At 43.3% G+C, this 263858-nt stretch overlaps 1 protein-coding gene and 2 pseudogenes across 1 annotated transcript; all 3 read right to left on the bottom strand.

Annotated features, from left to right (window-relative positions):
- Positions 1-36168: 36168 nt before the first annotated feature.
- LOC126481752 (uncharacterized) lies at positions 36169-262600 on the bottom strand. The gene is made up of 4 exons (XM_050105707.1): positions 261347-262600; positions 98843-99121; positions 69585-70211; positions 36169-39100 (listed from the first exon to the last, which is right to left on the bottom strand). Exons 1-4 carry the CDS (start codon positions 261705-261707, stop codon positions 38460-38462), a joined length of 1908 nt encoding a protein of 635 aa, XP_049961664.1. The 5' UTR covers positions 261708-262600; the 3' UTR covers positions 36169-38459.
- LOC126482679 (5S ribosomal RNA) lies at positions 210017-210134 on the bottom strand (annotated as a pseudogene).
- Positions 252324-252441, bottom strand: LOC126483009 (5S ribosomal RNA; annotated as a pseudogene).
- Positions 262601-263858: the final 1258 nt, after the last annotated feature.

Here is a 263858-nt window from a genome sequence, read left to right as displayed (position 1 = left end):
GGTATAAATTAGTGATCCCTGGACTATTGCAAGATTTCGGAGCAGATTTTTTCACGCTGAAATGAAGGAGATTTTTGAAGACGTGGACGCCGCCCGAAAGAAGATAAGTTAATCTGGTAAAGGATGATCTCTCGTCTACGCCACTCCCCCCTGTCAGTTACATTCTGTTATTCTCTGTTTCTTTTCAATAACTTTTGTAGTGAAAATTGGTTTAACTTTTGCTCAAAAACGCCACAAGGACCACCCCAACAATAGCTTTTCCGAATAACGAAGTCCGATAGCTTTTCTGTAATACAAAGTCCGATTTGCTTTTCATTCTTTCCCTTTTTCACGGTCTCTCTTCTCCCATTTTTTTTATTAACCACTACACTACGGACAGATCACCTCAGCAGTTTGGTCCCATAAGAATTCACACACATTTGATACTCACTTATCAGAATCTACACTACTGGTCGTTAAAATTGCTACACCAAGAAGAATGCAGATGATAAACGGGTATTCACTGGACAAATATATTATACTAGAACTGATATGTGATTACATTAGCACGCAATTTGGGTGCTTAGATCCTGAGAAATCAGTACCCAGAACAACCACATCTGGCCGTAATAACGGCCTTGATACGCCTTGGCATTGAGTCAAACAGAGCTTGGATGACGTGTACAGGTACAGCTGCCCATGCAGCTTCAACACGATACCACAGTTCATCAAGAGTAGTGACTGGCGTATTGTGACGAGCCAGTTGCTCGGCCACCATTGACCAGGCGTTTCCATTTGGTGAGAGATCTGGAAAATGTGCTGGCCAGGCCAGCAGTCGAACATTTTCTGTATCCAGAAAGACCCGTACAGGACCTGCAACATGCGGTCGTGCATTATCCTGCTGAAATGTAGGGTTTCGCAGCGATCGAATGAAGGATAGAGCCACGGGTCGTAACACATCTAAAATGTATCGTCCACTGTTCAAAGTGCCGTCAATGCGAACAAGAGGTGACCGAGACGTGTAACCAATGGCACCCCATACCACCAGGCCGGGTGATACGCCAGTAAGGCGATGACGAATACACGCTTCCAATGTGCGTTCGCCGGGCGGGATTAGCCGAGCGGTCTTGGGCGCTGCAGTCATGGACTGTGCGGCTGGTCCCGGCGTAGGTTCGAGTCCTCCCTCGGACATGGGTATGTGTGTTTGTCCTTAGGATAATTTAGGTTAAGTAGTGTGTAAGCTTAGGGACTGATGACCTTAGCAGTTAAGTCCCATAAGATTTCACACACATTTGAATGTTTTGAATGTGCGTTCTCTGCGATGTCGCCAAACACGGATGGAACAATCATGATGCTGTAAACAGAACCTGGACTCATCCGAAAAAAAGACGTTTGGCCATTCGTGCACCCAGGTTCGTCGTTGAGTACACCATCGCAGGCGCTCTTGTCTGTGATGCAGCGTCAAGGGTAACCGCAGCCATGGTCTCCGTGCTGATAGTACATGCTGCTGCAAACGTGTCGAACTGTTCGTGCAGATGGTTGTTGTCTTGCAAACGTCCCCATCTGTTGACTCAGGGATCGAGACGTGGCTGTACGATCCGTTACAGCCATGTGTATGTGATCCTGTCATCTCGACTGCTAGTGAAATGAGGCCGTTGGCATCTAGCACGGCGTTCCGTATTACCCTCCTGAACCCACCGATTCCATATTTCGCTAACAGTCATTGGATCTCGACCAACGCGTGCAGCAGTGTCGCGACAGGATATACCACAATCGCGATAGGCTACAATCCGACCTTTATCAAAGTCGGAAACGTGATGGTACGCATTTCTCCTCCTTACACGAGGCATCACAACAACGTTTCACTGGCCAACGGCGGTGAACTGCTGTCTGTATATGAGAAATCGGTTGGAAACTTTCCTATATGTCAGCACGTTGTAGGTATCGCCACCGGTGCCAACCTTGTGTGGATGCTCTGAAAACCTAATCATTTGCGTATCACAGCATCTTCTTCCTGTCGGTTAAATTTCACGTCTGTAACACGTCATCTTCGTGGTGTAGCAATTTTAATGGCCAGTAGTGTATACGGTATTTCCTTGTTACAGTAGAATCTTGAAATCTGGCAAGAAGCGAGTTCCATAGTGCAACTAAAAGAAAAAAATCTGAAAACTATAAATTCGTAATTAGGTCGCGACAAAGAACTTCTTTGTCATTTGTTATCGACTGTCTGTCCATTCGTGTGTTAAGACCAATTTTTCTCAGCAACGAGTTGACGTATCACTTTGAAATTTATGTCATATGCTAGGGTCTACGGTCCCTTCGCGTTGTAATAAATGTGAGACGCTAAGTCAATACAACCAAAAAATACGGCCACTTGCGCCACATATTTTGATACTCGCAAACTCACTGATCAAAACCTATGGGGTACTTCCCGTTCACCTAGAATCATGAAATTTAGCAGGAAGTAAGGATTCACAATACAACTAAATGCAAAAAATCCAAAAATTGTTAATTTCTTGTCATATCACCAAAAAAAATATTTCTTTGGCATTTGTTTACCGACGTCAAACTTCAAATTAAAACAGTCAGTAGTTCTGCATTTAGGCTGACTGGGTAGCTACGGTAAAAGTCAAACAACAGGCAAGGAATGACTTTAATGATCATATGACGCGTTTCGAAATATATCCTTTATGAGATATCCATCAGCTGTTACTACACATAAATATGGCGTTTCAAGTTGTACGTGCAACAAACTTTCGCGTCAAGTTCTGCTGAACAATCTGTTTTTAAACTGCCTCCTGATATTGTAGAGGGGGCTAGGAGGGAGGCGTGTCGTGTATTGACTGGGCCACGTCCACCCAAGAGTTATGTAATACCTGTGTACAAGGGCAATACTACCGTTGTTTCCAACAATCAGAATTGCGTTCAGATAATGCACTATCAACTGTGTCATTCACATCTTCAACTTTTGTAGTCTTGTCTTCCTCAGTTGCGTGTAATATTACGGTATATTGATAATTTTTACTTATGGATCGTCTGACAGCGTATCACTGGATCGGTGTTCACCCCACAAAAAGTGTTGAGAGAAAGACTAACAGCCCCCTGAAGAAAAGTTTCGCAGGAGACTATCAAGAGTCTTAAATCTTATTCTGTTGTTTCCTCTGGGTTATATGGCCTCCCTAAAGTACACAAGCAAGTGATCCCTCTTCGTACGGTTGTGAGTAACATTGGTGCTCCGACATATCTTGAACGAAAACGCCTTGTTACTCTGTTCAGTCGTCTAGTAGGTCGGTTAAGAAGTCAGTGGATTTCTTACGTCGATTAAGAGAAGGCGGTTGAACGTTCTAGAAAGTTTTGGTTTGGTCTCTCTCTTCACTCGTGTTTCTCTGTCTGGTTCCTTAAGGTCGATTAACGTTAGGTTTGGTGCTGAATTAACGAAACTATTTCGACATATGTTGACTTCCACTTACTTTTTGTTCAATAATCAGTACTACGAGCAGACAAATGGAGTTGCGATGGGAAGTCCGTTGTCATCTCTTATTGTGAGTTTGTTTACGGAAAATTTCGAGGAAAGTGCCTTGGAGTAGGCAACTTTGAAGCCAGAGTGGTTTTTTTTTTTCAGATATGTAGACGATACTTTTGTTATTTGGAGAGGTAGAAAAGAGGAAGCTGTGTGGTAGTTTCGAGCATGCGGTTTATAGGAAGCCTCCTCGCGCTGACTTGTGCTTGCAGGCTGATAGAGTTGTCGCCATCCAGCTCAACGTGAAGGGATACTTCGTAGCTTGGTTCAGAGGGCCCAGTCATCTCGCACCCAGACAGTTTTTCAGCTGAGTTAGCCCATCTCGAAGTCACCTCACGTCAGAATGGTTGCAGTGAAAGGCAGATCAGACGTCCGCTACGCCATCCGCCAAATGTGCAGAGCGCAAGTGATGATAATACCGAGGTGGAACTATACGGCCTTTTTACTTAAGCAGGAAGGATTTGGAACAGGAGTAGTCGTATTTTTGCGTAAATATGAAGTGAAGTGTGTTTTTCGACCACCATATAAGATTAGGGTCCTTTTAGGTCCCGTAAAGGATTATCTCGGTTTGCGTAAGGCGGCTGTAGACCGTATGCCTTGCAGTTGTGTGTGATACCATGACTTATAACGAGATATAATTTTTTCCTTTCTTTTACTACCTTGTACTTCATATATATATTTATGACGACGTAGAATTTTGGTTATATGGGGTAGAACATGAAATGTGACTATCTTTACTGTGCTATTTTCTATACGACTTCCTTACGTAAAGACTTGGCTTTCTTTCTGATGATCTTTCAGATAGTTTTATCAAATGTATTGTGTGAAACGGAATGCAATAGACCAGGGCCGGCCAAACGCTGCACAGTGTGCAGACTTGCAGAAGTGCTGCACATGTGCGCACGTGTGCGACAGCGAGCGACAGCGACATCTGTTATTAGACATGTGTCCTAAATGAACGGCGGCGGCTCCACTTCCCTGTTTATGTGGTACAAAAAAATGGCTCTGAGCACTAGGGGACTCAACTGCTGAGGTCATTAGTCCCCTAGAACTTAGAACTAGTTAAACCTAACTTACCTACTGACATCACAAACAACCATGCCCGAGGCAGGATTCGAACCTGCGACCGTAGCGGTCTTGCGGTTCCAGACTGCAGCGCCTTTAACCGCACGGCCACTTCGGCCGGCTTATGAAGCACAAGCAAGAGCGCAACATACCCAGTCTCGTTTACCCCTGGTAACCGTAACCTTAACAGAGAAGTACTGAGAAGTGGCAGGTACTGTGAAAAAGCAAAGGACGGGAGATCTATGTTCTCGGTCATTTAAAAATGACTGGGAACTGCAATTCTTTTTTGTAGCCGTTGGTGAAAACTCACAGTGCTATGCCGCCGAATAATAGGCGGCCAGCGTAAGTTTTCAATTGAAAGACACTACAATACATATCACAAAGACGAGTGTAGTGTACTCAAGAGTGAAGAACGGCAAGCAAAATTAAATGTCCTTCAGAAAATGGATGAGACACATCAACTCGATTATCATTTCTCATGACCAGTGATAAACGTGTTTGGATTTATTCCTTTCATAATTAAAAATTAGTGCTTACTAACTGTGCATTAGTGCCTCTTCTGCTCCATGTTACATTATTATCAGGAAAGTTGGTCATTAAACCGATTGTTCCAATGTATACTTACATTTAGGTTTTTTTTATTTTTTTTACTTTTTTTTTAATGTGTTAAGGGCTACGCTCAGCAGAAGTCGATAAAACGTGACATTCATCTAACTGTCGGTTATTATGCAGATTTCAGACGGAGTTGATGAAAGATGTGGCAATAATGGTATTGAAATAACAGGTGATCATCGAGAGGTCTGCGGTTGTCATTCTGTTCAGAGGTCAGTGAGACAGAAATTATGTGGGTGTAACTGAGGGTACCGAGGATTAGTTAGAGGAAACCTTGCATTAGTTTAATGTTATTTGAAATCATGAATAAGTTTCGTTGGAAGTCGCTAAGTGCTCTCTTTCTTAAATACTAGATCAAAAACATTACTCGTATTTACGTGCCGTCAGTCAAGCTGTCTTAATAAAAACCCACGGTTGTTAATTGTATTACTTGTCTTACTGGGTTAAACTGTTAACATATAAGTAAACGTCGCAATGAGTAGACTGTGACAGTGTTTTAAATGTTTAATTCACGAAATACCTTCCCATGGTTGGCTTGCAAGATGAAATGAAATATCGTGTGGCTAGGGCCTCCCGGCGGGTAGACCGTTCGCCTGGTGCAGGTCTTTCGAGTTGACGCCACTTCGGCGACCTGCACGTCGATGGGGATGAAATGATGATGATTAGGACAACGCAACACCCAGTCCCTGAGCGGAGAAAATCTCCGACCCAGCCGGGAATCGAACCCGGGACCTTAGGATTGACATTCTGTCACGCTGACCACTCAGCTACCGGGGCCCGACGGCTTGCAAGATGTGGAAAGAGCACTTGAATGCGCCGGTACAGAGTATCCCAGCAAGTGCATAAAGCGACATCTGTGGGTAGAAACATGCACTACATGAACGCTGACGGCTGCGGCGTGCACGCTATGACCCGGGAGTTGCACATGTGCAGGAGCACCGCACGCGTGCAGAATTTCTAGCCGGCCCTGCAATAGACAGAAATGTTGCAAGAACTGTGGAGCTAGAGAGGTATCGATAGCTGTCGGGTCGAACAGTGTGTTGCAGACAGTCGTCGAGTCGCGGATGGCGCGTGAGCGTGGCGATACGAAAAAGCAAGTACTGTATGTAGTAACGGTGTGCATTTAACGCGATATTAATACCGGACTTTCGTGCGTTAGACACGGTTTGAAATTTGACTTTATGATGGACATTCAAAAAGGATGTTGTATTACGCCCGGCCCACCCCCCCAACGGCCCCCTATATTTCGTATATTCCCCACAAACCTCCCTAAAAAACGAGTACCAGTCTACTACGGTACGCTTACTGACACGACACTCATGCACACACAGCCATACAGGATATCTTAAACACCAACAATATGTTATTTTCATTATGTCTCTCAGTGCGAGCTTAGATTTCTCGAACCACGTCCCTCGTCTAATGGACCGCCACAACCGATCTTTGCTGCAGCGCCATACGAATAAGTCGTGAGTACGGCGACATGATACACTCGTAGGGCGCATATGTTCGCCGCACTCACGACATTGAACGTATTCCGCAATGAGGCCACACATTTGCAGGAAGCAAATTGTGATCAACATATCTTGGCCCATAACTTCCCTTAAATCGTCCAGATTCATTGGGATAGACAAATCCATTCCTATAAACGAAAATAAGATACTACAAATTGTTCTATAATAAAAAACTAATCGTCCAGATTCATTGGGATAGACAAATCCATTCCTATAAACGAAAATAAGATACTACAAATTGTTCTATAATAAAAAGCTAATAATCCACATTACCTCAATATCATTACGAAAAATATTAAGTACCGTCTGAATAAGAAACAAACAATTAAGTTAATTAAATCACACGTTTAATGATTTAGCGAATATCAAGCGATCGCTTTTAGATTCACATTCAATTATTTTAATGATAGCGCTTATTAGATCACAGAACTGCTTTATTATCTATGCCTCGAAGTGAAGACATTACTATATATGACTAAGGAATGACGTCATTGTTCAAAGCCGACGGGTTGTATCCCCTGCTTCACTAGACCCCACAATTGTAAGCAATTTAATTTCTTTTTGCTCTTAACGTTGCTCTCCGTAAATAAAAGTAGTCTATTGTAAAGACTGTTCACCTTCAGTGATTGTTGACCCCACCACGAACAGTAGTTATTGCCATCATTTATTTGTTTTGTTTTTCAGTGCATTTGCACTAGTCGTTGCATGCGTTGTGTGTGTCTTTGAAGGAGTGTGCTTCGTCGTGTATATACAGTAGTTTAGGCAGGAGAATTTGTGTTGTACTTTGAAATGTGGCCAGACGTGTAAGTTGAGGCATTCGTCATTAAAGTTATTTACACCGACCAGTTACAAGGAAGTAGCTTATTTGCCATTAACCAAGGTAGCGCATGAGAGGGAACTTTCGATCTAACAGCTGTCAAAGTACGCGATCTTTGTTTACATACCACTTAACGTAATATCTCTATTCATTCATGTTTAGATGCAAGTTTATCTGAGTTCAGTTGCTACTGGTAAGCAACATTAAGGCATACTGTGTCCTTATTTATCAAATTGACTTCGGAGCATTTTACTGTTTTCACTATCAAAGATTTTATTATCAGAATTTTAACAGGACTGGGAAACTTCTCATGTAGAGATTTGCTTTTGAAGGTTCCGGAAATAAAACGGCTTCTTGGGGTTTATACAATATTAATTTACTTCACGCAGTTTTTCTTTAAACATTTTGTGATTGCAATTTCACGGTCATAATAAGTCTCCAGGAACCGTTTTCTTCACATGTGGCGTGCTATATACTGGTCAGAATATCAGGACTGGGTAGGAGCGGTTTACTGAGCAGGCCGGCCGCTGTGGCCGGTCGGTTCTAGGCACTTCAGTCCGAAACAGCACGACTCCTACGGTCGCAGGTTCGAATCCTGCCTCGGGCATGGATGTGTGTGATGTCCTTAGGTTAGTTAGGTTTAAGTAGTTCTAAGTTCAATGGGGACTGATGACCTCAGATGTTAAGTCCCATAGTGCACAGTGCCAGTTTGACCATTTAACTGACAGGAGCGGCACACACGCTTACAACAGCCGAGTAAATCCCCCACTGCAGAAAATTGTCTTGGCGTCAGTCATCCTATGGAATATAACAACACTCAGGTTCTGACATGCACGTCCAGCTACTGTGATAGTCATTGGCGACTGCATGGAGTGTTCTGTGCATCACGACCAAATAGTGGATAGAATTGGAAGGAGAATCAGCATTGGCCGTATTTTTTTTTTTTTTTTGTTTTATTATCCGCAAAATCTATTTTCGGTCACTTAGTGACCATCCTCATAGCTGTAATATACAATTAAAATTGGTAGGCATTGGTATCAACAAGCTTAGAGCGATCACATAAAACCTTTTATGTTATCGCTCTAAGCTTGTTGATACCAGTGCCTACCAATTTTAATTGTATATTACAGCTATGAGGATGGTCACTAAGTGACCGAAAATCGATTTTGCGGATAATAAAACAAAAACAAATACGACCGATGCTGATTCCCCTTCCAATTCTATACTGTGATTGTGTTATTAAGGAAGCTATTGCAGTTCAATTGCCCGCATCTCGTGGCCGTGCAGTAGCGTTCTCGCTTTCCACGCCCGGGTTCCTGGGTTCGATTCCCGGCGGGGTCAGGGATTTTCTCTGCCTCGTGATGGCTGGGTGTTGTGTGCTGTCCTTAGGTTAGTTAGGTTTAAGTAGTTCTAAGTTCTAGGGGACTGATGACCATAGATGTTAAGTCCCATAGTGCTCAGAGCCATTGGAACCATTGCCAGTTCAATTAGCAAGCAACCTTATAAATAAAGTTAGTAGTTTTTGAGTAATTTCTGCGTCGAATACCGCTGTCTCTCTTGTCAAAAAATAGATGGACAGAGTTTATTCTACGTCACCCGTTGATTATTACTTTCACTGGCGATAACTTCTGACGTCGGTCATCATTGCTTTATGATGGTGCAAGTGTTTACAGTGCCTGTGTGTGTGTGTGTGTGTGTGTGTGTGAGAATGGCTCTGAGCACTATGGGACTCAACATCTTAGGTCATAAGTCCCCTAGAACTTAGAACTACTTAAACCTAACTAACCTAAGGACATCACACACACCCATGCCCGAGGCAGGATTCGAACCTGCGACCGTAGCAGTCCCGCGGTTCCGGACTGCAGCGCCAGAACCGCTAGACCACCGCGGCCGGCTGTGTGTGTGTGTGTGTGTGTGTGTGTGTGTGTGTGTGTGTGTGTGTGTGTGTGTGTGACCTTTCCGGAGTTTCTCTTACAACCTAAATTCCCTTGCACGGCGCTTACTGTCTGAAGTTTTGCCTTGAGAATTGCAAGGTGTGCTCCCATCGAAATATCGGCGGCTGTCGACGACGTCGCCCGGCTCCATTCCCGTAAGTTATTTTAACGCTGTATACACCGGGAGAAACTTGGATCTCACAAGCCATGAGAGATGTGGGACCAGGAAACGAGGGCGCGAGCGCGCCAGCTCGTTGCTTACAGCATTTGCATTGCAAAGCAGTGAGTGGACAGTTGTGCTGCCCACAAGTGCGGGAGCGAACGCGTGTTGTCGCTGCGATCGCGACCCTAGCGTGCGTCTTCCAGGCAATGCAACTGGATTCTAATCACGACTTTTCTAGACACGTCTAGCTTCAAAGAAATTACAGTAAATGTAGAACATACTACGTCTTAGATGGAGACTAACTTGCTCGCCAATCTTCCGATGTGCCGTAATCGACTGACGGTGTCTAGAGTGGGGTTCCAGGGCGAGCCTCTCCCGTTATTATTACCTCGAAAACGCCAGCAGCTCGTGGTTTTGTTTTAGCATTGCTGGCTCGCAATGACGGGGCCTCTGGTTCCATTCTCGGATGGGTTGGGGATTTTCTCGGCTCGGGACTCATCATCATTTCATTGTAATCGACGCGTAAGTCGCCGAAGTGGCGCCAAATAAAAGACTTGGACCAAGCGACTGAATTTTCCAGAAGGGAACTCCCGACCGAACATGCCATACACACATTTCACCTCAGAGGCGACACGCTACTGTTGCTACTCTGGAGAAAAATTAATCCTATACTGCCAGTCTCGTAGTACTCTCCCTCCTCTAGCGTATCACACGAATGAGCATGGGCGACCTCTGTAGCTTTACGTTGGGCCTTTTGAGGAGTCGCCAAACCAGCCCTCCATCGAAAAAAAAAGATAAAAAGAAAAGGTAAGTCTCACTACGCTGACGCTTGACTGCGAACCAAGTTTGAATTTAATGACTAAAGTCTGTCTTTTCAACAGACCTCCCGTATTGGGACTATTTTACTGATTCGACTTCTAGAAAACAAAATAAAGCGCATCCTCTGCCCCAGTGCTCCTTTATGTTGAGAATACATCGATCGCTTCAGAATTTCCGTGAAATTTATAGGTGCGAAAACTGCCTACCAAATTGATCAGCTGATTAACAATTCGTTCAGTCCTCCATGATTACCGTCATTCTATTCGTCGTCTGTCTTAGCACCCGAATCTGTACTTGGATTTTGAACTTCTTTGCTATTTCATGTCCCTTTCTTTGCAAGGCTGAACGCAATGGTACTAGGACTTCTCAACGTATGTTTGTAAGCTGGAGAAATCTCTCACTTACAAAACATTCAAACAGCATACCTAGGTCTAATGGTGAGATCACTGAAAACCGCAAACACTGTCAGTGCAAACCATGATATTAGTCGGGTTATGTCAAGTCATCGCCTTCGCGTGTCTTTTACCTGCAAATTTCAAATACACAATACCCGGTCATTGTTCACATTTTCAGTTCATTCGGAACACGCGGTCTTCTGAATACATTTCTGCGCTAGGAATCTCTAAGTTCAATCGACTTGTAAACAGCTTTTTCCACTCGCGATGGTTTTCTCATGTGATGTGTAATGTTATTTCTTTTCTGCTTCTGATATTTTGTTCGGAAGTAATGTGAAATACTGCTACTCGATACTTATACGTCGCAACCATGGAAAACTTTTCTCCACTGTTGTTAGACTTCGTGAGCTCATTCATTCACAACGTGGTTTTTTTTTATATATATATTACCAATCTGCCTCCATCCTACAATGCTTACGGTATTTCTTGGGGATGGTGTATTTCTTTCATTTGTATTGAACTCTTGATTCAGGGTTACATTGCATGTGCGATCCCTAATAGAATTTCTTGTTTTGTAGAATATGTTCAGCAAGCTAGAGCTGATGCAGTTTCTCCGAGATTTCCTGCGGATGAGATTATGTAATTGCAAATTGTCGCATTCACCACGCATGTTAAATTTTCAGGAGTTATTATGCAGTATAGGTAACAGACGATTAAAACATTTGTCCTTGCAAATTTCGGATCTATAAGGTATATTTAACACACTTTGAGGTTGTATAGTATGTGGTTACCAGTTCATGTACGTCTTCAACATTCATTGTGCTACTTCCGAGTAACTTTCCCCTTCTTTGTTGCGTTTTTTGTGAGTTTGACATTTCCTATTATTAATCAAAAGGTCATACTGCGTTGTCATTGGGTAACATGTATTGAGTTTATCACTTTTGATGAACAGTCGTATGTAGTTGCGAAAGGCGTGGTGGCCACCAAAAGGAAGAAATTAAAGAATTCAGTGTATGTAGGATAAAGCATCACACACGATGATTGAAAATCGGGAGAACAACGGTTCAAGTGACAAAGTGAAGGAAGCTGTTTTCAGTAAAAGAGTACTGGCGTCAAATATTGACATGATAATAGGGGTGTTCTTGAAAGTGTCTGAATCACAGAATTGTACTGACGCGTAATAGATGCCACAGTAAATCCAGGGACGAAACTTCAGCAGTTGAAATGTGGTACTGTGTAAGAGTCTTAAAAGATCGTGGACTGATAATATACGATATACGGAAGTATCATAAAGAATAAGTGATCAAAGAAATCCGTACAAAACACTTACGATACAAAGCGGAAGGTTACTGAGACATTTTGTACATCAAGGAACAGATAATTTGATGCTGGAAGGAGCTGTTGGCTTTCAGTCCAAGTGCTGCTCTGAGAGGAAGAGGTTGGCAGAAAAGAGCAATTGGTAGCGGACTGCTTCAAATCATTCTTCTGATTTATATGTCCACAAAAAACAAAATAAAATAAAACTGTTCATTACCCGAATTACAGTAAAAATACTGAAACTGTTTACCATAGGGCAGTACAATGACAACAAAGAACAGTCATTTTGACAAAGTGCCTATTGGCTCCTGTCTCGGGCTCTTCGGCCGACGTTCATCTAGTGATTTTACTGACGTTTCGACACCCACTCGTGCTGGCGAAACGTCAGTAAAATCATTAGATGAACGTCGGCCGAAGAACCCGAGACAGGAGCCAATAGGCAGTTTGTCGACAAGTGGCCACGAAAGCCTTAACAATTTTGTAATAGTCGTTTTGTGGACTCTACTTATACAGGAATATGACAGACTTAACTATTGAAACCTTGAACTACCTCAAGTAAAGCATGCCACGAATATTCCCTGTTTACTGTATTCTTAGTTATGGAAGAGATTTTTCGAGTTTGTTACATTTTCTTCGCGAATTTTGTATCTACAGTCAGAAGCCTTTTCTCAGCACACGTATTGAGGGCCGTTTTATGCTAGCTACCTCGGGATTAGGCTTTGTCTGTTAAGTTACTGTTGCGGCATACATTATATTTAACTTTCTAGTGTTAGCGTAGTAACAAGCGGTAGCTCTCGAGGTTTCGCGGCGCCTCGGCGTGTTTCAGTGAGTCGATGTCAGAAGTAGAGTATTGCCGTCAGCACACGGACCGTGCTATCGAACGTCAAAGTCGAGCGTGCCGAGTTCAACGTGCTGCTGAACTCTCAGAAACGATGCTACTTGTGCACACGGTACGTGCGCCCCAACGTGGTATAAGCGATCGCAACGCACTCCAGCAGCTGTTGCCGGCTGTATCCGGGTCGCAAATCACACTGTTTACGTAATCGACGGACGCAGAGTTCCTACAGTAGCTATAATAAAACGCATTTTTTCCTCCATTGTCTATATACTAGTCAGGTTGTTTTTCTTCTGTAGTACACATGAATAAAATCTTCAAGTACCGTGACAATACTATAAGGCGAAACGGAAAGTACAGTTACAGTCAATAAGAACATCGGCTTATAAAAGTTCCATTACAGATAGTGCGACACAAATTTACAATAGTTCTCCACATAAGATAAAAATTATTTCATCATTCGCACCTCTTAGTGAAACTCATTCTCAGTTGATCACTGTTCCTACTCAGTAGCAGAATTTCTGCAACATGAGAATTAAAAAACTTAAAATGAAAAAAGGGCAAAATCCATTACTGAAAGTAGAGCAAGGTGTTCTGTAGATTACACCTAGCGACAAACTCGCTCCTCAAAAGCAGGGCACTTACACTTACATAACATCGGTCCAAATGATTCAAATGACTCTGAGCACTATGGGACTTAACATCTGAGGTCATCAGTCCCCTAGAAATTAGAACTACTTAAACCTAACGAACCCAAGGACATCACACACATCCATGCCCGAGGCAGGATTCGAACCTGCGACTGTAGCAGTCGCGCGGTTCCAGACTGAAGCGCCTACAACCGCTCGGCCACCACGGCCGGCATAACATCGGATATTATATTATATGCTTATATTAAACTAATAAGGAAATATCAGAACCTATTAAAAACGCAAAGGTTAGAAAAAAGTATTTGGAGGTAGTGGGACGCAAACCATCAACATATATTAAAATTCGTCGTGTACGCCGATGCTAGTCATTGCACTGAAAGAAATACGGATGTTAAACGATCCTATGTAGCTTGTTACCATGTCCTGAAAGCTCTATTCTTTGCTATATTAGTGATTCAAATTTAATTTTAACGAATTGTACCAAGAACAAAGCGTTTTTAATGGGTCCTCAACATGCCAGTGCCTTTAGATAGTATACTCTCATAATAAACAAGTTAAAATAATTCTTTTACAACGAATATGATGTGTCTTGTCTTTTTTTTTTTTTTTTTTTTTACAACGAATCATACAGTTAACGGCGGGTTTTCGAGAGCTCCTTAGTGACTGGGTGTTCGTGTTGTCCTCATCATTTCATCGTCATCATTCATGACAGTGGCTCGATTGGACTGTGTAAAGAATTGGACTGTGTAAAAACTGTGTCTTTGTACGGATGCTGATGACCAGGCAGTTTAGCGTCCCACAAACCAAACATCATCGTCATGCACGTTTGGAAAGACTCCCGTCGGGTAGACCGTTCGCCAGGTGCAAGTCTTTCGAGTTGACGCCACTTCGGCGACTTGCGCGTCGATGGGGATGAAATGATGATGATTAGGATAACACAACACCCAGTCCCTGAGTGGAGAAAGTCTCCGACCCAGCTGGAAATCGAACTTGGGCCCGTAGGACTGACATTCTGTCACGCTGACCACTCAGCTACCGGGCGCGGAAGAGATCATGGTGAGGCGCACGGGAAGCGTCAGTTTGATATCGGTAGGCGTACTTGCTATGTGGTCCCATGTTGCGAATCGTACTTTTCATTACCGACTTATCTCCTGAACACGCTTGGCATATTTCCGAGGAGGATGCAGGGCAAGCAATCAGCAGATCGGCTTGGGCACACTCTGAGGGGAGCGAATAGGAGGAAGCCTTTTGCTGAGCTGTCCAAATTTCAGACAGCACCAGGAAGTGTTCTTCAGCAGACATCTCACAAGATCTTCCTGCTGAGCACACTTGGGAACTCTCATATTGCTCGGCGCTAACCAAGGAAGGGTTATTTCTGCGCAGTGACCGTGCCTTGATGTTTCATGTTAATAGTGTGCCTCCCGTTGCGTTAGGAACCTCTGTCTTGGTCATTACTCTGTGACTTAACTCGTGAACGAGTAATTACTACAGCCCGTGAATAATAGATCTCTGGCCCAGCCTGGAGGAATTTCTCTAGCTGTCCTTTCGGTAGTATTTAAGCATGCAATCTCAGTTCTATCCCATGTGACGATACATGGATACTTTTCCCTTCTGCGTCATGGGCATAATATTTGCATTTGATTAACGGTTGACGTTTGACCCCATTTCCGTCTACAGGGACCAAGTAGGCGGGGTCATTTCCAGCCTCCTAAATTTGTTACCTCGATTTGAAAGTTTTTTTATTGAAATTATTCCGAATGCCTTGCTGCCTATTTATTTATTATTATTACTCAGTTGGTGGTGTTCACTGATTGTACAGTCCGCAAGTAGTTTCTTGCAATGTTTCTATAATCGGTATGCGAATTTTGCAGTTGTCTTGCCAGTTTCATGGTATAAATATTTCATCTTGTTTGGTTATTATTTACATTATGTACCTGCATATAATCACGTGTGTCTTCTACGTGCGTTCTAAAAGGTGAGTGCCAGAATTTTGAGCTGTACGGTTTGTTAACAGTCCTCGCTTTGGGCCAGTGGCAGTGGGCTATATTGATCAACTGTCTTTGTACTGTTATTTGAGCATGATTTGGTAAAATTCTATCTATCTATCAGAGCTTGGTTAATTTGTGGTCTGGAGACTTTTGCTATTCTGATTTATAAATTTGGTACTGATGTTATTAATTTCCAGGATTTAATGTTAGTAAATGTTTTTTTTTTCCAGACTGCGTAGTGAACTTATTGGATCTCAGGTTTCGATATTATTAAACATTATCAATTCTGGTAAACCAATTTCATGTTTTAATAAGCAATGAAATGTTTCCGCTTTAAATGAACTGGCTTAAACAGTTTAGTTAAACTACTTTCACGCTTTAATGTTGGTAAATGCATAACAGTTCTATTCAGCTTTCATATTTTGAATGTTAACCTTGGTACCTGTGTTTCACTGTACATATTTGAATGTTAATAAATCTTTTTTGGAGATATGGTAATGTCCATTCCCATTCCTCTCCATTCTTTTCACTTGCAACCGACCAGGGGCAAAACCTAGAGTAAAATAAATCCTGTAATATTATAAGTTTGTGTCGATGCTACAAAACTGACAAATACAATTCTGCAAGGACAATGGCTCTATGAGAGATCCGCCTGGGATCTCAATCAGACTAAAAAGACTCTCGCAGTATTAGTGAACCAACGTCACTGTAAGCCTCGTAAATAGACGCAGAAGTAATCCAAAGTATATACGCCCTCGCTACACACAAATGAGACTGAGCAATGACCATGGTGGGTGCAGTAAAAATAAAGTGTTCCTACATACAAAGTCAATGACTCACACAGGTCACAGCACCTCTCCCGCTACACGATAAGAAAAGAGAGCTTAGAAAAATGTATCGTCAGCCGATAAATAGAGTCTCCAGAGATTCAGTTACAATTAACTTGCGATCATATTGTTTCCAATTGCGACCAACTCACACGCACAATTACTGCTCGACAAAAACGGGCTGCACATACCTGATAACAATAAAAACACCACCACATTTATGATGAGATGCATCACGTCTCACTCGACGCTACGGAGCTAGGGGCCACAGTACTGAGAGCAACACTGCGCTCGTGAAGCCACCCCTGCAAATTGTGACCAGACCGCGACCGGGCACCACCTCTCCATACATATGGCCAAAGTGAGAACATTCACTGACAGCTACCATGGGAAAAAACTGTCTACACAAAGTGTTAAAGGTGGGGGGAGGGGGGACGGGGAGTGGAAAATCACCGCTCTGCATGTCAGTGAAATTCCTCTCTACCATCGTCCATGATCGAAGTGTCCAGACGGCTGACACTGCTTCTGCAACTTTTAACACGGGTCTTTAATAGTTAGAAGCTTTTAATCGATAAGCTTTGTTGTGTGTCACCTGTCAGCAACTCTCTGCAACCAGCGGAGGTGTAGAACTTTGCTTCCGCCGTTTTCTCCCCAACATTTGAGGCTTTAATGAAACAAATTGGTTACACACGTGTCATTCAAAATATTTTCCATCGCTGGCCACTACTTTCTCCCAGTGTATGAATCCCGCGTCGAAAAAAAAATTGTTCCTCTTTTGAAGTGATACATGAATCGATTCTTCATGAGATGGGAAGTGTTGGTCAGCCAGGCCAAGCGCCATTGATGTAAACAGGTGATAGTCAGAGGGAGCAGTGTCTGGAGAATACGGCGGGTGGGGTAGGATTTCCCATTTTAACGTTTCCAAGTAAGTTTTGATTTCTTTTGCAACGTGGGGTCGAGGGTTATCGTGCTGCAAAATCAATTTATCGTGCCTCTAGCTGCATTGAGGCCGTTTGTCTTTTAATGCTCTGCACAAACGCATTAATTGCGTTCGATAACGAGCACCTGTGATTGTTTCACTTGGTTTTAACACCTCATAGTACTCGACGCCGAGCTGGTACCACCAAATGCAAAGCATGATCATGGAGACGTAAATATTCGGTTTGGCCGTCGACGTGGAAGCATGGCAGGGTTATCCCCATGATTTTTTGCGTTTAGGGTTATCGTAATAACCCCATTTTCCATCCTCGGTCACAATGCGATGCAGAAATCCCTTCCGTTTCTGCCTCTGAAGCAACTGTTCACAAACACACAAACGCCGTTGAATGTCTCTTAGTTTCAGCTCACACGGGACCCAAGTTCCTTCTTTCTGAACCATGCCCGTAGCCTTGAGAAGTTTTGAAATGGCTTGCTGTGTCACTCCCACTAATCGTGCCAATTCTTCTTGAGTTTGACGTGAGTCTTCACTCAGCAATGTCTCCAATTCTGCATCTTCGAAAACAGTCTCTCTTTCATCACTATGCCGGTCTACGACGTTAAAATCACCGTTCTTGAAGCGTTGAAACCACTTACGACACGTTCTTTCACTAATAGCGTCCTTACCATAAGTACATGAGAGCATTCGATGAGACTCAGCCGCTGTTTTCTTCATATAGAAACAAAACAGTAACACCTCCCGCAAATGACGGGATTTAGACTCGTAAACTGACATTTTCAATCAAGAACAGCTTTATGAGCAGACACAAATCCGCTAATGTTTGAATGAGGTTATGTTGACCGAGGTGCAAGCTAACTGCCTGAAGTCTGCGATCTGTTTCTTTCGACCTATACTTACCGTTGTCGCCACCTTTCGGCAAACGGCGGAAGTAAAGTTGTACACCTTGTAATTTTACTACAAGTCTTTGAGCTACTAGATTTACCCATACAGTCTTACTAATAAAAATCCATTATTTAATAGCAAAAAACCCACATCTCAATTGCATTATCAGACGCAATGTTCTGGACGTTCAGATGTATCTGTATCCTTAGAGCTCCAGCAATATCCCATCTAAGGACATAGTCATTGTTTACGAAGTGGAAATCAGCTAACATCAGAGTCAAGTTCAGAGCCTGCTGCTTCTGGGAGGAGAAGCCTGTAGAAAAGATATTACTAAATCTTTTTATCGTTCTCTTCTAAGGCGGTAAATACGACATCTGTTTGGCAAAAATATTCTTGATCCTTGCATGTTATGTTTTCCTCTAATAGCACTCCGCTGGACACTTTGTTTAGGGATCATATGTTTAAGATATGGTGCACAATAATTATATTTCACATCTGTTAAACCATCTGTTCAGCTAGGTATCCACTCTTAAAGAATGTATAGAGGATTATATTGGTATAACAGGGTGATGCGAACTGATGGAATGTCAAAGCACGCAACCGAATGCGAAAGAGTCTGTCTGGAGTTTATCATGAAACTGGCTACCCTTTAAGATATAGCTGCAGATAGTGCAACAATATGTTTTGCAGGCACGGAAAAAACAAACAACCAGAGGCTGAATTTGTCCACTGTTTCAATCTCTCACACTTTTCAGGAGGTATTCTTTGCTCTAAGGGGATATGATTTCTATGCGCAGACCAGGAATCAAGCAAAAGCAAGTTATTTTGACCAAATATTGGCCAAAAGCAGTGCTCAAACCATAGTTGTAGTTCTCTTACGTACATTTTCCCACTCTTGCTTGCTGTGAAGTTAATATTCCCTACTGTCATTGCAATATCACGAAGATGACAAAGAGTCGTAGAGGTCAGAGCACTTCAAACTTATCGCAGCACAATAAATTACTTTCCAGCCAATTTACCATCCATTTTAACAGTCGGCACAATTGTACACGAATGCATTAAGGCATTGATGTTAGTTGATCTTGACACAACTCTCTTGATCACTCTCATTTCCAGGATTCCTGTCATATGCATTTCCTCTTCAAATTCTGATTGGTCGGAGTTGAAAACAAATTCCTTACCGACGGAGGGAATAGTCTGTTTATCTCACCTACAAATTTTCCGGCCGATTCCGCAGTTTTCTGTGCATCATTAAGTTGGCGCTTTGTTTGAAATTTCATTATCCTAGGTCTTCCAATTCTGTAGCAATGTATGAAGTTATGCAACCATCCACTACATCGCTCGAAATCACTATAACCAATTTCGCATGCGGTTTCATGTGCATAACGTGGTAGGTTATTATCATGCACATCCTGTAAATTGTATCGAGCACCGTTTAAATGTCCAAACACCGGTTTTTGTAACAAGTGCGTCTTGTACTCCCTTGAATATCCATATTGCTGCATAATTATTCGATATTATTCATAACTGCTTTTTTACTATGCTCCGTAATTATGTTTAGTGCCCGCTCCTAGGACAACGATTGTTCTTTACTACGTTTCACTGGTGATGGGATTTACGACTCCCTGTCCAACAAGGATGATGAACTACGTAGCTCGACACCTGTTTGAATATCACTTTCACTTGTTAACCACGTATCACCATCATTGTACTCCTCAGGTACATTATCCGCACAGTCGAGCGTACATTACACCACACATTCGACTGACTGTATTGCAGAAACGCTGATATTTCATCTCCCACTTCTTTCTCACTCTGCAAAATTCCTTGGGTTCCTTTCTGACGAAATGTCAATTTCGGCAACTGCTGTTGTGCGTATAAAGGAATGTTTTCTTTGTTTATCTTTATCATTGCTCTGCTTTGCATCAACACCACTAGTACAGTGGCAGTGTTGTGAGTTACTCGTCGACTAAGCAGTTTAACTACGTTCCATAGCTTCATGCTGTGCTCACCATTGGATACCTCCAGTGCCGGCCCCTGTTGCCATTAGCAGCCAGTATTGTGGTTGCAAGGCAGACAATACGTGCGGTGCTGAATTGTCTAAGCATCATTGGCCTTTTGCGACCTCGAACTCAAGGAGTTCCTTACAAGTATAAACATAGATAACCTGTTTGCTCATGTCGCATCCAGATTTTTTCTGAATTTTTGTTGTTTTCCAAATTTTTCCGTTTTATCGATATTTTTCCTTTTTTTACATATTTAAATGTACAAGTATATGTATGCTCTTGTTGGTTACGTAATCATGTGTGGCGTGCTACTATTTTTCATACCAACCAATTTTGATGCAAAGTGATAACCCAGCCAGGGTATTAACGTATCCCTCCAGATGTCTACAGTAAGTGCCAAAACCAATGATGAAACACACACACACACACATGCATGTACATGGATTGCTGTAGGGGTAGAGTGTTGACATTTTGCTGTTGTTAACACTCACAGCACAGTTACGCTTTTTCGAGTGCTGGTTTTCAGCAGGGGGCCCCACTCCCTCCCTCCACCAATGCCAGAGGCACCATCACTGGCGGTGGTGGAGAAGACGTGGATAGTGTGGCAGAGGGAGTGGCAGCAGTGGGTGTGGTAGCAGCATGCTGGGGTGGGTTTGGAGTTACTAAAAGGTGGACCCACCTGTGTTAGGTGTAGGATACTGCTAAAGATCGATCTACAATGCAATATGTCCTGGAATATTATTAGGAGTGGACCAAGCATGCACTATGTTTGGGAATATTATTTGGGATGAATCCACCTGCACAAAAGCTGGGATAATGGTAGAGTGGATCCATCTAAGGAAAAAAAATCCTAGATAATGTTCTACATGGATCCAGGCATGTATGATCTGAACTTTCGTACAAAAGAAGGACCCGTCAGCACTTCAGAAATATTGTTCAGGCTGGACCTAGTGTATAGGTAGTACAGGAATTTTGTTGGGACAGGATTCAGCACGCAGTACATCAAAGAATATTGTTTGGGATGGATCCACCTGCACAAAGCCTGGGGAAATGCTTGGGTAAATCCATGCATGTAAATAAAAATTACCAACACGGAAATACCCACATATGATCTGCGGTACAGCCCGAAAGGTCGATCTTCCTACATTAGGTCCAATGGTGCCGCATCTGCCACCACCGCCATCCACATTGGCTCCCCTGCCACCACAACTGGCCCTGATAGAGTCTGCGATTATGACGCCCCTGGTATAAGTGGAGGGAGGGGTTTCCCTGCTGGAAGCAAACAAACACTCGAAATAGTGTCAGACAGTGTGCTAAGTGTGCTTACAATAGAATAACATCAACGCTTTACCCTCACAGAAATGCATGTCTGTATTTTAGAATTGGTTTTGGAGGAATAAGTAGATACTGTGGTTAGGTTCGGACTTTTTATCAAAGTTTAATGGTATAAAAGAAGCATGTCACACCTGGTTATGTAAGCAGTAACATCATATATGGACTTGTATATTTTCATATCAAAAAATGGGAAAATATCGAAGAAACCAAAAAACATGGAAAATAAAAAATCAGTAAAATCTGGGTATGACGTGCTCAACCACCTTACCTGCATTTATACTAGAGTGTCGTCGAAATGTGACACAAGCACAGCGAAGTGTCTGGAGAGATAAATTGCATTCTTTGGTTCAAATGGCTCTGAGCACTATGGGACTCAACTGCTGAGGTCATTAGTCCCCTAGAACTTAGAACTAGTTAAACCTAACTAACCTAAGGACATCACAAACATCCATGCCCGAGGCAGGATTCGAACCTGCGACCGTAGCGGTCTTGCGGTTCCAGACTGCAGCGCCTTTAACCGCACGGCCACTTTGGCCGGCAATTGCATTCTTTCCCAGAAAGCTACAAGCATGGGTAACCTGTTATAATCACAGAATCAACTGCCTCCAAATTGATGGAGATCTGTGTTAAAGGCTGAGAGAGAGAGGAAGCTCGTCATAGACCCTTGGAAAAAATATATGGACTTCGATATTCTTACAGAGTGAGGGGTGGACATGGCGTTTCAGGTATACTTAGAAAAACAAAATCATTATACAGACGGATTAATCTGTCGAGAGGAGCTTGTGACGTCCCCTCTCCCCTTTTCTTGACGCTGTTGATGTTGAGCCGCTACTGCTACAGCTCGGTCGGTGAAATGGAGACGCGACGCGCAGTGATGGTTGTTCCCGTCGGATAACGTGTAACAGCACCTGAAAAACTCTAAAGAAAATTGCTCCTCACGTAATGTATGAAAGTCCGTTTGCGAGTACGCGCAGTCTTCTCAGCGATGCGAACTGCTGGTTTTAATTGTCTGTTATGGATTTATGATGATTTGCTCTGCTCGGTTAGTTAGTTATTGCAGTACTGAGTGAATATTCATCACCGGCGTCGTTTCACACCAATGAAGCGAGGAAAAATTCATTTGCGGTTCAGTATCAGTAGTTGTTACGTTGCTAGGCACAATTGTTCACTACGGAACGACGCAAATTCAGAGATAATCTATAATGATATCTTGCTGTCGTGCGTCGTCATATTATTTCGGCAAAACACTCCTTTCAATGGTCAATGTTCATCAAGTCACTCTTTCAATTAAAATGTTCACAGTTAATTAATTTTGATCATTAACTATCACACAGTTCAATTAATGATGGAGCCAACACGTGAGATTTCCATTACTGGCGAACAATTTTATTGTTCCTTCTTAGCAGTTAGTTTATAATCATCGCATCACACGCACATCGATGGATCAGATCAATTACGACAACATTTACAATTGGATTATTTGTATTATCTTCGTGTGGTCATATTAATGTTCCCTACTCAAGGCTAATAAGGTATTACAGTCTTCGATACTATGTCCATTCTTCGTTCTAACTGTTCACTTTTATGAAGGTTGAGTCCAGCAATAATATCTCCAACAATCAGAGTTCATTAACTCGTCGTACACTATCAGAATATCACTTCAGTTCAAGTTCTCAGGTCAGAATAACTGAGAACAAAGTCAGCGCATCTCTATCACACAATATTACTTTTTTTTAATAGAAACAATCTCGTAGCGTTCCGTTTGTAGTACTATAAAAAACGGTGCTCTCTCTCGACTTGGTAGCAAACAAGCTAGCAAGCGACTAACTTTTCCATGATCGAGTATTGAAGACGCATTTAATTTCCTTTTCGCCGCGTTTACAACTCTCTTTCACAATAAATGTTATCTCTGACCGACGTATTACTTTGGACTTAACTTTCTTCGCACTGATTTTCAGTTATTACCAAGATGTTTGATAGCTAAATAAAAATAACCTTCCTTTCTTTCTACCTTTATATCACGACATACTCAGTAATTATTGAAATTGGTGTTCATCAAAACTTTAAGGTGTTATACTATCGTCAAAGTTGTTGTACCTGTCAGGATAACACTGTTCCCTACTTTAAATTATCATCACATCTTATTTGGGTTTTCGGGTTTCTTGGGGTGTTACAAGCTGTAACAGCTAGCTATAAGACAGGGGGTGAACCCCGTATGCCATAATAGTGGAACTATGGTCCATTCTAGAGAGGAGTCATACTCTCACTAGTTCCATGTGTGTGTGTGTGTGTGTGTGTGTGTGTGTGTGTGTGTGTGTGTGTGTGAGGAAATGGTAATGTTATTTTAACTAAAGTGCTGTGGAATTTTCCACCCAACACCACTAGATGCAACCTCTTGTTCTGCGACCTCCTGTCTCCAACCTCTATGTAACATTTTACAGTCATGCGTTATTGTTTAAATAAACATTTACTCTCTTACTACAAAGTGTCCTGGTATCTTTAAAGTGAATTTCTTCCATTAGTAAGCATTTGAGGTTAACTCATGCATGCAGAAAGAAATCACATCCAGCCTACCCCTTAGCCTTGCCAGGAAATGCAAGTTGCAGCACAAACATAAAATAGTCTAATTACATCTCCACTTAGGGGATATAATCGAAAGTGTTGCCATCTTGCGTCTTTGCCTGGCTGTCTTACATGAATCACTGACTTAACTGTGTTGGACCTGTGGGCGCCTAATGCAAAATATCATCTATCGGTCTATAATTTTAAATATTTAATGTGGAAATGGATTACAAAGCCCATACTGTCAGTATGTGCTCATCTAAAAGAAATGATGTATTCTGAGCTCTTAAGTACTACTACAGAAGCTACATAAGCACTGGGCTGATGACCTAAGTCTAGATTACGTGTATCATTTTATCAAAATACACGTCTTAGTTCTACTTAAAACAATATCAATACCATTTATATATTATGACGACCTTCCATTCAAGGAAACCATTATCACATTCTCCTATGTAGCTGTCAGGATTGGAACCTTCATCTCGCATTTTTTACAGACATCGACATAGACATAGACAGACGATAAGTATGCGTTTTTGGTGTGCAGAGTAGCACTATGCATGTTGCTTGTCGTTGCGGGACCAAACGCCCCACACCACATGTCTCTGGGTATCCAAGTTGCGTAATATCCAATAAGTGTAACTACTTTAGAAAGCAAATTCAGCCACATGTAGAAGATCATGTGACTGGAAGTGCTGCTGTGATGGCCTTTACTCGATGGTTGATATTGCTACCCTAGTGACTAATCATCATTAGTAAAAAGCTTTTGCTGTTTGTAGACATATTGCCAAGCTAAGACATATTCCACTGTTTCTCCAACACTTTTTTTACAAATACTAATGCAAATGGATGTGGCATCTAAATCGGAAACTTCCGGTGAATTAAATACTGTTGACTTATGTGGCTGTGCATACATTCCATGTAACCAAGTCCGATAATAAGTCATAACGATATCATCTATGTCTAAGATTTAATTATTTAACTCGGAAATCGATACGTGAGCCACCAGAAAGCTATGCTGTGGACTACCTCTTTGCTGGATGACAGTCTACCAGCACGGGGTATGTTATGTCACAGAGTTTTCTTTATATTGTCAAAAGTATAAGAGAAACTAGTAACAGTTATCCTGATAATGTAAAGGTGAGTCTTGTTTGTCATGTTGGTAGCGATAGAAAACCAACTGCACCTTCCTGACACGTATAGTAGGCTTTTTATTGAACAGGATTATACCATTACGTAATAAAATTTTCATACATGTGCCCTAATGGAATTCCGCAATTTTGACCACTGGTATGTAATTCTAACTTATAATTTGTTGATCATTACGTCTTTATACTCTCATGATTCCTAAAATTACACAATATAAGTTTTTTAGCTGGATATATACGTGTTATGTAAGACTGTAGTTGTAATGGATTCTTCGGTAAAGGCAGGATGCAAATCCATGCCTGAAGAAATTCGCTGTGACAAAAGGTGGCACAGCTGAGGGACAAGCACATGGTCACAGAAGACGCGAAGGACGCGCAGAAAAAGTGGGTTGTAGTGAGCATATACATGCAGTATTCTCATCCTAGCGTACCTTATGTAGATAAACTCAGGGCGGTTGCTCTATATGTACGACGTAGGTGTCTCCTTGAGGCAACAGATGCAAATGCAAAATCCTCTCTGTGGAACAGTAGCAAAACTGAGGTGAGATACTACAGTACACAATACAGGAACTGGATCTCATTGTTTTAAATCTAGGAGGCCAGCCCAATACATTCGAGGGTCGAGCAGATGTAACCACTAACATATATGTCACTTTAGCAAACCACATAGCAGCAGATGAGATTAATAGCTGGGAAGTCCTCCAGTACCTAACACCCAACAACTATAATGCGATTGTCATCGAATGGGGAAATGACTGCTAGGCTCCATGAATACGGGGAAATTAAGATGCGCTACAAAACATTGCTCCAGGAAACTAAAAGAATACACCAGGATAAACTTCTACGAAGGCAACTGCAATTTCGAAGATGGGGAAGACCAGATAGATTATTGACTGAAAAGATTAAAGGACATACTCTCATGCCCACAATTAGTAAAGAGGAAGACTCAATGACGGCTAGATGGAGGGAGTCAGCAGAACATCTGCTAACCGCCCTGCTTTTTGGTAACACGTACCCTGAAATGCACGCAAAACTTAGAAATGAACTAGATACCGAAAACGGCAATCAGATGGTAGTGATATCGTTGGCTGTCGCAATTCCTCAAAACACGAAAGGCACCTGGTCCAGATGGCGTCTGGCTGAGGTCGTGCGGATGGTAGGTCCACAGATAGCGCCATATTTGACAGCATTACAACGAGGCATTTCCAATAGGTAGGATCCCGACGAACAGCTAGGGTAGTAGTGATTAAAAAGGGAGAGGATAAAGACCCAGCAATAACGAAAAATTGTTGACCTATCTGCTTATTAAACGCCTTGGCGAAAGTTCACAAACATGTCCTCTGTGAGCACAGTGAGCTCTTGGGTCTAAACCGGTGTCAATAAGGATTCTGAAAAGGGAAGTCTGTAGATGATACGGTTAATAGAGATGCGGTTTTCAGATTGTAAAAAATTCGACAACGAAGTACGCAGTCGCGTTCATGATTGCATCGCAAGCGCATGCGACAATCTTTGGTGGCCTGCGATGTTCACACGCTTTCGAGATCTCAGGGTCCCCAAATGTCTGCATAAGAGCTTTGTAGATTATTGTAACTGACGTAGCGCTGAGTGGCATGTGGAGCAGAGCAAGATAATCGAAAAGGTTACCAAGGCCTGTGTTCCGGAAGTGGTCCACTGTTCTGAGATTTTAGTACTGAACCCCTATTACATCTGTTAGACGGGTCAGATGCTGCTGAGGGAGTTGGTGCAAACGCAGGTGACATGCTAGTAGTTGTGTCTGCAGACTCCAGGACGAGACTTGAGTAAAAGACGAATGATGCGCTTTCTCAGATAGGGCATTGGTGCAAGAGCAACAAACTGACTATAGCCGTTTATAAGATCACATACATATCTCTGAAGGGAAGCCTTTCTCTTGCCAGAAATCCTTCCGTAAGGCTTGAAGGAATACCTGTAAAACGCAGCTCTGTTTGTAGATACTCAGACATTCTTCTAGGCAAGAAAAGAAACTTTCTAGAACATGCAACATCTGTTACTGACAAAGCAGCCAAAATTATGCATAACATTGCCCTTGTTTGCACTGCTGACTATAAATTACCACTGTGTGTGGTGCAGTCATACAGCATTGTGGGCTTCGCTGCCATAGATGGGCGCACCGCCATAGACAAGACAGCTACGAAGCAATACTGCAACGAATTCAGTGAAGTGAAGCGAAGCTATGAGGCTCATCGGTACTTTCTGCTCTACACCTGTAGAAAGTTTACAAGTGATGGATATCGTCGTACGTTACAGGGCAGAGCTATATTGGCTAAGCAGTGAGCAATATGATCGTGTGTACAAGATCACAGGAACGCATATTACCGACAAAAGGTATTTACGAGGCTTGAAGGTGAATGAATGGCAGTCTGACTGGGACAATAAGAGCATTGCGAGGCGTGCTTACAGCATACGTTCAAGCATCGCGAACAGGCTTAAACTGTGCGTCATTGCCTCTAACAGAGGTATGGTGAACCTGTTAACAGGTTGCGGTCCATATCCCAAAATCTGCATCGAGTGAGATGTAGTTAAACAACGATCCATGAATTTGAGGAAGCTTTCGCTGGTCATCTCGTTCTGTAGATGCTCGCTTTTTCAGGTGCCGAGAGATTACAGTTGATTAGACAACGATCTGCCAATAATTGTAAATGACAAAAACTTTTGAACTAAATTCAGTGCTATAGAACATCGAATATCTAAAATTCAACTCCTTGACTTTTAGTCTATAAGATAAAATTGACCCCCTAAACACGTCACAAGAAGCGTTTCCTCATTTATATATAATGATAGATACATATAAATTTAATTATCGGTAATAAAAACTTCAAATATATATATTTGTATGTGTGTGTGTGTGTGTGTGTGTGTGTGTGTGTGTACTTCTCTGTTCATGCATGCATTTCCCGCTGTTATTTACAAGTCTGCTCAAGTCTAGTATAATCTTACAGCATCAGTATGCTCTAAGACAGGTTGATAGTGACATTGGCTTTAACACACAGTGAGAAACTAGACTTTAAACATAGCAAGAGTGTATTTTCTCACTGTGTTGGTAATTCTTAAGCTTTTAAGGTCTCATATTTACATGTATATTCAAATGATGACCATGAAAAGAGGATATTCAAAGTATTTGGAGAAAATTGCCCGAAAACTGTAACAAAAAGACCCCAAAGTGTAAATGTCAACAGAAGGCAGTAATGTATTGGAGTGCTTGTAGAAGATACCATTTGTCACAATACTTTAATGCAAACAGCAAAAACTAAATTCGAAAATGAATATTTCACACCAAAGTGTGTGACATACCTTTTGGTTATAAGTTATATTAATGAAGGTAATTCAGCCTGAAATAACATTCATACAATAATACCCAACATGTCTAGAGAAGTGGGGAGGGACATAGGCAGCCATTCTTCGTTCATAAAATACGTTAATTAAATTTCACAAACAAAAATGACGGCTATTATGGGTCATAAATCATTCTAATCAAGATTAGGCTAGCAGCATTTTGTCATAAATTAGATTTGTGTAAACATAACCAAAGCACAGATCAGCTGTTTTTTTTTGGGGGGGGGGGTCATCAATTACAACAGTTTGTTTACATAAGAAGCCTAGACCAAGTGGCCAGTTCGTTTATATCAGACAACAATGGGCCAATTGTCCCGAAACCATCTTTGCTCCACTACACATATATGGGCATGAAAATGTCGTCGAAATTTCTTGCGACTAATGACACTGGACTGTACAATATTGCCCGTATCTTCGTATGTACTTCACGAGCCATGGAAACATTTCGTGGTCGGATGGAGCTGCTGTTTACAGATCGAAAATAGGACAATGTCATCCTGGGAGATATCAGTGCAAAAGAATATTTCAACTTCTAGCGCCATTTTATACGTTGTTTTGAAAATAAAAACTGTCCAATGATCCTGGATGTATTTGGTTATACGATAAAACACGTGTATACACTGAAATATGTTCCAATGGACGGCGGCATTCTGTGGTCCATTGGTCCATACAAATTTCCTGGACAATGCGAAAGCTGTTGCAGTGCAAACAGCACACAAATTCAAAATAAAACACTGTGGCACATAAAATACAGTTTCTGATATCCTTCACGTCGGTTTGAGAGTCACACAAGTGCTTTACATACAATGATTTTATTTACAACGCATTGGCCATCCGAAAAAGCAGAGATATCGTTCATTTCCTATTGAGCAAAGATCTAAGCACAGCAAAGAAAATACGTGGAAAACACAAGGTATTAATAACAGCAAAATACTTTTACCTGAATAATAAACCAATTTAAAGGTATTTATGTCTGGTTACGTTATTGACCAATAACCGTCAATGGCAATGAGTTCGTGAGATCCAGCATGAATAAAATAACATTCAACTTGCCTGGCCAGGCTATCTGGTCCATTACATCAAAAACCTGAAAAATGCAGATATATGAAGATAATTCAAGCTAAACTTTAAAAGGAGCACACTAGTTTTAATGTAATCCGTAACTATATTAAAGTTAACATTAAGAGAAAGAATTAAAGTGTTTAGATTGCCAAGAGCGAAACAGTGCTGCTCAGAAATGAAACCAATTCCCTCCATAAGCAAAAAGATATCCTAAAGAAACAAGTATATGAACTGCATCTTCAATTCATTAATTACATGTCTCCTAGATATTTCTTGCATTTCTTAACGAATATCAATAGATACATAAGCGAAGAATAGCTAATCATGTCCACGAGATATGAAAAGAAAGTTCACATACTTCAAAATTACCAGTGTCCTGCTGACACTCACAACACTTCAAGTCTTGAATTCTACGACAGATTGGTAATCTATGCCATCATTTTATTCCAAAACGGTGAGCTTCGTTTACTGAAAAAATTCTCAATCATAATATTGCATCTAAACCCAATGACAAGAATATCAAAGAATTAGTGTCAACACAAAAAATGCGTGTGACACAACCAAACTAAGCCAAACTAAGCAAAGCGAACAAAATACTGTAAGCTCAAAAGTCAAAAATTAGAAAAAAATTACAATAAATCTAAAATCAAGACACAACTCTGGGAAAACTGATTCAAAAATACCGACTGGTGTAAATAAAAATAGCTTACAGTTAGCAAAGACCTTGTTGTAAAGGCAGATATGTGTAAAATTGCATTAGTCATGCATGAAGAAGATTACAGAACAAAACTCTTACAATTATTTCTTGAAATGAATGCAAAAGAACTGGACAACGCTCCCAATTATCAAGCTCAGGTTAGGAAATTAATTAACAGCTCTAGCTACAATTTGCCAAAAGCTGATGGCCAAGATAGCATGGTCATTAAACCCTTACCAAATAAAGTAATATTACAGCCAAAAATTCATAAACCTAATAGTCCAACAAACCTCACTGCTAATTCATGGAACAATACTGCATATTATACCAGTAAGAAGCTTAAAGATTTCTGTGAAGTTTTACGTATATGGAAACAACTTTTCCATCAGAAATCCCTCAGAACATGCACTACTGGCCATTAAAATTGATACACCAAGAAGAAATGCAGATGATAAGCGGGTATTCATTGTACAGATATATTATACTAGAACTGACATGCGATTACATTTTCACGCAATTTGGGTGCCTAGATCCTCAGAAATCAGTACCCAGAACAACTACCTCTGGCCGTAATAACGGCCTTGATAAGCCTGGGCATTGAGTCAAACAGAGCTCGGATGGCGTGTACAGGTACAGCTGCCCATGCAGCTTCTACACGATACCACAGTTCATCAAGAGTAGTGGCTGGCGTATTGTGACGAACCAATTGCTCGGCCACCATTGACCAGACGTTTTCAGTTGGTGAGAGATCTGGAGAATGTGCTGGGCCGGGCAGCAGTCGAACATTTTTTGTATCCAGAAACCCGTACGGGACCTGCAAAATGCGGTCGTGCATTATCCTGCTGAAATGTAGGGTTTTGCAGTGATCGAATGAAGGGTAGAGCCACGGCTCGTAACACATCTGAAACGTAACGTCCACTGTTCAAAGTACCGTCAATGCGAACAAGAGGTGACCGAGACATGTAACCAATGGCACCCCATACCATCACGCTGGGTGATACGGCAGTATGGCGATGACGAATACACGTTTCCAATGTGCGTTCACCGTGATGTCGCCAAACACGAATGCGACAATCATGATGCTGTAAACAGAACCTGGATTCATCCGAAAAAATTATGTTTTGCCATTCGTGCACCCAGATTCGTCGTTGAGTACACCATCGCAGGCGCTCCTGTCTGTGATGCAGCGTCAAGAGTAACCGGAGCCATGGTCTCTGAGCTGATAGTCCATGCTGCTGCGAACGTCGTCGAACTGTTCGTGCAGATGGTTGTTGTCTTGCAAACGTCCCCATCTGTTGACTCAGGGATCGAGACGTGGCTGCTCGATCCATTACAGCCATGTGGATAAGATGCCTGTCGTCTCGACTGCCATTGACACGAGGCTGTTGGGATTCCAGCACGGCGTTCCGTATTACCCTCCTGAACCCACTGATTCCATATCCTGCTAACAGTCATTGGATATCGATCAACGCGAGCAGCAATGTCGCGATACGATAATCCGCAATCGCGATAGGCTACAATCCGACCGTTATCAATGTCGGAAACCTGATGGTATGCATTTCTCCTCTTTACACGAGGCATCACAATAACGTTCCACCAGGCAACGTCGGTCAACTGCTGTTTGTGTATCAGAAATCGGTTGGAAACTATCCTCATGTCAGCACGTTGTTGGTGTCGCCACCGGCGCCAACCTTGTGTGAATGCTCTGGAAAGCTAATCATTTGCATATCACAGCATCTTCTTCCTGTCGGATAAATTTCGCATCTGTAGCACGTCATCTTCGTGGTGTAGCAATTTTAATGGCCAGTAGTGTATTAACGACAGCACTGATGAGCACAAATTAGACAATGTCCGATTTCCATCCTTAGAGATTGTGAACTTGTGCACATATTTATCTGTCCATGATTCTAAGGAAATAATTAGGTGCAATTTACTACGAAACAAATAACTTAACCAGGCAGATATATGTGGAATCATAGAGATGTAAGAATCGATTATAGCATAAAACTGCATCTCATTCAACAAGAAGAATGTGAATACAGCCAGATGATTTCAAAATGGAAAGCAGTGTTGCAGTACCTTTATCTGATATTTACATTACTCATTTGGAATATAAATTTTGCGCTGCCAATATTCTTTTAAAAGCTAAATTGAATTGTAATTGAATGTTGAAGCCACAATCATCATGTTGAATGATAAAGTAGATGAATTAGAATCGTTTGCAACTTGCATGAGTGACATGCCACCCCACCAAATTCATCATTGCACTTGATGCAGATGAGGGTATCTGTTTTATTTATCTTAGAATGAAAATGTTGAGTCAGAATTACACTTTTGGAATTTATAGTAAACCCGTCACTACATATCTACTTATAAATAATTCTTCATGCCACTGTATAGCAATAAACAGCTTATTTTAGATCCATGTTGGACTGTATTCATTAAATTCACCTTAGTACATCTGCTTAAGAGCTTTATCGGATTGAGTCACCATTATTACCATTTTGCTCAGTGACTGTAAGCTGTCTCACGTTGTCTGCAGAAGAGAATTGTCGCTGGATGATTGTATGGAAATGAAGAAGGACTTGGTCAGAATTACGTAATGTAATGATGACAGCTATCGATAAAAGATTGTAAATATAAAATAATGCCTACAGTGAAGAACTCGACCATTAGTGCTGAAACTTGGCTCAGACATTTGGATGCAATAATACTGCGAAGCTGAATGGATAATTTTGAACGATATGACTGCTTAATCCCAAGTAACCCCAGTGTCTTGTTGACTCTGACAAACAAATATTAAACAACGGACTTTTTTACTAACTGTGCCGGATATTGTGCGGATATTGTGATGGACTTGATGATGAAGACTTTCATTTCTGGTATTCTCACATAAAACAAAGAATGATTTTAAGATTGTCCTATCGAATTAACAGCAGTATCTTGTCTCTCGCTTATGACTGAATAATTATTTTATTTTATCTATAATATTTCTGACTTCAAGTGAACACCACCTGAAGGAGAAAAAATTTACTACAGATTCCAGAAACTATTTAATTAACTCATGTGAAGTATTGACACCAGAGAAATCACGACTACTCTGGAATCTGCGGATTTGAAATTTCGTCAGATAGTTGTGAAAAGTTTTATTGTGGTAGGCAAAGCAGTTTTGTTGATGTGATAAGGATCCATAAACATAACATACACAAAAACTAACGAATTCTAGATAGGGACCTATCTTTGCAGCATGAAAGAGGTTTGTGAAACGGCATTTATTCTTGAAGAAAAATATAGTTATCAGCAGATTTACTTGAGTACCCAGCGGTGATCAATTACTTTACACCATATATATAGCTAGAAGTATATGCTGCATTTTTCATGTCACGTAACACAAAAGAACAAGTTACTGAATTTTATTCTGCTTGACAATCTGACATTTCTTAAAAATTAACTAATCTATTAACATTCTTTTGGATGATTCACTAATATGTGATGAATTTCAATATGGTAAATAATATGGGCAATGAGAGTGATAGAGATAGCATCTGTGTATTACGTCATTATACCTGCCATTGGATAAATAAACACTGTATCTGGTTACACAATTATAAAACTTTGCTATCATTAATTTGTTTATTTGGAATAAATTTCAGTCATAGGCAACACTCGACAACTTCGCTTAGTTCAAGTAAGTCATTACCGTTCGACATTCTTTTTTAACGATTTCCTTAATTATAAGTACAGTGGAGAATTCAAATAGCAAAGGAACCCACGCTGTCCATTTGCAGTTTTCAGTTTCTACAGCCATATCACAAATATAGCTTTACTGAATCTGCATAATAAACGTCCATATTTATTACAGATGTTCAACTCTTTTACAGAAAGATACACTGTCGAAAATATTTTGCTTCATTCTCGGCGCATTACTACCTCTTCTTAGTGTATAGGCGTACTTGCCAAATATGGCCCATTACCTTAGATTTTCTTTGAGGACATGTAAGTTTGATATGTTCCTAAACAGTTGTTCAAAGTAAGTTCAGTCTATTTGCTGCTCACATGGGACATCATCGAGCAGACGTTTTGTTTGCAGTACGTCAGACTAGGAAGCAAAATGAGCCAATCAATATAATTTTCAAGCGAAAGTTATATTTAAAAAAATCAACAGTCCTTTCTTTTAAAATGGAACAAAGACCTTTATAGAAAATAGGAAAGGCAAGTAAACCAATTGTGAAGCACATCCATTTTCCTACGAAATTGGTTTCTCTTGCTTTAGGATTTGCTCTAAGTTTTGGCGTCATGGACAGAATATTCGTGACATTAGACTATATTCGTGATATTACTGAATTTGTGCTGAATACGAAGGCAAGTGCGTTGTGCTGTCGATCACGTTCAAACGATATTTTCTCGTTCGATAATCAGACTTTCGCCTCTTTCCCTCCACTTTCCAGCAGGTTCAAGTTTCGTATGTCAGTTCCTAATAGTGACTCGTATATCGATGTCGACACAGCACAATCACTGACACATACCGCAGTAGGCGATAGCACGATCTTGCAATACGCCTGTCGGTGGTCTCTGTTGCAATCCAAGGCCAAAATCGGATGCACTAGATCACTTCAGATCAAGCAGCTAGTGATAACGCCTGAAGTGATCGTAGAAACTTTGACATTTGGATTGGATGCGTACCTTATTATGACACTGTAGGATTTTGGTATTGTATGTGATGTTTGGCTTTGGCTCCCAGGACATTATGGTGAGACTACCTTATACAGTTTTGGGACCCAGTGGACTCAGATTCAGCATGGACAGGTCATGATTTATTTCACATATTGTACAATGAGTGTGGTGAATAAATTAGGGTATTAGTCAAGTTCTATGTCGAATGTGAAGTTCACCAATCAACCCGTTATCATAGGTTCACTTACAACACCACAAAAAGACCGGCACACAGCTTTCGAGGTAAAGGTCTGGTGTGACAGAACTGCGACGCCCAGTGTACAGTCGTTACTGCAGTTCAACTTGTAACGTACCCTCTCTGTTATGTTATTGTTGTTTTGTGTTATTGTAGTTGTAGAGATATGAAGTTATTGTAGCGGTTTGCCTATTCAGCCGCACTTCGAAATTTTTTACATTAAATGGAGCCTGAAACTTGCGTAATAAATACTTCGCGTGAAGTGCGATTTGCGGCATAAACAAAAATCAATTGCGGAGATGCAATCCACTGAATATTAACAGAAAAGCTTTAGAACAATGCGCACGGCTGACTAGACACATTCAGAGGGTACGTACATTCGCGTGCGAGTGGTTGCGATCTGATGAGAAAGATCTGTCTTAATAATTTTTTTTTGTAAAATAATTACGTCATAACACACCCGGAGATTGTGAACGTACAATCAGGGTAGAGGCACGTACGTTCTATCATTCCCCGTGGCCTTGGTAAAAGAATTGCAATTATTTAAATTTAAGAATATTTCTTTTTATATCGGACTCCAATTTTTATACGAAAAGGAAGATTGCAGGTTCTGAATATCTCGGCAAAAACACGTCGGAATTAATCTTAGCGGCCACCAAAGGCAAGTAGCGAGCACAATCACGTACCTCTATTGTTGAGCAGCGCCGTCGTGAAGATCGTCGCTCCATCTAAAATTCGCCTTCTCGAATTAACAGAATAATTTGTACTACATTGGTATGGGATTTAGGCTTGATCTTGACAGAAATTATAAAACACATTTTTCATCATTTAACACCTTCATTTAACACGCACATAGACATGAAATTATACAGTACGTCTTTACGCCAGCACATCAGAACAAAAAGTAGTTAATACTCGAAGTAATAAAAGAATCTCGAAATTAGTCCTTTGCCTATCAAGGAATGGGTACTCCTCTACAGATATCCAGAAGGCTCTTCAACCTGCCAACTGGCCAAAGGATCCAGAAGAAGAACCAGAAGAGGCAAAGAAGATGGCATACCTGCCATACGCCGGACCTATCTCTGCCAAGATCTGCAGGGTTCTCCAGAAATATGACATCAAGAGCATATTTTGCCCACCCACCAAAATTGGGGCTATGCCGAGGAATGTAAAAGATGACGTGGGGCTACGCAAGCCAGGTATTTACAACATACCACCCCAGTGTGGGATGTCATACATTGGCCAGACCACTGGAACTGTGGACATCAGGTGTAAAGAACACCAGAGACATACCAGACTCAGACAGGCAACTAAATCAGCCATAGCAGAGCACTGTCTGGAACTTGGTCATTCAATGGATTACAATGACACTAAGATTGTTACACAGTCCTCAAAATTTTGGGACAGTGTCATTAAAGAAGCCATTGAGATTAAGGTCACAGAAAATCTAATCAATCGTGACTCGGGATACCAAATCAGCATTGCCTGGAATCCAGCGCTTGAGCTTGTGAAAACTCAACGCAGGACACTCCGGGCTTCTACAAGAAATAGAAGAGGAGACCGATAGAACAGCCGTGAGACAAGGTGTCGGACATTAGAGACCAGATCTGACACACCCCAGATCATGAACTCGACTTCAGAAGACGGCCAGGCCGGAGGCGGACGGCGGAGGGAACACCGGCGACCAGAGAGGGACAATGTGGCCGCGTCTGGCGGGCGCGGACCTCAGACGGAACACACGACGCGGCGCGGACCGATTAGGGAGCGCCCAGCACGAAACAGAAGTGGAAATCATAGTAACAGTCATGAGATAGAGTGCCCAACATATCAGATCGGGTCTGACACACCTCAGATGACAACCACAACTGTTGAGGACGGGCAAAACGGGCGCCGACGGCAGTGGGAACATCCGCGACTGGATGGGTCCGTTGAAGCCGAGACTGGCGGGCGCGGACCACAGATGGAACACTCGACTCGGCGCGGACCGATTATGGAACCCCAGCTCCAGCCAGGCATAAATACTGGACTCGATCGACCCAAGGACCGATAACTGCGGTCACGGAGGCAACAAGAAGAGGAAGAAGAGACGACGAAACCTTTCCGGCAGTGGGCCAGTGCCTGTGGCAGGAACAGAGCAGCAGCACCGGGGGGCCCCTTCGCCCCCCGATAGACGCCGCCATGACGACGCTGTGCCGCACAACAAGCTCCGTGCGGCCACGGAAGACGCAATAGCGGACCTCAAAGCTGCATTCGCGGCAGAGAGGACCGCCCTGCGAGACGAACTGGCCGCGGCGCACAGGGAAATCCAGCGGCTGCGAGCTCAAGTGGCTTCTGCCACGAAAGCCTTGCGGCCCACCCCGCCTGCTCCCCCCCCCCCCCCCGCCCCCCCCCCCTCGGGGCGGGAGACCACAGAGAACATGGACACAACGGAATCGGAGCCAGATCCAGTCCCACCGCCGCCCAAGAAGAAGCTGGCGGTGAGGATCTCCAAGGACCTGGAAGGGTTGCTCGAATTGGCCGCCTCCCAAAAGGTTGAGACAGCCACCAAGCCGAATGCAGCCCCGACTTCCGATGAAAATCGGAAGAAGGCTGCTTCACAGCAGCCAACAGCCTTCCGATTCCAACCCGCAAGACGCTGGGAACGACGACAATGGCCGCAAAGCATGGTCAGGCGAGTTCACCGAGCTACAACGTCATCGGCACATTGGGGCGCAGGAAGCCAAGAAGACGCCGAAATCCGACCATATCCCATTCCCAGAAAAATCCATACCTTAAAAATCCAAGCTGACCACAGATTCACGACACTTAATCCCATCAGTCCGTTACCATTATCATCAGACAGAAGGCAGGGATGACAGAAGTCGATCCGATCCTTCGACTACCGGGGTATCCATACCCATCATACCAACTAGTCCAAGGACCAGTCTCATGTAGCACCTGAAGAACACAGCGAGGCACGCTGTTGAAATATCGTGCGAGAACGACGCGAACATCCGGCTGGATTCCAGAATATCCAAGATGTCAAGGATAAAACAGTTTTACAGAGTATTCCTCTGGTACAACAGGCGAACAAATTTTCTTCTTGTATCTTTGAGATTAAATTACAACATTTTTTTAGTTCCTTTTCAAACTTTCCCCACTTTCGTTGGTGCTCGACGCTGTCGTGCTGACGTCCGTCGAGTTTTGTCGGACGCACTGCACACCGACGCCGCAGTGTTCCAAGCAGCGGTGCGGCCAGGTCTCGACGAGCCTCAGCACGTTGGTCGCTGGACTCAGAGTGCTGGCCACCTGATGGTGCGCCAACAGCCGGAACTCGCTGTCCAGCTTGCCCTGGGACACGCCCAGCTCCAGTAGCAGCTGCAGCGAGCGCGCCATCGCCTCCGTCGCGTTGTCGTGCGAGAAGTTGCCCAGGAAGGTCACTGCGAGGTTGCAGCGCAACACCCACTCTCTGTCGTAGTTGTTGGCGGCATCCCAGCCGCGGCCCTCGTAAATGTTGCCTTCCACGTCTATTAGGAAGTTGTACGAGATGTCGGGCTCGCCCCGCACTACGTAATTTTCGTCGCGATAGTCGCGCAACTTGCTGAAGCACTCCTCTTCACCTTCGCAGGGCACTCCCGCTGTGTGTCCGATGACCACGTAGGGTGTCGGGTGATGCAGAGGGATGGTGGAAATGGGGTCCACGCCACTGCTCCACAGGGACCTGGGAATGATATGCTGTCCGTTCTTCAGCACCAGTTCCGGGTTCTGCGGTGGCACTGCAATCAGATAAACATTGTGACGTCTGAGGGGCTTTGAGTGTAAGTGAAAGACAATACCAAATTTACAATGATGTGACACTCGTAGGATAGTGGTATACACATATTCAGATGGCCGTAGTATCGGGTACACAAGGTATAAAAGGGCTTTCCCCTGGCGGAGCTGCCATTTGTACTCAGGTTCTCCAGGTGGAAAGGTGTCCGGCAAGATTACGGCCGCCCAACGAGTGTTACAGACTGTCAATACGGTATGGTTCAAAATGGTTCAAATGGCTGGGAGCACTATGGGACTTAACATCTGAGGTCATCAGTCCCCTAGAACTACTTAAACCTAACTAACCTAAGGACATAACACACATCCATGCCCGAGGCAGGATTCGAACCTGCGACCATAGCGGTCGCGCGGTTCCAGAATGTAACGCCTAGAACCGCTCGGCCACCCCGGCCGGCCGGTCAAAAGGACATTCGACACGATATTACGAGGCATCCTGTGATTTTGGTCACCTCATTGTATTATGAGTACCGGCTACATGACATCCGCCATGACTACATCGCTCACCATCAACATTGTACCACCATGAAAGACGCATGCAATAAACATCAAATTAGCATGAAGTATACTAAATTAGGTCTTCTCATACTTTTCCTCTAACCCAGCACTCCAAGAATCCTTTCTTACTTTCAAGGTTAATAACATTAATAGTAATTTTAAGACTGAGAAAAATGTGTGACAATGGCCACTCGGAAAGTAAGGAACGATCGGTCGCGAAATGGAGACCACAGTGAAAATCCGCTGAAGCTTTTCACAGGAGTGCTGGGCAGTATCTCCAGTAGATACCAGACGATACCCCACGTCGTTCTTCTCAGTTCTGCGCGCATGGTGAGCGCGCAAAGATGCCTAGAAAATACACTACTGGCCATTAAAATTGCTACACCAAGAAGAAATGCAGATGAGAAACGGGTATTCATTGGGCAAATATATTATACTAGAACTGATATGTGATTACATTTTCACGCAATTTGGGTGAGAAATCAGTACCCGCAACAACCATCTCTGGCCGCAATAACGGCCTCGATACGCCTGGGCATTGAGTCAAACAGAGCTTGGATGGCGTGTACAGGTACAGCTGCCTACGCAGCTTCAACACGATACCACAGTTCATCAAGAGTAGTGACTGGCGTATTGTGACGAGCCAGTTGCTCGGCCACCATTGACCAGACGTTTTCAATTGGTGACAGATCTGGAGAATGTGCTGGCCAGGGCAGCAGTCGAACATTTCCTGTATCCAGAAAGGCCGGTACATGACCTGCAACACGCAGTCGTGCATTGTCCTGCTGAAATGAAGGGTTTCGCAGTGATCGAATGAAGGGTAGAGCCACGGGTCGTAACACATCTGAAATGTAACGTCCACTGTCCAAAGTGCCGTCAATGCGAACAAGAGGTGACCGAGACGTGTAACCAATGGCACCCCATACTATCACGCCGAGCGATATGCCAGTATGGCGATGACGAATACACACTTCCAATGTGCGTTCACCGCGATGTCGCCAAACACGGATGTGACCATCACGATGCTGTAAACAGAACCTGGATTCATCCGAAAAATGACGTTTTCCCATTCGTGCACACAGATCCGTCGCTGAGTACACCATCGCAAGCGCTCCTGTCTGTGATGCAGCGTCGAAGGTAACCGCAGCCATGGTCTCCGAGCTGATAGTCCATGCTGCTGCAAACGTCGTCGAATGTTCGTGCAGATGGTTGTCGTCTTGCAAACGTCCCCATCTGTTGACTCAGGGATCGAGACGTGGCTGCACGATCCGTTACAGCCATGCGGATAAGATCCTTTCATCTCGACTGCTAGTGATACGAGGCCGTTGGGATCCAGCACGGCGTTCCGTATTACCCTTCTGAACCCACCGATTCCATATTCTGCTAACAGTCATTGGATATCGATCAACGGAGGCAGCAATGTCGCGATACGATTAACCGCAATCGCGATAGGCTACAATCCGACCTTTATCAAAGTCGGAAACGTGATGATACGCATTTCTCCTCCTTACACGAGGCATCACAACAACGTTTCACCAGGCAACGCCGGTCAACTGCTGTTTGTGTATGAGAAATCGGTTGGAAACTTTCCTCATGTCAGCACGTTGTAGGTGTCGCCACAGGCGCCAACCTTGTGTGAATGCTCTGAAAAGCTAATCATTTGCATATCACAGCATATTCTTCCTGTCGGTTAAATTTCGCGCCTGGTGCACGTCATCTGTGTGGTGTATCAATTTTAATAACCAGTAGTTAGTATCTTCCGCCAGGTATGTGGGCGCGCCGAGAGATTTCGCCCGGAACCCCACATAAAGTAACTGGCACGCATTTCCTTCTTATTGACAGTTCTCGGCCGCACACTGCAGGGGCAGTGAGTACGCTCCTGCAGCGTTTTCGATGGGAAGTATATGATCGCCCATCGTACAGCGCTGATTTCATTCCCTCTGAGTTTCATCTCTGCTCAGATGAATCGCTGGCTGTGAAGACAACATTTTGGCGCTAACATCGAGCGCAGCCCAGCGTAGAAACTTGTCAGAAAGGGCAGGAAGCTGCCTTCTATAACGAGGGCATTGGAAAATTGGTTCAACGCTACGACTGATGTGTAAGTCGCAGTGGTGACCATTTCGTGAAGTAGCTGGAAGGTGTAGCTACCTGTTGCAAACAAAACTTTTGATTTTCACCGTGGTTTCCATTTCGCGATCGGTCGTTCCTTACTTTCCACATAGTCCAGTGACTGCTTCAATTTTAAATGATAACTAATGACATAGAAACGCGTCACGCATTGCGTATAATTTTATTAATGCTGTGAGACTAACTCTTTTCGGAATACATTTCGTAGAGAATCTCCACTATTTCCACCAAATGCACCTACAAGATTATATCATGTTACCTTACATAATTCATGAGAAATGACGTCATAAACATTTACATGCTTGAAATGCTAACGCATTATGCATGACGTTTAAATTTATTACTCTATTCGCAACACATTTTGCAGAGAGTATACACACAGTCCACTGATTGTACCTACAAAATTATTTAATTGTATGAGACATGGAAGAGGAGATGTGATGTCATAAGCACTGACATGTGTGAAAAAATGCCGCATAGCGCATCAAGCTTTAATGCACTTACTCCGTACTGTTAAGACACTCCTGCAGTCAGGTCTACTTAAGGAAATTCCTAACACCTGACAGAGCTTTTGACAACTTTCAACTGCGAATTGCAAACAGCTTTAGGAGAAAACAACAGCCGTCTACAGAGCTACGAAGAGGTGTTGCAGTAGAGTCGTCTACAAAATCACTATGTAGACACGCAGAGCAGCTGTACGCATCGTATGGAAACTGTACACTACACACACACAGTTCATCGTTTGTTTTCGTTTCATACAGAAAATAGGCTAAATGAATACCTGAGCAATGCCTGTTTGTCAGATAGTTACACAGGTACTGTATTATCACTAACAAAAACATTCATGAACTGTTTTTAAATTTGTAAACAATACGTGCCAACAAAAGAATTGAGTAATATTCCAGGATACCCACTGAAGAGGATGTGTTAAAGAGGCGAAACACAAATGAGTACATGAATAAACTTTAAAAATGGAGTGCAGCAAGCAAAAGGGGTTTCCTTGGTAAACTACTACGATTTATATAGAGACACTGCGAGAAATTGCAGGTAAAAGGAACTTTTAAATTTATATATGATGTTAGGAAATTTACCCCTGAGGCTACGACCACAGACCATTTATAAATATTACAAAAAGACCGACCCTTCATCTCAGAGGAACATATGCCGCTTGTAACACTTATATCAATTAGAAGTAGGTTTATATTATGTAACTGTGTATCTCCAATTATGGAGTGTGTACTCTTATTTATTTAAACTCCTTGATATATGACAAGAAAATTAGAATTTTGTAACGTATACATGAAAAAAGCAATAGGATATGTTAAAATGATAAATTGTTATAGTATCTGTATGTTCATAAAAATAAAATGTTTATTGAAAGCTGATTCATGCTTAGGGAACTAGTATTTGTAACATGTAAAATCTGTAGGGAAGTCTCCCCGCAGCGGAAGTGGGGGAACGGTACGCAGTATGTGGCTAGCCGTAGTACGGTACACTTCGATGGTCCTAAGAGAGGCGATTGGAAGCTGCTTTACAAAGAATTTGCCTCGAATGTGGATCTGGCTATTATTTGGTATTCTCGGCATAAAGGAATGGCTCTAATATGTTGAAAATCCGACGCCAGGAAGAGATTTTATAGAGCATTCGAACATCAAGAGCCGTGAGTACAGTTAGCCGCCATGATGCTTGCCATCAATCTTCGCCACTGCTTCACCAATTTCATACATTCAGTAATGTATATGGGCATGGACCAGTTAATTTGTGTGTTGTTTTAGTAAAAATCCGTGTCCAGAACCATATTTTCTATCCTGATCACGAAACTATGCATGGTACTTACCTAAATGATGCTAAAACCGAGTATCCTGATTTAAATGAACAATTCTTGCATTCAAGTGTTTAAAAGTGATTTTTTAAGTGAAGTTGGATAGGATTTTGCTGAAGTATCCTTAGTCTATTACGAAATATGGTTTTGTAGGATTACAGTGCAAGATTGCGTAAATATTACTGTCTAGTATACCTGCTTCACAGGTGATAAAAATGCAAATAAGTTGAGCTCTTTTTCAAAGATGTCGTGGTTTTGATTTCTATCATGAATTGTTCCTTTCTTAAGTTAATTAAGCCCAGTGTTGTATTTTATTGCTTTGCAAAGTAAATTATGACTACTCCAAGTGAAGTGAATGATTAGCTTCTTGAATTAGTCTTTTCTACTGTAATAATTAGAGAGCATGGACTAGTAAAATTGTACTAGTTTATGGGTCCCCATCATATTCTCCACCTATTAGAAAAAAACTGAACTATTACCGTCGGTTGTTAAGAAAGAGTGACATAAACCCGTTAGTGTTACACCCTGTTAACGTAAGATACCGGATATAAGCTCTGGTTGCCATAGGAAGTCCAAGTTTACAAATCAATGTTTCACGTGTATTGGTCATTAATTTTTAAGAATCGGGCTGACACTAAAATTTTTGAGCAACCCGAATAATGACGAATTGATATGTATTCTAGCTACAGGATTTACACACTTCTTTTCCGCTAGTTCCTCCTCAAACGAACATTCTTCGTAGCTTTACGATCAATTTTTAACAGAGATACTGTGGTACATATTTCATAATACCAATGACATTATGATCAAAATAGTTTTATGGGGTGCCCTCTATACACTACAACATTAAATCTGTAACTAGGAAACAAGCTATTACTTCTTTAATTTACAAGTGCATCGCCGGCCGCAGTGGCCGAGCGGCTCTAGGCGCTTTCGTCCGGAACCGCGTGACTGCTACGGTCGCAGGTTCGAATCCTGCCTCGGGCATGGATGTATGTGATTTCCTTGGGTTAGTTAGGTTTAAGTTCTAGGGGACTGATGGCTTCAGATGTTAAGTCCCATAGTGCTCAGAGCCATTTGAACCATTTTGACTTATTTCGGCATCAAGCAGCTCAAAATTTGCAATTTCTCTTGATAAGAAGACATTTCTGACTCAAGCATAATGATACAGTTCACCAATTTGTACGACATAAGTTGTACTTCTCTTACTGTGTGCACAGCTCTTGGAAGTTATAATTGTGGAAGGGGCAGTCGAGGAATGGTCCCGTTCCTGCGAAACCTCTCAGCATACCAAACGATAGTATTTTACACTGATCCCTAAAATAATATCACATTCAGAATTCGGAGTTGCTCGATGCTACATAATAGCAAAAATAGAGATTTGAAATGGTCACAGGTGGTATTCTAAACACCACAGAATCAAAATTTTATCCTCTACAAATTGAGAAGACTGGAATGGCAGATCTGTCACATACTGCTCGATTGTTCTCATTATGGCAGTCGGCATGCGAAATTTCATAACACAAATCGTGAATTTCTCCTCCCACAAATGCCATAAACTTTGTTTTTCTGCCAAAAATTCACGTTATGCCGCAAATCATTTTCAAAAAACTGGCATTCGTCTGCAAATTTCAAGACAGGGGACATCGATCTACAGAAACCAGTGTATTTGATTTAAAGACGGGTGCAAACCTATCAACTATTACCGAAAAAAGAAACCATTTGAAGCAATTTACTCATTCATTGGGTATATGTATTCAAAGCCATGAACTATTTAGGCCCATTGATAAACTCTGTAAATCTTATAATGAGGGGCGTTACGATTCTCAGTTATTACACGAGGCACGTTCAGTAAGTAATACAACATTTTCTTCCTCGCCCAATTTCGGTTGAAGAAATGCCGAATTTGTTGTGGGACATCGGAGAACATTCCCGCTTCAGCCCCTATAGTTTCCTGAAGTTCCGATAGGTGGCGGCGCTCTACGTAACGTTCAAAATGGCATCTGCAACGGAGATGCGTTCCGAGCTGTCATTGAATTTCTTTTGGCCGAAATTCACAGCGTTACAATTACTTATAGGTTCTTGCAGAATGTCTGCGGAGACCTGACAGTAAAGAAAAGCATGGTCAATCATTGAGCAACGCTGAAATGCCCTGCTTAGTCCGCAGGACAGGACAGATACAATAAATTGTGGGAAGGGGCCAAAATTAGGGGCTGCCAGTTACACTCGAACATGCAACTTTATTATTTGATCAAACATTACAAGAGCCCAAAAAACACACAGCTTTAATCTTTGGGACTTAATTACCAGCTGAAAGCCACTTTAATTTAAAAAACAGCTGAAGACCAATAACTAAAACGCAGGCATGAAATTTAAAGGCAAGCGTTATCTTAAAACAGTCTTTAGTTAGGCTGAAGTAAACAAGCTAAATTCAAATCGGCTGAAGGCCAAAGCCTTAAAAATTCATTTTTTTAATGCCAAAGGGCTTACGTGAAACAGTGCTTTAAACTAGGCTGAAGGCCTTAAGAATAAAACAACTCTAATTTAAAACACCAAATCGGCTAGAAGCCATACAAGTACCAACAACAAGAACAAATTTTAAAAAATAAGGCAGTACACACAAGGGCGCTCAGATGTTCAAGGGTCGGCCTGCAATTCAAACACTAACGTTCGCTTAGGTGAGACAGGCAATCGGGCCAACCATTCACGATCCGACGACAACCCAACCGACCGACAGTCAGCGGACCCACTGACAAGATAACTTGCACTTCACCCGACCAGGGCACAACAGGGAGTTGAACGGAACAACGTAGAAGATATTGGCGCCCACAACCAATCACAAACGGAGCTGTCAAACTACACACCGTGCTGGACAGCAACAACACGATGACGAAACCACACTGCCTGAAATTTATGTCAACGGCCAGGGCCGGTAACCGGAACATTAACGGCCACAAGGCAGAAGATTCCGCTGGTGCACTTCAATTCAACTAACCAAGTACAGTGAAACTCCTCCGGAGGGTGGCTAGAATTTTTGCAACGTGAAAACTTGCTCGCGGGAATATACCAACAGTCGACAACGAACTCCAAACTACACAATGTGAACAGTCTTGACTTGCTGGCAGGTGAAATCAACACTCAACTTTCGTGTCCAGGGTCGGTGAGCCACGGACCTCGCAGCAATGGGAACAGTGCCACACTCTCCGACACCGCTTAGAGCCCCGGCCAAACTACGCCCCGCCGAAAATTCCTTGCTGCTCCACGCCAACCGACCGACTCCTAGCACACCGACCAGCCGGAAACTATAAGCGCCAGGTCAAAGATAGCCCAAGGTGCGAATCTCGATACACACCGCTGCTGCCACCCGCGGAAGGAGAGGATAACAGCATAATCGCGATAACCGCGGGAGACTAAACACAGAATCGCTATGAAGATTTAATCCAGCGCATAGCTCTGACTTCTGCAATGTTGGAACGTCCGGACACTTTCATTCGGCGTAATCGACGGATCACAATCAAATGCCTCACTGCACAACTGGACGTGTCTCTTGGTGGTGCTGACACGCTCGTCCACCTATAGGGCTACTAGTCGGTGTGTAGCCGCTGGCTCCCTCGCCGCCTAACAGAACACCATAAAGACCAACGAAGGACCATCGTGCGAAATTGTTTGCGACTTACGAGGTTAATCGTGACAATTTTTTGTCGAACAACTTCACAGGCGATGTAACATGGATGCAACGCTTCTAATCGGAAACAAAACGGCCGTTCATGGAGTGGTGTCACACCATAACTCCTACAAAAATTCTGTTTGAAATCCTCCCTCCTGCTGAAACGATCAATTGGCTCTGGCTCTGAGCACTATGGGACTTAACATCTTAGGTCATCAGTCCCCTAGAACTTGGAACTACTTAAACCTAACTAACCTAAGGACATCACACACATCCATGCCCGAGGCAGGATTCGAACCTGCGACCGTAGCAGTCCCACGGACTGCAGCGCCTAGAACCGCACGGCCACCGCAAAACGATCAATTCAGAAGTGTATTGTTCTACACTCTGGAAACTGAAGAAACGATTGATCATGCTCGTTGCCGCAAAATTGCAAACGCACTTCTCCTTCTCCATGACAACGCAAGGTTTCACACAAGCACTCGACAGGATCACAAAACTGCATAGGACCGTTCATCGATCCTACAGTCCGGATCTCGCGCCTTCCGACTTACGTCTGTTTGGCCCAATGAAGGATGCTCTTTGCGGGAAGCAGGACGTTGATGACGGAAAGGTTATTCATACAGCAAGACGTTGGAAAAAAATGTTCAAACGTGTGTGAAATCTTATGGGACTTAACTGCTAAGGTCATCAGTCCCTAAGCTTACACACTACTTAACCTAAATTATCCTAAGGACAAACATACACACCCATGCCCGAGGGAGGACTCGAACCTCCGCCGGGACCAGCCGCACAGTCCATGACTGCAGCGCCTCAGACCGCTCGGCTAATCCCGCGCGGCCAAGATGTTGGATTCCACGTCGATCAGTAGAGTGCTATGATGTGGGCATGGAAGCCATCCCAGTAAGGCCGTCACACTGAACGGAGATTATGTCGAAAAAAAAGGTTTTGAAGACAAAAGACTGGGAAACAATATGGTGTGTTAGAATCCCGAATAAAACCAACCTGCTTTCAGAAAAAAAATGGTACATTACTTATTGAGCACCGCTCATACATTATGTGCACAGGATAGTTATTTTTACTTGTCGCAATTTTAAAAAAAATGTTTTATATTTGTATCCTTCACAGCAACAGTATAAACAACGCTGAGAGAGATTTGACGACATTTCGTTGTAATGTGTGTAATGTTTTGTGCAAAACTACAGCTTCAAAGTGTCTATGCGAAAGACAGACTCAAAAAGGTATGCCTGCTGTTGCACTAATTTCATTACGTATGATTTCTTGACAGTCAACCGGGCCACCACAGTGGTACATTCTACTCTGTCTCTAACCAAAAGTGAGAGGTGATAAAAAAGTCTTTTTTAGACAAAAGTAGGAGTAATAGTCATTTACAGACATAGTTATGCTTATTAAGAAGAATTAATCTTATTCACTGAAAATAACTACAACATGAGTTAAAAATTGTTTTTAAAAATATACAAAACTAGACATAACACAGGACAAAACATTAAAACATTAATTTAAATTCACACAATGGAATTTAAATTCATATTTAAGGTTATATTACTCCTGTGCATGTATATATTAACTTTCACTGAAGATACTGGTGAGGTGTATACAAAAGAAGAAGTTTCGTGTATAATTAGGAAAGCAACACTAAAGATAGTATTCAGTGAACGAAGCTAGATACACTGCTAATAATAATTAGAGAGACTGGAATTTGATAGAGTGTACGGCGTACGCAGTTGATTGAAATACACTCCTGGAAATTGAAATAAGAACACAGTGAATTCATTGTCCCAGGAAGGGGAAACTTTATTGACACATTCCTGGGGTCAGATACATCACATGATCACACTGACATAACCACAGGCACATAGACACAGGCAACAGAGCATGCACAATGTCGGCACTAGTACAGTGTATATCCACCTTTCGCAGCAATGCAGGCTGCTATTCTCCCATGGAGACGATCGTAGAGATGCTGGATGTAGTCCTGTGGAACGGCTTGCCATGCCATTTCCACCTGGCGCCTCAGTTGGACCAGCGTTCGTGCTGGACGTGCAGACCGCGTGAGACGACGCTTCATCCAGTCCCAAACATGCTCAATGGGGGACAGATCCGGAGATCTTGCTGGCCAGGGTAGTTGACTTACACCTTCTAGAGCACGTTGGGTGGCACAGGATACATGCGGACGTGCATTGTCCTGTTGGAACAGCAAGTTCCCTTGCCGGTCTAGGAGTGGTAGAACGATGGGTTCGATGACGGTTTGGATGTACCGTGCACTATTCAGTGTCCCCTCGACGATCACCAGTGGTGTACGGCCAGTGTAGGAGATCGCTCCCCACACCACGATGCCGGGTGTTGGCCCTGTGTGCCTCGGTCGTATGCAGTCCTGATTGTGGCGCTCACCTGCACGGCGCCAAACACGCATACGACCATCATTGGCACCAAGGCAGAAGCGACTCTCATCGCTGAAGACGACACGTCTCCATTCGTCCCTCCATTCACGCCTGTCGCGACAGCACTGGAGGCGGGCTGCACGATGTTGGGGCGTGAGCGGAAGACGGCCTAACGGTGTGCGGGACCGTAGCCCAGCTTCATGGAGACGGTTGCGAATGGTCCTCGCCGATACCCCAGGAGCAACAGTGTCCCTAATTTGCTGGGAAGTGGCGGTGCGGTCCCCTACGGCACTGCATAGGATCCTACGGTCTTGGCGTGCATCCGTGCATCGCTGCGGTCCGGTCCCAGGTCGACGGGCACGTGCACCTTCCGCCGACCACTGGCGACAACATCGATGTACTGTGGAGACCTCACGCCCCACGTGTTGAGCAATTCGGCGGTACGTCCACCCGGCCTCCCGCATGCCCACTATACGCCCTCGCTCAAAGTCCGTCAACTGCACATACGGTTCACGTCCACGCTGTCGCGGCATGCTACCAGTGTTAAAGACTGCGATGGAGCTCCGTATGCCACGGCAAACTGGCTGACACTGACGGCGGCGGTGCACAAATGCTGCGCAGCTAGCGCCATTCGACGGCCAACACCGCGGTTCCTGGTGTGTCCGCTGTGCCGTGCGTGTGATCATTGCTTGTACAGCCCTCTCGCAGTGTCCAGAGCAAGTATGGTGGGTGTGACACACCGGTGTCAATGTGTTCTTTTTTCCATTTCCAGGAGTGTACATGCTGCTGCTCTTAGTATTACAACATGTTCTAGTAATGAGACCATTCCTCCAAAACACGTTTGAAAGGCATGGTAAAGCGCTAATTTTCAAACGTATCATGCTATGAGTGAGAGTGAGATGGTAGAACAATGTCTCACTCTGTCATCTAGTGGTTGTTAGTAACGATTGCGTCTCTACACTCTTTACCTACGTTTCATCATTCTCTTTGTGGCAGATGACTGAGGCAGAACGTATTCAGGGCAGTGATATTACACCAGGAAGTTTGGACTAATCAGGAAGTGTCTAGAGAGCTTAATGTTGTTTCATTTGTTGTTGGGAGTGTTTGGAAACGATTTCGTCAAACTGGCATATGCACAGGAAAGCCAGACCAAGTGACAAAACGAAAAATATCGACCAGACACGACCGATATGTGGTTAATTGTTCCCTCCAGTGACCAAACAATACGCGACAGACTCGAACAGGACAACCTAAGACCAAGAAGAGATTACCACCACGTCCCTAGATTAACTGTTCATGAAAGATTCGATTCTACACAGAGTAAGCGAAAGAACTTGCCCCCCTTCTAACAGCCGTGTACCGCAAGTATCTAGATTAACGGAAGGTTCCAAATGATTGAAAAAGAGCACAGGTAGTCCCAGTCTTCAAGAAGGGTCGTCGAGCAGATGCGCAAAACTATAGACCTATATCTCTGACGTCGATCTCTTGTAGAATTTTAGAACACGTTTTTTGCTCGAGTATCATGTCGTTTTTGGAAACCCAGAATCTACTACGTAGGAATCAACATGGATTCCGGAAACAGCGATCGTTAGAGACCCAACTCGCTTTATTTGTTCATGAGACCTAGAAAATATTAGATACAGGCTCCCAGGTAGATGCTATTTTTCTTGACTTCCGGAAGGCGTTCGATACAGTTCCGCACTGTCGCCTGATAAACAAAGAGCCTACGGAATATCAGACCAGCTGTGTGGCTGGATTGAAGAGTTTTTAGCAAACAGAACACAGCATGTTGTTATCAATGGAGAGACGTCTACAGACGTTAAAGTAACCTCTGGCGTGCCACAGGGGAGTGTTATGGGACCATTGCTTTTCACAATATATATAAATGACCTAGTAGATAGTGTCGGAAGTTCCATGCGGCTTTTCGCGGATGATGCTGTAGTATACAGAGAAGTTGCAGCATTAGAAAATTGTAGCGAAATGCAGGAAGATCTGCAGCGGATAGGCACTTGGTGCGGGAGTAGCAACTGACCCTTAACATAGACAAATGTAATGTATTGCCAATACATAGAAAGAAGGATCCTTTATTGTATGATTATATGATAGCGGAACAAACACTGGTAGCAGTTAATTCTGTAAAATATCTGGGAGTATGCGTGCGGAACGATTTGAAGTGGAATGATCATATAAAATTAATTGTTGGTAAGGCGGATACCAGGTTGAGATTCATTGGGAGAGTCCTTAGAAAATGTAGTCCATCAACAAAGGAGGTGGCTTACAAAACACTCGTTCGACCTATACTTGAGTATTGGTCATCAGTGTGGGATCCGTACTAGATCGGGTTGACGGAGGAGATAGAGAAGATCCAAAGAAGAGCGGCGCGTTTCGTCACAGGGTTATTTGGTAACCGTGATAGCGTTACGGAGATGTTTAACAAACTCAAGTGGCAGACTCAGCAAGAGAGGCGCTCTGCATCGCGGTGTAGCTTGCTCGGCAGGTTTCGAGAGGGTGCGTTTCTGGATGAGGTATCGAATATATTGCTTCCCCCTACTTACACCTCCCGACGAGATCACGAATGTAAAATTAGAGAGATTAGAGCGCGCACGGAGGCTTTCAGACAGTCGTTCTTCCCGCGAACCATACGCGACTGGAACAGAAAAGGGAGGTAATGACAGTGGCACGTGAAGTGCCCTCCGCCACACACCGTTGGGTGGCTTGCGGAGTATAAATGTAGATGTAGATGTAGATGTAGATGAAAGATCGACTTCAATTTTCTGAGAAACATAGTGTAAAGACATTGCCTTCCCCGAAATTCGATAATATCTTTTTTCTTTTGTGCATTACCTTGTCATAGTACGTATGTATTATTTATTTAAACTATTTGTTAATACGTCACAATAATTTTTTCATTCATTTTGCTACTGTTTTATATTTTATATTGTACGACTACGAATGTTCTGGTTCTATATGCTTTGTAAATCTTTGATTAGGCTCGGAGAAGTACTGTGTCATTGAGAGAGAGCGAACGACTATCGATAGAGAGCGTGCGAGTTGTTGTGGACCGTGGTCGGTTCGTGGGTGTAAAACGTTGCGAATTTCGGCGTGAAAGAGGGTGATACGCGGAGGAACAATTAGTTACAGTGCGTCCGCTGTGTTAATAGGAGATCGTGCATTATTAAGTGAACAGTAAAGCCTGAAAACTATATCGAGTGTTTGCGGTGACGATTTTACAAACTGTGTGGACTTGTGACAATTAGCCATGAATCAGACACCATTGTCGTGTGGAGACACTAACTGTGATCTGATCAAGAAACATTTATTACATCGTCCAAACTGTCTTGAAGACGACGACGTAAATTGAACTGATGTTTAACGGACTGTTATAGTGATGAACCCATGTGACTGTTTTCCTCTGGCAACACAGTGAAAGAACTGTGCGAAGTATTAACATTAACCGGATATATATCGTAAATACTAAAGACATTGCATAATTCCGACCTACCCGCACCGTGTGATTAATAAACTTTTAATAATAAAACGTCGCGCGCGTAACGACAACGCACACACTGGAACTATTATTATCGCGCCAGTGCTGCCAGCTGATCCAACTACAACGGAGACGTGGACCACCGCCGTAACTGGAATATTAATGAAACAGGAGAATCCATCATTATCTTGACGCCACGAACCAGGATTCACTTCACACATCGTGCGCGCGGACCACGGCTGACGTCATCGCACTGCCTGCAGTAACAGTTAAGACATTAAAAGAAAATTATTACGCTCTCTCTCATTTAAAAATTAAAGACAATTGCTGTTAAATTAACTATTTTAAAAATACTGTCACAACATCTCAATTTTGTTTAGTTACAATAAATATTATTTCCATTATTTCGTCTTGTTGACAGTGTTGTGAGCCCGCCAAAGTTCAATTAATAATTTTCTTTCAAAATTCTTCTCTAACATTTTGCTGCTCATTATAATTTTATTTTAATGTTTGTTTGTAACTTCTTTAGGAGGGAGTACATATTTTATTTTTTGTGTAGTAAAATTAGCTACCATAAAATTACGTATATTCCCAGCTGATGCTGTCCGCCATTACTGCTTGAAAACTGCACCTATTTTCTCATTGGCTGTCAGCTTCAAAACAAAATCTAGCAGATGCGCGATGTTTATGTAGGCCCCTACAATAATTTGTTTTTACTTTTTCAGGTTTACTGGAATTATATTGATTTTAATTGTTCATTTGGCCTCCGTTAAAGTGATTTATCGCATCTATATAATAATTGTACTGAAGTACCTAATATATTTTTTTCTTTTTCGTCCATGACTAACAAGGGTAATCAGACTCCTTGTATAGGTCATGTTTTATTATTTAAAAGTTTTTTTTTAGAAGTAGAGAACCAGTTTCTTTACAATAGGCACTGGCAGCTGCATCACTGGCGCCATGTATTGTTTACAGACGAGTCCCGCTTTCGTCTAACAAAGCGCGACGGACGTATACTTGTATGTGACCGTCGTGGTGAACGTTATAATGATGCAGCTGTCCAGGAAATTGGCAGATTTGGATGTGATCTGTTATGGTGAGGTGTGGCATCACAATTGATGGCCGTGAGTACCTTCGGGTACTCAGAGGCCGAGTTAGTACTCAGAGGTACATCAACGAGATTCTACTGTGTCCTGCTATGCCCACTTCAGCCGTAATGGGTTCCAGATTATCCTCCTACAAGAGCGCTTTCAGCAACATTCACCGTGGAAACGTCGCAGGACCTCGCGATTCGGACGTTTGACTGTAACTTCAGGCAAATCCTGTAGCACCTCAAACCCTTGAACAACTTGCAGAGGTCCTTATTGAACAGTACACAAAAATTTTACAAGAAAATGTTCGCAAACTTGTCAGGAACCTGCCTCGAAGATGTGAGACAGTAATATGGGAATATGGAGAACCTGTCTGTGGTGTCACAGCCAGACACCACACTTGCTAGGTGGTAGCTTTAAATCGGCCGCGGTCCGCGTGTCGCCACTGTCAGTGATCGCAGACCGAGCGCCACCACACGGCAGGTCTCGAGAGACGGACTAGCACTCGCCCCAGTTGTACGGACGACGTAGATAGCGATGCACACTGACGAAGCCTCGCTCATTTGCAGAGCAGATAGATAGAATAGCCTACAGCTAAGCCAATGGCTACGACCTAGCAAGGCGCCATAGCAATTGATAGTTATCGTATGAAGCATGTCTCATCAAGAGCGATGTACAACAATGATGGATTAAAGTTAAGTATTCCAGCAGCTACGTACTTTTCTTTATAGCATTCATTACGTATCCTGTTTCAGACCTCTCTAGCCTGCGTGAGTTTAAGCGCGTGCCCTTCGGTTACCCGTCACTGTGGGCTGGCTGTCTTGTCAGTCCACAACACTGTCAGATATTGAAATTGGTCTTTTTTTGCCTTATATGACATAATTGAAGGAGTTTTCACTTTGATTTACGATATTGCGTTGAAAGTCTGGTCACAGCATCAGCATGTCGGTTGAGCACAGAACTACATTTCTTTTTAATAACGCTTTCATTTTCCAGCAAAAAGGTCAGTTTTGCTCCAAAATTCCTGAAAAAATAATGCAGGTGTTTAAAATGTTGTCATTCAAATTTTTTGAACAGTATATTAATCGAAGCTTACGGTAATCTGCATTGCTAATATTATAAAGAAAAAGAATGAAAAGAAGTTATGGCAGCAATTGATGGGCTAGATACGGAGGTCCACATTCATTTTACGGGATATATTCATAAATTTTACGCTTAAATTTAATATACATTGTTTTTCCTTTTTTTAATTTAGTTTCGGTTTCGCTTGGTGTCACAAACGTAATGATGTGTGCCGTTCGTAACGTATCAGTCATTGTTATTATTCTCATAGTGAGGTCGTAGATTAGTACGCAGTGATGCGTCTTGCGTCGCTAAGAGCATTTCTCCTGTTGTGTAGTCACAGTCGTTGCTGCTGTTGTGACTATGACCATCACTGGATGGATGAGCTTGTTTATGGGTATGGTTGTGCGTCTAGGTCGTCACGTCTATTCTTTAGAACGTCTCTTCTGTATCTGCCAGGAAGTGTCTGAAGTGTCATCTGCAGTGTCTACTGTGAACGCGTCCTCGGCTAGGGTGCGTCAAGGCGGGCGGAGGATGCTTAGCAGCAGGTGTCGCTCAGAGGCGTTCTGTGTTTGATCTGGTCACATCCGCAAAGGGATCGACTACACCTTCCGCCACCGTTATTACATACAAAAATTATGTTTTTATGACTGTGGCGGAACTCGTGGCGGGGAACGTTGTTGTACAGGTCATATCAGCTTTTGTCTTTTGCTTAATCTGTCAATCGTGGAGAGGAATTCCGTCTTATGCAAGGCACAGTTTTATAGTTTTGTTTTCACCCAGACATGTTTCGGCACTTTTTGTGTTATCTTCAGTGTTTTTTTTCTGAAAAACTCTTGCTGCATTGTCGCCTCCCGTGTGTGTTATATGAACCTTTGGCACAAATGTATTTACATTTATAAAAGGAGTGATTATTCAGTGTCAAATGTTTTACATTAATTTGCATACAGAACAGACGTGACACGTATATCACTGAGTTGAGACTGTATGTCTAAAGATTTTGGCATTTATTCCAATCAAAAACGGTTCAAACGGCTCTGAGCACTAAGGGACTTAACATCTGAGGTCATCAGTCCCCTTGAACTACGTAAACCTAACTAACCTAAGGACATCACACACATCCATGCCCGAGGCGGGATTCGAACCTGCGGCCGTAGTGATCGCCCGGTTCCAGACTGAAGCGCTAGAACCGCTCGGCCATCCCGGCCGGCATTTATTCCAATCTTCTGTGACGTGGTGACATAGTATCCTTATACTGTGATAGATATTAAAAACAATCCTAGATTGCACAATGCTCTTTATTGGTTAAAAAAACGCGTTTCACCCCGGTGGCGCTTTTTTGGGTTATCTGGCGCGCTGTGGGTCATCATCCACAGCAGCGTAGGGTAACTGCGTATACACCCCAGAACGAGAGTGACAGGAAGTTTCATGTGATACACTGTGTGAGCGCGGATCGGACCTCGGGACTTCGTTATGGGGCCATGTTTACAGAGTATATATACATTTGTTTACATACCCCATACGAAGCTATTACTTTTGTATGCCGATAGCTCTAAATCTAAAGCAGAATCTACAGCCAGTCATCTGCAAACAACGAAATGTTTTTTTATTTTCCTATTTATTGTTCATTTTCGACTCGGAATTGCTATATGCAGGCTTATTTAGAGTACTACTTCCGGATTTTGACATTTTGGTGTTTTTCCATTGTTTCTGTTAACACGCTTATTTTTTTTTTTTAGATGTTGTGGCTACACAAGCATTTTGTATTATTTGTATTAGCCAAGAACAGCGTTTCTGCCACCATTTCACGTGTTGTTATGCCTGTGTGATGTTCGTTTGCTTCGTGGTGTGTTTGTTCGGTATATGGGGCGCCTATTCAGTGTGTTGTTAACGTCTTTGAAGTTTAGCGAGTATTTATGTGGGGGAGAGAGAGAGTCATCGGCAGACAGGTAGAGTGAGCAATGTGTGATGTGGGAAACAGAATTTGATCTTAGAGAGTGACCATGTGCAGTTTTTGGAGGGGATTTACTTATACAGTTCTTCTAACGTGGCAAAGGATGTTTTATTGCATAGTGATGTGTATTGGTTTGGTACTTTCTTTCCCTGAGACACTGGTTTTTGGATGTGATAATTTTTCCCTATTGCTAATTTTTGGTATATTCTGTTACTAGTTTTAAAAATGTTTTAACCAGTTTCTATATTTGTGTGTGATGGGGTGATCAGTAAATGTTAGTGCCCTGGTACGATCTGTATGCCTGGCTCTAAAATTCCTGCGTATTTGACAACAGAATGACAGTAGTTGCAAGTTAATTAATACACATGAGATTGGCTGCATTTGTCAGTGATTGCTGGTATGTCTTCCAAGTTTGTTCTGTATTGCGTTGTTGGTTCGGGATGCTATGTTGAGTCCTTGTCTCTATAGTATACTGCCCACCCTGTGTGTGACTTTGTCTTTAAACTCACTATGCTCAATTTTGTTGCTTACTCACTGCTGATCTGTTGTGACTTGTACTGCATCCTGATCATCTGCTGTCTGTTTGTATACTTTGTCGTTTATTTTATTTATTGTCGTTGCACCATACCCACAGTCATGTGGAATTGGTTTTGTTGTGTTTAATTCTTCAAGTTAGTTCATAGGTGTTCTGTTCGGTCCGTGTAGTAAATACCTAAACTGGATTCGTTATGGGGTGACTGGACTCATTAAGAATGGTTGTGCTCGCGATTTTTTACATTTCCTATAAACAGTGAATTCATGTCTGTTGTTCCCTTTATGCATGGCGAGGTCGAAGAAATTGAGTTTTTCTTCTGTTTCTCTTTCAACGGTGAACTGTGGGTGGATAGTACCTACGGCATCATGAAGTTCTTCTATAGAAAAACATGATTCATGTTACGCAGATTATATCGCCTACATATCAGTAGCAACATTTTATGTTGTACTGCTTCAGTTTAGCAGTTTTATCGAAGTTTTGATTTTATGTGCCAGTGATGAGTATGTCAGGAGAGGTGACTGATTGGGGATCTCACAGGTAGTCCTCCTTGTTGAGAGTTAAAACTTGTTTTGAATGTGAAGTAGTTTTCTTCTCTGATGAGACTGAGTATGACTGATATTTCTTGCAAGTTCGTTGCGGGCATGTTTCCTTGTAGTTGCAAATTTTTTTCTATGTAAACCGAAAAATAGAGCAAAGAAAAGGGCAGGTGCGAGTAGAGCTCGCACCCCGGTCTTTCCGTACAAGCTAATCTTGACGATTTTCCCGTGTTATCGATATCGATACTGACAATATATCAGTCCAGGGTATTCCAAGACTTTCGAGAATGTGTTCATTTCGACTTTTACGTTTAATTTTTAGGTGATTTCTCATTCGTCCCTCTCGCTCTCGTCCATTTTGCGTTTATCGGTAAGATCTGATGGAAGTCTCCAGAGAAGAAACGATACAGTTGGCCATAGGGATATTATTGTTAAGCAAATGGCGAATTGTTCTGTGCAATGTTTCAACGGATATTTTATTTCGTGCTGGAACCTTTTTCCAAACAACGGAAGTGCAGCTGTGCATCAATCGTGAGTCTTACTTCATTCTGAAGCATTACAGATGCTTTACCTGTAATAAGTAAAGACTTTCAGGGATTGTTCGTAAGTACAATGAGCATCCACTACATGGCAAAGGCGGCGTTTTCACAGCGACAGAGAACTTCACTCTATCGTAGCACAGCTAATTAGCACGAAAAATTTGTAAATTACACACATAAGGCTTCCTAGGGAATCACTCTACCGATTACTGTAAACCAGATGTATATTCCTACATTATTTTCTTAGATTTCTAACAGATTTCGAATGCAAAGTAAGCTTGTAATCGCAAAAATGTGTTTTATGTCATATAATTACAATTGAACAATTGTAGGATTTTATTCCTTTACTTCTAGTGAGAAACCTGGCTTCTTGTCATGTTTCATGATTCTAGGACAATGGAAAATACACTACAGGTTTTGATGAATGAGTTTGCCAGTTTCGAAAAACGGCCGTATTATTTTACTGCATTGACTTAGAAGATTAAATTTTTAACACCTCCAATGGACCATAGACCTTAGTTTAAGACATAAATTTCAACTTGGTACTTGAAACTGTTCCTGAGAAAACGGATGTTGACAGTCGCACAGACAGAGAGACACACGGACAACGAAGTGATCCTATTTGAGTTCACTTGTTACCAACTGAATCACGGAACCCTACAAACGTTCTGCTGTTTGCAGATGACAAGCTGCATATTGTATTGTAGATTTAAAGTTACCGGTATACACAACCAACAGTTTCATATGAGGTATATTTACAAATTTTCATATGCAATTTATTTCCAAATTTACAATAAAACCGAAATCTTTAGACACATAGTAAACCAAAAACATAGACAGCCTCATCTCAGTGATACGCGTCTAAACTCTCTCCTGTCTGCAAACTAATGTAAAATTATTCACATTAAATATTTGCTTCTTTTACAAAAGTAAATACTTCTGTGTCAAACCTTTATATAGCCCACACAAGAGGTTGAAATGTAACAACAGCTTTCTAGAAAGGAAATAAATGAATAAAGCAAATGAACACAAAAAGTGCTGAAACAAAACTAAAAAACTGTTTATTGCATAAGGAGGAATTCCTTCCCAGTTTTTATTAGCAAGTACGAAAATAAGAACTGCAGCGTCCACAAGACGATTATTGTGTCAAGCGTGTACTTTAAGTGTGTCTGTTTTTCTAGATACACGCCTAGGTATTTTGTATTGTGTCAGTAGCTCGTTCCAGATATGGAGTGCTATGTCTCTCACGTCTGGCCGTCTTTCCTGGGTCAGCTTACGGTGTCTGAATAGCACTTACTGTGTCTTGTTGGGATATTCCTGTTTTCAACACTGTCTCACCCACACCTCCCGAGTATCTCAAGGTGTTTGACAGGCTATATTTTTGCCCGAAACGGACCGAAGACGGCGAGTACCATAAATCTGTGTCCTCTACCTAGTTTCTCGTAAGAGCTGGCGGTTTCTGGAACGTCAGCGCTAAACAAACTGTTACACCTGTTGGCGGTCTGAAGTTGTCTGAGGTGGCACGGATTAGGTGCGGTACACACTGAGACGATGCAATATGCGATTCGACATGCTGCAATAGCGGCCGCGCGATCTGACGCTAATCGGCGAGACACTCGTGTTCCTACTTGCATGATGTGATATGCGATATGTGGGGGCGACAAGCACCAAGACAACACCAATTATGTTTTTGTTTCAGTTTCATCAGTTTCAGTAGTAGTCATGAGCTATTCCGAGAGGCCGTTTTGTGGCTTATCGTTATTTAAACCTCAAGAAACTGAAAAAAATTGTTCAAATGGCTCTGAGCACTATGGGACTTAACTGCTACGGTCATCAGTCCCCTATAACTTAGAACTACTTAAACCTAACTAACCTAAGGACGTCACACACATCCATGCCCGAGGCAGGATTCGAACCTGCGACCGTAGCGCCTAGAACCGCTCGGCGTCTGGATGCACTTGTACGATGCTATAAATACTAAACATTGTTCAGTTGTGGGTTCCCGTGAGTTCTCCCAACTGGACACGAATTCCAAGAAATGAGTCCACACAGTTTCCTCTTATTTGAGCAACCATTAACAGCTACTCTCACAAATCAGGTCTACTCACCTCTAGTATAATCTTATACCATCAGAATCCTCTAAGAGAGCTTGATAGTGACGTTGATTTCGACATACTAATAATAAGTGTATGTGTTGTACTAAGCTGGTAACTGTTAAGACATTTAAGGTCTCGTATTAATATGACCGTGTCTTTAAATGATGATAATTAAAAATGGGTATTCAGAATATTTAGAGAAAAATGCCCCAAAACTGTAACAAATAGACCCCAAACTGTAAATATCAGTACAAGGCAGCAATGTGTAGGAGTGCTTGCTGCAAATACCACTGGGCACAATACTCTGCTGAAAACTGCAAAACACAAATTCTAAAATGATTACTGCACATCCATTGTGGTGCCAAATATCTGACATAATTTTTGGTTAAAATTTATATTAGTTAAGATAATTCCACCTGACCTGACATTCGTACATTACACAACATCCCTAAAGAAGTGTGGAGGGAGAGAGGTGGCAAATTTTCGGGTCATAAAATATGTTAATTTAATTGCACAGATATAAATAAGGCCATTTTGTGTCATAAATCATGGTAATTGGGATCGGGCTAAGAGCATTCTGTCATAAATTTTATCTGTGTACCCATAACCAAAGCAGTTTGTTTATATTATTATATTAATTGTTTATATTAGGGTCATAAATTACACCAGTTTACGTAAGGAGCCAAGACCAAGTGACCAGTTTTTTGTACAGGACAACAATGGGCACATTGTCCTGAACAATGGGCACATTGTCCTGAAAATATGTGCTCTACTACACGTATAAGGGCACGACACAGCCGTCGAAATTTCAGTTGACTGATGACACTGGATTGTACAACTTTGCCCTTGTTTTCAATGATACTTCACCAGCCATAGAAACATTACAAGGATGGATGTAGGTGCGGCTTATGTATCGGAAATAGGACAATTCGTCCCGGGGTAAATCGCTGCACAACAATATTTCAATATTTAGCGTTATTTTTATGTTGTTTTGGTAATAAAAACTGGCTAATTTGCCTGGATTTATTTAGTTATGAGATGAAGCACTTATATATGCTTAAATACGGTCCAGTGGACAGCACTTTGGAATGCCATGGTCCATATCTTTTTCCCAGACAATGAGAAAGCTGTTGAAGAACAAATAACACATGTATTCAAAATAAAACACTGTGGCACGTAAAATACAATTTCTGATATTCTACACGTCAGTCTGAGTTTCACACATATGCTTTACATTAGATGTTTTTGTTTATAACCCAGAAATATGATTAATTTCGTGTTGAGCAAAGATCTAAACTAAGTAAAGAAAATACTTGACAAGTGCAACATGTTAATAACAGCAAAATACTTTTACCTTAACAATAAAGCAATTTAAAGATATTTATCACTGGTTGTGTTATTGCCCAACAACCATCAATGGCAAAGAGTTCATAACATCCAGCATGAATAAAATAAGATTCAAGTTGTCTAGCCAGGCATTCTACCACTACACTAAAAACTGCAGAGAGAAGATATATGAAGATAATTTAAGCTAAAATCTTTGACATGGCCACAATAGTTTTAATGTAATCAGTATCTACATCAAAGTTAACGTTAAAAGCCAGAGTAAATGTCCATAGATTACCAAGTGCGAAATAATGCGGTTCAGAACTGAAACCAATTACCTCCGCAAGCAAAAAGACATTCTAAACTGCATCTTGAACTCAATAATTAGATGTGTCCTACACACTTCTTCAAACCTTATGGAACATCAATAGACAGATAAGCGAACAACAGCTAATCATCTACACAAGACATGAAAAGAAAGTTCATCTACGTCAGAATTACTACATTGTTCTAATGAAACCCTCAACACTTCAAGTCTTGAATTCTACGATATATTAATAAACTCAACCATCATTTTCTTTCAAAACGGAGAACTTTATTTACTGAATAAAGTTCTCAAACATAACACTGCACCTAAACCCAATGACAAGAAAATAAAGAAAGTTGCTAGTGCCACAGCTAACCTAAGCCAAAGTGAGTAAAATACTGTGATGAGCTCAGTAGCAAAAAAGAAAAAAAAATCAATAAATCTATAATCAACAAATAACTCTGGGAAAACTGATTAAAAATGCCCGTTGGCGTAAATAAAAAAACTTACAGGTAGTAAAGACCTTGTAAAGGCAGATGAATGTACCACTGCATTAGTCATGAATGAAGAAGATTACAGCACTAAACTCTTACTGCTCTTTCTGGAAACTAATATATAAGGTCTGGACACTGAACTCACATCTAAATATCAAGCTCAGTTTAGGAAATAAATTAAGAGTTCCAGCCACCATTTACCAGATGCTGATGGCCAAGATAGCAAATCACGAAACCCTTAACACCTAAACTAAGATTTCAGCCAAAAATTCATAAACCTTAGTGTCCAACACATCCCACTGCTAATTCAAGGAACAATGCTGGATATTACTTCTGTAAGTAGCTTAAACATTTCTCAGAAATTTTACACCTATGGAAACAACTTATCTATCAGAAATCCCCGGGAGGATATTAACGACAGCACTAACGTGCACAAACCAGACAATGTCCGATTTCCATCCTTAAGCAGTGTAAACCTGTACACAAATTTATGGTCTATGGAAATACACTCCTGGAAATTGAAATAAGAACACCGTGAATTCATTGTCCCAGGAAGGGGAAACTTTATTGACACATTCCTGGTCAGATACATCACATGATCACACTGACAGAACCACAGGCACATAGACACAGGCAACAGAGCATGCACATTGTCGGCACTAGTACAGTGTATATCCACCTTTCGCAGCAATGCAGACTGCTATTCTCCCATGGAGACGATCGTAGAGATGCTGGATGTAGTCCTGTGGAACGGCTTGCCATGCCATTTCCACCTGGCGACTCAGTTGGACCAGCGTTCGTGCTGGACGTGCAGACCGCGTGAGACGACGCTTCATCCAGTCCCAAACATGCTCAATGGGGGACAGATCCGGAGATCTTGCTGGCCAGGGTAGTTGACTTACACCTTCTAGAGCACGTTGGGTGGCACGGGATACATGCGGACGTGCATTGTCCTGTTGGAACAGCAAGTTCCCTTGCCGGTCTAGGAATGGTAGAACGATGGGTTCGATGACGGTTTGGATGTACCGTGCACTATTCAGTGGCCCCTCGACGATCACCAGTGGTGTACGGCCAGTGTAGGAGATCGCTCCCCACACCATGATGCCGGGTGTTGGCCCTGTGTGCCTCGGTCGTATGCAGTCCTGATTGTGGCGCTCACCTGCACAGCGCCAAACACGCATACGACTATCATTGGCACCAAGGCAGAAGCGACTCTCATCGCTGAAGACGACACGTCTCCATTCGTCCCTCCATTCATGCCTGTCGCGACACCACTGGAGGCGGGCTGCACGATGTTGGGGCGTGAGCGGAAGACGGCCTAACGGTGTGCGGGACCGTAGCCCAGCTTCATGGAGACGGTTGCGAATGGTCCTCGCCGATACCCCAGGAGCAACAGTGTCCCTAATTTGCTGGGAAGTGGCGGTGCGGTCCCCTACGGCACTGCGTAGGATCCTACGGTCTAGGCGTGCATCCGTGCGTCGCTGCGGTCCGGTCCCAGGTCGACGGGCACGTGCACCTTCCGCCGACCACTGGCGACAACATCGATGTACTGTGGAGACCTCACGCCCCACGTGTTGAGCAATTCGGCGGTACGTCCACCCGGCCTCCCGCATGCCCACTATACGCCCTCGCTCAAAGTCCGTCAACTGCACATACGGTTCACGTCCACGCTGTCGCGGCATGCTACCAGTGTTAAAGACTGCGATGGAGCTCCGTATGCCACGGCAAACTGGCTGACACTGACGGCGGCGGTGCACAAATGCTGCGCAGCTAGCGCCATTCGACGGCCAACACCGCGGTTCCCGGTGTGTCCGCTGTGCCGTGCGTGTGATCATTGCTTGTACAGCCCTCTCGCAGTGTCCGGAGCAAGTATGGTGGGTCTGACACACCGGTGTCAATGTGTTCTTTTTTCCATTTCCAGGAGTGTAATTAGGTGCAATTTACCAAGAAACGAATAACTTATCCAGATAGACTTACGTTTACTCTTAGAAATATAAGAATCGATTATACTGCAAAACTATATCTTATTCAACAAGAAAAATGTGTATACAGTCAGACGATTTAAAAAATGGAAAGCATTGTGGCAGTCCGTTTATCTGATATTTACATTATCCATCTGAAAAACAAATTTTTCAGTGCCAATACCCTTTTAAAAGCTAAACTGATTTATTAGCAAATGTATGTTGAGGGCACAATCGTCATGTTCAATAATAAAGCAAATGAATTAGAATCATTTCCAAATACCATGAGTAATACGCCACCACATCAAATTCACCGTTGCACTTGAGACAGCTGAAGGTATCAATTTTCTTGATCTTAGAATAAAAACGTTGAGTCAAAATCACGCTTTTAAAATTCATAGTAAACCAACCGTTACAGGTCTAATTATAAATAGTTTTTCATGCCACTGTATAGTAATAAATTGTACTGTATTTCAGACCGATGTTGAATTGTATACATGAAACTCACCTTAGTAAATCTGCTAAAAAACTTTATCAGAGTGTTTCAGCAGTATTAACATATTTCTCGGTGATTGTCTACAGAAGATGGGTGGTTTGAGGTGTCGCAGCTGATTGTATGAAGATGTAGAAAGGCGTGGTTAGAATTGCAGCTCTCCTTAAAAGAAAGTAAATCTAAAATAATGGTTAGGTATAGATGAAGATTTCCGCAGTATCCAACCATTAGTACTGAAACTTGATTCAGAAATTTAGTTGTAATAGTACTTGGAAGTGGTATGGTTAATTTTTGAATGACATGATCAGTTAATCGCAAATAACCCCCGTGTCTTGTTGACTTTGACGAGTAAATATTAAACAACAGACTTTTTCACTAAGTATGCCGGATTTTGCGAAGATTATGATGATGAAGACTCCCGTTTTCGATCTTACTTCATAAAACGAATGATTTTAAGATCGTCCTATCGAAATAATAGCAGTATCTTGTCTCTCGATTAAAACTGAGAATAACTATTATATTTTATCTGTAATGTTTCTGATTTCACGTGGACACTATCTGAAGCAGAAAATATTTACTGCACATTTCAAAAACTAGTTAGGTAACTCATGTGAAGTATTGACACAGAGAAGTGACAACTAGACCGCTATCTACGATTCTGAAATTTCGTCAGCTGTTTGTGAAACGTTTTATTATGGTAGGTAAAGCAATTTTGCTATTGTGATAAGGATCCAAAAACATAAGGTACATAAGATGTAACGAATTCCAGATAGGGACTTACGTACTAATCAGTGAAAAAGGTTTGTGAAACCGCATTAATTCTTCGAGGAAAATATAGTTACCAGCAGACTTACTTGACTGCCCAGCAGTGATCAATTATTTTATACCACATATAAAATCAAATGTGTGTGCTGTACTTTTTCATGTCATGTAACGCAGAAGCACAAGTTATTTTAATTTATTGTGCCTAACACTCAGACATTTCTTAAAAATTGATTAATCTATTAACATAATTTTGGATGATTAGTTAATATGTAATGAACTTCAACGTGGGGAAATAACTTGAGCGGTGGCAGTCAGAGATATGTCATGTACATATTTGAACACTATACTTGCCGTAGGATAAAGAAACACTGCATCTGGCTATGCAATTATAAACTTTGGTTTTATTGATTTGTTTATTTCGAATAAATTTCAGTCACAGAAAGCACTGAATACCGTTGTTTAGTTCAAGTAATTCATTACAGTTCGACACTCTTTTTGAACTTCTTCCTTGATTATAAGTACAATGGAGGATTCCAATGGGAAAGGAGTCCCTGTCCATTTGCAGTTTTCGGTTTTTTACAAACATCTGAGAAATATAATCTTACAGAAGTTGTTTAATAAACGCCCATATTTATGAATGATTATTAACTGGAGAAAATTTTAATGACTGGAATGTGATGCAACTTTCAAACCACACTGTTCACACTTTTCGAACGTTTTTGCACGCTACAGAGATCACACAAGAATTACATCAAAGGTGAGACAGGAGTATAGTATGAACGAAAGAGAAGAAGCTGCTGAGAGACGGCTCCTTCTTCTTAGCCCAGTTCTGATTGTCCTACGCTACTTGCTCATGCACAATACACACCACAGCGACGAACTTTCACACTATTGATGCTCTAACACAGTCACAGTTTGAAATCAGATGCACATTAGTGCCACTGCCACACGTAAGCTCGTAATTCCCAGACAAGAAATAAAATTTGCCTACCTCTTTTCGCGAGTGTTTATTTTTCCACATCTCTTCTCCACTGTGTCATTATTTTCAAAACTTATGCAGTTTACTATCAATTAATATCACAGACAAAGCAATGCAGAGTCACTAAATATAGCATCTGTCTCACACATACGTGTTGCTACCCATTTTTGCTAGGAAACAGTGTGTGCGAAATTTAGACAAAGGAACTGAATGGTGAACCACACATTGTATACATTCTCGTGCTACCTGAAGGCTAGGAAGTCCTCGCCACCATTTTCAGTGAGAATATGGCACAAAATTAGCTTCGTCGAAAAGAGCTCTCAATAGCCAACATTTCGTACCTTGAAAAATTGCTTTTTCTTACGCTGCTGAGGTTTTAAGATACTAAAATAACCTTCTCGACGCTGCAAGGGTGAACAATGAAAAAGGAAAGAAACAATAACATTGTAGGTTACTTTCCGTGCTTAGGAACATAAGTTTTCACATTTTAGGCTGTTAAAAACCACTTAGACTGTTTCTTTCAAATGTACCAACTTTTGTCATTTTAAGAACAACGAAACGAAAGATTTACAGTTAACGAATTAACTTCTTGTTTATAAATTATCGTAAAAGAATACAATTGTCTACTTTCCATTCACAGTAAAGAAATGCTCAAAAAGCTTTTTGCTTCATTCTCAGTACAGTATAACTCTTCTTAGTGCACTTCAGGTATTCCTAAATGTCTATGGAGCCACGGGCATGTTTCCAAAAATATAGCCCATAGCCTCAAATTTTTTTTTTTTTTTTTTTTGCAGGACATGTAATTTTGATGTGTCCCTAAATAGTTGTTCAAATAAGTTCAGTCTATTTCCTGCTCACCTGAGCCATCATCCAGTAGAAATTTTATTCGCAGTATGTCAGACTAGGAAGCAAAATGAGCCATAACCAACATAATTTCTCAACAAAACCTATATTTAAATAAAATCCATAGTTCTTTTTTAAAAAATGGAAAAAAGACATTTATTGAAAAAAGAAAATGCAAGTAAAAGTCTCTTCCTCACGATAACATAAAAACCAGTTGTGGAGCACATCCATTTTTCTACGAAATTTGTTTCTCGTGCTTTAAGATTTGCTCGAAGCTTTGCAATCATGAAGAGTATATTTATAACGTGACACTATACTCTGATATTGCTGAATTTGTGCAAAATACCAAGGCAAGTGCGTTGTGCTGTTGATCATGTTCGAACGACATCTTCTCGTTCGATATTCAGACTTTCTCCTCTTTCCCTCCACTTCCCAGCAGTTCAAGATTCGTATGTCAGGGCCCAAAAGTGACTCGTATAACGACATAGACAAAGCACATTCACTGACAGATACCGCAGTAGGCGTTAGGACGCGGTTCCAGTACCCCTGTCGGTGGCCTCAACTACGGTGCATGGCAGAGGTAGGGTTCGTTACATCACTTCAGATCATCAAGCTGATAGTGACAACGCCTGCAGTGATCGTGCAAACTTGCCGATACCTGTGAAAGTATTTGTATGGAGTGTAGCCATGTATGGAAGTGAAACATGGACGGTAAATAGCTTGGACAAGAAGAGAATAGCAGCTTTCGAAATGTGGTGCTACAGAAGAATGCTGAAGATTAGATGAGTAGATCACATAACTAATGAGGAGGTATTGAATAGAATTGGGGAGAAGAGGAGTTTGTGGCACAACTTGACGAGAAGAAGGGACCAGTTGGTAGGACATGTTCTGAGGTATCAAGGGATCACAAATTTAGCACTGGAGGGCAGCGTGGAGGGTAAAAATCGTAGAGAGTGACCAAGAGATGAATACACTAAGCAGATTCAGAAGGATGTAGGTCGCTGTAGGTACTGGGAGATGAAGTAGCTTGCACAGGATAGATTGGCATGGAGAGCTGCATCAAACCAGTCTCAGGACTGAAGACCACAATAACAACAACCTGTGGATTGGATGCGTACCCTGTTACTACAGTGGAGGGCTTCAGTACTGAGTGTAACGTCTTGGCTTTGGCTCTCTGGACGTTTTGGTGAGATTACCTTGTTCAGTTTTGGGATGCAGTGACTCTTGACTCGGCGTGGCCAGGTTATGAACTGTTTTCACTGGGTGTACTGCGACTATGCTGAATAAATCAAGGTATTAGTCAAATTATATGTCGAATGTGAGGTTCACCAATCAGTCCGTTCTTAGAGGTTCACTTACAACACCAGAAAAAGTCCGGCACACAGAATTCGAGGAATGGGTCTGGTACCACAGAACTATTTCCAGCGCACAATCGCTTGCTGCAGTTCAGCTTTCTCCACTTTCGACGGTGCTCAATGCTGTCGTGCTCACTTCCGTCGAGTTTGCTCGGATGCACTGCATGCCGGCGCTGCAGAGCTTCAAGCAGCGGTGCGGCCAGGACGCGATGAGCTTGAGAACGTTGGTCCCCGGGCTGAGAGTGCTGGCCACCTGACTGTGCGCCAGCAGCCGGTACTCGCTGTCCAGCTTGCCCAGAGACACGCCCAGCTCCAGCAGCAGCTGCAGCGAGCGCGCCATCGCCTCCGTCGCATTGTGGTGCACGAAGTTGCCCATGAAGGTGACGGCCAGGTTGCAGCGCAGCACCCACTCCCTGTCGTAGTTGTTGGTGGCGCCCCAGCCGCGGCCCTCGTAGATGTTGCCCTCCACGTCTATGAGGAAGTTGTACGAGATGTCGGGCTGCCCCCACTTGGCGTAGTGCTCGTCGCGGTATGCGCGCAGGAGGACGAAACACTCCTCTTCGCCTCTGCAGGCCGTGCCCGCCGTGTGTCCGACGACCACATACGGTATCGGATGGTGCAGAGGGATCCTGAAATTGGGCGGCACGCCACTGCTCCACACGGACCTGGGAACGATACGCTGTCCGTTCTTCAGCACCAGTTCAGGGTTCGGCGGAGGCACTGCAATCAAATAAACATGTGTTGTGTGACGTCTGAGGGGCTCCTGCTGTGAGCGAAACAAAATACACTATTTACACAGATGTCACAGTCATCAGGTAGCGATATGCGCACATACAGATGTCCATAGTGTCGCGTACACAAGGTGTGAAAGGGTCATTCACTGGCGGAGCTGCCGTTTCTACCCTAGTGATTCATGTGAAAATGAGTCCAACATGATAGGGCCGCACCAAGAGTATTAACAAACTTTGAGCATGGAATGGTAGTTGGAATTAGACGCATGGCACATTCCGTTTTGGAAAGTGTTTGGGAATTTAATATTCCGAGATCCACGGGCTCAAGAGTGTGACGAAAATTACGTCTCACCATGGATAGCGAAGTCGCCAACGACCTTCACTTAACGACCGGGAGCAGCTGCGTTTGCTTATACAGGGTGAAAAGTATTTAAACCGACAAACTCTAGGAGGTTGTAGCGGACATCAAAACAAATATTTTTCCCTAATGTAATTTTTTACTGTTGTTGTTGTTGTCTATCCTGTGCAAGCTTCTTCATCTCCAAGTAACTACTGCAACGTACATCCTTCTGAATCTGCTTAGTGTATTCATCTCTTGGTCTCCCTCTACGATTTTTACCCTCCAAACTGCCCTCCAATGCTATATTTGTGATCCCTTGATGCCTCAGAACATGTCCTACCAACCGGTCCCTTCTTCTAGTCAAGTTGTGCCACAAACTCCTCTTCTCCCCAATCCTATTCAATACCTCCTCATTAGTTATGTAATCTACCCATCTAATCTTCAGCATTCTTCTGTAGCACCACATTTCGAAAGCTTCTATTCTCTTCTTGTCCAAACTATTTATCGCCCATGTTTCACTTCCATACATGGCTACACTCCATACAAATACTTTCAGAAACGACTTCCTGACACTTAAATCCATACTCGATGTTAACAAATTTCTCTTCTTCAGAAACGATTTCCTTGCCATTGCCAGTCTACATTTTATGTCCTTTCTACTTCGACCGTCATCAGTTATTTTGCTCCCCAAATAGCAAAACTCCTTTACAACTTTAAGTGTCTCATTTCCTAATCTAATTCCCTCAGCATCACCCGACTTAATTCGACTACATTCCATTATCCTCGTTTTGCTTTTTTTATGTTCATCTTATATCCTCCTTTCAAGACACTATCCATTCTGTTCAACTGCTCTTCCAAGTCCTTTGCTTTTTCTGACAGAATTACAATGTCATCGGCAAACCTCAAACTTTTTATTTCTTCTCCATGGATTTTAACCCCTACTCCCGAGTTTATCTTTTGTTTCCTTCACTGCTTGCTCAATATACAGATTGAACAACATCGGGGAGAGGCTACAACCCTGTCTCACTCCCTTCCCAACCACTGCTGCCCCTTCATGCCCCCCGACTCTTATAATTGCCATCTGGTTTCTGTACAATTTGTAAATAGCCTTTCGCTCCCTGTATTTTACCCCTGCCACCTTCAGAATTTGAAAGAGGATTACTATGAGGATTATTTAAGCCGGTAGAGGCCGTGTTATGCTCTTCAGTTGGTAGAGGCCGTATTATGATCTTCAGTTGTTAGAGGACGTATTAAGCTCTTCAGTTGTAGGCAACTCCTGTCCACCAGTGTAGTAATGCATTGTCTCTGTTTACTACTGGAGCGATACACCTGGAGTGAGTACACTGATATGGTTGGTCCGTACTATGTAGCGCACCACAACGGATGAGTTGCACAGTGGGTTTATCAACAACAATAGCCTAATCACCGTATCCCGCAACATACGACCTTTGCTGCTGTGTACCAATGTCTGTATGAGACTGGGTCTTTTAGCAGATTACCTGGACAGGGACGCCATCGTTCGGTAAGAACGCTGCATGTGGAGCAGGATCCTTCAATCAGCACTTGTGCAATTGCACGAAACATGGGGACGAATCATACTAATGTAAGAACAGTCCGAGAGCAGTTGTTACGTCCATTTTACTTACAGCATGTCCACAACCTGGAACCAGTTGATTATCCACCCAGAGCACAGTTTTCGCAGTGGTACCTGGAACAGTGTGAAATGCATCCTACATTTCCATCCTCTGTGTTGTTTACCGATGAAGCAATGTTCGGGCATGATGGAGTCTTCAACATGCACAATTCACATGTTTGGAGTGTGGATAACCCACATGCCACAGTTACTAACGCTCATCAAGTGCGGTTCTTCGTTAATGTGTGGGTCGGTGTTTACTTAGGCCGTGTCTGCTATCTAGGCCATTAAATGGCAGGCACTATTACAATTTTCTCGCCGGGGCATTGCCAGAATTGCTGGAAGACGTCCCACTCCCTACAAGACAACGCATGTGCTTCCAACATGACGGGACACCGGCATATTTCAGTCGTCGTGTGTGTCGATTCCTGGACCAAGAGTTCACAGAAATGTGGATTGGCAGAGGTGGTCCAGTACCATGGCCTGCTCGATCCCCAGATATGGCCCCTCTGGACTTTTGTGTGTGGGGAGAGATGTGCAACCTTGTTTACGCAACTCCTGTTGCATCAGAAGAAGATCTGGTTGCCCGGATAGTAGCAACATCAAGAACAATTCAGGATATTCCTGGGGTTTTTGCATGTGTCAGACAGAACATGACCCGATGGCGTAACCTTTGTTTATGTGTCAATGGAGGCATTTTTGAAAATCTACTGTAATTGAAATTGGGTTGTGTTAATGTGTTGTCTCTTGATCATAAAAAAAATGGAAAAGTGTTTGTTGGTTTAATTAATTTGCCGCCAGAGAAATCTTCCTCTTCTGGTTTAAATACTCCTCACAGGAAAAAATAACATTAGGAAAAAATATTTGTTTTGATGTCTCCTACAATCTCCCAGAGTTTGTTGGTTTAAATACTTTTCAATGTCACTGCTAACAAACACGCAACACTTCATGAACTAACCGTAGAGATCAATCGAGGCATATGGCGAAATTTGTCGTTAATGGACTGTGACAGCTGAATACTGACACTATGTGTCTTTGCCAACAGCACATCACCTATAGCGCCTCTCCTAGGCTCATGGCCATACCAACTGGACCCTAGACGAGTGGAAAAACGTGGCCTGCTCAGATAAGCCGCGATTTCAGTTTTAAGAGCTGATGTTCTAGACCCCACGAAGCCATGGACTCAAGTCCTCAACAACACACTGTGCGAGATGTTAGTGACTCCATAATGGTGTAGGCTGTGTTCCCATGGAATGGACTGGGTCCTCCGGTCCCTCCGAACCGATCATTGACTAAAAATTGTTATATTCAGCTACTTGGCGGCCATTTGCAGCCATTCATGACGTCATGTAAACAAATCACTATAGAATTTTTATGGATAACAGTGCGGCAAGTCACTGTGCCTCAACTGTTCGCTATTGGTTTGAAGAACGATCTGGACATATCGAGTGAATGACCTCACTACACAGATCGCCATTCCGGCATCGCATCGAACATTTATGAGTCATAATCGAGAGGTCAGTTCGTGCACAGAACCCTGCACTGCCAGTGCTTTCGTACTTATGTACGGCTATAGAGGCAGCGTAGCTCAATGTTTCGGCAGCGGACCTCCTACGACTTGTTGAGTCCAAAGCACATTGAGCTGCTGCAAAATGCTGGGCAAAAGGAGATCCGAAACGATATTACGAGGCATCCCATGGCTTTTGTCATCTCAGTGTATTATGACTACCGGCTACATGACATGTGCCGTGACTATGTCACTCGCCATCAGAATTGCACCACCATGAGAGGCGTGTGCAACAAACATCAAATTAGCATGTAGTGTACTAAATCGGGGCTTCCCAAAATTTTCCTTTGACAGAACACTTCGAGAATCCTGGTACTCTGGTAGAGCACCTTGCTTGTTTTGGAGGCTTCTAAAATAACAACAATTTTAAAAAATGAGCAAATAGTATTATGGTGGCTATTCGGAAAGCAATGAACGATCGGTCCCGAAATGGAAACTACAGTGAAAATCCGCAGGAGCTTTCCACAGGTTTGTTGGGCAGGGTCTCCAGTAATACTATACATAACATCACGTCATTCTTCTTAGTTCTGAGCGCACAAAGATGCCTAGAAGATACTGTCTCAAACGAGGTATGGGTGTCTTCCGACATATTTCGCCTGATTTTATGCAATCCCACATAACGTAACTGGCATGCATTTCCTTCTTGAAGAGTTCTCGGCAGCACACTGCAGGGGCAATGAAGACGCTCCTGCAGCGTTTTCTATGAGAAGTATTTGACTGCCCACCATACAGTCCTGATCTGGTTCCCTCCGAGTTTTAACTCTGCTAAAATGAAACGCTGGCTGTAAAGACAAAATTTTAGCACAAACAAAGAGCTGCAGTCCAGCGTAGAAAATTGTCAAATGATTCAAATGGCTCTGAGCACAATGGGACTTAACTTCTAAGGTCATCAGTCCCCTAGAACTTCGAACTACTTAAATGTAACTAACCTAAGGACATCACACACATCCATGCCCGAGGCAGGATTCGAACCTGCGACCGTAGCGGTCGCGCGGTTTCCGACTGTAGCGCCTAGACAATTGTTGGAAAGCACATGAAGCTGTCTTCTATGATGGGCGTATTGGAAAGTTGGTACAACGCTACGACACATCTCTAAGTCGAGAAGTAGCTGGAAGGTGTAGCTATATGTCGCAAATAACCAGTTCTGATTTTGACAGTGGTTTCCATTTCGCGACCGGTCGTTCCTTGCTTTCCAAATAGCCCACGTGCATTTAGTGATTATTTTAATTTTAAATGATAACTAATGACACAGAAATCATTATACATATTTTAAACTAAGATGAAAATTATTATTTATTACAAATGTATTTAGCAATGATTTTATTTTGTCCTTAACACATAACAACAGAATGAAATAAGTTTTTAACGGCTTATGTGATTTACAAATTACAAATCGTGATTTACAAATTACAAATCATCTTATATCAGGTACAGTAGCAGAAAATTTTTGTGTTTTTGCAGCATGGTAATAAAATCTTGCTTCACATAAATATGTAGCGATAAGCGGAAGTAAAACAATAACAGCGTATTTTGATATACTTGCGCATTCTTCTGATAAATTTCTCCTGAAATTACATAATGGCTGATGTTTTGCCTTTCTCTTTCAATCAAAGTCTTCTTTAAAATCAAGTAGTTTCTCAAGTCTCTTGTTCTTAAGCCTTCTTGCTTGTCTGTTAAGGAAAATGAATATAGAATGCACTGAACTTCGGAAAATACTTCAAATAATTTTTACAATCATTTAAGCGCTCTACAAATAGCTTAGAAACTTCATCTCCTTTAAAACTGTTTTTAGTCAAATGTTCATGTAAGTCATGTGGGAAGTCAATTAAAACTGTTTTCTATAACTGAAGGAATTCGAAATTTCAATTTTCTTTCAAATGATACAATTTTGTTGCTTGTACTAAAAATTGTAAAACCATTTCCTTAAGTGTTTCAAGGAGTATTTTAATTACATTTATGAAGACTGTATCAGCATTACTGTCAACAGCATTGTGCTGCCGAGATGACTAGCCCTTTGCTGTGTAGAATGCCGGCAACACAGGAAAATGAACCATAGCGATCGCAGTTCTTGAGTGGGTTGAAGGTGCGGTAAAACGAATTTCCGCCATCTTAATTCTGTCCTGACAACACAGTCGTGCCAAACAGATCAGATGGATTTCGTGAACGTGCATTACCGAGAAGGTCTTCTTGAAATGTGGTGCTTGTTTGTAGTAATGATTGTGAAATGAGTTATGTGGGGGCTGTTGTATCTCAGCTACTCTGAGAGCAGAAGACAGATGACATTTTGAGCATCTATTTACCACGCAGGCAGGCAGCGTGTAACCACAGCGTTATTTCTCATAGGCTGGCAGTTGTTCCAACGACGTAGATTTCCACCTTCTAAAGACCATTACTAACTCTCTTAGTACCAGGTGTGTGGGGGGGGGGGGGGCGAAAGGGGGGTGGCAGAGGGAGTGGGCTGGCACTTGATAAACATTTCTCGGAAACATCTAGTCATTTCCTTTATATTTTAAAATTTTGGTAAATATTTATCGTTTTAGTAGTGAATGTGACTTTTTGCAAGAAATGTCATAAGCATATTTCCAGTTTCAGATCTCCTCTTACGCATCTAAGAGTGCCATTTTAAAAATTCCACACACTGTAAGATAGAATTTAAGAAATTAATTTATTTTACTAAAATTCTTTGCAGGTCTTCAATATAATCCCGACTCATGTTTGACAGCTTCCCAGCGTTTTGACAACTTCTGTATTCCTAATGGCTCACCTTCATTGTTGAGCTGTCTGATTACCCAAGTCTACGAACTGGAAGATTCATCATTTGCATCGAAACGTTTTCCAAGGAGTTGTGTCGTCAATTTGGGAAACAAACCAGGATCTGGCGGGATCATATCAGGACTGTATAGTGTGTGGGGAAGTATTTGCTATCCATATTCGTCGAGCGTTTCTCTCAGTGGTGGGGTAGTATGCGGTCTTGTATTACCGTGCAAAATGAGGACACCAACTGCAGTCATGTCAGGTCTTCTTTGATGAATTTTCGAGCGCAAAGCAGCTTGTAGTACGCGCCTGTTACAGACGTCCCCTGTCCGCCCCCGGTAGCTGAGTGGTTTGTGGGCCATATTTCACCGAAGATGTCGCATTTCAAGCCTACATTTTTATTTTATTTTATTTTTTATTTTTTTATTTATTTTTTATTGTTTATTTTTTGAGCTTAGCTATGTCAGAGAATCCTTCCCAACAACACGACTACCGACGACGCGAAATGTATACCAACTCTTACCGCGCCGGTGCCCCAGGAATACCCTGGAAAAGAAGAACCCAGACAAGAACTGGCGACAGATATGGCGCGTTATACGGAACGTTTACCTCCCAACGGCGGTACGCTCAACATGGTATGTGGTGGTAAATAGGAAGTTCGCAACGAATCAACGGCAGCACGCGATTCATTTGGCACACAACCCACTATGTTTAGGCTGCGCAGCAGTGGACGCTGTTGAACATCGTTTAGCATGTAGTGGGACGGCTGCGGTATGGCACTTGGGCCGGCCGAAGTGGCCGAGCGGTTCTAGGCGCTTCAGTCTGGAGCCGCGCGACCGCTACGGTGGCAGGTTCGAATCCTGCCTCGGGCATGGATGTGTGCGTTGTCTTTAGGTTAGTTATGTTTAAGTAGTTCTAAGTTCTAGGGGACTGATGACCTCAGCAGTTAAGTCCCATAGTGCTCAGAGCCATTTGAACCATTTTTGCGGCACCTGGCGTTCCTGTTACGCTCCACCCCTCCCACAATTTCATCAGACACTTTTCTTTTCTCCCAAGAATCTTATTTGCCGGTCCAAAAAAAAACCAATGCAGTGACATGGGTACGGGGAATTGTTGTGGGCTGCGTCTATAACGAATCGGAAAATGACAAAATGGATTTTTGGCACTTTCTCCTGGATGGACACACGAAGCTGCAACAGCATAAGAAGTATAGGCAAGACTTTGCTAATTACCTGCGACTTACCTTTACCGAACCGCCAGCCAGATGGGGTGTGACGGGTGAGAGATGAGATAGACGAAGAAGCAGAGATAGACATAGATCACACTTACGGACCCTTAGTTAATTTCTAGAAGACGACCCAGTCTTACACCAACGTCTGGAGAACGGGTCGATAGATGGCTCTCTTGCTCTATCGAACGTCGGGTCGTGAGCTGGTGTCGCCCCCGACACGAATTTCATTTAATTGCTAGAGGAGCATGTTTCTTTTGTATCTGTACTATCCGCGATGTCTTCATGTCTTTTTCATTTGGACATTTTCAGTTTTATTCATTTCCTCACTTAATTAATTTTCTAATTAGCCACTATTTGTCAACATTTGGACATTATAGACACTATTTATGCGGTAGTATAAAAAATGTATGTCAGCAAAGGTTGTAAGTCTGACATTGGAAGAAAAGAGTAGCGTTGAATTCTCAGTCTAACCTTCGAACGACCTTTACCCCATTTTTTCTTACTTAAAAAAATAAATAAATAAAATAAAAAAAGAAAAACAGGAAAAAAGTGGTCAGCGCGACAAAATGTCAATCTTAAGGCGCCGGGTTCGATTCCCGGCTTGGTCGGAGATTTTCTTCGCTCGGGGACTGGGTGTTGTGTTGTCCTAATCATCATCACTTCGTCCCCATCAACGCGCAAGTCGCCGAAGTGGCGTCATATTGAAAGACTTGCACCCGGCGAACGGTCTGCCCGAAGGGAGGCCCTAGTCACACGACATTCGCATTCACACACGTCCCCTGGGGCATTCTGTCTGCAGCTGTGACCTCATTCAGTCCTACCTTCCATTGTTGGCGGTGGAATATTTTCGGGGGTCGAAAGCGGAACTTTTCCATTGTGACCACTGAGACTTCAGTTCCGGCTCAAAATCTCCTATCCAGATCTCATCAAGTGCTACAATCTTCTTCGATAACGCTGAAGCAATTCTCCTGCGATTCTCTTACGACCTGCTTTCTTGTCTTCGCCCAGATCATGTGGAACCCACCTGCCAGCAATTTTTATCATCTTTAACTTTTCAGTCGTCATTTGTTAAAGTGAAGTGACAGATATTCCGGTCTCATATGCAACTTCTTAACATTTTTTTCGTCGACCCTCTGTCAAAACCCCATTAACAATAAGTTCAGAGGTGCTGTCTGTTGCAGTTATGGCCTTCCACTTATTGGGTTGTCGTCAGTGCGTATCCGATCTTCACCGAAACGACCAGACCACTGTGATACTAAACTTCCTGGCAGATTAAAACTGTGTGCCCGACCGAGACTCGAACTCGGGACCTTTGCCTTTCGCGGGCAAGTGCTGTACCATTTGAGCTACCCAAGCACGACTCACGCCCCGTCCTCACAGCTTTACTTCTGCCAGTACCTCGTCTCCTACCTTCCAAACTTTACAGAAGCTCTCCTGCGAACCTTGCAGAACTAGCACTCCGGAAAGAAAGGATAATGCGGAGACATGGCTTACCCACAGCCTGGGGGATGTTTCCCGAATGAGATTTTCACTCTGCAGCGGAGTGTGTGCGGATATGAAACTTCCTGGCGGATTAAAACTGTGTGCCCGACCGAGACTCGAACTCGGGGCCTTTGCCTTTCCCGGGCAAGTGCTCTGCCATCTGAGCAAGGTTCGCAGGAGAGCTTCTGTAAAGTTTGGAAGGTAGGAGACGAGATACTGGCAGAAGTAAAGCTGTGAGGACCGGGCGTGCGTCGTGCTTCGGTAGCTCAGATGGTAGAGCACTTGCCCGCGAAAGGCAAAGGTCCCGAGTTCGAGTCTCGGTCGGGCAGACAGTTTTAGTCTGCCAGGAAGTTTCATATCAGCGCACACTCCGCTGCAGAGTGAAAATCTCATTCTCGCACTGTGATACTGTGCTACGATCCATTACACTATTCCCCACACACACCTCTCTCAAAGCGTTGTGTATTTCCGTTGGATTCATTCCGCGTAAGGACTCGATTTTGATGTAGGAAAGCTGGCCACAACGTGCAATCCGAGATGACTCAGATTCAGGTTCTGTTTTAAACATGAAATATTCACGACACAGCCACGCGAACCGGCAAACACATACCGTATACGATTGCCGCGCCTGTGTGATCTCCCGCCTGCCACCCGGCCGCACACAGCTGTGACTTCTGCAGTGTTTGAACGTCCAGACACTCTCATTCGACGTAATTCGACAACTGGACGTATCTCTTGGTAGTGCTGACACGCTCGTCCACCTGTTGGGCTACTAGACGGTGTGTAGCCCCTGGGTCCCTCGCCGCCTAACAGGACACCATAAAGAGCAACGAAGGACCATCTGCGCGGAATTGTTTGCGAGTTACGAAGTTGATCGTGACAATTTTTTGTCGAACAGCTTCGCAGGCGATATAACACAGGTTCATTTCTTCTAAACAGAAACAAAACAGCAATACTTGGTGTGGCATCACATCACCTCTCCACCGAAAACAAGTTTAAAGCGGCACCCTCAACCGGTAGAGCCATAGAGACTGTCTTCTGCCGGCCGTGGTGGCCGAGCGGTTCTAGGCGCTACAGTTTGGAAGCGCGCGACCGCTACGGTCGCAGTTTCGAATCCTGCCTCGGGCATGGATGTGTGTGATGTCCTTAGGTCAGTTAGATTTAAGTAGTTCTAAGTTCTAGGGGACTGATGACCTCAGAAGCTAAGTCCCATAGTGCTCAGAGCCATTTGAACCATTTTTGACTGTCTTCGGGGACTCTGAAGGGGTTATTCCATTTGATGTCCTCCCTCATGATCCAACAATCAATTCAAAAGCCTATTTTGCTATGCTCAAATTGAAGAAACGACTTTAGCGTGCACGTCGGCACAAAAATGCAAAAGAACCTCTTCTTCCCATGACGGGCCGGCCAGTGTGGTCGAGCGGTTCAAAATGGTTCAAATGGCTCTGAACACTATGGGACTTAACATCTGTGGTCATCAGTCCCCTAGAACTTAGAACTACGTAAACCTAACTAACCTAAGGACATCTCACACATCCATGCCGGAGGCAGGATTCGAAACTGCGACCGTAGCAGTCGCGCGGTTCCGGACTGCGCGCCTAGAACCGCTGTCCGGAACCGCGCGACTGCTACGGTCGCAGTTTCGAATCCTGCCTCGGGCATGGATGTGTGTGATGTCCTTAGGTTAGATAGGTTTAAGTAGGGGACTGATGACCTCAGATGTTAAGTCCCATAGTGCTCAGAGCCATTTGAACCATTTTTGACTGTCTTCGGGGACTCTGAAGGGGTTATTCCATTTGATGTCCTCCCTCATGATCCAACAATCAATTCAAAAGTCTATTTTGCTATGCTCAAATTGAAGAAACGACTTTAGCGTGCACGTCGGCACAAAAATTCAAAAGAACCTCTTCTTCCCATGACGGGCCGGCCGCTGTGGTCGAGCGGTTCTAGGTGCTTCAGTCCGGAACCGCGCTGCAGCTACGGTCGCAGGTTTGAATCCTGCCTCGGGCATGGATGCGTGTTATGTCCTTAGGTTAGTTAGGTTTAAGTGGTTCTTAGTCTAGGAGACTGAAGACCTCAGATGTTAAGTCCCATAGTGCTTACAGCCATTTGAACCATTTGAACCCATGACGCAAGGTCCCACACAAGAATGCGCACCCGTTAGGAGCTCACAAAACTGCGTAGGATTGTTCGCCTCCATCGGTCCTACAGTCCGGGTCTCGTTCCTTCCGACTTCCATCTGTCTGACCCAATGAAGGATGCCCTCCACGGGAAGCAGCACGCGGATGACTGGGAGGTTTGTGATGCACCAAGACGTTGGCTTCGACATCGACCAGTAGAGTGGTACCACGTGGAAACACATGCCCTCCCACTAAAGCCGTCACACTGAACCGAGATTATGTCGAAAAATATGGTTTTGTAGCCAGAAGTGTGGGAAATAATATGATGTATTAGAATCCTGAATTAAACCAACAAGCTTTCAGAAAAATATGTGCTGCACTACTTATTGAACACTCCTTATACGTAATGTGCACGAGATAATTGTCTTTACTTGCTGCAACTGTAAAAACATGTTTGCGTTCTTCTGGGCGACAGTATCAACAACCCTGAGAGTGATATGTCGACAGTGAGTTACGATGTGTACAATACTTCTTGCAAAACTACAGCTTCAAAGTGTACTTGCGATGGACACACAAAGAAAGATATCCCTCGTGTATTACTAAGTTCATTACGTATGATATCTTAAAGAGCTGTCCAGCTTGACAGGCAACTCGACCACTAAAGAGGTACATTGGAGATTTTGTCGAAGTGAAAGTGAGAGACGATAAAAAATGTTTTTGGACAAAAGTAGTAGTCGAAGTAGTAGTCGAAGAAGTAGTCACACACAGACATAGTTATGGTTATTAAGAAGAAAAATGTTATTCACAGAAAATAACAACAATATGAGTTAAAAATTATTTTTAAACATATTCAGACCTAAACATGACAAAGGATAAAACATTAAAATGTAAATGTAAATTCACATAATAAAATTTACATTCATATTTAAGATTACGTTATGTTCCTCTCGTGCATGTAGATATTAACTTTAATGGAAGATAGTCGTGAGGTGAACACAAAAGAAAAAGTTTCTTGTACACACAGCAACAAAAGTTTTGCATCACCCCCAGTTCCTAGAACTCCTGAAGATAGAAGTTGACTGTCGATACTGTATCGCAGACACAGTCCTTTGACTATTCAGAGATGTCACTAAACCCGCCCAAAGATCTAAACAGCCGTGAATGGGCAGCGCCTTTTACACAGGTGAGGGGGGGGAGGATGGGACGGGGCGTCCGACAGCCGATCAGTTCCAGTCATTCCACCAGGAAGGAGGTACACGGCTCGTGTTGCCTGTAGTTCAGGGCTTCCCAACGTGTGGTCCGCGGACCCCTTAGGAGTCCGCCGGCTCTTTCTAGGGGGTCCATGGCCACACTTCACGAAATCGTGTAAAATAATGAGTAAAATTATTGACTAAAAATGTGAAAATCAAATTCATCACTATTTTTTTTTTTGTGTGTGAAAAACATGTGTACTTTTACTTCAGGTCGTATTCCCAAGCAGCCTTTGCGTTTCCTAAGTGAGAACGCATACACAGTTTAATGCTGGACAATGCGGATTCTCTGATCGACTGTTTCGCAACAATGCGGGGGTCTTTGTGCGCCGGCTCACGGCTTTAGATGCGCTGAAACCTTTTACGCATGCGCGGAGCGAGCGTTGTCGACCAATCACAGCGCTCGCTGGCACGTATGCTGCCCCAGGTATCATTAAATGTTAAACTCGCCTTGTCAGTGCACTACCTATTTCATAAGTCGATTTTTGACCTTGAAGTTGTTTTCATTCATCTCTAAAGCAAAGACTATTGATACTTCGGGGGGCGGGGGGGGGGGAGAGGGGGGGGGGGTCATTGGGAACATGAAACTTGCCATTAAGAAGCTTTCAGTTCCATTGGGTTTCGCTCTGAAATTTAAAGTTACTGTGCTCCTGACTGACTAGGGGTCCGCCATGGATTTTCGACTGAAGAAGGGGTCCTGCAGCTGGAAAGGTTGAGAAGCCCTGCTGTAGTTCAACCATGTCTAGACGGTCAATACCGTAGTTCGATCGCGTCCGCATTGTTACTTTTTGCCAGGAAGGGCCCTCAACAAGGGAAGTGTCCAGGCGTCTCGGATTGAGCCAGAGCGATGTTGTTCTGTCATGGAGGGGATACAGAGAGACAGGAACTGTCGATGACATGCCTCGCTCAGGCCGCCCAAGGGCTACCACTGCAGTGGATGAGCGCTACCTACGGATTATCGCTCGGAGAAAACCTGACAGTAACGCCACCATGTTGAATAACGCTTTTTGTGCAGCCACAGGACGCCCTGTTACGACTCAAACTGTGTGCAGTAGGCTACATGACGCGCAACTTCACTCCCGACGTCAATGGCGAGGTCCATGTTTGCAACCACGACACCATGCAACATGGTACAAATGGGCCCAACAACATGCCGAATGGACCTCTCAGGATTGGTATCACGGTCTCTTCACTGATGAGTGTCGCATATGCCTTCAACCAAACAACGGAAACGTGTTGGAGGCAACCCGGTCAGGTTGAACACCTTAGGCACATTGTCCAGCGAGTGCAGCAAGGTGGAGGTTCCCTGCTGTTTTGGGTGGCAGTACGTCGGGCCGCCGTACGAGATCATCGAAGGTGTCATTACGGCTGTACGATACGTGAATGCCATCCTCCGACCGATAGTGCAACCATACCGGCAGAATATTGGTGAGACATTCGTCTTCATGGACAACAATTCGCACCCCCATCGTGCACAGCTTGTGAATGACTTCCTTCAGGATAACGACATCGCCTGACTAGAGTGGCCAGCATGTTATCCAGACATGAACCCTACTGGACATGCCTGGGATAGATTTAAAAGGGCTGTTTAAGAATGAAGTGACCTTCCAAACACTCTGAGGGATCTACGCCGAATCGCCCTTGAGGAGTGAGACAAGCTGGACCAACAGTGGCTTGATGAACTTGTAGATAGTGTTCCACGACGAATACAGGCAAGCATCGATGCAAAAGGACGTGCTACTGGGTACCAGAGGTACCAGTGTGTACAGCAATCTGGGCCACCACTTCTAAGGTCTCGCTGTATGGTGGTACAACATGCAATGTGAGGTTTTCATGGACAGTAAAAAGGGCGGAAACGATGTTTATGTTGATCTCTACTCCAATTATCCGTACAGGTTTTGGAACTCTCGGCACCGAGGTAATGGAAAACTTTTATTTATTTGTTTATAATTAGGAAAGCAGCAGTAAATGAAGATGGATACACTGCTCAAAATAATTAGAGAGACAGGAATTTGATAGAGTGTATTGTGTACGTAATTCGTGATTAAGATATATACCATTGCCCTTAGTCTGCTAACGTGTTTTAATAATGAGACCAATCCTCAACAATGAGAGCCATGGCTTAGTGTCAGTATTCAAATATATGATGCCATGCGTGAGAATGAAGTGGACGAACAATGTCTCACTCTGCCATCCAGTGCGTATAAGTAACGAATACTTCTCTATACTCTTTGTGTACGTCTCATCGGTCACTATGAGGCAGATGACTGACGCAGAACGTGTTCAGGCAGTGACTTTTCTGCAGGAAGATTGTACTATTCATGCAGTGTCTCTTATTGTGGCTTCATCTCTTGTCGGGATGGTTTGGAAAAGGTTTAGTCAGGTCAAGAGGGAAACACAAAAACATCGATCAGAAACGACCCATATGTGGTTAGTTGTTCCCTCCAGTGACCAAACAATACACAACAGACTCGAACAGGACGGTTTAAGACTAAGAAAACGTCATCACCATGTCCCTCGATTAACTGTTCCACGCGTGGAAGACCGACTTCAATCTTCTGAGGAACATAGGCACTGGCATCTACGTCAATGGCGCCATGTATTGTTTCGTCTTACAAGGTGCAGTGGACGTATACTTGTATCTGATCGTCCTGGTGAACGTTATAATCAAGCAGCAATCCAGGAAAGACAGATCTGGGTGTGTGTGTGTGTGTGTGTCGTGGTGTGGAGTGGCATCACAATTGATGACTTCGGACCTTCGGATATTCCGACTTAATGCTCAAAGGTACATCAACGAGATTGTGCTGGGTCCTGCTATGTCCTCTGCAGCTGTAATGGGTCCCACTTTATCCTCCAACAAGAGCGCATTCAGCAACAACCACCGTGGGAACGTTACAGGACCTCGCGATTCGAAAATTAGACTGTCCCGACCACAGTCATATAGAGCTTTTATGGGATATGCTGGGCACACAACTTCGGGCGCGTCCTGTAGCACCTCAGACTCTTGAAAACATGCAGAGGTACTTACTGAAGAGCGGGCAAAAATTCCACAAGAAAATGTTCGCAGACTTGTTAACAGCATGCCTCTAAGACATGAGGCAGTAATATAGGAACGTGGAGCACCTACCAGACAGTGAAATGTTTCTCAACGTTTCTGATATATACATTTCAGTTAAATAAATGTTATATTTTCCACCACAAAAGTCTGCCTTACTCCAAACATTCTCGAAAAATTGATGCAGTTGTTTAAAAAGTTGAGCATCTAATTTTTTGAGCAGTGTATTAATCGAGGCTTAAAATAATTTTCATCGTTATTATTGCAAATAATAAGTATGAAAAGAAGTTCTGGTAGCCATTGATGGCTGGGGATGCGTAAGACACACTCATCTTACGGGATATATTCCGATGTTTTGCACTGAAGTTTGCTTTACATCGCTTTTGCTTCTTATAATTCAATTTGGGGCTCGCTTCGTGTTACAGATGTAATGCTGTGTGTTGCTCGTCACGTATCAGTAACTGTCATTTTTCTCACTAGTGAGGTCGTAGATGAAAAGAAATGTCGTGTGGCTAGGGCCTCCGTCGGGTAGACCAGTCGCCTGGTGCAAGTCTTTTTAGCTGACGCCACGTCAGCCAGTTGCATGTAGGACGAGGTTGATGGGATGATGATGAAGACAACACAACACTCAGTCACCGAGCGGAGAAAATCTCCAACCCAGACGGGAATCGAACTCGGGCCCTTTAGCGTGGCATTCCGTCGCGCTGACCACTCTGCTATCGAGTTGTGGTTGCATCTGGCGTCACTGAGAGCATTCCTTCTGTTGTGTGGTCACATTCGTTGCTGCTGTTGTGAGCTATGATCATCACTGTGTGGGTGAGATTCTTTACGGGTATGGTTGTGCGTCTACGTCGTTACGCCTGTTCGTTAGAACGTGTCTTCCGTATCGACCATGAAGAGTTTGAAGTCACATCTGCAGTGTCTACTGTGAATGCTCCCTCGGCTGGGATGCGTGAAGACGGTCCGAGGATGCTTCGCAGTAGGTGTCGTTCAGTGGCGCACAGTCGTTCTATTTTTGATCTGGTCACATCTGCAAAGGAAGTGGCTACACACACTGTCATTGTTATTACATACGAAAATTATGTATTTATCTCTGTGGTGGGACTGGAGGAGTAGAAACATTATTGGACAAGTCATGCTAGTTTTTGTCTTTAGCTTAATCTGTCGATCATGCAGAGGAATTCGGTTTTAACCAAGACAAAATTTTATAGTTTTGTTTTGACCCAGACATGTTTCGGCAAGTTATGTATTATCTTCAGTGTTTTTCTTCTGAAAAACTCTTGTTGCATGTTCACCTCCTGTGTGTGTTTTATGAACTTTTAGCACAAAAGTGTTTACATTTGTAAAATGAGTGATTATTGAGTGTGAAATATTTTACGTTAGTTTGCATACAAAGCACACTTGAGACGTGTGTCACTGAGTTGAGGCAGTGTATGTTGTTCATTTACTATGCGTCTAAAGATTTTGGCATTTATTTCACTCAATTGCGACACAGTGATACAGCAACCTTATATTGTGATAGATATTTAAAAAATACAGTCCTCGACTGCACAGTGGTATTTATTGGCTTAAAAATGATAGGTGACACATCGTAAGGTTATCCCGTGCGCTGTGGGTCATCACTCATAGCAGCGTAGAGTAACTGTGTATACACTAGAGTCCCAGGAAGTTTCGTGTCATCAGCCCTCGGCATGGGGCATGTTATAGTGTATGAGCGTGGTCGTATTCTAAGCTGCTATAAATGATGACCCATATCGCACGACGTAACCTGATGATGCCGTACCACGGTGAAACGCGTCTTTTTGAACCATTCAGGAGTATTACCGCAACCTACGACTGCTTTTCTTTAATATTAAAGATCTGGAAAAAAAGTGAATATACACATTTGTTTACATGTTTATGCCGATAGCATTAAATCTACAGCACAATCTACTGCTTTTCATGTGCAAAAAATAATTTTTATTTATTTTTTTTTCTGTTTATTGCCCATTTCCGACTCGGAATCGCTATATGTCAGGTTATTTAGGGTCTTACTTGCGTATTTTGACATTTTTGTGTTTTTCCCTTCTGTGTGTTAATATACTTATTTTTCAGATCCTGTCGTTACGCATGCATTTTGTATTATTTGTTAGCCAAGCACAGCGTTTCTGCCACTATGTCACGTGATGTTGTGGCTGTGTGATGTTCATTTGCTTCGTGGCGTGTTTTTTTGGTATGTGGCGCTCCAATTTAATGTGTTGTTGACGTACGTGATGTTTTAGCTTGTGCGTGTATGTGTGTGTATATGTGTGTGTGTGGGGGGGGGGGGGAGGGGGGAGAGAGAGAGAGAGAGAGAGAGAGAGAGAGAGAGAGAGAGAGAGAGAGAGAGAGGGAGGGGGGGAGTTATCGATAGGCAGGTAGAATGAATGGTATCTGCTATGGGGAAGATAATTTCATCCCAGAGGATGTGCAGTTTTTGGAGGGGGTTTATTTATACAGTGTTCTTCTATTTTGGCAAAGGGTATTTCTGCGCAGTGATGTGTATTGGTTCCGTACTTTCTTTCATAGAGACAGTGATTCTGGAACGTGATAATTTTTCTCTACTGTTAATTTTTGGTATGGGCTGTTACTGGTTTTAAAAATGTTTTGATCAGTTTCTATGTACGTGTAGTGGTAATCTGTGCGATTAGGTGATCAGTAAATGTTAAGTGAGAGCCATTACTTTTCAGTGCTCTGGGATGATCTGTATGCCTGGCTATAAAATTCCTGCGTATTTGACAACAGGTTGACTGTAGTTGCAAGTTAATTGATACACATGAGATTGGTTGCATTTGTCAGTGTTGCTGGTGTGTCTTCCGAGTCTGTTCTGTATTGTGTTGTTGGTTCAGTATGCTATGTTGAGTCCTTGTCTCTATAGTATATTGCCCATCCTGTGTGTGACTTTGTCTTGTAGCTTTTGTCTTGTAACATTTGTTGCTTACTCTCTGCTTATTTGTTGTGAGTTGTACTGAATTTGTGTGAGTGAATGTTTACTGATTATCTGCTGCCTGTTTGCTTACAGTGTCGTTTATTTTATCTAATGTCGTTGCACCGCACCCATTGCCATGTGGAATCGGTTTTGTTGTGTCTTATTCTTCAAGTTCGATCATAGGTACTGTGTTCAGCCCATGCAGTTAATATCTGAAACTGGCTTCTTTACGTGTTATGACGTGAGTAAATTGATTGTGAATGGCTGTGCCTATGATTATGCGTTTCCTATAAACAGTGAATTCATGTTTGTTGTTTCCCTTATGCGTGGCGAGGTTGAAGAAATTGAACTCTTCGTCTGTTAGTGTGTCAATGGTGAACTGTATTTGTGGGTGGATAGTGTCTATGTCATCATGAAGCTCTTTTGTAAGAGAATGTGATTCATCTATTACGCAAATTAAGTCGCCTATATAGCAGTAGCAATATTTCATTTTGTACTGCTCCGGTTTAACAGCTTTATCGATGTTTTACTGCATGTTGGAACATCGTTCCAAACAATGGTAATGCAATCGTTCATCAGCTGCGAATCTTACTTTGCTCTGAAACATTAAAGATGCTGTACCTGTCATAAATATAGACTGTCAGGGAATGTTAGTAAGCACAATGAGACTCCACTAGACGGCAAAGATGGGGTTTCAAAGCGACAGAGGACTTGACTTCGTCTTAGCCCAGCCAATTGGCATTAAATATTTGTAAATTATACATACAAGGCTCCCTCGTGAATGGCTCTACCGCTTACTGAAAACCAGATCAAAAACCGTACAGTAGATTCTCAGATTTTTGACAGATGACGAATGCAAAGTAAGTTTGTAATTGCAAAAAAAGTATTTTTTATTTGATGGCAAAAAAAGCGTTTCTGAGGAAGAGAAATTTGTTAACATCGAGCGTAGATTTAAGTGTCAGGCAGTCCTTCATGTAAGTATTTGTATGGAGTGCCATATGTGGTAGTGAAACATGGACAATAAACAGTTTAGACAACAAGAGAATAGAAACTTTCGAAATGTGGTCAAACACAAGAATGAAGACTAGATGAGTAGATGACGTAACTAATGAGGAGGTACTGAATAGAATTTAGGTTAGGTTAGTGTTGTTTAACGTCCCGTCGACAACGAGGTCATTAGAGACGGAGCGCAAGCTCGGGTTAGGGAAGGATGGGGAAGGAAATCGGCCGTGCCCTTTCAAAGGAACCATCCCGGCATTTGCCTGAAACGATTTATGGAAATCACGGAAAACCTAAATCAGGATGGCTGGAGACGGGATTGAACCGTCGTCCTCCCGAATGCGAGTCCAGTGTGCTAACCACTGTGAATAGAAATGAATTGAGGAGAAGAGAAATTTGTGGTACAACGTAACAAACGAAGGGATCGGCTGGTTGGACACGTTCTGAGGCATCAAGGGATCAACAATTTAAACTGGAGGGAAGCGTTTGTGGTAAAAATCGTAGAGGGAGAGCAAGAGATGGATACAGTTAGCAGATTCAGAGGGACATAAGTTGTAGTAGTTACTCAGAGATGAAGAGGCTTCCATAGGGTAGCGTAGCGTGGACAGTTGCATCAAACCAGCCTTTGAACTGAAGACCACAACAAGAGCATGTGATATAATTACAAATTATCAGTTTTCGGATTTTTTCCTTTACTTCTACTGTGAAACCTGATTTCTTGCCAGAGTTCACGATTCTAGGTCAACGGAAAGTACCCTACAGGTTTTCATGAATGAGTTTGGGAGTTTCAAGAAACGACCGTATTATTTTACTATACTGACAGAAGATTAAAGTTTTACTCATCCAGCAGATCATGGACATAAATTTCAACTTGGTACTTCAGACCGTTCCTGAGAAAAGGTGTGTTGTTAGCAATCCCCCAGACAGACAGACGGACGGACAAGGAAGTAATCCTATAAGAGTTCCTTTTTTACCACCTGAGATACGGAAGACTACAAACGTTTTGTTGTCTGCAGATGACAAGATGCATATCGTAATGCACATTTAAAGCTACCAGTATACACAAGCAACAGCTTCATATGAGGTTTGTAAACAAATTTACATATACAATTTATTTCCAAATTTACTATAAAACAGAAACCTTTAGACACATACTATACGAAACACACACAAACAGCCTCATCTCAGTGATATACGTCTCAACTCTGTTCTATATGCAAACTAACGTAAGAGTGTTGACACTAAATATTCGCTCCATTTACAAGAGTAAATACTTTTGTGTCAAAGGTTCATACAACCCACATAAGAGTTTAAAATGTAACAACAATTTTTCAGAAAGGAAATAAACCAATAAAGCAAGTGAGCACAAAAAATGCTGAAAGAAATCCGGGTGAAAAAAGAAGTATAGAACTGTGTATTGTGTAAAGTGGAATTTCTCTCCAGTTTTTATTAGCAAGCATGGAAATAATAAGAACTCCAGCGTCCACAAAATGATTATTGTGTCAAGCGTGTTCTTTAAGCGTGTGCATTTTTCCAGATACACGCCTAGGTATTTTGTAGTGTGTCAGTAATACTTTTCAGATGTGGAGTGCTAGATCCTGGGCGTCTTTCCTGGGTCAGGTAGAACAGTACTTTGCGTGTCTTGTTGGGCTTCGCCTTTATTCAATATTATTGTGTCTCACCCACACCTCTCGAGTAAGTCAGGGTGTTGACAGGCTGTATTTTTGCCCAATACGGACCGAAGATGGCGAATACCAGTAGGCAGTGTCCTCTGGCTAGTTTCTCGTGAGAGCTGGCGGTTTCTGGAACGTCAGCTTCAAACAAAATGTTACATCTGCTGACCGTCTGGTGTTGTCTGAGGTGGTGCAGTTTAGGTGCGTTTCACACTGAGGCGATACCATATGCGATACGACATGCCGCAATATGTTGTTGTTGTGGTCTTCAGTCCTGAGACTGGTTTGATGCAGCTCTCCATGCTACTCTATCCTGTGCAAGCTTTTTCATCTCCCAGTACCTACTGCAACCTACATCCTTCTGAATCTGCTTAGTGTATTCATCTCTTGGTCTCCCTCTACGATTTTTTCCCTCCACGCTGCCCTCCAATACTAAATTGGTGATCCCTTGATGCCTCAGAACATGTCCTACCAACCGATCCCTTCTTCTGGTCAAGTTGTGCCACAAACTTCTCTTCTCCCCAATCCTATTCAACACCTCCTCATTAGTTATGTGATCTACCCATCTAATCTTCAGCATTCTTCTGTAGCACCACATTTCGAAAGCTTCTATTCTCTTCTTGTCCAAACTATTTATCGTCCATGTTTCACTTCCATACATGGCTACACTCCATACGAATACTTTCAGAAATGACTTCCTGACACTTAAATCAATACTGGATGTTAACAAATTTCTCTTCTTCAGAAACGCTTTCCTTGCCATTGCCAGCCTACATTTTATATCCTCTCTACTTCGACCATCATCAGTTATTTTGCTCCCCAAATAGCAAAACTCTTTTACTACTTTAAGTGCCTCATTTCCTAATCTAATTCCCTCAGCATCACCCGACTTATGCCGCAATAAGGAATGTCAAATCAAGCGCCTTTCAACCGTCTAAATTGTTATTTTATTGCGCTACCACATTCAGCGATATATAACGGCATCTTCAGGCCCTGTGTACAGACAGTAATGATAACAATATGAAATACATAACACAAGGGGACGGTGCAAGTCTTATATACAGTGGTAGCATGTAGAACGTAATATATAACAATAGCAAACTGTACAGGGAATAACATCAAAGTTACAGATAAATTAAGGAATGAAAAAGAATAGTTGCACACTATATTCATATAAACTAGAGAGCAAATATTAGAGAATCGAAAAAAGAAACTACTAAACAGAGGCCAATATTGCATGTTAGGCATTGGCATTATAGTTTAATGCAAATGTCAGTCTGCATGAAACAACTCGAGCAAAACTGCTATAGTCATATATTGATGAGTAAAACCTGAAGGTACTGGAGATCAGTCCCACAACTGACTGTATCATCATGTTCCATATACTAATAATAACTATCAAAACAAGAACATCAAGTTGTTGTGTTGTGTGGTCTTCAGTCCTGAGACTGGTTTGATGCAGCTCTCCATGCTACTCTATCCTGTGCAAGCTTCTTCATCTCCCAGTACCTACTGCAACCTACATCCTTCTGAATCTGCTTAGTGTATTGATCTCTTGGTCTCCCTCTACGATTTTTACCCTCCACGCTGCCCTCCAATGCTAAATTTGTGATCGCTTGATGCCTCAAAACATGTCCTACCAACCGATCCCTTCTTCTAGTCAAGTTGTGCCACAAACTACTCTTCTCCCCAATCCTATTCAATACCTCCTCATTAGTTACGTGATCTACCCACCTTATCTTCAGCATTCTTCTGTAGCACCACATTTCGAAAGCTTCTATTCTCTTCTTGTCCAAACTGGTTATCGTCCATGTTTCACTTCCATACATGGCTACACTCCATACAAATACTTTCAGAAACGACTTCCTGACACTTAAATCTATACTCGATGTTAACAAATTTCTCTTCTTCAGAAACGATTTCCTTGCCATTGCCAGTCTACATTTAAATCCTCTCTACTTCGACCATCATCAGTTATTTTACTCCCTAAATAGCAAAACTCCTTTACTACTGTAAGTGTCTCATTTCCTAATCTAATCCCCTCAGCATCACCCGATTTAATTTGACTACATTCCATTATCCTCGTTTTGCTTTTGTTGATGTTCATCTTATATCCTCCTTTCAAGACACTGTCCATTCCGTTCAACTGCTCTTCCAAGTCCTTTGCTGTCTCTGACAGAATTACAATGTCATCGGCAAACCTCAAAGTTTTTACTTCTTCTCCATGAATTTTAATACCTACCCCGAATTTTTCTTTTGTTTCCTTCAGTGCTTGCTCAATATACAGATTGAATAACATCAGGGAGAGGCTACAACCCTGTCTCACTCCTTTCCCAACCACTGCTTCCCTTTCATGCCCCATCAAGTTACATCAACGTAATTTATCAATCACGGATTCCCAAGATACCATTTATTTAATAAAACATTTGTAGTAAACTAAACTATGAATCTAATGTAATATACTGTAACTAAGCAGTAAGTATTGAAATATATGGAAAAGGGAATAACCAACGTTATCACGAAAATGATAAGTTTCCTGGTAAACAATAATGTGGCTGTGTGATATACCAAACCATAAGCTACAAATTCTAAATAAAAGTACTGCAATACATAATATTATATTAGAAAGACACTAATTTCAATCAGATCATTCAAAGACACGCACTTCTATACGTCATGTAGCCCTTCAACACGAGAAGACAAGGGATAGGATGAACTACGGCCGAAAAACAACCAGAAAACATGGGTCACACTGAACCATACAATGTGTATGCTTAATTGAGAATATGGATGTCAAGGAATATACCAGAATCCTGTTTCAGGTATTATCAAGGCATTAGAGGTACAGGTGTAAAATCCGAACAAATACCCATGTCAACTAACAAAAGTTGTAGTCGCCTAAAAACAAAGACTTGCGACAATGTAAAGAGGGAAGAATTCACAACACTAACACCCTAATGCCAACAAATGTAGCGTAGCAACCATCGTGGCTATATTTCGAAGAATGAAGATAAGCAAGTAAGTAGGTCAAGGCAATGTAACATACGTTATACATGACTTGTGAAAAAGTAGAAAAGTACAACAAAACGAACTGAGTATCGTGTGGGAACGTAGGTCTACCCGTTTCATGGGCCTTACTGTACACATTTATATTAAATTCTGATTAGCTATGCATAAAATGCGATACTGACCTCCGTTTAGTAGGTTCTTTTTTTACGATTACATTACATATATAGTTACTCCCTAATTTATATTAATGCAATGTGCAACTGTTATTTTATTCCGTAATTTACCTGTAACTTTGATGTTACAGTTTGGTATTGTTGTATATTACTACATATTACCACTGTACATAAGACTTCACCGCCCACTATGGTTATGTGTTTCATATCGTTATCGTTGTTGTCTGTACTCAGGGACTACAAGATGGCGTAATATATGGTTGAAAGGTGTCTGATTTGACATTCAGTACTGAACACCTGAGGTCCCGCAACCGCCTGTGAAAAGATGGGCATACAAAGACCATCTGCAGTACAGGTCGAGCGACGAGACACTTGTTGGTGCGACACTCGAGTTCCCGCTGGGATGATGCGATATGCGATACGACACGCCATCCGACAAGCAACAGGACAGCACGGGTAACGTTTCTGTTTCAGTTGCCTTAAGAGCTCCTCTGGGAGGATCTTTGTCGATTATTATTTGAAGCTCAAGAAACTGCAAACAATGCTACAAATGTCGAAAATTATTCAGTTTAGTTTCTCGTGACCTCACCCAACGAGAACACAAATTCCACAAATTCTAAATAATGAGTCTTCTTTTTGGAACAACCATTATCAGCTACTCTCATAAAGCAAGACACAAATTTTCGAACAGCTACTTCTCCTGCTAGGAAGCTGCTCATTACGAAAGCTGCGAGTGCTTGAGTGACATTAAAAATGTCACTATGAAAAGTTTAGTTTTAGGAATATCACCTAGTATGTACTTTATTCTGTGTGGTGCATATACGAGGTGCGACAATAAAGTAATGAGACTGAAAAAAGTAATGAGACTGAAAAAAAATGTTGCTTACCGTTTTAGTCAAGTTTAGTGTTGTCTCCTTCAAAGTAGTTCCCTTCTGATTGCACGCACTTTTTCCAGCACTTCTGCCATTGATGGTAACATTTCTGGAATTCATCTTCTGTAATATGCTCCAAAACCCTCATCACAGCTTTTTGGACATCCTGTGTTGTTTGAAAATGGTGTCCCTCGACCCCTGTTTTGACTCTTGGAAATAGAAGACAGTCGCATGGGTAGATATATGGTGAATAGGGTGGCTGTGGTAGAACTGAACTTCGTTTTGAAGTTAAAAATTGCTATACTGACAGAGCAGTATGGGATGGCGCATTATTGTGATGCAGAATCCAATTATCAGCAATGTTGGCACGGACATCAAGAACTCTTTTACGAAGTATTTCTAAAATTTCTTTGTAGTAATACTGATTAACTGTTTGTCCAGGAGGCACCCACTCTTTACGAAGAATTCCCTTGGAATCAAAGAAGTACACAAGCAAGCATGCATGCATCCACTGCAGTCTTCATCTTCAACATTCGTTCTGACTTCAATAAACATTTTATGCCAATGAAAAACTTGACCTCTTGACATAACCTCCTCTCCAAAAGCCTTCTGAAGCTTACCATAAGTTGTCGTCGCGTTTTCACCCAATTTAACGCAAAAAGAAATGGCATACCATTGCGCAATATTATGCGGTTCCATTTCCGTGATGAGAGACACAAACACGTGTTAACTTATTAAAGCACAACTCACGACTGAGCAGTTGCATCGATGTGCCGCTTGGACTAGAAGCAGCTTATAGACCAAGGTCAAAGATATTGTGCCTACGCAAGCTTGCAGGGTTGCCACATCTTGCAAAGAAAATCAGTCTCATTACTTTATTGTCGCACCTCATATATATATATATATATATATATATATATATATATATATATATATATATATATATATAATGGTCCAAGAAATTGGCAAAGCTCACAAGAAAAGCTCCCCTCAGATTTAGCAGTAGGATGGCCCACTGGATAGCCCATCAAAAACTGAACACAGATCAGCCATGAAAGCAGAAATAAGGTATACTGAACTGTGAAAAAAGAAGCAACATCGAAACAGTGAACGGTCCTAGCTCAAGATGTGCAACATTCAGCGAATTTGAATAGCGACAGCGTTGTGGTTCTGCAGTCACGGTGTTGGATTGAGAAGATGGAGATTCCTGTTCAAACCTCTTTCCTACCCCCACCCCCCATATATTTTTTTTTTCTTCTTTCACAAAATTATGAACCGTTCATCCACTCACTGACGAGTCTACCCGCCGTATTCGGATTTGTGTCTGTGTCGTGGAGTAACGTCTGTTTGCAGCAGCGAAGTGAAAGTGAGGGACTTCCAGACATACGTATCTCCTATTTGTTCTACACTAGTACCACATATTATGACTTGCTTTTCGCCTTAGAAGTTTTGACCCTTGAATTCCTTTGTTGCAACATAGTGCACATCTGTTTTTTTTTGTTGTTTTCATTTCTGTGAAAGGTCTATGTGGCATATCGCCTGCTCTCACTATTCACCACATTTACTTGCGACGGTAACATATTCTATAACCGACGTATAATTTAACAATTGCCAATACTGCAGAAGGAGACAGATACATCAGTGACCGTACAGAACGTTCATAGTTTTACTTAGAAAAAAAATGGGACACGAAGGAGATTTGAACACGGGCCTCTCACTTCGCAGTCCAACATCTTGACCACACAACCCTGACGCCGTGCTTCTTGCAGTTCACTCGATGTTACTCATCTTGAGCTTGTACCGTTCGCTGTTTCTATTTTGCTTCTTTTTCTCACAGTTCATTACACCTTCTTCCTGTTTTCATGCTTAATCTGGGTTCAGTTTGTGACGGGCTATACACTTCCCCATTTTACCACTGAATCTGGGAGGGTAGGAAGGGGGGTGGGAGGTTGCGTAGGGGAGTTTCCCTTGACAGTATTTCTATAGCTGGTCAGTGACACAAGTAGTACACAATTCAGCTTGAGGAGAACTGTGAAGAAACGTCGCTAGATTTGTAGCTCAGTCACCATCAATGGTGTAGCTGTGGGTGGTGAACTTACTGTAAGGATAGACAAAGTGTTTGAAGAGTCAATGACGAAAAGGAGAATTACAAGATATCCATCACGGCTTCGTCCAACTGCGCATCAGAAGTAAAAGTAATTTAAGCTTTCCGAGCTCTTTTACGCATGTCACAAAGTTTCCTGAAGCCATGTAGCATAGACAGAAAAAATCATATAGTCAACTCCTTGTGTCTTTTCATTTCAGTAAGTTTTTCATTTCCAGCTTCAGTTTGTATCGGCAGCACATGAAGACAAGAAACGTAAGACATCTCCGTACTCTGCCTAGCAGATGGCAGTAGCAGCGCATGTGGCGCATAGCTGCCAACATTGTCATGGACAATCTCGACCATATCTCACGTATTTTCTAGAGAATGGAAAGAGGCACGAGTTTCCTTCCACCGTTCAGTTTCGATGTGTCAGCTGTATTTCGTACACTGTAATGTATGACATAAAAAGTACCAAACGTGAACTGGCCAGCAACTACATTTTCCACAGCGAAATTTTCAAAATGTGAACAGTGTTGTACTTTTCTTTGAAGTATCACCATAACCGCGTGCAATAACGAAATGAAAACAAGTTCATTATGAAGCTGTGATATCAGACTATAAGATATTTAAAGAAATTTGCCGCCGGGGGATTAGCCGAGCGGTCTTAGGTGCTGCAGTCATGGACTGTGCGGCTGGTCCCGGCGGAGGTTTGAGTCCTCCCTCGGGCATGGGCGTGTGTGTATTTGTCCTTAGGATAATTTAGGTTAAGTAGTGTGTAAGCTTAGGGACTGATGACCTTAGCAGTTAAGTCCCATAAGATTTCACACACACATTTCAAAGAAATATGTTTTTTTGTTGGATAGTTTCCTCGAAAGAGAAAGACTACACAGATGAGAATGCTCGCGAATCCCAAAGGACTAGTTTTTACTTTCTCGAAAGGCAGAAGTTTTACTGAGAAACTAACGACAGTGATGGATGTAGCTTTGATTCATCCTACATAAAACAATTTCTTAGGCAAATTAGATGACCTGAAATTTCACTCCCTGTATATTGTACGATACAGGTTGCCTAGAGCGACCAACACGCCCTTTTGCACCGAGCAGTGCGATAGGGAAAGGTATCGTGTTTTGTCACCGTCCCTTCCCCTATCTTTCTACGTGCTCCATTGATGCGATTGCTTCTGCGTCATGTCACGTGTAGCATCGCACATTCAGTGTACAATACCGCATCCCGTACTGTATCGCCTCAGTGTGAACAGCGCCTTACAGGTACTTTCCCAAGGAAACTCTTGGTCCCTTAGCAAAACATTTGTCAGTGCCTCTTCAATTTTCGGGCGTGCTCTGGGAAGAGAGAGGTTCAGGTTTCCTTCGGTGGTCCAGTAAAAACTATTTCGCAACTCTCGCAAAAGTGCGCTGTCTCCGGGGCTCACCTGTGGGAATGACGTAGTTCCTCTGGGACGCCATAGTATTGCGACTGGAGGTGATGGGAGTGGAGGTGCCCGACCCAACTCTCGAGGAGGGCCACAGCAGCGCCACGGCTGTCGCGGCGCCGGCCACGAACACTACGAACACTCCTGCTGCCGCAAGCACTTTGGGACGCCGCCACCAGAGCGCACCTCTGGCGCCAGCGCCATCGCCGCCAGAGCGCTTGCTCAGTTCTGCGCTGCCGCCGATTCCCGAGGATGCAACGCCAGTCAGAACGCCTTTCCCTGAAAGAGCAACGTACACCGTCTACTAATCTGTTCTGCAAAACTTGACTAAAGTAACACAACATATTAGCAGCTCGATGGAAATGAATGGAAGTGCACGGATACAACATTTGGCTAACTTCAGTCGAGAAAGCATCATCGCGAGATTGGAAGAAGACGAATTGCGGCGAGTGTAGCCCAGGAGTTTGTTCGACCTCGGTCAACTACAGCAACAGATGACCGCAGGGATGGCAAAACCGACCGTTTGAAACCGATACTGGTAATTTAGTTCTGAATAACGGGTATTTTTCGGTATTTGTTTGGTCTCAGTAACAACCGGTATTTTATTTTTTGCCAAGAAAGAGGTAAAAAAACGGTATATCAGTTTGTCACCGTAGTGGTGCTATACTTTTCAGTCTTTAACAAAACTTCTCTTAAACCGAGCGATCTTTTTTCGTATAACTTCCCTTTCTTTGAAATGTTTGGATATTATAGAAAATGGGTAAAGCGATCAAACGACAACGCTGGCAGAAACGAGCTACAAACCCATGACATAAGACTCAGAACAGTACTGCTGAGACAGTAATGCACCTGCAGCCCTTTACTACCCACACGCTGCGATCCTTCCGTTATTTGAGATCAGAGTAAAATGTGTGCGCCAGGCTTGTCATTTGTAGCCAAAAAATATTTGTCGTTGGAAGGAAATTATGTGGCTGCTGAAGAACTGGAATCGTCTTTAAATGATGATGTTTTTGGTGAAACGAGTCGACTTACAGATCAACACATTACAAAACGAGGATTTACTAACAGCCTGGACACTAGATGTTGACCAACGGATTAACTCATTACTGAAATTTTGACTACTGTCAAGTAAATATTCCTGTTCCGTATTCTATTTTGCCAACTACCTGCAACTTCATTTCAATTTTTTGAAAGAACATTTTTAGTTCTGTCATCAAATATCAATTGCATACAAATTCCCACTAAAAAATAAATAAATATATTATAGTACAACGAAAGCCCAGTCCAACGTTGCAATTTTTTTTTTTTTCACTCGATGACTAGTTTCGCGCCAGGTCCCATTTCAAATCATCCTACAGTGCAGAAAACCAAATTTACACTCATGTACACACATCAAAAAGAGTTTTGCATCACTCCGATTCCCAGAACTCCTGAAGATAAACGTTGACTGTGGATATTGTATCACAGACGCAGTCCCTTTGACTGTTCAGAGATGTCACTGAACCCGCCCAAAGATGTAAACAACCATGCATGAGCAGCGCCTATTAGACGGAGGGGGTCCGACAGCCATTCAGTTCCAGTCATTCCACCAGGAAGGAGGTACACGGCTCGTGTTGTCTGTAGTTCAACCATGCCTAGACGGACAATACCGCGGTTCGCTCGCGTCCGTATTGGTACTTTGTGCCAGGAAGCGATCTCAATAAGGGAAGTGTCTAGGCGTCTCAGAGTGAACCAAAGCGATGTTGAAACTTCCTGGCAGATTAAAACTGTGTGCCCGACCGAGACTCGAACTCGGGACCTTTGCCTTTCGCGGGCAAGTGCTCTACCAACTGAGCTACCGAAGCACGACTCACGCCCGGTACTCACAGCTTTACTTCTGCCAGTATCTCGTCTCCTACCTTCCAAACTTTACAGAAGCTCGTCTGCGAACCTTGCAGAACTAGCACCCCTGAAAGAAAGGATACTGCGGAGTCATGGCTTAGCCACAGCCTGGGGGATGTTTCCAGAATGAGATTTTCACTCTGCAGCGGAGTGTGCGCTGATATGAAACTTCCTGGCAGATTAAAACTGTGTGCCCGACCGAGACTCCAACTCGGGACCTTTTGCCTATCAGCGCACACTCCGTTGCAGAGTGAAAATCTCATTCTGCAAAGCGATGTTGTTCGGAGTGGGGGAGATAAAGAGAGACAGGAACGGTCGACTACATGTCTCGCTCGGGCCGCCCAAGGATGCAGAGGATGACCGCTACACACGGATTATGGCTCGGAGGAACCCTGACAGCAACGCCACCGTGTTGAATAATGCTTTTTGTGCAACCACAGGACGTCATGTCACGATTCAAACTGTGCGCAATAGGCTACATGATGCGCAACTTCACCCCCGACGTCCATGGCGCGGTCCATCTTTGCAACCACGACACCATGCAGTGCGGTAAAGATGGATCCAACAACATGCCGAATGGACGGCTCAGGATTGGTATCACGTTTTCTTCACCGATGAGTGTTGCATATGCCTTTAACCAGACAATCGTCGGAGACGTGTCTGGAGGCAGCCCGGGCAGGCTGAACGCCTTAGACATACTGTCCAGTGAGCGCAGCAGGGTAGAGGTTCCCCTGCTGTTTTGGGGTGACATTATGTGGGGCCGACGTACGCCGCTGGTGGTCATGGAAGGCGCCGCAATAGCTCTACGATGCGTGAATGACATCCTCCGACCGACAGTGCAACCATATCGGCAGCATATTGGCGAGGCATTCGTTTTCATGGACGACAATTCGCGCCCCCATCGTGCACATCTTGTGAATGACTTCCTTCAGCATAACGACATCGTTCGACTAGAGTGGCCAGCATGTTCTCCAGACATGAACCCTCCTGAACATGCCTGGGATGGATTGAAAATGGCTGTTTTATGAATGATGTGAGCCACCAATCACTCTGAGGGATCTACGATGAATCGCCGTTGCCGAGTGGGACAATCTGGACTATCAGTGCCTTCATGAACTTATGGATAGTATGCCACGACGAATACATAATCTAGACCTCCACCTCTGAAGGTCTCGCTGTATGGTGGTACAACATGCAATGTGTGGTTTTCATGATCAATAAAAAGGGCGTAAATGATGTTTATGCTGAGCTCCCTTCCAATTTTCTGTACAGGTTCCGGAGCTCTCGGAACCGAGATGATGTAAACCTCTTTTTGATGTGTGTATAATACAGGTAACTATTGTCAAATAATTCGTCCTGTTCCGTTTTCTATTTTGCCAACTATCTACAAATTCATTTGAATTTTTTGAAAGAACATTTTTAATTCTGTCATTAAATATCAATTGTATACGAATTCCTGTTAAAAATATAAATATATTCTATTACAACGGAAAACCAGTCCAAAGTTGTAAATTTAACTTTTCTTTTTACTCACTCGGTGACCAGTTTTGGGCCAAGACCCATTTTCAAATCATCCTGCAAGGCAGAAAACCAAATTTACGCTCATATACAATACAGGTATTACCAACTTTTTTAAGCATGTGCCAAAAATACAGAATATAACGTTTCAACACTTGCGTATGATACTCAAAAAAATGGTATTTCCGAAGATGTGAAAACCACACCAAAAATGTACAACGCCGGCCGGGGTGGCCGAGCGGTTCTAGGGGCTACAGTCTGGAACCGAGCGACCGCTACGGCCGCAGGTTCGAATCCTGCCTCGGGCATGGATGTCTGTGATGTCCTTAGGTTAGTTAGGTTTAAGTAGTTCTAAGTTCTAGGGGACTGATGACCTCAGAAGTTAAGTCCCATAGCGCTCAGAGCCATTTGAAGCCAAAAATGTACAACGATTAGTTACGGCGCATACAAAACTGGCAGTCTACTCCTTCTGCTGCCGTTAGGAAACCTCGGGAATGGGGCACCAATCAGATTATAGAAAACCTTTTTTTTTTATTAAAATGTTCTCCAACCATCAGGATTACAATAATTGAGACAATAACCGTACATGTCAGGAATAAAATTAATACTTTTAAAACGTTTACCAGAAACAGTCAAATACTTACAATCACTGAATGGTAAAACACTGCAGCGCCACATACGGCGCATATTCCTTGCTGGCATGTCAAAATCATCAAATGCGAACAAAAACGTTAGTATTAAAACAAACTGTAACAATAGGAGATTAAAAATCTTCTTCACTTCCGGTCCTTTACAAGCATAAAAACTTGGTCATAAAAAAAATGTACAAATTACGTGAAGATGAAACAACTTTTACCAGGTAAATAGAGACATTAAACCACAAAATTATCTTTTACAAAGCATCAAAAATTTACTTGCCGTCCTGAGGAAGACATAGCATAGCCACACTCAAGGGCGTGTAGGATGATACTGTGGTTGTAGGGGAGGGAGGTGGAGGGTAGAGGGGGGAGGGAGGGTGGGATGGTGGGATGGGAAACGGGGGGGGGGCAACATGAAGAAGAAGGAACAAAAAAATAGGGTGGTCAAGTGGGCAACATGGCAAGAATTATAAGAAGTAATAAAAGAAAATTACTGAAATTGGACCGGAAACAACTATATGTCATTTACAGAATGAGATTTTCACTCTGCAGCGGAGTGTGCGCTGGTACGAAACTTCCTGGCAGATTAAAACTGTGTGCCGGACCGAGACTCGAACTCGGGACCTTTACCTTTCGCGGGCAAGTGCTCTGCCCGCGAAAGGCAAAGGTCCCGAGTTCGAGTCTCGGTCCGGCGCACAGTTTTAATCTGCCAGGAAGATTTTATATATCATTTCTTTTACAATCAAATAATTAAAAACTACCACTTTCAACAGAAAAACCATAAGTTACTCAGGAGTAATCGTACAGCTAATATATGCCAACAAAAAGGAACCCAAACAAATTTTTATAAGCTACGTCTTCCTCAGGATGACAAGTACATTTTTGGTGCTTTGTCAAAGACAACTTTGTGGTTCAATGTCTGTTTTTACCTGGCAAAGGTGTTTTATCTCCAGGTAATTTGTAAAGTTCTTTGTGGTAAAGTGTTTACGCTTGCAAAGGTTGGGAAAGGTAAATAAATGGATAAACACAAAACGAAATATTTTATCCAATATTTATCCAATGATCTTTGTCATGTAGGCAATGAACTGCTTGAACAAGTTGATAAATTTACTTATCTGGGCAGTAATATTACCAGGGATGGAAGGAGCAAGGCAGAAGTCAGAAGTAGAATAGCTCAAGCAAAGGCTGCTTTTAACAAGAAGAAAAACATATTAACATCTAAGAGCATCACCCTTGAAATCAGGAAAAGATTTTTGAAATCATATGTGTGGAGTGTGGCATGCTATGGGTGTGAAACATGGACTCTCGGGACAGAGGAAGACCAGAAGCTAAATTCTTTTGAACTGTGGTGCTATAGACGCATGCTCAAAATAAAATGTATCGACAAGGTCACAAACGAAGTGGTTCTGGAAAGAGCAGGTGAGAAGAGAAGCTTCTGGAGTTTCATTGTTAAAAGAAGAGTGCAATTTACAGGCCATCTATTAAGACATAAAGGACTCCTGAACACAATCATAGAGGGATATGTCGAGGGAAAAAGACCAAGAGGAAGACCACGACTGAGGTACGTGGATCAAATCGTGAAATATGTGGGATGTAACACCTACAAAGAAATGAAGAGAAAAGCTGAAAGACGCACAGAATGGAGACAAGCTGCCACTGTAGCTGTTGCAAACCAATCCTGGGATTGACCACTACAGAAGAAGAAAGATCTTTATCCGCTGTCGAGATACGGCGATTTAAAGTCGAGCTAAATCTGCGACGTAAAATTCATCCTTACGTGAACTGCATGCGCGGAAACCGTTTAAAGTGATTCATATAAATGAAAAATGGATTGTAAAGATAAAATTTTAAACCTTGCTTCCAAAAATCTAGCACTAATCGGACTCTACATGTAAAAAAACCGTTTTTGTGCGCTTTGTTACTTATGCCATTTATATGTTTCAGACTTGCACGAATCGGTTCAAATTTTGCAAGACGGTAGACGAATACATGTCATTAATGGTCATCATGATGTTTTGTGAAAGCTTCATGCGTTACCACGATGTAAGTAACATGGTTCGAAAGACAATAAAAAAAGAACTACACCGGATCATTCGTCGCCCCAGTCAACATAATCTACATAGCTGCTAAGTTATGGCTGTTAAATATCAAAATTACGTTAGAGGTTGGAACCCGAATGAGAAATGCTCGTATCTTAGCATAAAAAGGACAATATGTGCTGCGCAGAACAGGGAATGTAAAGAATTTATCTGGCAGCTTTAAAGACATTTAAATCAAAATATCTTGACATATTCGCGTCTTTTTACAAGTTAACCCTACTTTCCCAGCGCAATGAGCTCTGTTAGCTGCAAGGTGTTGGTGCACTTGCATCTTGCAACTTATAGGCTGATGTCCCTGATCCTGGGCCCGAAGTCTAGAACATTCGTCAGCCATAGTAAACAAATCTGCTTAATGATTACGAAAAGAAATCGCTAAAAATGATGAATCCTAAGCTACCCAACTGAGATTGCAGATTAAGATACATAAGAAGGGAAACCCAGGCCGTCCAATTGTTAACAATTTGACATCGCCATGTCGTAAACTAAATAAGTTTCTTAACTACAAACTTAAGGCAGTGCACACCTTCTCTACCAATTTTCGCGTGAAAAACAGTTCTGACCTTGCTAATGCGATTAAATACGAACATATTCCAAATAATGTGACACTAGCTTCCCTAGACGTAAAAAACCTCTACAGTAGTGTCCCGATAAAGGAAACGATTCAGATCATAAAACGTAATGTGCTAACTCATAACAAGATTAGTACTGCAGAATACACAGAATTAATAGAACTTTTAGAATTTGCGTTAACTTATAACTATTTTACTTTCAATGGCAAAATATATCAACAAAAAGATGGTCTTGTGATGGGTAACAGTTTTGCTGGTACGTTAGCAGACATTTTCATGAACGACTTAGAGTGTCAGTTCTTTGTTATGCTTCCACGACTGAAAGACAAGACTGTATATCATAAACGTCATGTCAATGACATCTTTTTACTGTTAGAGGGGGAAAAGAATGAGGTCACGCCATTTGCTCAAGCCATAGGCAGCATGCACCGAAAAATAGCGTTTACTACAGAAATAGAAGAAGACGGCTCCGTTAACTATTTAGACCTCACTATTAAGAAGGTTGATAACAGACATAAATTTTCGATTTTCAGAAAGCGTACATGTACAGATACTATTATTGGAGCCAGTTCATGCCATCCGCCTTTTTCGACTACCATTGGCCGAAAATGAAATACTCCAACAACTTAAAGCAAATTGCAGTAGCCAACAGTTTCGCAGCAAATGATGATATGCGCCCGTATAATAGGATAAAAAAGCAGGAAATAAATAATAGGCAGACCCGCAATCATCTAGAAAAAAGAAATAAGAAAGAAAACCTGAAAACTATTGCAATGTAATTTTACGGAAAAGTGTCCAAATAAATAGAAAAGTGCTTGAGTAATCTAAGGTTAAATGTGGTTATCAAGTTAACAAAACTATGAAACTCCGTGTAAAACATAGTTTGAGTAATGATTCTGATAAATTTGACGCTTCTGGGATTTACAAGATCGTTTGTAGTAGCTGTGACAAATTTTATATCCGTCAAACTGGCCGTTCTTTTAAAATAAGATTCAGGAAGCATTTGCAGGCACATAACAAAACTTCATTGGGAATGCATTTGGCAGAAACCGGCCACACCGTAGGCAATATTGGGAGTTATATGCGTATTTTACACAGGGCACAGAAGAGTAGCGCTCTCGACTTGTTGGAGGAGTTGGAAATTTACAAAGCATGAGCCCATTAGGGTACCCAACGCCTACTTTGCTCTGTTCGATAACGAGCTACGATAACCAAACAATGCTTCGCGTATTTATACCTAGCCTTGCTATATGGTTTATGTTGAGAACAGTAGGCATTTGCCTTACTCCCATACATTCGACACTTTAATCCTGTAACTGATTATGTCCTACCTATTCATGGATGGCATGGCCAGACTAGATAATTTTATTTATTGAGTGCTAATATGTTGTTTAAACGTTTTCTGAGGGAGACATATGAAAATGTATGTAAAGCCCTCTAGTGGTTATGTTTTTACATTCGGTGGGCGCCTACGTAACGTCCTGGCGACCGACCCAACAGAGGACGCTGATCATTGAACTCTTTTCTTCAGCTGTCATATAGACATTTAATCTGTCATAAGTAATTTATAGGGTGCTACATATATATATATATAAGTCTGCTACATATATTTTACCTAATGTGTTTTTATCAGATTATATTTCTTACGTAAATGATGACTACATCTAAATTCTATGCCCACACTAGCGACATCTATGTAGGATGTAGGCAAACACATTTCTGGTAGCTACTGTACTTCAATAGCCAGTAGCAATAATGACTGTGTGGACGATGTGGCCTATTCTACACCTTATTTTAGATCTATGTGACGATGCAGTGCTGAGTATATTTATAAGTTTTGACGATGCCATTACGGCCTTATCACTTTAGGACATGGTGTTGCAAAGGCACGTTTTACCCTATTTTATCTGTACATTACCTTTGTTGTATGATAGTATATTGTGATACGTAATGCTGTATTGTGCTGAAAGACACACTGCTCACTAGATGTATATATTTTTATATTTTAGGTCTGAGGATCGTCATTACTGACCGAAACCAGTCATCGTCAAAAGAATTGATATTGTGATCAAAGACTGGAATAAAAGAACATTTAACAATATGTAACACTTTAAGGATGAAGAGCACATATGTAATACCTACACAAATTTATGTAGAGGATAAAATTTCTGGGGTGGATATATTTCTGTGAGGGACGTGATGAATCACATTACTTTTCTTGACACACGGCATTGTATTACGTGTCGTGGATACAAAAACTAACAAGTTTGGGTGCTTTTTATTTTATTACTGCTTTCTTGTTTAGAAGTCAGTTCTTTTTATTATTTCTCTCTGTGAGTAATGAAATTGCTACCTAAATTCTATACATACCATAAACTAAAGTTTTTCTGCTTGTACGTGTAGACTAAGTAAGTCCCAGGAGTTACACTAAGGATTTTGATGCGGTTTTCACTGAAATGTGAAGAATGTATGGCCTTACTAGCCATGAGACACTGTCTGGGGTTGTTCGCCAAAATGTTGAAAGTCTTACTGTTTGACACCAGTTTGGCGACTTGCACGTCTTGTGATAAAAATGAGATAAAATGATTAGGAGAGTAAAAACATCCAGGCCCTCAGGCAAAGAAAATCTTCAACACATCCAGGAATCGAATCCAGGACTTCGCTCACCATTGGACGAAGAGCTCCAGATACAGCTTTCACTAATAGACAAACTTATTCACAAGGAAGGCTTGTGTATATAATTTATCACCAACACACTAGACAAGTCGTCCACACATATAGAGCGCTACCAGTTAGGGATTATAAACGGAGCGAGTACGGGTCCAGTGCTGCAGGTTGCATACTTCAAAAATCAAGGCGCCATTGTCAGGTTTCCTTTGTTCCCGTTGTAGTTTCGCGAGTATGGCGAGTCTGAGAACAGTGGCGCTGCGGTCGTTTTAAACTTCTAGGCTCTTTACTCTCCTACTGTAGTGTAGGGGAATATAAGACAGGGGTGAGAATGGCTATAAATCATGACTTTGTGAAATATAGGAATGGTAATTTACAGTTTAACGGTGGAAACTACTTTCGTATGAGGAGGAAATGCCGCGAATCCGCTGTTGCACTTGCGAACACATGTAGCTCTCCTTTTTGAGGGACAGAAAAAAGATCTGACCTGAACAATCATAACAGCTTCACGTCTCCAACGTCTTCTGTAAACTTGTCCCGGCAACCAATACGCTCCCCCACCCCTAACGCTGGTTCGTTCCCACGCCTCTATCATTATACCCCATCTTCCGTCCATCTACAAGCATTCCACCTCGTATCGCAACTTGATTTCTATTGCCTTCCTTTCGCAGACCACTAGTTCACCCCTGGGATCTACCTTTCCATGCAACCAAATCCTACAATACCCTAATCATCTAAGCGAAGGTTCCAACCAATCACTTAACTTACCCCATTGCAGTTCCACCCACCTCCAATCACCTACATCCCATTTAGCAGTTATTTTCCAAGTACTGGGGTATTATGAAACTATTACTTCAAATTAACACGGGAGGTAGAAAACATAAAACAAATACACTAAAGTGACAAAAGCCACGGGATACCTCCTAATATCGTGTCAGCCCTCTTTTGCCCGGCTTAGTGCAAAACTCGACGTGGGATGGACTAAAATCGTCGGAAGCCCCTCCAGAAATATTGAGCCATGCTGCTTCTGTTGTACAGGTCTTCAGCCCAGAGACTGGTTTGATGCAGCTCTCCATGATACTCCATCCTGTGCAAGCTTCTTCGTCTCCCAGTCCCTACTGCAACCTACATCCTTCTGAATCTGCTTAGTGTATTCATCTCTTGGTCTCCCTCTACGATTTTTACCCTTCACGCTGCCCTCCAATAATAAACTGGTGATGCCTTAGAATATGCCATACCAACCGATCCCTTCTTCTAATCAAGGTGTGCCACAAATTTCTCTTCTCCCCAATTCTGTTCAATACCTCCTCATTAGTTATGTTATCTACCCATCTAATCTTCAGCATTCTTCTGTTGCACCACATTTCGAAAGCTTCTATTCTCTTCTTGTCCGAACTATTTATAGTCCACGTTTCACTTCCATACATGGCTACACTCCGTACAAATACTTTCAGAAACGACTTCCTGACACTTAAATCTATACTCGATGTTAACAAATTTCTCTTCTTCAGAAACGCTTTCCTTGCTATTGCCAGTCTGCATTTTATATCCTCTCTACTTCGACCATCATCAGTTATTTTGCTCCCCAAATAGCAAAACTCATTTACAACTTTAAGCGTCTCATTTCCTACTCTAATCCCCTCAGCATCACGCGATTTAATTCGTCTACATTCCACCATCCTCGTTTTGATTTTGTTGATGTTCATCTTATATCCTCCTTTCAAGACACTGTCCATTCCGTTCAGCTGCTCTTCCAGGTCCTTTGCTGTCTCTGACAGAATTACAATGTCATCGGAGAACCTCAAAGTTTTTATCTCTTCTCCATTTCCTACTCCGAATTTTTCTTTTGTTTCCTTTACTGCTTGCTCAATATACAGATTGAATAACATCGAGGAGAGGCGACAGCCCTGTCTCACTCCCTTCCCAACCACTGCTTCCCTTTCATGTCCCTCGACTCTTATAACTGCCATCTGGCTTCTGTACAAATTGTAAATAGCCTTTCGCTCCCTGTATTTTACCCCTGCCACCTTCAGAATTTGAAAGAGAGTATTCCAGTCAACATTGTCAAAAGCTTTCTCTAAGTCTACAAATACTAGAAACGTAGGTTTGCCTTTCCTCAATCTATTTTCTAAGATAAGTCGTAGGGTCAGTATTGCCTCACGTGTTCGAACATTTTTATAGAATTCAAACTGATCTTCCCCCAAGGTCGCCTTCTACCAGTTTTTCCATTCGTCTGCTGCCTCTATAAACATCAATAACAGCGAAAATGTTGCCGTTGCAGGATTTTGTGCACGAAATGACCTCTCGGTTAAGCCCCATAAAGCCGGCCGGTGTGGCCGAGCGGTTCTAAGCGCTTCAGTCTGGAACCGCGCGACCGCTCCGGTAGCAGGTTCGAATCCTGCCTCGGGCATGGATGTGTGTGATGCCCTTAGGTTAGTGCTCAGAGCCAAGCCCCATAAATTTTCCAAGTGATACATGCCGAGCGACCTGGGTGTCCAAATCACTGATTTGAATTGTTCAGAATATTCTTCAAACCAACATAGAACAATTTTGGCTCGGTAACACGCCGCATTGTGGTCCATAAAAATTCCATCGTTGTCTGTCAACATGAAGTCAATGAATGACTGCAGATGGACTCCAAGAAGCAGCCGAACATGATTTTTTCACGATTAAAAAAAAAGAGATAGTATTGTTTTTTACCGTATGAACACTGTTAAATCTGCATATCTAAAACATCTCAGTGTGAATATGCTTCTGTTATTATGCGGTTACGATTGTAATTATGTCTTTATTTTTTTTTATTTTTTTTTAGATAATTCAGAGTTGATGAACGAAGAGGACTTTGAATACAGGATCTTTATCTATGTACAGAAAACCCTGCAACGAGTCTTTTACGTTGCGTAAAGCTGTTTGTGGTATTTCCTTAAAAATCGATGATTCTGTTACTTTTATTACCATAATACACTCCTGGAAATTGAAATAAGAACACCGTGAATTCATTGTCCCAGGAAGGGGAAACTTTATTGACACATTCCTGGGGTCAGATACATCACATGATCACACTGACAGAACCACAGGCACATAGACACAGGCAACAGAGCATGCACAATGTCGGCACTAGTACAGTGTATATCCACCTTTCGCAGCAATGCAGGCTGCTATTCTCCCATGGAGACGATCGTAGAGATGCTGCATGTAGTCCTGTGGAACGGCTTGCCATGCCATTTCCACCTGGCGCCTCAGTTGGACCAGCGTTCGTGCTGGACGTGCAGACCGCGTGAGACGACGCTTCATCCAGTCCCAAACATGCTCAATGGGGGACAGATCCGGAGATCTGGCTGGCCAGGGTAGTTGAATTACACCTTCTAGAGCACGTTGGGTGGCACGGGATACATGCGGACGTGCATTGTCCTGTTGGAACAGCAAGTTCCCTTGCCGGTCTAGGAATGGTAGAACGATGGGTTCGATGACGGTTTGGATGTACCGTGCACTATTCAGTGTCCCCTCGACGATCACCAGTGGTGTACGGCCAGTGTAGAAGATCGCTCCCCACACCACGATGCCGGGTGTTGGCCCTGTGTGCCTCGGTCGTATGCAGTCCTGATTGTGGCGCTCACCTGCACGGCGCCAAACACGCATACGACCATCATTGGCACCAAGGCAGAAGCGACTCTCATCGCTGAAGACGACACGTCTCCATTCGTCCCTCCACTCACGCCTGTCGCGACACCACTGGAGGCGGGCTGCACGATGTTGGGGCGTGAGCGGAAGACGGCCTAACGGTGTGCGGGACCGTAGCCCAGCTTCATGGAGACGGTTGCGAATGGTCCTCGCCGATACCCCAGGAGCAAGTGTCCCTAATTTGCTGGGAAGTGGCGGTGCGGTCCCCTACGGCACTGCGTAGGATCCTACGTCTTGGCGTGCATCCGTGCGTCGCTGCGGTCCGGTCCCAGGTCGACGGGCACGTGCACCTTCCGCCGACCACTGGCGACAACATCGATGTACTGTGGAGACCTCACGCCCCACGTGTTGAGCAATTCGGCGGTACGTCCACCCGGCCTCCCGCATGCCCACTATACGCCCTCGCTCAAAGTCCGTCAACTGCACATACGGTTCACGTCCACGCTGTCGCGGCATGCTACCAGTGTTAAAGACTGCGATGGAGCTCCGTATGCCACGGCAAACTGGCTGACACTGACGGCGGCGGTGCACAAATGCTGCGCAGCTAGCGCCATTCGACGGCCAACACCGCGGTTCCTGGTGTGTCCGCTGTGCTTGTACAGCCCTCTCGCAGTGTCCGGAGCAAGTATGGTGGGTCTGACACACCGGTGTCAATGTGTTCTTTTTTCCATTTCCAGGAGTGTATTTCTAGCAGTTCGATTTTACCTTGACATTTCTTGTCCCCTGTGGCACATTTTAATGGACTAACTATGGAAAGAGCTAAATTCTGATACCGTCTGCTATTCACACCTTAGGTTCAAATGACTCTGAGTACTATGGGACTTAACATCTGAGATCGATTCCCCTAGAACTTAGAACTCCTTAAACCTAACTAACCTAAGGACATCACACACCCCCAAGCCCGAGGCAGGATTCGAACCTGCGACCGTAGTGGTCTCTCGGTTCCAGACTGTAGTGCCTATAACCGCTCGGCCACACCGGCCGGCTCACTCTCTAGGAAAAATAATAATGATTATTGAGAATCAATGTATGAGTATTTTTGTGGTTGTCTTTGTGTCTTCAGTAAACTGTTCTTTTATTTCTTGTTATTACCTGCTTCTTCAGGATCGATTGAAGATATATTCTTTCATTGTGCAGTCAACAACAGGAGTCTTCTACTTTTATTTGTCGCGCTTCAAGATTTTAGTTTCTTGAGCCTTCGGTCTTCAGTGATAGCATGATCCCAAATTCAACTAGTTCTTGTATACGTCAGTGTATGTACCCATCAGTATTTGTCGTCTTATTTTGTTTCCCTTGTATCCTTGCAAGTATAAAATACCATAATGATTAAAAAACAATATACTATTCAACAATGTAAAAATTTCAGTAACAGCTAATATGTAATAAAAAATAACTTGTCAATACCATTCTATGTTTTTTCATCCAGTTTCCTTTACTCCTACAGGAGTGCATCCAGTGAAGGGGGTGAGAATCTCTGGTTTGAATGAGTTCATTTTCTTGTTCTTCAGGAATGCTAATCCGAATTTCTTGTAATTTTAAGCCATTCAACCAAACGAGTTGAAAGCTTCAGTCTCAACAGGAAACACTGGTCGGCTCTAAACAGGTTTCGCACGGGAGTTGGACGATGCAGACAGCAAACAACCAAATGGGGCTATACAGACGATTCGTGTTGTGACTGGGGCGAGGTACAAACAATGGACCATCTTCTGGTTTGTATCATTCATGGTTTCAGAGACGGCTCTCTGATTTCGCTCCACAAGTTAACGGACAATGCCAGGAAATGGCATAATCTTAATGTCATTGTGTAATTAATTGTCTTCAATTTATGTGAATTTTGTGCCATTTAATGTAATAATGTAGTTTCCCTGACATAATTGTAATGTAATAACTGATATAATTTGTTTCCACATAGTAAGTTCTAAACGCTTATTGTGATTTATATTAATCTTATCTGTTATTTGTAAAATGTATCTGGCAGATCGAACGAGAAATAAAAATTCTCATTATTTTCTGTGGTTGTAGCACTGTAGTTCACGTTACCTGCAGGTATCCAACACAAACTTTGGAATGCCTGCAATTACGTTTTATTCTTCCATGGCCAGATGGCAGCTGCTTTTGACGATGTTACGACATTCAGACAAACAAGCTAGTCCCCAGGAAACTGTGGGAAGGCTTTTCGAAGAACGGACTGACAAGCTGGCAGAGTTGCTGTCGGAGGCTCCGAGCTAACGAACAACGTCCATGGCCACTGTAATCACGATGACACTCGACCTGTTTATTAGGTCACTGCAGTTTTTAGATTTCTGTTTACTCTGTGCAGTGATTTGGTTTGATATTGTGTGGTGCAACGCGACTGCTTGTCTCCAAGAGTATCAAGGAAGCAAATCAACTCATTTCTCTTACCTTCCTAACTTCATTTTTTTAAAAAAAAGCATAAAACTCTTTGCTGAAAATACCAGTAATACATGGAGTAGCTCCTTAAGGAGCGACCCGATCGGGAGTTTTTCTCCGAATATCTTAGCAACGCAGTTTTACAGCTAACACTGTACGTAGTGGAAAGCAGTTTGATCTCGTTATCTTCAACAGCGACCAATGTTTAACTCCTATCGACCCCATACAAATATAATAAGCTCTTTAGATATTATTAAACCATACATCTCGTCAGAACCTAATAATAAAACTCGTCTTTTGTTCCGTTCTTACTTCGTCAGTTTACATTTCGAAGTCACAGCTTCATCGTCAAGTCTTTTAGGTTGTTGCGTAAGGGCCTGCATTGCGGCGTCAACACATAATAAGAGTATCTGCGAATTTTGTTGGTTTCTTTTGTATTTTAGTAGAGTCACATTTGAAAACTGCTTAACATGTGGGGGTTGTTTCATTGCAATGTCATAAACAAAACACACAATAAAATTAACAGATTCACTTTTCTGGCGTATTGATATCGCAACGGACCTAAGACCTAGTGAAGCAGTTGTGATTTCGAAATGCATATTGGGACTGAAAAACACTGTAAAAGACAATAGCCACATTTCATTAATTATTTCACTGTCTCGATGTGCTAAAAGTAACCACTATATCTAGTATGAAATACATCTGGTTCACATAATTTCTATAATTTTTCTCAGTGAAAAGTGTTCCAACAAAACAATTTCAAATGTTAACGCAAGATAAATAATCAATTCCCACGCGAAACCAGGAATATAATTACCCACAGTTTTAGATTATAAAGGGTGATTGAAAAGTTGCGCTTATCACCTCCAAGAAGCGAAGTAAAGTATGTAATGATGTGTTGGTGCACAACATTGTACACTGTAGTTTCAAAGAAAATACGAATCGCTGTTCGACAAAGCCATACGTCACACTACACTCCAATTTTCTGACTGTACAAGGTGTTTTCATGAAACACATGTGGATTTTCGGTTGACCAAATTCTTGTGTTGTGAGTATTCATTTACCCACTAAGGTGAAGCCAAGCCTAAACTGTGAAGAGAACGTGGTCCAGGTCTGTGATTCCATGAAAGTCAACAAACGATCGAAACCATCCAAGAACGCTAGACGCTTTTCTTTATCCGCTGTCTTCAATTCTTGCACAGTTATAACATGTTTTCCAGGAAATTTTAGCTTCTGCATCATTTTACGAGCATTACTGTACGAATCTGAGACTGCACAGAGGATCTCCTCAATTTTTCATGGAGAACGCATCTTCACAAACCTCACCTCGGTCGGTTTAGTTCTCGTCGAAGTATTCGTCTCTTCATGTCTGCAACTGATCCACATTTCCGGAAACAGGCTACCATTCTCGTTATTGCTGAACTGTTCGCCACTGCAGTATCTGGGTATTTCCACCGAAATGCGTGCACATTAACACATGGCAAAATACTGCTCACCAATAAAAAAACGCCGATCTTGGGAAAACGACATGATAACCATTCTTGTTATTGTTGAACTGTTCGCCACTGCGGTATCTGGGTATTTCCACCTAAATTCGTGCACGTGAACACATGGAAAAATACTGCTTAGCAATAAAAAGCCGCTGATCTTGGGAAAACGGCATGATAACCAAGCAATAAACTGATCAATACTACAGACATCTGTGGCTCTACTCCCGTTATCCTGGCGCTTCGTTCTGTCGCTAAAATTTGTAGGGCTAGCTTCCAATGGTTGATCGAACGAATGTGATACGACTCCTATTTACAGACACATTTATCGTCATGTGCGTGACTTTTCGCTTGCACCATATCATGTACGTGTGTGTGTGTGTGTGAGTGTGAGTGTGTGTGTGTGTGTGTGTGTGTGTGTGTGTGTGTGTGCCGGCCGCGGTGGTCTAGCGGTTCAGGCGCTCAGTCCGGAACCGCGCGACTGCTACGGTCGCAGGTTCGAATCCTGCCTCGGGCATGGATGTGTGTGATGTCCTTAGGTTAGTTAGGTTTAAGTAGTTCTAAGTTCTAGGGGACTGATGACCTAAGCAGTTAAGTCCCATAGTGCTCAGAGCCATTTGAACCATTTTTTTGTTTTGTTTGTGTGTGTGTATTTAGGGTTGTGTGAACATGAGTGTATTAGAAGATTGGAGTGTGGGAGGATGAATGTATGACCTGAGTAACACAGGAAATCCTGGAGAACACTCAACTGGATTTTGTATAAAAAAATTAAAAAAATCCTACCTCTGCTAAGGGCGGGAGTAGAATGGGCCGTCATAACATGTAAAAATAAGTATACTTGAACGAACAGACATCTGTAAAATATTGTGGCTCTTGACTTTTCAGGCTTTCACGACGGGTCCGTCGAAAAAGCAGTTCTTGGGTTTGTCGCCGGACAAGATCGTACAAGTCCCACAAATTTTATTAACACATCTGTTAGACATTTTCGGATGGTGGTAGTTACTATCGTCACACTGGCCGCGTCTTGCAGCAGTAACAACACAAACTACCACCAGCTAAAGAATTTGAACAGTTGTGTCCATGAAATCTTGTGGGACGTTATCTGTCAGTAAACCGGAGAACAGTATTAATATTGTGGGTATTTTCAGAACCAAATATATCTCTGGTGTACCTAGAAGGACGAACTTGCCCATGTTATGTAGACTGATTCCCACCGTATGTGCCTAAAGAAAGAACCCTGCGGCTACGAAATCGGCTACGGTTAAACCAGAAACCAATAAATACAGCAGTTGCACTGTTGTTGTTGTTGTTGTTGTGGTCTTCAGTCCAGAGACTTGTTTGATGCAGCTCTCCATGATACTCTATCCTGTGCAAGCTTCTTCATCTCCCAGTACCTCCTACATCCTTCTGAATCTGGTTACTGTATTCATCTCTTGGTCTGCCTCTGCGATTTTTACCCTCCACGCTGCCCTCCAATACTAAATTGGTGATCCCTTGACGCCTCAGAACATGTCCTACCAACCGATCCCTTCTTTTAGTCAAATTGTGCCACAAATTTCTGTTCTCCCCAATTCTATTCAATACCTCCTCATTAGTTGTGTGTCCTACCCATCTAATCTTCAGCATTCTTCTGTAGTACCACATTTCGAAAGCTTCTATTCTCTTCTTGTCCAAACTATTTATCGTCCATGTTTCACTGCCATACATGGCTACACTCCATACAAATACTTTCAAAAACGACTCCCTGACACTTAAATCTATACTCGATGTTAACAAATTTCTCTCCTTCAGAAACTCTTTTCTTGCCATTGCCAGTCTACATTTTACATCCTCTCTACTTCGAACATCATCAGTTATTTTGCTCCCCAAATAGCAAAACTCCTTTACTAGTTTAAGTGTCTCATTTCCTAATCTAATTCCCTCAGCATCACCCGACTTAATTCGACTACATTCCATTACCCTCGTTTTACTTTTATTGATGTTCATCTTATGTCCTCCTTTCAAGACACTGTCCATTCCGTTCAACTGCTCTTCCAAGTCCTTTGCTGTCTCCGACAGGATTACAATGTCATCGGCGAACCTCAAAGTTTTTATTTCTTCTCCATGGATTTTAATTCCTACTCCGAATTTTTCTTTTGTTTCCTTTACTGCTTGCTCAATATACACATTGAATAAAATCGGGGAGAGGCTACAACCCTGTCTTACTCCCTTCCCAACCACTTCTTCCCTTTTATGCCCCTCGAGTCTTATAACTGCAATCTGGTTTCTGTACAAATTGTAAATAGCCTTTCGCTCCCGATATTTAACCCTGCCGCCATTAGAATTTGAAAGAGAGCATTCCAGTCATCATTGTCTATAGAAATAAAACCGGAATAAAACAAACTTTACGAGTGTGAATTTTAGCAGCTGACGTCATCACCTCTTCCTTCACTACAGAAGCTACAAGAGTAACAATTTGACATTTCGACAGCTTTCAAATGATTTCTTGCTTCCTCAAGATTACATGGGTCACACTTGCAAGAAGAAGTAAAGCGCTCTCTTTCAGTGCAAATGTAATTTTTCTAGTGATAATTCCTTTAGCCTCAAACGAAAATCCCGTTAACACAGTCAATACTTGTTTTCTTTAGTTAAATTACCCACAAACGAACAAAAGGTACCAGCAACAAAAGGAATTAACACTACAATGTACTCATAGTGGTGAAAGCAGCAAGTCTTTGTCTTGGAAAATATATATTTTCAATGAGGTAGAAAACAAGAAAAACTAATATGTTAGTAGTACGACGTTGGAAGCTTAGATAAGATAAAGGAAAAGAGATGTTTTTTTTCAGACACTTAGTGACTGGCCTATCACAAAAAGAATTTTCAGTCATATCCACAAGCATAGCAAGAGCAGAGAATGCCTGCATGAAAAACAGCGAGTGTTGAAATTAATACATGAAATGTATTCGCAGTTGCGAATATGTACAACCAACAGCTGTGTAATGTAACGAAATGTGTGCCTTACCACGAATGGAACCCGGGTTTACCGCTTATGTGAGAGGTCGCCTCACCATTAGGGTATCCGAGAATGCTTGGAGGACAGACCCTGAATACCCATGAGTCGTAAACCGTGTGTCTAAAATCTGCACTCGTAAATCCATTATGTAGTATATTTCTGAGCAGGAGAGACATTTTAATTGAAAGTCGCTTGCCCGGCGACGGTGGGTTAATACGACATTGCAGTGCCTGAGTTGTTCAGAATTTCGATGCAGTGTCCGAAAGAACATTGCATCGTACTTCTGAGCAACTCAGGTACTACAAAATCTCGTGTTGAATTTAAGTTTGTAGGACAGTCACAAATCGCAATCAGTATTTTTATTGACCGGTTTCATTCAGTTTAACAAGAGCATTTACAAAGCGAAGCAATATGGAATCTTAAATTGACATAAAAGAACATATTCAGTTTACATTATGATAACGTATAAAGTAGTTGTCTGATTACACAGCCAATGTCAGAGATCAGACTAACAGTATTTTTAAATACTCCCACCGGATAAAGGTAATGCTACTGTTTTATTGTCTCGGGACGAATACCAAGATAAAATGTACAATTTATTGAGTGACAGCATGTACCGGAAGATCGGAAGGGATCCCACTAATCGAGTGGTGAAGGAAGCTATTCCCTTCTGAATGATTCTCCCTTCCCACCAAAAGTTGTTCAGAGATTGAAACCAAGTGGCGCGGTCCCTGCTAGATTTTATGGACTACCTAAGGTCCACAAGAAATACGTGCCTCTACATCCCATAGTGAGTAACATAGGCTCTCCGACCTGTGACGTTGTTGAGGCCTCTAGTGGGGAAATGTGCTCACCACATAAGAAACTCTACTGATTTCATTAGTAAACTGAAATCATTGAAAATGAACCTTTCTGATATATTAGTTAGTGTCGATGCGGTGTCTTTATTCACAAAGGTTCCCCTTCCAAAATCTCTACAACTTATTGAAAGAAGTTTTGACAAAGAGATTTCAGCTTTATTCAAACATGTTCTGACCTCTACATACTTCTTATTTAACAACGAATTTTTTGAACAGACGGACGGAGTCGCCATGGGTAGTCCCTTATCCCCTCTGTCCGCTCTGGTCGCCAATTTATTTATGGAAGACTTCGAGGAGAAGACGCTTGAATCTGCTGACTTGAAACCCAGGGTATTTTGGAGGTATGTTGATGATACCTTTGTAGTTTGGCTCCATGGTGAAGATAACTTGCAAGTCTTCTTAAGACATCTGAACTCCCTCCACGATCAAATAAAGTTCACAATGGAAATTGGAAAGGAGGGATGCCTTTCATTCTCGGATGTTCTAGTTCGGCGCAAAGAGGATGGCACTTTGGGACATGAAGTGTATCGGAAGGCGACGCACACGGATTTGTATTTACCTGCAAATAGCTGCCACCATCCTGCCCAGACGATGAGTGTTCTCCGAACTTTGACCCACAGAGCGCATATTATTTCTGACGAAAGCAGTCTGCAAGATGAACTATCCCTCTTACAAAGAGTGTTTGAAGACAATGGGTACTCCCCACAGCAAGTGCTGAAGGCACTGAAAATGAAATCGAAAGAGGCCACAAAGAAGAAGACGAAGAAACCTTTAAATCGATAACCTTCCTGGTATATGTAGGTAGCCTCTCATCAAAAATAGGACGGATTCTCAACAGACACAAAGTAAAAGTGATTTTTCGTCCTCCACCCAAGGCAGTTGCACTCGTGGGCTCCGACAAAGATGATTTGCTGCTCCGAAAATCTGGAGTTTACAAAATTCCATGTGAATGTGGCCTTTCTTACATTGGACAAACAACTCGTACTGTCCAAGAAAGATGTACAGAACACCGGAGGTACACACGACTTTTACAACCTAACAAGTCGTCAGTGGCAGAGCACTGTATTGACACTAGTCACAGTATGTTGTATGACAACGTCGAAATTTTGGCAAATACAGTCGAAATTTTGGCAAATACATCATCTTTTTTGGACTCGATAGTAAAGGAGGCAATTGAGATTCACTTGACGACTAATTTAATTAATAGAGATAGTGGTTCCAACCTCGATAAATCATGGAATCTGGCACTTGCTGTAATAAACTCACAAAGACGTCGTCACAGTGCAGTTCAGAATGCTATATCGACATGCCAACACAGATCGACTGCGGAGTCATAGATGTAACTGGCACATTGTGCACATCTCTGCCGCTGACCAACGTCTCTGGCGCATTTGCATCTGTGGCCGCATGCGCAGTTGCGTGGTACACGAGTATAAACGGTCGAAGTGAGCACTGGAGCGGCATCCGTCCCATCCTCTGTTATGCCAGTCCTGCCTGGATATCTGCCCCCCCCCCCCAAATTCTATAAGTCCCTCCAGATCCTTGACCGTCATGCACTCCGCCTTGCCTTCCGAATACGCCTCCCGTCCCCCACACGGATCCTCTATGATCTCATTCCTTTCCCCCATCTGCTCCTATTCCTCGAACATATCCGCCTCCTCTACACCTCCCGCCGTCTTGCACCCCCTCACGCCCTGGTTGCTCCTCTCCTCTCCCATCCCCACCCCCTGCCACGTCTTCACCATTGTGTCCCCCCTACCCTCCGTCTCTACACCCTACATCTCCTTTCCCAACGTGGCTTCCGTCAACTCCCTCTCCCGGATGATGCCCTCTCTCCCTTCATTTATCCCTCCTATCAACTCTGATCCTCACCCCCCTCCTTTCCTCCATCCTTTTCCTGGGCTCCCTCTTCCTCCCCCCTTCCATCCTGTGTTTTCTCCCCGCCCACCCCCCGAGTCCTTGCATTCCCCTCGTCTGCCTTCCCACTCCCTGGCACGTCTGCTCAGCACCTCCCACCCCTCTTCTGGGTCCTCATTCCCCATTGGCTTCTTTCCCCCTCCCACCCTTCACTTTTCCTCTCCTTCCCCCCCTTTTTTATTTCTCCATCATCTGTCCAGTTTCCCCCCCACCTGCTCTCGGCTGTGGTATGTCATATTTGTGCCCACTTTTTAGTGCGGTGTTTAAGTGAGTGTTCAGTGTTGTGCGTCTTTCCACAGTGTTGCAAACAGACATCATGCTGTCGCTAGGTGTGCATTTTATATCTTGCGAACAGAAACCAGACTGTCGCCGTGTTTTTTAACTGTCTGTCTGTTATTTTTCTGCTTCTTGTGTATTTTCTTAGCATCATCAACCCTGTGTTTTATGTTTTAAGTTCCAGACTTTTCTGCCATTTTACCTTTAAGTCACCGATTTTATCGCCAACTGTTATTTTTTTTTATTCTCTTCCTCTTTTTCAAAACAAATTCTGTAGGCTGAAGAGAGGCGTAGTAAGCTGCTGCCAGCCCGCCCCCTTCGGGGGGGAATTCAATAAAGAAAAAAAAAACTGGAGCGGCAGTCTTGCGGCTCACTCTGAAGGTGGCTGAACGTTATACAGCAGAAATATTAGAAGAATTAGAAGAAGAAGGGGAATCCTTGTGGCTGCACATCCGAAACTTAATGGAACAGTCTTTGTGCCGCAAAAACCTGTAGATTCACATTAGTAATTTTAACGGCTGTGGTCATATGCAACCAACGATGACGCAGTATTTTTTTTTATTGAGAGATTCAAAGTACGTATATTATACATACAGGGTGGAGAAAAAATGACGCACTTGGCTGTCGGCATGTGACAATTGCTCGTCCTGATTCATGACAGAAGTGTACATAGTAAAATCTAGACCCACCAGCAGGTTTAATAAAAATGCGATTTAAAAAACTAGACTGTGGCAACGCTAAAACTGCGTGCCGCATAGCCAAGAACAGGTAGCACGACCTCGGCACTGGGACGGAGCTGTTCCATTGGCTCAGTGAGACGAGGCATTGCCAGGGGGAAGGGCCATACAGACTTGCACCATCATTCTGAAACCATAGCTGTCACCGAACACCAAGTGGAACGTTTTCTAATGCGTCACACAAATTATTGCAAAGGAACGCACGACACAGGGGCGCATTCCACTTGGCAGGCAATAGGGAAAGGCTCAAAAGCCCTCCTCCCACGGTTCCAGCCCACAGGTTCATGCCGAAGCATGCCTGAAAGCCATTCACACGGGTGGTATGTTGTTTGTATTCCGAACAACAATGGCTGTTGTGGAGGTTGAAAATACCTTAACGAGTGAAGCTAGATTCGTCAGTCCATATCACGTTATTTATAGCATATAAAAATCTGTACTCGTCAAATGCGCTCTTCTGGCCGCTGATATTGTGTTAACGTGCAGTTGTTCAACATAACAACACTTCAACAGTCAGTATTTGAGTTGTCTGAAATTGCTTTGCAATATCGTGGGTACTTGTAATGCATACGTGCATTCCCCTTCACGTGTTTATGCTAATTATTACGCACATTTGTGCTCAGTAGCAGCTAGGCTACACGTACATCTGACAATTATGCGTCAGCAAGGAGCATTAACGATAACATCATTGGAGGCAATGTTACGCAGCCTTAGTACGGACAAGATCCGACTATTCGGGAGTAGGATCTTACAATCGGACACAGTGTTCTGAGACAAACTTCCGTCACAATGTCCGCAAACGTGACGTCAGATCCGCCTGGCAACAGGAATCTACACGCCCATTGGCTGATATGTATATATGCGTAGGAGACGAGTGGAGTGTACCTATCGGCTGAGAGAGAAAGTTGCGGTCTCTCTTGTGTGTCGGGAAGACAGGGCGAGTTACTACAGAGGCGCCACTCAAAAACGCGTGGTCATGTAATCGGAGGCGGCTCCAAAAGAACGGTTGCTAGTAAACATAGCAGTCATAAATAAAATATAAAGTTAAAGTGAAGGTATTAATTACCATGAACGCCACGTGTCGTGGGCAGTATCTATAATGAGTATTGAAAGTGAAAGTGATAAATGTGTTGTAAAGGGTTGAGTATAGGCAACAACCGCCATATTGGAAACTGTGTGACGTGTGCATGAAAGGATTCTTCATTAAAACGACTATATTAAAAAAGGTTGTTAACATTTAACAACTGGCATCCCGACCCACCACACTTTAGCAGGATCGCAAACCAACATTGAACCTGGCGCCCGTGCGCTACTATTGTGCAACGAGGGACAACCGAAGCAGCAGGACACCAGGCTAGTACTACAGAAACCATAGAAGTAAGGCAGAGTCGCTTCCTTCTCCCTACAATGCCACAGAGGGCATTGTATGCTTCGCCGAAGTGGTTGGAGAGCAGTTTCAAGAACGGCGACCTCTATTGAGTAAGCCGTGTTCTTGGACGACCTCTGACCTCTCTCCATTACTTGGGACGAAGATTTCCGGTTTCTCGAAGGCGTTGCACCAGGTTATCAAAAGCATTCTTATCGGGATGGCGTCATTGAGGATACCGTGCCGGCCAGAATGGCCGAGCGGTTCTAGGTGCTTCAGTCTGGAACCGCGCGACCGCTACGGCCGCAGGTTCGAATCCTGCCTCGGGCATGGATGAGTGTGATGTCCTTAGGTTACTTAGGTTTAAGTAGTTCTAAGTTCTAGGGGACTGATGACCTTAGCAGTTAAGTCCCATAGTGCTCAGAGCCATTTGAACCTTTTTTTTTTTTTTTTTTTTTTTTTTTTTTGGATACGAGCAATAGCGGCAGTTTGGTTGCCGGATGTGACCGGCGCCAAAAGCATATCGATGTATCCATCGTTTGTGTACTCCATCGGGAAGCCGCCCTACATGAACTTGACATGACAAGTTATGGTTGAGCACTGCGCTGTCAGTAGACGCACGCATGTAGTTTGATGGAACCAACTGTCGTGTGATAGGATATTGTCCTGTAACAATATGACGTCCTGCTTATAAACGACGCGAACTAAGGTACGTGACGAGGAATCGAAGCATAGCTCTATGGCGGATGCGGATTTGATGTTTCAGAATTCTACCGAGTAAGCTGCGGTGGCTGACACGGTACTGTGGGGTGATGCACGCTCCTCTGTACATTCCTATACACACCAAGATGTAACAGTTTTGTCAGCTCCTCGTTTTCATACATGTGTTTTCAAGGTGTATCAGAACTGATTTTGCTTGATAAACTTTTGTCGTGCCGTTTCCGAGTTAATTAACATTGACGTTCGCCAATGAGGGCGTTGAGCGCGCAGATTGAAGCGGCCCGCAAGATACAATTAGTGTCAGTCGTTCTCACAGCGTAGACAATAGCGCATGAGACTGTTCAGCCATTGCCTCTGGCGCGGTACTAGCTACCGTCCCATGTCCGATTTTTCCGTCGGTCTCTTATTCGGTTTTAGGAAACAAACGAAGAATACACTACTGGTCATTAAAATTGCTACACCAAGAAGAAATGCAGATAATAAACGGGTATTCATTGGTCAAATATATTATACTAGAACTGACATGTGATTACATTTTCACGCAATTTGGGTGCATAGAACCCGAGAAATCAGTACCCAAAAGAACCACCTCTGGCCGTAATAACGCCCTTGATACGCCTGGACATTCAAACAGAGCTTGGATGGCGTGTGCAGATACAGCTGCCCATGCAGCTTCAACACGATACCACAGTTCATCAAGAGTAGTGACTGGCGTATTGTGACGAGCCAGTTACTCGGCCACCATTGACCAGACGTTTCCAATTGGTGTGAGATCTCGAGAATGTGCTGGCCAGGGCAGCAGTCGAACACTCTCTGTACCCAGAAAGGCCCGTGCAGGACCTGCAACATGCGGTCGTGCAATATCCTGCTGAATGTAGGGTTCCGCAGGGATCGAATGAAGGATGGAGCCACGGGTCGTAACACATCTAAAATGTAACGTCCACTGTTCAAAGTACCGTTAATGCGAACAAGAAGTGACCGAGACGTGTAACCAATGGCACCCCACACCATCACGCCGGGTGATACGCCAGTATGGCGATGACGAATACACGCTTCCAACGTGCGTTCACCGCGATGTCGCCAAACACGGATGCGACCATCATGATGCTGTAAACACAACCTGGATTCATCCGAAAAAATGACGTTTTGCCATTCGTGCACCCAGGTTCGTCGTTGAGTACACCATCGCAAGCGCTCCTGTCTGTGATGCAGCGTCAAGGGTAACCACAGCCATGGTCTCCGAGCTGATAGTCCATGCTGCCACAAACGTCGTCGACCTGTTCGTGCAGATGGTTGTTGTCTTTCAAACGTCCCCATCTGTTGACTCAGTGATCGAGACGTGGCTGCACGATCCGTTACAGCCGTGCGGATAAGATGCCTGTCATCTCGACTGCTAGTAATACAAGGTCGTTGGGATCCAGCACGGCGTTCCGTATTACCCTCCTGAACCCACCGATTCCATATTCTGCTAACAGTCATTGGATGTCGACCAATGCGAGCAGCAATGTCGCGATGCGATAAATCGCAACCGCGATAGGCTACAATCCGACCTTTATCAAAGTCGGAAAAGTGATGGTACGCATTTCTCCTCCTTACACGAGGCATCACAACAACGTTTCACCAAGCAACGCCGGTCAACTGCTGTTTGTGTATGAGAAATCGGTTGGAAACTTTCCTCATGTCAGCACGTTGTAGGTGTCACCACCGGCGCCAACCTTGTGTGAATGCTCTGAAAAGCTAATCATTTGCATATCACAGCATCTTCTTCCTGTCGGTTAAATTTGGCGTCTGTAGCACGTCATCTTCGTGGTGCAGCAATTGTAATGGCCAGGTGTACGTTTGGTGACACCGGCTCTTGCGGGCCGCTTGAATTTGTGCCTTACTGGCTAACGTCAGTGCTTAACTCAGAAACGGCGTAACGTATCGAATTTTTTTCTCAGCATAAGCTATCCTGCAGCACCCTTACGAGCTTCTCAGAGTGTTCCTGACGACCCTGTACGTAATGTAATGTGCGTTTGCTAATAGCTCTTTTTTGTATTTGTTCATATCTCTTTTTTCTCGTATTTTTCGTATAGATATATGGTCCTAAGCGGTCACTTATCTTTGTAGAAACAATGTTTGCACAGCAATAAACTCTCTGTGATGTTCTGTCGACCATTTGTTTAGTCTTGAATAATCTGAGGATGGCCTAGAATACCAAAGTCCGGTGCACAACGAATTATAAAGTTAATACTATTGTGCGACATCAGTACTGTATTTTTCACTTTTCAATATGTCGATGGTTCTCCAAGTATCGACGGAATATTCCATAAACGGTGCCTACAATAATGGTGAGCCGTACGTGACTTTCACCTCACTACGTTAATTTAAATTACTACTCTCACTGAGTTGCTGCTTTGCCTGACCGTGACGGGCGCTAGCAGCGCGTATCGACATATCTCCTCTCGTTGTATCTTTGCTCGACTGCTGTTACTTCCTGGTCGTTGCCTGTCATAAGCGAGTTGGGGTCGCGAGTTCAGGGCTGCCAGTCAGTTGGAACGCGTCTGGAGCGCAGTCCGGACCTGCCAGTCGGGGAGTTGCAATGCGGCACCGGTGCAGTCGGGTGGAGCAGCAGTGAGATCTGCGTCGACATGGCTCACCCGACCATTGCCGCTACGCGTCACTTGTCATGTTGTGTGTGTAGCTGCCGTTATTTCCACTGACGACTATTTCAGATGTTGTCGGCATTCTGAGGGCTGTCGGTCGGTTGCTGCGGACCAGGGAAGATATCTTATCGCGGTGCAGTCGGCTGGGTCCGCTGGCGGAGCCTGTGTGGAACTGTCCGATCGCTACGAGCTTCGTGGTTCACCGACCTAGGACGTCAAAGTTGAGTAGTGGTTTCAAGTACCCAAGTAACGCCCCATTCATGTTGTGTGGTTCGTTTCGGTGGTTCGCTGTTGGGGAGGTTTTCCTGTGAGCAACACCGAGTGTTTGTATTGCTGAAATTTAGCCGCCATGCGGTGGAATTAACTACACTCCTGGAAACTGAAATAAGAACACCGTGAATTCATTGTCCCAGGAAGGGGAAACTTTATTGACACATTCCTGGGGTCAGATACATCACATGATCACACTGACAGAACCACAGGCACATAGACACAGGCAAAAGAGCATGCACCATGTCGGCATTAGTACAGTGTATATCCACCTTTCGCAGCAATGCAGGCTGCTATTCTCCCATGGAGACGATCGTAGAGATGCTGGATGTAGTCCTGTGGAACGGCTTGCCATGCCATTTTCACCTGGCGCCTCAGTTGGACCAGCGTTCGTGCTGGACGTGCAGACCGCGTGAGACGACGCTTCATCCAGTCTCAAACATGCTCAATGGGGGACAGATCCGGAGATCTTGCTGGCCAGGGTAGTTGACTTACACCTTCTAGAGCACGTTGGGTGGCACGGGATACATGCGGACGTGCATTGTCCTGTTGGAACAGCAAGTTCCCTTGCCGGTCTAGGAATGGTAGAACGATGGGTTCGATGACGGTTTGGATGTACCGTGCACTATTCAGTGTCCCCTCGACGATCACCAGTGGTGTACGGCCAGTGTAGGAGATCGCTCCCCAACCATGATGCCGGGTGTTGGCCCTGTGTGCCTCGGTCGTATGCAGTCCTGATTGTGGCGCTCACCTGCACGGCGCCAAACACGCATACGACCATCATTGGCACCAAGGCAGAAGCGACTCTCATCGCTGAAGACGACACGTCTCCATTCGTCCCTCCATTCACGCCTGTCGCGACACCACTGGAGGCGGGCTGCACGATGTTGGGGCGTAAGCGGAAGACGGCCTAACGGTGTGCGGGACCGTAGCCCAGCTTCATGGAGACGGTTGCGAATGGTCCTCGCCGATACCCCAGGAGCAACAGTGTCCCTAATTTGCTGGGAAGTGGCGGTGCGGTCCCCTACGGCACTGCGTAGGATCCTACGGTCTTGGCGTGCATCCGTGCGTCGCTGCGGTCCGGTCCCAGGTCGACGGGCACGTGCACCTTCCGCTGACCACTGACGACAACATCGATGTGCTGTGGAGACCTCACGCCCCACGTGTTGAGCAATTCGGCGGTACGTCCACCCGGCCTCCCGCATGCCCACTACACGCCCTCGCTCAAAGTCCGTCAACTGCACATACGGTTCACGTCCACGCTGTCGCGGCATGCTACCAGTGTTAAAGACTGCGATGGAGCTCCGTATGCCACGGCAAACTGGCTGACACTGACGGCGGCGGTGCACAAATGCTGCGCAGCTAGCGCCATTCGACGGCCAACACCGCGGTTCCTGGTGTGTCCGCTGTGCCGTGCGTGTGATCATTGCTTGTACAGCCCTCTCGCAGTGTCCGGAGCAAGTATGGTGGGTCTGACACACCGGTGTCAATGTGTTCTTTTTTCCATTTCCAGGAGTGTATATTGGTTGAATACAATTCAAGTGCACCAGCGGAATTTTCTGCCTTGTGGCCGTTAGTGTTCCGGTTACCTGCCCTGGCCACTAACGTAATTTGAGGGAGTGTCCTTTCCTTACCTGTTGTCGCCATCCAACACGATGTGTAGTTCTGACAGCTTAATACATATACATATTTGATTGTGGATAATTACGCCCGCACCATTTTGTGTTGAATTCTCAGGTAGCGATTGGTGACAAGCAAGTCGTTTGTCGGTCGGTTCGTGGCTGTCCCTTGGTTAGGTTCCGACAGGTCAAGTGTAGTTGGGCTCACCATCTGTCTCAACTAAGTGAACGAGGGCAAACCGACCCCCTGGAGGCTTCTGAGTGCTGTTGTCTTTACTGTCTTTCTCACCGGTGTTTAACTGTCTGTTTATAATTTATCACAGCCAGTGATAAAAGAAAAATTCTTGGTTTTACTGCGTTTTATGTAACTATGTTACATTTCTGGCAAGTGGATATTTGTTCAAATGTGTGTGAAATCTTACAGGACTTACCCGCTAAGGTCATCAGTCCCTAAGCTTACACAGTACTTAACCTAAATTATCCTAGACAAACACACACACACCCATGACCGAGGGAGGACTCGAACCTCCGCCGGGACCAGCCGCACAGCCCATGACTGCAGCGCCGAGACCGTTCGGCTAATCCCGCGCGGTCAAGTGGGTATTTGCTGAAAGGTTATTGCCGTTGTGTTGTCTTTTCTTTTAGTTCGGTTTCAGCTACAAAAAATTAAGGCTTATGGTAATTTATTTTAAAGTCTTGGAAATTTTATTGTGTACCTTCAGCCGTTTGCATTACATCTCGTTTTTGTTTTTCTATCCACCGTTGCCTTGAGGCTTTCATATATTAATTATTTTATTTGTAATTGTAACTGCCTGTTTTCAGTCACTTGAAATTTACATTGTTTTGGGGGCCTTCAGCCGTGAAAGATTTGGAGTTTGACTCGTAGTTGTAAAACTTCGGCTATGTGCCGCTTCGGTTGTAAATGTGTTATTAAATTACAATAAATTACAATTTTAAGGTGAAACTGACCCCAACCTTATTTGGCCCTTTCCACAATCCTAATCACCTGTTCTGCCCAGCGGATTTAGCGGGCTTTTCAAATAGTTTTATGCTAATAAAAAGGATAGTTGAGGCAGCATCATTCCTCGGCACTGCCATTTAGCGAGCTGTGCTGGGAGTCGGTGTGACGCAGCAGGTTCACACGAAGTGATCACTGCTCAAGGCAAACACAGCGTTGCCCAACCCACGGCCTCGGCAGGTAGAGCGCGTGTGGCTGCCAGCTACCGGCTCCTGCGCTTCGCTCTGCTGGACGTGTGCAGAGGAATCCCACCTTGCAGTCAGCGGTTGGACAGAAGACCGATACGATAAAAGAACGTTTTAAAGTGATCTGTGAAGGTCTCCATTCACCAAATGGTTCTAACATTCGGACTCACTTAAATACCTAGTATAGGATGACTGATAAAAGCACCTAAGCTACAATGTATGAGCGTCGCGCGAGATTTTCAGTATTTCTCGCTCTCTCGACGCAAACTATTGCTCCCACAGAAAAAAATGTTTGATTTTGTACTTATATACGCTACGGTTAGAGACCGTGGGTTTCGAGTTATTCAAGAAGAACACACCGAAGTGATCTTCTAATGCAGCCGGCCCCTACATTCAACCCGCACTGGCAAGATTTTTAGTGTATAGTTCAGGCCACTCCCTCCTACCACCGCAAAAAGAATTTTTGACTGTACGAGTTATACATATTCGTAATTTTTTGCTGTTCATCGACTGTCATTGCTATGCCACCGGCTTAGTCGTGCACTTCCAAATTGTAAAACTGACATTTGTGTAAGTTTTACCTAGAAATTTTGTGAATTTTAGCAGCATAAAATCAACAATTAAATACTTTCCTTTGTATGATATTCTAATTACGAAATTACTAGCTTTTGAGGGTCAAGTTTAGAACGAACTGTAAACGTAATTAGTTTTGACACAATATTTACATTTTTTCTTTCATTATCATTACGGGTAAGTTGAAGATACTGATATTAATGAAATAGTCGACCAAGCCGGTGCTGTAATAGCTCAATTAATGAAGATCAAAAAAAGGTCGAATGTGTATAATTCGCTTACTTGCAAATTCTTGTACAGTGGTAAGAGGAAGTGCCATAAACAACATAATAAAAATCCTTACCAGAGGAAGGTGGGGAACGCCGAGGGGGGACCGGAGAGTTGCGCACGAAGGTCACCTCTGAACAAGTCGAAAACCGCTGCCTATGCCGAAAATGTTATCTCAGTGTAAAATCAAACTACGTTACATTTCCTATGGATACAGTCCTCGTCGTTTTTTTCTCTAGGACCAATGGTTTGCTTCAAGAGAGCATGCGCTGTAACTTAGGCGGTTTTGCAGACCAATTTCTGGTAGTTTCCTCCTTTGATAAACTACAAGTGTCTCTTATCAAACTGTGTTCTACTTAGTCTCCACATACGGATGCGTCCATCCTCACAATGTGCACAAACGGTGTCGTGTTTGACAGGATGGCGTGGTGCCACTCCAGTTGACATTGTGCGTACTACTATCTACGTCGCCATCTCTGCTACTGTGTACGTTTGATATCATTCCACCCTGCCTGCAATCTAGACTGATTTCAAAATACATACATCAAAACAAGTTTTGCATCACCCCCTTTTCCAGAACTCTTGAAGATAGACGTTGACTGTGGATATTGTATCACAGAGACAGTCCCCTTGACTGTTCAGCTAAGTCACTAAATCCGCCCAAAGATGTAAATAACCATGCATCAGCAGCGCCTATCAGACGGAAGGGGTCCGACAGCCGATCAGCTCCGGTCTTTCCACCAGGAAGGTGGTACACGGCTCGTGTTGTCTGTAGTTCAACCATGCCTAGACGGTCAATACTGCGGTTCGATCGCGTACGTATTGTTACTTTGTGCAAGGAAGGGCTCTCAACAAGGGAAGTGTCCAGGCGTCTTGGGGTGAACCAAATCGATGTTGTTCGGACGTGGAGGAGATAGAGAGAGACAGGAACGGTCAACGACACGCCTCGCTCAGGCCGCCCATGAGCTACTAATGCAGTGGATGACCGCTACCTACGGATTATGGCTCCAAGGAACACTGACAGCAACGTCACCATGTTGAATAATGCTATTCGTGCAGCCGCAGGACGTAGTGTTACGACTCAAACTGTGCGCAGTAGACTGTATGATGCGCAACTTCACTCGCGACGTCCATGGCGAGGTCCAACTTTGCACCCACGACACCATGCAGCGCGGTACAGATGGGCCCAACAACATGCCGAATGGACCGCTCACGATTGGCATCACGGTCTCCTCACCGATGAGTGTCGCATATGCCTTCAACCACACAATCGTCGGAGACGTGTTTGGAGGCAAAAGGGTTGCTGAAAGAGACACACTGTCCAGCGCGTGCAGCAAAGTGGAGGTTCCCCTGCTGTTTTGGGGTGGCATTATGTGGGGCCGATGTACGCAGCTGGTGGTCATGGCAGGCGCCGTAACGGCTGTACGATACGTGAATGCCATCCTCCGACCGACAGTGCAGCCATATCGGCAGCATATTGGCGAGGCATTCGTCTTCATGGACGGCAATTCGCGCCCCCATCGTGCACATCTTGTAAATTACTTCCCTCAGGATAACGACATCGCTCGACTAGAGATGCCACCTTGTCCTCGAAATTAACCCTACCGAACACGCCTGGGATAGATTGAAAAGGGCTGTTTATGGACGACGTGACCCACAAACAACTCTGAGGGATCTACATCGAATCGCCGTTCAGCAGTGTGACAATCTGGACCAACAGTGCCTTGAAGAACTGCTGGATAGTATACCACGACGAATACAGGCATGCATCAATGCAAGAGGATGTGCTACTGGGTATTAGAGGTACTGGTGTGTTCAGCAATCTGGACCACCATCTCTGGAGGTGTCGCTGTATGGTGGTACAAGATGCAATGTGTGATTTTCATGAGCAGTAAAAAAGGTTGACATGATGTTTATGTTGATCTCTATTCCAGTTTTCTGTACAGATTCCGGAACTCTCGGAACCAAGGTGATGCAAAACTTTTTTGATGTATATAGAAGGTACAACTTCATAAATCCACTGTAGCATTTGTAGACCATTTATTCAAATAACCGGTTTCGGCAAAATATGTTGCCACCTTCGGATCTTATGCACTAAACTTCAGGAATCTCGTCCACGTGTACAATAATTTGTGTCACATAATAAAATGTGTATTGCATAAGACGCTAAGATGAATGAATAGTGTGCGGAAACCGATTGTATGAATAAATGCTCTACAAAAACGATCGTGATATTTTGAAGTTTTTTTACTTATATTTTCATTTCTCTGCTACCTTAACTGTTCGATTCCATATCAGACTGAAGACTTCATGTGGCTGCACGTTCCGGCACCGTTGACTGAACAATACGGCAGTCCCGTAGGGCACTAGTAGAATGGGGTCATTAGGATCCTGCAGGGCCTGCAGTACGGGCCTCCTTAGCCGGTAAATTTCTTTTTAATAACAAAACATAGTCGTCTGACTAACAACCAACAACGAGTGCCATTTCTGAGTGACAAACACACTCGGCAAACCAAACCCGACAACAATAATGTAGGTATACATGCCGACGTCGAAAGCGGAAGATAGAGAGAAATTATATGAGAATACTGAAATGGTAAATCAATACGTAAAGGGAGATGAAAATCTGTAAGTTATGGGAGACTTAAATACGGTCGTAGGAGAAGGAGTGAAAGGGTTACGGGATAGTGTCGGCTTGGTAGTAGGAATGAGGGATTAGAAAGTCTAATCGATTTGTGCAATAAATTTCAGGTACTAACAGGAGAGAGGGGATGGTGGAAAGTGTACATTGAAGGCCTCTTTTAACGGGGGGACTTTGTGATGTGATAAATGAGGAAATAGAAGTCGATACAGAACATGTAGGGCATCCTGTACTTGAATCAGAATTTAAAACAGCTTTAGAAGACTTGCGATCGAATAAGGAAGAAGAAATAGATAACATTTACCAAGCATTTCTAAAACCTTTGCGGGAAATGGCCAAAAAACGATTACTCTCGTTGGTGTGTAGAATGTAGGAGTCTGGCGGTATGCCATCTGACTTTCTGGAAAAACATTATCCACACGATTCCGAACACTGCGAGAGCTGACAACTGCGACAATTATCGCACTAGTTTAACAGCTTACGCATCCAAGCTGCTGACAAGAATAATATACAGAAGAAAGGAAAACGAAATTGAAGATGTGTTAGATGACGATCAGTTTGGCTTTAGGGAAGGTGAGGGCATCAGAGAGGCAGCCGTGATGTATAGGTCCACCTAATTTTTAACATTCGTCTGTAGCACCGCATCTCAAATGGTTCGATTCTCTTCTGTTCCGGTTTTTCCACAGTCATTGTTCCACTACCACACAATGCTGTGCTCCAAAAGTACACTCTCAGAAATTTTTTCCTCAAATAAGACCTATGTTTGACTTTTTTTTGCCGGTGCTCTTCTACTTTTGATGTCCTCCTTGTTCCGTCCGTCATGGATTATTTTGCTGCCTAGGTAGCAGAACTCCTTAACTTCATCTACTTCGTGACCATCAGTCCTGATGTCAAGTTTCTCGCTGTTCTTATTTCGACTAGGTCTCACTCCTTTCATCTTTCTTCGATTACTCTCAACCCATATTCTGTACTCTTGAAACTATTATTTCCTTTCAGCAGACCTTTTAACTCTCCTTCACTTTCACTGAGAATAGCAATGTCATCAGCGAATCTTATCATTGATGTCCTTCCACTATGAATTTTAATTCTACTCTTCAACCTTTTTTTTAAATTCCACCATTGCTTCTTCGATGTATGCACTTCGTTCTTGGTCTTCCACTCTTATTATTCCCTCTTGGCTCTTGTACATGTTGTATATTGCCGGTCTCTCCCTATTGTTTACCACAGTCTGCCTCAGAATATCGAAGATCTTGCTCCATTCGACAGAGTTGAGCGCTTTTCCATTTCGACGGATCCTATGAACTTGTCTTAATTTTTCTTTAGTCTTGCATCCATTACAAACTGCAATGTCAGAACTGCCTCTCTGGTGCCTTTACCTTTCCTAAAGCCAAACTGATCGCCGTCTAACAGGTCCTCATTCCGTATATTATTCTTGTCAGCAACTTGGCTGCATGAGCTGTTAAGCTGAGTGTGCGATATTTCTCTTATTTGTCAGCTCTTGCAGTCTTCCGAATCGTATGGATGATGATTTCCCGAAAGTCAGATGGTATATTGCCAGACTCGTACATTACACACCAACGTGAATAGTCGTTTTGTTGCCACTTCCCCCAATGATTTTAGAAATCCCGATGGAATGTTATCTATCCCTATGTCTTCATCTCCTGTATATCGATTCCCGTTTCTTACAAGTCTTACTCCTCATAGAGGCCTCTCTTTCCATCTACCCGCCCTCTCCTCTGCGTTTAACGGTGGAATTCTCGTTTTACTCTGAATGTTACCACCCTTGCTTTTTATTTACCTGTAGGTTGCGTTGACTTTTCTACATGCTGAGTCAGTTCTACAAACAATCACTTCTTTTCCGATTTCTTCATTTATCATGCAGCCATTTAGCTTAACTTTCCCTATAATTCCTATTTATTTCATTCCTAAGTGAACTGTATTTCTGTTTTCCTGAATTTCCCTGAAAATTTTTGTACTTCCTTTTTTCATCGCTCAACTGAAGTATTTCTTCTGTCACCCATGGTTTCTTAGCAGTTACCTTCTTTGTACCTCTGTTTTTTCTTTCCAACTTCTGTGATTGCTCTGTTTAGGCATGTGCATTCCCTTTCAACTGTACTGCCTCCTGAGCTATTTCTCAACGCAGTATCTATAGCCTTACAGAACCTCAGTGTATTCGGGAGGACGACGGTTCAATCCCGCGTCCGGCCATCCTGATTTAGGTTTTCTGTGATTTCCCTAAATCGCTCCAGGCAAATGCCGGGATGGTTCCTTTCAAAGGGCACGGCCGACTTCCTTCCCCGTCCTTCCCTAATCCGATGAGACCGATGACCTCGCTGTTTGGTCTCCTTCCCCAAACAACCCCACAAATTCCCTTCATTCCTTAAAACTTCTGTGCCCCACTTATTTACATACTGATTCTTCCTGACTAGTATCTTAAAGTTCAGACTACTCTTCATCATTACTAAACTGTGATCTGAGACTGTCTGCTCCTGGGTACGGCTTACAATCCAGTATCTGATTCAGGAGTCTCTGCCTGATGATGATGTAATCTAACTAAAATCTTCCCATATCTCCCTGTCTTTTCCAAGTATTTCTCTTTCTGTTGTATTTCTTGAACACAGTATTCGCTATTACTAGCTGAAATTTATTACAGATCTGAATTAGTCTTTTTCCTCATTCATTCCTAGCACCAAGTCCATATTCTCCCGTCTCCCGTAAACCTTTCTTATACTCGTCCTATAACCGCCTTCCAATCCTCCATGACTATTAGATTTTCATCTTCCTTTTGGTATAGAATTATCCATTTAATATCCTCATATACTATCTCTATCTCTTCATCTTCAGCTTACGATGTTGGCATGTATACCTGAACTATCATTGTCGGTGTTGCTTAGTTGTCGTTTTTGATGAAAGCAACTCTATCACTGAACTGTTGGTAGTAACACACACTCTGCCTTACCATCCTATTCACAACAAATCCTACTACCATTATACCTTTTCCTGTTGCTGTTGATATTACCCTATGCACATCTGAACAGAAATTCTTGTCTTCATTCTATTTCACTTCATTGGCCCCCGCTATATCTACACTGAGCCTTTGCATTTCCCATCTCAGATTTTCTAGCTTACCAGTCATGTTGAAACTTCTGACAGTCCACGCCCCGGCTCGTAGGAAGTCATTCTTTTGTTGGTTATTCAGTCTTTTCACCATGGTCACCTCCCCCTTGACAGTACCCTCTCGGAGATGCGAATGAGGGACTATTCAGGAATCTTTTGCAGTAGAGAGATCATCATGATACTTTTTCAAATATAGGCCTCATGTTCTGTGCATACACATAATTTGTCTTCAGTGCAGTGGTTTCCATTGCCTTCTGAATCCTCAAGCGGGTGATCATTGCTGATTCTTTCGCATCTAGGAGCTGTTACCCACCCTAAAGGTAAGAAAGTGTCCTGAACATCTGTCCGCTCATCTGCCCTCTTTGACATGACAAAATGAGGGTGACGATCATTATCTAGTCGAAAAATGGCAACAAGAGACTGTCGCAGGGAGGATAACACATAAGGACGCAGAATGTTCACGAAGTACCGTTATGCCATCAGACATTCCTCAACCACCACCAGCCGTGATCTGAAATCATATCCAATGGCTCCTCACACTATGTCGCCAGGAGAAGTACATCTGAGCCTCTCCAAAACACTGGAAGAACGGAACCTCTCAACAGGTCGCGAGGACGATTATCACACGGGGTAGCGCAAAATCGCGATTCATCGCTGAACGCAATGCGACGCGACGCCATCGTTAGTATTTTGTGCTTCCAGATTACGGCACCACTCCAAACGCGGCCGTATGTGTTGCTCTGTTAATGGCCTCCACGACATGGGTAGTGACTCCCTAAAACGACTGCTGCTACTCTGTGACTAGTGGTGCAGAATGACAGAGGACGTTGCGGGGAGTCCGTCACTTGTTCTCGAGCTGCAGATGCAGATGTGAAGTACGATACGCATGGTACACAGTACAGCGATCCTCCCTTGTCATGGTCAGACATGGTAGGCAGGATGCTTGACAAGTGTGCCTGTCCCCATTTTCCCATGCAGTCCAACATTCGGCCACTGTCACATCAAATGCCCCACAAATCTGGACTCTACACGATTCGACCAGACGGTCAAATGGAGGCCCACAATGAGGCCCCTTTGAAACTCTGTCAGATACTGATAACGCCGTCTCACATGATTACGCAGCATCACCGTGTCCTTCATGGTTATCACTCAGTACCTGACGCTGACCATGCCGCTTATACATGGTGTTTCAAAATTAATGTGACACACTTCTAATGTTTGTAGAGATGACTTAGATCAAGTTTTACATAGGAACCCATGTCCGCAAACGTCATCCAATGGCGCTACAGAGCGTCAAAGCTATAGACGTCGGCGGCTGTAAATGTATGTATCCACAGGGTGATTCAGTGATCACGTTACAAACTTTGAAGGATGATGAAGATGGATAAATGTATCAGTTCGAAGCAAAGGTGCCTGGTCCGGAGACGAAAGGATCGGAAGTTACAAGTGAAAATCTTTCTGATACCTCTGACAGTGGAATACATGTACCGTATTATTGTGGCTAAGAATGTAGGGTAGGCAACTTTCAGATACGCTAGGGTGGACCAAGAGAAGAGGAAACATCTAGTACACATGGGCTCTAAAATATATACCTGAGCAGCTATGAGCACTTGTTCATCTTCGCTAATGTGAAACACATTTCTTCTTTTGAACAAGTGCTCATAGCTCTTAAGGTACGCATTTTAGAGCCCATGTGTACTTTACTTTTTTTCTTGTTTTGGTCCCATATTGCCGCCTCTGAAAGTCTCCTACCCTACAATCTTAGCAACAACAGTACTAGCAGATGTATTGCACTGTCAGAGGTATCAGAACGGTTTTCGCTTATAAGTTTCGACTCTCTTCGTTTCCGGTACAGGGACTCTAATCTCATAGTAATACCTTTATGCTTGTACATCGTCCTTGACAGTTTGTAACATCGTCACGGGATCATCCTGTATATACATGCACCGATGAGTCAAACCATTGTGACCACCTGCTTGATAGCTTGTTTGTCGGTCTTTGGAACGAAATATATATCTGATTTTGCGTATCAGGGATCCGACAGTTTGTTGGTAGGTTTGTTGAGGTACGAGGTACATTCAAGTTCTAAGGCCTCCGATTTTTTTTTTCTCCGGACTGGAAAGAGATAGAAACATGCGCATTGTTTTAAAATGAGGCCGCGTTCATTGTCAATACATCCCAGTGATGGCAGCACCGTACGGCAGATGGAAATTTACCGCCAGCAGCGAGAATGAGAAAATGGCGACGTTTTCCTTACTTGAACAGCGTGCAATCATTCGTTTTCTGAATTTGCGTGGTGTGAAACCAATTGAAATTCATCGACAGTTGAAGGAGACATTTGGTGATGGAGTTATGGATGTGTTGAAAGTGCGTTAGTGGGTGCGACAGTTTAATGAAGGCAGAACATCGTGTGACAACAAACCGAAACAACCTCGGGCTCGCACAAGCCGGTCTGACGACATGATCGAGAAAGTGGAGAGAATTGTTTTGGGGGACCGCCGAATCACTGTTGAACAGATCGCCTCCAGAGTTGGCATTTCTGTGGGTTCCGTGCACACAATCCTGCATGACGACCTGAAAATGCGAAAAGTGTCATCCAGGTGGGTGCCTCGAATGCTGACGGATGACCACATGGCTGCCCGTGTGGCATGTTGCCAAGTAACGTTGAAGCACAACGACAGCACGAATGGGACTTTCTTTTCGTCCGTTGTGACAATGGATGAGACGTGGATGCCATTTTTCAATCCAGAAACAAAGCGCCAGTCAGCTCAATGGAAGCACACAGATTCACCGCCACCAAAAAAATTTCGGGTAACCGCCAGTGCTGAAAAAATGATGGTGTCCATGTTCTGGGACAGCGAGGGCGTAATCCTTACCCATTGCGTTCCAAAGGGCACAACGGTAACAGGTGCATCCTACGAAAATGTTTTGAAGAACAAATTCCTTCCTGTACTGCAACAAAAACGTCTGGGAAGGGCTGCGCGTGTGCTGTTTCACCAAGACAACGCACCCGCACATCGAGCTAACGTTACGCAACAGTTTCTTCTTGATAACAACTTTGAAGTGATTCCTCATGCTCCCTATTCAGCTGACCTGGCTCCTAGTGACTTTTGGCTTTTTCCAACAATGAAAGACACTCTCCGTGGCCGCACATTCACCAGCCGTGCTGCTATTGCCTCAGCGATTTTCCAGTGGTCAAAACAGACTCCTAAAGAAGCCTTCGCCGCTGCCATGGAATCATGGCGTCAGCGTTGTGAAAAATGTGTACGTCTGCAGGGCGATTACGTCGAGAAGTAACGCCAGTTTCATCGATTTCGGGTGAGTAGTTAAATAGAAAAAAAATCGGAGGCCTTAGAACTTGAATGCACTTCGTATGTGACATTAGATGCCTACGCCAGGTCATATAATTCGCGTAAATAACGGGCCGCTGATTTGCGTACGCGAGATGGCATCCGATAGCTACCCTGAAGAGTTCCATAGGATTTACATCAGGCGAATTTGGTTGCGAGACATCAACGTGAGTTCACTATAATGCTCCTCAGACCATTGTAGCGAGGATCTTGCTCCGAGATGCGGAGATTTACACTGCTGAAAGATGACAGTGCCGTCGGGGAAGACATCACGCATGTCCGGATACAGGTGGTTCGCAGCTGTCGGCGTGTCTTCGATTACTACCAGAGGTGCCGTGCAAGCGCAGGAGTTTGTGTCCCATAGCATAATACTGCTCCAACCAGCCTGCGTCCGTGGTGCGCTGCACGTTTCGAGCCGCCGTTCTCCTCGATGATCGCGTTTGTGGAGACGACCTAGTGTACCAAAAATGTGGTTCACCAGAAGGGCGGACGGACACGTTTCCATTGATCGACGATCGAATCTCGATAGTTCCGTGCCAACTGAAATCATACTTAACGACGTCGTCGTGTCAACATGTGAACACGTAGGGCTGACCTGCCGCGGAGCTCCATGTTCAACAATGTAAGATGGAACGGTGTGCCACGAAACACTTGTGCGTTCACCAGCAGTCTGCTCATTCGGCAGAGATGCCATAGATCATCATCTATCCTGAATGAGATTATCACTCTGCATTGGAGTGTGCGCTGATATGAAACTTACTGGCAGATTAAAACTGTGTGCCGGACCGAGACTCGAACTCGGGACCTTTGCCTTTCGCGTGCAAGTGCTCAACCAACTGAGCTACCCAAGCACGACTCACGCCACGTCCTCACAGCTTTACTTCTGCCAGTACCTCGTCTCCTAACTTCCAAACTTTACATAAGCTCTCCTGCGAACCTTGCAGAACTAGCACTCCTGAAAGGAAGGATACAGCGGAGACATTGCTTAGCCACAGCCTAGGGGATGTTTCCAGAATGTTAGTTCTGCAAGGTTCGCAGGAGAGCTTATGTAAAGTTTGGAAGTTAGGAGACGAGGTACGGGCAGAAGTAAAGCTGTGAGGACGGGGCGTGAGTCGTGCTTGGGTGGCTCAGTTGGCGCCGGCACGGTAGCTCAGCGTGTCCGGTCAGAGGGTTTAGCTACCCCCTGTAATAAAAAAAACTGAGTGAACGGTTCAGCCGGCCGCGGTGGTCTAGCGGTTCTAGGCGCGCAGTCCGGAACCGCGCGACTGCTACGGTCGCAGGTTCGAATCCTGCCTCGGGCGTGGATGTGTGTGATGTCCTTAGGTTAGTTCGGTTTAAGTAGTTCTAAGTTCTAGGGGACTGATGACCACAGATGTTAAGTCCCATAGTGCTCAGAGCCATTTGAACCATTTTTGAACGTTTCAACGAACAACCTGAACGGGTGTCATGAGACGTCCGCCCCGATCATATACAACGAACAAAATGAGATAAACAAAGATCTTTAAAAAAAAGTTGGTAGAGCACTTGCCCGCGAAAGGCAAAGGTCCCGAGTTCGAGTGTCGGTCCGGCACACAGTTTTAATCTGCCAGGAAGTTTCATCATCTATCCTACTTTACAGCGCAGACAAGCCTCCGAAACCTACGTTCAGTGAACAATCGTGGACGTCCAACAATTTAGCGCCTATTGGAAGTATGACTGGGCCTTTACCTCTTTCCGTACATGCTCACGACAGTAACATCCGACCAGCTCCGCCAATTTCGAAATAATCGTTCACGATATTTGCGTAACAATATTATGCCCATTGTCAGGATGGCTTATCTCAATGGACTTCCCCATTTGCAGGCCATACCCTCGCTAGGGTGATCCCCCGTGCTCGTCTGCTCCGCTTACGTACTTTTTGTTATCGCGTCACGTGCCCGCACCGGCAGCAGGCGGTATCAAACGTCGTGGTGGGCAGTAGTTTTTGCTGATCAATGTATGTTTATAGGCGTTAGCGCATACAACTTTCACGCTCTGTAGCGCAGTTGGATGATGTTTCCGGACATAAGTCGCTTTGTAAAACTTGATCTACTAAAACCCCTCTACATCCCCAAGAAGTGTGTAACATGAATTTGGAAGCACCCTATATACGTAACACGCAGTAGGCCTGGTAACAACACTAACCCCGAACAACACGACGTTACATTCACATCCGACCATGTCTTCTGGTTTCTTCATTTATTGTCAGGCACCGTAGAAAGGAAAACCCTAATCACGAAAATTCCTTTCAAACAAGGCTGTGGACTCACGAATACACTGCCCTCTATTTCAATTGCTCGGGCTATCACTCCAGTCCATACGCCATTTATCTTTTTCCTTACGCCGTCCACCGCGTACTTTTAACGCAGCTTACCGATGCTGTTATTTTCCTTCAACCGCTTGTTGCGGTTTACGTAATACGCATGCTTTCGTTTTATCAACATTTCTTTCTCGTCATGTTAAGAAATTATCATGGTCTTAGTATCGACACACCAAGCAAACTGCGATGTAATTGTTATATTAGAAATACCACTTCTACTACCACTGGCAGCATTAGTTGTAGTAGTAGCAGTATTATCGTGACTGTCCACAAAATTACAGAGTATAATAACAACAAACATTTATAAAACGTAGGTCGATGCTCCTATTAAAGATCAATGCTCCTATTAAAGATCTTTTACAAAGTAAATCTCTTACAAAAAGTGCCCAATGACAGTGTCAAAGACTTAAGTAAATGGCTTCGTTGAAGAACTTTTACAGTGAAATATATGCCTTAGGTCCAGTGCAGTTGTCTCCTGCTATCTTGCCTTGACTGACTGTTTGTTTGATTTGACGACCTTAAAGCTACAAGAAGATAACAGAAGAGGGAGATCCTACACAACGCTCTCCGCAACTCTCTTAGACCCGGCAGTGTGTGTCTTGTGGAATCTGATACTGGAAAAGCTGCCATCACTGCACGTAACAGCTATAAATTACATGTTATGTGTAGTAGCGATAGACATGAATTTTTCTTTTATCAGTTAAAGATTTGTATTAGATAAATCCACAAGTTTATCAAGCTTTGAAACTACAGTATTCAAATCATATTTCAGGATAAAATGCTCTTAATGAAATTGCCTATGTGTTTTCCAAATAAACTGACGCATAGACATGTCATATTATATGAGATTATAATGTTGCTGTTGATACTAACGAAGTGAAGCATTTTAATGAAACCATGCTTCAGAGTGGACTACAGAAGTACACGCCACCTAAGGCTAGCTCTTCTGCTATTGTGTATATTTCTCTGTTTCACGGTGTCATGCAATGCTCACTATCAAATAACTCAAGAATAAATAAGATATATTCATACATCAGATACGAAGACCCACGTTCGTCATGTTGTTGTTGTTGTTGTTGTTGTTGTTGTCTTCAGTCTTGAGACTGGTTTGATGCAGCTCTCCATGCTACTCTATCCTGTGCAAGCTTCTTCATCTACCAGTATGTACTGCAGCCTACATCCTTCTGAATCTGTTTAGTGTATTCATCTCTTGGCCTCCCTCTACGATTTTTACCCTTCACGCTGCCCTCCAATGCTAAATTTGTGATTCCTTGATGCCTCAGAACATGTCCTACCAACCGGTCCCTTCTTCTTGTCAAGTTGTGCCACAAACTCCTCTTCTCCCCAATTCTATGCAATATTTCCTCATTAGTTATGTGATCTACCCACGTTCGTTATATCTTGGAAAATAGCAGACGACTGTCCAGGGTCAAGTTGTCGCGTTATAACACTTTCACTAGCAGCAGATAACCGTACAAAAAAGACAGGAAACATTCAAAACAATTAAAGCTGTTTGTGAAAGAGACTCAAACTCTCGAGCTTTGCCATCTCCGAGCAAGTGATCTACCAGCTGAGCTATCCAAGCACGACTCACGACCCGTCCTCACAGCTTTATTTCTGCCAGTACTTCATCTCCCACCTTTAAAACCTCACCGATGTTCTCCTGTGACACTTGCAGAGTTAGCGCTTGTGGAAGAAAGGATACTGCCAAGACATGGCGTAGCCACAGCCTGTTGGAAGTTTCCAGAACGAAATTCTGACTCTGCAGCGGAGTGTGCGCTGATGTGGAAACTTCCTGGAAGATTAAAACTGTGTGTCGCACTCGAACTCTGGGCCTTTGCCTTCCGCTAATAGAGCACTCACCCAAGAAAGGCAAAGGTCCTGAGTTCAAGTTTCCGTTTGGCACACAGTTTTAATCTGTCAGAAAGTTTCACATCAGCGTACACTCCGCCGAAAAGCCAAAAATTTCATTCTGGATGCCTAATACTGTCTCCGACCAGCCAGCAAGTGACAAACAAGTTCTGTGTTCACACCATCACTTACGATACTGCTGCAACATCCAAAATACAATATTTCTATTTGACTACAATATTCACTTGCTTTAAAGATTTCATTGAAATTCCTCAAGATGATATCCGAAAGCAATGTTATATTGAATATTTTCAAACTTTTTCGTGAATTGGATCTTTTAATTTATGTCCTATAATTCAAAAATACTAATATTTCATCGGTGTTAACAATATACACCTGACGTATTTCTAAGTTCGTATATTGAAACAAAGTTTACTGTATTTCTCTTACATTATTTGAGCAAAAGGGCTTTAGTTAATGCTTAATTGCTGGTGAATCCACAAATCACGAGAATTTATTTGAGCGTTTAAAATAACCTAGGTTGTAAGAATTTTGTACATAAACCAAGAAGGACGGTGCAGAAATGTAAAGTAACAATAGATAGTGTAATACGTAACTTGGCAATCAACGGCGTCATTCTGTTTCAGAGCTTAGACTGAATGTTTAGTATTGATTTTTCCCGACAGTGCATGTGCAATGTGGATTATTCCGTTATCGTAGCATTGATTATTGGTGACAGAAGAGAGACAAGCAAAGCCTTACACAAACAGGCAATGGCGATATCGTCCCGTGCGCATCACGTATTCAAAAGAGTCAGAAGCAAAAGGTAACACCTCCTGTGAAGTAATCGACAGTGTTGCCAAATGCCGGGAGAAACCAGCTGAAGAGTGTAACGTGGAAGTGCAGATGGAAAGAAATTGAAAAACCAAAATGGAGATTTTGTGACGTATTTTCTGTTACTCTACAGGGAATGCGATGTGCTCGCTCATTCGTTCGCTGACAAGCTTATAAGTCACTGACGTTTGAGTAACGTGTATGCATAATTTAAAAATTAGGTGTTATTCATACCGAATAGCTGGCGGAGTACTGAAGGCACAGATCATATATTCGGGGGAATATGACTCAAAGCTCCAACCGAGCGAGCTAGCGCAGTGTTAAGGCGTTGGATTCACATTTGGGAGGGGGTGGGGGATGGTGGTTGATATCTCCCGTCCGATTGTCCGGACTTTTACGTGGTTTCTGCAAATCGCTAGAGACAATAATCCCTATATAAAGCCTTTGAAAAGGGCGCATTCGATTTCCTGTCCCATTCTTTCCTAATCCGAACTCATGTTCCGTTTCTAAGACCTCCGTCGATTGAACGCTAAACTGCAATCTTACGTCTTTTCAAATCGTTGTTCGGTTGATGTGATTGGGTTTGCTCTTGGTTTCGAGAAATTTCTGAAGGCCAGCACTATGACGTTTCCAGGAAATTTTCCTCCCATTACTTCTGTAGTTCAGTTAGCGCTCGCTCCGTAATCTTGTTAAACTTAGTCTGTTGTTTCAACTAATGAAACAGGATGACAATATAATCAGGTACGGTTAGCAAGTATCACCTACACATAACCTGAAAGGTGTAATGCTTTCGATACTGTATATTGTTTCGAAATTTCATTCCTGCTACCAATGTAATATTAATACATTGATTCCTCAGCGATAGGTAGTATATGCAAAGTGGAGTGTATTTTGACAAACCTATGTACTGGACTAGGACTGAAAAATAAGTGTTGTTTCTGATTCTACTCTGATTACAAACTTTTTTTATGATTTTTTTACGTAACGTTAATAGCATCCGTTGAAGTTTCAAATGATGCTATATTTTTCTAATGGGTCTGTTTCTTGAGAATATGATAGGTACAATAAAAATTCTCATCTTCGTCTTAGAAATATGGTAAACTTAACAGAATACGAGAACACGTACAAAATGTGAAAATTTATGCAATTTGCAGGATGCAACAAGTCAGGCGTCTCTCTGTGTACTGGCCCATAAGCAGGGTCCGAATGACATAACGCATCGCAAGTGAAGACACAGTCACGAAGCTTTTCCCTCTTTCGTGGGTCAGTGTTGTTAAAAATACGAAATGGGTGCATGCAGAAGGAAGTAGGCTGTGCATGGTTTTCACAAAATACAAAATAAAAGCTTCGAAAACGGACAGAGAGAGAGAGAGAGGGGGGGGGGGGGGGGGGGGGAGATTTCGAAGAGCCTCGACAGCCAACAGGAATGTCGAATACAAAATTTTCTGCCTAGCTATCTCGGGACAGGAGCGTACCTAGGATGTGAGCTACGAGAGAGTGGAGCATGGAGAACTCATCGCAGTGAATGATGACGTACACTTTCGGAATAAAACTCGCAGCATCAAAAAATAGTTAGTGTAGAGTAATGAAATTTCAGGAATACATTTGTCTAGGTAGTGATTAGCATTGCAATATCACAGGTTAATACAACGGCGAGATAAGCCTCCACAAATGATACTGGTTTCCCTCTCCCCCATCCCGCTGAAAATTTATTTCAGTTTATGAAAATACAAGCAACGTTGCCATTTTCTTCTTCGCTCACAATAGTCCAAAAATTTTCTTTGAATAAGCGTCTTGCCCAAGTCATCTAGAGAAACTACTTTTCTAGAACGTCTTTTGTTTCCTATCGGTTTCAACTATTTCCTCTGTTTCTTCATATTTCTTAAAGTTTTTGAAAACTAGTTTTACTGCTCATTCTGACTTCATTACCATTTCTTTCCGCCCGCAAGATTGCTTTCTGTATAGGTGTGATTGCCTGAATCTGCTTTCTTTTCTTCCTGGCTAAATTGAACAACTTTGAATATAAGCTTTCACCCGAATGTGTCCACTTTCGCGACATCTTCCTCTATTTTCCACTCTCACAGGTATTCATGATTATGGATAACACCGCACTGCGCTACTGCCGATATTTCATGAGGGCACGCTGAACAACTTGAGAGCACAGCTAACGCGACAGTACTGACAGTGGGACGCGTTTTCCTTACTCAACACTGTACTTATTTTACTCTAACGTCATTGTAATGGCCGTGCGAGGCCATGTGAAATAATGTAGTGGTTTGGTAGTACTCTTCCACTAAGGAAGTGCTTATAGGCGGAGTGCAGTGCACTGCCAATGCAATCCATAGCCCCCACCGCATTCAGGACTTTAAGAGATGGAACACAATACACTATTCTTACTAGGATTAATGGATAAATTAGAATGTAAGTTCGGGAGTGCTACAAAGGATTGTTATAGGGTCACTAGCTGACCAACCTGGCATTGAGCAGGCATTCATGATGCAAATTCTCTATTACAAACGAAAACAAGAAGTGAACTGTGTTTGTAGTGTAATATAGATATAGCGGCCATTTTTTTGCGTACAGCCACTTGCGCTTCGCAGTCAAAAGCTTACAAAAGCGCCGCCAAGCGCCAGAGATTTCCTTAAGTTGACTCGGCTGTAGGGGTGTCTCAGTATTATAGAATAAATGCATTAAAACTTCATGCATGATGCGGCATCTCAGTGTTTATAACGTCATATACATCCTGATCTATATGTCATACAATGATATAATTTGGTAGGTACATTCCGCGGCATACGTGGATACTGTCTGCAAAATGTGCTGTAAATAGAGTTAGCAGCAAAGTAGTAATAGATTTAAACATCATGCATGATGCGGCAGTTTTTCACGCATCTCACTGTTTATGACGTCATACCTCCTGAACTATGATAGGCTGATGGTTCTTACCTCCGCAGCGATAGTGTCTGAAAGTAAGGGATATGTGGACCAAGTTCGGCTGAAATCGGTTCAGTGGTTTAGGAGGAGATGTGAGACATACACACACATACCTTCTTTTTATAATATGCATGAATTATTGTTTACAGAATATATAAACAATCTAACATGCAGGGGGAACATTAATAAAACCGACAAACTACAGGGACTGGTTCCTGACCAGAAATCGAGGAAAAAAAGGCCCTATGACCATGTGTTCGGAAATGGCGCTGACAAATGACAGTTCCGCTGACCAAATGCCGTGTGTTTGCAAGTAGGTTGGTTGGTTGATTCGGGGAAGAAGACCAAACAGCGTGTTCATCGATCCCATCGAACTAGGGAAGTATGGCGAAGGAACCCGGGTGTGCCCTTTCTTAGGGACCATCCCGGCATTCTCCTGGGCGATTTAGGGAAATCACAGAAAACCTGAAACGTGGGCTTGAACCGTCGTCCTCCCGAATGCGAGTCCGGTGTGCTAACCATTGCACCACCTCGCTCGGTGTTGCAACTAATAAGGATAGTAGCGGTTGTCATGCAAGATTTGCGTAACCGTACTTTGGCTTTCACCATGTTGGCAGGCCACTTGCCTGAAGCTTGTACTATGGTTTGTCTCAATACACTATAGAACCAGGTCCTCCAAATCTAGTGTACGCACAGTCCGCCGCCTCCCTTTACGTTCGTCTGTCTGAAAGGACCCATGATCACACAAACGCCCAAAAAGGGCTTGAAGTGTGTGATGTGGTTGGTGTTTGTGAGGGTACTTGTGTTGCTATGGCCGTGCTAGCTCTCGACCATTTCCATCTGCTTGACCTTACACAAACACCATCTCAGGTTGAAACTCCCTGGCTGATTAAAGCTGTGTGCCGGGCTGAGACTCGAACTTGGGACCTTTGCCTTTCGCGGGAAAGTGCTCTACCGCCTGAGCAACCCAAGCACGACTCACAACCCGTCCTCACAGCTTTAATTCAGACAGTTCTGCTACCTTCCAAACTTCGCAGAAGTTCTCCTGGAAGGAAGGATATTGCGGAGACATGGCTTAGCCACAGCCGCGGGGATGTTTCCTTTCTTCCAGCAGTGGTAGTTCTGCAAGGTTTGCAGGAGAGCTTCTGTGAAGTTTGGAAGGTAGGAGACGAGGTACTGGCGGAATTAAAGCTGTGAGGACGAGTCGTGAGAAGTGCTTGAGTAGCTCAGACGGTAGAGGGCTTGCCCGCGAAAGGCAAAGGTCCCAAGTTCGAGTCTCGGTTCAGCAGACAGTTTTAATCCGACAGGAAGTTTCATATCAGCGCACACTCCCCTGCATTCTGGAACCATGTCATCTTGTCCCCGACATGGATTCCGGACCATTCTGCCACCTGTACTACGCTGCGTCAATCACACAGCCTGCCGCACACAAGGAACTTTCAATCGTCAGCGCCATCTACCGTGGCAGCTGTATCTTTCCGGACACATGTTAATAGGACCTTTTTTTTTCCTCCATTTCCAGTCATGATCCGTCTCTGCAGTCGTCAGTTTTATTACTGTTCATCCTGTGTAACGTCAGAAGTTCTAAGGCGCTTTTCACATGTATGACTTCGCACACAACGGTAAGGAGCGGTGGACTAAAAAAGTGCTGTGGCAACTGTCGTCATAGGAAAGCTAGACATGATTAGCGGACAACTTTACACAGTAAACAGAAGTTTTACATGTTGTTGTTGTTGTTGTTGTTGTTGTTGTTGTGGTCTTCAGTCCTGAGACTGGTTTGATGCAGCTCTCCATGCTAATCTATCCTGTGGAAGCTCCTTCATCTCCCAGTACCTACTGCAGCCTACATTCTTCTGCATCTGCTTAGTGTATTCATCTCTTGGTCTCCCTCTACGATTTTTACCCTCCACGCTGCCCTCCGATGCTAAATTTGTGATCCCTTGATGCCTCAGGACATGTCCTACCAACCGATCCCTTCTTCTAGTCAAGTTGTGCCACAAATTTCTCTTCTCCCCAATCCTATTCAGTACCACCTCATGAGTCATGTGGTCTACCCACCTAATCTTCAGCATTCTTCTGTAGCACCACATTTCGAAAGCTTCTATTCTCTTCTTGTCCAAATTTATTGTCCATGTTTCACTTCCATACATGGCTACACTCCATACTAATACTTTCAGAAACGACTTCCTGGCACTTAAATCTATACTCGATGTTAACAAATTTCTCTTCTTCAGAAACGCTTTCCTTGCCATTGCCAGTCTACATTTTATTCCTCTCTACTTCAACCATCATTAGTTATTTTGCTCCCCAAATAGTAAAACTCCTTTACTAGTTTAAGTGTCTCATTTCCTAATCTAATTCCCTCAGCATCACCCGACTTAATTCGACTACATTCCACTATCCTCGTTTTGCTTTTGTTGACGCTCATCTTACATCCTCCTTTCAAGACACTGTCCATTCCGTTCAACTGCTCTTCCAAGTCCTTTGATGTCTCTGATAGAATTACAATGTCAGAGTTTTACATAACTTATTTTTCCAAGTGAATGAAGACCGCCGACCGCGGTGGCCGTGCAGTTCTATACACTGCAGTCCGGAAACGCGGGACTGCTACGGTCGCAGGTTCGAATCCTGCCTTGGGCATGGATGTGTGTGATGTCCTTAGGTTAGTTAGGTTTAAGTAGTTCTAAGTTCTAGTGGACTGATGACCTCAGATGTTAAGTCCCATAGTGCTCAGAGCCATTTGAACCATTTTTGAATGAAGACCCATTACAAATAAAGCAGCAAGAAACAGAGTCCAACTATTACAACAGCAAGAACAACGAAGTCAGAGGAATGACTGGGTGGCTTCTGCATAGTGTCCAGTAGCGAAGTGGCTCCAGGCGCAGGTGGTGAGCGGCTGCCGCCGCCCGGCCTATACTGCGTCGCCGCGCCAACGGGCGTTCATAGAACAGGGCCACAGGAGTGTGGCTCTGCGGACGCACAGCACTGGGACCGCCATATACCGCTGGACTGATGTCGGTGTCACATGGGAAATTGCCACTTCGTTACCAGCCTTGATACGCTGATGGGTGGTATCGATACGTGATACCGTATGTCAGGCAATACTGTTGTCTGTGGGAGGGATGCAACAAGGGAAGACTTCAGCAAATCGGAGGAAGACCTGCAAGGGATCTACCAGGTGCATTCAAGTTCTAAGGCCTCCGATTTTTTTTATCTGGACTGGAAAGAGATAGAAACATGCGCATTGTTTTAAAATGAGGTCGCGTTCATTGTCAATACGTCCAAGTGATGGCAGCACCGTACTGCAGATGGAATTTTACCGCCAGCGGCGAGAATGAGAACTGTTTTAAATACTTAAAATGGCGACGTTTTCCTTACTTGAACAGCGTGCAATCATTCGTTTTCTGAATTTGCGTGGTGTCAAACCAATTGAAATTCATCGACAGTTCAAGGAGACATGTGGTGATGGAGTATGGATGTGTGGAAAGTGCGTTCGTGGGTGCGACAGTTTAATGAAGGCAGAACATCGTGTGACAACAGACCGAAACAACCTCGGGCTCGCACAAGCCGGTCTGACAACACGATCGAGAGAGTGGAGAGAATTGTTTTGGGGGATCGCCGAATGACTGTTGAACAGATCGCCTCCAGAGTTGGCATTTCTGTGGGTTCTGTGCACACAATCCTGCATGACGACCTGAAAATGCGAAAAGTGTCATCCAGGTGGGTGCCACGAATGCTGACGGGCGACCACACGGCTGCCCGTGTGGCATATTGCCGAGCAATGTTGACGCGCAACGATAGCACGAATGGGACTTTCTTTTCGTCCGTTGTGACAATGGATGAGACGTGGATGCCATTTTTCAATCCAGAAACAAAGCACCAGTCAGCTCAATGGAAGCACACAGATTCACCGCCACCAAAAAAATTTCGGGTAACCGCCAGTGCTGAAAAAATGATGGTGTCCAAGTTCTTGGACAGCGAGGGCGTATTCCTTACCCATTGCGTTCCAAAGGGCACTACGGTAACAGGTGCATCCTACGAAAATGTTTTGAAGAACAAATTCCTTCCTGCACTGCAACAAAAACGTCTGGGAAGGGCTGCGCATGTGCTGTTTCACCAAGACAACGCACCCGCACATCGAGCTAACGTTACGCAACAGTTTCTTCGTGATAACAACTTTGAAGTGATTCCTCATGCTCCCTACTCACCTGACCTGGCTCCTAGTGACTTTTGGTTTTTTCCAACAATGAAAGACTCTCTCCGTGGCCGCACATTCACCAGCCGTGCTGCTATTGCCTCAGCGATTTTACAGTGGTCAAAACAGAGTCCTAAAGAAGCCTTCGCCGCTGCCATGGAATCATGGCGTCAGCGTTGTGAAAAATGTGTACGTCTGCAGGGCGATTACGTCGAGAAGTAATGCCAGTTTCATCGATTTCAGGTGAGTAGTTAATTAGAAAAAAAATCGGAGGCCTTAGAACTTGAATGCACCTCGTATAACTGTTGCAGCTCAGTGATTATCTGTTAGACGACCCATAGTCTTTCTAAATCGGCTAGGATCAGGACTAGTATGGTGGCCTAATGATTAATGACTTTATAATTATGGGGACAGACTTCTGAAAAATCCTGGCAGGAAGCAGTACCTTCCAAAGAAATACTGTTACAGGGAAGGCCTGCGCTCTGCTCCGGAGACTGACTGACTGAAACGAGCGAATGTTGACACAGTTTCCTCTAGGAGCTAGGAGGTCGCGAAACCGAGAGATGCCGACAGCTTTTGCGGATGTAAGAGGCAGTTAGCAAGTCCTGTCTGGCGGAACTGATGTTTTTAGGAGAGTTGAGTACACCAACATGGAATCAAGAGATAGCTAGTGATTAATAGAGTTGTCCCACAAGAATGAAACGTTTAAAATTAATTTGAAAGTATATTCCTGCGAGCAAATGTGCAATCCGATTTAGTAATTTCCTGGTTTTCATCTCAAGTGTTGCGATTTAGTGAACGAGCACCCGCCCAGTAGACAGAGAGACCACACATGAGATCGCAGAGACAGTAGTTGGCTGCGAGGTGGTGTCTGACGGCGAGGTTTAATTGAAGCCAATAAATTACTTTTATTTCCGCGCGAACTCAACGCAATGCATAGGGTGATTAAAATTAAACTTTCAAAACGCTGTAGAAATAACCCCACTGGTCAGAATGACGTCATATTGCAACGGAATATTATCGGAGAAGGGGGAAAACGTATGACAGGAGAAAAAAATAGTGTGAAAATTGATCAACAGATGGCGCTGTATGCGTCAGAATACGTAAATGAAAACACCTGTCACACGCGCGACCAATTAAGTTGGTATAAACAAGCCGGGTACACGCCTTTTCCTCCTTCCGCGTCGCCATGACTGTATCAATGCAGGATTGTGCTCTGCTTGTCAAGCTGTATTATAAGAATGATGACAGAGCACCCGCCGCTCTGCAGAAGTTCCGCACACTGAAGGGTCCGATGACTGCCGTGGATCTGAAGAAAAAGATTCGGAAATTCGAAAATATGGGTTCTTTTGGTAAGCAACCTGGTAGAGGGAGAAAACGAATTGATTCGACATCAGTGGAAGCAGTGGCCACAGCAATACAGGAAGAGATGAGAGGTGGTGCACAAACATGTAGTGCACAGAGAATTGCCAGAACATTAGACACACCCGTGAGCACGGTGCGTAAAATCAAACGAACATCCTTCTTTGCTATCCATTCACAATTACCCATACGCGCCAGTTGCTTCCTGTTGACCTGCCAGCAAGAGAGACCTTTGCTTTAAAATTTCTAGCTCGCATGGAAGTGGACAGTGACTGGCCGTGGAAGAATTTGTGGGCAGATAAAGCCCATTTCCAAAAATGGTTCAAATGGCTCTGCGCACTCTGGGACTTAACTTCAGAGGTCATCAGTCCCCTAGAACTTAGAACTACTTAAACCTAACTAACCTAAGGACAACACACACATCCATGCCCGAGGCAGGATTCGAACCTGCGACCGTAGCGGTCGCGCGGTTCCAGACTGTAGCTCCTAGAACCGCTCGGCCACCCCGGCCGGCTACCCATTTCCATCTGACAGGATATGTCAATACACAAAACTGTCGAAAGTGGGCAACGGAAAGTCCACATGAAAATCAGGGTTTATGGTATCATTTATCACAGGGCCACATTTTTGCGAAGTGACAGGTGCTTCCCGCACTGTTACCTGTACAGTCACTGGCAAGCGCTTTGAGTGTCTTTTGTACCACCACGTCATTCCAGCTCTCCAACAGCGTGGATGTGTGGATGGGATCATTTTGCAAATCCAGTTTAGCAGCTGCTGAAGCGCCATTTCGGAAATGCTAGAACTACCAGCTGCCATTTCCCTACAGCCTGGCCGTCCCGATCACCTGATCCTGCTGTGGGGCTATCTGAAAAATGTTGTGTTCAATGTTCCGATTGCGGACTTAGCTGCACTGAAGGCACGCATTGCGTAACGCAGGAAACGGTGGACAGCTTACAGACATGTTTTGCGTCAGTCACACGGAAATTGATAATCCGATTAGATTTTCACTGGTGCTTTTTATGCGGTTTTTGGCCTCAGGACAAAACCGATGTGAGTGATGCTTTTTGTACGCTTTTTTTGCTTTATTGAGTTTCGATTCCGCCTGAAGAGGGAGGGCTCGCAGCAGCTTAGTATGCCGCTCATCAGCCTACAGACATTGTTTGAATAAGATGAAGAGATAATAAAAACAGGCGATAAAATCGGAGACTTACATAGTAACAGGGATACAAAATGCGGAACTTAAAACATAGAACAAAGGGGTGATGATGCTAATAAAATACATACGAAGCAGACAGGTAAAATAATAGACAGAACAATTAAAAAAACACGGCGACAGTCTGGTTTCTGTTCGCAAAAGACATAAAAGTCACACCCAGCGACAGCATGGTTTCTGTTCGCAACATTAGAAAGACGAACAACACTGAACATTCACTGTGCGGTTTTTGGCCTCGGGACAGTTAAAAACCAATTTTTCCCATCCGATGTGATACGACCTTTCCGTCGTGGATGGGCTTACGTAACTAACAGTATCACACCTGTGCACCCAAGCACACTGAGTAGTACAGTTTGTTTAACGTCAAACGTACAACCTAGGCATTGTTGTATGACTCATTAGTCATTTGTAGTCGACCACTATTAAATTATGATGCTTACAGCGTCATCTGTTGCTACATTTTGTAACTATTTATTTTTCTTCTGCGATGCGGTTCCCCCTTCTCCGATAATATACCGTTGCGATGTGATGTCATTCTGACTGGTGGTGTTATTTCTACAGCGGTTTGAAAGTTTAACTTTAGTTGTAATCAGCCTGTATTTTTGCGTGATTTATTTCCGTACTGAATCTTAAACTGTTGTCCTCTTTTGTTTCTGTGTTTACCGGCGGAAGCTTCTAGGAGCTATCTGGAGTGGTGTTTGAAACGCTGTTGTTGTTGTTGTGGTCCTGAGACTGGTTTCATGCAGCTCTCCATGCTATTCTAACCTGTGCAAGCTTCTTCATCTCCCAGTACCTACTGCAACCTACATCCTTCTGAATCTGCTTAGTGTATTCATCTCTTGGTCTCCCCCTACGATTTTTACCCTCCACGCTGCCCTCCAATACTAAATTGGTGATCCCTTGATGCCTCAAAACATGTCCTACCAACCGATCCCTTCTTCTGATCAAGTTGTGCCACAAACTCCTCTTCTCCCCAATCCTGTTCAGTACCTCCTCATTAGTTATGTGATCTACCCATGTAATCTTCAGCATTCTTCTGTAGCACCACATTTCGAAAGCTTCTATTCTCTTCTTGTCCAAACTATTTACCGTCCATGTTTCACTTCCATACATGGCTACACTCCATACAAATACTTTCAGAAATGACTTCCTCACACTTAAATCTATACTCGATGTTAACAAATTTCTCTTCTTCAGAAACGCTTTCCTTGCCATTGCCAGTCTACATTTTATATCCTCTCTACTTCGACCATCATCAGTTATTTTGCTCCCCAAATAGCAAAACTCCTTTACTACTTTAAGTGTCTCATTTCCTAATCTAATACCCTCAACATCACCCGACTTAATTCGACTACATTCCATTATCCTCCTTTGCCTTTGTTGATGTTCATCTTATATCCTCCCTTCAAGACACCATCCATTCCGTTCAACTGCTCTTCCACGTCCTTTGCTGTCTCTGACAGAATTACAATGTCATCGGCGAACCTCAAAGTTTTTATTTCTTCTCCATGGATTTTAATAACTACTCCAAATTTTTCTCTTGTTTCCTTTACTGCTTGCTCAATATACAGATTGAACAACATCGGGGAGACGCTACAACCCTGTCTCACTCCCTTACAAACCACTGCTTCCCTTTCATGTCCCTCGACCCTTATAACTGCCATCTGGTTTCTGTACAAATTGTAAATAGCCTTTCGCTCCCCGTATTTTACCCCTGCCACCTTTAGAATTTGAAAGAGAGTATTCCAGTCAACATTGTCAAAAGCTTTCTCTAAGTCTACGAATGCTAGAAACGTAGGTTTGCCTTTCCTTAATCTTTCTTCTAAGATAAGTCGTAAGGTCAGTATTGCCTCACGTGTTCCAGTATTTCTACGGAATCCAAACTGATCTTCCTCGAGGTCGGCTTCTACTAGTTTTTCCATTCGTCTGTAAAGAATTCGTGTTAGTTTTTTGCAGCTGTGGCTTATTAAACTGATTGTTCGGTAATTCTCACATCTGTCAACACCTGCTTTCTTTGGGATTGGAATTATTATATTCTTCTTGAAGTCTGAGGGTATTTCACCTGTTTCATACATGAAGTGCTAGTAGCGTAAATTTCCCAGTGCTGTGGTCGTGTCTCGGAATCTTTCTGGAAGTAGGCAGCTTACTTCTGAGCAATTATTTAGACTCACAAGTGTAGCAGTGCGGACGAATAACACGACTCAACCAACAAACTGTCCCGTGTAACGTAAACACGGAAAACTGCAACAAGTCCCGGAAAAAAACACTGCAAATTGACCACACAATGGAAAATGCCAGTTCGCTACAAATTACAAAGGGGATCCGACTGTCGCAGTAAGTAACAGAATTTATGTTTCGATACAACTCGCTGTATAAGAGTGACTCAAGGCGATACATTAAAGTCTTTCTAAGTATTTGCCTTTTGTCGCAGAGCCAGTACCTACCATCAGCCTATAGAAATAATCGTGTAACTTCCATGTGCCCATCAGAAGATGCACATGAAAAAGATTCCAAAGTTAATTAACGGAATACTCGAATATTTCAAAAAAGTGACTGGTTGCAGTTTTCTGTATTTATAATAAACTAGCCAACAAACGAGGCATCGCCCGTGTATTCATATTGCGAGTCTCCAATCGGAAAATAAAATCGAAAAAGAACTGTGTTTGTAGTGAAGTATCGAAGAAATATCATTTGATATTATGAAACAGTTGTACAAACACGGTTTCTGTACCCTGGGTGCAATTTCTTCGCGTGTCCACAACGCGATTTTGTAAACGTCGCTATGGCTCCGTAGCTCCACAGACGCCATATTTTTCGCCTACAGCAGTTTGTGCTTCGCAGTTGAAATCATTCAAAAACGTTGTCATACGTCGGAGATTTCCGTAAGTTGACTCGGTTGTATGAGTTTCTAAGTAATAAAGACGCAATGTATAATACTTTATGCAAGATGTGGCATTTTTTCAGGTATCTCAGAATTTATGAAGTCATATCTCTCCAAATATGTGTCGCACAGTGATGTATTTGTGTAGGTACATTCAGCAGCAAATATGAATACACTGAGAGAAATATATTGCGAACAGACTTAGTAACAAGGAAGTAATAAACTTAAACGTGATGCATGATGCGGCAGTTTTTCACGCGCATCAGCATTTATGACGTCGTATCTCCTGATGTACGTGTCACAGAAATGATATAACTTTGTAGGTACTTTCAGCGGCCTTTTTTTAATACTGTCAGCGAAATTTGTTGCGAATAGAATTAGAAGAAAAGTGATAAATGAAAACACAACGCACAATACGCAAGCTTTTCACGCATCTCAGTGTTTGTCTCCTAACTGTGTGTAGTATCATGATTTACTTTTGTAGGTGCATGTAGCGGCGTATGTGGATACTGCCTGCGAAATTTATTGCGAATAGAGTTAGTAGCACAGAAGTAATACATTTAAACGTTATGCGTGATGTGGCAGTTTTTCACGCATCTCAATGTTTATGACGTCATATCGCCTACTTAGGTGGTTCTCACTCCCATGGCGATTGTGGCCTGAGGATAAGGTGGTGTTATGTTACTAAATTTGTTGTCGTTCGCCGCAGAGCGCTAAGACGTCCGTCTCGTAGGAGCACAACGAACTGGCATACCACGAGCAACTTTTTTGCGTTGAATGTTCAAAATCATCACCACCGTCAACATCAACTTCATCATAATCAACAACAACAACAATAATAAGTCTGCGGGCTTTCGTGGCCGTTATCACTGAAATTAAAATGTTCTAGGTTGTTAGGCCGCGTCATATTTCGTCAAACGACATTTATACCTCTCTACTTGGATAGTGCTCAATCTTCAGTGGACAGCCGCGCGGGGTAGCCGTATGGTCTGGGGCGCCTTGCCACGGTTCGCGCGGCTATCCACGTCGGAGGTTCGAGTCCTCCCTCGGGAATGGGTGCGTGTGTTGTCGTTAACGTAAGTTAGTTTAAGCTAGTTTAAGCAGTGTGTTAGCCTAGGGACCGATGGCCTTAGCAGTTTGGTCCAATAGGAACTTACCACAAATTTCCAATTTCCTTTTCAGTGGACACCACAAGGAAAAAGATCCAACAGAGGGGTCGAAACGACGATTGTTTGAAGAAAGAAAACGTGACCCAACAATCCAGAAGATTGTACAACTTGAACAGCAATAATATCAGCACAACACTATATACACACATATATATAACAACACCAAGCGCGATAGCTCGGTGGTTATATTCTGGAGAAGGGCTGTTCAAACCCTCTCCATGCTTACACATTAAAGTCTCCCTTCACGTCTTTAACATACTTAAAGAAAATGCCGGAATGGTTCCCAAAGCGCGTGGCCGTTTCCTTCTCCATGTTCGTCAGTGTGAGCTTGTGCTCCGTCTCTGATGATCTCGCCATCAATGCGACATTAAACTTTACTCTTTCTTGCTTACTTTATAGCCAGCTACACGAGACAACTCTCGCACATGGCATAGGAAGGATGACATTCCGCACTCAGGAAGGAAACCTCCTCTATTATGCTGCTGATCCCATTCCTCTGTGCCCGTCAGCCGACAATGACAAGCTATTCTATCTTCCTGCTCTTATAATTCCCGTCGCCATTATCACAGCGAAAATTCGTGAAGTGCCGCTGGCGTTCAAGGAAGTTGAAAGGCTGCGTCCTGTGATTCGACGCACAAGGCTGTTATCGTCAGACCATTCAGTGCTCTTGATAGGACTCAGCACTGTGTCAATATTATCAGACAAGAACAGCATTCGAGTCTGGTGGCATAATACTCTCCAGAACTGAGATTGTGGTACTGGAGTATTAACTGCTCTGAGATATGAACGCACTTAAGAAACGACATCATAGTTTGTCAACAGGATGCAATGTGTGCATCTCAGTAGGGATTCACACTTTCATCAACATATGTATAAATGAACCGCACTCGTATAAATTTTCTACACAACGTCTGTCAACGTCCTCTTAATTACTCTAAGGGCTTCTCCGCTCTTCAGCAGTTACATTGTATTACCATTAGTCACCATTCAGCACCACCGCAGTCTTCTTCTTCATGTTATTCTCGACCGTCCCCGGTTCTTCCTTCCCGGTGATGACCATCCCAGGATTGCTTTTGGTCACCTTTCTTGCTCCATTCGTGGTAACTAGCCATACTATTGAAGATCTCCATTCTCAATTCTTTGCACATCCATTATTTTCATAATTTCCTCTCTTCTTCTGCTCTTCGTTCTGGATATCTTAGTTGGCCCCTTATTCCATTTTTTACTGCGATCGCTTTCCTTCTCTGCCAGTCAGGAAGGGTCTATCCTTCTCCACCGTACGGTAGTGTATTTGCAACTATTGTTTCCAAAATCCTCTTCTTTGTTTCTTTTGATATCGTCCGGCTCTACAGAACTCCATTTCGCATCTTAATAGCTCCTCTTTCCTGCTGGATCCTGCCTTTCACACGTGCTTTACAGTTTCCTGAGGTATGGATAATCGATCACAAGTATTTAACCAGCTTTACTGCTTTAATAGTTCCTTGTGGCAGTATTATAACTCTTTCATACCCTCCAACTACTACATGTTCGGTTTTGCTCACATTTATTCTAAGCCCACCTCGTTCAGATGCTTCCATTAACTTCTTTGTCATAAAATTGGCATCGTCCCAACTTTGTGCTACTACTAGTACAAGGGTCATTCCAAAACATATGCACACTATTTTTGTAAAAATACAGTTTCATTCTGTATGTGTGAAAGTTTTACAGTGTGTAGATGCATCCTTCCCGCTTATTTTCAAACTTAGTTGAACCTGTTCCCGTGAGTGGCGCCGTCACAGCATGTCTTCAAGATGGCTGCTGCACTTGACGTTCGACAGAAGTCCTGTGCTGTGCTGTGAAAACGAGACAGTGGGAAACATCCACAAGAGGTTGAAAAAGGTGTATGGAGATGCTGCTGTCGATCGCGGTACAGTTAGTCGGTGGGCAAGCAGGTTATGTGATGAAAGCGGGCACGACAATATCGATGATTATCCTCGCAGCGGCAGGCCTCGTACTGCACACACTCCAGACAATGTGCAGAGAGTTAACGAATTGGTGAGTGCTGACAGACGCATCACAGTGAACGAATTGTCAAGCTACGTTGGGATTGGGGAAGGAAGTATTTGCATAATACCGAAAGTGTTGGCGTTAAAAAAGGTTTGTGCCAGGTGGGTTCCCAGGATGTTGACAGCGGCTCATAAAGAAACAAGAAAACTGGTATGCAGCGAACTTTTGGAACAGTACGAGAATGGTGGAGATGAATTTCTTGGAAGAATTGTGACAGGTGATGAAACATGGCTCCATCATTTTTCACCAGAAACGAAGAGGCAATCAATGGAGTGGCATCATGCAAATTCACTCAAGAAAAAATAATTCAAAAACCACACCTTCTGCTGGAAAAGTTATGGCTACGGTGTTTTTCTATTCCGAACGACTCTTTCTTGTGGAAATCATGCCAAGTGGAACCACCATAAATTCTGGTTCAAATGGCTCTGAGCACTATGGGACTTAACTTCTGAGGTCATCAGTCCCCTAGAACTTAGAACTACTTAAACCTAACTAACCTAAGGACAACACACACATCCATGCCCGAGGCAGGATTCGAATCTGCGACCGTAGCGGTCGTGCGATTCCAGACTGTAGCTCCTAGAACCGCTCGGCCACCCCGGCTGGCCATAAATTCTGATGCATATGTGACGACACTGAAGAAACTTCAAGCTTGACTGAGTTGTGTTCGACCACATCGGCAAAAGCAGGATGTTTTGCTGTTGCACGACAATGCACGGCCACATAGCAGTCAAAAAACCACGGAAGCGATCACAAAACTCGGATGGACAACACTGAAATACCCACCTCACAGGCTGACCTGGGTCCATGTGACTCTCATCTCTTTGGCAAACTGAAAGGCTTTCTTTGTGGAACAAGGTTTGAAGGTGATGACTCCCTTGTGCACGCTGCCAAACAGTGGCTCCAACAGGTTGGTCCAGAATTTTACCGTGCGGGTATACAGGTGGTGGTTCCAAGATGGCGTAAGGCAGTTGAGAGGGTTGGAAATTATGTGGAGAAATGAAAATATTGTTCCTAAAGGATGTATCTACACACTGTAAAACTTTCAAACATGTAGAACAAAAGAAGGATTTTAAAAAAAATAGTGTGCATTTCTTTTGGAGTGACCCTCGTACATGATCACGTATTGGACGTCCACTTAAAAAAGTGTAATAGACCTTTATCATAATAAAAGATGACTTGTACTTCAATTGAAGACGTATATAACAGGCTCTATAAGGCTCGTGGTCTAGCGGCTAGTGTTCCTATCTCTGGATCACGGGGTCCCGGTTTCGATTCCCGGCCGGGTTGGGGATTTTCTCTGCCATGGGGCCGGGTTTTTGTGTTGTCCCCATCATCATCATCACCATTCGTGACAGTGGTTAGATTGGAATGTAAACAATATTTGACTGTGTGAAAATTTGGACTTCGTACGGGCGCTGATGACCATGCAGTTGAGCGTTCCACAAACCAAACTTCATTATCATCATCATCGAAGGAGGAGGAGGAGGGAGCTTTATGGTCTGGGAAATGTTTTCGTGGCATTCCCTGGATGATCTCGTCATTCTGTAAGGCACAGTGGATCAACACAGGCGTGCATGTATCCTTGTAGACCATGTCAACGCCAAGACGCAGTTTGTTTTTTGTTTCCATGCTGGTAACTACCAACAGGACTTTGCAAGGTGTCACACAGCTCACGTTGTACGTGCGTGGTTCAAAGAACACCAGGACGAGTTTATCGTATTCCCTTTGCAACTAAACCTCCCTGTTTGAAACCTAACAGAGAGTATGTGGGACCACCTCGTTCGGGCTGTTAGTGCCATTGATCCTCTACCGAAACCTAGAGCAGCTGCCCACGGCACTGGAGTCATAGTGGCTCCACATCCCTGTAGGTACCTTCCAGAACCTCAATGACTCTCTTCCTGAACGTCCGCGCTGCAAAAAGTGGTTATTCACGATTTGGACAGGTGGTCACATTAATATGACTGGACTGTGTAATTCTAGTCTGAGCTGTTTCTTGTGATTTATGGCGCGAAATTTACCATCGCACTCAGACACAGGGAGTGGCTGGAAGTCGTGAGAAGTCAGTGGATGGTATGTCCGTCGTTGGCTGCTCAACCCTACGTGATGCATTTTTCTCTTTGCTGTCCTGGCAGAAACGGGCTCCTTATGCCCCTCATTCAAATCGGAGGCGGTCTGGCTCACAGATCAGTGCCGATTGCCTCCTCCGGTTTTGCAGAAGGTACGTGTTAGACACTTTCAGTAGTCGACTACGTCAGTTTACTTATGTACCTGCGATATTTGAGGCCATCCCTACGCTGCTGACTTCAAAACCGAATTCTTGTACAGGGTTATTACAAATGATTGAAGCGATTTCACAGCTCTACAATAACTCTATTATTTGAGATATTTTCACAATGCTTTGCACACACATACAAAAACTCAAAAAGTTTTTTTAGGCATTCACAAATGTTCGATATGTGCCCCTTTAGTGATTCGGCAGACATCAAGCCGATAATCAAGTTCCTCCCACACTCGGCGCGGTATGTCCCCATCAATGAGTTCGAAAGCATCGTTGATGTGAGCTTGCAGTCCTGGCACGTTTCTTGGTTGAGGAGGTTTAAACACTGAATCTTTCACATAACCCCACAGAAAGAAATCGCATGGGGTTAAGTCGGGAGAGCGTGGAGGCCATGACATGAATTGCTGATCATGATCTCCACCACGACCGATCCATCGGTTTTCCAATCTCCTGTTTAAGAAATGCCGAACATCATGATGGAAGTGCGGTGGAGCACCAACCTGTTGAAAGATGAAGTCGGTGCTGTCGGTCTCCAGTTGTGGCATGAGCCAATTTTCCAGCATGTCCAGATACACGTGTCCTGTAACGTTTTTTTCGCAGAAGAAAAAGGGGCCGTAAACTTTAAACCGTGAGATTGCACAAAACACGTTAACTTTTGGTGAATTGCGAATTTGCTGCACGAATGCGTGAGGATTCTCTACCGCCCAGATTCGCACATTGTGTCTGTTCACTTCACCATTTAGAAAAAATGTTGCTTCATCACTGAAAACAAGTTTCGCACTGAACGCATCATCTTCCATGAGCTGTTGCAACCGCGCCGAAAATTCAAAGCGTTTGACTTTGTCATCGGGTGTCAGGGCTTGTAGCAATTGTAAACAGTAAGGCTTCTGCTTTAGCCTTTTCCGTAAGATTTTCCAAACCGTCGGCTGTGGTACGTTTAGCTCCCTGCTTGCTTTATTCGTCGACTTCCGCGGGCTACGCGTGAAACTTGCCCGCACGCGTTCAACCGTTTCTTCGCTCACTGCAGGCCGACCCGTTGATTTCCCCTTACAGAGGCATCCAGAAGCTTTAAACTGCGCATACCATCGCCGAATGGAGTTAGCAGTTGGTGGATCTTTGTCGAATTTCGTCCTGAAGTGTCGTTGCACTGTTATGACTGACTGATGTGAGTGCATTTCCAGCACGACATACGCTTTCTGGGCTCCTGTCGCCATTTTGTCTCACTGCGCTCTCGAGCGCCCTGGCGGCAGAAACCTGAAGTGCGGCTTCAGCCGAACAAAACTTTATGAGTTTTTCTACGTATCTGTAGTGTGTCGTGACCATATGTCAATGAATGGAGCTACAGTGAATTTATGAAATCGCTTCAATCATTTGTAATAGCCCTGTATAAGCATCGATGATAGGATCTATGCGTCTCTCACTATCAGTCCATGTTCAAAGTCGGTTAACTCATGACGTGCTGCCATCTTCATCACTTACCTGTCTGCAATAGACTGCTCAGATGTCTGGCCTATACTCTCGCCATACGCCGCATCCAGCCACACCTTTCGGGCAACATACACCGTACGTCTTGAAATGTCACAACACTTCAGTGATTTCCCGCCACTCAGTTTAATCGTCACGTAATAGCTACAGGAAGCACGCAGTAAACGAACTCTCCAAAACTTCTTCATTTTTGTACAGAAAGTTACTATTTGTACGTAGTTAATAAAATAGTGAATGTAGCTCGTCTGAGATCTGTAGCAGGTAGGACTGATATAGGAAAGAGAGCAGATCCATAGAAGAGCAGCGAGTTTCAGTGCGGGTTAATTTACTAAACACGAAAGCGTCACGGGGAAGCACAGACAACTCGAACGACAGACATAACAATAGAGGCTTTCTGCATCACAATACAGTTTACTGTTAAAGTTCCGAGAGCGTACGATCCTAGTCCAGTCAACCAATTTGTGGCTTCCTCCTACACACGTTCCTCGAAAAGACCATGAAGGTTAAGTTTTAGAGATTAGAGCCCATACCGAGGCTTACCAGCAATCCTTGTCCTCGAAAACCATCAGCGACGGGAACAGGAAACGAGGGAAGTGACACGGAAACACAGAGTAGCCTCTGCCATATACCGTAAGGTGGCTTGCGGAGCACGTATGTAGATGCAGATGTAGACTGCAGAAAAGTTGCGAAACTACTGGTACTTTCTTTATTTATTTATTCCGTTATTAACAGCTTCAAGACTCCATACTATCAAATACGCGGCAATGTCAGAAGTCTTAACACCCGTAAATATGCCACAAAGCATTGAAGTTAAAGTCAAAAGTTCATGTACCCGTTGAAAACATACCATATGTCATATGAGACCCCTTCAAGTTCAGCACTGAATATTTCACTCTTTTTTTTAATTTTTGGTACAATGGGCAGCCAGTCCTCTGAACGAACTACTCAGCTAAGAACGCTTACTACATGCGGTGAAGCTACAGAAAACAGTCGCAGTGGTGACTAAGAAAAATGCATCGCACTGTGAATGCCTTCAGGACAGGTGTGCACAAACTATCAAGTGGTTCGGCGTGTTCTCGTGAAATATCACCATAAAAACTCACGATAAGAAGACCGAAGCGCCCTCACTGCCAGGTGCAGTAACATTGTGGCTGATTAATAGTTCTTGCTGTTGTTGTTGTCGTAGTTATGAGTGTTATCTTCAATCTGAAGGATTGTTTGATGTCTCTCTCCACAGTGATCTAGCCTGTGCACATCTCTTCATCTCTGTAGAATTACTGCAACCCGCATCCATTAGAATCTGCGTACTATAATCAACCTTGGTCCCTCTCTACTAGACCCCCCCCCCCCCCCCACCAAACAAAACTCCACTTGCCTCTATTGCCAAAATGGTGATTACGTGACGTGGCCTGTGGGTCAACCGATGCCTTCCCTTAGTTATGACATAAACTTCTTTTGCGCAGTGCTAGTTACGGTCTCTCCATTAGTTGTGCGATCTGCCCACATAACCTTCAACATTCTTCTGTAGTACCACACTGTCGAAGCTTCCAGACTCTTCTTGTACGAACTGCTTATCGTCTACGTTTAATTCCAGACTAATTACTCCGGAAGACACTTCCTAACAGTTAAATTTATATTTGATGTTAACAAATATCACTTTTTCACAAACGCTTTTTTCTGTCGTTAGTTTGCAATTTATATTCTGTCTGCTTCGGGTATCATCAATTATGTTGCTGTCGAAATAGCGAAAATTTACTACTTTCAATGTATCATTTCCTAAACTAATTCTCTGAACACCGCCTGATTTAACTACATTGTATTACCGTTGTTTTACTTTCGTTGATGTTCGTCTCCTATCTACTCCCTCGTCAGAATCCATTTTGTTCAAATGATTTTCCCACACTTTGTCATATATGACAGGAGTTCCGTCATCACAGACAATACAGACGAATACAACGAATTTTTTAGATAACGATATAGGATTGTATTTTTCGTATACATAAAAATTATCTGTCTACCGCAACCGATTTTTTTTCAATAAAATATGTATCACGCATTCGTATCTGACACCGTAATTGGTCTACAAAATATAGGGTGGTAGCTGTGGTCGACAACTGTTACGTAAAATGGTTCAAATGGCTCTGAGCACAATGGGACTTAATGTCTATGGTCATCAGTCCCCTAGAACTTAGAACTACTTAAACCTAACTAACCTAAGGACAGCACACAACACCCAGTCATCACGAGGCAGAGAAAATCCCTGACCCCGCCGGGAATCGAGCCCGGGAACCGGGGCGTGGGAAGCGAGAACGCTACCGCACGACCACGAGCTGCGGACTACGTAAAATAAGAGAGCTTCATCTCAGATTCAAGAGAAGTCGAAGCCAAACTGACCAACGTAAGCTGAGCGAAGTGAAAATGAGCATAAGGAGGGCAATGAAAGAAGCGTTCAGTGACACTAAAAATGTAGAGAGAAGGCCGAAATACTGGATCCACTCTTTCGAAATTGTTTCGCTACGGAAGAACGTAAGACGGTCGCTCTTTTCAAACGTAGAAATGGCAGATATTCAGATGACCGAGAACGAAAATCTCCTCTACACAAGTCAATTTTGATTCCGAAAACAGAGATCTTGCGAAACCCAGCTCGCTCTGTTCCTCCACCAGATTCATACAACTGTAGACAACGGTGCTAAGGTTTGCACCGTGTTTCTTGATCTCAGGAAGACATTTGACACCGCGCCGCGCTGCCGTTTGGACAAAAAGTACGAGCTTACCGAGTTATCAGAACAGCTTTGCAACTGGATTTAAGACCTCTACGCAGGTCTAACTCAACACGTCGCCCTTAACGGAACAAAATCGGTAGATGTAAAGGTAATTTCCGTAGTAACGCCAGGAAATGCGATAGAGCCCTTATGGTTTACAATTTATATAAACAGCCTACTACAAAGCGCCGGAAGCTATTTAAGAGTGTTCGCGGATGATGCGGTTGTCTATAAGAAAGTAGCAACTCGAGAAGACAGTAACGATTTGCAGAATGACCTGCAGAGGATTGATGAATGGCGCAGGCCCTGGGAGTTGACCTTGATCGTACACAAATGCAAATGTTACGCATATATGTGAAAGGAAATCCACTCTCGTACAACTATACCATTGATGACAAATTCCTGGAGACACTCTCTACCGCAAAATATCTACGAGTAAGTATCCAAAGCGACCCTAAGTGGAATGCTCACATAAAACAAACAGTAGGAAAAGCAGTTCCAAGACTGAGATTCATAGGAAGGAAATGTAACTCATCCACGAAAGATATGTTATACAAGGCGCTTGTTCGACCGATTCTTGAGTATTGTTCGTCTATCTGGGATCATTACCAGAAATACATAGAGAAGATCGAACGGAGAGCGGCTCATTTCGTCAAGTGATTTTTGTGGACTGGCAAGACAGCCAATCCACTAGGACGGGAGGCCGAAGGCACGCGTTTAAGCTCACGCAGGCTGGCGCAAGGTCTGGAAAATGACAAGGAATTGAGACTAGCATAAAGGTAAGTAGCTTCTGGAATACTTAACTTTAATCCATAATTGGTGAACATCGGTCTGACGGTACATGTATCACAAAATAAATAGCAATTGATAATGGCGCCTCGCTAGATCGTAGCAAATGACGTAGCTGAAGGCTATGCTAACTATCGTCTCGGCAAATGAGAGCGTAATTTGTCAGTGAACCATCGCTAGCAAAGTCGGCTGTACAACTGGGGCGAGTGCTAGGAAGTGTCTCTAGACCTGCCGTGTGGCGGCGCTCGGTCTGCAGTCACTGATAGTGGCGACACGCGGGTCCGACGTATACTAACGGACCGCGGCCGATTTAAAGGCTACCACCTAGCAAGTGTGGTGTCTGGCGGTGACACCACAGGGATCGTTTCGTCAGCGCGAGAGCGTTACACAGGTGCTCAACAAACTCCCCTGGCAGATGCTACAATAGAGGCGTTGTGCATCACGGAGAGATTTACTATTGGAATTTCGAGAGAGTACATTCCAGGAAGAGTCGGAAACGTATTCCTTTCTCGCACATACTTCTCGCGAAGTGACCATGACGAGAAAATGTAAGACATCGGAGCTGATACAGAGGCTGTCCACGCGCCATTCGCGAGTGGAACAGTTAAGGGGGGACCGCTTAGTGGTACCAGGAGCACGCTCGTCACACACCATTAGGTAGCTTGCGAAGTATGATGTAGATAATTGTTTAAATACGCATATTCTGCTATGACACATTAAGTCCTTCTGTCCGCACTTTCAGCTTATCTTACTGTTTACAATTAGACGTCATGTAAATGCGGTCCTCGGAAACACGACATGTCTCATAACATAACAATACATATAATGGTAGTTAAACAATTATATTTCATTTTATGGACCACTGATACGCGTAATAAGAGGTGCAACGTGTTTGGGCGAAAAAAAGAAGCCGTAAGCTGCAAAATGCTCAAAGCTGCAAAATGCTCATAATCCTTACCCTGATCCATGTGATAAATATCACTGAAGTAGCAACTAATAAATAATTGCTGCACGTACTAACGATATTAAGGATATACAGACAAAGTTACTGGGCAGTGAAATATAATCATTACTTTCATCATGGCAGCGACAACAGTAGCCACCACAAATTGTCTCGAGTGAAAAACAGCCCACAGTTGCACTAAATTACGTTTATTTTAAACCTTGACCTTGGTTTCTGCTATAATAATACAGCCTTCTTCAGAAGTCCTAAAAAATGATCAAAATAACATCTACACCAGTGATACAATCTATACATAAACTTCAAAAATGGCTCTAAGCACTATGGGACTTAAAATCTGAGGTCATCAGTCTCTCATCAGTCCCCTAGACTTCGACATACTTAACCCTAACTAACCTAAGGGCATCAGATACATCCATGCCCGAGGCAGGATTCGAACCTGCGACCGTAGCAGCAGCGCGGTTCCGGACTGAAGCGCCTAGAACCACTCGGCCACAGTGACCGGCACATAAACTTCAAAATTACGTAAGTGATGACATATACTTACATACACACTAATAAATGAAGAACGTCTTAGTCCAGCAGCTGCGCCAGGACCAATAAAATAACTTCAACAGACATAAGTCTGTTTCGAACATAAGTAAATTTACGTATGTCCTCCGCCACTGGCTCTGTTATACGAGGTGCATTCAAGTTCTAAGGCCTCCGATTTTTTTTCTCCGGACTGGAAAGAGATAGAAACATGCGCATTGTTTTAAAATGAGGCCGCGTTCATTGTCAATACGTCCAAGAGTTGGCAGCACTGTACGGCAGATGGAATTTTACCGCCAGCGGCGAGAATGAGAACTGTTTTAAATACTTAAAATGGCGACGTTTTCCTTACTTGAACAGCGTGCAATCATTCGTTTTCTGAATTTGCGTGGTGTGAAACCAATCGAAATGCATCGACAGTTGAAGGAGACATGTGGTGATGGGAGTTATGGATGTGTCAGAAGTGCGTTTGTGGGTGCGACAGTTTAATGAAGGCAGAACGTCGTGTGACAACAAACCGAAACAACCTCGGGCTCGCACAAGACGGTCTGACGACATGATCGAGAAAGTGGAGAGAATTATTTTGGGGGATCGCCGAATGACTGTTGAACAGATCGCCTCCGGAGTTGGCATTCCTGTGGGTTCTGTGCACACAATCCTGCATGACGACCTGAAAATGCGAAAAGTGTCATCCAGGTGGGTGCCACGAATGCTGACGGACGACCACATGGCTGCCCGTGTGGCATGTTGCCAAGCAATATTGACGCGCAATGACAGCATGAATGGGGCTTTCTTTTCGTCGATTGTGACAATGGATGAGACGTGGATGCCATTTTTCAATCCAGAAACAAAGCGCCAGTCAGCTCAATGGGAGCACACAGATTCACCGCCACCAAAAAAATTTCGGGTAACCGCCAGTGCTGAAAAAATGATGGTGTCCATGTTCTGGGACAGCGAGGGCGTAATCCTTACCCATTGCGTTCCAAAGGGCACTACGGTAACAGGTGCATCCTACGAAAATGTTTTGAAGAACAAATTCCTTCCTGCACTGCAACAAAAACGTCCGGGAAGGGCTGCACGTGTGCTGTTTCACCAAGACAACGCACCCGCACATCGAGCTAACGTTACGCAACAGTTTCTTCGTGATAACAACTTTGAAGTGATTCCTGATGCTCCCTACTCACCTGACCTGGCTCCTAGTGACTTTTGGCTTTTTCCAACAATGAAAGGCACTCTTCGTGGCCGCACATTCACCAGCCGTGCTACTATTACCTCAGCGATTTTCCAGTGGTCAAAATAGACTCCTAAAGAAGCCTTCGCCGCTGCCATGGAATCATGGCGTCAGCGTTGTGAAAAATGTGTACGTTGCAGGGCGATTACATCGAGAAGTAACGCCAGTTTTATCGATTTCGCACGGTCGTCAAATATGCTGCACCCCGCGCACCATAGGTGGCGCTCACCACAGTGAGCTACGTCGCACAGTTTATCAGGCAACTAGTCAATATGTACGACAATAAATTAATAACAAGCCTACATGTGCAAATGAAGGACCATATACTTATTAATACGAATGTCCAACAGATGAAAAATACTGTTGCATGCGATCATTAGAGTGGTAGAACATCAACAATTTCGTGTAACAAAGTTTGTCGTATCACAATTTGATGCGTTTCAGAAACGAAATTATCACATGCAAATATAACTTCAGCTTACATTATACACTCTACTAGCTTATAGGGCTGATTCTATATTTGCATATGATAATTTCGTTTCTGAAACATGCATCAAATTGTGATACGACAAACTTTGTTATATGAAATTGTTAATGTTCTACCACTCTAATGATCGTATGCAACAGTATTTCATCTGTTGGACATTCGTATTAGTAAGTACAGGGCTATTACAAATGATTGAAGCGGTTTTCATAAACTCACTGTAGCTCCATTCATTGACATATAGTCACGACACACTACAGATACGTAGAAAAACTCATAAAGTTTTGTTCGGCTGAAGCCGCACTTCAGGTTTCTGCCGTCAGAGCGCTCGAGAGCGCAGTGAGACAAAATGGCGATAGTAGCCGAGAAAGCGAATGTCGTGCTTGAAATGCACTCACATCAGTCAGTCATAACAGTGCAACGACACTTCAGGACGAAGTTCAACAAAGATCCACCAACTGCTAACTCCATTCGGCGATGGTATGCGCAGTTTAAAGCTTCTGGATGCCTCTGTAAGGGGAAATCAACGGGTCGGCCTGCAGCGAGCGAAGAAACGGTTGAACGCGTGCGGGCAAGTTTCACGCGTAGCCCGCGGAAGTCGACGAATAAAGCAAGCAGGGAGCTAAACGTACCACAGCCGACGGTTTGCAAAATCTTACGGAAAAGGCTAAAGCAGAAGCCTTACCGTTTACAATTGCTACAAGCCCTGACACCCGATGGAAAACCGATGGATCGGTCGTGGTGGAGATCATGACCAGCAATTCATGTCATGGCCCCCACGCTCTCCCGACTTAACCCCATGCGATTTCTTTCTGTGGGGTTATGTGATAGATTCAGTGTTTAAACCTCCTCTACCAAGAAACGTGCCAGAACTGCGAGCTCGCATCAACGATGCTTTCGAACTCATTGATGGGGACATGCTGCGCCGAGTGTGGGACGAACTTCATTATCGGCTTGATGTCTGCCGAATCACTAAAGGGGCATATATCGAACATTTGTGAATGCCTAAAAAAACTTTTTGAGTTTTTGTATGTGTATGCAAAGCATTGTGAAAATACCTCAAATAATAAAGTTATTGTAGAGCTGTGAAATCGCTTCAATCATTTGTAATAACCCTGTATATGGTCCTTCATTTGCACATCTAGGCTTGTTATTAATTTACTGTCGTACGTATTGACTAGTTGCCTGATAAACGGTGCGACGTAGCTCACTTTGGTGAGCGGCACCTATGGTGCGCGGGGTGCAGCACATTTGACGACCGCACGCCCAGTATAACAGAGGCAGTGGCGGAGGACATACGTAATTTTATGTAATTTTACTTATGTTCGAAACAGGCTTATGTCTGTTGACGTTATTTTATCGGTCTTGACGCAGCCGCTGGGCTAAGACATTTTTAATTTATTAATGTGTATGTATGTAATATGTTATCACTTACGTAATTTTGAAGTTTATGTGCAGACTGTATCACTGGTCTAGATGTTATTTTGATCATTTTTTAGGACTTCTGAAGAAGGCTATATTATTATAGCAGAAACCGTGGTCAAGGCTTAAAATAAACGTAATTTAGTGCGACTGTGGGCTGTTTTCCATTCGAGACTAAATATAATCGTTCGATTGCCACCACTGTGCGTGCACGGTCTCAGTACTGAAGGCAACACCGCTGCTACAGAACTGATGGAGCTGGCAGCGGGCCTCGAGCCGCTGTTGCAGCAGCAGACACAAGGCCAAGCAAGGGAGACGTCATCACCTCCCAGCGGCCCGGGTTTTCCCGTCGCCGACAGACCGCGTCAGCTCCAGTTCGCGCCCTTACTGCAGCTGAACGCTGCTGCCTCTTCAGACGAATGCTACTCACCGTAAATGCGAGTTCCGCAGCGATCGTGATGATTTACCATTCACTTGTGTACTGGGTGAACCGCCTAAAACTTGCACCGAAAATATTGCGGAAAAGAAAGTGCTACTGATGGGCGGTTTTCATGCTGTGGATTCGCTCGTTTTGTTAGCCGATAAGCAGACTGAAACTTCCTGGGAGATTAGAACTGTATGCCGGACCGAGACTCGAACTCGGGACAGGTCCGCAGAATAGCTCCTGTGAAGTTTGAAAGGTAGGAGACGAGGTACTGGTAGAACGTTCAAAACAGGGTACTAGCACAAACAGGCAGCCTGGGTGGCTGACTAAAGGTATAAGAATATCTTATAGAACAAAGTGGCAATTATATCAAAATGTTAGAAACAGTCACAATCTAAATGCAGAAGTCCATTACAAACAGTATTGTAAGGTGCTTAAAAAAGTTATTAGGAAGGCAAAAAGTATGTGGTATGCAGATAGAATAGCTAAGTCTCAGGATAAAATTAAAACCATATGGTCAGTCGTAAAAGAAGTGGCTGGTCTGCAGAGACAGGTCGAGGATATAGAATCAGTGCGTAGTGGGAATGTCCGTGTTACTGATAAGTCGCATATATGTACAGTATTTAAGAATCACTTTCTGAATATAGCAGGTGAACTAAATAGAAACCTAGTCCCAACAGGGAATCATTAGCGCTCTTAGAAAAAAGTGTTCCGAGACTGTTACCTGAAATGCTCCTCCATGATACTGACAAGAGGGAGATTGAGTTAATAATTAAATCACTAAAGACCAAGAACTCTCATGGATATGACGGGGTATCTAGCAGAATACTGAAGTATTGTTCCATGTATGTTAGCCCAGTACTTAGCCATATCTGTAACTTTTCCTTTAGGAGTGGTCGGTTTCCTCACCGATTAAAGTACTCGGTGGTGAAGCCACTTTATAAAAAGGGAGACAGGGATAATGTTGATAATTATAGACCTATTTCTATGCCATCGGTGTTTGCTAAAGTTATCGAGAGGGTTGTATATACAAGGTTACTGCAGCATTTAAATTCACATAATTTGCTGTCAAATGTACAGTTTGGTTTTAGAAATGGCTTAACAACTGAAAATGCTATAGTCTCTTTTCTCTGTGAGGTATTGGACGGATTAAATAAAAGGTTGCGAACGTTAGGTGTTTTCTTTGATTTAACGAAGGCTTTTGACTGTGTTGACCACAAAATATTACTGCAGAAGTTGGAACATTATGGAGTAAGGGGAGTAGCTTACAACTTTAAGAACAGAAAGCAGAAGGTAATTCTCCGCAATATTGAGAGTGGTAATGGTGTTCAGTCCCAATGGGGCACTGTTAAATGGGGCGTTCCCCAAGGATCGGTGCTGGGGCCACTGCTGTTTCTTATTTATATAAATGATATGCCTTCTAGTATTACAGGTGATTCAAAAATATTTCGTTTGCTGATGACACAAGCTTGGTAGTGAAGGATCTTGTGTGTAATATTGAAACATTATCAAATAATGTAGTTCATGAAATAAGTACGTGGCTTGTGGAAAATAATTTGATGCTAAATCACAGTAAGACTCAGTTTTTACAGTTTCTAACTCACAATTCAACAAGAACTGATATTTTAATCAGACAGAATGGGCATGTTATAAGCGAGACGGAACAGTTCAAGTTCCTAGGCGTACAGATAGATAGTAAGCTGTTGTGGAAAGCCCATGTTCAGGATCTTGTTCAGAAACTAAATGCCGCTTTATTTACCATTAGAACAGTATCTGAAATAAGTGACATTTCAACACGAAAAGTAGTCTACTTCGCATATTTTCATACGCTTATGTCATATGGTATTATTTTTTGGGGTAATTCTTCTGATTCAAAAAGGGTATTTTTGGCTCAAAAACGGGCTGTTCGAGCTATGTGTGGTGTAAGTTCGAAGACCTCTTGTCGACCCCTATTCAATAGTCTGGGAATTTTTACATTGCCCTCACAGTATATATTTTCTTTAATGTCGTTTGTTGTTAGCAATATTAGCTTATTCCCAAGAGTTAGCAGCTTTCACTCAGTTAATACTAGGCAGAAATCAAATCTGCATGTGGAATGCACTTCCTTGGCTCTTGTGCAGAAAGGAGTGCAGTATTCTGCTGCATCCATTTTCAATAAGCTACCACAAGAACTCAAAAATCTTAGCAGTAGCCCAAACGCTTTTAAGTCTAAACTGAGGAGTTTCCTCATGGCTCATTCCTTCTATTCTGTCGAGGAGCTCCATAAGAGCTGAAAAATTAACCAAATTCCAGTGTTACATTCTTGATTTTCATTATTTAAACTAACGACGTGTCAGCTGAATATGTTTCTTATATTTCATTTTATCTGTTTCTACAATCTACAACTGAATATGTTTCTTATATTTCATTTTATCTGTTTCTACAATCGTGTTATAATTTCGTGTATTGACTCGTTCCATGACCATGGAGACTTCTCCTTAATGTGGTCCCACGGAACAATAAATAAATAAATAAATAAAATAAAAAAAATTGAAGCTGTGGGGAGTGGTCGTGAGTCGTGCTTGGGTGGGTCAGCCGGTAGAGCACTTGCACGTGAAAGGCAAAGGTCCCGAGTTCGAGTCTCAGTCCGGCACACAGTTTTAATCTGCCAGGAAGTTTCATATCAGCGCACACTCCGCTGCAGAGTGAAAATCTCATTCTGATAATACTTAGATAGTATATTTTGTGCAAACACACACTTTTTAAATGGAACATAGGCTAATGACATTAACAAACTAAAAGTAGGGTAAATTAGAATGTCAGTGGTGTATATTGCACGACTCATTTACGAGATATCCTATTTTGTAAAGTTCCCACACCGACACTTGGTTGAGCCATTCAACCTGCGTACTTGCTACATACGATATTGCTTTGTTTTTTTACAGCGTGCTTATGTGCTCCTTGAGTGCACTGTGGCTTGCTAGTCAGTTAGTGTGTGCCAGACCAAGCAGTAGGCCGTGAGTGGACGATGCGATTTAACGAGGCAGAAAGAGTCTACATGCTCATAGTGTACGGAGAGTGTAGAAAGAATGCTGTTCGTCTTTTATGGTGTAGGCGGCAAGATATCCCAATATACGTCATCCATCTCGGCAATTATTTATCAACCTCTTCAACCAATTACGTGAAAGTGGTAGTATAAAACCTAGACAGCGTAACAGAAAGAAACAAGTGACGTCAGAAGACAGGGAAATTACCGTTCTTGCAGTTGATACAGTTTAGTTCCCGCGCAATCGCACGAGGAAGCGTCCTACGCATTTTCCATCGACATAGGTTCCATCCTTATCACTTCTCTCTCCATCTAGAGCTGCATGGAAACTATTATGAGTATCGTGTTAACTTCTGTACGTGAGCATTGAGACAGAATACTCCAGGTGTATCATGTACACTGCTGGCCACCGTGAATGCAACACATGAAGGAAGCATCCGAATCAAGTGAAATTTACACCATGGGTTTGCAGCGATGAGATATGCAACTGATTAGAATTTCAGCGCAGACGCACATCACGCGCGCCTGTGGCGCCACCTCATAGCGCCATTTAAGGCTTGGCGATTTCGACGAGTGTACGTTCGGCACGTGTGTTTACCTTGTGGTTGTTTCACAAGACGGTCAGTTATGCCTCGTAGACAACAGCGAACATCGTTTGATCAAGTATCCGAGTTCGACAGAGGAAGGATAGTGGCTTACCGAGATTGTGGATTATCATACAGAGAAATCGCTAGTCGTGTTGGACGAAACCAAACAACTGTAATGCGGATATATGGCCGTTGGATGCAGGAGGGTACGATGGACCGACGTCGTCGATCGCATTCACCTCGGTGCACCACTGCACGTGCTGATAGGCAAATTGTGCGCATGGCAGTGACGGATCGCTCAGTGACATCCCGAACCATAGCACAGCACATTGCGTCTGTAACGCATCATACAGTGTCTGCGCGTACCATTCGACGCCGTTTACAGCAGAGTGGTCTGTCCGCAAGACGTCCATTGCTTCGTCTACCATTGACGCAGAACCACAGACGTCTCCGTCGCCAATGGTGTGATGACAGACGGATGTGGACGGCAGAATGGAATGGCGTTGTCTTTACTGACGAGGCACGCTTCTGTCTGCAGCACCACGATGTTCGGATTCGAGTGTGGAGACACCGTGGAGAGAGGATGCTGGACAGCTGCATTATGCACCGCCACACAGGTCTTGCACCGGGTATTATGGTATGGGGCGGTATTGGATATTACTTTCGCACGCCTCTAGTACGCATTGCCGGCACTTTAAACAGCCGGCGCTACATATCCGAGGTGCTGGAGCCAGTTGTCCTTCCTTACCTTCAGGGCTGGGCCACAGCCATATTTCAACAGGATAATGCGCGACCACACGTGGCACGCATTGTCCATAGGTTCTTCGTCAATAACCAGATTGAAGTGCTTCCCTGGCCGGCTCGCTCTCCGGATCTTTCGCCGATAGAAAACATGTGGTCCATGGTTGCTCAACGAGTGACCCAGATTACATCCCCAGCTGCCACACCAGATGATCTTTGGCAACGTGTGGAAGCTGCTTGGGCTGCTGTACCCCAGGAACACATCCAACGTCTCTTTGACTCAATGCCGAGACGTGTGGCAGCGGTGATCTCCAACAATGGCGGCTACTCTGGCTACTGATTCTGGCAGGAACCACATGTCACAGACGTCTGTAAACGTAGTCATTTGATACTTGGTCAACATGTTATCTACAAAATAAATTTTGTTGTGCTACCTCTCGTCTTTCTTGGTGTTGCATTTACGGTGGCTAGCAGCGTATCTTGTTCAGCGAAGAAGCAACTTCTACCAATCACGGTCCTGTAAACCGCCGAAACATGCACTATTCCTCTGGTGACAATCCCCGTTGGCTTCGTCAGGTGGAAAGTCAGTGTCCATGGAGTGTAAACGTGTGGTGTGGGACAGTGAACCATCAACTCATAGGCCCGTTTTTCGTACACGAGTATCGCAGCTTCCTAACACACCATGTTCCACGGATGCTAGTGGATGTTCCTCTGCAGACTAGCAGGAACCTGTGGTACCAACATGGTGGCTGTCCAGCCTATAGCGCAGGAAGTGCTACAGCACGTCTTCACGTATTGTTTCAGAATCGTTGGATTGGACGCAGAGGACCTATACCTTTGCCACCCAGTTCCTCGGATTTGAAGCCTGCAGATTTTTTTCTGTGGGGGAAAGCTGAAAGACGCTGTACATAAGGACATACCAACTACACCCGATGATATACAACAACATATTACTGCAGCCTGCTCGGACATCTCGGCTGCGCGTATATAGCAGACGTTCCATACCAGACTGGAAGTGTGTATCGTCGCTGCCGGTGGTCATGGTTATGGTGAGGGTTAATTGCCCAGTCACTGGTCAGAAACCGCATAACTAGTGGATACACCTGTGTTGTTCTTTACTATGTACTACCACGGGCTTTGTACAAGTGTCAGTGTGCGAATTTTTCAAAATACGATACCTCGTAAACGACTCGCACTAGAATCCTGCAACAAACACCACTGACATTCTACTTTATCCTACTTCCAGTCGACACCAATACGTATTGTTCCATTTAAAAAATGTATATTTGGACAAAACATACACTTTCTACGTATTATTACAATCTTTTGATTGGCTAACAAATGGTTCAAATGGCTCTGAGCACTATGGGACTCAACATCTTAGGTCATAAGTCCCCTAGAACTTAGAACTACTTAAACCTAACTAACCTAAGGACATCACACACACCCATGCCCGAGGCAGGATTCGAACCTGCGACCGTAGCAGTCCCGCGGTTCCGGACTGCAGCGCCAGAACCGCACGGCCACCGGCAATTTGTCAACCTTGTAGTGAAATGTTCGACAAGCATCACCATTCAATTCTATGTATCTCTGTTGTGCACGTGCTGAAGTGGGTCAAGTTTTTTGTTACAATATTTAACTTCGTGAGTTCAGTCCCCAGTGTGGGTCTACATCCTCTTTTTTTATAATATTGATCTGTGCAATAATACTGTAGTGTAAACTATTTCTTAAGTGATTCATATCCTACAGCTAAACTTCTCTTGTGTTGAACATAACTGAATCACTCACTGCAGAAATGCAAGTAGCCTGAAATATATAAATTTTCGTTTTTTTTTATGATTGTGATTCTAAGTGGATCAATTCATTGTTTACCGCAAGAGGAAACCTGCTTGCACGATGACACGGGTCTGGCAACTAGTGCGGAACATGTTGTAAGGAGGAGAGGTACTATAAAGAGGATGACGTTGTTGGACACATAAAAAACCGGTAACAAGTTTCCCTTTGTTGAAATGAAGGTGCATTCTGTTATCGACTGCAGTTCTTGGTGGCCTACATTCTATAAAGGAACCTGCTTGAGCAATATGAACGAAGTCGTCCCCATCTTTCCCCTTACGTAAAACTTCAAATATACATGTATATAATAAGCAAGTACACCTACATCAAGAAAGCAGAAATACAAATCAAGAGATAATAGCGTTAAAGCCTTTTATTCAGTTCTTTGTCTCTGTTGTAAAGGTAGGCAGTGTGGACATATTTCCTTTTTGCATTAACCGATTTAATTATGGATCAGGCATCTCAGAAATATTCATGGAGCGTAATAATCAGTTAACAATAAACTACTTGTAATAGGACAGAAATGAATACAAAACTTATAAGTGTGGATACATTAAATACAAATTTTAAATTCATTCTAGTAATATTTTAAATGTACTATCAGTGACAGCATGTCTGTGGAGTGGAAAGCATGTAGGTTTGCAGTACGTGGTAGAGCAGTAAACGTTTAAAGGTAAAATACGTCTTTAGAAGTCGAATGACTCTAATTGGTACGTTAATATTAAATAATTGCACGTGTTTTAAGTAATTTCTGTATCGCTATTGAAAAGCCATACCATATCACACAGTCTAAATTTAGAGAGTAAAAATATGCATGTAGAACCTGCCTCTAACTCCCACTCAACTAATTGCGCACCACAGCTTATAACGAAGACACTTGTCGCGCAATGTCGCACGGTTGTTACATAGCTGCCCAGCTGTCTTTCTTTCACGCCCAGCACTGTTGTGCAAACAGAATATATATATTAATTAAACCGGGAAACAGTAGAGACGGATTCCTATCTGGAAATGGAGGAAAAAAGGTCCTATGAACACTTTTTCCGGAAATGGACGGCGTGGGTGCAACGACAACAAATCGTCCCGGAAAACAGACAGAGTTGCATTGCATCCACATCACGACAGATATTGCAGGTGATATCGGTTGTCATGCAGGATACACATAATCGTACCTTGGCTTACACCATGTTGGCGGGCCACTTGATTGGAGTTTTTACTAGGGTTCGTGTCAGTATCCTGTAAAACTCAGTCCTTCAGAACTGGTGTACCCACAGTTCGCTACCTCGCTGCACTTTTGTCTGTCTGAAGGGACCCAAGATCACACAAAAGTCCAAAAAAGGGCTTGAAATGTTGTGTGACGTGGTTGGTGTCCACGAGGGTACTTGTTTTGGCGTACTGTGCTGCTGCGGCGGCGCGGTTCCTTCCGTCCCTTTACGACGGACCTGCACCTACCTGTGAACATTGTCTCAGCAGATCATCAGTAGGAAAGTCGAGCGAAACCTGCTGTACTTCGACGTGAACCAGGCTGCAATTAAAGTCACTAATCTACGTTTCGGGAGAAAGTTTTCACACGAAATGAAAGGTTGGAAATTTTGTCCTCAATTAATATATTCTGAAACTTAGGTGAACAAGTATCACTGCCAAGCCCGTGCTAGACTTAACACAATCACTCACAATCCCTTTCACTCACGTTAGCAAGTTCATGGTGTTGCATTTCCCGAAAACGTAATAGCTACAAAAATACTGATTATTTTTGATTGATAATGCTCGCCAAATATTAATTCTGTCGGTACCAAATGCAGTCACAGTTTCTAGCCACCGACCTGTTCAATACGCCACGCGGAATATGTCTTTTCTTCTCACAAAATTCACTTAAAAATTCAGAAATTTCTACACACCCATCGGAATAATTATGCCGTCACTTTACCACACTTTTGATGTATGAAACACAGCTAGATCCGGCAACTGCTCATTTCCATCGCAACTACTACTACACACGTCCGAACTGTTTCATGGCTAGGCTCCCACTCTTCTCTAGAATACTCTAAGTCTTCTCTACCAGCAGAGAAAGGCGCGCGAAGAATGCTGCTTTACCATTGGTCAGTTTACTCAACAGCCAATAGCAAAACAGCATTCTCCCGCGCTAGTCCGCGCTTTTCATCAATAACCAATCGCAAAAAAGCTCCTCACGACTGCACTTTTTACCGACATAATTATCTAATATGCTGAAGTTTTGCTTATGCATAAATTTATTTACTATTGTTATTTATACCTGAATTAACTTTCCCTTTACCATAAACTTACTTTACAAATCTATTCTACAAAAATCTCCTTTGTTCATATCCATACTTCTTTGAAATGTTCCCACACTAAATCCTACTACACAACTCGTTGAACAATTATCTTCATATTAACCTCAAACCCCACTCACGCGTCATTCATCCTGCTAAAACACATTTATAACATTTTACATACACAAAAAGACATAATAACACTTTATGAAAATACTAGAACAGTTTATGAAAAACATCCTATTACTTTAGCGCACTCTAGCGGTCACAATCTAAACTAAAATCACAGTCCCCCTATCCAAAATTGTCCTCTATCAGCTGATACATAAACTACGTGCACGTCCAGTCTCGCGTCACCATCTGTCACTATCCAGCTCTGAGACACATCTCCCACTTAACCGCCTCCAAGGCAGGGTCGTTATATGGCGCCACGCCTCACTGCTCTCGACCATTTCCATCTGCTTTGCCGTACACAAACACCATCTAGGCTTACGGGTGACATGAATACCGGACCATTCAGCTGCTTACAGTATGCTGCGTCAATTACACAACCTACACCGCGCAAGGAACACACGGCACATGGTCAGCGCCATCTACCATAGCAACGATGTATTTCCGGACAAATATTGTAAGGTGGCTATAATTTGCACCCTATAAGGACTCATCTACGTACTTTACCGTTATTTACTGTACAATCGGAATTAGGTATCATTTGATAGGTTGTACATCATATATATGAATATTTAAAGAAGACTGACATTGTCACGTACACCTTACAAATAGTTGTTAAAGCTTATTGCATGAAAGGTCATTGACTGTCTTTACTATCAAAACGGCAATCATCAAGATCAACCCCCTCCCTGAAATACCTTGGCCTCACCCTTGACCGACACCTCACCTGGACCCCTCATCTCCTGACCATCCAGCAGAAAGCCCACTCCCGCCTCCGCCTGCTGAAACTCCTGTCCGCCCGGACATGGGGATTGCATCCTTCTACCATCCTCCACACCTGCAAATCCCTCATCCGTCCTATCCTCTGTTATGCCGGCGTCGCCTGGATCTCCGCCCCCACCCGCTTTTACAAGGCCCTCCAAATCCTTGAACGCCATGCGCTCCGCCTTGCCTTCCGTATCTGCCTTCCTTCCCCCACACGGCTCCTGTATGAACTGATCCCCTTCCCCCACCTCCTCCTGTTCCTCCAACATCTCCGCATCCTTTACAATGTTCGCAAGCTTGATCCCCCCCACCCTCTGGTTTCCTCCTTCCTCTGCACCCCCCGCCCGTTGCCGCGCCTCTATCGCTGTATCCCTCCCTCTCTCCACCTCCACACCCTCCATCTCCTTCATCAGGGCAATTTCCAGCGCCTCCCCCTCCCGGATGACGAACTTCGCAGTGACATCTACCCTTCCTTCCAACTATAACCTGGCCTTGTTCCCCCCCCCTCCCCAGGGCCCCCTTTTCCTCTTTCCTCCTTCTCCCGGAGCGGATTTTCCTCCGTCCCCCCACCCCTGAGACCCTGCACCCCATACTTGCATCTCTCCTTCCCACATCCCTCCTTAACTGGCCCTCTTCCGCACGCCCCCCGCTCCCCTCCCCCATCTCTTCCCCTCCCTCCCTTCTTCAGGTCTCCCTCATCTCCTAGCGCCTGGCAGATCCTCTGTATTGCTCATCATCAGTGTGCCACATCAGTGTTGTGTTTAGTGCTGTTTCTCATGTGCGTCAAGAGGTGTGATTTTAATTGTGTACTGCCTTGAGGTTCGCCGTCAGTGTTACGTTATGTGCTATGCCATCTGTCAACACCTTTATGCTCCAGTCATACTGTGCCTTGTGTTCTTTTAATCATCGCAGTGTGTGGCTTTTTGTGTGTGCTACTTTTAAACAGTTTTGTATCTCCATTTTACAGTCACCCCGTTTTTTGTCTATTGCCTTCCACGATGTTCCCTCTTTTTTATATCTATGTTCACCTTATTCTCTCCTTTGCTGTTTTTAAATGTCTTCTATTGTTTTGTTCTATGTCTTTCGGCTGAAGAGCAGCGCATATGCTGCTGCCAGCCCGCCCCGATTGGGAATTGAAATCCAATAAAGAAAAAAAAAAAAAAAATCATCAAGACAACGTTATACTGGCGGCAGGCGTACCTCAGGCCCAGGGTGGAAAAGCCCACACTGGTGTGTTGGTCCAGCTTACCACAGGTTGAGTGACAGGAAATGGCCGGTGTGAGAACCCGGCTGCTTAAAACAGTAAGTAGCCCAAGACAGGCGATCAGGGCACCTAAATGCAGAAGCACAATAGAGCGGTGGCCAGCCGGTATTGTAGCGAGGTTGGTCGGCGTTCGGATGAATCTGTAGAGAGGGAGAATATTCCGTGGTTTTGAGAATACGATTCGCCTTATGCAGTTACGAGGGAAGGGAGCCGAGCTTTGCTGGGAAGCCAGCGGCGGAGAGAAAGGCGGTCTTCCGTTTTGAGCGCCCCTGTTTGACGGTCGCTCAGTATCAGCTTTCGTTGGAACAGACGGACTTGCTGTCTCTGTTCTCAGGAGATTTTATTGTTAGTGATCGGTTAGGCATTGTACTATTGCGAACTTATACGATTCTGGACTTCGCCTCGGGGTATGGAATCGTCGTTAAGTACGCAGCGTTCAGTGATTGAGAGCACTTCTTCTGTCTATACTCACGTTGAGACGTTATGTGACTTTCATACTTGTGGCTGGGAGGTAGCGTTTCTCATCTGTAGAACACAGATAGGAGAAGACAGTATTAGAGTGTACTAGTGAGAGGACCACCTTCTGCCGTCCTAGAGTTTGAATGAGTTTTTTTTTTTTTAATATTTTGTGGCTAGAGGTCTTTCGTCGTCGCAGACGTGTACGAGAACCATCACTCCGACGCACCGGACGCAGTACATACGGTGATGTTTGTAAAACATTCTCGGTATTCTTGCCGCCTCAGTTCTGGATAAAATCTCGAGTTTTCGGTGATTACCTCCATCGTCATCGTCAGGCATTGACTGTCTTCACTGCTGTTTTTTTTCTCTTTATTGATTTTCAATTCCCCCCAAAGGGGGCGGGCTGGCAGCAGCTTACTACGCTGCTCTACAGCCTACAGACTTTTTTTAAATAAAGGAAGAAGAAAGAAACAAGGAAAAACAAGCGATAAAATGGCGATTTAAAGTGTAAAATGGCGTAAAATTGCGGAAAGTTAAAACAGAAAGCAAAAGGGGGTTGGCAATGTAGATAAAATACACAGGAATCAGACAAGTAACATAGTAGACACACAATTAAAAAACATGGCGACAGTCTGGTTTCTGTTTGCAAGAGATAAAAGGCACACTCAGCGACAGTATGATGGCCGTTCACAACAAGTCCCAAAAAACACAACACGGAACACTCACTGTAAAACACACACTGTAGAACACTCACTGTAGGAGAGGAAAAAACGAAAAGGGGGGGAACCAAAGAGGGAGAGGACTAATAAAGGGGGAGAAGGGCAGACGCGAGAGGGAATGAGAGGAGGCAGAGAAGGGAAATGGAAAAGGACGCGGGGGAGAGAAGGGGGCAAAGAGAGGGCAGGTGGGGAAGAAAGAGGATGGAAGGGTTTGGGTGAGGGAGCCCGGGAAAAGGACAGAGGAAAGGAGGGGGAGTGAGGATCAGAGTTGATAGGAGGGGTAAATGGAGGGAGAGAGGGCATCATCCGGGAGGGGGAGTTGATGGAAGCCACCTTGGGAAAGGAGATGTAGGGTGTAGAGATGGAGGGTAGGGGGGACGCAACGGTGAAGACGTGGCAGGGGGCGGGGATTGGAGAGGAGAGGAGCAACCAGGGGGTGTTCACTGCTGCTGTGGTAGCCTTTTTTATAGCCCGTGGTTGGCTTCTGATTGGTCGACTTATGATTGGTCGGCGATTACGTACTGCTGTCGCAGACGGTGTCACTGTGTGCGCCGGTGGCGCCAGCGCTTCCTTTGGAACGTAAACCTTGGAAGGAACGCCTCTGCTGCTTCTCTGCATCGAACAATATTTTATGTCTGCTTGTGAGGCAGTGCTCCGCAATTGCCGATTTCTCCAGTTCTCTATTTGTAATATGGCGCTGGTGTTCTGCACAGCGGCCGGAAACGGTACGAATCGTCCGACCGCTGTGCAGCGCACACCGGCGCACACAGTGACATCGTCTGCGACAGCAGTACGTAATCGCCGACCAATCATAAGCCGACCAATCATAAGCCGACCAATCAGAAGCCGTCCACGGGCTATAAAAAAAGCCACCAGTGAAGACAGTCAGCTCCTGACGATGACAATGGAGGTAATCGCCGAAAGCTCGAGATTTTATCCAGAACTGACGCGGCAAGAATACCAGCAATGATTTACATTTGAGTGCCGTCGCGAAAAACTTCGTTTCCTTACGATGATGTTGCTACCCGCTTCCGCTTATTAGCGCTATAAAGCGAAATTTGTACAGAAACCAGATGGCAGTTATAAGAGTTGTGGGGCATGAAAGGGAAGCAGTGGTTGGGAAAGGAGTGAGACAGGGTTGTAGCCTGTCCCCGATGTTATTCAATCTGTATATTGAGCAAGCAGTAAAGGAAACAAAAGAAAAATTCGGAGTAGGTATTAAAATTCATGAAGAAGAAGTAAAAACTTTGAGGTTCGCCGATGACGTTGTAATTCTGTCAGAGACAGCAAAGGACTTGGAAGAGCAGTTGAACGGAATGGACAGTGTCTTGAAAGGAGGATATAAGATGAACATCAACAAAAGCAAAACGAGGATAATGGAATGTAGTCAAATTAAATCGGGTGATCCTGAGGGAATTAGATTAGGAAATGAGACACTTAAAGTAGTAAAGGAGTTTTGCTATTTAGGGAGTAAAATAACTGATGATGGTCGAAGTAGAGAGGATATAAAATGTAGACTGGCAATGGCAAGGAAATCGTTTCTGAAGAAGAGAAATTTGTTAACATCGAGTATAGATTTAAGTGTCAGGAAGTCGTTTCTGAAAGTATTTGTATGGAGTGTAGCCATGTATGGAAGTGAAACATGGACGATAACTAGTTTGGACAAGAAGAGAATAGAAGCTTTCGCAATGTGGTGCTACAGAAGAATGCTGAAGATAAGGTGGGTAGATCACGTAACTAATGAGGAGGTATTGAATAGGATTGGGGAGAAGAGAAGTTTGTGGCACAACTTGACTAGAAGAAGGGATCGGTTGGTAGGACATATTTTGAGGCATCAAGGGATCACAAATATAGCATTGGAGGGCAGCGTGGAGGGTAAAAATCGTAGAGGCAGACCAAGAGATGAATACACTAAGCAGATTCAGAAGGATGTAGGTTGCAGTAGGTACTGGGAGATGAAGAAGCTTGCACAGGATAGAGTAGCATGGAGAGCTGCATCAAACCAGTCTCAGGACTGAAGACCACAACAACAACAACAAAGCGAAATAGCTTTGATCACGTAACTTTATTACCATTGAGGTTGCACACCACTGTAGATCATCCTTGAAAGTAGTGTCTTCTAGTATTTGGTACCCATATGATCTCAGCCATCTCGCGTCATTTATATTAGATCGCGTGTCCATAAAAAGGGCAGATTTGGGCAACTGATCAGTAACATTGGTTAGGAAATTCACTTGTATCTCTTTATCTCCATTGTACATTGACATATAAACGTTTATAATATATAAAGGGGTTTTAATCTACAAATAATGTGTAAGCAGAAACAACACTTATCATTTTGTAGTTACTAGTTCCCTTAATCATTCATTTATGTTTTATTTTGTAATTTATGTGTTAAAGAGTAAGGAGAAGGAAATAATACCACCATTAACAGATCTTAAGATCTGCTTTAGGTGGTAGTCAGGCAGGGCCAAATCTTCATTTTCGCGTTCAGTATTTTCCATTGCGCAGATTCATTTTTACACCCACCTGGAGTAGCATCTTGGAATGTTCGTAGGATCTCCATTTCCAGGCAGGAATTCGTCCCTGCAGTTTGTCGTTTGCAGCGATTCTGCGGGATTTGTGTGGTATCGACGTTCGATACCACACTTGTTAGGGGTTTCAGTTATCGACCGCGGTCCGTACTAGTATCGCTGGACCCGCGAATCGAGACTAATGCCGCTCCGCGGCTTGCAACAAGTCTCTAGCGTGCGCTCCGCCACTCTTGCCCGGGACGTCAAGTAGGAAAGTAGCATAGTCTTCAGCTGATAGGAAGCAACCTCTAACAAGGCGCTTAGTTAAACTATGGCCTATGTGAAGACAGGCAAGTACACCAAGTCCCTTCATCCATACATGTATTTTTTCATCGTTACTAACTTTTCTACAGGAACCAGTGGAACCAGTATATTGTGTAAATGGCATATTACTATAGGCATAACTAGGTCTACTTTGGGTCTTCGGGTCGATACCACAATGCCAGGTTTTGTAGGCGATGACATCTCGATCGGCGAAAGATTCCACTCCAGGAAGTGATGCATTTTCGCAACCAACAATGGCCAGTGTACACCAACCACAACCAGAATTTCCGGTAGAGACGTCCAGGGTAAAATTAACCCTGCATCCTCGAAAGAAAATAGGTCCATTCAATATAACTGTTTGGGCACTTCCATTTCCTCCAAGTTTATTCTCGAGGCTAACATTGTGTTTATAGATGGGAATGCGATGGCGACGATGACGATACACACGTCGACGAGGCATAGTGCTTTAGTGCTGTTGCAGATGGATCTCACAGCGGAATGGTTCCGCTGGCGTGCACTGCACGCCTATATAGCAGAGGAGTGACCTCGATTACGTAACGCGCTTCTATAGCTCTCTGTTTGTGATTATATTCCTCCTGACTATGAAGACTCCTGTACCACCAGTTAAGTACAATATATTATTTTTTACCAATGACTTCTAATTATTTTAGTCGTTGAAGACCCAGACCATGCAGTCAGTTCCTAACAAACCTGCTGTATACGCAAGAAGAGATTTGTATGCTTCTATTTAGCATGTGGTACCAGATGTCCAAGCACAGGTCATTCAGTGTCAGTAATTTACGATAGGCGGTTTGTGAGCGCAGGCCTATCACTCGATAGCGTCCCAAATAGTTTCAAATTTTGAAAAGTTGGTAGCAAATACATCAACGTGACTTCACTATAATACTTCTCAAACCACTGTAGCACAATTCTGGCCTTGTGATACTGACAATTATCCTGCCATTGCCGTTCTGGAGGACTTGAAGCAAGAAAGGATATAGCTGGTCCGCTGTAACATTCACATACTCCACAGGCGTGTCATGGTGCCTTCGATTACTATCGCAGGACCCGTGGAAGACCGCGTGAATGTCCTCCATAGCATAATACTATCTCCAACGGCCTGCGTCCGAAGCGATTAGATGTTTCGAACAGCCGTTCGCCTGCATGAGTGAAAATCCGGACGCTCTCGTCGAACTAGTGTAATAGCAGATGTGATTCATCTGACCAGATGACTTGTTTGCATTGATCCACGGCAGAATATCGATGACCCCCTGCCGACTACAGACTTAACAGACTACGTTGTTAGGTCAACATGGGAGCGCGTAGGACCCGTGTGTTCTTTCGGCAAATCTTCCACAGATTGCGGCCTGTCCCGCTTTACAAAAAAATGTTCAAATGTGTGTGAAATCTTATGGGACTTAACTGCTAAGGTCATCAGTCCCTAAGCTTACACACCACTTAACCTAAATTATCCTAAGGACAAACACACACACCCATGCCCGAGGGAGAACTCGAACCTCCGCCGGGATCAGCCGCACAGTCCACGACTGCAGCTCCTAGACCGCTCGGCTAATCCCGCGCGGCCCCGCTTTACAGATCAGGCTGGCCTCTGACGACAACGTCCTTTGATGGGAGGTGGACGTCCTCGTCGCCTTCTATTGGTTCCATCGTTCTTCAACCGCTTCTATAATTGTTCACGATATCAGCACGCGAATAGACTAGCAGCTTGGTCCTTTCTTAGACGATCGTTTCCAGGGCTGGGCCACAACAATCTGCTCTTTGTTAACGTTGCGTGTCAGTAGGTTTCCCTCTTTGCATTCCATATCGTCGCTAGAATGTATCCTCACTCGTCTCTATTCCGTTTCTATACTCTCCTTACCGTGCCACACGCTCTCAACGGCACCAGGCAGTATTTAATCTCGCAGTGAGTGGTGGTCATAATGTTTTGGTGTCTTCAGAAATTTAAATCCCCTTTACAGGCTTCGAGGACAGGTTCTTTACGCCTAAACAGGAAACAAATTCCAGTAATCATGGGTTCTAAAGTACATACCTTAAGAGCTATCAGAACTTGCTCATCTTCGCTACAATGAAACACACCTCTTGTGTTAGGCAAGTGCTCATCGCTCTTAAGGTATGCATGTCAGAGTCCATGTTTACTTACTGCTTTTTTTTTTTTTTGCTATTAGTTTCATAGAATATATGTCTCACAATATGCATCTTCCTCTTCTGGATAACAAATACGGCAGTTCAAAAGAAATTTTAAATTTGGAATTTAATAAGGTAACACACAACATAGTATATTGTCAGATACAACTGTATATGACTTTACAGATATGATCTTTGGTAGTAGCACACAGCACGTTACTAGAAAGTTGTCCAATATGACACCTGATGGAGGCTCAATGGAAACCAAGACTGCTGTATGACCGAGCGAGGTTAGTAATGTTTAAGTGATTTTCAGCTACTTGGAAAAGATTGTCTGTCGAAATTCGTAACAGTGAAGATAACAATTAGGCTACGCTATGTCATTATTACTGCGTTATACAATACTGTAATCTATTGTATTTCATTACTTCAAACAACTCTATAGTTGAATTATCTTCGTCTTAAGGACTCGCTTTCGGGAGGACGGAGGACGGTGGTTCAAACCCGCGTCCGGCCCTCCTGATTTAGGTTTTCCGTTATTTCCCTACATCATTTCAAGCAAATGCTGGGATGGTTCCTTTGAAAGGGCACGATCGACTTCCTTCCCTAATCCGACGGGGCCGATGACCGCTCTGTCTGGTCCCCTCCCCCAAATCAACCAACCAATGAAACTTCCTGGCAGATTAAAACTGTGTGCCCGACCGAGACTCGAACTCGGGACCTTTGCCTTTCGCGGCCAAGTGCTCTACCAACTGAGCTACCGAAGCACGACTCACGCCCGGTACTCACAGCTTTACTTCTGCCAGTACCTCGTCTCCTACCTTCCAAACTTTACAGAAAGCTCTCCTGCGAACCTTGCAGAACTAGCACTCCTGAAAGAAAGGACAGTGCGGAGACATGGCTTAGCCACAGCCTGCCGGATGTTTCCAGAATGAGATTTTCACTCTGCAGCGGAGTGTGCGCTGATATGAAACTTCCTGGCAGATATAAACTGTGTGCCCGACCGAGACTCGAACTTGGGACCTTTGCCTTTCGCGGGCAAGTGCTCTACCAACTGAGCACTTGCCCGCGAAAGGCAAAGGTCCCGAGTTCGAGTCTCGGTCGGGCACACAGTTTTAATCTGCCAGGAAGTTTCATATCAGCGCACACTCCGCTGCAGAGTGAAAATCTCATTCTGCAACCAGCCAATGTTTGCACACGACCTTCGTTGCGCACGACTCTTATCCTAACAGTCGTCAGGGGCATTTCCTCTAATGTTTCGGCAGATATTTGCGTATTTGTTTTTGCGGTGTGTCTCTATCGAACTGGAATGTAAAATTCCGGTTTAAAAATCATTTTTTGTGTAACGGGAACGAAAATCAGTGTAGTGACACTTGAAGATATAACGTGTATGATGCTCAAATGTTGAGGCTGAATGCGACATATGGTGTAGTTATTACAGTATGTATGGGTGTGAACAATATCCGAGCAGTCTGTTACAGACAAGTGTGCAGTGAAGATGGCAGCACATCGCGACTTAACCTTCTTGAAACGTGGGATGATAATCGGTGCAAGACCCAGGGGTCACATGGCATCGAAGATAACTCAAGAATTCGAGATTGTGTGAGGTCACCAGTGTCCCGCGTGCAACTTCAGTATCGCAGAATGTTTCTACACACGTAAATCGGCACACGGAAACACCACGAGTGGCTGGCGGACAGTGGTCACGTCTCTTCGGGAGAGCCGATTTGAATGTGGGGCGTCAGGGATCTATTTATGCCAGAATTAAAAGGATGTAAAGGCACTGCATAGGCTTCAGCAGCCAACCACCACCAGCGTTATCAGCACCTGACGGAGTTCGAAATGGGCCTCATTACGGGTCTCCATTCGGCAGGATCTACATCTACATCAACATGGATACTCTGCAAATCACATTTAAATGCTTGGCAGAGGGTTCATCGAACCACCTTCACAATTCTCTATTATTCCAATCTTGTATAGCGTGCGAAAAGAATGAACACCTATATCTTTCCGTACGACCTCTGATTTCCCTTATTTCATCGTGGTGATCGTTCCTGAAAGTATTTGTGTGGAGTGTAGCCATGTATGGAAGTGAAACATGGACGATAACCAGTTTGGACAAGAAGAGAATAGTAGCTTTCGAAATGTGGTGCTACAGAAGAATGCTGAAGATAAGGTGGGTAGATCACATAACTAATGAGGAAGTATTAAATAGGATTGGGGAGAAGAGAAGTTTGTGGCACAACTTGACTAGAAGAAGGGATCGGTTGGTAGGACATGTTTTGAGGCATTCAAGGGATCACAAATTTAGCATTGGAGGGCAGCGTGGAGGGTAAAAATCGTAGAGGGAGACCAAGAGATGAATACACTAAGCAGATTCAGAAGGATGTAGGTTGCAGTAGGTACTGGGAGATGAAGAAGCTTGCACAGGATAGAGTAGCATGGAGAGCTGCATCAAACCAGTCTCAGGACTGAAGACCACAACAACAACAACATCGTTCCTCCCTAAGTAGGTCGGTGTCAACAAAATATTTTCTCATTAGGAGGAGAGAGTTGGTGATTGCAATTTCGTGAGAAGATTCTGTCGTAACGAAAAACGCCTTTCTTTTAATGATTTCCAAGCCAAATCCTGTATCATTTCTGTGACACTCTCTCTCATATTTCGCGATAATACAAAACGTGCTGCCTTCCTTTGAACTTTTTCGATGCACTCCGTCAGTCTTATCCGGTAAGGATCCCACACCGCGCAGCAGTATTCTAAAAGAGGACGGACAAGCGTAGTGTAGGCAGTCTCCTTAGTAGGTCTGTTACATTTTCTAAGTGTCCTGCCAATAAAACGCAGTCTTTGGTTAGCCTTCCTCACAACATTTTCTATGTGTTCCTTCCTATTTAAGTTCTTCGTAATTGTAATACCTATTTATTTAGTTGAATTTATGGCTTTTAGATTAGACTGATTTATCGTGTAACTGAAGTTTGAGTTCCCTTTAGCATTCATGTGGATGACCTCAAACATTTTGTTATTTAGGGTCAACTGCCACTTTTCGCACCATTCCGATATTTCTTCTAAATCGTTTTGCAGTTTGTTTTGATCTTCTGATCACTTTATTAGTCGATAAACGACAGCGTCATCTGCAAACAACCGAAGACGGCTGCTCAGATTGTCTCCCAAATCGTTTATACAGGCAAGGAACAGCTTAGGACCTGTAACAATATCTTGGGGAACGCCAGAAATCACTTCTGTTTTACTCGATGACTTTCCGTCAATTACTACGAACTGTGACCTCTCTGACAGGAAATCACAAATCCAGTCACATAACTGAGACGATATTCCATAAGCACGAAATTTCACTACGAGCCGATTGTGCGGTACTGTGTCAAAAGCCTTCCGGAAATCCACAAATACGGAATCGATCTGAAATCCCTTGTCAACAGCACTCAACACTTCTTGCGAATAAAGACCTAGTTGTGTTTCACAGGAACGATGTTTTCTAAACCCATGTTGACTGTGTGTCAATAGACCGTTTTCTTCGAGGTAATTCATAATGCTGGCCGATGTGGCCGAGCGGTTCAAGGCGCTTCAGTCTGGAATTGCGCGCCCGCTACGGTCGCAGGTTCGAATGCTGCCTCGGGCATGGATGTGTGTGATGTCCTTAGGTTAGTTAGGTTTAAGTAGTTCTAAGTTCTAGGGGACTGATGATCTCAGATGTTATGTCCCATAGTGCTCGAAAAGAATATACACTCCTGGAAATTGAAATAAGAACACCGTGAATTCATTGTCCCAGGAAGGGGAAACTTTATTGACACATTCCTGGGGTCAGATACATCACATGATCACACTGACATAACCACAGGCACATAGACACAGGCAACAGAGCATGCACAATGTCGGCACTAGTACAGTGTATATCCACCTTTCGCAGCAATGCAGGCTGCTATTCTCCCATGGAGACGATCGTAGAGATGCTGGATGTAGTCCTGTGGAACGGCTTGCCATGCCATTTCCACCTGGCGCCACAGTTGGACCAGCGTTCGTGCTGGACGTGCAGACCGCGTGAGACGACGCTTCATCCAGTCCCAATCATGCTCAATGGGGGACAGATCCGGAGATCTTGCTGGCCAGGGTAGTTGACTTACACCTTCTAGAGCACGTTGGGTGGCACGGGATACATGCGGACGTGCATTGTCCTGTTGTAACAGCAAGTTCCCTTGCCGGTCTAGGAATGGTAGAACGATGGGTTCGATGACGGTTTGGATGTACCGTGCACTATTCAGTGTCCCCTCGACGATCACCAGTGGTGTACGGCCAGTGTAGGAGATCGCTCCGCACACCATGATGCCGGGTGTTGGCCCTGTGTGCCTCGGTCGTATGCAGTCCTGATTGTGGCGCTCACCTGCACGGCGCCAAACACGCATACGACCATCATTGGCACCAAGGCAGAAGCGACTCTCATCGCTGAAGACGACACGTCTCCATTCGTCCCTCCATTCACGCCTGTCGCGACACCACTGGAGGCGGGCTGCACGATGTTGGGGCGTGAGCGGAAGACGGCCTAACGGTGTGCGGGACCGTAGCCCAGCTTCATGGAGACGGTTGCGAATGGTCCTCGCCGATACCCCAGGAGCAACAGTGTCCCTAATTTGCTGGGAAGTGGCGGTGCGGTCCCCTACGGCACTGCGTAGGATCCTACGGTCTTGGCGTGCATCCGTGCGTCGCTACGGTCCGGTCCCAGGTCGACGGGCACGTGCACCTTCCGCCGACCACTGGCGACAACATCGATGTACTGTGGAGACCTCACGCCCCACGTGTTGAGCAATTCGGCGGTACGTCCACCCGGCCTCCCGCATGCCCACTATACGCCCTCGCTCAAAGTCCGTCAACTGCACATACGGTTCACGTCCACGCTGCCGCGGCATGCTACCAGTGTTAAAGACTGCGATGGAGCTCTGTACGCCACGGCAAATTGGCTGACACTGACGGCGGCGGTGCACAGATGCTGCGCAGCTAGCGCCATTCGACGGCCAACACCGCGGTTCCTGGTGTGTCCGCTGTGCCGTGCGTGTGATCATTGCTTGTACAGCCCTCTCGCAGTGTCCGGAGCAAGTATGGTGGGTCTGACACACCGGTGTCAATGTGTTCTTTTTTCCATTTCCAGGAGTGTATGTTCTACAATCCTGCTGCATATCGACGTTAACGATATGGACCTGTAATTTAGTGGATTATTCATACTACCTTTCTTGAATATTGGTGTGACCTGTGCAACTTTCCAGTCTTTGGGAACGGATCTTTCGTCGAGCAAACGGTTGTATATGATTGTTAAGTATGGAGCTAATGCATCAACATACTCCGAAAGGAACCTAATTGGTATACAGTCTGGACCAGAAGACTTGCTTTTATTAAGTTATTTAAGTTGCTTCACTAGTCCGAGGATATTTACTTCCACGCTATTCATGTTGGCAGCTGTTCTCGATTCGAATTCTGGAATATTTACTTCGTCTTCTTTTGTGAAGGCATTTCGGAAGGCTGTGTTTAGTAACACTGCTTTGGCAGGACTGTCTCCGATAGTATCTCCATTGCTAAGGCGCAGAGAAGGCATTGGTTGTTTCTTGCCGCTAACATACTTCACATACGACCAGAATCTCTTTGAATTTTCTGCCAGGTTTCGAGACAAAGTTTCGTTATGGAAACTGTTATAGGCATCTCACACTGAAGTCCGCGCTAATTTCGAGCTTGAGTAAAAGATCGCCAGTCTTGGGGATTTTGCGTCTGTTTAAATTTGGCATGTCTGTTTCGTTGTTTCTGCAACAGTGTTCTAACCCGTTTTGTGTAGCAAGGAGGATCAGCTCCGTCGTTTGTTAATTTATTTGGTATAAATCTCTCAACTGCTGCCGATACTATTTCTTTGAATTTAAGCCACAACTGGTCTACACTTATATTATTAATTTGGATCGAGTGGAGACTGTCTCTCAGGAAGGCGTCAAGTGAATTTTTATCTGCTTTTTTGAATAGCTATATTTTTCGCTTATTTTTCGAGGATTTGGGGATTACAATATTCAGTCTCGCTACGACAACTCCGTGTTCACTAATCCCTGAATCAGCTTTGATGCTCGTTACTAACTCAGAATTATTTGTTGCTAAGAGGTCAAGTGTGTTTTCACAAGCGTTTACTATTCGTGTGGGCTCATGAACTAACTGCTCGAAATAATTTTCCGAGAATGCGTTTAGCACAATTTCGGATGATATTTTATGCGTACCTCCTGGATTGAACATGTATTTTCGCCAACATATCGAGGGTAAATTAAAGTCACCACCAACTATTATCGTATGAGTCAGGTACGTGTTTGAAATCAAACTCAAGTTTTCTTTGAACCTTTCAGCAACTGTATCATCTGTATTGGGAAGTCAGTACAAGGGCCCGCATCTCGTGGTCGTGCGGTAGCGTTCTCGCTTCCCACGCCCGGGTTCCCGGGTTCGATTCCCGGCGGGGTCAGGGATTTTCTCTGCCTCGGGATGGCTGGGTGTTGTGTGCTGTCCTTAGGTTAGTTAGGTTTAAGTAGTTCTAAGTTCTAGGGGACTGATGACCATAGATGTTAAGTCCCATAGTGCTCAGAGCCATTTGAACCATTTGAACCTCGATAAAAGGGTCCAATTATTATTTTATTCCGGTTGCCAACAATGACATCTACAATGGTCGAATCGTGCAATATGCAGATTTGTGAGCCATTCGGATGATACAATGGCCCAATGTGGGACTGTACGCGAACGGAGGGGTGGAAGGAAGGGGGGGGGGGGGAGGCACACTGGTCGTCGATGTTCGTAACACCCACGTTTGACCATCACAAGGAAGGATCATCGTACTGTGCCCCAAGCACATCGTTACCCGGTGGCATATGTGCCTGCCATCCGAGGCAAAGTAACTGACTTCGCAAAAGATTCGGATACAAGCAGTCGCCAGACTAGGGAATTACCGTTCCATGCACAAGCTGCCGTTAACACGGTAACACAAACGGCTGCGTTTGGAGGGGTGCAGTGATACGGAACCATGCCGTTCCACTGTGTTCAGCTGTTGTGCAATACCATGGATGATAATTGTGGGCAATTACGGTGGCGAAGTGGAACTCTATCCCATTCTTCCAATGTTTTGGAGAGAAACAGCTGCGTTCCTCCTGGCGTCGCGGTGTGAGGAGCCACCAAGAGTGACCTGAAGTCACCGCTAGTAGTGACTGAGTGACTTCTGACGGTACGACTGTACTTCACGGATGTGTTACACCTCATGTGACAGTGTCGTCAACAGGACAATGCTCCTTCGCACATCGCACGTGTCTCTGTGAACTGTCTGTGTGTTATTGTACTCCCGTGGTCAGCAAGATCCCTAGATCTGTCCCCGAGAGAACATGTGTGGGGCAGCTCTGACGTCAACTCCGCCCCAGCGCAAGCGTTCTGGGTATTAAGGACCATTACAACAGTTGTGGTTCAGCTTGCCTCAGGAGAGGATACAAAGGCTTTATGTCTCCGGCTTTATTTATCTGAACACATTTTTACATTTTTGAAGCAGTCACGGTCGACTAGTCTCTCAGATGAATCACGTTCTATGCTCCATCGCGTCAAACGTCTGAAAGCAAACACCCTGAAACAATCTTAGGAAAGGTTCAGGCCAGAGCAGGGAGCGTTATGGTGTGGGGAATATTTCCGTGGCATTCCTTGGATGACCTTGTTATTCTGCAAGGCACAATGCACCAACACAAGTATGCCTCTGTCCTTGGGACCATGTCCATTCCTACAGACTATTTCTTTTTATTGGGCATCGAACCACATCAGTCTCTTAGCTTTGTAAAAGGGTTATTAGTGTTCTTCGCGTTTTGGACGACATAATACGACTTTCATAGTCGTCACTATCATTAGTCATTATTACCTGGAACTGGATTAATGTGCCGTTATCATATGTACGGAGTGAGCATGTTGTGAATAAAACAACTGCATCAACAATAAGGGCAATAACTTTTCCAGAAAATAAAACCAAGTCTCTTCTTTGGTTGTTAATTAATTGAGGACATTAAATAACTACTGAGCTACAACAATAACGACTAAATTTTTATATCGATATTTAAAGGAACTTTTAAAAGTAATTAATATACCACATCATAGCAAATTTTACTTCTTACATAACTATATACCAAAAAAATGCGGTATTTGATTTGCTAGTACAAAGGCTTTCGTATGAAAAAATAATCTTTTGTAGGGCGCTTACACTCCAGATGAAATCATCGAATAATTTCCAGCATAAGAAAGCCTGTGTAGCCGTGAAGTGGCAATTATACAGAGGCAGCGTGTCATTAAGTTTCATTGGTGAAATAATGGCGACCAAAAACATAATTTGGTGACCTCAGAATCCCTGCGGTGACCCCAGAACACTTGTCAAGTGTTCCCTAAGTCAGTTAAAACTACACATAAACATCAGACCAGATATTACGTGCATATTTTACGTGCATAAATGTTGTAAGTTTGAACCTCTTTATCTCGGTAATGGATAACGACATTCAAAAAAAGTTTCGAAGTTCCCCGAGAATATCACCTTCAGAACGTATTATAAAAATTTTAACGACCTGTAATGAATGGAAATTATAAATTTGGCCATCTCCACAATGTGTACCTTCCGTACCCAAAAATTATGGTTTCTGACGTTTTCTCAGAAACCGCCCATGAGAAAATGAGGGACTTTAAGCCGCCTGGGGTTCACCCTAGACCATACCTAATACAAAAGAACCAACAGATTTAGTCAATTTGCCTGGGCTGTAATGTTTAAATTTTGATACAGTACTGTGGGATAACTACAGTATGTACGTTCTTCCGATAGGTATCACATGGTCGCTAGGCCAATGGCTATCCAAAACACTTGTACCCTTATCTCTGAGCTCAATAGAACCCCAGACATTATTCCCTGAAAAATCGCAGTTTAGCGTGCGGGTTTTTGAAAGGTACTGGCATGTGTACTGTAGTGAGCGGACCGATATCTTTTCACTATGAGTTTTAGTCCCACTTCTGTACCCGTCTTCTATTTCGCTCACAGCTTCCACAGTAAAGGGGAAAGACAGCACCCTTGCCTCAGTATCTTTTTAGTATGAGATCTCTTTTTTTCTAATATTTGAAACATCTTACACGAGTGCACACTGCCGTATGCATCTTATTGGTCGGTAAATCCTATGAGAGTGTCTTGATTTTTCTTAAGTCTTGCGTCCATTATAAAGTGTAACTCTGGCGCTTTTACTTTTCTTAAAGGCAGACTGATCGTTATCTAACAGATCTTCAATTTTCTTTCCTATGTTTTCTTTGGTGTATTGCTCTCGCCATCAACTTGTATGCAGGACCTGCTGAGTGTACGGTAGCAGTTCTCACATTTACGAAGGTTGGAACTTTAATAGTGGCAATTATTTATTTACAGCTCGTACAAAATAGATACGTGTTCCAAAGTTTTACTGACCTTCAAAGCAGTCACCAGCATTGTGTATAGCCCGTTGCCAGCGATGTGGAAGTCGTAAGTTAGTCTTAACTGTACCAGTTCTGTTGACAGTTCGAGCGGCGCGGTCTATTGCCCGACTAACTTGGAACAGTTCTGAAGCGAATGCCGTGAAGTGTTTCCGTCAGTTTAGAAATCGAGCTGAAATCACGAGGGCTTAATTCAGGGGACTGTAGCAGGTGGTATAGCGCTTAGCAGTCCCATCAGTCAAACAAATCAGTAACAGCTTGCACTGCACGTGCTTAAGCATTGTCCAGAAAAATGATGATCAGGTCCTGCAGAAAGCGTCATCACTTCTGTCTCTAAGCTGGTCGTAGGTTGTGCTCCAAAAATAAACAGCATAGAGACAGAAGTGATGACACTTTCTGCAGGACCTGACCATCATTTTGCAGGACAATGCTCAAGCATGTGCAGTGCAAGCTGTTACTGATGTGTTTGGCTGATGGGGCTGCTAAGTGCTGTACCACCTGCTGCACTCCCCTGACTTAAGCCCTCGTGAGTTCACCGCGATTTCTAAACTGAAGGAAACACTTTACGGCATTCGCTTCAGAACTGCTACAAATTCGTCGGGCAATAGCCCGCGCCGCTCGAACTGTCAACACAACTGGCACTGCTAAGAGTATCCCACGACTTCCACATCGCTGGCAACGGGTTATACACAATGGTGGTGACTACTTTGAAGGTCAGTAAAATTTTGAAAACGTATCTATTTTGTTCGAGTTGTAAATAAATAGTTGCCACTATTTATGTTCCAACCCTCGTATCTGCTGTAGTAGTCTGTAGGATTGTGTGGATGATTTTCTTCCGAAAATATGATGGAATGTCTCCAATATCATAGATCTACACAATAAACTGAATAATCCTAATACTGTGTCCACTCTTTATTCCAAACGGACAACCATTCCGTCTCTTATCATCTCAGCCGACAGTTTCTTCCCATTTCTCGTTTGGACCCTTAACGCAGCCGTTCCACCAACCAGCTCTCTTCTGCGTTTAACACTATCATATCTTGGAACTCTTTGTGTTGACGTATTTGATTTGTATCTGCCTTCAGATGATGATTTCCTTTTCGTTTCTTCACATTTTTGCTGCATCCATATTACTTTAGTTTCTCCGCAATTCCAGTTGACCTCTGTCAGTCGTAATTGCTTTCTTTTCCTGAGAATTTTCATGTTTATTTATTTCGTCCAACAGTTGAAGTACCCACGATTTCTTCGCAGTTACCTTTCTTATACGTATATTTGTCTGTAAAACTTTACTTTTTATGTCTATATCTCATCAAATGTTCAGTACCGCAGAGAACTTCAACGCACTTCCCTGTACCTTGACTGATCCTCATGACAGATTTAAATTGCAGCCTGCTGGCAGGGTGATTTACATTACATAAAGCGTCTGCCTTCTGGTCTCAGAACATATTGAATCCTCTACAGTTTAAAATGGTATATGGACAGTCAATCGATAAAAGATAAAGAACTGCCGCAACACAAAGTGCCTTCTGGTGAAAGCTAGTTAGAACCGCAACTGTAGATAGCCTCTCTTCCCAACCGGATTTGTCAATAAACACGATCATTGCGCTCAGTACTTCCGGCAGTCCAGCAAGAAATATCGTCAGCTATTGCGTGCGAATTGCGTCAGCAGCCATGTAAAGGCGAGGAAATAGATAACGGGGAAGATTTCTTTTATATTTGGCCTCCAGCGTTTGTACGCCACTCAGCCAACTAAAACACATATTTAAATTGTGTACCTAATTGTATGGAGAAAAACCGTGAACCGTGTCATTACCTAACAACATGAATTGGAGAGAGGTTTATGTAAAACTAGTTTTAGTGTAGCAACAAACACATAAAATTACATGGGAAAGTTGGGATCTAAATGAGAGTCAAATAGAACATGACGCTCCTGTATGGAGAAAATACGTGAACCGAGTCATTACCTAACAACATGAATTGGAGAGAGGATTATGTAAAACTGGTTTTAGTGTAGCAAGAAATACATAAAATTACGTAGGAAAGTTGGGATCTATATGAGAGTCAAATAGAACATGACGCTCCTGGAAGGCAGAACAAAGCATACAAAATTACGAAGCATGTGAATAAACATGCACGACCTACTTTATAACTAAATATAATATCTAAAAAAGAATGGTTAAAGCACTTAGATGTAAATGGACTGATAAAGATGAAGAACCAGAAATAAATACGAATGCCAACGACTGAAGAGAAGAACTGCAGAAGATTGTTCAAGAAACAAAACAAAAATGTTGAGCACTGATAATATATATGAACATAGAGCTGATTCAATACGAGCCTGATCAACTGATGTGTACACTTTTAAATTTTATGAATCTTCGCTGGCTGAGCAGACATGTTCCAGGCGAATGGAATGTACATTTGGTATGCTCTCTTTAGAAGGAAGGCCATAAATGACGATGTGCAAACTACCGAGGAATAAATCTGCTAAATTCCCGTTACAAACTGTACGTACGTTAAAAATTATAAATAAGAGATAACACCAATAAAGTAGTACGTACGCTGGACATTAGTTTTAGGAAAGGTTGATCATGTTCTACTTATACACTACCGGCCATTAAAATTGCTACACCACGAAGTTGACGTGCTACAGACGCGAAATTTAACCGACAGGAAGAAGATGCTGTGATATGCAAATGATTAGCTTTTCAGACCATTCACACAAGGTTGCCGCCGGTGGCGACACCTACAACTTGCTCACATGAGGAAAGTTTCCAACCGATTTCCCATACACAAACAGCAGTTGACCGGCGTTGCCTGGTGACACGTTGTTGTGATGCCTCGTGTAAGGAGGAGAAATGCGTACCATCACGTTTCCGACCTTGATAAAGGTCGGATTGTAGCCTATCGCGATTGCGGATTATCGTATAGCGACATTGCTTCTGGTGTTGCTCGAGATCCAATGACTGTTAGCAGAATATGGAATCGGTGGGATCAGGATGGTAATACGGAACGCCGTGCTGGATCCCAACGGCCTCGTATCACTAGCAGTCGAGATGACAGGCATCTTATCCGCATGGCTATAACGGATCGTGCAGCCACGTCTCGATCCCCGAGTCAACGGATGGGGACGTTTGCAAGACAACAACCATCTGCACGAACAGTTCGACGACGTTTGCAGCAGCTTGGACTATCAGCTCGGAGACCATGGCTACGGTTACCCTTGACGCTGCATCACAGACAGGAGCGCCTGCGATGGTATACTCAACGACGAACCTGGGTGCACGAATGGCAAAACGTCATTTTTTTCGGACGAATCCAGGTTCTATTTACAGCATCATGATGGTCGCATCCGTGTTTGGCGACATCGTGGTGAATGCACATTGGAAGCGTGTATTCGTCATCGCCATACTGGCGTATCACCCGGCGTGATGGTATGGGGTGCTATTGGTTACACGTCTCGGACAGCTCTTGTTCACATTGACGGCACTTTGAACAGTGGAAGTTACATTTCAGATGTGTTACGACCCGTGGCTCTACCCTTCATTCGATCCCTGCGAAACCCTATATTTCAGCAGGATAATGCACGACCGCGTGTTGGAGGTCCTGTACGGGCCTTTCTGGATACAGAAAATGTTCGACTGCTGCCCTGGCCAGTACATTCTCCAGATCTCTCACCCATTCGAAACGTCTGGTCAATGGTGGCCGAGCAACTGGCTCGTCACAATATGCAAGTCACTACTCTTGATGAACTGTGGTATCGTGTTGAAGCTGCATGGGCAGCTGTACCTGTACACGCCATCCAAGCTCTGTTTGACTCAATGTCCAGGAGTATCAAGGCCGTTATTACGGCCAGAGGTGGTTGTTCTGGGTACTGATTTTTCAGGATCCATGCACCCAAGTTTCGTGAAAATGTAATCACATGTCAGTTCTAGTATAATATATTTGTCCAATGAATACCCGTTTATCAACTGCATTTCTTCTTGGTGTAGCAATTTTAATGGTCAGTAGTGTATTTTCTCTTTGGCACAAGTACCTGAAAAAAGAACAGAATTTAGATTACCAATTTATTTTATCGATGGTAAAAATGAGTTTGAAAAGATGAAACGCATAATGCTATCGGAATCTTTAAACGTAATGGGAGTTCAGCACAACTAATAATGGCCATTGAGTGATTATAAAAAAATAGTAACATAAGGAAGGATCCGTACTGTAGAGAATGGCGCAGAATCTGCCGGCATTGATTAAGCTGGTAGACAAGGTTGCCCATTGTCTCGAACCCTTTTCAATGTTTCTGTTGACCATATCGTACATACTTGGTTGATTATATTAAACGACACATTTTAATTTTGTGACGCTGCTATTTGTTGAGGATCAGCTTATAATTTTAAATATGAATAAAAGGTTCAAATTGCAGCAGAGCAGATAAGTGGAGCCAAACTGCTGCTAAATAAGTACCGTAATGAGACTAGCAACATATGAAACTAAAATTATGGCATTTAAACGATTGAAACTCATAACAGCCAAAATTGCTGTAGATGGACAAATAATTGAACCAGTGAGACAGCTTAAATATCTAGGGTGCAATTTAAAATTTTCTAAGTCAGATGATATAGAGAGAAGGCTGGCCAGATTCAGACTAATTGTGGGACCATACACAATATACGTTAAAACATAAGGCTCTCAGAGCAATACTCACGAATTACAAAAATGTATTCCAAAAATGTAATCCAGGAGAAGAGATCCTTATAATCCACTTGGTGCACAACAGCAGGATTCACACATCGAAAATAACAAAAATTTTGACGAACAGACTCCCATAAATGTTGGCAAAATTCTTCACAGACGAACTGAGCAAGTTCGGATATTGATGGTTTGACACTGGAGACTGTCTCAGGTCTGCAACCGAAGGCATCAGTCAAGCGCTCTCTGAAGGAGCAATTCGGCGTTCGACTTAAGTGATTCAAGAAAATTAGGAAAAACCTCGAACAAGACACCCGAAGATTCGTATCTGCTGTTCTCAATCGCAATACTTTTCGTTGGGAGTTAATGTTAACACAGGAACGTCCTACAAAAAGATTCCCGATTACGTCACAAGTGATAGGACGGATATTTATGTAAACACAGTGAGAACAACTCCAAGGAGAAACAGCAATTTCCTGGTTCTAGAATGAAATTTTCACTCTACAGCGGAGTGTGCGCTGATATGAAACTTCCTGGCAGGTTAAAACTGTGTGCCGGACCGAGACTCGGACTCGGGACCTTTGCCTTTCGCGGGCAAGCGCTCTACCGACTGAGCTACCCAAGCACAACTCACGACCCGTCCTCACAGCTTTAATTCCGCCAGTACCTCGTCTCCTACCTTCCAAACTGCATGGTTCGCAGGAGAGCTTCTGTAAAGTTTGGAAGATAGGTGACGAGGTACTGGCGGAATTAAAGCTGTGAGGACGGGTCGTGAGTCGTGCTTGGGTAGGTCAGTCGGTAGAGCGCTTGCCCGCGAAAGGCAAAGGTCCCGAGTTCGAGTCTCAGTCCGGCACACAGTTTTAACCAGCCAGGAAGTTTCAATTTCCTGGTTACCGAAATCTGTGAGATGGTACGTCTACATGGCTGCTAACGCATGGACCGCTCGATGAAAAGGCGAAGGGAGCTTAGGACCGTAGAACCACACATTGAAGTGAACATGGAGGTCGATGAAATTGTTTTGAGATAGAATTTCTGTTTATCACAGAAGGAAGTCCAAATAGAACTAAAATAACAAATATACAAATCAATTTAGTACAGAAACGTCCTTTAAATGTGTTTAGAAAGGAATGACAAAATATTGCCGGTGGACATTCGTGTTGTTATTGTAGTTCAAATGGTTCAAATGGCTCTGAGCACTATGGGACTCAACTGCTGAGGTCATTAGTCCCCTAGAACTTAGAACTAGTTAAACCTAGCTAACCTAAGGACATCACAAACATCCATGCCCGAGGCAGGATTAGAACCTGCGACCGTAGCGGTCTTGCGGTTCCAGACTGCAGCGCCTTTAACCGCACGGCCACTTCGGCCGGCTATTGTAGTTCAGTTCGAAGACTGGTGACATGAAGCCCTCCATGGTAGTCTATCCTATTTAAGCTGCTTCATCTCTGTATAACTACCACAGGCGGATCCTGCTTACTGTATTCAAGCCTTGCTCCCCCTTTACAATTCTTAACCCCCTCGTCCATCTCTCCCATACACACACACGTTTCCTTGAATTACCAAACTGACAATTGCTTGATGCCTCACGATGTGTTGTATCAACTGATCCATTCCATTAGTCAAGTTGTGGCGTAATTTTTTTCCACTTTCATTCAATACCTTTGAACTTGTTGCTCGAAGTACCCATCCAATCCTCAGAATTCTGCTTCAGCACCACTGTTCTCCCTCTTGTCTGAATTGTCCTTCGCCGAAGTTTCACTACCGTACACGGCTACACTCCAGACAAATACTTTCACAAAGGACTCCCCAACACTGAAATTTATATTAAATGTTAACAAATCCCCTTTTTAAGAAACGTTTTTCTTGCTATTGCCAGGCTGCATTTGATGTATTCCCTACGTTCGAGAAAGTCATATGAAAAATATTTGTAATAGATCAAGCGAGAATGCCATCAAGATGTAATAGAATATCACAAATCAGTGCTTTATAAAAGTGCACCACAGGTAGTATAGTTGGCTCTTTTTTTCTGAGTCTCCAGTCTTCTGAGTGGCTTGATGCGGCCCGTCACAAATTCCTCTTATGTGCCAACCTCTTCATCTCAACCAGTTGCAACCTACGTCCTCAATTATGTCCTGGCAATATTCCAATCTCTGTCTTCTTGTACAGTTTTCACCCTCTACGTCTCTCTAGTACCATGTCCTAACATCCGGTACCTTCTTCCTGTCATTATTCATTTCCTCCCCGAAACTGCGAAGAGCCTCGTCATTCCTTAGCTCATCAGTCCACCTATCTTCTGTAGCACAACATCTCAAATCCTTCGATTCCCTTTATTCCGGTTTTCCCACAGTCCATGTCTCATTACCATACAATTTTGTGCTCCAAACGTACACCCTCAGAAATTTCTTCCTAAGAATTAAGACCTGTGTTTGATACTCCTAGACTTCTCATGGCCAGAAATGTCCCTTTTGCCCCAGCTACTTTCCATTTTATGTCCTCCTTGCTCCGTCCGTCATAGGTTATTTTGCTGCCTAGGTAGCAGAATTCTCACATTTCGGGATCACCAATTCTGATGCTAAGTTTCTCGATGTTCTCATTCCGCTCCTTCTCAAGAGTTTTGTCTATCTTCGATTTACTCTCAAACCGTATTCTATACTCGTTAGACTGTTAATCCCATTCAACAGATACTGTAATTCAATTTACTTCTATCGGGGATAGAAATGACATCAGCGACTTTTAGCATTGATATCCTTTCACCCAGAATTTTAATCTCACTCTTGAACCTTTCTTTTATTTCCATCATGGCTTCTTCGATGTGTAGCTTGAACAGTAGGAGCGAAAGACTACGATCCTGTCTTACACCTTTTCTATCCCGAGCACTTCGTTCTTGTTCCCTCTTGGTTCTTGTACACATCGTATATTACCCGTCTTCCCCTGTAGATTATCACTCTTTTCTCATAATACCTAACATATTGCACCACTTAGCATTGTCGAACGCTTTTTCCGGTCCAAAAATCCAATGAACGTGTCTTGATTTTACTTCAGTGTTGCTTCCATCCATCAACCATAACGTCAGAACTGCCTCTCCGCTGGCTTTTCAAGCCAAACTCATCGTTATGTAGGAGATCTTCGATTTTCTTTCCCATTCTTCTGTGTACAGTTGACTATAGACCATTTATGTGATGCAGACGCTGCATCACGGAAGTTTCACTTCCCCGGGTCGTCCTGTGTGATCTAATCTCCTATGTTTGCACTAATATTTTGGGTTATCTCCAGGAAAGGCCGCACCCAGTCCCATCCTGCCTGGGAGGAAGTGGCTGCAAAGCCAGGCCGCTACGGACGTAGAGTACAGAGCGGCTGGAGGGCTACTCGCAGGCAGCTGGAAAGCGCAGCGCACGAGATACCTCACTTTCCAAGTATCCGGCAAGACGCTTGTGTTAGGTGAAATGTAAACGTCATGTTAAATGACAGCACTTAGTGAAAGACGTGATTCTCAGTCGAGGGCTCAGCCTCACATGTTTTGTACATTACTAAAGAGTATTATTGTACTTTCAACATTGAAGCACAGTCAGCAATCGTGATAATCTAATATATAAGGAACTATCAGCCTCGATTGCGGTAATGAAACCAACTTTTACCTAGGTTTCAGCCCAAATAATTGAGTCTTCTTGAGAAGATATACCAGAATCTTTAATTTGTCTAAGTGGGCATGGTCTAGAAATAAAACTAAAGCAGCCTGAATAGGCGTAGTCACATTTTAAAATTGCGGTACACAAGTAGTAAGTCAACACCAAGGCTTCACTTAAGCTCTGGCGTGCGCCTCGTCTCCATGGACGCCGTGCGGTGGGCCTCGGGAGCTCACGTGAAACTAAGTAGGACCAGATAATGTGCTCCAAATCGACATGGCGGGGAACATTGCGCATGTCTGAGACCATGACTGTCAAAGATAAAAGACCAACGCAGTTATATCTTAAAACAAATAACTTATAGAAAGGTTGAAAATTTTAAACATAAAAGCCGGCCGGTATGGCCGAGCGGTTCTATGCGCTGCACTCTGCACTCTCGCAGGTTCGATTCCTGCCTCGGGCATAGATGTGTGTAATGTCCTTAGGTTGGTTAGGTTTACGTAGTTCTAAGTTCTAGGGGACTGATGACCTCAGATGTTAAGTCCCATAGTGCTCAGAGCCATTTGAACCATTTTTTTAAACATAAAGCCTCTGCACCAGGTTATGACTAAAATGTAACAAACTATGCATGGATTTATATAAGTTCGAACACACTTCCCCGACTTACAGTATTAGAATACATCGGCCCTTTCACAACGAATGCTGCATAACGCACCCATCGTCACAGATGAAAGATGACATAGGACATAAAACAACGAAACTGTATCCAGAATGAGATTTTCACTCTGCAGCGGAGTGTGCGCTGATATGTAGTATGTAAACGCCATAATGCAATAATCTCGGTTAACCTGTACACAGATAGTCGAGTAGGTATTTTTATCAGTTGATGTATATATATTTCTTATTGCTGACACGCACTGAATGAAGAATATTTTCGAGATTAATTTTTTATCTTATTACTAAAAATAACGCGTGAGTGAACGAACAACACCACTTCATCGCCATGTAATAGCAAATGACCAGCATAGGTCAAATTACGTTTTACATGTAAAAAATATGGTAATGCCCGCATCTATCCCACAGACAATAGTCATATTCATGTAAGTGGTTACCAGCGCACAGTCGGTGAAATGGAGCCTCAGGTGACAAGATGAAGTTTAGCTGGTCCGTCTCGACCTTTTGGGATTCAATTCCCTTTACATTTATTTGTAGTTGCAATCCAGAGACGATTTCATCTTTGTCCATTTATGGCATGCACATGGGAATATTAGTAGCTATCTTTTATTTCTTATTAATTCTATCCCTGTGAAGAACATGCCGTTTTCCCATGTCAAATGTCCATAAAACTCTCCTATGTGTCTTTTCGGGTCAAGCACATTTTATCATATCTATTTAACAATAGCCTTTAATTGAGAGGCGCCGGCCGCGGTGGTCTAGCGGTTCTAGGCGCGCAGTCCGGAACCGCGCGACTGCTACGGTCGCAGGTTCGAATCCTGCCTCGGGCATGGATGTGTGTGATGTCCTTAGGTTAGTTAGGTTTAAGTAGTTCTAAGTTCTAGGGGACTGATGACCACAGATGTTAAGTCCCATAGTGCTCAGAGCCATTTGAACCATTTTTAATTGAGAGGCGATTATTCTCTTTTGTAGCTCATAGTGAAACTGACCTCTGTCGGTCGATAGAGTATAAAACCACTCCGTCTACAGGCCACAAGAGGCCCATCGCCGTGTCATCCTCAGAGGAGGATGTGGATAGGAGGGGCGTGGGGTCAGTACACCGCTCTCCCAGTCGTTATGATGGTATTCTTGACCGAAGCCGCCACTGTTCGGTCGAGTAGCTCCTCAATTGGCATCACGAGGCTGAGTGCACCCCGAAAAATGGAAACGGCGCATGGCGGCCCGGATGGTCACCCATCCAAGTGCCGACCACGCCCAACAGCGCTTAACTTCGGTGATCTCACGGGAACCGGTGTATCCACTGCAGCAAGGCCGTTGCCGATGGAGTATAAGAGCAATGATAGGGCGTTGAAGGTTCGTTCACGCAATTACCATATTTTTTACATGTGCGTTCGAACTTATATAAATCCATGCATAGTTTGTTACATTTTAGTCATAACCTGGTGCAGAGGCTTTATGTTTAAGATTTTCAGTCTTTCTATAAGTTATTTCATTTAAGATATAACTGCGTTGGTCTTTTACCTTTGACTGTCATGGTCTGGGTTAGACAGGCGCAATGTTCCCCGCCATGTCGATTTGCAGCGCCTTATCTAGACCTACTTAGTTTCACGTGAGCTCCCGAGGCCCACCGCACGGCCTCCACGGAGACGAGGCGCACGCCACGGCTTAAGTTAAGCCTTGGTGTTGACTTAGTACTTATGTACCGCATTTTTAAAACGTGACTATGCCTAGTCAGGCTGCTTTAGTTTTATTTTAGACCATGCCCAATTAGACAAATTATAGATTCAGGTATATCTTCTGAAGAAGGCTCAATCATTTGGGCTGAAACCTAGGTAAAGGTTGGTTTCATTACCGCAATCGAGGCTGATAGTTTCTTACATATTAGGCTACTAAAGAGTAGCTTGATTGATGGCCGGCAAACGTTCCACTACTCCTTTTCACTTCCTTCTTTCCCTTTTAAAAGTGGGAACAGTATTGTATCAGCAAAGATAGAAAACGGAGAAAATACTACTGTAACATTGTATTTTCGCACTAACTTGTTATAGATGTAGACAATACGCAATGTTGCAAAAGAGTTACATGGGGCTACCTTCTATCCTAATTTCCGGAAAACAGCGTTCTATTCCGTCTGTCGATCGCTATTTTATCTGTACGCATGCGACAGCATGAGACAGCTTGCGCAGCCTAATGTGTACCAAAACCACTTTTTTCCCAGGCTCATGCCTCGGGTTCTATTTGTAATAGAAGAGCAGTGTTTTGGATAGCTCTTTGGCTGCGGATCACCTGTATACCCAACAGAAGGAACGTCTTGATACAACTGCCCTACAGTACAGAGTCAAAGTTTGAATACTACTTGCTGGCCGGAGTGGCCGTGCGGTTCTAGGCGCTGCAGTCTGGAGCCGAGAAACCGCTACGGTCGCATGTTCGAATCCTGTCTCGGGCATGGATGTGTGTGATGTCTTGAGGTTAGTTAGGTTTAATTAGTTCTAAGTTCTAGGCGACTAATGACCTCAGAAGTTAAGTCGCATAGTGCTCAGAGCCATTTGAACCATTTTTTTGAATACTACTTCCTCCAGCATAGGCAAATGGAGCAAATCGGTTGATTAGATGTAGCATACGGTGCGCCATAAGAGGCTTATCGAGGCACTATTTAGTTGACGGACAACGTGGGTTTTCGATACCAGAACCGAACCGCGGGTTCCAAGATGGCTGAATTTTTTACGATATTTTCTTAAGATCCCGATCTCGTACAAATTTGAAAGTTTTCTCGATCTCTTTATTCATTCGGCAGCCGCAGGACATGATAATACAATGGTGCAAATGATCAATTTTCTTGTCGACTCATAACTGCCCAAAATAACTGACATCTTTAACCGCTCTCTGACGTCCAGCATTCTTCCTACAGTGTGGGAGAAGGGGCTCATGAAACCATTACCAAAGAAGGAATCTGGCAAACAACCTTCCTATTACAGGCCCATTTGCATTCTACCGGCACTGTGTAAGGCGTTAGAATACACAGTCCACGAACAGGTTACCAATTATTTAACACTAAATAACCTCTTAGATTAATACCAGTCTGGTTTCCAGCAAAATCGCAGCACAACGACTGCTCTTATAAAAGTTACTGCCGAATTAATACATGCCATGGGCAAACAACAGGCTTCTATTATGTGCTTCCTGGACTTCAGCAAAGCTTTCGACACTGTTGCCTTTGCCATTCTGCTTGCTAAAATGACATGTCAAAATTTTTCTTCGAGCGCTGTACAGTGGTTCCACTCATACCTTACATCCTGCCAGAAGTGAGTAATGGTTGGTACTAAAATGTCGCAGTGGAAGGATGTAGTATCAGGGGTCCCACAAGGATCGGTATTGGGCCCATTACTTTTCTCATTATATGTTAATGATGTGTCAACTATTCTCTCCCACTACAGATACCACCTATACGCTGATGACCTTCAGTTATATCTCAGTGCAAGTCTAGTAAACCTGCACACAGCCATCGATCATGTAAATGCTGACTTACTTGCTTTATCGGAATGGTCGCAGAACTTAGGTCTGAAACTAAGCCCTTCCAAAACGCAAGCAATCTTAGTCGCCCACAAAGTACTTATTACAGCACAGCACAGAGGATCTCTTCCATGCTTAATTTTAAATGGCACCGAAATAACCTTTTCTTCTTCTGCAAAGAACTTGGGGATAATCCTGGACCACCACTTAGACTGGACTGCACACACTACTGCAGCCTGCAAGAAAGTTTCTGCACCCCTTCATTGTCTACCGAAATATAAAAAAGTATTTCCATTCGGACTTACGAAGAAGCTCGTAGAATCTCTAACACTCCCTGTTCTCCACTATGGCGATGCTATTCTTCAAGGACTTTCGTACGAAAACTCTCGGAGACTTGTACCGGCGATGAATGCTTGCGTACGGTATATTTGTGACGTTCGTTATTACGATCATATCACTCCAGCCTAGGAACAATTATCGTGACTATGCCTGATAAACGTTTACTCCACCGTCTTCTCAATCATCAGACCCCTCTTACTCATCTTCAGCCATTACATTACTATCTGAACAGCACAGCAGAAATACTCGTTCTCAGCTAAGTAAGATGCTCTCAGTACCGCCACACAAGACCGTCATGTTTTCCAAATAATTTTCTGTATCCGGAACCCGACTTTGGAACAATCTTCCTCAAAATATCAGAGAAATTAAATCACTTCCAGGCTTCAAAAAGCAGCTAATGGTTCACCCTCTCTCGCAATAGCTATCTGTCCCACATACTGGTCTGCAGCCCACACTCTCCAATCCCCCCTCCCACTACAACTTTTCCCTTCTATTCGCTTACAGAGTTGTTTACTTAAATCAAATCATCTCCTAACAGCCACTATTACTGTTATTCCACTTTTCTTGTTCTTCAGCCTTTCTTTTTCTGACAATACTAAACATGATTTAAGTTGTTCTGAACTAGTCTATATTATTTTTAATGCAGTTTGTTTTATTATTACTGTTATTATTGCCATTTATCCTTACTTTGATTATTGTCAACTATTATTATTATTTCTTTACTTTCTCAGACGTTAAGTCTGGTTAAAAATGGAAAGTGACGCGGACCTTGATCAAGTGTCACTTCCTTTTAACTGTATGGTATGTGTTATATTGCATTTAGGAACTTTCGGGTAATTGAACATGTATCAATAATTACAGATTTCTGTAGTTGTATATATAAGTTTGGACGTAGCTGTATTGCATTGATGTACTGGTGGATATTGTATGGTATGACTCCTGTAGTTGATAGTATAATTGGTATAATGTCAACTTTATCCTGATGCCACATGTCCTTGAATCCTCAGCCAGTTGGATGTATTTTTCAATTTTTTCTCCTGTTTTCTTTTGTATATTTGCTGTATTGGGTATGGATATTTCGATTAGTTGTGTTAATTTCTTCATTTTATTGGTGAGTATGATGTCAGGTTTGTTATGTGGTGTTGTTTTATCTGTTATAATGGTTCTGTTCCAGTATAATTTGTATTCATCGTTCTCCAGTACATTTTGTGGTGCATACTTGTATATGGGAACATGTTGTTTTATAAGTTTATGTTGTATGGCAAGCTGTTGATGTATTATTTTTGCTACATTGTCATGTCTTCTGGGGTATTCTGTATTTGCTAGTATTGTACATCCACTTGTGATGTGATCTACTGTTTCTATTTGTTGTTTGCAAAGTCTGCATTTATCTGTTGTGGTATTGGGATCTTTAATAATATGCTTGCTGTAATATCTGGTGTTTATTGTTTGATCCTGTATTGCAATCATGAATCCTTCTGTCTCACTGTATATATTGCCTTTTCTTAGCCATGTGTTGGATGCGTCTTATTATTATTATTATTATTATTACTATTCTTATTATCATCTCTAAGATTTTTATCATTTTCATGAATGTTTTGGCAATATATATGTATGTGTTGTTCCTGGTCAGATGTAAGAGCGGGCCTTAAGGCCCTTATCTGGTCAGGCTAAATAAGCAAATAAATAAATAAAAAAATAAATACCTGTTTCTGAGACAGAGGTTCAGAACCACCCAATTTGTTAACGTAAAATACTCACGTAAAACCGTGTGAGGCGAAATCTAAACAATAAGTAATCGCAGAAAATTGCTCTAATTTTAACGGTATATTCTCAAGATATTTATTTAGCGGTCAGATCTTCCCCTTTTCAAAAATATTTATCCCGTATCGAGAAACACCGTAAACACATGGTTTTTGAGTACCACAACCGAGCCTCGGATTCCAAGACGTCTTTCCATGGCAAATCGCTGTAATTCTTGACATCTACATCCATTTCCGAGATTAAGAGGTTCAAAGTTACCCCACTCGTACACGTAAAATACGCAAGTAAAATCCAGTGTGAAGCGGAAAAGTAGTTTATCACCAGAAGGTCTCTGAGATTCCCATCTTGTTTTAGTAATGAAGTACAAGCAAAATTTTTGAGCAGATAAAAGCCGGTCTGAAGGCGAAAATTTTAAATTTTAGCGTTATTTCAAATTCACGTAAGTAAAATATCAAAATTTTATTCAGCTCCAGAATGATGCTCCTATCTGAGCACAAAAAAGGCGAATATGCTCGTGTTTAAGGACTCTGACCGGAAAGGGGAGTACCAGTTGCCTCATTGTACGTTCAAAAATTTTGGCATGAAAATACAGGGTGTTTATAAATGAATATCGGGGTTTTAACGCTTTATAATATTTATTACATTAAACTTACAGTTAAAAATGATATGTCAAATGAAAGAGTAACTCACAGTTTTACCACGAACCTTATAAATGTTCAATGTGAGCACCACTTGTCACACGGCACACATCGAGTCTATAGCCGAGTTCTTCCCAAACACTGGATAGGCCGCAAGGGGCCTAATGACAGGGCTTGCTTTGCATGGCCTCCACGTTCACCCGGCCTAAGACCATGCGATTTTTTCCTTTGGAGCTTCATCAAGGATCGTGTGTACGAGCCTCCGCTACCAGCAGACCTCCCTGATTTAAGAAACCTGTATGAAGCAGCTGTTGCTGCAATCACTGAAGAGACACTTATCAACGTTTGGGAAGAACTTGGCTGTAGACTTGATGTGTGCCGTGTGAGAAATGGCGCTCACATTGAACATTTATAAGGTTCTTGGTAAAACTGTTTGAGTTGCTCTTTCATTTGACGTATCATTTATGACTGTAAGTTTACTATAATAAATATTACACTCCTGGAAATGGAAAAAAGAACACATTGACACCGGTGTGTCAGACCCACCATACTTGCTCCGGACACTGCGAGAGCGCTGTACAAGCAATGATCACACACACGGCACAGCGGACACACCAGGAACCGCAGTGTTGGCCGTCGAATGGCGCTAGCTGCGCAGCATTTGTGCACCGCCGCCGTCAGTGTCAGCCAGTTTGCCGTGGCATACGGAGCTCCATCGCAGTCTTTAACACTGGTAGCATGCCGCGACAGCGTGGACGTGAACCGTATGTGCAGTTGACGGACTTTGAGCGAGGGCGTATAGTGGGCATGCGGGAGGCCGAGTGGACGTATCGCCGAATTGCTCGACACGTGGGGCGTGAGGTCTCCACAGTACATCGATGTTGTCGCCAGTGGTCGGCGGAAGGTGCACGTGCCCGTCGACCTGGGACCGGACCACAGCGACGCACGGATGCACGCCAAGACCGTAGGATCCTACGCAGTGCCGTAGGGGACCGCACCGCCACTTCCCAGCAAATTAGGGACACTGTTGCTCCTGGGGTATCGGCGAGGACCATTCGCAACCGTCTCCATGAAGCTGGGCTACGGTCCCGCACACCGTTAGGCCGTCTTCCGCTCACGCCCCAACTTCGTGCAGCCCGCCTCCAGTGGTGTTGCGACAGGCGTGAACGGAGGGACGAATGGAGACGTGTCGTCTTCAGCGATGAGAGTCGCTTCTGCCTTGGTGCCAATGATGGTCGTATGCGTGTTTGGCGCCGTGCAGGTGAGCGCCACAATCAGGACTGCATACGACCGAGGCACACAGGGCCAACACCCGCCATCATGGTGTGCCGAGCGATCTCCTACACTGGCCGTACACCACCGGTGATCGTCGAGGGGACACTGAATAGTGCACGGTACATCCAAACCGTCATCGAACCCATCGTTCTACCATTCCTAGACCGGCAAGGGAACTTGCTGTTCCAACAGGACAATGCACGTCCGCATGTATCCCGTGCCACCCAACGTGCTCTAGAAGGTGTAAGTCAACTATCCTGGCCAGCAAGATCTCCGGATCTGTCCCCCATTGAGCATGTTTGGGACTGGATGAAGCGTCGTCTCACGCGGTCTGCACGTCCAGCACGAACGCTGGTCCAACTGAGGCGCCAGGTCGAAATGGCATGGCAAGCCGTTCCACAGGACTACTTCCAGCATCTCTACGATCGTCTCCATGGGAGAATAGCAGCCTGCATTGCTGCGAAAGGTGGATATACACTGTACTAGTGCCGACATTGTGCATGCTCTGTTGCCTGTGTCTATGTGCCTGTGGTTCTGTCAGTGTGATCATGTGATGTATCTGACCCCAGGAATGTGTCAATAAAGTTTCTCCTTCCTGGGACAATGAATTCACGGTGTTCTTATTTCAATTTCCAGGAGTGTATAAAGCATTAAAACACCGATATTCATTTATAAACACGCTGTATATTCGCGCATGCCTATGCTGAGAAAGAAGGAGACAGTGATGGTGTGAAAGAGTTGGGAAAGTAATAAATACTGGAAAATAGTGATAGTGATATAGAAAGAGCGAAGGAGATGATCGCAGTGTGAGAGAAAGATGGGGACACAATGGCAGTGGAACATAGATAACAGGGACAGAACACTGCTAGGACAAGAGTGATGGAGTGTCAATGGGAGAGGAATAAAGAGGCCGAGAAAGTGTAAGTGGGTGAGAGCCAATGAAGAGAGAAAGAGTCTGTGACAACGAGGAAGAGAGAGATAGTGACAGCGAGAAGAGATAGCAACAGTCAGAAGGAATGTGTTAATAGTAGTAAGAGAGAGCAGGTGGGAGACAATGACAGCGAGAGGAGACAGTATTAGGACAGAAAGAACGAGACTGTGGCTGTAAGCAGGAGACAATGACAGTGACAGAGACACAGACATAATGAGACAATGAGCTGGGCTGAGTGAGTGACTGTGAATGGGCAAGTGGGAGTTGATGGGACCAGTGGGTGTGAGAGAGCTACTGTCAGGGGAGACTGTGGGAGGGAGAGCTGAGTTGGGCGTTAAAAAGAGCACGAATACACTTGTATCCCAAATGTTTTTGGAAAATTTTTAAAGGTACTGAGAAAGATAGAATGAGCCAGAGCCACATAGTACCACAGTTTTCAGTCAGAGTCTTTTAATACACAGGAGCATATTCGCCTTTTCTGTGCCCCGCTGGTCTACATTATGATCGAAATGTTGCGTTTTACCGACGACATAACACAGCGAGAAGTGCGAGAACACGCCAGGTGCATCTATACTACTGGCCATTAAAATTGCTACACCACGAAGATGACGTGCTACAGACGCTAAATTTAACCGACAGGAAGAAGATTCTGTGATATGCAAATGATTAGCTTTTCAGAGCATACACACAAGGTTGGCGCCGGTGGCGACACCTACAACGTGCTGACAATAGGAAAGTTTCCAACCGATTACTCATACACAAACAGCAGTTGACCGGCGTTGCCTGGTGAAACGTTGTTGTGATGCCTCATGTAAGGAGGAAAAAATTGTACCATCACGTTTCCGACTTTGATAAAGGTCGGATTGTAGCCTATCGCGATTGTGGTTTATCGTATCCAAACATTGTTGCTCGCGTTGGACGAAATCCAATGACCGTTACCAGAATATGGAATCGGTGGGTTCAGGAGGGTAATACGGAACGCCGTGCTGGATCCCAACGGCCTCGTATCACTAGCAGTCGACATGACAGGCATCTTATCCGCATGGCTGTAACGGATCGTGCAGCCACGTCTCGATCCCTGAGTCAACAGATGGGGACGTTTGCAAGACAACAACCATCTGCACGAACAGTTCGACAACGTTTGCAGCAGCATGGACTATCAGCTCGGAGACGGTGGCTGCGATTACCCTTGACCCTGCATCACAGACTCAACGACGAACCTGGGTGCAGGAATGGAAAAACGTCATTTTTTCGGATGAATCCAGTTTCTGTTTACAGCATCATGATGGTCGCATCCGTATTTGGCGACATCGCGGTGAACGCACATTGGAAGCGTGTATTCGTCATCGCGATACTGGCGTATCACCTAGCGTGATGGTATGGGGTGCCATTGGTTACACGTCTCGGTCACCTCTTGTTCGCATTGACGACACTTTGAACAGTGGACGTTACATTTCAGATGTGTACGACCCGTGGCACTACTCTTCATTCGATCCCTGTGAAACCCTACATTTCAGCAGGACAATGCATGACCACATGTTGCAGGTCATGTACGGGCCTTTCTGGATACAGAAAATGTTCGACTGCTGCCCTGGCCAGCACATTCTCTAGATCTCTCACCAATTGAAAACGTCTGGTCAATGGTGGCCGAGCAACTGGCTCGTCACAATATGCCAGTCACTACTCTTGATGAACTGTGGTATCGCGTTGAAGCTGCATGGGCAGCTGTACCTGTACACGCCATCCAAGCTCTGTTTGGCTCAATGCCCAGGCGTATCAAGGCCGTTATTACGGCCAGAGGTGGTTGTTCTGGGTACTGATTTCTCAGGATCTATGCACCCAAATTGCGTGAAAATGTACTCACATGTCAGTTCTAGTATAATATATTTGTCCAATGAATACCCATTTATCTTCTGCATTTCTTCTTGGTGTAGCAATTTTAATGGCCAGTAGTGTATAACGTAGAGGAAATGCGCTCGAGACCTACAGATAAACCTTCTAGCAGATCGCCAGTACTCGCTAAGTAGCTTCGCAATTCACGGATCTAGCATCTATCTGATTCACAGAGCGGTTAATTCACTCTTTGTCCTCGAGCACGTCCTCTGGAATTTTTCTCACGTGTTGCCAGGTTTCCGGCCTCGTCACCACGGAAGGCCAACGTCTACCGGATATCTGCAGGCGTGCTAGCCGTGTCCTACTGCGAGATGGAAACCGTTTGCGGTGGAAGTGCGTTTACTGGTACTGCACTGTGCACACGCTGCACAGAGTATCAGGGTGGGATACCTGCGAGTGAAGAGGACTTAGATATCACTCCAACAAACTCCAGCTGAACCATCAGCAAATCCAAGCAGGTAGCAAATCATTTCAAGATATGGCAACACATTATATTTTCCATTTAGTAGGTTCTATGCCTTGAAGTATTCCTGAGACTGTTCAACGTCATCGTACAGTTTTTTCAGATAGATGTTAGACACACAGCAATTTTTAATTTTTTGGCTTGGAGTCGTATTAGAAAGTGTTGAGCGTTGGTTTTCGCGTCTACAAGATCTTCATTAAGTTTCACGATTGCTTTCCGCGACGCCAAAACTATAAGCACTCGGACCCTTGAACTTACCTATCAAATCGCCCGCAGGCTTGGTTAAATTCTTTCTGAACTGCCTTCATACCGAAAACATAATTCTATTAAACTGGAAAGTGATTAACGGTTCAGTTTCGTTCATTGCCAGACAGCAGTGGTAAGCACACTTGACCTACATTCGGGAGGATGACGGTTCAAACCGAGTCCAGCCACCCTGATTTAAGTTTTTCGTGACAACTCTAAATTTCTTCAGGCAAATGGCGGAATGATTCATTTGAAAGGACGATTTCCTTCCCCATCCTTCCCCAAAGGGACCGATAACCTCGCTGACTGGTCCCCTCCTCAAAATAAATCAACCAACCATCCAACCATTACAGACAAAAATGTGAAGCACACTAGACACGGTCGGATGTCAATGAAACTTCTTACACGTACACACTGTCACAGGGTATGCAAATGCTTAGAGTTTCAATTCTCTGTGACACGTAAAACGGCCACCAGGGTTAGTTAGTCAGTGTTGTTAGTCATTAAAGTCATTACCAATCCCGGTAGGATATACAAGCAGCTTGAACAGCGTCGAAAGGACAGGGAGGTGCCATGTACGCATGTGAGACAGCGTTATCAGCACCTGACGAAGTTCGCAAGGGTCCACACTGTGGTTCTCCGTTTGGCCAGTTAGTCGCACCGTGTAATATCCAGATTTGTTTGAATTTTCTCATTTCGGGAGTACTGAAGGGCGATCTGTTTTAATTGCTAAAAAGCATTCAAAAGCCAAGCTCGCATAAAATACTTCAATAAGCTGTGGGGGACTTACATGCTTTGAGCGAAAATAATAGTGCATTGAGAATGCTTAGCCTCTAGCTGAAATCTAGATCTGCATAAAAAATTTAAGCAAGGACGACTGATTGCAGAAATCTATAATTTACAAAAATATGTCTTTATTTACGACAACTGGTTTTGAACAGTCTGGCTGCAATCTTCAGGCCTTAAACATTTTTAAGTTGTAACACATGTTCATGTAACGCACAAGATCTCAAGTGGATGAAATTTAGGACATTAAAAAATTCTGTCATCGCTAAAATATTTAGAAACGTAAAGCACCTTATCCAAAAGGCCATGTCCATATAAATATTGCTGACAGCAGTGAGGTAACAAGGATCTGTGAGCGATATGTATATGGACATGGCCTTTTGGACACGGTGCTTTATGTTTTTAAACATCTTAGCGATGACAATCTTTTGTAATGTGCTGAGTTTTATCCACATTACATTTTGTACGTGACGTTCAGCGTAAAATGAACATGTTTTACACCAGAAAGATATTTAAGACCTGAAGGTGACAGCAAATACTGTTGAAACCGGTTGTCGTAAATAAAGAAATATTTTATGCGAGCTTGGCTTTTGAGCGGTTTTTTATTGAGATTTGTGGGGCATTCGAATGTGACAGTGGGCCTATGGTGCAATGCATGGGAACGTGTGGGCACGTATATTCATCGGCATGGTTGTAAGGTGTCAGGCAAATCCAACACCTTCCATGAAAACACTGACATGATAAGCAAATCCAGTAGTATGTCACATAGCTCCGAATAAATCGTGACATTAAATTAACCAATGTAATACAAGTAATGAGTGAGCAAATGGAATACCACAGACTAACACAAGAATGCCTAAATGCATGTCATACCTTCCCACCGTGAGACAGACGCAGTTCCGAGGGGAGAAACGAGAACAGAAGCCGAGAGCAGAACCGTGTTAAGCTAGAAGGCCACGCGATAAGGGACGGACACCCACGTCGCCAGCTAACCACCAGGACCACCCCCCAGCCAATGTTAAAAGCTAGAGCCCTCCAGAAGAACAGTATATATCTTACGATAACACTAAAAGGACCACACCAGCTGCAAGTTTCAGCGTGAGACTTTTTCGCGTCTTTGTTACGTTGCAAACTTTAAAAACATTGCCACACCACGAAAAGTATAACGTTTCTCATTGAATAGACAGAATTTTTGTAGGCGGACCTTAAGGTTAACATTGAGACCCTGATTGGTCAAATGAAAACACAGCCAGACAGTTTTTTTTAAAACCAACTTCGGTAAATTGTAGTAAGGAGAAGTTAGAAAAGAGTTGCTTCCGAGACGGCGAAATGCGTGGAGCTGTGCCGACCGCCGCTCCCTGACGCTAACCACCGACAAGGTAATGAACGCACGCGATGCCGCATAAGCGCGCATAAAGCTGCAGAAGTATCATCTGTTACATCCCCTTTTTACGTAATACTAGTTTCGATCGTCAATTAATTCTCATGGTGTTCACATTTGCCACTTGAAGTAAAAATCTGAAACGCGATGATTTTTCTGTTATATAATTATTAAGAAGCCACATCAGCCACTGTAATTTACGACAAGTTAGATAAGTAATTGAAGGTAAGGGAGGGTCAGTGTAGACCATTTTGATAGTTTTCTCTTTTGTGTAACTGAATTTAAACCTAGATTATAGATGTGATATGGCATAGGTCATCCTTCGATCCATTGTAGAACTTGGAAACCCACTCAGGGAATATTCGTTCACATTTTTGTCGAACGCAGTTGGTTTTTATCATCCTGTATTAAAATATTTCCTTTTATCAACAGTGCAATTTATAAACAATGTTTTGTGAGTAGAATAAAATTCCCAGTGGTAAACTTAACTGCTTTTTCGACGTTATTTTACCAGCTAACTAAAAATAGGAAAGCCTTGAAACCCTTCCACTAAATTTAGTTAGTATTAAGATTTTTTTACAGGGAGTGTAGTGGACCTGACGCTGAAATCATTAAGTATTTGGTTATATCATCGCTAGTCTCACTGAACTCTTCTGAACTCTACATGTCATGTGTGGTCTGGCGTCTCCCTACCAGCAACAGGTCCCAGGTTCAAACTAGTCAATTCCCTAAAAAACACGCTCAGAGCGTCGTTGCGCGAAAGTGGTAGGGAGACACAACTTGGAACAAACAGACACCACGCAGAATGTTAGAAGGTTCCGGCCGACCACGTCTAACCACCATAGGGGAGGATTGCAGTACCGTGCACCATGCAATCGTAACTGCTTCACATCTGTGTGCAAACCGAGAACAAGTAGGCCTAACGGACGATGTGCAGCATTCCGTGTAACCCCGCACCGTTGGTCGGAGTCTAGTAGCAGACGAACTGAGGGATTAACGACCGATGCCTTGGCTGCCGTTAACGTTGCAACACAAACGGCTGCGTTAGAAAAAAAAAATTGTTCAAATGTGTGTCAAATCTCAAGGGACTTAACTGCTAAGGTCATCAGTCCCTAAGCTTACACACTACTTAACCTAAATTATCCTAAGCACAAACACACACACCCATGCCCGAGGGAGGACTCGAATCTCCGCCGGGACCAGCCGGGCTGCGTTTGAAGCGGTGCCGCGACCGACAAGTATGGAAAGCTGATCAGTGGTGTCACACCGAGATCAACGACGGATCGCGGCTCTGCACTGCCCCACATCATCATCGTCGGCGGGTATGGCCTTGACCTGGGGTGCTCGTAGAGGCACACCTATGTTGTTTCTGCCGCCATGGTGTGGGGAGTCGTCGTGTGTAACTCCAGGTCACGACTGGTAAGTGTAATGAAAGAACTCTAACGCCTTGATGTGTTATCTTTCATGCTACAGTATCGTGCTTGTCCACGTGCTCCACATATCTGCACCAACTGTCTGCGTAATGTCGAGGTACTCCCGTGACCAGCAAAGTTGATCAGTACCCGACAGAACATGCCTGGGACCAATTCGGAACCGAGCGAGGTGGCGCAGTGGCTAGCACACTGGACTCGCATTCGGGAGGACGACGGTTCAATCCCGCGTCCGGCCATTCTGATTTAGGTGTTCCGTGATTTCCCTAAATCGCTCCAGGCAAATGCCGGGATGGTTCCTTTGAAAGGGCACGGCCGACTTCCTTCCCTGTCATTCCCTAATCCGATGAGACCTATGACCTCGCTATCTGGTCTCCTCCCCGAAACAACCCAACCCAACCCAACCCAACCAATTCGGGTTTGAGCTCTGTTCCGGCGACAACACTCACGATACCAAAGACCAGTTCCAACACTTGTGGGGCAGCTTGCTTCAGGAGAAGCTTTATGATGCTCTTCGAATCCGAATCAGTTAAGGGGGCCCATAACCCCCACCCCCCAACCCCTCAGCGCTCAGGGAAAGGAAAAAAGAGACTGCAGTTAGGTGATTTTCTTTCAAGAAAATACCTAAAAACCCGCCATTGCGCAGGTATTTAACGGGATAGGAACAGGAAAATTTGCAGTAGGAGGCGAAATACCCTCAGACTTCAATAAGAACATAATAATTCCAATCCCAAAGAAAATACTAACACGAATCCCATACAGACGAATGGAAAAACTTGTAGAAGCCGACTCCGGGGAAGATCAGTTTGCATTTGGTAGAAATGTTGGAACACGTGAGGCCATACTGACCCTACGACTTATCTTAGAAGACAGATTAAGGAAAGGCAACCCTACGTTTCTAGCATTTGTAGACTTAGAGAAAGCTTTTGACAGTGTTGACTGGAATAGTCTCTTTCAAATTCTGACGGTGGCAGCGGTAAAACAAAGAGAGCGAAAGGCTACTTACTGTTTGTACAGAAACCAGATGAGCCGGCCGGTGTTGCCGTGCGGTTCTAGGCGCTTCAGTCTGGAAACGCGAGACCGCTACGGTCGCAGGTTCGAATTCTGCCTCCGGCATGGCTGTGTGTGACGTCCTTAGGTTAGTTAGGTTTAAGTAGTTCTAAGTTCTAGGGGACTGATGACCTCAGGTGTTAAGTCCCATAGTGCTCAGAGCCATTTAGAAAGCAGATGGCAGTTTTAAGAGTCGAGGGGCACGAAAGGGAAGCAGTGGTTCAGAAGGGAGTGAGACAGGGTTATAGCTTATCTCCGATGTTGTTCAATCTGTATATTGAGCAAGCAGTAAAGGAAACAAAAGAAAAATTTGGAGAACGAATTAAAATCTATGGAGAAGAAATAGAAACTTTGAAGTTTTCCGATGACATTGTAATTCTCACAGAGACAGGAAAGAAACTGGAAGAGCAGTTGAACGAAACGGGCAGTATCTTGAAAGAAGGATACAAGATGAACACCGACAAAAGTAGTCGAATTAAATGAGGTGATGCTCAGGGAATTAGATTAGGAAATGAGACAATTAAAGTAGCAGATGAGTTTTGCTATTTGGGAGCAAAACAACTGATGATGGTCGAAGTAGAAAGGACATAAAATGTAGACTGGCAATGGCAAGGAAAGAGTTTCTGAAGAAGAAAAATTTGTTAACATCTAGTATAGATTTAGAAGTCAGGAAGTCGTTTCTGAAAGTATTTGTTTGGAGTGTAGCCATGTATGGAAGTGAAACATGGACGATAAATAGTTTAGACAAGAAGAGAAAAGTGGGGCTACAGAAGAATGCTGAAGATTAGATGGGTAGATCAGATAACTAATGACGAGGTATTGAATAGAATTGGGGAGAAGAGGAGCTTGTGGCACAACTTGACTAGAAGAAGGGATCGGTTGGTAGGACATGTTCTGAGACATCGAGGGATCACCAATTTAGTATTGTAGGGCAGCGCGGAGGGTAAAAATCGTAGAGGGAGACCAAGAGATCAATACACTAAGCAGATTCAGAAGGATGTAGGCTGCAGTAGGTACTGGGAGATGAAGAAGCTTGCACAGGATAGAGTAGCATGGAGAACTGCATCAAACCAGTCTCAGGACTGAAGACCACAACAACAACAACAACAACAACAATTTTTTATGGCTGCCTATTTCACGTACTAAATGAGCAAGAGAACATACTATTGTGGTGGTTTGTTACACACTTACTCCGGCTTTGCGTGTAACGGAAGTGTGACGTGACTGGCTCTGTGGTGCGTGACGGATGCTTCTACGAACAGAGACTTACTTGCATGACATCACAGATCAATGCAGATATGAAAGTAAGGAAAAGAGTGGAACCAGTGTCAGGATATAGGAGACCACTTCGTAAAAGCACAAACCGAGCTTCATAATACACGTTCATAATCAATTACCAGGTGAATAAAAACAATTACCTATGCTGTTACTTACGCAACACTATAAAAAGTCTTGTGCACTTTTTCGAGAACCCCTTGGTGACATCTGCGGATACTTTTCCAGTTGCACGCCATAGATTTTGAAATTTCACCCTAGTTGGTCGTTATTTTAAAAATAATTTATCTCTCTTTCATATTCTGACTGGACACTGCGTGGTTTCAGAGTGAATCGACGTAGAAGTTTTCTGTGTTGATGACTATTTCAAGCATTCGTCTAATCCGTCCCGTGGATGAATGTTAAACGCTTTATGATACTGCTTTACGCGTGATGATTTTGAACAAATATTTTTCTTGTGTATAATGTAGTTTCTTGACATAAAAAAGTCTGCAAATACGCTTCCTGACAAAAAAATGCTCAGAAGATGTGGTCGCAAGTCAGTGGAACTTCGAACACGTACACACAGTCGGCAGATATGTGTGATTCGTTATCACCAGAGAGCAGTATTGTCTACATCTACATCTACATCCATACTCTGTAAAGCCACCTCACGGTATGTGGCGGAGGGTACTTTGAGTACCTCTACCGGTTCTCCCTTCTATTCCAGTCTCGTACTGTTCGTGGAAATAAAGATTGTCGGTATGCCTCTGTGTGGGCTCTAATCTCTCTGATTTTATCCTCATGGTCTCTTCGCGAGATATACGTAGGAGGGAGCAATATACTGCTTGACTCTTCGGTGAAGGTATGTTCTCGAAACTTCAACAAAAACCCGTACCGAGCTACTGAGCGTCTCTCTTGAAAGAGCGCTGCTCTCCGTTGGATCTTCTCTATCTCTTCTATCAACCCTATCTGGTACGGATCCCACACTGGTGAGCAATATTCAAGCAGTGGGTGAACAAGTGTACTTTAACCTACTTCCTTTGTTTTCGGATTGCATTTCCTTAGGATTCTTCCAATTAATCTCAGTCTGGCATCTGCTTTACCGTCGATCAACTTTAAATGATCATTCCATTTTAAATCACTGCTAATGCCTACTCCCATATAATTTATGGAATTAACTGCTTCCAGTTGCTGACCTGCTATATTGTAGCTAAATGATAAAGGATCTTTCTTTCTTTGTATTCGCAACACATTACACTTGTCTACATTGAGATTCAATTGCCATTCCCTGCATCCTCCTGCATTTCAGTACAATTTTCCATTGTTACAACCTCTCGATATACCACAGCATCATCCTCAAAAAGCCTCAGTGAACTTCCGATGTCATCCACCAGTCATTTATGTATATTGTGAATAGCAATGGCCCTACGACACTCCCCTGCGGCACACTTGAAATCGCTCTTACTTTGGAAGACTTCTCTGCATTGAGAATGACATGCTGCGTTCTATTGTCTAGAAACTCTTCAATCCAATCAGGGGGTCAGATTCTGTTTTGGAGAGGCACTGCGGTCTTACTCCTGGTGTTTTGGTGTGGGGAGCTATCGGGTATGGCTTCAGAGCATGGCTGGTGGTGGACTGAAGAAACTCTGGCAGCACAACAATAAGTTGGTTTGAAACTTCCTGGCAGATTAAAACTGTGTTCCGGACCGAGAATCGAACTCGGGACCTTTGCCTTTCGCGAGCAAGTGCTCTACCGACTGAGCTACCCAAGCACGACTCACGCCCCGTCCTCACAGTTTTACTTTACCAGTACCTCATCTCCTACCTTCCAAACCTTACAGAAGCTCTCCTGCGAGACGAGGTACTGGTAGAATAAAGCTGTGAGGACGGGGCGTGAGTCGTGCTTGGGTAGCTCATTCGGTAGAGCACTTGTCCGCGAAAGGCAAAGGTCCCGAGTTCGAGTCTCGGTCCGGCACACAGTTTTAATCTGACAGGAAGTTTCATATCAGCGCACACTCCGCTGCAGAGTGAAAAATCTCCATCTGGCAATAAGTTGGTTGATTGGTTGGTTGCTTCATTTGGAGAAGGGGACCAAACCACGTGGTCATCGGTCCCATCGGATTGGAGAAGGATTGGGAAGGATGTCGGCTGTGCCCTTTCAAAAGAACCTTCCCGACATTTGCCTGAAGCGATTCAGGGAAATCACGGAAAACCTAAATCAAGATGCCCGGGCGCGGGTTTGAACCGTCGTCCTCCCGAATGCGAGTCCACACAGCAAACCACTGTGCCACCTCACTCGGTAACAATACGTCAAGGACATCATCGGTTCTGGTGTACTATCTCTCATGCGTCAGTATTGTGGCGCCAGTTTTCAATAGAACACTGCTCGTTCACACGTGCCACCTGGCTCAGTGAACTGCCTGCGTGATGTTGAGGTACTCCTGTGGCCAGAAACACCCCCAGATCTATCCCAGACAGAAAATTTGTTGGAGCGGCTCTGGTGTCAACTGCCAGTATCCGGGACGTCAAGGCTCAGTTACAAAGGTTGTGGGCCTGCCTCAAGAGAGCCACCCTTTCCAATAATGAGTGCATGCATCCAGGCCATTCTGTAAGCACGAAAATTAAAGTACCAGGTGATCAAAAAGTCAGTATAATTTTGAAAACTGAATAAACCACGGAATAATGTAGATAGAGAGGTACAAATTGACACACATGCTTGGAATGACATGGGGTTTTATTAGAACCAAAAAAACACAAAAGTTCAAAAAATGTCCGACAGATGGCGCTTCATCTGATCAGAATAGCAATAATTAGCATAACAAAGTAAGACAAAGCAAAGATGATGTTCTTTACAGGAAATGCTCAATATGTCCACCATCATTCCTCAACAATAGCTGTAGTCGAGGAATAATGTTGTGAACAGACTGTAAAGCGTGTCCGGAGTTTTGTTGAGGCATTGGCGTCGGATGTTGTCCTTCAGCATCCCTAGAGATGTCGGTCGATCATGATACACTTGCGACTTCAGGTAACCCCAAAGCCAATAATCGCACGGACTGAGGTCATGCCAAGCATGACGAAAGTGGTGGCTGAGCACACGATCATCGCCAAACGACGCGCGCAAGAGATCTTTCACGCGTCTAGCAATATGGGGTGGAGCGCCATCCTGTATAAACATTGTATGTTCCAGCAGGTGTTTATCAGCCAGGCTGGGGATGACGCGATCCTGTAACATATCAGCGTACCTCTCACCCGTCACGGTAGCAGTTTTGCTGTCCAGCGCCATCTGTCGGACATTTTGTGAAATTTCTTTTTTTTTTTTAATTCTAATAAAACACCATGTCATTCCAAGCATGTGTGTGTAATCTACATTATTCCGTGGTTTATCAAGTTTTCAAATTTATACTGACTTTTTGATCACCCGATATATACAATCTCAACCCGTCAAGTTTCGTTTCCTCGTCCTTTGTTATCTGCTTCATTTTTTTGACAGACAGTGTACTAGAAATAGCTTTAATATTTTGAGCACGGCTGCGTTTCATCAACGATTAGACATCAGTTAACGGCCGCACGTAGTGCCCGCGCGGTTAGAGACGCCATGTCACGGACTGCGCGGCCCCTCCCGCAGGAGTTTCGAGTCCTCCCTCGGTCATGGGTGTGTATGTTGTACTTAGCATAAATTAGTTTATGTAGTTTGTAAGTCTAGGGACCGATGCCTCATCAGTTTGGTCCCTTAGGAATTCACACACACATTTGAACAAATAACAACGAGCAATAATCTTCTGTTTCAGTTGGAACTACACTACTGGCCATTAAAATTGCTACACCACGAAGATGACGTGCTACAGACGCGAAATTTAATCGACAGGAAGAAGATGCTGTTATAAGCAAACGGTTCGCTTATCAGAGCATTCACACAAGGTTGGCGCCGGTGGCGACATCTACATCGTGCTAACATGAGGAAAGTTTCCAACCGATTTCTCATACACAAACAGCAGTTGACCGGCGTTGCCTGGTGAAACGTTGTTGTGATGCCTCGTGTATGGAAGAGAAATGCGTACCATCACTTTCCCGACTTTGATAAAGGTCGCATTGTAGCCTATCGCGATTGCGGGTTATCGTATCGCAACACTGCTGCTCGCGTTGGTCGAGATCCAATTACTGTTAGCAGAATATGGAATCGATGGGTTTAGGAGAGTAATACGGAACGCCGTGCTGGATCCCAACGGCCTCGTATCACTAGCAGTCGAGATGACAGGCATCTTATCCGCATGGCTGTAATGGATCGTACAGCCACGTCTCGATCCCTGAGTCAACAGATGGGGACGTTTGCAAGACAACAACCATCTGCAAGAACAGTTCGACGACGTTTGCAGCAGCATGGACAATCAGGTCGGAAACCATGGCTGCGGTTACCCTTGACGCTGCATCACAGACAGGAGCGCCTGCGATGGTGTACCCAACGACGAACCTGGGTGCACCAATGGCAAAACGTCACTTTTTCCGATGAATCCAGGTTCTGTTTACAGTATCATGATGGTCGCATCCGTGTTTGGCGGCATCGCGGTGAACGCACATTGGAAGCGTGTATTCGTCATCGCCATACTGGCATATCACCCGGCGTGATGGTATGGGGTGCCATTGGTTACACATCTCCGTCACCTATTGTTCGCATTGACGGCACTTTGAACAGTCGACGTTACATTTAAGATGTGTTACGACCAGTGGCTCTTACCCTTCATTCGATCCCTGAGAAACCCTACATTTCAGCAGGATAATTCACGACCGCATGTTGCAGGTCCTGCACGGGCCTTTCTGGATACAGAAAATGTTCGACTGCTGCCCTGGCCAGCACTTTCTCCAGATCTCTCACCAATTGAAAACGTCTGGTCAATTGTGGCCGAGCAACTGGCTCGTCACAATTTGCCAGTCACTAGTCTTGATGAACTGTGGTATCGTGTTGAAGCTGCATGGGCAGCTCTACCTGTATACGCCATCCAAGCTCTGTTTTACGCAATGCCCAGGCGTATCAAGGCCATTATTACGGCCAGAGGTGGTTGTTCTGCGTACTGATTTCTCAGGATCTATGCACCCAAATTGCGTCAAATGTAATCACATGTCAGTTCTAGTATAATATATTTGTCCAATGAATACCCGTTTATCATCTGCATTTCTTCTTGGTGTAGCAATTTTAATGGCCAGCAGTGTAGTATTTAGTTCATTGTATAATTGTATATTACAAGAATGCGAATTTATACTTCACATAAAACGTGTGCTGCATTGTTTCATAACTCTTACGTAATTTTATGCATTTCAGAAGCGTTTGGAAGGAACATTTCGTTAAACAGAAGAACAAAAGAACCGCAAGACTTTGCTCTACCATCTGATGTAAATAGACGATGTAACCCGAATTGTTAGGGGCAAGTGCTTCCGTTCATCATTGGTTGACAAATATGTCTATTTTTCTCACAGACCGAAAGGTGAAATATGTGGCCATCACTTTGTCAATGGCACGCTCCTATGCGCAGTTTCACCCAAATCTGTAAGCCGCAGTTAGCGGTCTGACTTTGCATATAATTTCTTAAGTGTGGCGAACAGAAGAACCGGCAACAGGAATATACCACCTGGCGACAGAATAGTTCTCAAAGCAGATATTACAGAATTTCGGTTTTATTACTGCAGATTTAAATAAGCTGTGCGTGTGTGTGTGTGTGTGTGTGTGTGTGTGTGTGTATCTTTATTTCTTAAATTGTTATGATAGGCGTCACATCAAAACCATTATGATCAGAAAAGTGGCGCAATGAATGTGGCCTTTCTTACATTAGCTATCCTCGCAGGTAACGCTAGCTTTGCTGGGTGAACTTGGCGTTACTAATCTTCATAGATACAGCTGAAGCTGTGATACTTTTGAACTCTATCGTCATCAATTTGTAAGGTAACAAACATTGACAGTTACATTCTGTGGCGATGCATTTGACGACTTGGCTTTGGATACAAAGAAAGCTGACAAATGTGCACAGGTCAGCGTCGAATACAAAATGAATCTTGTTAATTAGAGGTAATAACGACGCATTCACGCACTGAATGTGATACTCGGAAGTATAAGTTAATTATTCATTAAATAAAGAGTGAAATAGGAGGAAAGATTGTTTATTCATGAAGACTGTGAAGCTGTACCCCAGAAGAAATAAACTAGTCCATTTTACGATGAAAGGTCCTCGAGTTCAGACTGTTTCCATAAGGCATTCCAGAAGCAGGAAGGAAAGTCGTGAACAACAATCAATGCAAGGCTGAGACTGTTGGAAAAACTGAGGAGTTACTTAGATTGCCTCTGAATACGCCACAATTCTAATAAATGCGAACAGAAAGTGATGGCAGTGCATCCAAACATAGCCACAACATCCAGATGCACAACCGAAGGTTCCTCAGAACGAAATGGCAGGCGCCCCGTCATATTTCACTGCCACTAAATTAGTGTATCGGCAGTACCTAATGAAGTAATTCCATAAAACACATACTCTATTTGACGAAAAGCGTAAGTTTTGTAGTTGAGAGTGTATCAGTTGCACTACACATTGGACAAACACAGTACAGCAATTCTTCTGCGGAGACCAATAGAACAGTTAATTCATAAGATACTAGCGGCTTTCAAAAAGTAATGTAACACTTCTTTCATCATCATCATCATTTAAGACTGATTATGCCTTTCAGCGTTCCGTCTAGAGCATAGTCCCCCTTATAAAATTCCTCCATGATCCACTATTCAGTTCTAACATTGGTGCCTCTTCTGATGTTAAGCCTATTACTTCAAAATCATTCTTAACCGAATCCAGGTATCTTCTCCTTGGTCTACCCCGACTCCTCCTACCCTCTACTGCTGAACCCTTGAGTCTCTTGGGTAACCTTGCTTCTCCCATGCGTGTAACATGACCCCACCATCTAAGCCTTTTCGCCCCGACTGCTACATCTATAGAGTTCATTCCCAGTTTTTCTTTGATTTCCTCATTGTGGACACCCTCCTGCCATTGTTCCCATCTACTAGTACCTGCCATCATCCTAGCTACTTTCATATCCGTAACCTCAACCTTATTGATAAGGTAACCTGAATCCACCCAGCTTTCGCTCCCATACAACAAAGTTGGTCGAAAGATTGAACGGTGCACAGATAACTTAGTCTTGGTACTGACTTCCTTCTTGCAGAAGAGAGTAGATCGTGGCTGAGCGCTCACTGCATTAGCTTTGTTACACCTCGCTTCCAGTTCTTTCACTATGTTGCCATCCTGTGAGAATATGCATCCTAAGTACTTGAAACCGTCCACCTGTTCTAACTTTGTTCCTCCTATTTGGCACTCAATCCGTTTATATCTCTTTCCCACTGACATTACTTTCGTTTTGGAGATGCTAATCTTCATAGCATAGTCATTACATTTCTGATCTACCTCTGAAATATTACTTTGCAAACTTTCAATCGAATCTGCCATCACAACTAAGTCATCCGCATATGCGAGACTGCTTATTTTGTGTTCACATATCTTAATCTCACCCAGCCAGTCTATTGTTTTCAACATATGATCGCCGGCCGGTGTGGCCGTGCGGTTCTAGGCGCTTCAGTCTCGAACCGCGTGACCGCTACGGTCGCAGGTTCGAATCCTGCCTCGGGCATGGATGTGTGTGATGTCCTTAGATTAGTTAGGTTTAATTAGTTCTACGTTCTAGGCGACTGATGACCTCAGAAGTTAAGTCGCATAGTGCTCAGAGCCATTTGAACCACTTGAACCAACATATGATCCATAAATAATATGAAAAACAGTGGAGACAGGTTGCAGCCTTGTCTTAACCCTGAAACTACTCTGAACCATGAACTCAATTTACCGTCAAGTCTAACTGCTGCCTCACTATCTATGTAAAGACCTTTAATTGCTTGTAAAAGTTTGCCTGCTATTCCATAATCTCGTAGAACAGACAATAACTCCTAGAAACCCGGTCATATGCCTTTTCTAGATCTATAAAGCATAGATACAATTCCCTGTTCCACTCGCACTCACACTTCTTTTTCTCAACCAATTTCGGTTCTTTTTTTTTTTAAAAAAAAAAAAAAAAAAAGGAATTTGATGCGGGAAATCGTGGACCATTCCCGCCTCAGTCCCTGTAGTTACCTGAATTTACGAGAGGTGGTGGCGCTTCACCCATCTTTCAAAATGTCGTCTGTAACGGAGGTGTGTTCGAAGCAGATATCTGCCACTGAGTTTTTTTGGCTGAAAGCCAGAGTGTCGCAGATATTCATAGGCGCTCGCAGAATGTCTACGGAGAGCTAGCAGTGAACAGTAGCATTCTAAGTCGTTGGGCAAAGTGCCTCTCATCTTCGCACCAAGGTCGCGCAAAACTGTCTTATCACCAGCGCGCAGGACGGCCGCACACAGCTGTGATTGCTGCAGTGTTGCAGCGTGCAGACGCTTCCATCCGAAGGGCCCGACGGATCGCAGTCAAATACATCGCTGCTCAGCTAAGCGTCTCACATAAGTCTGTGCGCCCGAGAGGAGCTTATAGAGCTCCGCTGAACTGTTCTTCCCCATCCACCCAACAGCCCGAATCTCGCACCTTCCGGCTTCCACCTGTTTGGCCCATTGATGGATACAATCCGCGGGAAGCAATACGTGGATGATGAGGAGGTTATTGGTGTAGGCTCCGATGTCGACCAGAAGAGTGGTCTCGTGCGGGCTTATAGGCCCTCCCAGTAAAATGGTCTGGGGTCGTCACAGTGAACGGAGATTATTTTGAAAAATAATAAAAATAACTTAAAGCACAGAACGGCAGGTTGCGAGACGGAGGCGTGAGTTAATACCCGGCTAGAAGCCGCGCGGTGGGTTCACGACCGTCAGTCTTGAAGATAGGCCATCCAGAGAGTTTTCTTCAGGTGGTTTTCCAAGCTCTTCTAAACAGATGGTGGACTGGTCCCCAACATCCAGTTCAGAAAATATTATACATCAGCAGCTTTGATGCGTGACCTAAACTATGTGATAGAAAGTATACGGACACTTGGGCGAAACTGACTTACAAGTTCGTAGAGCCCTCCATCGGTAAAGCTGCAATTCAAAATGCTGAAAGGTGGCTACACTGTGCCACTGCGCCAGAGAGTGCGCCAAAGAGTACTATTAAGCCGCCTCCACAGTGCGTGTTAAGAGATCGTAGAAGTCAGTGCTAGTAGAGAGCTCGTAGAGGGCAGTGTGTGTTAAGAGTTCGTGCCGAGATGTGCTAGTGGGCACTGCTTGTCGTGAAGTCGGAGTGAGATGTGGTAGTAAAGAGTGTTGTTCCATGTTTTATGCAGTTATTTGATGGGAGAGATAGCAGATGTTATTGTAATGAGTGCATTTCGTCAATATATATGAAGGTAAAAACTACAATGTTCTTTTATTAATTGTGTATCTGAAATAATGCATCACTACAGGTTCAGTCAACAAAGCATCTGGTTTGTGTTCTTGCATTAGAGTGTAATTCTGGTTTTCTTGCGTAATTATAGTTTTTCTAATTTTCTTTTGTCACCTCAGTATAGTTGGTATTTAAAAATTCTTGTCTTGTTGGAAAGAACCGTGCCAGATGTGGACGTTGAGTCACACTCCCACATACAGAACAGTTACATTTGTGCTTGGATTTTGTAGGTTTTATAGTTGCTGGGGACTTAATTAATTAACTGTGTTTACGAAAATTTTCTTACATTGTTTGTTGCAGTCAGATAGCGTAAAAATACTAGTCAGGGCCAACCGATTACGAGACTTACGTAATCGGACAGACAGCTACAAAAAAAAAAATATTTTCAATCAATAATTTAATTAATAAGCCCCCATGCACGTGGCGACCGCTGCTTTGGATCGTCCCTTGGAATTGTTCTGATTGTAAAAATAGTAGACCGTAGTATTGTTGTAGTAATTTGTAGTTTATTAATTGTAGTCTATTTTGCATGTGTAGATTTGGTAATTGGCATTCTTCTAATGGTATTTTTCAAAATTTAATTTTTATTGCCTTATATACGCGTTTGACAATTTTGTGCAATTATTTCAATTGTTCGTTAATCGTGTTTGAAGGAAACATCTCGTGTGAATAGTATTGTTGGAGATAAAGAGTCATTGTGTGTAATTTTCGTACAGTGACGAATTTTTTTTTATGTTTTGTAAATGATTACGCGATCGATGAAAAAGGCGAAAATGATGAATAGTGAGAATGACGAAATTGTTAATATGGCGAACTCACCAACAGAGGAAAACAGTATGATGGATAATGAGGTGGAAAACAATGTAATAAGTTGGGAAAATAGTCCGGAACCATTTCAAAATTTTTCTCAATCAGAAAATTCACAGAATCCAAGATTAACGACAGAAGATTCTGGAATAGTATCGAACACAGATAGCCTTATGGCTATGCAGAAGGAAGTTAGTTTTGCGGGAAATGTTAGGGGCGAAAAGACTTCTGAACAATTTAATATGGAGCAGTTGATGAGTGCTATATTAAATTTGGGAGCACGTATGGAAACATGGTTAGACTCACAGGGATCACAAATAGGAACAATTAAAACTGAGATGGGAACTTTACGATCTGAATTTAAAGCAGAGATAGGAACAATTAAAACTGAGATGGGAACAATTAAAACAGAGATGGGAACAATGGAAACTCGGTTAGGATCTGAATTTAAAACAGATATGGGAACTTTGGAAACACGGATAGATTCACGAATAGGGACATGTTTCAAAAATATGAAAGATGAATTAAAGAAAGAAATCAGGGAAGAAGTACAACCGATTCTGAATTCTCACAATAATAGATTAATTGCAGTAGAAATCAGACAAAGGGAACAGGATAGAGAACAGGAAGAAAGAGATCGCGTGATAGTACAAAAATTTTCAGAGTTAAATTTACAACGTGCAAACGATAAGAAAGAAATATTTGAAAGAATCGAGGAATCCGTACCAAATGACAGAATAAATAACCTAACACAACAATATGAACAGCTAGCTACCAAATGTGTCAATACTGAAACCCGAGTCGCGACACTTACGGAAGACGTAAACAAACAAAAAGAACAATTAGGTGACTTATCGGAAAGAGTTGAGGAAATTTCAGATAAATTGACAAATCTTAGTTTACATGGGGACAGAGATTCAGATGATACAGCTCCATTGCCATTTGCAGAAACCGAAGAATACCAGAACATAAATAAGCATGTTGAAAATCAGGAAAAATTTAATGAACGCGTGAAAAGGGAATTTGAGGCATTACGAAAGCAAGTCAAGCAGATCGAAGGCGAAATTGTAGGAAAAGATAGCAGAAGAAATTTAGAATCACAGATAGCAGAGGGGTATGAAGAAAGTAATTTATTTCATTTACGAGAAGCAACAAGAGAGCGCCAGGCGCGTGAACTTGACAATAATCGACATTCGGACTGGGACAGACGCGGTAGGTCTTTGTCGCCACGAGGCGAAAACTTTGACTATAAACACTTTTTGACTGTCCGGAAATTTAAGATCTTCCGCAATTCTAAGAATGACATACATCCATGTGCATGGTTAGATCAATTTATGTACGCACTTCCACCAAATTGGCCACTAAGTCACAAACTGGAATTTATGTGTGGATATTTAGAAAACGAACCAGCGACGCGGATGCGCGCACTCATTAGAGATTGTAATAATCTAAATGATTTTTATCATGCATTTCTATCGGCATATTGGTCCGAAAACACGCAAGACAGAGTCAAACACAGTCTTATTATGCAGCGTAATTTCAAACAGTCTGAGTTCCGCACGCCGGCAGAGTACTTTGAAGACATGATTCGAAAGAATCAGTTCCTGTCCAACCCTTATAGCCCGACTGAATTAATTCGCATTTGTTTAACTAAGCTGCCACAATACATAAGACAAATTGCTTTGGCCGGAAGATGTAAAGATGACATTGAGACTTTTAAGACTTTGTTGCAAGAACTGGAGTATGACAACGACGACGGGACCTCTTGTAACTTTTTCAGTAACAGTAATTACAATAGATTTTCAGAGAAAAGTGATAGTGGTCGGAACGGACGTTATAGCGGTAATTTTGAGAATGACAGACGTAACAGACAGGACAACAGATACCAGCCTTATGATAATAACAGACGTTCTAACAGAAATTACACAGACAACTATAACAACGGTAATTCGTATCGGAATGATCAATCATACGGAAACAGTAATCGGTATTATCAAGACAGAAATTATTCAAACAGTAATAGAAATTCTTACTACAGAAACAATCAGGGTAGTAGATACAACAATAATTTCAGAAGTGACAGTCGAAATTACACAAGGAGTAGTTATGCAGACAGACAGGAAAACAGAAATTTTAATAACAGACACAGCCAAGAATTTGCATCCAACAGACAGGAGGGACCTAATTGGCATCCTCCACGTGACAGAACTTCTGAGAGACAAGTGCAAATCGTAGAAATTGATCCGCGAAATGACGCGAATAATCAAAGACGTGACGCAAACAATCGACAATGACTTGCAGCTTCGGCTTCTGGCAGCAATATAGACGGTTCAGAAAGTAATGACACTACGACTTTACACTACGTACGCCTGGAAGACATGAGAGACATTTTGTTAGATGAAAAGGAAAATAATGTAGACGCATTTTTACATCCTGTTATTGAAGTATGTGTGGGTAAGAATAAGTTCACTGCAGTTTTAGATTCTGGGAGCCCATTGAATGTCATTAGTGAATCAGTTTTTCGTATATGTGAAAGAACTATCGCCTGTCCTGTGTTACCTATTTCTAAAACTACAATTCGAGGTGCGATTTCTGGAAAAAGTGTGGAGGTCAAACAACAGACCAATTTAAATTTCATTTGTCAAGGATACGAATTTTCTGCTAATTTTATTATTGTTCCATTACTCAGTACACAAATTATATTAGGTATGGAGTTTCTTAACGCACATAAGGCAATTTTGAACTTTAAAGAAGGAAGTGTAAATTTGACTGTTGCTGGAATGCCGAAATGTTTAAAATTTTTGGAGTGTTTAACAAGATCTGAGTCAGATACAAAATGTTTAAGGTTTCTTACTTCTGATGTTTTCGTTGAGCATTATGACGACAATGTGTTTATTCATGATAATGACAATAGATACAGAGACGCGATGGATGATATAATTAATAGCGAAGAATTAATTAATGAAAAGGTTAAGAAAGCTGAAGTGCCAGATGACGTTGCAAGAGAAGAGCTGCACCACATTTTGACTTCACATGCTACAGTGTTTAGTCATCACACAGGAACTATACAAGGCTTACAATATTTATTTAAAGTGAAAGAACACACACCATTTCGCGGGAAAACGTACGCTATTCCTTTGGCTTACAGAGACAAGGTTAAGAATGAACTTCAGTACATGTTAGATCAGGGCATTATTGAGCCTGCAGTCAGTCCTTATACTAGCCCATTACACGTTGTTCTTAAAAAGGATGGATCAATTCGTCTGGTTCTGGATTCCAGACAGATAAATAACATCATCATTCCTGAAACTGACCGCCCACAAAATTTAGATGAACTTCTTCAACATTTCCATGGAATTAAAGTTTTATCCACGATTGATATGCGCGCAAGTTTTTGGCAAATAGAACTCCACCCTGACTGTAGAAAATACACCGCCTTTTTAGCCTTTGGTAACTGTTACCAATTTCGGAAATTACCGTTTGGACTTACTGTATCTTCAGCAGCATTCATTCGTAGCTTAAATGAAATTTTACCTGTTTATATTCGTGACAACATTACTTCTTATGTTGACGATATTCTTATTGCGAAACGTTCTTGGAGTGAGCACAACAAAATTTTGGATTCATTATTACGTATTTTTGCACGAGTTGGCATGACAGTGAATTTGGAAAAATCTGAATTTGGTCGTTCTCAGGTGAAATTTCTCGGTCATATTATTTCTACAGAAGGTATTCTCCCTGATCCAGAGAAACTAGACGCTATTCGTAATTATGCTGTTCCTACCACAAAACGTGATGTTCGTAGTTTCCTTGGTGTTTGTAATTTTCTTAGACGTTTTGTTAGATTAGACGATTTGGCCACACCTCGTTTATGTGAACTATCTGGAAAGAAATCTAATTGGTGTTGGGATGAGGAAGCTCAGTCAGAATTTGAACAGCTTCGTGATGCTTTAGTTGCTGCTCCACTTCTTTCACATCCGAATTTATCTAAAGAATTTTGTTTGGCGACGGACTCATCATACAAAGGCCTAGGTGCACATTTATTTCAAGAGATAGAAGAAAACGGCGTTGTAGTACAGAAGACTATTGCATTTGGAAGTCGCGTTCTCTCTAAATCAGAAAAGAATTATTCGATTACGGAACTTGAAGCTTTGGCTGTTGTTTGGGCTTTCACAAAATTTCGCACATTTTTGTTTGGCAGACATACTAAGGTTTACACCGATCATCGAGCTCTGGAATTTCTTATGTCAACAAAATTAACTCATGGCAGATTGTCACGATGGGCGTCGTACCTACAGGAATTTGACTTTAGTATTGTCTACATACAGGGTTCTTCTAATATTGTTGCCGATGCTTTATCACGTGCACCTATGGGTTTGAAACAAAGTGCTGAAGAGGACTGCAAGGAAAACAATTATTGTTTGATGTATATTCAAGGTGTTGCGTTTGAGAACTTTATTTCGTCTTCGCTCCAGGATATCGCTAAGGAGCAAAATAAGGATCCAATCTGGAAGGACATTAAGGAGAAGTGGAGGAGAAAGGAAAGCGTAGCGATTAGACAGCATTATTTAGTTCGCAATGACATTCTTTTTAAACGGAAATCGGTCGACAGCTTCGTTTGGTTAGTTTGTATTCCTGATGAGTGGGTCAATAAATTGATTTGGTATACGCATTTCAGTTATGCACACTTTGGTCCCAGAAAATGCTTTCATAAATTACGAGAAAATTGTTACTTCAGTAATATGGAAAAACGTATTCGATCTGTTCTTGCCAAATGCAAATTATGTCAAATGGCTAAGCCTCCAACGATTTCTCACAGAGCACCGTTGTTTCCTGTCATTCCAGCGAAATTAAAGGAGATGGCTGCAGTCGATTTGTTTGGTCCAGTGGTTCGTTCTACTAATGGTTTTGCGTACATTTTCGTAGCAGTGGAGTTGACGTCAAAATATGTGTGTTTTACACCGTTACGCAAAGCAACAGCTCGTTCAGTATCTAACGCTTTTATCAAACATTTTCTTAAAGAAGTTGGTCATGTTGATAAGGTTATATCAGATAATGGATCACAGTTTCGTTCTAAAATTTGGCTTCGTACTCTACAGCGTCGTAAAATTAAACCAATCTTCATTTCACTTTTTCACCCTCAATCTAACGCTTCAGAGAGATGGATGAAGGAAATCAATAAATTGTGCCGTCTTTATTGTCATCAGAATCACAGAACTTGGGATCAGTATCTTCATATTTTTCAAAACATTCTGAATGAACTTCCTAATGACTCAACTTCTTTAGCGCCTCTATTGATATTAAAAAATAAAGTACCAACAAATCGCATTTCTGAAATCATTCCTTTTCCGCCTTCACGGAAACTGCGGCATTCTGAAGTTGTCAACCTGGCTCTGCAAAATATTGCATCTGCGGCTGCTAGAAGAGAGAAATCAGCTAAGCGTCCTGGTCGTTTAAAAATCTTGTCAGTTGGTCAGAAGGTGTTAATTAAGTCTCATCGTTTGTCTCATAAAGGAAAAGGCTTGTGTCGCAAATTTTTTCTGCTTTATAACGGTCCATATAGAATTCGCAAAATTATTCATGATAACACTGTTGAAGTAGAAACTCTTAAATCTCGACGCTCTAAAGGAATACATCATATATCTAACGTAAAAATTTTTGTGGAATGATATACTTTCAAAAAAATTTTTTTGTAGAATGACATACTTGTGAGAAACTAACAGCTACATGTAAACATGCGGAGAGTACAAGGATACCGCGCTGTGTTTTGGCGGCAGCACATACTCAAAGCAACAGTCAAGTCTGCGCGCCGCACAAGGCAGTTGTTGACCGCGAACAATAGCTTCCTACGTCACGCGCCCACAGCTGATCGAGCGCTCAGTGCGAATGCACTGACAGACGTAAACAAATACACAGTCTAATTTCTCCGACTAAATTCAGTATAAAGCTATAAGGACTTGTTGAATTGTGTTATTAACATTCAGTATTTTGCAGGATACGGTGTATAAAGTATTTAAGAACTTCAGGTAAATTCTGTGCGTGTCCGACGTTAAGACGACTTGCTATCGAGAAAATTTCAGGAAGAATGTAATTTCGAAGAAGAAACTAATAAACTAAAAAGGTAACTATTAATGGAGTTTATTTTTCAGGTAACATATTTCCACTTAGGTACGTACTTTAGACGTAATTTGCTGCTCGCGATTACGTGATTCATACTTTGTGCTAATTTCATGTTCTATGAATTTACTTGTGAAGCGGCGTGCTTGCGTACATTTACTGATTTTGACAATTATTGATTAATGAACAGGGTTGTTATTTGTATATATTATGCATCGCTTGGCTGCACTGCTATTTCACTGATGTCATATTTTTTAATTATGTGCCTGCTGTGCTTATTTATTTAAATTATAATTGTAACCTGATTAATTGTGCTGACTGTGGTTATGTATGTAGGTTATACTTTGTGATTTATCTGCTTGCGCCTTCATGTTTACTTATTAGGATGACATATGGACATTTATTTGCTTATGCTGATATGACGCTAATGACCTGTTTGCTGCTATGCGTATGTATTGCATATTTATACATTTCTGTTTGTCGTCACAACTGCTCTTTAATTTGGTGTATAGCAATGCTGAAGTACAGTGTATAAACATAGAGTTTAGGTCACGTTACTGTATTAATTATAGATTGTTCGCTTGGTAGAGCCTCGTTGTAGGAATTGTGCCGCATCCACTTGTTGACATTCTGTTCTCTACTGGTATATTTACTCGCTATTGCATGTTTTGCTTACGCTCAGTGCCTTACATTTTTAAGATAAGAAAATTAACTGCTATAATTCGACGAACGACATTAGTACAAGAAAGTCATAGAAGTCACATGAGCTGAGGTTTTATGGAAGCTGTATAAATTTATGCTAATAGAAAGGAAGCTAACGACATGACAGACCAAAACTAGGTTTAGACCATTGACAGTTATTACACTGCATTTTCGTGAGCAATTGAAATAGGAAGTGACACTTGACACAAAAAATACTCCACATGTTTGCTTCTGCCATAATTCTTGAAGTGGTGTACACACTGTGAAATATTATGATCATTCACACTCCGTAATCGTACTTAATTACTGAGAGTTATTCGAACTAAGTCTGTTAGAGGTCAGGTATGCATTTCTTTTATTTAATGATGGACAAGGAACCAAAATGTATCTTATAATTTATAATGAGTAGAAAATTTGGGTCAGATGGATTACACAGAGGTTGTGTGTGGACACTGTGTCTTCGGATTGTATGGGATGCTGAATTGAAGTTGCACTAGGATTTTATCTGTACTTGTTCGGGGAGACTGACTAGAGGAAAGAGTTGTTATGGAAGTGAAATGATATTGGTGCTGAGGTTTATATTTATCGACGTATTATTGAGGTATAGAGATTATATGAAGTAGATGATTATTGGAGTTTTTGTGGACAAGAGGTAAGGTAAATGATATTGATGATAAGACGTATTGAAGAGGTATTATTGAGGTATTATTGAGATTGTGTGAAGCTGATGATTATTGGAGTTTTGGTGTATAAGAGGTAAAGTAAGTGAGGAGCATATTTTTTTGTTGGTCTTATGGAACAAGGAGGATGAAGAGAGCAGACTAGAACACTAAAATAGAAGGAAGATAGTCTATACACACACTTTGTTAAATCACTAAGCAGTATATACTTTTTTTTTGGAGAGAGGAAGTAATTGCATATCTTCGCTCACTGACAGTTGTTCAACAACAGTACATTTTGATCTGGCTTGGCAAACATTGGTCTTGACATGATGACTATGACGTTGATTAACTATTATTGACTGTTATACATTGCTGCCAGTACTACTTGATACACATGATGAACATCAGATTTTGACAGAATTACATTTACACAATTAACACTATTCAATTACACAGTAGTATTTAATGTGGATGAGAGATGAGTGAGTGTGTTTTGTGTGTTTTCCTTTCCTAATCCTACCCACCTATCTCCTAAATATTATTTTATTTGTTGGTAGTGGCTTGCACTGACACCCATAAATATTATAGGTTTACTGGTATTTGTGTATTGTAATAGTTAATAGGACAATTATCTGACATCATTTGTGTGTTTGTTAAGATTTGTATGTTACTGTAAAAGCATTTGTATGTGCATTCAAACTATTGTTCATGCCTAAACTGACTGATTAGTGAAGATAAATATTCTGAACTGTTACCTGCACTTTTTCAACATGATGTGTGACATTTAGTCATGTTTAATTTCTGCTGAAGAATTGTGTGATCAGTGATTCTAAAAAATTATGGACTGTTATTTGTACCTTTTCTACATGATTGGTGCCACTAGGACATGTTTAATTTCTGCTCATAAACTCTGATAAACAGTGTGATCAGTGCTAGTGAATTTTTTGGAACTGCTTCTGCTGAGAGATGTGACTTTTTGCTGTCTGCACCTACTCAATATTGCTGGGTGCCATTGATGGACTGCTTCTACTGAAAAGATGTCCCCTGTTGCTGTGTGCACCTGATCAACATTGCTGATGCAACTAATGGACTGCTTCTACTGAAATGAAGTCACTTGTTGCTGTTTGCACCTGATCAACATTGCTGATGCAACTGATGAACTGTTTCTACTGAAATGAAGTCACTTGTTGCTGTTTGCACCTGCTCAACATTGCTGGGTGCAACTGATGAACTGTTTTTACTGAAATGAAAACACTTGTTGCTGTCTGCACCTGCTCAACATTGCTGGGTGCAACTGATGAACTGTTTTTACTGAAATGAAGTCACTTGTTGCTGTCTGCACCTACTCAACATTGCTGGGTGCCTCTGATGGACTGCTTCTACTGAACTAATGTGACTTGTTGCTGTGTGTACCTCTTGAACTTTACTGAGTGCCACTGTTAGAACTGTTTCTACTGAAATGATGTTACTTTTTGCTGTCTGCACCTACTCAACATTGCTGGGTGCCACAGATGGACTGTTTTTACTGAAATGGTATCACTTGTTGGTGTCTGCACCTGCTCTCAACATTGCTGGGTGCAACTGATTGACTGCTTCTACTGAAACGAAGTCATTTGTTGCTGTCTGCACCTGCTCAACATTACTGGGTGCACAGATGAAGCTACTTCTATGGAAATGATGTCACTTGTTGGTGTCTGCACCTGCTCAACATTGCTGGGTGCAACTGATGGACTGCTTCTACTGAAATGATGTCACTTGTTGGTGTCTGCACCTGCTCTCAACATTGCTGGGTGCAACTGATGGACTGCTTCTACTGAAATGAAGTCACTTGTTGCTGTCTGCACCTACTCAACATTGCGGGGTGCCACTGTTAGAACTGTTTCTACTGAAATGATGTTACTTCTTGCTGTCTGCACCTGCTCAACATTGCTGGGTACAACTGATGGACTGTTTCTACTGAAATGATGTTACTTGTTGGTGTCTGCACCTACTCAACATTGCTGGGTGCCTCTGATGGATTGCTTCTACTGAACTAATGTGACTTGTTGCTGGGTGTACCTGCTAAACTCTACTGTGTGCAACTGATGAACTGCTTCTACTAAAAAGATGTTACCTGTTGGTGTTCTTTTTTGTATAAACTAATCATTGAAAGCATTTTAGGTGAACATTTGTATAAACTGATTTTTTGTATATTGTGTAAACTATTATGTAAAGTCACATGTATGAAAAGAAGTTGTATTGCTTACTGTATTTCATATATTAGGTTAGTGAAAGGTCAGTGCAAAGCCAAAATTTTTAACTAATTATGTGATATTTAGGTATTAATATTATCTTTTATTTTTGTCTGTATTTTTCTGGACGAATTTGGTGGTATTTTCACCACCAATGCTGGCAAAAATACCATCAAATTCTGGCCTGTGGAGGAGGGGCATATGAAAGGTGGCTACACTGTGCCACTGCGCCAGAGAGTGCGCCAAAGAGTACTATTAAGCCGCCTCCACAGTGCGTGTTAAGAGATCGTAGAAGTCAGTGCTAGTAGAGAGCTCGTAGAGGGCAGTGTGTGTTAAGAGTTCGTGCCGAGATGTGCTAGTGGGCACTGCTTGTCGTGAAGTCGGAGTGAGATGTGGTAGTAAAGAGTGTTGTTCCATGTTTTATGCAGTTATTTGATGGGAGAGATAGCAGATGTTATTGTAATGAGTGCATTTCGTCAATATATATGAAGGTAAAAACTACAATGTTCTTTTATTAATTGTGTATCTGAAATAATGCATCACTACAGGTTCAGTCAACAAAGCATCTGGTTTGTGTTCTTGCATTAGAGTGTAATTCTGGTTTTCTTGCGTAATTATAGTTTTTCTAATTTTCTTTTGTCACCTCAGTATAGTTGGTATTTAAAAATTCTTGTCTTGTTGGAAAGAACCGTGCCAGATGTGGACGTTGAGTCACACTCCCACATACAGAACAGTTACATTTGTGCTTGGATTTTGTAGGTTTTATAGTTGCTGGGGACTTAATTAATTAACTGTGTTTACGAAAATTTTCTTACATTGTTTGTTGCAGTCAGATAGCGTAAAAATACTAGTCAGGGCCAACCGATTACGAGACTTACGTAATCGGACAGACAGCTACAAAAAAAAATATTTTCAATCAATAATTTAATTAATAAGCCCCCATGCAATGCTTTTGACCAACCCTTAGCCTTGAAGACGGTTTCGACTTTTGCAGGAATGCTTTCAGTCAGCTGGAAGGTTTCTTGGGGAGTGGCAACCCATTCTTCACGGAGTGCTGCACTGAGGAGAGAAATCGATGTCGGTCGGTGAGACCTGGCACGAAGACCGCGTTCCAAAACATCCCAAAGGTGTTCTATAGGATACAGGTCAGGACTCTGCACAGGCTGGTCCATTACAGGGATGTTACTGTCGTGTAACCACTCCGCCACATGCCGCGCATTATGAGCAGGTACTCAATCGTGTTGAAAGATGCAAACGTCATGCCCGAATTGCTCTTTAACAGTGGGAAGCAAGAAGGTGCTTAAAACATCAGTGTATACCTGTGCTGTGATAGTGCCACGCAAAACAACAAGGGGTGCAAGCCCCCTCGATGAAAAACACGACCACACCATAACACCACCGCCTCCGAATTTTGCTGTTGGCACTACACACGCTGACAGATGACGTTCACCGGGCATTCGCCATACCCACACCCTTCCATCGGATCGCCACTTTGTGTACCGTGATTCGTCACTCCACACAAAGTTTTTAAACTGTTCAATCGTCCAATATTTACACTCCTTACCCCGAGCGAGGCGTCGTTTAGCATTTCCGGCATGATATGTGGCTTATGAGCAGCCGCTCGACCATGAAATCCAAGTATTCTCACGTCCTTCCTAACTGTCATAGTAGTTGCAGTGGATCCTGATGCAGTTTCAAATGTTTTATTGGTCTGGATAGATGTCTCCCCTTTAGACATTACGACCCTCTTCAACTGTCAGCGGTCTCTGTCAGTCAATAGACTAGGTCGGCCTGTACGTTTTTGTGCTGTACGTGTCCGTTCACGTTTCCATTTCACTATCACATCGGAAACAGTGGACCTAGGGATGTTTAGGAGTGTGGAAATCTCGCGTACAGGCATATGACCCAAGTGACGCCCAATCACCTGACCACGTTCGAAGTTCGTCAGTTCCTCGGAGCGCTCCCTGCTCTCTCACGATGTCTAATGACTACTGACAAGGGAACATCCCCATCGCACCCCCCTCAGATTTAGTTATAAGTTGGCACAGTGGATAGGCCTTGAAAGACTGAACACAGATCAATCTAGAAAACAGGAAGAAGTTGTGTGGAACTATGAAAAAATAAGCAAAATATACAAACTGGGTCGTCCATGCCCAAGATAGGCAATATTAAGGGCGATGTGAGGCGAGGAGCGCCGTGGTCCCGTGGTTAGCGTGAACAGCTGCGGAACGAAAGGTCTTTAGTTCGAATCTGCCCTCGGTTGAAAATTTTGCTTTCTTTATTTTCGCAAAGTTATGATCTGTCCGTTCATTCATTGACGTCTCTGTTCACTGTAATAAGTTTAGTGTCTGTGTTTTGCGACAGCACCGCAAAACCGTGCGATTAGTTGACGAAAGGACGTCTCTCCAATGGGAACCGAAAACATTTGATCGCAAGGTCATAGGTCGACCGATTCCTCCACAGGAAAACACGTCTGATATATTCTATACGACACTGGTGACAGCATGTGCGTCACATGACAGGAATATGTTGTCGACCCACCTAACTAGTACACTTGGCGAATGGGCAAAAAGATTCTTCTACCTTGCCCGATTTAGGTTTTCTTGTGGATGTAATAATCACTCCAAAAAAAGTGATGAAAACATAAGGGTTTGTCACATAAACTGAAAATAAAAAGTTAAAATTTTCGGTCGAGGGAATATTTGAACCAAAGACCTCTACTTCCGCAGCTGTTCACGCTAACCACGGGACCACAGCTCTCCTCGTCTCACACTGCCCTAAATATTGCCTATATTGCACATGGACGATCCAGTTTGTATATTTTGCTTATTTTTTCATAGTTCCACACAACTTCTTCCTGTTTTCTCGATCGATCTGTGTTCAGTTTTTCAAGGCCTATCCACTGTGCCAACTTATAACTAAATCTGAGGGGGGTGTGATGGGGAGGTTCCCTTGTGAGATCGCTGATATGGTGTACCTGGCAGCAGATGGTAGCACACTGCACCTAATATGAAAAACGTATGTTTTTGGGGGTGTCAGGATACTTCTGATCATGTAGTAGATAAGTAATGATGTAATACATTACATGAATTGGCAACTGCGAATAAGGACAACCGTCAGCTGTAGAAAAGAATGACGACAATGAATAATTGTACTGTACCGGGACTCGAACCCAGATTTCCTGCTTATCACGAACGGTTGCCTTACCATTTGGCTATCCGAGCACGACTCACAGCCACAACCAAACTTCCATATGTTGCCAACCATGCGTCTACCACCTGTGCTCATGCATCCGTTATGTATATTCCTGCACATGTCAGACGTTGTACTTAGTTCTAAGTCTAGGGGACTGATGACCGCAGATGTTAAGTCCCATAGTACTTGGAGCCATTTGAACCATTTGAATAAAGAAGTGACAAACAGCTATTGCGCCAAATAATTTTTCAAAAATAATCAAAATACAAATAGAGTACACTTTGCACCATTAACAGCCTGCTGACGCACATGATTGTCCTTCATTAGGTTAAATTGACGATTGTGGTGATTGAAAGAGCATCTGACTAAGATTAATTAAATTAAAGTATTATACTGCACCACTCTGCTTTGGAAATAAAATATCCACCATTTTCTATATCAAAATTTCCTCCTTTCTTTCTCGGGGCCTTTGTCCCGCTCCAACGCGGGGTCGGCTTTGTTATTACGGATTTGGCAGTGTTAATTGCAGAGGATGGCTGGATTCCCTTCCTGACGCCACCCCGAACCCCCCAGGATGGAAGTAGTGTACCCCAGCTGTCTGTGTCTAGTGTAAGTCACGAAATAGTGCGAACATTTTCAAATGTCTGTGAGCCGTGTAACTGAGGCGGGACTTGGGGACCAGCCCAGTATTCACCTAGCGGGACGTGGAAAACCGCCTAAAAACCACATCCAGGCTGGCCGGCATACCGACCCTCGTCGTTAATCCACCGGGCTGATTCGATCCGGGGCCGGCGCGCCTACCATAGTCCAGGAAGCACCGCATTAGCGCTCTCGGCTACCCTGGCGGGTTTTTCTATATTAAAATTTCATTTATTTATTTTTTTCGCGTCTAGTTTGGGGGTCACAGCCCCAGTCTCAATCACTTCTATAAAAAAATACGAGGGTGTGCTGAAAAGTAATGCCTCCGAATTTTTTATTCTGTTCTCAATATCTGGTGGCGTATTACACGACACGCATATTGCTCAGTCGACTTCCCCCTTTGATGACGCAAGTTGCAACCCTCTGCCGCTAGCGGGCTCCCAGTTCTAACGTATCACATGGCGGTGCGTAACGGAACTACATCAGTGCGTGAGAAACAGCGTGCTGTAATCGAGTTTCGAATCCGAAAAGCACGGACCACTCTCTCTTTTAGCGTGACATCGGCAGACCACATGCGAGTGCTGCGACATCTGGATAGACTCCGACGCCCCGAGTCCACTGTCAACGGCCATCCTCCAAACAGTCTCAGCTTGGCGGCAATTGATTTTCATCTGTTCCCAGAACTTCAGGGAGGACGTTGATGAAATTGACTAAAAATGTCAACTTTCGATTTATTTATATTTGTTAGTACAACTCATGGGCAATAAGTTCCCAAAGTTTGAATGTTGAAATCGCATCCGAAGTGCCTGAAAATTAATTAAAAGTGTGACGCGGCTTCCCTGCCACGCCCACGTAGTGAAGCAGCACTTCAATAACAGCCCAGTGAACATCGACTCTGTGTATTACTCTCAACCAAACGTGTGCGGGCCGGCCGAAGTAGCCGTGCGGTTAAAGGCGCTGCAGTCTGGAACCGCAAGACCGCTACGGTCGCAGGTTCGAATCCTGCCTCGGGCATGGATGTTTGTGATGTCCTTAGGTTAGTTAGGTTTAACTAGTTCTAAGTTCTAGGGGACTAATGACCTCAGCAGTTGAGTCCCATAGTGCTCAGAGCCATTTTTGAAACGTGTGCGGGATACGTCTAGAAGACCGCCAAGCCCACTTTCCGGTCGATCCCGCACTTCTCAAAAATTGTGTTCATGGCAAAACCCAAAATCCAAACGAATCTCCACCCATATGGAAACGATGCCGTAAAAACACATTTGCATCTGCTACAGTTGTCATAATTGAAACATATGATGCAGTTATTGTATTTAATAATGGGAACGTCGGGAGGATGAATGGGCTTCAAGATGGGTAATTTTACACAAGACATCCAGAGAAAAATAGATTTACAGCGCGTCTCTGCAGTTGAAAAGTCAGTTGAAGCCCTGGTAAAGGAAAGAAGACAGACAACAAGAAACCAGAAGAGAAGCCTTGGAGGGAAAGACGAAAGGTGGTGCCTTCTGAAGAAGTGACATAAGGAAAAAGTTAGATTGAACTTTAAATTGCGTTTCCTGAAAAGTTTGTTTTTTAAAGTTTATGTACCTTTTCCTCAGATTCTATGAATACTAGGATTATGAAATTTTCTACACATGTTTCTGTAAACCTAATAAACGGTGTCTGAAGAGCAAATTTTGAAATTCTGATTGCAAGCTGAGATATGGGGCAAAGTGCTTGGAATTTTGCATGAATTTAAAATTGTACTTGTGGAATTATAATTAAAAAAATTATGAAAATACTCCTATTTGACCTATTCCAAAAACCTCGTGAGAGAAGCTTAAAACATATAACGAGATGAAACAAAAATTTTTGTAGGAATCTCTTGAATACTTTCTGAGAAAAAGTTACATACATTTTTTTAAATAAAACTTCAAATTTCATTTAAAAAAGTTTAATATATATAATCAAACGATTTTGTATGTAAAAAATGTGCTACTTTCATGTAAAGCGTGGTACAAAATTTCATTTGCCATATCACCAAAACTGTGGATTTGGTGCATTTTTGAAATAGTGTATGTTTTTCATCAACGTCCCCCCTTAAGCTACAACCTCGAGGAATTTACTTTCATAGTGCAGAAGCGCTGCAAGCAGAGATGCGGGTGTGATTCTATCAAAAAAGTCAAACATTCTACAGTGGCGGTATGATCAAACTTCTCCCTCGTTGGGAGAAATGTGTTCGTCACCAGAGTGACTATATTGAGGCATAAATATGTTGACATGAAGAATAAATATGTAGAATGTTATTAACATTCTGTTTTAGGTGAAAAGCTTTAAGAGTGTTCACATAAGAAATTCAGAGGCATTACTTTTCAACACGCTGCCGCAATAGATAGAGTGTCTCACAACCAGCTTAATGATGAAAACTTTGTTAAATTACATTATAACGACTCTATACTGCCATTAACTTACACAGCACACAATAGAAAAATGTACTTTTCATTTACGAATAACTACATAGTCTACTAAGAAATGCTTTTACATCGTGATACGAATAAAACAGGCGGTAGTAAAACTGAAAAACTAAACTCCTCCCGAACAGGCCATGAAGGCCCAACGGTACCGACCGGCCGCCGTGTCATCCTTAGCCCACAGGCATCACTGGATGCGGATATGGAGGAGCATGTGGTCAGCACACCGCTCTCCCGGCCGTATGTCAGTTTCGGAGACGGGAGCCGCTACTTCTCAATCAAGCAGCTCCTCAGTTGGCCTCACAAGGGCTGAGTGCACCCCGCGGGCCAACAGCGCTCGGCAGATCGGATGGTCACCCATCTACGTGCTAGCCCAGCCTGGAAGCGCTTAACTTCGGTGATCTGACGGGAACCGGTGCTACCACTGCGGCAAGGCCGTTGGCGGTAGTAAAACTGCCAAGTTATAATAACTATAAATCATAAAATTTAAATAATTGTGTCATTATAATATACAGAAGAATGGAAAAGAAAATTGAGAATGCGCTAGGTGACGATCAGTTTGGCTTTAGGAAAAGTAAAGGGACGAGAGAGGCAATTCTGATGTTACGGCTAATAATGGAAGCAAGGCTAAAGAAAAATCAAGACACTTGCACAGGATTTGTCGACCTGGAAAAAGCGTTCGACAATATAAAATGGTGCAAGCTGTTCGAGATTCTGAAAAAAGTAGGGGTAAGCTATAGGAAGAGACGGGTCATATACAATATGTACAAGAACCAAGAGGGAATAATAAGAGTGGACGATCAAGAACGAAGTGCCCGTATTAAGAAGGGTGTAAGACAAGGCTGTAGCCTTTCGCCACTACTCTTCAATCTGTACATCGAGGAAGCAATGATGGAAATAAAAGAAAGGTTCAGGAGTGGAATTAAAATATAAGGTGAAAGGATATCAATGATACGATTCGCTTATGACATTGCTATCCTGAGCGAAAGTGAAGAAGAATTAAATGTTCTGCTGAACGGAATGAACAGTCTAATGAGTACACAGTATGGTTTGAGAGTAAATCGGAGAAAGACGAAGGTAATGAGAAGTAGTAGAAATGATAACAGCGAGAAACTTAACATCAGGATTGATGGTCACGAAGTCAACGAAGTTAAGGAATTCTGCTACCTAGACAGTAAAATAACCAATGACGGACGGAGCAAGGAGGACATCAAAAGCAGACTCGCTATGGCAAAAAAGGCATTTCTGGCCAAGAGAAGTCTACTAATATCAGATACCGGCCTTAATTTGAGGAAGAAATTTCTGAGGATGTACGTCTGGAGTACAGCACTGTATGGTAGTGAAACATGGACTGTGGGAAAACCGGAAAAGAAGAGAATTGAAGCATTTGAGATGTGGTGCTATAGACGAATGTTGAAAATTAGGTGGACTGATAAGGTAAGGAATGAGGAGGTTCTACGCAGAATCGGAGAGGAAAGGAATATGTGGAAAACACTGATAAGGAGAAGGGACAGGATGATAGGTCATCTGCTAAGACATGAGGGAGTGACTTCCATGGTACTAAAGGGAGCTATAGAGGGCAAAAACTGTAGAGGAAGACAGAGATTGGAATACGTCAAGCGAATAATTGAGGACGTAGGTTGCAATTCGTGGCGGGCCGCATCGAACCAGTCAGTAGACTTATGACCAAAAAAAAAAAAAAAAAAATTTGTCGTTGAGAGCAAGACTTGTCCGTTAACGTGAGGACGTGTCTCAAGGCGTCTATTTGAAGCAACAGTAAGAAAAACAGAACTGATGCTATATCTACGCTTAATATCAAGTATAATGCAGCATAGTTTTGAAAACGACGTGGTTAACATACTATGTGGTGTAACACTCTAGTGCTCAATGCGCTAAGAACGAAATGTTAGTGTGGCTCTACACTGCAATACACTGAAGTGTATACAGAATTATGTCAGATATTCAGATGTGTGTGAAATCTTATGGGACTTGACTGCTAAGGTCATCAGCCCCTAAGCTAACACACTAGTTAACCTAAATTATCCTGAGGACAAACACACACACCCATGCCCGAGGGAGGACTCGAACCTCCGCCGGGATCAGCGGCACAGTCAATGACTGCAGCGCACGGCTAATCCCGCGCGGCGAACTATGTCAGCTTCAGTTTTCTGAAATTCTCTAATTTGCTATAAACTAAAGATCTTTTAACCTGTTTAAACAATCCCTCACACAGATATTACAGACGATCTTTTATTGATGACAAGTTGTTGTTCTGAATTACCCGTGGCAGTGAAAGTGCATGTGGATACCATTTGTACTCGAATTAGAAGTATTCGTTTCCTTCCTTGTACATTGTCCAATGACTCACATACAGGTATCCGCTTTATTCCTATGATCAGGCAAAATGATGTCCTTACAAATTAACAAGCTATTTGTAACCTAAACTATATTTTATTTTTCTTAGGGATTAAGTCTTGAAACGTGTAATGCATAAATTAATGACAGTATAGTATTGTTATAATGTAAATTAACAAAATTTGTATCTTTATTCTGAGACTCAGTCTTCATGTATTAGTTTTATACGGGAACGATTGAGAATGGGGCGAGCCTGAAACTAGCAGCAAAAAATTAAATGTAAATAAATAAAATAAAAATAATGTGTACTTAATCAACAGTAGGCCCGTATTTAGAATTTTCTTACGAAAATTACGGAGAAAATCATGCAATCTGATTTTACCAAATCAGGAACATAGTAGACACGCAGAAATGAAAGTGAGTGAACAGACATAATGGCTCTGAGCACTATGGGACTTAACATCTGAGGTCATCAGCCCCCTAGAACTTAGAACTATTTAAACCTAACTAACCTAGAGACATCACACACATCCGTGCTCAAGGCAGGATTCGAACCTGCGACCGTAGCGGTCGCGCGGTTCCAGACTGAAGCGCCTAGAACCGCTCGGCCACTCTGGCCGGCGAACAGACGTAGGCAGAGCAAGAGAAGAGTGCGCCCGCAATGGCAGGGGTATTTTGTGGAACAACGTGAGCTGAAGGCGCACTTCTTATCACGTTTTCTGTTCCTTATTTTGTAAAGCGACCCACTTCTTATCATGCATCAGATTTTCCCTGAACGCCCATATTGTGTTTCTCTGGGAAGAACAGTACGAAACAGTCGAAGTTGTCTGCATACGAGTCAGCGATAACATTTGTCAATAACTGTCCGTCTTGATAGCAGCGCCACTGGGAAACACTCCTCAGAGAGCTGAACTGTCCTCTAAATGCGCTATCGACCATCGAGGCTTTTGTTTGAACAGTTATTGTTTCGTTTATCACTTTTCACACAATTTCTTATTTTATTTATTTTGTGACCTGAAAGGGTTTCTATAGGTAGGCTGTATACCACTTTTATTCATTTTATTCTGATTTTAATATGGATATTGTTGCTATATTTCTATTATAATCTTATGTTTTACTATTAGATACCCTTCAGGAACCATTTTAATTAATAACAACGAAATCATATCTTAAACTATTGAAGGAAAATTCTATTTCTCACCCCATAAATGGCGACGGTGTAAATCCCTAAATATTATAAAAATGTGTGGATATATGTATGTCCGTTCAACATCTCTTCCTAAACCAATGGACCAGTTTCAACCAAACCCAGTACACATATCACCTACTGTTTGGATAGCATTGTTGTGGGGGTAAGAATCAAAGGAGTGGGGTGTAAAGAAGTGTAGCCCACGACGTGTTAATATCCAACTTAGCGACTCGCAATACATTTTACGAAACTTTTTCTCGCTGACAACCTGCATAACACGATTAAGAGAAGAAGTAATGTATTGCGAATACATAGAAAGAAGGATCCTTTATTGTATGATTATATGATAGCGGAACAAACACTGGTAGCAGTTACTTCTGTAAAATATCTGGGAGTATGCGTACGGAACGATTTGAAGTGGAATGATCATATAAAATTAATTGTTGGTAAGGCGGGTACCAGGTTGAGATTCATTGGGAGAGTGCTTAGAAAATGTAGTCCATCAACAAAGGAGGTGGCTTACAAAACACTCGTTCGACCTATACTTGAGTATTGCTCATCAGTGTGGGATCCGTACCAGGTCGGGTTGACGGAGGAGATAGAGAAGATCCAAAGAAGAGCGGCGCGTTTCGTCACTGGGTTATTTGGTAACCGTGATAGCGTTACGGAGATGTTTAATAAACTCAAGTGGCAGACTCTGCAAGAGAGGCGCTCTGCATCGCGGTGTAGCTTGCTCGCCAGGTTTCGAGAGGGTGCGTTTCTGGATGAGGTATCGAATATATTGCTTCCCCCTACTTATACTTCCCGAGGAGATCACGAATGTAAAATTAGAGAGATTAGAGCGCGCACGGAGGCTTTCAGACAGTCGTTCTTCCCGCGAACCATACGCGACTGGAACAGGAAAGGGAGGTAATGACAGTGGCACGTAAAGTGCCCTCCGCCACACACCGTTGGGTGGCTTGCGGAGTATCAATGTAGATGTAGATGTAGATGTAGAAGTTTTATCTCTTACATTTTCGCTTTTCTTTCAGTAAAACTGCCCCATGAAACATGACTGATTAGTTTATTATTTCCTTAGTACAAATCGTATTCCAGAAACATTTTTCAGACAATGTTCACATATACAGCTGAATGTACCAGCAAAATAAATTAGTTAAGAAGATATGATGTCATAAACAAACAATGGAAAATCCAGGATGAAATGTAACAATACTGTGAAAAGAAAAATTGCTACTCATCACATAGCAGAGATGCTGAGTCGCAGATAGGCACAACAGACTGTCACAAATAATAGCTTTCGGCTGAGTGTGGCCTGAGCTACGTGAGACTGCGGTCGTGTGTGTGTGTGTGTATGTGTGTGTGGGTGTGTGTGTGTGTGTGTGTTGCATTTGCGTGAGTGAGTATGTGTGTGGTCGATGTCTAATTCTGACGAATGCCTTATTGGCCGAAAGCAATTATTTGTGATAGTCTTTTTGTTGTGCCTATCTGCGACTCAGCATCTCAGCTATCTGGTGAGTAGCAACTTTCCTATTCACAATATTAGGACGTCATAAACAGATGCATGAAAAACTGCCGCATGTCGTTTAAATTTATTACTTCATCGGTACTAATTCTATTCGCAACATGTTTCTCAGACAGTATCCACATATGCCGCTGAATGTACCTACAAAAATATATCATCCTACGACACACATTTCAGGAGATATGACGTCATAAACATTTAGTCGCGTGAAAATGAAACTGCAAGGTGAGAGTCGCTAGAGTTACAGGTGTAATATATGTACAAATACGTGTGGAATATGTTAAATATGTGTGAACTATATTTGACATGCACATACGTGTGCAAAGCACTGATAAGAAGGGCATCCTGAAACGGTGGAGCAATTTAAATCAAATTTGGTACACTTATTAGTTACTCGTATATGGAATAAAATATTGGTGACAACGTGGAATGGTAAGAGTACGCGCTTAAAAATGGTCAGTCCCGAAATCAGCTGATCGTGGCGTAAACAACAGCGATTGTGTAACAGCTGGGGTAAAAACCGAACTGTTCTTCAGTATATTTGTGAATGTGGCAAGAAGAAACTTCAGCTACTCGGTACGTGACGCTGGGAACTTCCGTAACCTAATCGCTAATGCTCTCTTTCGGCTGTAACTCGTGCGTACATAAGAACAGGACCTCCTCACGCCATTGCTAGCGCTTGTTCGTCTACTTGTGTGCAGGGCCGGTTCAAGACCCACGCGACACAAGCTGGAGGGAGGCCGGAGGTGCCGCGAGTATAAGATTTCTGTAAAGGGCGAACCACAATTAGTAGCCAAGCTGAGAAGGGCGCACAACATATTTATACAGAGCGTATCAAAACTAGTAGCGAAAACTGACAAGGTTGAAAGTGTACGAGGGAGAGTAGGGATAAGGGTAGGCACCAAATGATAAACCACTTGTGTTCAAAATGTTCCCGAACCGGGACTGATTGTGTGTACAAAAAAAGTATTTCACATTGGTACTTGTTTTAGCATGCTCCTAATGGTATGTTACTGCGGTACCCATGTTATATTTATTGCATGCTGCTAGATGGTTTTCTGTAGACTTCGTCTCCAACCAAGTTGGACCGGGTCGACAGAAGCGTCCGATCTCACGCGTCGGCTTTGACCCGTGACGTAAGGGTGTTGTCGTGTGTGACGTCATGACGGCGCGGAGTTTGGTTTGAGTGTGGCTGTCTCCAGTTCTGTTTTATCTTATTTTATTTACTTTTCTGATCTGTTCGTTCTATCTCGTGAGTTTTTTTTAATTTAAAAACATTTATTACTTATTTTAATCATCTGTTTCCTCGAATTTCTATTTTAGTTTATTATATTTATCTTTCTGATCTGTTCGTTCTATCCCGTTAGATTTTTTTTTTTAAGACAAAAAAACACTAATCAGCTACTGAAGCATCTCTATCTTCTATGGGTTGCAGGGGTTACGACCCCTGGGGAGGTGGGTGGGTATTCATGCATGGCTGTCTTCACTTACACGTTGTAGCTACGCAAGGCGTCTAAATTTGTTTAGATTTAGTTTGCCCCCCACCCAAAACACCCCATTTCCCGCGCTTGTCCCGTTAGTGTCATTAGGCTTCTTGTGGAAAGTGTGTGTGTTTGTTTTTGTTTCCGCCATATTTGTGACGTCATGGGTCAAAGCAGATGGGCGGGATCGGACGCTTCCGTATTTCCGTTGGACCTATTATTGTTACATTCCTGTTTTTTGTTTAGATTTCTTAAACAGATCTAATGATGGTAGAAAGCTGAAATCGGTGATGTTGTGAACTCAATAATAAAGTGTGATCAAAATGGACAACCTACATAAATAAACGACACTTGTCGCATGTATGTAAGATCATTACTTGAGAACAGCTTTACCAATTTCGTTCGCGTGCGTGGTGTGTGTGTGTGTGTGTGTGTGTGTGTGTGTGTGTGTGTGTGTGTGTGTGTGTGTATGTGTGTATGTGTATTTTCTTAACTGTTAATGGTAATGGTATTTTTGGTATGAAAAACGAAACTAAAAAAAATGCGTTCACATTGACAATTTGCTGTCACATGTTTTCATAAGAAAAAAATTAGTTTCGGAGATAAGGCGTTACCTAAAATCTCGAAAAGTTATTGACAGACTTAGTACATATTTTTACACGACGCTCTACCTAGCGTTCGCACGGTTATAGGCTATACAGTTTAGTAATACATGTAATATATACTGTTTCAAATTCTGAAGATGGCAGCGGTCAAGTATAGGGAGCGAAAGGCTGTTTACAATTTGTACAGAAACCAGATGGCATTTATAAGAGTCGAGGGACATGAAAGGGAAGCAGTGGTTGGGAAGGGAGTGATACAGGGTTGTAGCCTATCCCCGATTTTATTCAATTTTCAATCTATATATTGAGCAAGCAGTAAAGGAAACTAAAGAAAAATCTTGAGTAGGAATTACAATCAATGGGGAAGAAATAAAAACTTTGAGGTTTGCCGATGACACTGTAATTCTGTCAGAGACAGCAAAGGACCGGGAAGAGCAGTTGAATGGAATGGGCAGTGTCTTCAAAGGAGGATATAAGATGAACATCAATAAAAGCAAAATGAGGATACTGGACTGTAGTCTAATTAAATCGGGTGACGCTGAGGGAATCAGATTATGAAATAAGACATTTGACGTAGTCAGTGAGTTTCGCTATTTGGGAAGCAAAATAACTGATGATGGTCGAAGTAGAGAGGATATAAAATGTGGACTGGCAATGGCAAGAAAAGCGTTTCTAAAGAAAAAAAATTTGTTTACGTCAAGTATAGATTTAAGTGTGAGGAAGTCTTTTCTAGAAATATTTGTGTGGTGTGTAGCCATGTATGGGTGTAAAACACGGACCGGCCGCGGTGGTCTAGCGGTTCTAGGCGCTCAGTCCGGAACTGCGCGACTGCTACGGTCGCAGGTTCGAATCCTGCCTCGGGCATGGATGTGTGTGATGTCCTTAGGTTAGTTAGGTTTACGTAATTCTGAGTTCTAGGGGGCTGATGACCACAGATGTTAAGTCCCATAGTGCTCAGAGCCATCTTTTGTAAAACATGGACGATAAATAGATTAGACAAGAAGAGAATAGAAGCGGTGCTACAGAAGAATGATGATGATTAGATGGGTAGATCACGTAACTAATGAGGAGGTATTGAATAGAATTGGGGAGAAGAGGAGTTTGTGGCACAACTTAACTAGAAAAAGGGGTCAGTCGATAAGACATGTTCTGAGGCAATTTAGTATTGGAGGTCAGCGTGGAGGATATAATTGGAGAGGGAGAGCAAGGGATGAATACACTAAGCATATTCAGAAGAATGTAGGGTGCAATAGTTACTTGGAGATGAAGAAGCTTGCACATGATAGGATAGAATGGAGGGCTGCATCAAACCAGTCTCTGGACTGAAGACCACAACAATATATATATATATATATATATATATATATATATATAGTTCAAATGGCTCTGAGCACTATGCGACTTATCTTCTGAGGTCATCAGTCGCCTAGAACTTCGAACTAATTAAACCTAACTAACATAAGGACATCACACACATCCATGCCTGAGGCAGGATTCGAACCTGCGACCGTAGCGGTCGCTCGGTTCCATACTGTAGCGCCTAGAACCGCATGGCCACTCCGGCCGGATATATATAAGTGTAGGTACTATTTAATATATAAATGGAAAGGGGGTAGTTACCACAAATCACGGGAAGTTCTTGACTTATTTTCTTTCAGTTTTTACAAAATGGAAAGGTGGTAGTTACCACAAATCACGGAAAGTTCTTGACTTATTTTCTTTCAGTTTTTACACTACACTCTAGTGAAGATTCGGACGGACATTGGCTATATATGTATTACATATTCCAATTTATCAAGAAAAAATGTTGCTACCAAAAATCTCGGAAGAATTCGACGGATTTACATTTTTACACGATACTCTACTGAAATCTCAGACGGAAATGGATGTAGAGTGGACGAAGCAGGAGATGGAGAGAGGGGGGGGGGGCGAGGGGAGGAGGAAGTTACCCACAGAGAGATGGGGGAGAGTGGGAACGGATGAGAAGGTTGGCCGAGAGAGAGGGGGGGAGGCAATGAATTTAGGATGTATATGCAATTCCAATAGATATTTAGCAATTGCGAAGCATTGCCGGATTCGCTAGTTATTAATATAATACGAAACGGCGCTAGCCCTACCACCCTATTTCCTTTGGCAGGCACCTACCTATGCACAAAGTTTCGTTTCACCCCTCACATGAGCAGATTGCTTGCTAGTTACCTGTTCCATCCAGCGGCAGAGGAGTGTCTCCGGCTCCAAGCGCACCCTGCTGCTGCAAGTTGAGGAACTGGTTAATGGTGACGGGGCCATTGTAGTTGAGGCTCGGACCGATGCGGACGTCCGACGAGTTGGTGATGTTGACGCTGGAGGGCGGCGGCTGGTTGAGCAGCTCGCTCATCACCAGGTTGACGTGTCCGCCCTTGCCCTCCTCGTCTTCCCCATCCGTCACCAGGCTGCCCTCCTCACTGCTGTTGGAGCCGAACGAGGACAGCGAGAACGCGTCGGCCTTCGAAAACGCGTTCCCTCGCTCTTCCGGGTCTCTCGTCTGGTCATCGTGTGCCATTGTCATTAAAGATGTCATCCGCAATCCTCAGTTAGCCGCAGTTCCATTATGAGAGAACACTATTTTGTAAAGTGTACTCGGAAAAGGCATCACTCCAACGGTATGGTGTCACCCAGCTGCACACCGTTACAACTTCCCCTCAAGAGTAGCAAAATTTTTCATCTTATTTTTACCGTTACTCTTAACCGCAAGAACAGTCCATTGTCCTTCAGAGATACAGCGCTAATTCAATTGTCAAGAGACTTCCCCTTCGTCTATGTCTTGTTTCGGGTTATTACCTAGTTCTGTGCAAACAACAGCGCTAGTAACTATTCACAGACTTCAGATCTACTAGCTGCGTAAATAATATGCTCTCAAGTAAACAGGTACGTAACGTCAAACGACAACTGACAGTCTACACACAGCCAGGTCACATGTACTACTGAGTTGCTAATAAGCCGAGCGCATCTGACGGAACTTGCAAGCGAATACTCGGAAATAAAAAATCAATAGATACGAAGGTCACTACTATCATACGAACAAAGCACACTGAACGCACAGGCACCGGATCACTTCAACACGTTCCTCCCAGCTTGTCTACAAGTAATTTGCCGAATTTACACCATTTCTTGCAGGTGATTTCCTCTACCACTGAGCAGCAGTCTTGGGCTCACCTGCTGTCATGTATAGCCAGCAGCTGAGCTAAGACATACACAAAAATATCCAGTAAAACATGCATGTTGTTGAACACGTATTCAAAAGCAGTTCGCAGGAGCAATACGTCTCGAAGCTGCTACACTTGGCTCACACTGAAACATAAACGCACTGCAACGCGACGCAACAAGTGGGTGTGGCTGTCGATAAAAAAGCAGCACTTCCGGTGCGCCCTACATGCGACTTGTCCCCGGCGCCCGCGACCGCTTTCATCGAAGGTTACAGAGCAACTGACGCGGCCCCGGGCGGCCGCTGTGCTTAGTACAGCTGACGGTCACCAGAGGCGCTGCATGGCGCTCGGACGTTACAGCTCAGTACTTTGCGTTAAGAGGGCTTTCCCAATTACTGCTCTCGTCCTTGGCTGCACTGCTTGGATACATCTAACGTTCTAACCCTACAGCTGGCCGTTGAAGGCCACGAGAAACAAGTAAATTGACTATAGAACGGACAGTGGCAGCAAACATGTTACACTGCTGATGTCAATGAATATTCTGCTTCCTCTCTAACAGTACACGCCAGTCTGAATGTGGGCGCCTGCGGACAGATGAGTCGAGTGGTAAGACAGAAGTAGTACTAATGAAGGTCTGTGACTAGAGGTTTTGTGTTTGTGTTTCAGTGTGTATGTGAGTGTGTCATGGCTTCATGTAAGCGCAAGCTACCTACACTCCAGCCTAGGTGCCTCACTCTACAATAAGGCCACACTCCATCCTTTCTTCTTGTGGGCTCACCAGTCTTCTGACTGGTTCGATTAGGCCCGCCACAAATTCCTCTCTTTTGCCAACCTCTTCATCTCATATTAACATTTCTACCTAACGTCCTCAATTATTTCTTGGAAGTTTTAGTCTCTGTCTTCCCCTACAGTTTTTACCCTCTACAGTTTCCTCTCGTACCATGGAAGTTAGTCCCTAATGTCTTACCGTATGTCCTGCCACCCTTTCACATCTTTCTGTCAGTATATCATTCTTCGTCGATTCTGCGGATAACCTCACCCCTTATCAGTCCGCCTAATATTCAACATCCTTCTGTAGCACTACATCTCAAACGCTTCGGTTCTCTTCTTTTCCGTTGTCCCCACACGCCACGAGTCACTGCAGTACAATATTGTGCCTCAAAAGCACATTTTCACATATACCTTCCTCAGCTTAAGACCACGTTTTCTACTAGCAGTCTTCTCTTGACCAGAATTGCCCTTTTTTACCTGTGTTAACCCGCTTGTTATGTCCTTCTATTTCCATCCGTCGAGTGTTATGTTGCTTCCAGGATAATAGAATTCCGTAACTACGTTTACTTCGTGGTGATCTTTACGTTACGTTAATTGCTGTTCTCGTTCTGCTACTCCTTTTCTTCCGTCTTTCTCCGGTATGGTTTCAATCCGTAATCTGTTCATTCCTTCCAATAGGTCCTGTAATTCTTCTTCCCTTTCACTGAGGGTAACAATGTCATCATCGAATCGTATGATTGGTTCTATGGCGCCGG

Source organism: Schistocerca serialis, chromosome 5 (genome assembly GCF_023864345.2).
Source record: "Schistocerca serialis cubense isolate TAMUIC-IGC-003099 chromosome 5, iqSchSeri2.2, whole genome shotgun sequence".
Classification (NCBI taxonomy): domain Eukaryota; kingdom Metazoa; phylum Arthropoda; class Insecta; order Orthoptera; family Acrididae; genus Schistocerca; species Schistocerca serialis.
Note: the sequence above shows the minus strand (reverse complement) of the source record. Positions and strands in the feature narration are given on the sequence as shown.

Coding starts and splice junctions, on each gene's coding strand:
- LOC126481752 (XM_050105707.1), bottom strand. CDS start 261,707: ATGACATCTTTAATGACAATGGCACACGATGACCAGACGAGAGACCCG. Junction 99,122..261,346: donor TCTGCCGCTGGATGGAACAG/GTAACTAGCAAG, acceptor TTGCTCTTTCAG/GGAAAGGCGTTCTGACTGGC. Junction 39,101..69,584: donor CGTCGAAAGTGGAGAAAGCT/GAACTGCAGCAA, acceptor ATCTGATTGCAG/TGCCACCGCAGAACCCGGAA.